This window comes from Sphaerodactylus townsendi, linkage group LG17 (assembly GCF_021028975.2).
Source record: "Sphaerodactylus townsendi isolate TG3544 linkage group LG17, MPM_Stown_v2.3, whole genome shotgun sequence".
In the NCBI taxonomy this organism is placed as follows: Eukaryota; Metazoa; Chordata; class Lepidosauria; order Squamata; family Sphaerodactylidae; genus Sphaerodactylus; species Sphaerodactylus townsendi.
In genome coordinates, this window is record NC_059441.1 from 21,467,013 (window position 1) to 21,730,411 (window position 263,399).

The 263,399-nt window shown below is 47.2% G+C and overlaps 2 protein-coding genes across 7 annotated transcripts; both read left to right on the forward strand.

Moving 5' to 3' along the window:
- The first annotated feature begins 955 nt into the window (after positions 1-955).
- LOC125424441 (A-kinase anchor protein 13-like) lies at positions 956-106,146 on the forward strand. 2 transcript variants are annotated; one of them, XM_048481674.1, is made up of 8 exons: positions 1,002-1,072; positions 16,251-16,294; positions 63,197-63,240; positions 73,725-73,875; positions 90,463-90,759; positions 98,325-98,508; positions 101,441-101,630; positions 105,589-106,146. In XM_048481674.1, the coding sequence occupies exons 3-8, from the start codon at positions 63,208-63,210 to the stop codon at positions 106,120-106,122; spliced, it is 1,389 nt and encodes a 462-aa protein (XP_048337631.1). In that variant the 5' UTR covers positions 1,002-1,072; positions 16,251-16,294; positions 63,197-63,207; the 3' UTR covers positions 106,123-106,146. The 2 variants fall into 2 exon arrangements, with proteins under 2 accessions (XP_048337630.1, XP_048337631.1); XM_048481673.1 differs by lacking the exon at positions 16,251-16,294 and having other exon boundaries at positions 956-1,072.
- A 262-nt stretch (positions 106,147-106,408) lies between these two features.
- Positions 106,409-243,527, forward strand: AKAP13 (A-kinase anchoring protein 13). Of its 5 annotated transcripts, XM_048481668.1 has the most exons (32): positions 106,409-108,297; positions 119,036-119,112; positions 165,276-165,357; positions 177,247-177,383; positions 182,789-183,150; positions 184,797-184,850; positions 188,264-188,326; positions 189,244-189,436; positions 191,291-191,399; positions 202,683-202,728; positions 203,539-203,671; positions 211,630-211,795; positions 214,993-215,060; positions 216,190-216,250; positions 217,099-217,234; positions 219,078-219,190; positions 222,212-222,358; positions 222,506-222,756; positions 223,713-223,838; positions 225,183-225,300; positions 226,917-227,165; positions 228,644-228,720; positions 230,305-230,486; positions 230,642-230,724; positions 231,826-232,005; positions 232,691-232,852; positions 234,006-234,076; positions 234,898-234,942; positions 236,902-236,952; positions 238,371-238,814; positions 239,345-239,660; positions 241,532-243,527. In XM_048481668.1, exons 1-32 carry the CDS (start codon positions 106,419-106,421, stop codon positions 241,579-241,581), a joined length of 6,231 nt encoding a protein of 2,076 aa, XP_048337625.1. In that variant the 5' UTR covers positions 106,409-106,418; the 3' UTR covers positions 241,582-243,527. The 5 variants fall into 5 exon arrangements, with proteins under 5 accessions (XP_048337625.1, XP_048337626.1, XP_048337627.1 ...); XM_048481669.1 differs by lacking the exon at positions 188,264-188,326; XM_048481671.1 differs by lacking the exons at positions 106,409-108,297; positions 119,036-119,112 and adding an exon at positions 157,181-157,637.
- The last annotated feature ends 19,872 nt before the right edge of the window (positions 243,528-263,399 follow it).

Consider the following 263,399-nt stretch of genomic DNA (forward strand, 5'->3'; position numbering starts at 1 on the left):
GCAAGAACACATAATCAAAGCACTTCTCACAGATGGCCACCCAGCCTCTGTTTAAAAACCTCCAAAGAAGGAGACTCCACCACACTCCAAGGTAGTGCATTCCACTGCCCTTAGTGTCAGGCAGTTTTTCCTGATTAGATGGAATCTCTTTTACTTCACGTTGAACCCATTACTCCTGGTCCTAGTCTTTGGAGTAGCAGAAAACAAGCTTGCTCCCTCACCAACATGACATCCCTTCCGATAACTTAACATGGCTATCCTGTCACCTCTTAACCTTCTCTTCACGAAACTAAACATCCCCAGCTCCCTAGCTCTCGTAATTACAGACCTTTGACCATTTTGGCTGGCCTCCCCTTTACCCGTTCCAGCTTGTCAATATCCTTCTTAATTACCGTGCCCAGAACTGTACACAATATTCCAGGTGAGGTCTAACCAATGCAGAATAGAAAGGTACAATCACATCCCTTGATCTAGACACCATACTCCTATTGATACAGCCCAGAATCGCACTGGCTTTCTTTGCCGCCACAGCACACTGCTGACTCATTTTCAGTTTGTGGTCTAATAAGACTCCAGATCCCTTTGGCATGCAGTGTTGTCAAGCCAGGTATCACCCGTCCTATATCTGTGCATTTCATTTTTCCTGCATAAGTCTAGTATCTTACATTTATCTCACCAGTTCCCCTAGAGAAAAGGGCTGCTGTGGAGAGGGTCTCTCTGGCCTTGCACCCTGCTGGGGTCCCCTCACCCCCCCCCCCCTTCCAGGTATTTCTCCGCCTGGAGCTGGCAATTCTGCGTTTAGGCCAGCAGGGGGTGGTGATGGATGCCCTTAAGGCGCCTAGGCGTGGAAAGGGGAGTTCTGGGGCTGGCTTTCTTGGGCTTTCCTGGCCGCCTAGTTCCCTCGCTACGGGGCTGCTCCACGCAGGCGCTCTCTGCCGAAGGGGAGCCCGTCGGCCCGCCTGCTTTCGGGCTTGGGGAGGGAGCAGAGCCGCGCAGAGCGCACCGAACCCGGCCCGAGCCAGGCGCAGCCTCGCCAAGCGCGCAGCGGTCCCGGCCATCGCTCCCCCGGGAGGTAGGGAAACTTTTGCAAAGTTTGCAGGGTGGGTGGATGAGCAGGATCTTACTCCCGAGGAGACCTCCGCCGACGCTGCAATCCGTCCCGTCGGCGCCCAGGCTTTCCAAAGACACGGTGGGAGCTTCCCCTAGTTTGGATTCTTTGGAGAGCGGGGAGGGGAGGGGCGTGGAAGGGGATCGCGGGCTACTCGCGAGTAAAGTCAGATGAGTGCTTTTGGCGGCTGTCGCTCGTGGGGGGGGGGCAGATCTGGGACGCGGTGGTTGGCGAGCTTACTCTTGAGTCAGCCTGGGCTGACGCATGCACTTTCCCAGAGGGGATTCCCTCCTCCCTACTCCAACTTTTCTTCTCCCATTGTGTGCATGAGTTTTCTTTTCCTTTTTGCAGTATTAGGGGGGGGAGGGGAGACCTGTACACGCAAGGGGAGATGTAGAACCAGGGAACCCACCTTGTTTAAGGGGGGGGGTTTAAGGGTGTCTTTTTTCTGGGAAGTGCAAAACAATCTTTTATGAAGAGAGCCAGGAACCCCTTGTTTAAAGCGTCTTTTTTTGGGGGGGGGGGGGACTAAATGCAGCCTTTAAGCTGTTAGCCAGGAACCCCATATGCTTAAAGGTGTTTTTTTTTTTTTTGGACAGTGTGTGTGCAAAATGCAGTCCATAAGATGTCAGCCAGGAGCCCCTTGTTTAAAGCTTTTTTTGGGGAGGGGGGTGCGAAATGCAGTCTTTTAAGAAATGCAGTCTTTAGGAAGAGTGACACTTTATAGACGGTCCCTGGAGGACTGCCGTTGCAGGGGTGTGGGGAGAGAAAGAGGAGGAGGAGACCCCTTGCTTGGAAAGAATCCTGGCTACAGCACGGGGGGGGGGGGGCAAGAGGTCTGCCCCTCCCATGTCTGAGGAGCCCCATCTCTTGTCTAGGGGAGCTGGAGTCCCCAGCAAGTGAGCCAGAGGGTTGGTTGTCCAGTGCCCCTTCTACTCCAAAGTTGTGGGGAAGGGTCTTGAAGCACCCTCAGTGTCCCGCCTTAACACTGGGGGCTTCCTTTCCTTTGCTCGGCTCTTCCCAGATCCTGGAACCCCCCCTCCAAAGGGAGCTGGTTTTAAAACCCCTTTTTTTTCTTGCGCAGCTGTATGTTGGGGAGCTCCATGAGTCTTGAGATCGGGTCCCTGCCCTGTGGTTTGTGTTTGGACTCCTGGGTCTGAAGAGCGTGCTGGTTCTGGGGGCAGGCCTCTTCTGAGGGAGGGGGGGGGGTAGGTTTCCTTTTTCAGAAGGGGGGAGCATTCAGATATATGTCTGCAGAATTGCCACCGCATGGAGGGAGCGCACTGGATTCTGTGGAGTGGCGGAGTCTTAAAAGAAGGGGATTCTCTTCCAGGATACCTAAAGACCCCCTCTCTACTTTTTCTGGGGCACATCCTATAGAATCCCTGTCACCCTTCTTTGCTTCCCCCTCCCCAATGGCTGGCCTCCCTCCTCCAAACCGCCCTGTTTTATAACATCTGGACCTTAAGGGTTTAATTTAACATTCAACATTGTTTTCAGCAGCACAAGTGGTGGTTGAATTATAAGGGGGGAAGCTTTTTTAAATTCAACACTTTGTTGTGGGTGGGGAATGGGGACCCTTCTACCATCTCCCCCATAACTTGAGCAATGTACAGCCAGAAAAGTTTTTTTTAAAAAATACCCCCCGCCCTGGCACGCTTTGTGAACATTTCTGCCATTTCTGCCTGGGGTTCTGGTTGACATTCTCATTTATTTCCTTAGCTGAACGCTGCTAAAGTCCTTTTAATTGTTAAACAGCTATTTTGGAGCAGAGAAGCTTAAAAAAACCCTTTCTCTAAATAGTATAAGGTTTCATGGGGCAAAGCTTTCTAGCAGAAAGCGCCCCCCCCCTTTTCCCCACACGGAGAACATGAGTGCCAATATTGTGACAGAGCCTCTCAACAGAATACTGGAATTTGCTTTTCAATAGTGTTGCTGTTTTTGTTTACAGCAAAGCATATGATCAGTCATCCGGAGCATAACTGAGAGCGCATAGCTGATGTGGTGCCGTTTCCTTCTATTCTTTCTTGGGGGTTGTTGGAAATCTTTTCTTCTTCTTTTCTTTGTTGGTTTACCACAAGCGTATCTCTGATTTACATTTGTTTGGAATTTAAATTAAAAGCAGGACGCTAATGACATTTTAAAAAAAAGCCAAACTTGCATTAACTTTGCAAACAGGCTGAATTGGTAGGACCCCATTTGTTTCGGCAGGACTTGGGGGTCTGGGACAGTTTGGATGATCATGTAAATGGCTGAGTAAGGTAGACAGTTGTGTTTTCTGCTGGACGGGGTGCTGTGCGAATGGCACATGTTTCATCTGCTTGTAACCGTGCTGATGCAAGTTGGCATAAGAAGTTATTTCTGTCTTTTTTGAACTCTCTGGTCAAGTGAGCTCCACAAAAACTTCTAGGCAGGGGTCAGCCATGATCCATGCTTGGATGAAAGACCACCAAGGAAGGGTAGGGTTGCTATGCAGAGGAAGGCAATTTGAACTGCCTAATGTAAAAAGCTATTTTACTTCCTGCCCAAAGCATTGCTTCACCTGTTTTGGCTGGGAGTGGCTTTCTGGCAAAGGTCTTACCTACCCTTGGCTGCTAACCAGAATCCTATTAATAACCAGGGGTACTGGGGCCCTCTTGTGTTTAAGTTAATCTCTTCGCCTCTGTAGTTGAATCTGTTGGGTCTCTCTGGAGTTGAATGAAAGGGAGTCTGTAGAATTCTTTGGACATTTCTTTGCACTGGAACTGTCAAAGTGTATTAATCTGATCTGTTATCCCTAAAGGATTCTACCAGAGAGCTGGGACTGGCAGAAAGGGATTTGGGTGACCTTGGCAATATCTCTCCGGTCCCTCCCACTTAGGAGTCTTCTAAGATGTGCACCAGCTTTTGCGTTGTCTGCAAATACCGTATTAATTTCATTGTATCGTATAACTGTTGACATGCCCAAATCTTGACTTGCTAAACCAGTTTCTTACAATATGGCATGAACAATAATAAGTTTGTGTTGACTGCTTGCAATCCCACCCTCTCTCTAATCATGAATTTAAAAAATACGTTTGGCTTAAGTCATGTGGATTATAAACTGTTCTTCGCTTCTCCTTGTTGAAGGTCTTGAGTGCTGGGATTTAGAGGTATTCATACCTTCCAAAAGTCCACAATAAACGTATTGTTTCTATTTACAGCTTTTCCTTGTAATGGAAACTGGTCTGTTCCTGTTAATTTTAGTTTTGTATAGTCTGGTTTGTTTGCGTTATTGCTTACATGCGTTATTGCTTTATTGCTTACGTCAGCAACTAATTTTGCTGGTAGTCCATTTTTTTCAAAAGGCAGCAAATGGAGGTGTGTCAGTACTTAACTCTCTGTCCTGAAAACTACTTCAACTTCAACTACCTGTCCTGTTGCTATATATACACTGAGATTTCCATACATCTTTTGCCTCTGAATTGAGGAAGAGCAGGCCAGAACTGGTGGTTTTCCACAGTGGCTTCCTCTATGTGAAACAGACTCCCTTCAAAGGTGGTGGGAGATTTCTCATTGGAAACTGTCAGGAGATGCTACAAGACTTGTTTGATTGCTAGAGTTTATCAGGGGTAGTGTGTGTGTGGGACTTGTTTGTGTTTTTTTAATTTTTATTTGGTTTTAATTTATAATGTTTTCATTATGATCTGTAAGCCACCGAGCCTAGAGAAGTGGGATATAAATATTTCAACAATAAATAAGTGTTCCTAATTCTGGTTTTGGGAAAGATCACAGACAAAACACCTTCAAATACAGTTTGGACAAAGGATATGTTCCGTTTTTGCAAGTGCTGAGCACATCAGCCCCACTTTGGTTGCTTACAGCATGATGTTGTGGTTAAGAGCAGGTGGATTCTAATCTGGAGAATTGGGTTTGATTCCCCACTCCTCCACCTGAGTGACAGAGGCTTATCTGGTGAACCAGATGTGTTTCTGCACTCCTACATTCCTGTTGGGTGACCTTGGACAAATAAAAAATATATAGAATGAGCCAGAGACAGTATCTAATTTTACAGAAGGGAAAAGAACCTGTCTGGCTCTAGTGCGAACTTAAATCTTCTATTTTTAATGAAAATAATTAAAACATTTATATAACAGAACCATAACTCTTAGTCAACAAGAAAGTATACATATTATAAATAACAACAACAAAACAATGAATAATACACACGCAGGGGATCCTAAAGGCTATAAAATCAGAATCTCTCAGAACTCTCTCAGCCCCACCTGCCTCACAAGGGGTCTGTTGTGGGGAGAGGAAGGGAAAGGAGCTTGTAAGCCACTGAGTCTTCTTACAGGAGAGAAAGGTGGGATATAAATCCAAACTCTTCTTCTTTTTCTCCGGTTTCCTCTACCAAGTGAGAATTTTCCCAACCTTTAAAAAAATCAGTAGTTGGCATAATCAACCAATAATTGATATCTCACCCTTACTAGATATATCACCTTAAGCTGGAGCAATATTGTCATAAGTCATTGGGAGCTTGGACTCTTAAAAGCTATACTCTCCAAATCTTGTTGGTATTTAAGGTGATGGTGCAAGATGTCAATTACCAAATAGAAGATGTAGTGATATGTCAGTTACCAAATGTAATTGACTTAAAAAGCAACGTGTGGCCTGAATGGGGTCTGAGGCTTTTAAATTGGTTTCTGAGGTGATGTTGTAAGGTAGGGCCTGCAAGAAATAGGGTTTTCTTGGTGGTGGTACCCAGTTTTTTGAATGCCTTCGCCATAGTCATATGCCCCTTGTGCTCCCTGTCAAAGTTTAGGCTTTAGGTAAGAACATTTCCGCCTATCAAAGCTGCCTTCTTTGCAGGTAGTTTGTTGGGCATGGGACCCGCCGACACGCTGTGATTGGCCCACCCCTGTGGCAGCCATGTTGTGGCAGCCCCGCTACCCTTTCTCACAGCCCCCAAAGTGCGTGCGAGTTCCAGTTATTGGCTGCCTGTCGACACTCAACACAACAAGCTCCCATGCTCTGTTCGCAGCCAGACTTTATTGTGTCTGAGGATGACGGCCCATGGCGTGATTCCTTCCTTGTGCAGCGCAGGCTGAAACTGAAGGGACTTGAACCTGGTAGCTGTCCCCACGTCTCTCTCCCCTGCTTCCTGATTGTCTCCACAGCCCCAAAACATTTGTCATGCCCCTGGATCCTGGCAATGGCTTGTTCTTTTGGGCTTTTCCAAACCAGATGGCAACAGCTGTCCCGACTCTTAAACACCTCTTCCGGTTGCTCTCTGGTCTAGGGGTGTTGGGAAAAAAAAAGAGTCCTTTAGCAGGCAGTATTTCTGCCCTAATCAAACCTTGAGGAATCTGTGGCATTTTGAGTAACTGAAAGGTGTCTTGGCTATTTTCTCCTGCTTTGGGGTCTTTGTTTAAGCCCAACATGGTGCTTAATGGAGTTTGGGTTCAGCCCTGTGACCATGTAAAGCAACTGTCTGTGTTTATGTGTCCCTGTATTTGGGGCTGTGTTTGTGTGTGTTTTAGAAAGTATCTGTGTGAGGTTCTATCTGCGGAGGATCAGGTGTAGTTGGTGAGTCAGGAGTGCGTGAATTGTAAGGTTTGCTGGGAACAATCTGGTTTACACAGGTGGAACCTCATGCAGGTAAATTTATTTTTTTAACACACCTGGAGTCATGTTTAAACCAGACCTAAGTTTATAGAAATTATTAGATTGGTTGACTGTGACTTGGCGGCATTTTCCACAGTCAGAATTTGACTAACGTTCCTGCCTGGACATACCTGTGTCTGTTCCCTGGTGCCTAATAAGAAGAGGTTATATGAGAGAAGGAAACAATGGAGATGGCTGTCACCACTTTTAAAGAAATTTACCCCAGTTTTTCCTTTAGTTGATGTCATAATTTTAGAGGATCCCACCCTCCTGGAGACCTGTCAGTACCAGGCTAACCACTCAGCTCCTGTTTTCTCCGGTGGACACTTTTGAATTTTTTAATCAGAACTTTATGCACCTAGCTGCAGCAATAAAGTCTTCTCAACAGCCTCTCTGAACTTCAGCCTCCACCTTTTTGAGTAGACAATGTTAATAAAGTTAATGCCTTTTTCTTTAGCCTGGTTTCTCCCCTTCGGTTAACCTTTATGTTGCTTTAAGAGGCTGTAAAGATCACAAGAGTGTTCCTTTAGTTAGTGATAAGAATGGCCCTGGCTGTGTTCCAGGACAAGCGTATTTGTCAAGGGAAGGTGATGCCGTACCTTTGCTACCTGGAGGACAGAACTTGCTGTTAGGAACCTCAGAGCACCTTTCGTGTAGAGAGCAACATTAAAGGATCACTTCCTGTTGCTGGAAAAAATGGTAATAAGGACAAGAATCATATTGAGGTGCCACATTATAGGTATTGTCGAAAGCTTTCACGACTTTAATCAACTGGCTGTTGGGAGTTTTGCATGGCCCCATGGCCATTCTCCCCAAGACTACCAGATCACGGCCACGCAGCCCAGAAAACTCACAACAGCCAAACCATGTTCTTTTTGCCGAGTTTCCACCTAAGTACTGTATTTACATAAAAGGAGGTTGCAACAAAGTCCCCCTCAAAAAGATTATTCTTAGAATAATCTGTTATTTTATATACCTGTAACTTGTACACTGATTTAAGGTGCCCCCTCTCTTGTGGATATGGGTGAGCAAAAAACCCTAGTCTTCCTTTCAGCTGAATGGTAAAAGATCAGGGTTGTTCAAAAGTGAATTTTTACACCTGGCACCCACCCTGATCCAACCTGCCATGTAGTTAGAGCAGGGGTCTTCAAACTATGGCCCTCCAGATGTTCATAGACTACAATTCCCATGAGCCCTACCACTTGGCCATGCTGGCAGGGGCTGATGGGAATTGTAGTCCATGAACATCTGGAGGGCCATAGTTTGAAGACCCCTGAGTTAGAGTGTCAGACTAGCATCTGGGAGGCCCAGACTCAAATCCCTATTTTACCACAGAATCCTGCAGGGTGACCTTGGCCTGGTCTAGCCTACCTTGCAGGGCAGTCCTGAAGATAAAATGAAGGAGAGGCAAATTATGTCAGTCACTTTGGTCTCTACTGGGGAGAAAAGTGGGGTATAAATTAACACATGAATAATAAACAATTTAACCTTTCCTCAGTTTCTTTCTGGGACGTGTCTTTCAACATTTTTGTTCAATATTGTTTTGAAAATGCATGTGATAGATGTTGGGGTAGGCATTGGGGTTTGGGGTTCACGCAGTTCAAAACCTGCATTAAGACCAGCTGAACTCCGTGACTTGGAGCTGTAATGCAATTTAAAGATCAGTTAGCCGAATTAGATCATCTGATATGAATATGTTTTGCAATTGTTATTTATTGTCTTTGTTAGCTATGGGGAAGGGCAAGGAGCTATGGAAGGCTTTGAGGTTTCACCTGAATGAATGGAAATCTTATTTGGCAACTCCTCTGACTCCTGAGATTTACCAGGCAACACCTACGTATTTTCAAGTGTAACCCATGCCATTTTAGTATTTGTGCTTTGTTGGGATCTTAGGACCCAGGGGATAAGAGCTCACTAAGCATGTGCAGTTGATAAGCTTGCTTATTACTAATTGCAAGAGCCCCATGTTGGGCACTGTTAGTAAAGGTTTTTTCTTAAAAAGCACGGATGATTTTGTACAATTGAGTTGTGCTATATATACATACATATATATATATTCACTATTAATTGCGCCCAGATGTGTAGAGGTTCTGTCTGGTGAATAACCACAGGACACGTCTTGGAATTAAATTGGGCCGCAGCCCTTTATTGAGGAAGAAGCTGGGCAAGCAAGAGGAGTGCATCCATATTGTGGCCGGGTCAGCACCCCTGGCTGACCCCAGCACCACAAACCAATCCATATTGGGGAGGAAGGAGGTACTGGGCCACCTGGGCGCCTGCCCACTGTGGCCCCCTTCCTGCTGGGGTGTCAGGCTCGAATTGCAGAGGCCTCCGTGGGATGCGCCATGAGCCCGCCCCACCCCAAGCCTCTTATGGAGGCCCCCAACCACAGGGAGGACTGGTGTGCAAGCTCGGCCTCCCCCTAAAGATGCGCTCCTCTGCCCAAACCGCCACCGAGCTGAGCATTCAGCTCCCGCTACAGCTTCGCTAGCCTTCCAACCAGTCCAAGTGCACCTGCCGCAAGGCACGCAGTCAAATGTCCAAACTCCTGCTTCACGGCCTTTCCGCGGCCGTGCCAAGTGACCAATAGTTTGTGTGCTAATCGGACGCACCAGCCAAACGACTGTCCACCAAAGGATACAAGAGTCCAATTGAGAACTCCTGTCCGATTCTACAAGGAGGGGGTAGCCACCAACAACCCCACCTCCGAGAAAGTTGGAAAAAAAGGGGGGGGGCGAACTGGTGTAATCGTAAAGTTCGAAGGAGGGGAAGGAGTCACGCTGCCGAAGAAGAGCTGAACCCAGCCATTACCAAAAACAAGGAACACGGCTGATCCAGCTACAACCAAGGCTGCTTCTACTTCCAATCAGTACCCGTATTGGGACCTGCCCCACACCTCTTGGCCAAGATCCACCCGGGGAACTTGACCCGCCTGTACATTAGGGTCGAGGGCTGCACCCCTTATGTCGGCAGAGAAGCCGTGAAGCCTGCGTCGTGGAGCACTGCTGCATGGCTGGCGGCGCAGCCTGCGATGCCCCATAAAATAATGAAGGAAGGGGGGCGGCGAGCGGGACAGTGTACCCCCAGGTCAGAAAATGCTGCAGATGGGGGGTACCCCCCGCCACGCAAACCCATGTGGAGAAAACGGCATACAGACTCATAGCCACGCCCAGTCCAAACTGCAAAAGACAGATAACCCAAGTGGCTTCTCCATACAGACCTGAGTTACTTGCATGGCCCAACTTCCAGCTGTTTAAGAAACTACTATCCCATTATGACTTCAGGAACCCCTGGCAGGACGGGGCACAAGACCCAGCTAACAACCTGCGCAACCCTCTAGGTGGTACTCTGACCAAAAGGGGCCTGTCCCTTTTTGAGCAGGAACCCCAACCCGGACCAGGAGTGCCTAACACATGCACAGATCGTTGACCAAAAGACTCTCCGGGAGGAGACGAACTGGGAAACTGGTAACTCACGCCAACCCGACTGGGCGAACGGCGTCTGCCAAGGTCCCACTCCATTGGCCGACAAGATATCTCCGCTGATGGGGCCAACGCCTTAATCGCCCACCCGGGAGCTGGCATTCCCACATGGGGTATTGCCCCAGGAAGGCTGGCAGCAACCTCAGTCTGGCCAAGCCACGTCGTTACCAATACAGGACTAGGAAGGCCATGAGGCATGGGTTCTGAGGACGGGACCTCTGAAACCCTGGGCGTTGCCGTATCTCCACCTGAAGCCCTGGTCCAGGGTATAAAATAGGGGAAAAGGCCACTCAACAGAGCAGGTTGGCCTGCAGAGGCCGGGTCCAAGCTAATTGAGGACTGCACCGTGTCTGCAGGTGTACCACAGTACCGCCATGTCGCCGCCAACGGCGGGGTCGTAAAGCTAGGGGGCAGTGGCACCAAAGCTGGCGAGGGGGAAGAGGAAGCCACAGCGGGGGACCTCTCTCTGTGTTCCCGGCTCTCCATATCTGAAGCTACCTCCCCATAAACAGCAGAGGAGGGGTCCAGGGCTGGCAGAACTCCGCGCCCTGAAAACTGCCACCCAAGCCAGGACCGGGACCTCCCCCCAGGCCACGTGGCCAAGGCTTCTCTCTCTATTCCCACCGAGGCTAACTCACATGCAACCTGGTTTGCCAAGCGCCCCCCATTGCATTCCTCGCTGCCATAGTTGAGCAAACTGCTCCCGCCGTATAAATTAAAGTGGGAGGGGGGCGGATGCCTTCGCAACGGCCAACACCTCTTCTAAACCAAAAACCGAAGGGGGAGGGAGGGGGGAGGGGGGAGGGATAAACCCAAACCCCTAAGTCGCAGCCACAACCAACTCCGAAACCTCAACCCCTTCTTAGCCTAGTTCCCCGCCTAGCAAACCAGCACACTTTCAGTTTGCTCCAGGCGTCGAAGAAGGCCAGAGCAACCGTGTGCTGCCTCATATATAGGGAGCGTGCTCCACCCCTAACATTCATGTGCATCACACGATCCTGCCGGGTGTGGCTCAGCCACACTGCCGGCCCAGGGCACGCATGCTCGCTGCTCTTGAGCTCACCATGTGCGCTGCCCCCTCTCGCAATTACGGCCCAGTTGATCCTGGGGCCGTCATTTATCCTTAAATGATAGAAAGTTGTGTTTAAATTAAAGGTTTGTTCATTTGTTCAAGTAATTTCATATTTGTTTGTCAAGCCACAGGGTGCTGTCATATATTACATAGGTCTCCAATGGAGATTGATGTGGCCAAGGATAAGTAAGTTACATAAGCATATGCCTCCTTGAGAGCTAGAAGCTTGCTCAGTTGTATTGAAAGCTGAAATTTTCGAAGGAAGCTGGACTCTGCACCCAAGATGCGTACTTCATACTTTTTTTGCCAGCACCTTTGTGGACCAGTGGCATCTGTTGACTTGGGTAGGTAATACTAAACATAAGAACGTCCCTGATGGAACAGACCAGAGATGCATTATTCCAGCCCCCTGTTTCACATGCCAGCCAGCGAAAGAGCTTAACTGCATCCTGAAATCTGTCTGTCCTTAAGACTGTCCGCTTCTTTCTCTTTGCCAGCTGTAGGAATCTTGGCTAGCAAGTTTCCCCAGAAGTGGATCCAGGCTGTCTTTTTGTTCCCCAAAAATGCTTTCCTTCTGATGTTGGAAGCCTCCGTGTGACTAATTTGCCCCTTCCCCCTCGCTGGTGCCCTTTGACAAGGTTTTGAGGACAAGCGCTTAGCAACCGTACTTACCTGGGTTAATGTTTACTCCAGCCTGCCAAAGTGGAATCCGCTTAGAATGTTGAGAGGCTGTTTCATCCTGGTCCAAGGACCAAACCTGTTGAAATTCACTCTCGGCTTTTTGAATTGTAAGGACGGAAGCAGAGCCCAGCTGCATCAGATCTGGGGTCGATCCAGTCCCAGGAAAATGCCATGTCCTGAATCTGACCCTTCTCAGATTGGCAGCGGCTCTCCAAGGTTTAGTGGGGGCCTTTTGTAGCACTGACTATAGTCTGTCTCAGAAGAAGATATTAGTAGGGTTGTATATTCCTCTGCCACAGGATTCAGCATGCCAGACCTTCTTGTTGTAGAATGCTCTGCCTGCGTCCTAGTGCCTACTTAGCCCTGCCCCCTTGCCCGGCAAATATTGATGATAATCGTTCAATGTGTCAAAGTCCCATATTCAGTAATGCACAAAATAATGCTTTTGTCAAAGGTAGCCTGTAAAAATGAATTATATTCGTTCGGGACTATATTGCAGTGCGGAAGCATACAACTTTCTCAGCTGCTGCATCTCAACTGACTGTACTAACATCTTTTTCTGAGATAGAGTGTATCACTGGAATTTGAACCTAGGACCTTCTGTGTGCCCCCCTGGGGTCTACCACTGAGTGACAATCCAGCATTCTGTCCCTCCCAGGGGCAATCTGTTGTTGTGGAGTGCCAGCCAACAGGGCCCGGAGGCTAAAACCTTCCCTTTTTGGTTGAATGGCCTTCCCATAGATGAAAATGCACATTGGCTTCCTCAGCACCATTTCCCTGATTGACTCACAGTAGTCAAAATCAGGGCTGGCTATTTGGAGGACCACTTTGCCCTTTCTTAGCAGTAATAAAACCCAGGGTGTGTTCTTTGCACAGACTGTGTTTCTCAGTTCCTCCAGCTCTACATTTTGCTTGTGTCTGCATGATTTTGCTCACATCCTGTGCCCTGCGTCTGTAAGCTTTTTCCCGTTCCAGTTGGCTGTGTGTTAATTGCAGCTCCAATGGCTGTCCCTGCCCATGCACTGGTGCCGCTGCTCCTCTTCCAGAAAGCTTGTTCAGACATAATAAAACTCTGCGAGGTAAGCGAGTTTGCCGGTGTCGTGTTAATTTATGGTCAGACAGGCTGAGCACCTGGTTTTGAAGACTGGCTGGCTTGTGGGTGGGTCCTCCGTCATGCGTGATGACTTTTAAAAAATTAATTTTTATTCACATCAAACCATACATGGAAATGGAAAATTGTAGAAAAAACATCAACCAAATAACAAACAAAATAACCATAAAACGGATCTTGATGTTCAGTGAATTAAAATATGATACGAGTTTAAATTTGTAACATGATGACCATCAATATGGGGATGCTGTGTAGATCAGTAGTTCCTAATCAATCTATGTGAATAGCCAAGTCTGCAGTCACCTGTGGCGAGCCAGAATTTCATCCAGGTGATCAAGCTTTGACTAATTTGAGGTGGAGGGATCTTCCCGTCACTCTTTGTTGCTGCTGTTATGTCACAAATGGGTGAAAATCGGGGTGGTAACTTACTTGTTAAGTTTTACTAGAAGGTAAATGCGCCACCATTTCATATGCAGTGTCTAAGTTTTGTTGCATTGCTAGAAGAAGCAGCAGCATTTGAATTTATACCCTGCCATTCTCTCCTGCATTCTCCAGATTAGAATCCACTGTTCTTAACCACTACACCACACTGCTGTCCTGTGAAATTGCTCAACTACTTTTACCTTATTACTGTGCTTGTATTTAAGTGTTTTCTGCTGGTCTACAACTATAGTTAATAAAGTTTATACAGAAGTCTGCTCACATAATAATTGTGCATATGGCCCATAATATGGGGTACATGCCTAGAAGTTCTTGATTACGCTTTTGAGCCACCAGAAGTTTAGTTCTGCAAAGAGTGTGTTCATTTAATTCTGGAACGGCGTGCTAGTATGCGTTCTCATTCCAGAAATGATGCGAAGGGCTTTGAGCATGCAGAAATGCCATGCAAATACCAGCAGTGGTATACACCCGTATATATATTTTAAAAATATATATTGTGGTTACTGCTGCAGATAATTTGGTGACTCTTATCTAACTCCTTTCCCCAAGTGTCAGGTTTTGTCAAAACCTGCCAAATGGGTTAGCTTTCCGCTGGAATTTATTTTTTGGTTACAAAACAAAAACAACCCCTCCAAAGTGCATGGCGGCTTGGAGAAGGATGCATAATTAAAGCCCTGGGTGAAAGCGGATCTGGCAGTTGCTAAGTAAAATGGAGAGCCTGGATCGAGCCAGCGGATCTGCATCTGCGCTGTAGAGCAGTGCGAAGAACCTAGTTGTCAAGGATTCATTATTGGAAAACAAACACACAGACTCTTGGCTTATCTGGCCTCAAGAACTGAATGGGTTCTCAGTATGCTTTTGTGGCCAGGTTCCTCTGACGCAAAAGAGCGAAACTATTTTGAGGCTAATAGCTGTTTTCTGACATTGGGTGCACCCATGAAGTGCCTGCAAGTTAACTTGTGTGAAAGCTGTAAGTGGTCTCTCTTCATATTGTCTGCTGTTCACAAATGTGTGCATTTGTAGTTAACATGTTATCACAGGTGGCTTATATGTATAAGCACACGGAGCTGCCTTCTAATTTAATTTCATGAATGAATCAGAACTTTGGTTCATAAAGGTCAATATTGTCCGCTCAGGCTGGCAGCCGCTCTCCCAATTCTCAAGAGGAGACCTTTTACGCAGAGGCGGGATTCAACTGGTTCACATCACTTTGGCAGAACTGGTTGTTAAAATGGTGCTTGTAAACAACCAGTTGTTACATTATTTGAATCCCGCCACTGCTTTCACGTCTTCTACTGCCTGGTCCTTTTAGCTGGAGACATCTGGAATTGAACCTGGGATACTCTGTCGCTGAACTGTGTCTTTTGTTGGCATGCACGGATTGATAAAAAGCAGTGGGGAAAGCCCCTAGCTTTGTTTTGCTGTATTGCTGGGGGGGGGGGGGGGGGGGGGGGAGTTTCTTTCTTCTCTTCCAGATGCTGTGATTGGTAACCACTTGGCTTCTCATTATGGAAAGCTGGCTGCAGGGGTGTACTGTTTCCTGCTTGGGATCACTGGCTCTTGAGGGGGATCCTAGTGAGCCCTGCACCTTTCCCTGAGTCATCCTTGCCTGTTCACAAATGAATTGGTGTTCTCTTCCTTGATGCTCGGCTTTTGCCATTCCTTCCTGGAAATAAGCCTTACCTGCCTGTTCACAAATAATGAGTTGTGGGTGCCTGCTTCCTTTTTCTCCTGCTTCCTTTTTTTAATTTTATACTTTAAAAATTGAAATTCAAAAGTTGACCCAATTATAAAGCACTTATTTCGCAGAGACTTCCAGTTTCTTCTGCAATGGATATTAACTCTTAAACCCTAAAACTTTTAACCCTTGACCATTAAACATCAAAATGCATTTAAATCTTTAACATCGTCATTGATCAAAACAATCTCACTTTTCTCTATTGAATCTTGTTACTATAGTTCTTAACCTTCCAAACCACTATTACTTATCCCCCCCCCCGCCCCGTTTTGTCCAGATATACTCTCAAAATGGTCAAAGGTTTGGAATCCATGTCCTACGAGGAGAGAATTAGGGAGCTGGAGATGTTTAGTTTGGTGAAGAGAAGGTTAAGAGGTGACAGGATAGCCATGCTTAGATATTGAAAGAAATGTCATGTTGGTGTGGGAACAAGCTTGTTTTCTGCTGCTCCAGAGACTAGGATCAGGAATAATGGGTTCAAGGTGAAGGAAAAGAGATTCCACCTAAATATGAGGAAAAACTTCCTGACAGTCAAGCCTGTCAGACAGTGGAATGCACTACTTCACAGTGTGGTGGAGTCTCCTTTGGAGTTTTTTAAACTCTGCAATTGGCCATCTGTCAGCAGTGCTTTGATTATGTGTTCCTGCTTTGCAGGGGGTTGGACTCGATGGCCCTTGAGGTCTCTTCCAACTCTATGATTCTATCAAGGGCTTCAAACTGTCCGTGAACTTAGTTAAGTTCTGTTCTTTAAATAACGTTAACTTGGCCATCTCTAATGCCTTCACCCACCATTATTCAATTGTAGGTATAGCTAGGGTCTTCCATGTCTGTGTATACGGTATTCTTTGCTGCTAATGTGTGCCTCCTTTCGATGCAGTATATAAATAGTTCTTGCTGCTGCTTGTGGGGAGCAGACACACCTATGCAAATGTCTCAGCCTGTGAAACTGCTGCTTAAAAGATAAGCTTCTGGGACTGTTTTTGTGCTTGCAGGCTAGTGGCGGAAAGCTGGTAGTCGTTTGGAACAGCAGCGGAAAGTAAGTTCCTCTTCCCCGTTTGACCTGATTTTGGCTCTGCGGTGATCAGACATTGAGAAATGCAGCTCAACAATGAGACAGCAAGATGTGTTTGCCCAGGGCCTTCTGGCCCCTGCCTTGAACTGAAACATCTGTCTGTTTCCTCCTTGGTTTTCTTTGTGCTTGTACAACGTTCAGTTTCAGTGGGGGTATCTCTGCAAGCAGCACAGGATTTGGAACGCCTCTTGGCGCATGAAGAGTTTGGGCTGCTGGCTCCTCCTCTTCCCTTGCAGATGTTCAAAACAAACAGCAGGTCTAAAAAGACCGCAAACTGCACGAGTGTGCCTTATTTATTTTTTAAATCATTATTGCCTTTTTGTCATGGGCTTGGGGTTATGAGATATTGCGGGTTGGCATAAGAAATTAAATTGGACATTTTGGGGGAGTTTAGCAGATGTCCAGATGACACGTGATGGTCAGCAAGTGATGTAGAAAAAGTTTAGAAACTCAGAAATGCATAACCTGGATGTATGGTATTGTATAATATCAACTTATTTTATCTTTTAATATCATAAATATAAACAATTTCTTTTTTTTGAAGTTAAAATTTAAAAAACAAGAAAAAAAATCAGACTTCTTCTCTGGCGCAAAGGAAGGGCCAAATTTTTTTCCACGGATTTCTAGATCAGCGGGGCACCATGCCCTTAACCCCAACAATGTGGAAGGGATAACTGTAGGCCCATACCATGTGCCTCTGTTAGCAAAATATGTATACCTTTGACACCCAGGGTTAGGGCAGGCGGTATGAACATTGATTCCTCTAGCTCAGTGTTGGTTCCTCTGGCTGGCAACTGCTCCCAAGGGTCTTGGTGAGAGAATTAACTTTTCACCACGCTTGCCGCATAAAACCCTGCAGATAAAGATGCTGGAAATTGAACTTGGGACTCTTTGTGTGCAAGCGGAGATCTCTAAAACCATCATAGTTTGTCTCCTCCCAAAAATGTGCAACATGTTTGGAATGTCATCTCTTAAGAGTCAGCCAGAAGAACAACTTTCTCCTGGATGGAGGAGTCCATCTTGTTGGGGTGTTCCCCACGCTCGATCCGAGAGGCAGGAAAGATACTTTGGTCACTTCCTGTCTGGTGTTGGCGCCTAAATTCCCCAGTATCTTTCCTGCCTCGTCAGAGGGTGCAGCAAATTCTGTAGGCTCTGCTCTGCTTCTATTTCTTCTACCTTTTAAACTGTCTACCTTGTAATTCTTTGCCCTTTTGTGTCCTATCATTGTCTGTGGGGTTGTGAGGCCTCGTGCAGAGGTGGGATCCAACCAGTTCTCACCACTTCTCTAGAAGTGGTTACTAATTTTTTCTGAGTGCCGAGAAGGGGTTACTAAAGCAACCTCCCTGCCCAATAGGGACTGGAGGTGCGTGTGTGCAGCGGCGCCACTGTTTGAATCCCACCACCATCGAAACCTGTTATTAAAATTTTTGGATCCCACCACTGGCCTCGTGTCCCCTCCACTTTCCCTTCCTTGTCGCATTTGTTCTGGGTCGTTGTTTTTCTTCCCGTGGACGCCACCCTGGATGCCTTTATCACCTCATCCTGAAACATGGCCACGGCTGCTGTAGCATGATGCATTATTTGGCTGAAACCTTGGCAAGCCGAAAATAATTCAAAAATCGTTGTGGCCAATTTTGATTACCAGTGGGGCACTCTGTTTGGTTCTGAACTGGACTCTATTTTGGTCGAGACAGAGGACAATCAACGAACCATGCCCCGATCTGTCCTTCTTGACAAACCGAAGTATACACCTAAGGCTAATTTTCGTGTTTTCTGGTCCTCCTTTCGTCCCAACCAGGACTCGAGGAAGGCGGGTTGGCAAACCAACAATTCCTTTCGTGGACGATCAGACTTTTGAGGACAAGCCAAAGGCAAGTCCTTCAAGACCAACAACAATATCAACAACACCAAGGCATGACTCTGCATCCCTTCCCGTGGGGTGGTGGTGGTGACTACTGGCTTTTGCACAACAATGGAAGGGACCACACGTGGATGTTGGACCAGGGAAATTGTTTGTTATGGGTACTCAGGAATTGGCCAAGGGATCTGCTCATTCCTTCTCCCATCAGTCACAACAGAGAGAAAAAATCCAATCTTCTCTTGACCCTCAGTCATCTGATCTCCATTCACACAATTGAACCAGTTCCAGAGGAGGAACACTTCAAGGGAGTGTACTCCCATTTTTTCACCATCCCCAAGAAAAACTGGGATGTCTGAGCAATTCTAAACCTTTGCTTTACCAATCATCATCTTCGGAAATTCAGAGTGTAAGGATGGTGGTTGATGTGTGTGTCTACTCCACCATCCTGACCTTGGCACATTCCTCACTCTGGGTTGTGCGCCCAGGATGGTTACTGCCTTTAACATTGCTACGTTTATCATGTGTGATTTTAGCTTGTGTGTTTGAAGCTTGTTTTGCTCTATTGTGGGAACTGTGCTTGGGAGTTCTGGGAGGGGGGCCGCTGTGTCCATAAAAGTGACACGTTGAGTCTGGGAAGGTCAGAATCCGCATCGCATGTATTGTGATCATCGAAGTTTATGAAATAAACGAACTGAACTCAGTTGCTTTGTTTCAAGTCCTTTTGAGGTTCCTTACATTATGCGGATTCTCCTAAATCTATCTTCGGACTAAGCCTGGTCAAGTACCATCCTTCATCCGTTTTGTGGATCCCTGGTGTCTACCAACATGCAGGGATTGAACCCGGAGGGTTCGTCGCAACTGGAGGGCGAAAAGACAGTAGTAGCCCCCAAAGAGGGTTCCCTGTCTTCCTTCCATACGATGGCCTCTCTGGAGGAGCCAGCGGAACCAGTCTCCCTGGTGACTCTCTCCAAGCCCCGGCTTAGCCGGAGCTTAGCCTTCCTCCAACTGCAAGAGCAAGTGGAAGTAGTTCCCCTGATGGCTCGGCGCACGGTTTCGGCCGGACGCTTGGAGGTACGTCAGGATTTCTACGACCCTGGTGGCGGGGTGTCGATGGATCGTGCCCCCCTGGAGCGGCACTTCACCACCCGCCACCATATGGATTACAAACTGGTGATGTGTAGAGTGGAGGAAGAATTCGGGGTTTCCACCATCCATGGAGATACCCAGGAATCCTTGGCAAGATTTCTGGACCAATACCTCGAAGACCCACCTCCCGAGGATCACTGGCAGAGCACCGGTGCGCGCCCAAAGGGCTCACGTCCTCTAACACCCCTGGAAACTGAGGAAGATGTGGTTGAAATACCTAAAAGTTCCAGAGTCAGGCTCACTTTCGCGGAGGATGCCCGCGCCCGTGAACCCCCGGACTTAGCAGATCTCGAGGGGGCTACTGCCCAGCCCCTTGAGAGTGCCAGCGCCCAACTTGCTTCGGGTCGGCATGAATTTGGGGGGGACTACTACTCTGTCTGCCATGAAACACCCCCCCCATATCGGAGCCAGATCTCTGGGAGCAACTCGAAGCCCTCGAGAGGACCAAACGCGACTGGGAACAGGAACGGGAGGCCCTCGAGAGGGAACACGAGGCCATGGAACTGGAACGGGAGCAAGAGCGTGAAGCCTTTGAGAATGAACGGTTGGCTTTCGAACGGGAACACGAACAACAACACCGAGCCGTGGAAGTGGAATTGTCACGAGAGAAGGGAGTTCTTAAAGACCAATTCCTCAGAGACCTTACCTCCCGTGATCATGTCCTGGAACACTCCAGATTAGAACTCCAGCGCCAACGTGAGTGCCTTAAAGCACTGGAAAATCAAAGTCAAGTCAAAGCGGCAATGCAACGCAGGGACCGCGAAAGACTACAACGTGACCGGGAGGCTCTCACCCGTCGGGAAAGGGAGCTGGCGACAAGGGAAGTGTTGCTCCAGAGGGATCTGGGAGCAACTCAAGCGACCCTACCCAACACCGGCGCTGCCGCTCGCCCGCCCATCATCCCTGATCGCACTGCTCAGCAACCAGCGGGTCCTTTGCCGCCACGAAGAGTCCTACTACCAGTGCAGCCTCCGCCTCCAGTGGCCCCACCGGCCCCCGGACAGGGACCGGCCCCGGCTCCACAGGGGGCGCCGCTGGCTGGAAGGGGCTATCCGCGCCCTCACATCCCCGCACGTTTCGATGGGACGGCTACCCGATTACCATATTTTATCTTACAACTAGACGCACATATGGTCGAATTTAATGATCTCTATAGATCCGAGGCTGAGAAAGTGCGAGACATCGGATCCGTGCTGGATGGGGAGGCGGCTGAATGGTTTGTGGAGTTACATGAATTAGAAGGGGCCCCTGAACTTCAAAACGTAGCGGCCTTGCTCCAAGGACTGCGACTACGTTTTCAGGATCCTGAGGAGGTGAACAAAGCCATAAAGACTATTAAAACACTCAAGCAGGGCAATAAAACCTTTGCGGAATTTGCTCGAGAATTCCGACTGGCCGCAAGCAAACTCCTGGACTGGCCCGAACGCATGAAGTGTGAATACTTCCACGATGCGGTCGATTCAGAAATTTGCACCTGGGCCTGCATGGTGCGCGAACCACAAACCATTGCAGAATGGATTACAACCGGCAACCTGATTGCAACCCGACTTACCCGTTCTAAGATGGGGAAAACCGCAACCAGCAAGCCCCCCGCCAAACCGGCAGCAGCGACCATCGCCCCGCCGAAGAAGGCGAGTGCGGGACCACAAGCGGCCGAATCCACCTCTGACCACCGCCGCCGCCTCGGATTATGCCTATATTGTGGAGGCCCGGGCCACATGGTGGCCAATTGCCCTAAAAAACAAAAGGCGCCTACCCCCGCTCCTCGCAAGTCAACGGCACGAACCCCACGTAAGCCAGGACAACGGGGACCCCAAGGAGCCGCGCAAGCCGCCTGTGAGGATGAGCCCGGAGAGACCGAGGACTTCGAACCTGACGGGGTGAGCCTCTCATCCGGCCCTGCGGACGAGATTCCGGCACCTGATGCGGTGAGTGAAGGGGGAGCCCCATAACTATTATGGCCACTCTGACCAATACGTCCAAGCATACCCATATTTTAGCACGAGCGCTCGTGGATTCGGGTTGCTCCCATTGCCTTATGAAACCTCAGGTGGCAGAGCAACTAGGGCTTGAACGTATAGCATTGGCCAAACCCATCCCCTTCACCCAAATGGATGGTAGTCCCCTAGGCACTGATGGCCCGGCCCGTTTCAAAACCCAACCAGTGCTCCTGCGATGCGCTGAACACTGGGAAAGACGTAGCTTCATCCTGGCTCCAGTCGCCAAACATCCCATCGTGCTGGGGATGCCCTGGCTTCTTTCCCATGAACCCACCATCTTCTGGGGACAACGCATAGTCCGTTTCACCAGTCCTCCTTGTGGGGGTCATATGCACGAGGGGGAACCACCGGCAGAGTCTGACGAAAACTCCAATGAGCTCCATCAAATGTCACTTGCCATCGCCCCAAGCCCAGAGCTGGTCGGAGTTCCCAAACAATACTGGGATCTAGCTAAAGTCTTCGAAGAACAGGAATGCGATCAACTCCCCCCCCCCATAGGGACACAGACTGTAAAATCCTCTTGGTCCCAGGAGCGCAACTTCCTAAAGGTAGAATATACCGGATGAGCCCAGCCGAGGAGAAGGAGCTTCGTGCCTTTCTCGATAAAAACCTGGCTTGCGGTTTTATTCGCTGGGCCACCAAGAGCACCCATGCTGCCCCTGTTCTGTTTGTGAAAAAGAAAGATGGGACTCTCCGACTCTGCACTGATTACCGAGGTTTAAACGCTGTTTCTCTCTCGAATAAGTACCCCTTGCCCTTGATCAAAGACCTACTCGATGCGTTGGGGAAGGGACGTATCTTCACAAAGTTGGATCTGAGGGAAGCTTATTACCGGGTACGGATAGCTGAAGGGTTTGAACACTTAACAGCCTTCAATACAAAATTTGGTCAATATGAATACAATGTAATGCCCTTCGGATTATCCGGAGCCCCAGGGGCTTTCATGTCACTTATAAACGACGTCCTACAAGACTTTCTGTTCAAAGGGGTGGTGGTTTATTTAGATGATGTCCTGATTTATTCCCAAACTGTGGAAGAGCATGAGCGGCTGGTCAGGGCCGTTTTGCAACGCCTACTCGATAACCCCCTGTTTGCAAAACTGTCCAAATGTGCCTTCCATCAGACCTCCATGGATTATCTTGGCTATCGGATCTCTCCAGAAGGTCTGGAAATGGATCCAGCCAAAGTAGCAGCAGTGGCGAATTGGCCCGTTCCCACTACCCGCAAGGAACTTCAATCCTTTTTAGGGTTTGCCAATTTCTATCGAGATGTCATTCCCCAATTTGCCAACATTGCCCTACCGCTCACTGACTTGTTGCGCACCAAGGGAAAAGGACCTCAGGCATCCAAACCTGGGGCTTCCCTCTCCTGGTCCCCAGAGTGCCAAAATTCCTTTCAAGCCCTTAAATCTGCCTTCACTACAGAACCCATTTTGATACATCCGGATCCAGCCTTGCCCTTCATCGCTCACGTTGACGCTTCGGACAAAGCCTTGGGAGCGGCCCTACTGCAGAGAAATAAAAACAATAAACTTGTACCGTGTGCTTATTTATCCAAAAAGCTGTTGGGTCCTGAACTTAACTGGATGGTTGGTGATAAAGAAATGGCTGCGATCAAGGAGGCCCTAAGTACATGGCGACATTGGCTGGAAGGGGCAGCTCGTCCCTTCCAAGTTTGGTCAGACCATAAAAATCTAGCAGCCTTGTCCACTCCGCTCAAAATGTCGGCCAAACAATTGAGATGGGCTGATTTCTTTTCCAGATTCAACTTCACTGTACATTTTCCCCCCGGTAATAGTAACAAGCTGGCTGATGCCTTATCGCGCTTGCCAAAAGGGGCGGATACCTCTCTACGCACCATGCCTCGCACCATCTTAACGCCAGCACAATTGGGCTTGGCGGTAACTCGATCCCAGACAGCTGCGTCCCCAACGCCCCCCCCCCCACGACTGTTCCGGACGTAGTATCCCCGTTTCTACGCCATTTGGAGGAGGCGGGACAACAGGAGGTTCCAAAGGAGGAATCCGACCCCCTCCTGCAATTGCAAGGAGGAGTCTGGCGGCGGGGTGACTGCTGGTGCGTCCCCCCGGCTCTACGCAAGCAGGTTCTCCTGGCAGGCCATGACGCTCGACAAGCGGGACATTTTGGGTTTTTAAAAACGCTCCACTTGCTCCGGAGACAGTTTTGGTGGCGCACCATGCGCAAGGACATTGAAGCGTACATAAAAGGGTGCCCGATTTGCGCAGAGGCTAAGGCCATCCCTGGTAAGCCCCACGGACTACTACAGCCCATCCCCCCGGCAGCAAAACCTTGGCAAGTGATATCCATGGATTTTATCACAGATCTCCCCGAGAGCCACGGGAATACAGTTCTATGGGTAGTGGTGGATCTCTTCTCCAAGCAGGCGCACTTTGTTCCATGTCCTATCATCCCCTCAGCACCCAAGTTAGCCAAACTGTTTATTCAACATGTCTACCGTTTTCACTCGTCCCCGGAGAAAGTGATCTTCGACCGCAGCCCACAATTCATATCTAAGTTCTGGAAAGCGTTCCTGGAAATGTTGGGAACCGCCTCGGCGGTCGCTGCCCCGTACCACGTGCAAAGTGACGGCCAGACCGAACGGACCAACAGAACGCTAGAGCAGTACCTACGTTGCTACACCAACTATCATCAAGTTAATTGGGCTGACCTGCTTCCCTTTGCTGAGTACGCCTATAACAACGCGGTTCATAGTAGCACCAACAAAACTCCGTTCGAGGTGGTGTCAGGCCGGTCGTTTCCCCCGTTACCCCAACTCCCCGATCACGCACTCCAACCCCCGTATGTTAATGACTGGATCCAGTCCCTGGCCGAAGGTTGGAAAACTGTTTCCTCCTCGCTTTCGCAGGTGCAGGAGGCACAGAAAATCCAAGCGGACAAACGTAGAGTGGATTTTCCTCTGCAAGTGGGGGCATGGGTTTATTTGTCCACCAGAAACCTTAGGGATGTGCATAAATATTCCAAATTAGGCAAGAAGTTCATAGGTCCCTTTCGGATCACACAGGTGATCAATGGGGTGACTGCTTGTTTAGAATTACCCAATTCACTCAGTAACATTCATCCTGTGTTTCATTCTAGCTTACTCAAGCGGGCTCCAGATTCAGATGCCTGGCACGACCCAACGGAGGTTCCCCCGCCGGTGATCGTTGACGGCCATAAACATTATGAAATAGATGCTATTCTGGACTCCCGCGATGTTCGCAAACGTTTGCAATATCTGGTTTCTTGGGTGGGCTATCCCTCGGGGCATAATCAATGGGTGTTTGTTGAGAATATTGACGCCCCCCCCCCTTGATCTCTGCTTTCCATAAAACGTTCCCTCACAAACCAGGTGGGGAGGGAGCTTTCGTGGGAGAGGCGGAGTGTAAGGATGGTGGTTGATGTGTGTGTCTACTCCACCATCCTGACCTTGGCACATTTCTCACTCTGGGCTGTGCGCCCAGGATGGTTACTGCCTTTAACATTGCTACGTTTATCATGTGTGATTTTAGCTTGTGTGTTTGAAGCTTGTTTTGCTCTATTGTGGGAACTGTGCTTGGGAGTTCTGGGAGGGGGGCCGCTGTGTCCATAAAAGCGACACGTTGAGTCTGGGAAGGTCAGAATCCGCATCGCGTGTATTGTGATCATCGAAGTTTATGAAATAAACGAACTGAACTCAGTTGCTTTGTTTCAAGTCCTTTTGAGGTTCCTTACACAGATTCAAGATGGAGACAGGGGGACTCTTCAACAGGGGGACTTCCTGACCTCTTTAGACCTGTCAGAAGCTTATCTCCATATTCCCATCCATCCGTTCCACTACCGATTTCTCCGTTTTGCCCTCAGTCCAAGTCACTTCCAATTCGTGGCTCTCCCATTTGGACTTGCAACTGCCCCACGGGATTTTCACCAAAGTTCTGATTGCGCCTATAGCCCTTCTTCGCAGAGAGGGGATCCACCTCTATCCTTATCTCAACAACATACTCATCCTGTCGAGATCCAAGGCACAAGCATACTGCGATGTACAGAGGGTGCACCAGGTTCTCACTCAGCACAGCTTCATTGTCAACGAAGCAAAGAGTTCCATGGTACCATGTCAATGGATGGAACACCTGGGGGCCACCACAGACACCACCAATTGTACTCTTTTCATCCCTACGCACAAAATCACCAAGATCCTGGAAGTCACCAGCAAGGTCATTACTCAAAAAACCTTGACCCTTCTACAACTTGCCAGTCTCCTCGGGCTCCTGCTGTCAACCATGGACCTAATTCAATGGGGTCAGGCCCATACAAGACCACTACAAATGCTGCTAAGACCCTTGGCACGCCAGATTATTCTAAAGAGAGATCAACCCCTGACACTTTCACATTCTGTACGTCTCAGTCTGAAGTGGTGGACGATCCCACACAACCTAGACAAGGGAAAAGTTTTTGTCATGCAACATCCAATTCATCTCTTCACAAATGCCAGCCTGACAGGCTGGGGGGCAATGTTGTGTCAACTGTGGACCCAGGGCACCTGGTCACCTGTACAAACTCACTATCCCATCAATGTGTTGGAGTTGAAAGCAATCCGACTAGGTCTGATGTATTTAAAATCTCAGGTTCATCTAAAGCATGTAGTAGTTCACATGGACAACATGTCAGTGAAATCAACCACCAGGGCGGATCGAGATCCTCTCGACTGAGCCAGGAAGCCTTCAAACTTCTGAAGTGGGCAGAGTTGCATCTGGCTTCTCTTCAAGCTGAACACATCAAGGGCTCATTCAACAAGGAAGCGGATTGGCTCAGCAGGTCTACTCTGAGGGAGGTAGAGTGGCAATTGAAACCACAGATATTTCGGGACATTACCAAGCTATTTGGGATACCAACTGCAGACCTGTTTGCCTCGCCAACCAATGCGCAGCTTCCTATCTTCTACACCAGATTCCATCATCATCTAGCTTGGGTGACAGATGCCCTCTCAGCCCAGTGGCCAGACGGACTTCTCTATGCATTCCCTCCCTTTCCTCACCTGCAGAGGTTTCTTCACTGGGTACAGCAAGAGCGTCATAAGTAATTCTGGTAGCACCGTTTTGGGATAGGAGACCTTGGTTCTCAGTATTACAAGAAATGTCCACAAGACCTCCATTCCATCTTCCAGTCGCGACAGATCTCTTATCTCAAGGTCCCATTTACCATCCAAATCCAGGTGATTCTACCAAATTTCTGCCCCAACCCTACTCACTCGAGAGAACGGTTGTGGCACCACTTGGCTGTCCGCCCATCTCTCAAAGCCTTCCTCATCCGTACAGAAAGCTTTAGAAAATCGGAGTCATTGTTCATTAACATTGCACCACCTAGGCTGGAGGATCCCATGTCAGTTGCTTCCATTAGCTCAAACATCAAAGACTGTATTTCGGAAGCTCACCGGGCTAAAGGGGTTCCCGTCCCATCAGGACTCACTGCTCACTCCACTCGAAGTACAGCCGCAAATGCAGCCTTGCTGAAACACTTCTCAATAGAGGAGATTTGTAGGGCCGCTACGTGGGCAAATCCATCTTCTTTTGTGAGACATTATAGGTTGTCTTCCTTAGCCGCTAATCAGGCTTCCTTTGGCAGAAGGATCCTGGAACATGTTATCGGGGATTGATGCTACCCGGCCTATTGGGTCAAACTGCTCTGGGAGACCCCAACAAGATGGACTCCTCCAACAAGGAGAACGACCCATTGGATACTTACTGTGAAGGGGTCTTCTCCTGGGTGGTAGGAGTCCATCTTGGCCCTCCCTACGTAGCATTTTTGACCAATAATTCATGTTCTTCAAAATCATAATCAAAATTTTATCTCAGAGCCTACTATTTAGATACTTTGGTCTTAATTATTGTTGATATATCTGAATTTTACAGTTAGGAGGCTGTTTGTTCCTCCCGTTTTTTGTTTGTTCCAATGTTACTGTTTGGTGTGTTTGTCTCAACACTTGTTGTGTCTAGTTTCTTCTTCCTTGGCTAGTACAGATACTGGGGAGTTTTAGCGCCAACACCAGACAGGAAGGGACCAAAGTATCTTTCCTGCCTCTCTGATCGAGTGTGGGGAACACCCCAACAAGATGGACTCCTACCACCCAGGAGAAGACCCCTTCACGGTAAGTGTCCAATGGGTCGATCTCTTTTATTTCCACTGTTTAGATATCCCCTTTCTCTCAGCTGAAGACAGTTATCAACCAAACACACACAAAAAGTTAATACTTGGTACTTACACTAAGTCTGACTGGCCCACAGTCACCCAGTGAGCTTCTATGTAAGAAAGGAGATTCGAACCCAGACTTCTCAGATCCACCTAGACCAACAACTGTTAAGTACAGTACCCTCCTGCATCTCTCTTGTTTTGTGTGTGCATGTTATAAGTTCTCACAGTCTGTTTTGGGAGCTGATTTTCTGCTGAAACACAAAAGGAAATGTGATGAATGATGTTATATCACCCAGTTCTTGCCTGGTGGCTTTTTTGCCGTGTGCTGCCAGAGAAAGGCACGCTGGGTTGCCAGAGAAAGGCACGCTTTGGCCATTTAGAAAGTTAATATTAAAAGTCAGCTAACAATGTCAGGGGATGCGAATTAACGCCTTCCTTTCCGCTCCCCTGGATTGTGGTGTGTACGTATGTGTGTGTGTCCAATTTCTTGGCTTGATGTGCTTTTAATTAACGCAGTGGCTAAGTCCCAGAGAGAACTCTTATTTTTCCCACACTTCGGCTGAACTTCGGCACGGCTCGGGTTTTGCCAGTGCTGTTATTGTTGAATCTTTTGGGCTTGGTCTTCAAAGGAAACAGAGTTCTCTTATCAGCAGATTATTAATGCTTGTGATGTTTAAGGGGCAGGCTTATTTGACATGCCAGGGAAGTGGGAAAGTTGGTTCAAATTTGTTAGGTGGCTTCTAAAAAGACAGATTTTTTAAAAATGTCTTCCTCCCTGCCAAAGAAAATTTAATAAAAATGCTATAGTGACACCTATCTCTATATAAATTAGCAAAAAATTATCAAGAGTCTAATAGGAGTTGTTGGGTATGTGGCCCTACCACCACCAGTTTTATACACATCTGGTGGAAGTTTAAGAGAGCAAACAAGTTTTGGGATATAATCAGCGCAGCTATTTCTAAGGTTTTTTTGGTTAAATTATGTAGATCTCTCTTCTAAAGATCTTTGTGAATTTGTGCTTAATGATATAACATCTGCAATGCTAATTTTTGCTCAGAATTGGAAGAAGAACATAACCCCGAAGGAGAAAGATTGGCTAGAGAAATTAATACAATGTATTCATCTGTGTAAACTAGCTTGTCTACCCTGCGGCCAAATGTCTGATAAATTCAGAAAATGGAATTCTTTCCTATCTAGTATGATAAATTAACTTTAAGTGTGTATATTTGATGTTTTATGATAGTTCTGTAGCTTGTGTCTTAATTTTTGGTGGTATTAGTTTCTTGTTTATGTTTTAATAGATATTTAAAAACAAAACAAAACGAACAATCTTCCTGAAATGATTTTTGTGAATGCTGTGAATGTGGCAATGCCAAGGAAGTTCTGACTTTTCTGGGATCAATTTGGCATTAGTTTGTCCTTAGTGCAATTACCTGTGCATGCAATGTACTTGTCCTCAGCTTATAGCTGACCCTCTGGCACATACTATCCGTTTATGACTATAAATGTCTTCTGGGAAAAGCTTCTATACTCTGTTCCACAGAAAGATGGTTATTTGGTCAGTTGAGGTGCAGCAGTTGAGAAAGTTGTATTCTTCTGCACTGGAATATAATCCTGAACGAATGTGAGAATTATCATTCGTTTTTACATGCTACCTTTGTCAAAAGCATTATTTTGTGCATTATTGAACATGGTACTTTGATACAAGAGCATTTATGCCAAAATGTATTTTTACTTTCAAACGGATGTGGGGAGCAGGGCTCAGTAGGCACTAGGACCCAGGTGGAGCTTTCTACAACCAAGAAGGCTTGGCATGCTTTGTTTTGTAGTGGAGGAATATACAATCTGCTATCATCTTTATGTGGAACGGAGTATAGTTGCACAAGAGCCAATTATGTGTGGTAAGCTGTAAGGAAAATCTTGTAGATGGAAAGGAGTGAATAATGGTGTTTTTCTCCCCAGTGGGTGCCCAAAGCAGGTCTCTCCAGCACTGAATCCTCACAACAACAACCCTGTGTGGTAGGGCAGCCTGAGAGAGATCGGAAGAACCGACTCCATTGCAGAATAAGCAACCTGTGCACTACAAAAACATTACAACGCTTGGAATCCAGGCAACACCCAATGGGGTGTGCATGTGTTCAGGTAGATCCTAAAATACATCCATGCCCATACCCAGAGAGAGGCAACGCCCACGTTGCGTGTCAACTCTCTTGTAAACACACAGAAGGAGAGGGAGGGGGGAGGCTGGTTTGCATTGCAACTTGACCTATCCTCCACAATATGGTTTTCCCATTAAGTCTTCCCTGTTGCGATATTATGGTGCCCATTCCCTGAAAAGGGTTCCTTCTTATCCTAAACAGTTAGAAGTTGTATTTCTGAATCATGCTTTTGTGAGGTTCATGTGCAACTTAGCTCGAGACTTTAGTGTACAGGTTGGACTGGAAGTTTCTTTGGCTCACAGGCTGGGGAATGAATAGCTGAGCTTGCCCCTTGTGTGCCTGCTATTACATAATGCGTCACGTAATCAACAGCACCTCAATTCAATCACAACATTGGTTAATATGTGGGTGTCAATTTGGGATCTGGTTGGCTGAAAGCCGACATGGTGTGTTGGTTAGAGTATCAGATTAGGGTGTGGATGAGCTAGGTTTGAATCCCTGCTGTGCCATGGAAGCTTGACGGATGACTTTGGGCCAGTTACCCACTCTCAGCCCCTCCTACATCTCAGGGTTGTTGTGAGATAAAATGGAGGAGAATGAAGTAAGCCACTTTGGGGCTCCTTTGGGAAGGAAGGCGGGGCAGAAATGAAATAAATATGTTTTAAAATCCCACCACTATCTCTCCATCCATTGGTTCAGACTCTAGCTGGGATTTATTATCACGATCTTAGAAAGAGCTTGACAGTTAAGAAGGCCTGAGGGTCCATAACTTTGGCTCCCATGAACCAAACTTCTCCAAACCTGGGTGGTATCATCAAGAGAGTCTCCTACTGATACCACTCAGGTTTTGTGAAGTTTGGTCAAGGGGGTCCAAAGCTATGGACTCCCAAAGGGGGTGCCCTCATTCCCCATTGTTTCCAATGGGAGCTAATAGGAGATGAGGGCTACACATTTGAGGGTCCATAACTTTGGCCCCCATGAACCAAACTTCACCAAACCTGGGTGGTATAAGCAGGAGGGTCTCCTAAAGATACCCTGAACTGTTGGTGCTGCTAGCTTAATAATTGCACCCCTAACAGCAGGCACACCCCCTAAATTTCCCCAGATTCTTCTTTTAAACCCACCCCCTTTGGCAAGGATTTAAAGGGAAAATCTGAGGTCCCCAGTTTAAGCATTGAAAGTAATGCTGTTTAAGGGTGGGCGATAATCCACCCCAAAACAGCATCACTTTAAATTTTGTTTTAACTGGGGACCCCAGATTCTCCCTTTAGGGTGATTTAAAAGGAGAATCTAGGCTCCCTAGTTGAAACACCATTGAAAGTGATGCTGTTTGGGGGTGGATTCAGCATCACAGCGGCCACCCATTGGGGGGGCAGGGGCACAAAACTCAGATTTTGCACCGGGCTCCATTTTCCCTAGCTACGTCTCTGCCCGGAGGGCAGAAGGAACTGCTGGCTGGGAGCCCAGCCAGTGGGGGGGGGGCAGGGGAGGGGAGTCTGCTGCCCCTGACCTCGGAGAGCTGCTTTTATATGCACTGAGGCTAGGGGGCGGGGCTTAGGGAGGCATGGCCATGCCCCAGGGATGGGTGGGGGTGTTGCCCCACTTAACCCCCCAACCCCCCCCATAAAAAATCTATACCTACGTCCCTGCTCCTTCCCTTCCTCGCTCCACAAGGACACTTTGTGAGGTAGGTGGACTGAAAGTCCTGAGAGAACTGTGACTAGCCCCAGGTCACTCAGCAGGAATGTAGGAGAGGGGAAACAAATCTGGTTCACCAGAAGAGTCCCTTCTCGTAACCATTTCACTGTAGCTCCATGTAGGATGCACTTTAAGGCAACTTTGATACACAAAATAAAACCCATGATGCTTAGAGCTTTTTTTAAATGAAAGCAATGAGCTGAATTCTGCAGCTGGTTAAGAATTCTGCAGCTTTTCTGCCCTCTTATGGGATTATGCGTGTGCATATCCACAAATGTGCATGCGCAATCCTGGTTTGCTTTGGCTGTTCTACGATGCCAAAGCAGCGGTATTTATAACTGTTGTCATCTTGCGAAGGCACAAGTGCCGTTTCTGTCTTCTGTGCTTTAACTTTCTTTTTGTGAACGGCTCCAGGATCCATCGGTTGGGTGGAGTCAAAATCACGAGTAGGGCTGAACATCTGGCGTCTTAATGTAAAGGTCATTTTTTTCTGTATTTAGGAAATCTTTCTTCTTTACTCCTCCGAAAGCCCCCTCCCTTTATCCTTCTCTATCCAAAAACTTCAGAGTCCTTTACGTCTCAACATCCTGTTACGTTCCCTAGCTGTATTTGATGAAGGGGTGTGGGCATTTTAGTTTTTAATTTTGTTTTTTAAAAAAGATCCAACAAAATAAGGCTGCATTAGAACACCCCAAGTCCATCTGGTTTTACTCCATCGAAGAGGAAGAGTTCTTCAGTCTTCTCCTCCCGCTCCCCCCCCCCCATCTTTAAATTGAGATTCCAGATGGCCTTAGGCTTTTCATGTAAAGCTGACAAGTATTTTCCCAGGCAAGTGGTGGTGGATTGCGCCCATCTCCCGTGGAGATCAGTTGCCTTGGTTATCCTAGGGCCGTGGTGCCGAACCTATGGCACTCCAGATGTTCATGGACTACAATTCCCATCAGCCCCTGTCAGCATGACCAATTGGCAGTGGAAGGAAAATAAAACAAGAGTCGATTGTCCTCTGGGTAGTCACTTCCTGGTACAATTTGGAAGTGACAATGGGTAGCTTTAGGACCTGCTGGGCACTCTATGGTTTAAAAAGAAATCTGTTAGCAGCCAGGAGCCAACATGGCTGTGTCTGAAATGACACAAACGCCCATTAGCAACCAGCTGCTCACACGGATTATAAAAGTGGGTTGAAAGAGGCCCGGGAGTCTGACGGCACCTTTAATGTTAACAAAGTTTCATTTCAGAATACATTTTTGTGGACAAGAAGACCCGACTTAGGTGCGCTTGATGTGAAAGGATGTTTGAAACAAACAGAATGGTCTAGGATAACTTTGAATGGGGCTGTTTGTGCTGCCTGGCCTACAGTCCTGCCCTGCAACCCTTTTGTGTGATTACCAAAGCTCTCCAAAAGGGCATCCCTCATGCCACGAAATGTCTGCAAAGGCATTTCTTCATAGACGGTGCTTACTGGCAAGGATGGGTTCTGCTGGGCTATAGATCCCGCTGAATTATTTACTCTCGATTTTCTACGACATATCAGTTCTTCTGCTGCAGATATGACAAGAATGATCGTGGCCTGTTTCTCTTCATTGCTTGCTGTTCTGAAAAACTTCTGGGGTGGGATTTCACCACCATTTTTCTGGTGTGGGATTTTGCCAAGATGTACGTAGCCTAATACACAACTTGAATTGTACTGTGTGCACTTGTTTTAAAGCATTCTTGAAAGGCATTGAAGTGAAACTTGGGAAGAGAGACCACGTTTTGTACATAGAGTTCCCGACACTACTTTGGCAAATTCTAGGAGATTTGTGGCAGGGGCAATGCCTAGGGAGGGTGGAGTTTGAGTAGGATGTGATGTCACTTCCGGGAGATGATTTAGTCGGTCTCTTGTAGTTACCATAGAGACTAGGGAACATTTCTAGAGTTTCACTATGTGGAGGCCATTTTTTTTTTCATTTACTGTTCTGTCCCCCACCTTGAATGATGGATTAATTGGAGCCCTATTCCTTGCAAGCAGGGCCCTGTGGTCTTTGGTTTGGGATGGAGCTCTTTTTTCATGCCTGGTTGAGGAGCTGTCCAAGACAACAGAGTGTTGATCTGGCATACAACAAGATAACTTCTTAGGCTCTTTCAACAGGAATTCCCCAGCTGTGTACTTGGGAACTCGAGTGTGCCGTAAAAGAACAGTGTGATGCCCACAGAGGCTGCCCACGGTGTCTTTGCATGATATACCGCTCTGTCTCTATTACATACTGTATGTGTTTGTTTCCTTCTCAGAGGTAAAGTAGAAGTAGGTGTCTTCAAAGGAGGCTTTCCATTGGATCTCTGTGTGAGCTCTAACCTATGGCTTACCACTTTCTGGTCGAGAGGCATGTTCAAAATCCACGCTTATTGCAGAAGCACAGGGCAACAATGGATATGGAAAGGAGAGGCATTTTTGAGGTGTAGGAGAAATGTGCTTCTCATTCTGATTTGGAACAGGGTAGCTTTGTGTGTCTCCTGTGTGGCCAAAATGTTCTTCCTACCAAGCAGATTCACATGCTCCTTAGCTTGTGATTCTAGCCAGCTGCTGCAAAGATCTCCAAGAACATCAGTGTGATCAGTTCCATCACATCTGCAGTTCCGATTCCAGCCCTTCTGGCACAGACGAAAATGTTCGGTTCTTTATCTTCCACGGTCTGAGGCTTTATTTTTCTAGCTGTAACTATTCAGTGTAACGGTCCCTTCCTGCTGAATCAGACTTAAGACCACTAAAAGTACTTAACAGACGAGGGGAGGGGGGAGATATCAAAAGGGTCTTTCACTGCCAAAGAGGAAGCAGAGTGAATAGCAGGAACTTCTGATAATGGGCTGTCTGTGCAAGAAGAAGGCAAGAGAGGGAAGGGCAGATTGTTTAACACAGGGGAGGAGGAAAGGGCCAAAATTGTCTCTGTGAAATGTATCAGAGCAGCTCACCGTATCCAGAGCTTGTGGCTGTCACTGATACGTACAAATTAAAAAAGAAGTAGTTCCTTCTTGGACTAATTATAAATCTCCTGACAATGGGGTGACCCAATAAAGCGTTGCTTAATTTGGAAGTTGGGGTGGTATTTAACTCTCTAACATTTTCACATTTGTTTTCAAGAGTGTAAATCTAGTGTAGGTTCTTTCTCTGTTCTCTTCAGATATTTTGCTTGAATTCCCACACAAACATGGCGGTTGGACCATTACCAGATACATTGTTTTTCAAAGTTTATCCAGTACTGCTTTGTTTGGAAAAGGACAAATTACATTCAGTAAGGAAAAAATTGTGTAAAGAGTGGTTGTAAGTACTCTTTCACAAAAGAGGCTGACTACTGCATCTCTGCATGAATCAGTCCTTTGGTTTTTCCTTTGATTTACCCCCTCTCTACACACACAATGTAGGGAAAGCCTACTGAACCGCTCTGAATGTGTTTAGAATCATTCACTTGTCCTTGATGTAGAGAAAAGGCAGAAACGCTCCTATTGCCTGATGTATCTCTTTATGAGTTACTGCTCAGGGCCCCTGCCTTTCATATTCAGGGAGCAGAATGAGAACAAATGACCTGGGTCAAACAGACCCAGTGTCTTCCCCTATTTTATGCTTTCACATTTCAAAAATAAACCTTTTCAGATGTGAGAATGAAGAACGTTTCCAATTTTAATTCAGAAGAGTGACAGAGGTACGCGCCTGTGTCCACATCGTTTTTTGGTTGAGTAACACGGGTTAAAAAATGAAGAAAAACAAAAGAATGTTCAGATTGCTGAGGACTGCCAACTTTAGGATGGAACATTTCTGGAGATTTAGAAGCTGGTGTTTGGGGAGGGGAAGGATTCTGGGAGATGTCCAGGCCCTACCTGGAAGCTAATAACTCTCTGTTGTTTTTCTGAAGAGCAAGCTATTTTCAACTTTGGGCTTGTGTAGTTCAGTGGTTAAGTGTGAGTGGAAGTTCTCTGTCAACCGTTTCCTTCAGTTCAGGTCACACCTTGATCGTTAACTCATGCTTTTAAATCGGCAAGCCACTGTCTTTCAACTCCTGCTTCCGGCCTATGCCTTCCCCACTCCCTTTTGATAAAATGAGCATCAGAATTGCTGAAAAAACTGTCATTTGGACATCGGAACAACCTGTGGTTTATGAACTGTGGCTGTACAGTTGTGACGGCCAAATTCAAATGACTCAAGACTCCGAAGTTGGTGGGGTGGTACCAAATTGTGATTGGTGTTTGGAATATGCTGCCACAGGCGGTGGTGATGGCCACTAACCTGGATAGCTTTAAAAAGGGCTTGGACAGATTTATGGAGGAGAAGTCGATCTATGGCTACCAATCTTGATCCTCCTTGAACTGAGATTGCAAATGCCTTAGCAGACCAGGTGCTCAGGAGCAGCAGCAGCAGCAGAAGGCCATTGCTTTCACATCCTGCATGTGAGCTCCCAAAGGCACGTGGTGGGCCACTGCGAGTAGCAGAATGCTGGACTAGATGGACTCTGGTCTGATCCAGCAGGCTAGTTCTTATGTTCTTATGTTCTTAAATTGGGACTTGAAACTGGAGTATATGGCTGTCGTTTAAAAAACCACGCTTTGTACTGATTGGAGTTTATTGTGGTATCTGAATTCAGAGGTTGTTTCGTTCTTTGTGTCTCTGGGGACACAGAGGTGGCCATGGTTGTTATTTTTAGAAGATTTGCTTAGATTCATACCTGCTTTTCTCAACCGTAAGGAGTCTCAAAGTGGAATGCAAACTCCTTTCCCACCCCACTACAGACACCTTGTGAGCTAGGTGGAACTGAGAGAGTTCTGAGAGAACTGAGACTAGCCCAAGGTCACCCAGCAGGCTTCATGTGGAGGAGCAGGGGAACAAATCCAGTATACCAGATTAGAGTCTGTTGCTCATGTGGAGGAGTGGGGAATCACACCCGGTTCTCCTTATTAGAGTTTGTCGCTCTTAATTAACCACTATACCACACTAGATCTCATTTATTTTACTGACTTCATTTATACCTTACCTCTTCCCCTGATTTGGACCCAAAACAGCTCCCGCTGTTCTCTCCTCCTCAGTTTCATCCTCGCAACAACCCTGTGAGGTAGGGTAGGCTGAGAGTATGTGACTGGCCCAGAGTAACCCAGAACATAATGGGGAGTAGAACCTGGGTTTTCCTGATCCTAGTCTGGCTCTCTAATTAATACACTTCACTACATTGAATCCCATTTCTTTTTTTGGAAATTGTGGGAAGTAGGCATATTGAGGCTGGTGCATATACTGGGCATTGATGTTTACACCTGGTAGATTAACCAGCATTTGCATCCATTAACACTTTAGAAAATGAGCTAACAGGTGGGTCCTCGTTGAGATCTCTCACTGGATAGCTCTTAAGCAAGCCACAAATACTGGGCTCCTGTTCTGGTAATTAAGCTAGTTTACTTAACAGGGCTTCAGTACTTTAGATGCCAAAAGTGTAATGCAAATGCAAACTGTTGTGGTTATTAGATTTGCCATTTGGAAAATGCACAGAGCAGAGCTGCAATTTGGAAGGCATAAAGCAAACATACATGTGAAAGCACTCGACTTCTGCTGGATTTCGTGTCCTAGATATCTCAGCACCAGCGGTGATTACTAGCCTCTGGATCCAACAGAGATCCAGTAATCACAAACACAGTTATGTGTCTATGTAATATGTAGAATATGTGGCCTCAAAATTGTGCCATCTCTCCTTGAGGTTCATCCTTTTTCATTAAAAAAGTAGGTTTTTAATAGTATAAGTCTGAGAGGAGCCTATAGGTTGTGCTTAAAATAACAGTGGGCTGTACAATGTTCATATTAAGTTTACAGTGCAATTCAAAGCAGAGTTATGCTTTTCCTTTTTTTATATATATATTTTATTTTATAATATGACTTATAATACAACATTTCTCCAATACATTAGCAGTATATTCATATTTAGACACATTACATTATTACCTCTTTACAGTGAGAAGAAAAGGAAAATATAGAAAGTGTAAGTGAGGAGAAAAAGATGAGAAGGGAGAAGAAAAAAGTGCATCAGTTATATGATAATCCATTCTTTTAGTAAAAAGAAACCCCCCCCACAACATTTCTTCTTTAAATATCCAACATTACTTTTGAGGATTGACTTCCGTAAATGCATACTAACTGTACTTAGTAACATTAAAATAAAAAATTATTGTACTTTAAATACTCTATTATGTGTCTTATATTTTTATCTAAGTATTCTGTCCATTGAATCCATTGAGAGTTATGCTTTTCCGAGTCTGTTGACTTCAGTGGGTTTGGAAGCGTATAACTCTGTTTAGGATTGCAGCGTTAGCTTTTGAACAGAGACTGTAACTAGAATGTATACCGACTAATGTGATTGACTGAATAAATCCAGCGCAGATTAATCATTGATTTCCCTCCCTCTTTTTTATCTTCCCGAGGTTTGGTTTAAGTTCATGCTTTGGCCTGAACCTTCCCCTTTCTTGACTGGTAACAAGATATGGAAAGCTGAACCACTTTCAAAGCAAGCGGGGCTGGAGAGAGGCCGTCTTCTCTTTCAGTTGCTTCCCGAGTGTTCATTCATTCAGTCCGCCATCTGTTCTGGCACGCAAGTGTGCTGAGACATTTCCTCTGTCTGACCCACTTGGCAAAAAGAGCTTGAAAGTATGCAGGGCTCTCTAGCTGCTTGATGGGAAAAGCCTTATAGGACTGAGCAGCACACAACTGTTGAGAAGTATGCAGGTCTGCAGCTACCTGTGAATTATTATGGCAACACTGGGAGAGCTGTGAAGGCAAAGATAGTCGTCACTTACAGGCAGTGGTGGGATTCAGCAGGTTCGCACCACTTCGGCAGAACCGGTTGTGAACATGGTGCTGGTAAACAACCAGTTGTTAAATTATTTGAATCCCACCACTGCTTACAGAGTGACATCACATCAAGACATTTACTAGGCAGTCTATGTTTTGGGGGTGTTTTGCCATTGCTTCCCCATTCATTTTCACTGTGGTTATTTTACTGACCTCGAAAAGATGAAAGGCTGAGTCTGTTTTTAGCTGTCTACCTGAAGCCAGCTTCTGTTGGGATTGAACTCAGGTTGTAAGCAGAGCTTCGTCGGCAGCACTGCAGCTTATACTTTGCACCAAGGGACTACAACCAATCTTTTCTACCCTGTTCATCGTTTCTGATCCTCGGGAGGCAGCTTTTTCTCTGCCAGCAGTGAACGGACTAATCGCTGTTTGCAAGTTTGGCTTCTCAAGGAAGTTACCATTTCGCTTTGTTGTTTTTACTCTGCTAACTATCTTGGTAGTTTGACTGGCCCAAGTTACAGTTGCTTGGTTTCAGTTAGATCATATGTTGCGTTGGTGCTGTGTTTTGATTGTGTTCATTATTGTTAAAAGCTGCTTATTGAGAAATGCGACAAATATATTAAGTTAAAAAAGGAGGATTTTTTGTTCTAATCTACTGTTATACAGAAAAAGAAGTTTTTTAAAAAAAGCCTGAAGCTGTAATAATATTGTATTGTTGGCTTTTTATATCGCATAGCGCCTTTGCAGTTCCTCTGTAAAACCTTTATTTTAAAAAGCTTTTAAATCTTTAACTTAGAAAAAATAACAACTCTGCTTATCCCTGCAGTTTATGCATTGGGATTGTAAACTTTGACTCTGTTCAGATGTTTATAAAATTTGGGTGAGATTCCATGTCTAATGTTAGTTCCCTCAGAACCCTGCTTTTATTTCCCTTTAGATGATGAAGGGAATTCAGAGATGTTCATAGACCTTGTCATGCCCTTACATAAAGCCGTGGTGCGACTGCATTTGGAGTACTGTGTTCAGTTCTGGTCGCCACATCTCAAGAAGGATATTGAAGAGATAGAAAAAGTGCAGAGAAGGGCAACGAGGATGATTGAGGGATTGGAGCACCTTCCTTATGAGGAGAGGCTGCAGCGTTTGGGACTTTTTAGTTTGGAGAGGAGACGTCTGAGGGGGGATATGATTGAAGTCTATAAAATTATGCATGGGGTAGAAAATGTTGACAGAGAGAAATTTTTCTCTTTCTCACAATACTAGAACCAGGGGGCATTCATTGAAAATGCTGGGGGGAAGAATAAGGACTAATAAAAGGAAACATTTTTTCCACGCAACGTGTGATTGGTGTTTGGAATATGCTGCCACAGGAGGTGGTGATGGCCACTCACCTGGATAGCTTTAAAAAAGGCTTGGACAGATTTATGGAGAAGTTGATCTATGGCTACCAATTTTGATCCTCCTTGATCTGAGATTGCAAATGCCTTAGCAGACCAGATGCTCAGGAGCAGCAGCAGCAGCAGAAGGCCATTGCTTTCGCATCCTGCATGTGAGCTCCCAAAGGCACCTGGTGGGCCACTGCGAGTAGCAGAGTGCTGGACTAGATGGACTCTGGTCTGATCCAGCAGGCTTGTTCTTATGTTTTTAGACTATGCACAGGCATTCTATATCTGCACCTACAATTCTTTATTTTTCTAGGGAAGCCTGTATTTCAGTAGCATAGATTCAAAGCACTGCATATCCTCAAAACTGAAAAGAATCTCCATTACGGGTTTAATAATAGCATGCATTAGCTGCTAGTGAACAGGCACTTAAATGCTGGAACATATTTTTCCTCTGAACGTCTTTCTCTGGTAGAGGGCAACATTCTCCTTTGCTATCAAATGGATAATATTGGGAGCCAATGCACAATGTTTCTCAGCAGTCTCTTTTCAGTCTTACACAGCGAAATGTTTCTGTATTGTGACACACAAAACCAGCCAGGCCTGGACAAGTGGAAGTAGATCTGACAATGTCCCCTGTTGCGGAGATTCTCTGGTGTGATTGTTCTTCTCTAACAGGAGCACTAGACTTATGTTCTCCCAAGTTGGAAGAGCAATTGATTGCAGGTGCGTCTTGCCAACGAGAGACTCTATCCCTTGGTTTCAGCCTGGCCTTTGATCAAGTCATCCTTTTGCCAGGCAAAGCGGGTCAAAAGATCGGGTAATTTGGCTGGTTCTCTGATGAGCCTTTCATTCAGGCATGGATAATGCGGAGATTTTGATCAGCCCGCTTATGTCAGCTGTGCTTTGAACTAATTGAAACGTGATATGGGCTGGGATGCTGGGCTTGTCAGGACGAGGAAGACCCTTTCCCAGTCATACCCTCTGGTTGTGTAGTTTGTATGTTAGTTTGATGAACCAAATTGTAAGAGCACAGTATTACCTGTCTCTGTGCTGTCAAGTCACAGCCAATTCATGGCAACCCAGAAGAATTTTCAAAGCGAGGGACAAACAGGGGCTTGCCATTCCCTGCATAGCCACCCTGGACTTCCTTAGTAGTCTCCCACCCAAATACTAGCCGGGACTGACTCTGCTTAGCTTCTGAGATCTGATAAGATTGGGCTAGCCTGGCCCAGGTAGGTCAGGGTTATTGTTATTATCATTATTATTGTTGTTGTTGTTGTAGATTTCACAGCTGCCAGATCTTTAGCTGGTTGTTGGCCTTCATTACAATTCGAGCCTCACCCAGAGGCCTAGGAAGTTGTAATGTATCAGCGTAGTATTTGTGCGGATCCCAGCAGGGCTGCCTTCTGAATTTGACAGATGTTAATTTTGTCAATTCGAAGATGTTTCAAGTGCTGCCCTAGTGTTTTCGGGATGGTGCCCAGCGTGTCGATTACCACTGGGACGACCTCAGCTGGTTTGTGCCATAGACGCTGAAGCTCGATTTTCAAATCATGGCATCTAGTGACCCTCTCCTGTTCTTTTTCAATGACCCTGCTGTCACTGGGGACTGCTATGTTGATGGTCACTTTCTTGTCCTCGATCACGGTGATGTCTGGTGTATTGTGTTTCAACACTTTGTCCGTTTGGATTCGAAAGTCCCACAGGATGTTGACCTTCTCATTTTCCATTACTTTCTCTGGACAATGTTCCCACCAGTTCTTAGCTGTACTTATGTTGTAATTCTTGGAGAACTTCCAGTGGATCATCTTGGCCACTGAATTGTGTCTCTGTTTGTACTCAGTCTGGGCAATCTTTTTGCAGCAGCTGAGGACATGATCTACAGTTTCATCGGCTTCTTTGCACAACCTGCATTTTGCATCATCCGAGGATTTTTCGATTTTGGCCTTGATCGAATTTGTTCTAATGGCTTGCTCGAATTTGTTCTAATGGCAGCTAAAATCAGGGATTCAGTTTCCTTTTTCAAAGTTCCAGTTGTTAATCACAGCCAGGTCTTTTAGTTATATACCATGTCCTTGATTTTCTCCAGAAATTGGCCGTGCAGTGCTTTGTTGTGCCAGCTTTCAGTCCTCATTTTGCCTCTGCAGAGCACAGAGGCCGAACTGGGGCATATGGGGTAAGGCAGTCTCAAAGGTATGAGGGCCCCAGGCCGTGAAGGGCCTTAAAGGTCAACACCAACACCTTGAAGACGATTTAGACTCCTCCACTCATGTAGAGGAGCTGGGACTCGAATCCAGTTTTCCAAATTAGAATCTGCCTCTCTTAACCATTATACCACACTACCTTGACCCATGTATAGAGAGTCACATACTCCACTATCCAGGGATTTTGAGGAACAGCTTTTACTTTGAGGCTGGTTTACACATAGCCCCAATACATTTGCTGGATATGTAGAGTGAGAATGAACCTGGAGCTTTTCTTTTCCTCCTCCTGACTGTAGAATGATCAGCATGGATAGTGCCTTGCATGTGTCTGGTTGTCCACTCTTTTTAAAAAGGGCCCAGTTGCATTTGTGGCACTCAGCTTGCAGGTATGTTGATCGTGGGTGCCATGAAATGTTTTAGATGTGGTTGGGGGATGCACGGGAGAAGAGCAGTACAAGAAGAGTTTTTATGCCCCACTTTTCTCAACCTTTGTGCAGTATCAAGGCAGTTTACAATCGCCTCCCTTCACCTCTACACAACAGACACTTTGAGAGGTAGGTGGCCCTTCATGAATCATCTGTCAACCCAGGACAGCTTGAAAGAATTATGGAATGAATTATCAGAAGCAGCAAGATGGGAGGAAGGGGAATTGGCAATCAATTGCCACTTACTTGGATAGGATGAATCTGATCTTGCCCCAGGCAACCAGATGGCAGGTCTGTGTCCTTCATCTTTTCAAGCAGGCTTGCAATTTTGCATTGTGTATGAACTCTACTTTTGGTACCATGTGGAAACCTGAAAAGTGAAAGATATTGAAAGTCAAGTTAATATTAGATCCTAAGTGTATGGTACTAAATATCTTGCCTAATAACATACCAAAAGTGTATAATGAATGGTTTAAATATTTGGCAACAGTGGCTAGAACTGTATTTGCAACAAGATGGAAGGCAGACCACCACCCAGACCTTTTGGAATGGATGAACAAGCTAACAGAATAGTCAACAATGAGAAAATTGACATTTTTGGTATATAGTTGACCCTTCTCACTACGTCACACCACACACTTAAATCCACAAGCACATGGACAATTTCAACAGAAAGGAAGAAACCATGAAAATGAACAAAAATTGGCTACCAGTGCTTAAAAACACTAGAATCAAGACAGTAGTTAGTGAACACCACCCAGACATAGGATGTCTCCAGGCAGGAAGCAATCAAATGGATTTAAATGCCCTCACTAATTGATTATGCAACTTCATTGTTACTTAGGCCGTTTCCGCACGAAGGCGGAAACGGCCGGGTCGGCGTTTACGACGCCGACCCGACGACGCTGGGACCGTCCGCACGGACAGTCCTGGGAACAGCCGGGCAGCCGGCGCCACAGAGCGCCGGCGCTCAGCCGACCTGGAGATAGCCTTCGGTTTCAGGCATCGCCGAGGCCTGGGAACACGCTTCTGCCCTGCGCTGCTTGCCCAGCGGGCGCGCAGGGCATGCGGTCCCCAGGTTCTCGGCGACGCCGCCGGAGGCCTTCGCGGGAGAAGCTGCTGCCGTTCGCTCGGCAGCGGCTTCACGGCGGCGTTTCCCCTAAAAGAGCGCTGGGAAGCGCTCTGAGGAAACGCTGGCTTCAGGCCAGGCGGGCGGCGCGAGGGCGGCGCGGCTGCGTTGCAGCTGCGCCCCCCGTGCGAATGGCGGCCTGGAGACGGCGTTTTTACCGTCTCCAGGCCGCCATTTAATGCCTGTGCGGAAACTGCCTTACATATGCTAAAATGGGTGGATTCTACTCAACACATGCAAATTGTACCCTTAAAACTTGTTAACCAATGCAAATGGTTCTTTTTCCCACCCTGGACATTCCACAGGTATATATACTCCACGTGTTACCTACCATCAGATCCTCTGAAGATGCCAGCCACAGATGCAGGCGAAACATCAAGAGAAAATGCTACTGGAAAATGGCCATACAACCTGGAAACCCCATAACACCTCACTTCTCAGGGTATCACACAATCATAGAATTGGAAGGGACCATTCAGTCTAACCACCTGCTCAATTCAGGATCAGTCTAGAGAGTCCCAGATGAGTGTTTGTCTGGCTGATTTGGATGTTATGCCTCTGCTGATAAATCCCAGAAATAAGACTTTTGGATTGTAAAAGCCAGTGATTTGAGTAATTAGAGGCAATAAGGATTACATGGATACGGATAAACTGTTGAACATGAATCTTAAAAACTGCCATTGGAATATAAGATGTTATAAAATGAGATAGTAGCTGTAAGCAGACTTCACATGCTATAGAAGTTGCTGTGACCAATTTTAATTTTATGAAAAAAAAATTCAGAATTAGGGGGGGAAAAGAAATCTGAAAGCATTCCAGGTTCTTGTGAAGTGAGAAGTGAGGCTGTTGTATGCTGAAGTTTTGTGTGTGTGTGTTTGTGTGAGAGAAAGTGTGTTTGTGCTTTTCCTCAGATTCCTGTGAACTCTCCCAGCCAACTCTGTGTCCCTGGTGCCTTTTGCTTATGCTCAACATTTGCTTGAAAGAATTGTGTTGGGTCAGCTGGCATTTTGATAGAATGAGCTGCCCGCACTGAGGAATGCTACGCTAACAATCCTGAAACCAAGGTTTCCCCGGAAAACTGAGCAGTTATCTGCTAATGAGAGACTTCTTCAAAAGTATGACTTGGCTTCCACAGATTGTGCCTTCGATTCGGGAGGATGGGCTGGATTTGCTTCCATTCCTATAGCTCTTCGTAGCTTTCAGTGGCGTAGGAGGTTAAGAGCTCATGTAACTAATCTGGAGGAACTGGGTTTGATTCCCAGCTCTGCCGCCTGAGCTGCGGAGGCTTATCTGTGGAATTCAGATTAGCCTGTACACTCCCACACACGCCAGCTGGGTGACCTTGGGCTAGTCAAAGCTTCTCAGAGCTCTCTCAGCCCCACCTACCTCACAGGGTGTTTGTTGTGAGAGGGGAAGGGCAAGGAGATTGTAAGCCCCTTTGAGTGTCCTGCCCCTTTGAGTCTCCTGCAGGAGAGAAAGGGGGGATATAAATCCAAACTCCTCCTCCTCCTCCTCCTCCTCCTCCTCCTCCTCCTCTTCTTCTTCTTCTTCTTCTTCTTCTTCTTCTTCTTCTTCTTCTTCTTCTTCTTCTTCTTCTTCTTCTTCTTCTTCTTCTTCTTCTTCTTCTTCTTCTTCCTAAAGCTGCTGAACATCTTGGCACTGTGTGTACGTCTAGGCCTGGTATAGTTTGCTGTCTCAGAGCAGAGGGACAAATACTCAAGAATTAGTTAAAAACTAATGCTCAGACTTGTGAAGGGTGGTTTTTCCAGCCCTTTGCTGACCATCAGGTTAGCAAAGCACAGTCTCTCAGCTAGGCTAGTTTCAGTCTATCTTGGTAAAACTGTTGCTGAAAAATAAATTGATTTATTACTTTTTTCCCAATGGGGACTATAACATTCACAAGTTATTCTCTCCTCCAGTTTTACATTCACAGCAATCCTGTAGGTTAGGCTGAGACTGGGGAAGGCAGTGGCAAACCAGTCTGTAAACATTGTCTGCCTAGTAAACATTGGGATGTGACATCATCCCATGGGTCAGTAATGATCCAGTGCTTGCCTTCCCCCTCCCCTGGGTCTCAGCCGGACACTCTAGGCACTATTCTTTGCTGATTGTTTTTTTAATGGGAAAGAGGGCAAAAATCTTTTGTCCGCTTTTCCTACCCCATGCATAGTTTTGAATACCCTTTTCCACCAAAAGAACTCAGGAGATGTGTGAATTAATCTGCCCCATCTTCCTGGATCTTCTTTATGGTAGAAAGCTTCACTAAGTCCTAGTGCCTGCCTCTCCCTCCAGTTCTTTCAATGCCTAACAATCTTACTTAAATGTGATGTTCGTCAAAATTGTCATTCCGTGCACTTTTAAACATGGTACTTTGGGGGAAAGGGAGCATTTTTATTGCCCCAGGCGGTTATCAGCAAGACTGACCTTTTTCTATAGTTGTGCCCGCCATTTTCTTTCCTGTTCAGTAGACTCTGTGCTGCCGCGGGAAAGAAAATGGTGGGTGCAACTATAGAAGAAGGTCAGTCTTGCTAATAGCCATCCCGGGCAATAGAAATGCTCTTTTTTCCAATTATTATGCTTAATAGTGCAGGGAATAATGATGTTGATAAAGGTGGTGCTTAAATAAGATAGTTAGATGCTGCACTGCTTTAAATCTGCACTGCTTTAAAATGCGGAAACATGCTACTGTAACTGCTGCCGTGGCACACACGGCCGCACTTCGGTCTGTTAGCGGAAAAGGGTGTAGATGTCTAATGTATTGTCGAAGGCTTTCATGGCCGGAATCTCTAGGGTGTTGTGGGTTTTCCGGGTTTTATGGCCGTGTTCCAGTAGCCTTTTGCTTTATTACCGTCAGATCCTCTGAAGCTGCCAACCACAGATGCATGCGAAACGTCAGGAGAAAATGCTACTGGAACACAGCCATACAACCTGGAAAACCCACAATACCCTGGTGTAGATGTCGGTTATGATATTTCCTCACTTGCCATATTCTGAGCTATAAAGCCCCAGATTTTGAGGCGGACTGGGGTTCCTATTTTTGCCCCCCTCTGTGTTCTCATTCACCCTGAATGCTGACTAAAGGAAGGCGAAGGGTTTCTTCCCCTAAAACCATTGCTTGCAATTGAATGCTACTTCTCACAAAGCAGGCCACCCAATGGATAGTAATTGCACAGGTGGTTTTCCAGCTTGGAAGCTTCACAGCCTTCTCTGTTGCTTATGAGGCAAGAGGGCTTTATTTACCTGGAGCTTGGGAGAAGAGTTGGCCCCACACAAGCAAGTGTTGTGGGAGGCAGTTGAGTGCTTCCATGGCAAATGTCCCACCTGGCCCTGCGGTTATAAGGCAACACTCTCTGGGCTTGCTTTGACACGACCTTCCAAATCTCATTTCCAGCTCCGTTCTCTTGTGAGTTTTAGGCAAGGCAGTTCTGTGCCGTGGGGAAGAGAGGTTGCAATCTCTCCCAGAAGGTATAACCCCCTTTTTCCCAGTTTGGCACTTAACACCTGTTTTGGGGCTTTTGGTTCTGACCTGGCTGTGTTGCATAAGCTTGAGTCGTGTGTTGTTTCAACTTGTGTGTTCCAAAGGAACAGGTGCAGATTCTCTCCTTCTTGGCTCCTTGTTTTGTGCTCTGCCCTCAGTTGCATTTATTGGGTTTCCTTCTGTAAGTCTTTTTGGACACGTGGCTCTGAGCACATGGGAGCGTGCGTGAACACCTACACTTTGCTTTTCTCCCCCATTGGACACCCAGAAGTGTCTTACAACACCATTTTCCTCTCATCCTTGCCTTGCAACAACAAATCCGTGAGGTTAATTAGGCTGAGAGAGGGTGGCTGACTCAAGGTTGCCCATGGAAAAACATTGTGTGCCAGTAATATGCTGTCAAGTCGCTTCCAATTTATGGCGATCTGATGAATTAATTTGGAATTCTGACATGCCATGGTGAGTGCAGCAACCAAATGGCTGCCACAAAATGGCTGTCTCAGAAGGTGGAGCCACCCACAAAATGATCGCCACAGCTTAACTTCAGTGAGACAGAGTAGGTCTTTGTGCTGTGGTGGCCGCTATGTCCAAAACAACATTTTAAATAAAGGCCCCACCTAAATCTCTTGGTGCATACCAGAAAAGATGACAGCAGGCACTATTATAGAGGGATGACTGGTAGGGTTTGGCATGCAAAATATCCTAGGTTTGATTGGCAGCATTACAGTTAAAAGGTGATGTGAAAGACCTCAGATATTGGAGAGATGCTGACAGTTTGATTAGACCAGTGATAGTGAACCTTTTTTGAGACCGAGTGCCCAAATTGCAACCCAAAAACCACTTATTTATCGCAAAGTGCCAACACAGCAATTTAACCTGAATACTGAGGTTTTAATTTAGAAAAAATGGTTGGCTCCAAGGCGTGCATTACTTGAGAGTAAGTTTGGTGGTAGTCTGCGGCTTTGCTTTGAAGCAACCGTGCAACTCTTCCAACGGGTGAATCACGACCCTTGGAGGGTTTACTCAGAAGCAAGCCCCATTGCCAGCAATCGAGCTTACTCCTAGGTAAAGGATCACACTTCAGTTCTTCACATGAAAATCAGTGGGGTTTAACAGTGCTTAATAGGGTTACCTACACTGCTTCCCCAAAACTAGGTCTTAGGTTTAATTCTAATAATCGAGTTCAGTGGCTCAGGCCAGCCTAGATATGTTTGTGTGTGTGTGTGGGGGGGCTATTTCCCCCCCACACGATGAACTCTGTTTGCACGTGCCCACAGAGAGGGCTCTGAGTGCCACCTCTGGCACCCGTGCCATAGGTTCGCCAACACTGGATTAGACAGTCCTGACCTTGGTAGACTGAGAGTCTGATTCAATGCTTTATGGGCATTCATATGAACTTCCATGTTTAGAGACCTTATATCTCTGTAGAGCGCCAGTGTGGTGTAGTGGTTAAGAGCAGGGGCTCTCTAACCTGGTGAACTGGGTTTGATTCCCCGCTCTCCCACATGAGCTGTGGAGGCTTATCTAGGGAACCAGATTAGCTTGTGCACTCCAACACATGCCAGCTGGGTGGCCTTGGGCTAGTTCTTCGGAGCTCTCTCAGCCCCACCCACCTTACAGGGTGTTTGTTGGGCGGGGAGGGGAAGGAGATTGTAAGCCCCTTTGAGTCTTCTACAGGAGAGAAAGGGGGGATATAAATCCAAACTCTTCTTCTTCTTCTGAATGCCAATTGCTGGCAGGGGAGGGTCAACCACAAAAGCCCTCTTGCCTTCACACCTGGCTTGGTGCTTCCCAGAGGTAATAGGTTGGCCACTGTAGGAAATGAAATACTTAACTAGACAGACTTTTGATACAAGTGTACATATTTACAAGTCGAACCATTTTCATGCAGAGTTTTCTGCTGTTATTGAAACTGCCCTTAGTGCTTCCGCTCAGGGGGAAGAAAATGGGGAAGTGGTGTTTCCTTTGTCTTTTGGTTTTTTTCTGTTTTCCCTTTCTTCTCTTTCTCTGGAAACTGCATGCTGTCAGCTGCTTGTCCTTTGCAGCTGCGATTATTTTTTGAGTTTTGCTGGTTCTACAGAGCTCTTTTGCCCCCTTTCCCCCTTGCCATTCCTTCACCTGGGCCTCTCTATCCTAGTATTTTCTTCTCTGCCCTCCTAGGCAGAAATTTATCTTTGACTCTCACCCCCTTTCCTTGCTTGGCACTGGGCTGCTGGGATGCTTTTGTCGAATGCAACATGATATAATGTGGAAATAGTTTTGGTCACTCCGACTTATTTAATTCACTGTAGACTCTGGAAGAGCTGCGTGGCCCAATTGTTTTGAGGGGCCGTGAGTGCTGAGACCTTTTAATTGTTTTTGCAAAGGATGAAGTTCTGGCATTGGTTCGTACCCTTCGTTTGCTGCTTGACTATAATCAATAAATCAAGATTCAAGATGAACTGAGGCTGCCAAACTTTGGTCACATTGTGAGAAGATGAGAATCACTGGAAAAGACAATAATGCTTGGAAAAAATGGAGGCAGGAAGAAAAGAGGAAGACCCCACATGAGATGAATTGATTGAGTGAAGGAAGTCATAGCCCTCAGTTTTCCAGTTTTCCGTTGTTTGCGTTACGTGCTGTCCACTTGTGAGTTGTGGGTTCCCTTCAGTTTGTGGTCACGGCACTTGCTTGAGTCACTCTCCAGCCTGTCAAAGGCTTTTTGGCATCCAAAAAACCCAAAGTACTTTGTAATCAATTTGATTTAGTGTATTTAATTCAACTGAAAACTGTTCAAATATTTCCTAAAGATTTCTGTCCAGTAATAAATCCTGTCCGATCACAATTAATATACCTAGCATCTACAGCATTTTAATCTGGTGGCAATAATAGTTGTTTGTTTATAATCATAATTAAGTAATGTAATGGGGCAATAAGAACTCATTTCTATTTCTTTTATCTTTTTTATGGGCATGAATAATCTTACCACTTGACCAAGCCCTGGGGAGTGCCTTTTGTTTATCGATCTTATTTACTGCATTACTTTAAGAAACAGTCCTTTTCTCCAAAAACTTTTATAATATTCATCTGTAAAATCACCCAATCCTGGTTTCTTGTTTAAGACTCATAATTGCATTAGCTACTCCACCGATTATAGCAGGTTAATCTAATGTAGACATATCCTTGTACTGTATCCAAGGGAACTTAATTTTTTGTGCAAAAGACTATCAACTTCCGGTCTGGAGAATCAGAAGAATGCAAATCAGTGAAAATTGTCACAAATTCTTGCAGTGTTTTGTGACTGGGAGTAGCGGAGTTTGTTTCCTTACATCAGAAATGTTTCATTTCACTTTTTTGCTGTTCGCTCAGCTGTCAGAAACTTCCCACTGTGTCTCCCAGGGCCAATATTTTTGCTTCATGAGCAACATATTTTTGTATCCTTTCAATATCTAGGGCTTCATTGCCTACTACATTGAAGTTGCCCCCCCCCCCCCCTTCAAATCAACTTAACTTTCAGGAAAAATAAGCAAAGTTTCTTCCACCCATTTTAAAAAACAATTATATATGAATCTGGGCATATAATGATCTGAGTGTGAAAATCTAATTTTAAGAAAACATGTTTTTGAAAAAAGTTTCTGTTAAGTTTCTTTCAAGGGTGTCAGCTTTTTTTAAAAAAAGAATGTAAAATTCCATCTTTTGCAGGGTTTAATCAACCTGTCGACATGCTGAGTGATAATTTTTAATTCAGTATCTTTACTCAAGTAGATAATTGTTTCAATGAAACAGAATTAATGCCAGTGCCTTATTTTTATCCATAATTATTTTTAAACAGGGTATTGAATAATTCTTTAGCCTGTTCTGTTGTCTAAGATTTCCTCTCAGATCTAAAGAATAGTCTAGAAGTCCCACATTGATAGTTAATTTTCTTAGCTTGCAGCCTTTCAGTAAAGTATTTTAAATGTCTGTGCTTTTGAGGTGCCAGTGGAGAGCTATCAGGATATATCCCGTAATCTTTTCATCCATTTTGGATGGCTCCTTTAAATTAACAAACGGCTCATCCTTGTATTGTTGAAAGCTGTCACAGCGGTAATGGGCCCATTGATTGTTCATGATCAAACATAACCATTATATCTCTACAAATCTGCCACCTTCTTTCAATTTCAGAATTTACTCTAAAGGCCTTATCTATTGTTATTGGTTTTGTATAATCTGAGCCTTGTACTTCTGAAATATATCTTTGCAATGTTGTTTCAAGTCTTTACCTTTTTTCTTTAAGACCGCTTATTTTTGTGGTGGTTTTTCTGCTGTTGTCCAGCCCTTCTAGCTTTTCGTCCAGTTGTATTTTACCATCAATTTCACTCAACAGTATTTCATTAGATTTTACAGTTTGTTCCATGATTTCTGCCCTGCCTTTAAGCTATGAAAGACTCAGTTTCGCTTCTTTATGTCTTGGATATTTTAAAACATTTCTGTTTTTCCTCATTAAATTGCACCCTTTTACTCAAAAGCTCAATTTTATTGTCAATTTCAAGTCTAGACTCATCAAACTTAGAAAGTATATGGGTCGCAAACTTTGGAAATTCTGGGAGAAAGTGAATTCTAATCTTTTTCCATGGATAAAATTGCATACTCTTCCTCAAGAGGTATATTGGCCCACTTTCTCCTTGCCATAGCTAGTGGAACAACTAATTAAATATATAAAAACCACTTACCGTATTTACTCGTGTATAAGTCAACTCGCATATAAGTCGAGGCACCTAATCTTACCACAAAAAACTGGAAAAGCTTATTGACTCGCGTATAAGTCGAGGGTGGGAAATGTAGCTACTGGTAAATTTCAAAAATAAAATTAGATACCAATAAAATTACATTAATTGAGGCATCAGTAGCTTAAATGTTTTTGAATATTTATTTCAAAGAAAAACAGTAAACCAGAGGCGTTCCTCCCATAGGGCAAAGTGGGCAGTTGCCCTGGGCGCAGCCCTGTGGGGGGCGCAAAAACTGCAGGTTCGTTCGTGGGATTTTTTGTATTTTCAGTGTTTTTCTTTGGCCTGCAGAGGGCGCAGTTTTTAGGCTAGCAGCACCAAAATTTCAGGGATGTTTCGGAAGACTCTCCTGATGCTATCACCCAGGTTTGGTGAGGTTTGGTTCTGGGAGTCCAAAGTTATGGACTCCCAAAGGGGGTGCCCCATCCCCCATTGTTTCCAATGGGAGCTAATAGGAGATAAGGCTACACCTTTGAGGGTCGATAACTTTGGACCCCCTGAACCAAACTTCACCAAACCTGGAAGGTATCATCAGGAGAGTCTCTTACTGATACCACCCAGGTTTTGTGAAGTTTGGTCCAGGGGGTCCAAAGCTATGGACTCCCAAAGGGGGTGCCCCATCATCCATTGTTTCCAATGGGAGCTAACAGAAGATGGGGGCTACACCTTTTAGGGTCCATAACTTTGGATCCCCTGAACCAAACTTCACCAAACCTGGGTGGTATCATTAGGAGAGTCTCCTAAATATACCCTGAAAGTTTGGTGCTGCTAGCTTAACAATTGCACCCCTGACAGCAGGCACCTCCCAAATTTCCCCAGATTTTCCTTTTAAATCCCCCCGCCTTTGACATGGATTTAAAGGGAGAATCTGAGGTCCTCAGTTTAAACATTGAAAGTGATGCTGTTTCAGGGTGGGGGAGAATCAACCCCAAAATAGCATCACTTTGAAACAATGAAAGTGATGCTGTTTCCCTCAATCGGGGGGACTGGATACAACACCATAAAATGTTTTCATAGCAGTAATAAAACATTTTGAAAGCATTTTGAAAATGTTTTCAAAAATTTATTTCTGCTGTGTGGCATGGCTTATTGCTGTGTTCAGATTTGTGAGTTGGGGCATGTTCTATAATGTGATGGTGACTTTGAAACAACCTGGTGTAAAAAATCATTGCTTGGTCACAGTGGGGGAGGGTGGCTGCCCATGGGTGGCGCCAAACTCCAGTTTGCCTAGATACGCCAGTGGGCATAGCTACAAGGGGGGGGGGGGTGCGCTTTGCATTGGGCACGCGCCTGGGGGGGGCATCAAACTCAGGTTTTGCCCAGGGCTCAAGTTTGCCTAGTTACGCCACTGCAGTAAACTAGCTCTGTAAGTGGAAAAGAGGGTCAACAAAAACAATATGGTCTCAACAATAACTTTAAAAGTACAAAAACCTTAGCTCAATCAGCAACCAAGCTAAAACACAAGAGTTAAAATCCTTCAAAACTGGATGTTTGGTCAGGAGAGGAATGTTTATGTTAGCAGTACCAACCTTTCAGAGTATCTTTAGGAGACCCTCCTGATGATACCAGCCAGTTTGGTGAAGTTTGGTTCAGGGGGTCCAAAGTTATGGACCCTCAAAAGAGTAGTCCCATCTACTATTAGCTTCCATTGGACACAATGGGGGATGGGAGCACCCACTTTGGGGTCCATAACTTTAGACCCTCTGAACCAAACTTTACCAAACTTGGGTGGTATCATCAGGAGAGTCTCTTGAAAAATCCCTGAACTTTTGGTGCAGCTAGCTTAAAAACTGCGTCCCCTGGTGGCCGACAAAATAAAAACCCTAAAATATTTTTAAATACACCTCACTCGCTTATAAGTCGAGGGGGGCTTGTTCAGCACAAAAAATGTGCTGAAAAAGTCGACTTATATGCGAGTATATATGGTATCTATAAATGTGTTAACAATTACCACAGTGACTTGAATTAGATTTAGAATAATTACTTAACCTGTACCAGATAGCTTAAACTGATGACCTTGACTATTATGACTAAATCCTGGACTAAATTCACTCTAATTGCTTAACCTAAACAAACTACCTTAAAGTGCAGTATAGCTATGTTAATTAAGTGTGCCTGTATATGTTAATCTGGAATGTACCAAGCTGCAAGGCATTAATAGAACCTATTGCAAAATACAGAAATTTGAGCGCAGAGTCTGGACCAGTCCCTGTGCTCTCCTGTAGGTCCTGCTAGAGGATCTGTGCCCACCTGGCTTCAACTCACATTATTGCCCTGCAGCATGGCCACAGGCCACTACATTGGTAAAGTGTTTGGTGGCTGGAAGTGTCAATGCATTTGAAAGTCTGAGGATGAAGGAAAGATGGTTTTCCAAGATGCAAGAGCTGACCCAGTGTCTCGGGCCTCCTCCCACATGTCGGAGATAGCTTTGGGTGGTGACTTGGATGCTTCTTTCTGGGGTCATAAGAGCACCTGAATCTTCAACTTCAAAGGAGGAGGAGGAGGAGGAAGAGGAAGAGGAAGAGGAAGAGGAGTAGTGGTAGTAGTAGTAGTAGTAGTAGTGGTAGTAGTAGTAGTAGTAGTAGTAGTAGTAGTAGTAGTAGTAGTTTGGATTTATACCCCACCTTTCTTTCTTATTAAAGAGACTTAAGGTGGCTTACAAGCTCCTTTCCCTTCCTCTCCCACACCTTGTGAGGTAGGTGGGGCTGAGAAAGCCCCGAAGAACTGTGACTAGCTCAGGGTCACCCAGCAGTAACGTAGGAGTGTGGAAACACATCTGGTTCACCAGATAAGCCTCCGCCACTCAGGTGGAGGAGTGGGGGAATCAAACCTGGTTCTCCAGATTAGAATCCACCTGCTTTTAACCACTGCACCACTCTGGCTTGGTGAGGAATCATCAGTGCCCTGGTCTGGTCTTTGACACTATGGAAGCCACCAGTTTTGTGTCTCCACATCCCATCTTGACGTCATCAACATTACAGAAAGTTTACATACTTGCTTGTGTGAATATGATTGGTCTGCTGGATTGTATTCAATGCAGTAAGAATTTTTTTTAAAGCTGGAAACCTAAAAATAGAAATCCAGTTATGTTATTGTTTAGTGACTTCATTAGTAACATGCTGCTCTCTAGACACAATGAGTCATGTGGACTGAGTGATTGTGCATTCTCCATTCCGCTCTCTGTACCTTACACCTGTGTCAAAACACCCCACATTGTGTTTCCGATTCCAGACAAGGAAAAGAAGCTTACTACAAGGCTGGGATCAACCTGTATTATTAGAGCCAGCTGATTAATCCCCCCTTTTTATACACAGCTGCTCCTGCATCAACAATACTGCCATTTAGTTGGCACGGAGTGCAACTGATTGAGAAGGGTGAGCGCTTCGAAGTTCTTGCTGGTTGGCAGCAGGGTTTTTAAAAGTGTGGAATGTTTTGTGTAATTTTGTGTTTCTCAAAGTGGTTCTCTTGAAAACTTTTCCCCTGAATCCAGTATCTTCTGTGTGGAGGCAGCTGTTTGACAACCTTCAGGCAGGGATGTATTGCCAAGTAGGCGGGAGGGTGCGTCACGCACCGTGCCTGTGCCGTGGCGGGGATGAGCAGAGGTGTGACGGGCGCAGGGTGCACGTGTGTCCTGGGCGCAGTTCCCCCTCGCTATAAAAATCTATCTGTGTGTTTTTCTGCTGACAGGTAATCTCCCAAACTACTGGACCGATTGCTTTGAAATTTTCACACAACGTCGAATTTGTGTGCGGCCAGGTTTCCATACTGTTTCCACACGTCCTGTTGTGTTCATGTCACAACTGTGCCAGTTATTGTGTACATGCCACACCTGTGACAGTTGGAACCACAGTTCTGTTCCGCAACAGCGCCATCTGCTGGCCGTCAAAGCAACACCCTCTGATACAAGGGAACCAACCATGCCTTCCTTGAAAACCACTGCCTTATTGAGTGAAAGGAATGGAGCCAGCCATCTGGTCATGACCCACCCACCCTAGCAGAGGAAGGGGAAGGTGAGGGAGGGTCCGGGGGTTTGCTGGACCAAACGCTCTGAAATTTGAACACAACGTAGCTCATGCCTCCCAGCGTTTTTTACGCTAGATAATTCGCCTGCAAGGGAAGGGAGTGAAAGGGACAGGACCAGCCACCTGCACATGGCCCACCCACCCTAGCAGAGGAAGGGGAACGTTAGGGAGGGACCGGCCAGGTTGCCATGCAAGGGAACGAGAGAGAGGGAGGGGAGCGAGGGGCCCCTTGCCCCTCCCCTCCCTTGCAAGCATTGTGCAATGACACATGTTCGAACCGTTCGCTTCCCCTTTTCTTTTTTTTCCACTTCACCAGACTCAGCCACAGCAATGCGTGGCCAGGCCCGTTAGTTATTAATCTATAGGAAGTGTGAAAGGTGTGATGTGACCTGTCCCCTGTGACCTGCAGTGGTAGTCTATTCCACTGCTTCACTTCACTTCATGTCAAGAGCTAGCCACGGTTGATTGATTTTGTGTTTTGTAGGTTCTGAAATAAAACATTGGCAAAAAGTTGAGTTAAAAAATACTATTTTTTGAAATGTGTTTTTAAAGGTTTCCTACCTATGATGTTGCCCTGATTTGGATGGTCAGATCTTGTTGGATCTTGGGAGCTAAGCATAGTCAGCTTTGATTAGTATTTGGATGAGAGATCACTCAAACAAGTCCAGGGCTGCTATTTTAAAAAAATATATATTATTGGACTTTTAGGCCGCCCATTTCCTAGAGGGTACAATCAAACATAGTAAGGTTACAATAAAAACATTCAATCTGTAAATTATTTAAAACCGGTAAAACAACACAACAGTTCAGTAAGACTTTAAAACCAAGATGGCGACTTCCTATAGACCCACTGGAGGCTGTAGAAGGAACTTGCGGGCTTGCCCAGTTGGCAAGATGGAAACGCCTGGCAGAACAGATCTCTGTATGCTGACACCCAGAGAGATTTTCCAAACCTTGAAAAGTAGACTTCTAGAACAGGAATATCATATCTTGTTGGGGCAAGCAAATAAATCATGCTCACCCCTCTCTGTCGGAATAATACCGGAACAGGGGCACATAGCCAAATATCTTGAATTATTAGCTGAACCCCAACAGAGATGGATTATCACAAGGGCCAGATCCAATGCACCTTCCCATCGTTGGGTTGCCATTTACAAAGTGAATTCGTTACTTATCCATCCCTCTCCAGGATCGGGTTTGTCCACACTGTAAAAATCAAGTGGAGACTCTTGCTCACATTATTCTTGACTGTCTGAGATATGTGGGCATTAGGCTGGCCCTACACAAATCTGAAAATGACTCTGACTGCTCTGTTGTGGAGCTTCTGTTAAACAACACAGATGTCATGCTCTTGGAAAAAGTAGCAAAATTTCTTTTACAAGTGACAGAACTTTCTAAGTAATGTATACTGCTATATACAGTCTTCCTGTCTGCGCTTTGAATGTACTCTTGATTTTTATTTCAAAAATGTCTGGCAATGCTCTAGAACCTATTTCTTAATTATGCTGCAAAGCGTCAAATAGGTGCCAGTCAGCCAGCTGTTGTTGTTGTTGTTGTTGTTGTTGTTGTTGTTGTAGTAGTTGTAACAGCTCTGTTTTACAGGCCCTACGGAACTCACTAAGGTCCCTCAGGGACTATGCCGAGGCAGGCAATGGCAAACCACCTCTCTTGGTTTGAGCAGCAGTGGCATAGTGGTCAAGAGCAGGTGCATTCTAATTTGGAGGAACCGCTCTGTTGCCTGAGTTGTGGAGGTTTATCTGGGGAATTCAGATTAGCCTGTGCACTCCCACACACACCAGCTGGGTGACCTTGGGCTAGTCACAGCTTTTCAGAGCTCTCTCAACCCCACCTATCTCACAGAGGCTGTTTCCGCACGAAGGCGGAAACGGCCGGGTCGGCGTTTATGACGCTGACCCGATGACGCTGGGACCATCCGCATGGACGGTCCTGGGAACAGCCGGGCAGCTGGCGCCACGGAGTGCTGGCGCCTGGCCGACCCGGCATGTCCCCGGGCCTCCGGCGCATTGCCGAGGCCACAGGGACCACGCCCCTCTGGCCTCTGCGCTACCGTTCGGAGGCCCGGGGTCAAGTGTGCCGGGTGGGGGAGGCGCGCGTGAAGCTGCTGCCGTTCGCTTCAGCAAGCGGCTTTCACGGCGGCGTTTCCCCAAAAAGATGCGCTGGGAAGCGCCTTCTGGGGAAATGCCGCTTCAGGTTTCGGCAGGGCGGCGTAGCGATCTGGACGGGCGCTGCTGCGTTGCAGCTGCAAGTATGCGGTTAGCGAAGCCTGGAGACGGCGTTTTTACCGTCTCCAGGTCGCCATTCATTGCCCGTGTGGAAACGGCCAGAGTGTTTGTTGTGAGGGGGGAAGGGCAAGGAGATTGAAAGCCCCTTTGAGTCTCCTACAGGAGAGAAAGGGGGGATATAAATCCAAATTCTTCCTCTTCTTCTTCTTGGTCTCTGGCCTTGAAAACTCTGCTGAGTCACCATCAATGGACTTCAGCTCAATGATACTTCCCTTCTCTACTTACAATTCTAGCAATGTTTTCTTGGTTATTTGAAAAGTGATCCTTCTTCATAGTTAGAAGGATCTGGACAAAATTAAATTTTGATTTCTTTTTTGTTTTGTACTTGCCATGTTCCACCATCCCACAGACCATAAATGCCCGTGTCAGTGGGAACAGAGCATGGGACGGAGGGCTTTTGGGGGGCACCTGTCTTTTCTGTATTTATAAATGCACATCAACCCGTACCCGGCCCGAATAAGGCCCTGCCGCAGCTGTGCTGCTCACATCCTGGGGGCTGCATGTGGCTCCCTTTGCCTCGGACAGGATGCAGCTGGCAAACAAATCGCACTGCTACGCGGAAGCTCTTTTGTGTCGGGCTTGTGAAGAGTAGACGACTCAACTCGCACAAGAAAGTGGAATGCTTTTATTTTGAACACTGGCAGGCACAAGCAGAGCTCTTCCTCCTGAGAGGAGATGAAGGTCACGATGACGCTGTGCTGGGCGTCCAGCCAGTTTAAAAAAACTTGTCTTTTCTGTATTTATTTTATTTGAGTTGTTTGAACTATTTATTACGGCATACTGAAGGAGGAGGAGGAGTAGTTTGGATTTATACTCCACCTTTCTCTCCTGTAAGGAGACTCAAAGTGGCTTACAAGCTCCTTTCCCTTCCTCTTCCCATAACAGACACCTTGTGTGGTAGGTGGGGCTGAGAGAGTTCTGAGAGAACTGTGACTAGCCCAAGAACTGTGACTAGGAGTGCAGAAACATATCTGGTTGACCAGACAAGCCTCTGCCACTCAAGTGGAGGAGTGGGGAATCAAACCCGGTTCTCCAGATTAGAATCTGCCTGCTCTTAACCACTACACCATGCTGGCTCTCATACTGACCCAAACCAGAAAAAACCCATGTATAAGAAGAAGAGTTTGGATTTATATCCTGCTTTTCTCAACCCGTAAGGCGGCTTACAAGCTCCTTCCCTTTCTCTTTCCACAACAGACACCTTGTGAGGTAGGTGGGGCAGAGAGAATCCAGAGAGAACTATGACTCAGCCAAAAGCCACCCAGCAGGCTTCATGTGGAGGAGTAGGGAAACAAACCCGGTTCACTAGTCATGACTCCACTGCTCACATGGGTGGCACCCATTTCACTTATTGAGGAGACTGCTGTGGCTATTGCATTTGGAGATAGTTTTGCTGTAATCGGCGAAACTACTCTTAGGTGTGTGTATGCTTCTCTTCCTGCTCTCCTTCTCACCCAACAGTAAACACTTCTATCTCCCCTGCCCCTTTTATCTTCACCTATTCTTCCTTTCCCCCCTCTGGCTGCCTCTCTTGTGGAAAAGCCTGGCTGTGTTGTATAGCAGCCACTGGGCCCATCTGAGTTTCAGGGACAGTGAGATTGTAGTGGTTTCCCCTGGCCATGGCTTTGCTTTATCGAAACCAAGGCTTGGAAAGTTGGGCAATATTATTACAGTTGCCTAGCAACTCCCAAGATAGCCCTGAGCTCTCGGAATGTAGTTTCAATGGGCATTCTTTCCTTAAAGATAAACATATTGTTTTTATTATTTTGGAGATTTTTAACCTCTCCATGTATTTTTTTTTTAATTTCAGAATTTTCTGCAAAATGGGGGCTTTTTTTTTAGCCTTCTTGAGAAATCCCCTTCTGTCTCAAGCTCTATTGTGGTGATTTTTTGATCCACACTCTGTGGCCAGGTTTAAAACTAGATACATGTGTACATATGAAGCAAACCTCTTTGTAAGACACCTCAGATATCTTTCTAAAGTAGCAAGATGGGATGGAACTTTTACTAATTCAGTAAATAAAATGAGCACGGCTGTTTGGCAGGGATACTGAGATTTTCCTAGTCTTCAAGAACATAACAAAAACCTTGCTAGATAAGAATGGTGGTCCATCTAGTCCAACATCCTGTCTCACACAGCAGCCAATCAGTTGCTCTGGAGGGGGCAAATAAACAAGAGTATAGAGGCCAAGGCCTTTCCCAGATGTTGTCTCCTAGCATTGAGATTTAGAGGTTCTCTTTATAGTCAATATGGCGCGAAGCCGTTGATAAACATCTCCATGAATCCATCTAATGTTTTAAAAGCTACTGTCCTGGCTGCTACCCCCAAAACAACATTTCTTCAGGACACCAGATGATGAACAAACCATTTTGAATGGTACTACAGGTATGCTGTGGAGCTAGAGAAGAAGAAGAAGAGTTTGGATTTATACCCCATCTTTCTCTCCTGTAAGGGGACTCCAGGTAGCCTACAAGCTCCTTTCCCTTCCTCTTGCCACAACAGACACCTTGTGAGGCAGGTGGGGCTGAGAGAGTTGGGAAAGAACTGTGACTAGCCCAAGGTCACCTAGCAGGAATGTAGGAGTGTGGAAGCACATCTGGTTCACCAGATAAGCTTCTGCCACTCAGGTGGAGCAGTGGGGAATGAAACCTGGTTCTCCAGATTAGAATCCACCTGATCTTATCCACTACACCACGCTGGACTAGCCCCTGTGGTTTCTCATGTTTTCTTGAGTTCAGTTTGAAAGGGGGAAAATTATTGAGCACCGTCATGTAACCTTTTCTAAAAATATCCTTTAAGGCATTTAATGGAATGCTTAAAAAAAAACCTGCAATGCCCTGGCGCTTCCATATCCTGTTTCTGTAGCAAAAAAAAGAAAAGAAATGTTGTCTTGGGGGTAAAGAATTTGTCTTGTTAAATGTACCAGGAGCCAATTGTCTGTGGAGTCTATCTGGCAGATGGAAACGAGAGAATCTTATAATAAGCAAGTGTATAACTCAGTAATACTAATGCCATACATGGAGAAGTTCAATCAGATTTTGAAAACATTTAAAGAACAGTTAATAACAGTTCTCATGAAAGGGAACCAAGTATGGCGATGCTTTCAAACTTTAAAGCATCCCTGGGTTGGGCGGACTTTTAAGGTATCAGCTAAATTCAGCTTTGACTCTATTTTGCTGTGCCCAAAGTTTGGACTTGGATGGAATGCTTTAAGCCCTCCCCATCTAACAGGCATGTGCATTGTCCCAGTTTCCCATGTGCCACTGATTCCACCTGTGGGGTGGGGATGAGTAAGCACATCAGCAAGGTGTATGTAGCACGAACAAAGGGTAGTAACCTAGGAGTAGTCGTGCTGGATCCAACCAGAGGTCCATCGAGTCCAGCATCCTGTTTCTTACCAACCAGATGTCCTACAAGCAAGGGGTGTTGGCCAAAGCCTTCCTTTCCCCCTCGCCACTGATTTTCACAGGGTTTCTGCCCATGAACATGGAGGTTCTATGTAATCCTTATGGTCGATAGAAGTTGATAGGTGTGAATTTGTCGAATTTCCTTTGAAAGGTAACTATATTCTGATAAAAATTAGCTCTGATTCATGGTTGCTTGTGTTGAAATAAATAGCCTCTGGACCTTGGTTTGATTTTTTACTTCTCTTATATCCCACTTTTCCCCCCTAGTGAGCACCCCGAGTGGCGTATAGCACTGTCCACTACTCCTTTTTAATCATCCATTTTATATGCCATTTATTTTATTTTTTAAAACATCTTTATTAAATGCAAAGGAAAAACAAAATCGTCCATTACATATCCACCAGTACACATTAACAAGGTCTACAATTGTACACTTTTGCTCTTCAATAACAAGCTCTCCCAACCTTTGCCTGAAAACAATTCATTCAGTAAACAGCTCATGAATCACAGAGAAAAATAGTTACCAGAAAGAAACTCACTCTTTCCAAATATTGAAAATTCCAAATGAGGAAAAAAGAACAGAAAAGCAAGCAATCATACTAAAATACAAAGCACAGGAAACACAAAAAAACCAAACTTATATTGAAGTATTGCTTATTCAAGCTGTACAAAACATAATTCCTAACTGGATTATCCACATACTGCCTACAGTTCAAAACCTCAGGTTGGTATAGTATAGAAGGAGATCTTGATTTTAGAAAGGTTATTAACCGTCCCCAAGTTTCTGCGAATAAATCCCAGTTCTGGTTTCTCATCGAACTTAGTGGACATCACCAAAACTTTTGTCAGATGAGTATATGTATATCGCTCTGAGTGGGGTGTTTCCTTTTGTGTGTTCCTGAATCTTTGCCCATGAACTTGGCAGGGTGCATACAGATTATGGAAATGGAGAGCATGATACATGTTTATATCAGTTCAACACAGGTAGAATCATAGAATTGGAAGAGACCAGAAGGGCAATCAAGTCCAACCCCCTGCAATGCAGGAACACACAGTCAAAGCACTCCTGACAGATGGCCATCCAGCCTCTGTTGAAAAACCTCCAAAGAAGGAGACTCCATCACATTCTGAGGTTGTGCATTCCACTGTCAAACAGCCCTTACTGTCAGGAAGTTTTTCCTGATATTTAGGTGGAATCTCTTTTCCTTCACCTGGAACCCATTACTCCTGGTCCTAGTCTCTGGAGCAGCAGAAAACAAGCTTGCTCCCTCACCAACATAACATCCCTTCAAATATTTAAATATGGCTATCATGCCACCTCTTAACCTTCTCTTCCCCAAACTAAACATCCCCAGCTCCCTAAGTCTCTCCTCATAGGGCATGGTAGGATATGTTGGTCTTTTTTTGTAGAATCAGGCCGTAAAGCAACAGACTTATCAGCACTGGGGAGCTATTCAGAAGTTCCCAGTTTCAATTCCCATCATTTCCATTTAGAATCTGAGACCCTCCCTCAGTGATTCCAGGTTAAATTCTTGGCATCCCCAGCTAAAAGCGTCAGGTTGGAGTTAATGTAAAAGACTTCAACCTGATGGCCTGGAGAACTGCTGCCAATATGAGTAGACCAATTTGGCTATGAAGGACCAATGGTTGGATCCAGCATAAGATGGCTTCATGTATTCATGTGTGTTCTTTTCTTGAAATGTCAGAACTTTGCAAACAACATCATTCGTTTGAGAAGCTTTGGTGATTTGCTGCAGTGTATTTTAGTGTTGCAGAACATAAATAAATGCTTATTTCCAATCTCTGCATACAACCATGGGTGATACTGTGGATATTTGTTCATGTTGTCCCCACCCACCACCCAAATTGCTTGTTTTACTGTGGACGTTGAACAGTGTTCCTAATTATACTTTTCTCTTCTGTTTCAGCATTCTGGGTCATGAAACTTAATCCCCAGCAAGCTCCGTTGTATGTGAGTAAAATTATTTTCTCCCTGCTTTTCCCCAGACTTTGAGGTTCTTAAAAACGAAGTGTGTGTTCTCAGAAGTGAGGCCTTTAAAAGACAATCTGGTGAATAATTGAATAATTGAACTCTTTGTATTAGATTAAATATTGTTATTGATGAAAAGGGGAAGGCAGGCAATCTGGTTGGAAGTCCGTTTTCCTGCCCCTGAAATGAAAATGGACGCAACACAGAGTGGATACAGATTGAGCAAACTTGTGTTCAGAATCTGTGCTGAGGCATACAATTTATTGCATGACCTTGGGCCATTTTTTCCACTCGTCCTAGCCTACCTGACATGGTTCTTGTGAGAATACAGTAGAAGGAAACAGGAGAGGTAGGTACCTTGGACACAGAATTAGATGCTAGGCTGTGGGGATTTTGTGGCCCTTCCCTGCTCCCTCCAGTTCCTCCTTCTGAATCAAGGGAAGGATTCCAGGGGCTTCTATTGCTATTTAGCTGTATGTGCACTTCCTGTTATAGGACCTAGTGAAAGGGATTCCTTCAACTAGAATGTTATTTTAAGTATGATTTATCTCGTGGCGAGGCAGCAGCCTGCGGCCACTCCAATTCGTATTGCCTTTTCATGTGGTCCTTGTATTGGTATGTGGTTGTGGAACACCCGTGGATGCTCCCTTGGAATCCCCCAAGTGGTCTCGTGCTTTTCATCCGGTGTTTCCATCCAGGTATTTGCGGTGCTCCAACATTAAAAAGACCTGCCAAAAAAGGAAGTGCGATAAATCCTTTTGTTGTGTGTTTGAAGGAAACAAAGAAAGAAAGGCCGTTTGGATTACATCACTGTGCAAACAGACCTATTTCTTTGGCACTTGTGCTCGTACATTTTGCGTAAAACATTTGGAGTGAATAGTTTGAATTTAGAATAGGGTCTTAGTTGGGGGAGACGGGGACAAAATGCTTGGGAGCAAGAGACATGTACATGAGAAGGATTTGGGAGTAACTCTGTATCGGCTGACGTGAAACGGTGAAAGAACCTTGGGGTTGTTTTGGAGGTAATAGACGTTCCTTGATGAGAAAACCACTCTGTTTCTCTGCAACCCAACCTGGCTTTTTCTGCTGATCTCCTTAACAGCTGAGGCAGAGAATCAGAGCGCAATCTCACTTGTGTCTTGGACATGTCCAGTTCTAGCTATTTTCTTTCAGCCCTCTGTTACTCTGCCTTAAGCTACACGGGGAAAATGAAACTGAGCTATTATACAGGGCTGTCGTAATAATTATAACATGCATTTATTTAGATATTTACTTTACTCTTCTCAAAGCAGCCCGCTCTGAAATCAGCTGCATATACACCCCTTCATATTCATTCTTTGTACAGCCATATTCTTTCTTTCTTTCTTTCTTTCTTTCTTTCTTTCTTTCTTTCTTTCTTTCTTTCTTTCTTTCTTTCTTTCTTTCTTTCTTTCTTTCTTTCTTTCTATCTCTCTCTCTCCCTCCCTACTTCTTTCTCTCTTTCTTCCTCTTTCTATCTCTCTCTCTCCCTCCCTACTTCTTTCTTTCTCTTTCTATCTCTCTCTCCCTCTTTCTCTCTTTCTTTCTCTTTCTCTCTCTCTCTTTCTCTCTTTCTTTTTGCATGGCCTGAAACAGGTAGCAAGGTTTTGTTTCACTGTGTGCTGCCACCCCGTGGCTGCTGCTGAATCCACAAATCCAAAAAATTCCAATTTACTTTCTTACGCCTGCCCGTGATCTATCAAAACTGCATTGGGGAAAGTTGCGACATGGATTACTGGTTTACACTTTAAAAACCCCTGTAGATCTTCTCTGTGTGAATTGGCCCTAATGTTAGTCTTAAAATCTGAAATTGCCAGTTGGCAAACAAGATAGGTAAACAAGATAATGTAGATGCATGTGTCTATATGCATGGGTGTTTGTGTGTATATATACATGTATATGTATACACACACAGACATATTAAACTTTGGAAAATGTTGGTGCTTTATCATTTGCAAATCTCCCTTGTTGCCAATTATAGAGGCCACCAAGTACTAGATTTCTGTCTCCCTTTCTAAATAACTATGTGAGCTTAGATAATTATGGGAAAAAAAATGATGGGCTCTTTTCAAATGATGACAGATGTATAACTTCTAGTCTCCCTTTGCTTCTGCAGCTGAGACAATTAGATCTCTGTTCATCCTGGAAACTGTTGGTGGTCGCTCTAATGTAGGCAGACTGGAGTCCCCTTGTCTGTTAAACCATTTATATATACTTATGATTCTTATGCTGACCGGTAAAATCCTGTCATTCTGTTCTGATGTCTTTGTGGGGAGCAGTGGCCAACGTTTTTTAACAAATAACCTTGTCAGGCAGGAGTTTTGATAGGAAAGCTATGAATTCTTCACATTGCCTTGTTCTATGCCCGAGAGAGAATTTTAGTGGCATGGATCCTACAGTCTATGGAATTAGGACAATTTTCCTGCAATTCTGTCTGTTCTTGCAGTTTCTTTCAGTCCTTTAGAAATATAATTTGAGGCTTTTGGGACCCTTGTGGAGAGACTTCTGTGGGGGGCTTTGGGAGGCTGGAATGTGGAAGCAGAAGAGGAAGAAATCATCCGTCTCCTCTTGTCCACCGTTGCCACTGTGCTGAGTAAAGAAGTCAGTTTTATCCCATCTTCCTTTCCCACTCCAAACAACCTGTCTGCTATTCTGTATTAATTCTGTGATCCCAGGAATGAACTTTCTTGGAGTTTCTGAAGTTGGAGGAAGTGAAGGAACAGAGAAGGAATACTGGATAATTCTGGCCATCAGCATCCCCTGAAGTAGGGACCAAAGGCTTCTGATGTATCCCTCCCCGGCAATTTATTTGCCACAACTCCATCATGCTCCCAGCTAGAAATAATGCCAAGTGCCCCTACCTGGGGAAAGAGCTGGAAGCAGTGGTGAGCATACAGCTCACAGGTGGGTCAGGGAAGAATGTAAGGCAGGTGTGAAGCTTGTTAAGTCAGTGGGAGGAAAAGAGAAGAAGGAAGGAGAAGGAGAAGAAGAGGAGAAGGAGTTTGGATTTATACCATACCTTTCTCTCCTGAAAAAAGACTCAAGGTGGCTTACGAGCTCCTTTCCCTTCCTCTCCTTACAACAGACACCTTGTGAGGAAGGTGGGGCTGAGAGAGTTGGGAGAGAGCTGTGACTAACCCAAGGTTACCCAGCAGGAATGTAGGAGTGCGAAAATACATCTGGTTCACCAGATAAGCCTCTGCCACTCAGGTGAAGGAGTGGGGAATCAAACCCGGTTCTCTAGATTAGAATCCACCTGCTCTTAACTACTACACCACGCTGGCACAAGAGGGCATGTGGACTGGTAGAGGGTGGGAAACTGAGAACTCTGCCCAGTGCCCCTCAAAACCTGGCAGCAGCCCTGCCCTCTGTGCTCAGAGGACTGGTGGTTCACCAGTAAATATTCTGGAAGCAGGCTTGGCCTCTCCTCCCCTGTAGGATGAAAAGCAGCCCAGCCTCCCTTCTCTTTCCCCTCCACTCCCTCCGATATGGCAATGTTCCTTCCCACTTATTTCTGGAATGTTTTTGCTTAGAGGCATTATCTGTAGAAAGCTGTAAACCAGCCAACAAATGACATGAGTCTTTCTCTCCTGCGTGCCTGACCCAGGTCGTTGCTTGTACAAGAGGCTGGGTTTTTTTAAATCCCTGATGCACAAACAGGTGGTATCTCTGGAGCTTCATAACATGCTTTGTAATATGAGCACACCTTATTGGAATGATCGGTGTTCTTGACCAATGTAGTTTTTGATGTGTTTGTGGTTAGTTTTTTAGGAGCTGCTTTCTGGGTTATGGCTGATGATAAATGTTGAAGCTGGCAAAATTCCTTGATGCAAATGACCTGAAAACCCCATCAACATCATTCTTAGTGCTAAAATGAAGTTGAGGATATGCGACTATTTAATGAATACTAACCCAAAGCCATCCAAATAAGCTCTGTAGTAGAATGGGGTTTGAATTGCCCTTAAAGAAGGAGAAGGAGTTTGAATTTAAACCCTGCTTTTCTCAATTGTAAGGAGTCTCAAAGCGACTTACAAACTCCTTTCCCTTTCTGTCCTCATAATAGACACCTTGTGAGAGAGGTGGGGGCTGAATGAGTCCTGAAGAACTGTGACTAGCCCAAGGTCACCCAACAAACTTCATTATAGAAGAGTGGGGAATCAAACCCAGCTCTCTAGATTAGAGTTCACCTGCTCTTAATAAATATACCATACTTGCTAAAATGGTTCAATATACAGGGGTCATGTTTTGTGTTTACCTCAAAGGGAATGTTCTAAGAAAAATAATTGCTAACTATTATTTATTTACTTCATTTATGCTTCACTTTTGTTTCCAATTGGATTCCCAAAACTGCTTACATTATTCTTCCCTTCTTCTACAGTTGAGAGCCAGCGTGGTGTAGTAGTTAAGAGCAGGTGGATTCTAATCTGGAGAACTGGGTTTGATTCCCATTCCTACATTCCTGCTGGTTGACCTTGGGTTAGTCACAGTTCTCTGGACCTCTCTCAGCCCCACCTCCCTCACAAGGTGTCTGTTGCGGGGAGAAGAAGAGAAAGGAGCTTCTGAGCCATTTTGAATCTCCTTACTGGTGAGAAAGGTGGGATATACATCCAAATGCTGCCGCCACCACCACCACCACCTCCTCCTCTCCTCCTCCTCCCTTTTTACCCTCACAACAATCAGGTGATAAGGGAATTTTGACAGTGTGTGACCAACCCAAAGTCACTCTGCAAACTTTTTGTGCCAGACTGGAGAATCAGACCTGGATCTTCCAATTCAACTCTAACCACTACACCAAACTGGCTCCAAGGGGCAGGTAAAATAGTTGTCACATGACCCCAGGGATGGGTCTTGCCCACCTAACTATTTTTTTTCTTGCAAAGAGCTAGACATGTTAATGGGCCATATTAATCTCACTCCTAATCTATACACCTAGTAGAGCACTTTAATGAAGCAGCAAATCCTTTCCTGCCTGACGGCTCTTTGCAACAAAACCCGATGAAAGGCGCCAGAGCGTTTTCACTCACACTCTCTTGGGAAATCATCTCTGACCATCTGTGGCCCTGGTTTTGTGTCCTATCAACCTGCCCTAAATATCTCAATATGAACTGTCACCACAAGTTGCTTCACTCCTTCGTATAACTAATCTCATGTAGTGGGCATGTTGTTATCAAGTGTTGAAAAGTTGTGTTCCCTTTGGCATTCATTCTGCATTTAATGAAAACACTGCTTTTCAATTTTGTTGTGTCTGCTAGTAGCGGGTTCGTTCACTATACCCTTTTCAGGATAAAAATGACACCAGATTTGAGAATCCTCCATCGTGGTGCCAGCATGGTGTGGTGGTGAAGAACAGGTGGATTCTAATCTGGAGAACCAGATTTGATTCCCCACTCCTCCTCCTGAGTTCGCAGAGGCTTATCTGGTGAACCAGATGTGTTTCCACACTCCTACATTCCTGCTGGGTGACCTTGGGCTAGTCACAGCTCTCTCCCAACTCTCTCAGCCCCACCTATCTCACAAGGTATCTGTTATGGCGAGAGGAAGGGAAAGGAGCTTGTAGGCCACCTTGAGTCTCCTTTCAGGAGAGAAAGATGTGGTATAAATCTTCCTTGACTGTCTCTGTCCTATAATGTTCCACTTGGGTCCTAGTGCCTTGGGGACAGAATGAGGAAGGCACCAGGATCCAAACAGGGCATTCTGGAACAAAGATGGTTCAGGAAATGGTGGATGAATTCTCAAATCTGGTGTCATCTTTATACCCTGAAAAAAGTTTAGCTGTAGGATTTTGGGGTCTGTTCAACTCTGAACTGGGGGGGGGGAGCTCCCCCAAACTTGCAACTCAAGCATGCCTCTTTTTGAGGGATTTGGCAGAAGAGGGGCAGTTTTTCTTTCTCTCATGAAACGGTTGACTTTTAAGGCTGTTTCCAAACAGACTTGCTCCAGTTTTGTATCTGAAATGGAGTGTTTATGTTTTTTTTGTTACTTTCTAAACGACATCATCTTCTTTGTTTCTTTGCTGTGACCTGATTTGTAGTTGAAGCACCTTGGTACATTGTATGGGCTGGAAAGTACCCATTTTTTGCAGGGCCTGATCACGTTGGCACTGTTTTCATGACTGCCATTTACCCATCTTGGTTTACCAGGGGATTTTTTCAGGCTTAAAACAAAAACAAAGCTAAACTGGTCCATTGGAATAGCTTAAAAGTGGTAATTGACCACATCATTGTAACTTACAGCAAGATGTCAGTTACGGATTCTTAAAAAAATAAATCTGCAGAACTACTGTGTGGACACTCCATTGCTAACTCGAATGCCTCTCCATTTGTGGCAGCAACAGGAAGAACATAAAACATTGCAGATAAAGTCGTGTCGCTCCGCCGGGACCTTCCACTTTTGATACAATTAGCGAACTCGAGGCTCCATTGGCGTCTTCAGGTCCTTGTATGGACCAGTTTTCCCTGCTCGCTGAGTCCGATGTTGACAGAGCCCTGGCTACTGTTAGACCTACTACCTGTCCTCTGGATCCGTGCCCCTCCTGGCATGCCGGGAGGAGTTGCGACCCCACCCGTTGAATATCATCAATGGCTCCCTTGAGCAAGGAGTGTGTCCGGGCGGGTTGAAGGAGGCGGTGGTCTGCCCACTCTTGAAAAGACCATCTTTAGATCCTGGTGATCTGGCCAATTACCGCCCCTTCTCGACTCTTTCGTTTCTGGGGAAGGTAGTTGAGAGAGTGGTGTTGGAGCAGCTTCAGGGCTTTCTGGAGGACACATCGGCACTCAATCCCTTCCAGTCCGGCTTCCATGCTGGGCATGGGACAGAGACCGTTCTCGTTGCTATCACAGATATGCTCCGCGTGCAGCTTGACCAAGGCAGATCGGCGCTGCTAGTATTGCTCAATCTTACTGCAGTGTTTGATGTGGTTGACCACGACCTTTTGACCCACTGCCTGGCTGTTTCCGAGGTATGGGGCACTGTCCTTCAGTGGATTGCCTCGTTTTTCCAGGATGGGTTAGCAGGTGTGATGCAGGGACCAGGCCTCCCAAAGGTGCCCGCTTCGTTGCGGGGTACCCCAGGGGGCCTTGCTATCCCCGCTCTTATTTAATATCTACATACGACCCCTTGCTCAGCTGGTGCGGAGCTTTGGGCTGGGTTGTCACCAATATGCTAATGTCACCCAGGTCATTCTGTTGATGGTAGCAGGCTGGCCTCTGCCCCTGTGGCTCTACAGCATTGTTTGGAGTCGGTTGCTGGTTGGTTGAGGCAGAGCAGGTTAAAACTCAGTCCATTGAAGACGGACGCCCTTTGGCTGGGTTGTGGTGAGAGGGCCGGGGATTTTCAGCCACCGGTTTTGGAAGGGGTCACATTGGCCCCAACCTCCCTGGCTTGAAACCTGGGGGTCCGCCTGGACTCCTCCCTTTCTATGGAGGGCCAGGTGGCCCATGCTACCCAGGTAGCTTTTTTCCATCTCTGTCAGGCTCAGCGGCTGGCCCCCTACCTCTCGCAGGCTGACCTGGCCACTGTGATCCATGTGACGGTCACCTTGAGACTGGACTACTGTAACTCGCTCTACGCGGGCCTTCCCTTGAAGTTGATTCGGAAGTTGAAACTGGTCCAGAATGCCAAGGTAGCTCAGTTGCTCCACGGGGTTCCTCTTCTCAAGGAGATCACTTATTACCTCCTGTATTTGTGCCATCTGCACTGGCTTCCTGGTGCCAAATCTCAGGGTCGATCTCTCCAAGGTGCTGGTATTAACCTTTAAGGCCCTTCACGGCTTGGGGCCCTCATACCATATCTTACTCCATATGTCCCAAACAGGCCGCTGGGCTCTGTGGCTGCAGAGTTACTGGAAGTCCCGGGCCCCTCAGTGATGTGGTTGGCCTCTACCTGGGCCAGGGCCTTTACAGCCCTGGCTCCTGCCTGGTGAAACACTCTCCCACCAGCTGTGTCCTCTGAGGCACCCTCACGGGACGCTTAGCAGGTGAGTTCCGATAGCTCTGTAAAAAAACTGAGTTGTTCCACCGGGCCTTTGGAGAGGCTGGCTGCAGATTGGCTGCCCCCTTGTGAGGCCCCTGCCATATTTCACCATCTTCAGCAATGCCTTTTTCATCTTTTGGCACTGCTGCCCCCTCCCAACCTTAGGAAAGGGCGCCACTACCATGGGATTTTTAAGCTGTCTCTGTTTTAGAGATTGGTACGCTGCTACTGAATTTTAAGGGTTTTAATTGTTTTTTAATTATTGATTATGGATGTTGTTGTTGTAAACCGCCTAGAGCCCTTCGGGGATGAGGCGGTCTATGAAATCCAATAAACAAACAAATAAAAGACCACCCAGATGTGGACACATTCTCAGAACACGTTGCTGCAGCTTATTTGGACTTTACTGGATTTTTGGTTATTTTGGCTGTTTTTTTCTCTTTCTTTTCCTCTTCTGGGACCTCCTTTGTCATGTGTTGTTGAATCTTTGCTTTTAGATGCCAGGATTTTATTAATCAACATTTGGATTTTAACAGACTATTCTCTTCAAGCAAGGGACCTTGAGGTAGGACCTAACCCACCTTGCAGAGTTTTTGGAAGGATAAAATAGAGATGAGGAAAATCCTGTAAGTCACTTTGGGTCTCCAGTAGTGGGGCATGAACTCTTTATTTGTTTGTTTGTTTGGTTGGTTTCTCTCCCACCCTTTAAATACATCCCCGCGTGGGTTACAGCAATCTAAAAATGCCTCCCACATTACAATAAAAACAGCATCATATATAGATAAAAATACTTAAAAACATACCTAAAACAATGAACCAAGGTCCAAAACCCCACCCCCTCCCTCACCTTCCCAGGTGCAGATGGGAGGCAAGTTTCAAAGAAATCCCAGTTCTCTTGGGAGTAGATGGCAGCTGGGGTGAAAATGAATCACCCAACACTGGGAGGTGTATAATGTTGGCGCCAGTTGGGAAGGCATTCTTTTATATCTTAGGAACTGCATCTTCCTGTATTGCCCAAACTGGACCCTCCATTCTTTGGTGGCATACCTCCTGGTGGTCCCTGGTCCCTTGGAGCAGGGCCAGAGCGAGGGGAACTGCGCTCGGGGCATGCGTGTGCCTTCGCTAAATGCCTTCAACTAAATGCCTTCACCAGGCATTTAGTTGAGGCCAGCCTCCCCACTTCCATCAATTTTGTCATCTGTACTGTCGCCAGACTCTCCTAGGAGGGTGGGAGTATGTGAGGATTTCTATCGTGTGTTTTTAGTCGGTTTTATTGTGTGCACGGTTGCTTAATAGTAGTTTTCTGGAGTTAGCGGTTGGCATTTGGACGGAATTGTATATTTTATATGAATGTTGTGAGCTGCTCTGAGCCGATTCGGAAAAGCGGCACATAAGCTGAATAACTAATAAACAAACAAATAAAGTGGGGGCTATTGCAGAGAAAGCCCTCCACACAGTCCCCACCCCTCTCACCTCAGAGAGTGAAGGGACTCCAGCACGGCATGGCCTCCCAGCTGCATGACCTTAGCACCCGGGCCAGTCTGTATGGCAGAATGTGTTCCCACAGGTCTGGTCCCAGGCCGACTGCACTGCATAGAAATTTTCAGCACCTCTTAAAAAGGGTCATTGCTTGAAAATAAAGGTGACCTTTTTTTGTGCCTTGAACAAGGGAAAACGGCATGTTTTCATTGGCAGTGGGCTCCTTACCGAATAAACTTGAGTCAGTCCAAGCTAGGTACAAAATTAAGTTATCCTGTGTTTGCCTGCCTCTGCCAGGGAAGCGACTTTGATCTCCCGTGACTTTCTCCAAATGGGGTCTGGCAGCCAGCTTTTCCATTTGTTCGCTGCTTAAAATGAAGGGGGTTATAATAACCACCTTGTGCGGCGGTGATCTCAAACAGATGACAGTATTTGGGCAATAATACGCAGGGAAAGGTAAACACACTTGAATTAAAACGTCTCTCTCCGGGAGGAGAAGGGCGGCTCTGCAGAAGGCCTCGCTTGCAAGAAGTCGTCTGCGTTTGTGTTAATTCTGGAGTTGTTTAAAGCCAGGATCCTGCCGCCACGATTGTGAATTTATATTAGCGACAGGGTTTATTTTGTGTGGGTGAGTGGGGCAGGGGGAATAGACGGATTTGAGCCCTATCTGATTCCTTTCACCTGTCAACGTTTTTTTATCTCGCCCTCCCTCCGAGGAGCTCATAAGCAGCTTTCTGCATCTTCATTTTGTCCTAACAACAACCCTGTGAGGTAGGTTAGACTGAGAGTGTGCAACTGGCCCACGATCACCCAGCAAGCTCCCATAGTAAATGGGGATTGGGGAAAAGGTTGAATACTGTTCTCTGAGCTCCTAGTCTGGTGTTCCCATCCCAAAACTTTATTGGCTCTACACACCACTTTTTCTGTAATAATGTTCGCTTTTATTCGTTAAAGTGCCAGGTCTGAGGATCAAATTCTTTTGCTGTTCTCTCCTCTAGGGTGACTGCTTGATCTCTGTATTGCTCACCAAAGACGACAGCGTGGAAGGTGACGATGTAGTTTTTTATCTTGTGTTTACTGGGTCTGCTATCCAACACTGTACAAGCACCAGGAAGGTCACGGCGGGGACGTTAGAGACGATTGCTCCTGGTAAGTATGCTTATCCCCCACCCACCCCTTTTGAGACTTTGACTGTAAGCCAGGGATATACATATTTTTGCTGGCACACCTGGTTCGTTTCCCAAGAGGGACAGGTGAGCTCTTGTCCGTACTGACCCCTTTAGGTTTGAAGTCAAGCTATGCAACTTCATGGTGTAGTGGAATAGGAAAAGCTCCCTGAACTTAGAAGAGTTTGGATTTATATCCCCCTTTCTCTCCTGTAAGGAGACTCAAAGGGGCTTACAATCTCCTTTCCCTCCCCTACACCCTATGAGGTGGGTGGGACTGAGAGAGCTCAAGAACTGTGATTAGCCCAGGGTCACCCAGCTGGTGTGTGTTGGAGTGCACAAGCTGTTCTCTAGATAAGCTTCAGGTGGCTTTTACTTGTCCTTTTACTTGACTGGCTTCTGAGATTTAACCATACTGTGCTCTGAACCTGAAGGACTAGAAACTTGTCTTATTAAAATTAAAATGAACTTTGAGATTGTTACGTAGTGGAGTTCTGCAGCCAATACTGAGTTCTGCTTGGATCCGTCAGAATGTTGTCACTGAGAGAATTCTGCACAGTTTTTTTTATGGCTTCCTTCACCCAGCGTAGCCCAGAACGTAGGTCACAGGGGACAGGGAGCCCTCTTGGTGGCATTTTGGGCTGCCAAAGGAAGGGAGCAGAAAGAAAGTCACACATTACATGGGCTGAAATCCCTCCAGCTCTGGAAACACTCCAGTAGATCTGAGTCTTTCTGACTTTTCTGCACTCCCTGCAGAATATAACAGCCCTGAATTTTGTCTGAACAGGGAACGAACAATGATGGTGTTAGCAAACACATTGACATTTTAAAACTTTTTGGGAATTGTCGTGGATGTTGCTGTTTTGAGTGCCGTTCAGGAGGACGCTTTTCTTTCAGCTGTCTGCAGTAGACCCTCTTGTCAGAGCAGCTGTGCAGTTTGGCTTTGGTGTAACAAACAGGTGGTGGGCACAGTTCACTGCTAAAAGGAAACTTGGGCGGAGACGCTGGCAAGGGGCTACCTGATGAGATATATGAATTACTGTTGGGCTGCTCCCCTGGGTGAATTCCCTCCTGTCTAATGGTCATGTGTCGGGTTTGTCTGCTCGGGGCAGCTCATTATCTTGTACGGATGAAGGTTTCTCAGCCCACCTGTTGCTTTTATTGAATTGGTTTCTTGCAAAGGATGGGGTGGGTGGTGGCGAGATGGTAAGCAAGCTGGACTTATACCTAGGAATGCTTTCGCATCCACTGCCTTTAGTTTAACTCTTAGTGTCCCAGAAGGGTCCGTCAAAATTACTTTGTAGAGGAGAGGTCTCCAATATGTTGCCCGAGGTCACCCATCCGTCAACCACTTTTCTGGTGCCTGCCAAGTGTTTTTAGAAGAGTTTGGATTTTTATCCCCCCTTTCTCTCCTGTTGGGAGACTCAAAGGGGCTTACAATCTTCTTTCCCTCCTCCCCCCACAGCAAACACCCTGTGAGGTAGGTGGGGCTGCGAGATCTCCAAAGAACTGTGACTAGCCCAAGGCCACCCAGCTGGCATGTGTTGCAGTGTACAAGCTTAATCTGGTTCACCAGATAAGCCTCCACAGCTCAAGTGGCAGAGCGGGGAATCAAACCCGCTTCTCCAGATTAGAGTGCACCTGCTCTTAACCACTACACCATGCTGGCTTTAGGAAACTTCTGATTGACTACTGGAAATTCGGTTGGCTGTACGGATTTTCTAAAATGTTGCTTCGGCAGTAGCTGCCCACAGCAACACAGCACAACACTGATGTGAAACTGTAGCAATCTTTTGTGCCCAGCTCCGCCTCCTCTGGCAGCCATTTTTGTGGCAGCCATTTTGTTGTCATGCATGCCATGCCGTGTCAGAATCCTAAATGTGCCTTCAGGCTTTGCAGACCCCTGTTCTAGAGCATATTTTACAGAACAGAATAGACAGATGGTTTTCTTTTGGCTCTGTCCCTGGCCATGCACAGTACGCTCGCCCGCCCCTTGGATACAGCAAGCCTCTCTCCAGTAAATAAAAGCCTGTCGCTTGTTGCTGTTGCGTAAAGGCCACAACTTCTCCTCCCCAGGTTCTGGCTTTATCTCTGTTGGCCCAGCTCTGTCCTTCTGGCCTCACGCTCCACAAGTGTACATTAATCTTGTGTTTAAGTTGTATATTGAACCAGTTTCCTTGGAAATGATGTCAGTGACTCAGAAGCGGCTTTATTTGACTGCAGCGTTATTACAGGATTACTAATGGGCAAGAGACAGAACGGAGCAGAGGCAGACCTTATTTCCCCCTGCAGCCGAGAGATGCCAGCCTCCAGAATGAACCTGGGGACCCCCCAGAATTACAGCTCATCTCCATACTACAAAGACCAGTCCCCTTGGAGAAAATGGAGGTGGACTCCATGCCACTGTGCCCCACTGAGGTCCCTCTCTTCCGGGGGGATCAAGCCCAAATCCCTAAGAGTTTCCCAACCTGGATCTGGCAAACGCACCCCAGCCCCATCATGTTCCTGTGCAAATGTGTGCCTTCAGCATGATCACACGTTATAGAATATATGTTTATTTACTTTATTAACAGCCCTCCTTCCTCACTGAGACTCAAGGCAGCGGACACAGAATAAAGCAATCTGGTTGTATAGCATGAAGCATCTATGAGAGCCTCCCACTATGAGAGCCAGCGTGGTGTAGTGGGTAAGAGCAGGTGGATTCTAATATGGAGAACTGGGTTTGATTCCTCCACCTAAGTGGCAGAGGCTTATCTGGTGAACCAGATTAGCTCGTGCACTCCAACATATGCTAGTTGGGTGACCTTGGGCTAATCACAGTCCTTTGGGGCTCTCTCAGCTCCACCTACCTCATAAGGTGTCTGTTGTGGGGAGAGGAAGGAAAAGGAGCTTGTAAGCCACCTTAGTCTCCTTACAGGAGAGAAAGGTGGAGTATAAATCCAAACTCCTCCTCCTCTTCTTCTCATCACCATCACTGCCACCGCCACCGCCGCCGCCATCTAGGACTGCTTGTCACTATGGTGGACTCCAGTTTTCCCAACCTGGAGCTGACAACCCTAATTTTGACCCTCTAAACGCTACATCTCATTGGTGCCTTGGAAACTCACTGGGTGACCTGAGTTGGTCGCTTTCGCCTGTCCTACCTCATAGAATTGTTGTGAGGATAAAGTGGAGAAGGAGAGAATGATTAAGCTGCTTTGGTCCCCATTGGCGAGAGAGGCAAGGTATGGAATATGTCAATCAATCTTAGCTGTGGTACCGCACTTTTTCATTAATTAAATGCCTCTAGTGTGATTGCACTGAACTGCTGCCAGCCTATGATTCTGCCCTTTTCCCTGTTCTTGTTTTCTGCTCCAATGAAAAGAGATCTGTGGTCTATTTGAATCTTTTTTGGGTTTTTGCCTGTTATGTAAATATATATTTTTTAAAGTAAATTGCTTTCTTGGCTCTGTGTCACGCAGCCCCCCCCCCCCCCCGATCCCTTCAAATTTACTTTCTGGTGAGCTTTTTAGATTTGCTATATAAAGAGCAATTATTTCATGAAAATAGTCTTTGTCTGGTGAGTCCAGAAGAATAAACAAGTTGCGTAAGAAAGGGATCACTTGAAAGTGAAGTCATGAGGTTTTGTTTTAAAAATATGCTTTATTATGAAACTCTCCCCCACCCCCAACCCAAAACAATTCCCTAAAGGAGTATTCCAAAACTGTAATCAGCGAGTTGCTTTCTGGAAGGAAATTTGAGACGAATGATTGTGAGAGACCTCCAAGCCACACTCAAAGGTACCAAGACCAGATTCTTCCCTCTCTAGAGGCCAAAAGTTTCTCCAGGGTTTTAGGAAACAAGTCTTCACGCGGAGAGTTTTTCTTTAGGAGTTGCTTTTCTGTAAAGTTCCAAAAAATTCCACTTGCAATGTTTGCAGCAAACTCAGTGTGAATTTCCCCTCATCCATTTTATCCTAACAACAATCCTGTTAGGTGGGCTATCAATACCCTTACTGGTCCAAGATCACTTAGTGTTTATTTCAGAGTTTTTCCATTCCTCACACTAACACTGTGAGGTTGGCTCAGCAGAAAGTGACTGGTTCCAGATCTCTTGGTTAACTTCATGGCTCAGGAGAGAACTTGAATTTTGGCCTTTTCAAATGTATAACCCAGGTGTCCTCAACTTTTTGAGTGTATAGGCACATTTGGAATTCTGACAGTGGGAAGAGGGGCAAAGCCCAAAAATGGTGGCCATGAGAAGTGGAGCCAAACATAAAATGGCTGCCACAGGAGGTGGAACCAACCAAAAAATGTCAGGGAGAGAAGTATAACCTGTAGCAGCTCTTCAGCATTTCATAGAGAATCTATATTTGATGGGATATCTTCTAAAAATGAACATATTCTGTAAAAAAAAATTGCACCCACACAAAAGCCCCTTGGGGGAGGGTGGTCCATAAGCCCAATAAAACAAACAAACAAACAAACACAATGTTTACATATTGAAATAGGTAAGAAACCCGTGTCTGATAGTTTTGTAGGCAAAAAGAGCAAACTCTTTTCTCATGACCCCAGACATTTTAAACCTACACTATTACTAGTAACAGAGGCAACTGGAGAGACCTCATTGCAAATATTAGAGTTAGAGATTCTGGCCAGATCATGATAGGAATATACATGATCTATGAAAAGTTTCCGCAGTTTTTTGTAGTGAATATATACTTAGGAATATACATGATCAGAGTTTCCATGGTTGGAGTGATGTTATTGTCAACTTCCACCTGAATTATGAAAATATATATTTAAACTGGAAAGGAACTCATGGCTTCAGAGGTGTACTAAGCATTTCGACTGTACTGTGCAACCATATTTGAGTAGAGCGAGGCTCCATGGCCATTTTAGAATTTCACTCTGCTATTTGCACATATAAAGTACTTTGCATAAAGCCACTGTCAATGTTATATGATGATATCCAAATACAGTTCACTCCCTGCTGCATACAAAAAGACAACCAAGGCGTTTTCCGGATGGACAAAATTTCCCGGGGGAAAACTGGGATCATGCATACTGGAATGTTTCTATCTTGGTTTCTTCCTCTGCATGGCAGCCCGTCAGTACATTCAGGCCGAGAGGAAGAACTTGCATAGCCCCTGGTTTAGTTTCATTTTCCTTTCCGACGTTGCCGTGCATGTGCGAACTGTCCTGTTTTTCTGACATTCTGATTGGCTGCCTGTGGCGAGGCGGGAATAATAATCCAGTCTGTCTCTTGTAGTGTTTGCATGGGAGTGGGAGCGGCACGGTTTTAAAAAAAGAACTGCCAGTTTTATTGTTTTTTAAAAAGGTGTGGGATAAGGGAAATCTGGCGGGACGGGCCCAAGTTAGACCTGTAAGCCATGAGGAAGTCATGGTTTAACCGGGATGTTTCACTTCTCTATCCCAGGATATCTTGGCCGTGGGGAAAACTCCCAAATGTATATTTATGAAATTTATAATAAAGTATCACAGTGCAATATATATATATATAATGTGAGATATATAAGTTCACAGCACAGTTCACAGCACAAGTCACATTATTCCTGAGGATGGTTTGCAGTCCCAAACTCCAGAAAGCACAGGAATGTGATTCAACCCAAGCTACATTGATAGCAGCTGTGTGGCGTAGTGGTTAAGTGCTTGTACTGCCACTCACACGGTCAGGAGTTCAAGCCCCCTGTGGGTCAGATATCCTGGCAGCTGGCTCATGGTCAACTCAGCCATCCATCCATTTCTTGGTTGGTAAATGAGTACCTAGCTCATAGCTAGGGGGTAAAGAATAGCCAAGGAAAGCAATGGCAAACTACCCCACAAAAGCTGCTTGCGTATAAAATCACTGCTTGCAGTGGTACCCCAGGGTCGGATACGACTGAAGGGGAAACTTTACCTTTACATTGATTAGGGGGCTTTGCGTCTTGAAGGAAAGATCTTGAAAGCAAACATCTCATCGCAAAAACCTCTTGTGCTTGGCTTCCAGCGTCTTGTTTACTATTGGACTAATTATGCTTGACTTTCAGTGTCTTGTCTTTAATGAGATTAGAATATTAAGTGATTTTCTTCCTATATTTTGATTTCTATTTTATTTAGAGTACTTAATATAGTAGGTGATTATTGCTTTTAATTGCACCGTTGACACTTTATTATAACTTTCATAAATATACATTTGGTTGTCTTTGTCTATGCAGCAGGGAGTGAATTGTATTTGAATTTCATTGTGGTTGTCACTCCCAGGTTTAATGTTATCTCAACATTATATGATAAACATTTGAAACTGAAAAATAACTTTCTGAAAGTATTTGGCAGGTACTGGGAAAGGGGCGGATGGGAAGCATGGTACCCACAGAAGAAGAGAAGAAGAATTGTATTTATATTCCCCCTTTCTCTCCTGTAAGGAGACTCAAAGGGGCTTACAATCTCTTTTTCCTTCCCCCCCACAACAAACACCCTGTGAGGTGGGTGGGCTGAGAGCTCCGAAGAACTGTGACTAGCCCAAGGTCACCCAGCTGGCACGTGTTGGAGTGCATAAGCTAATCTAGTTGCCCAGAAAAGCCTCCACTGCTCAAGTTGGCACAGTGGGGAATCAAACCCGGTTCTCCAGATTACAGTGTACCTGCTCTTAAGTACTATACCACAGACAGCTCTAAGCGCTGTGCCACCTCTTGCTGGCATACTTATAGTTCACCTGCTTCATCTTTTTACCCTCTTGATGTTACGTCAGGATTATAACCAAGTGTGCACGCTCTTAGATATTCCCAGTGATCTCTGCGCCAGAGTTCATACAGTTCTCTTCAGCCAGTTTCATGGGGTCGTGGCGGGGTGTGGTCTCTCCGGAGACTTAAAATAGCTATCAAAGCTGGACTTCTATTGTTTGCTTCCCGAGAACCCGAATTCCCCGAATAGGCTGCTTGGCTGGGGTTGGCTGCCGCTCCTGCTTGGATAGGATATGAAGTCATGTGTGAGTGAGGCTTCCAGCGGCTTTGTTTAGCTGCAACAGTGTTTGGTCTCTGGGTGCTCCCGCCTGACGATAAGGAACGTCTCTGGAACATCCCCACCTGTTCTGCATACAGCTGGGAGAGGCATGAGCCAAGCCATCGGTTTTATTTGCTGTTTCAGAGTTTCTAATAACCTTTCTCAAGGGCAGGCCGGCATATTCCAGTGACTGGCCTTGGATTGAGGCAGAGGGCGGGGAACTCTCAGGCGTAAATACCTGATAAGCCTTGAAGGCTGAGCACTTTTCATTTACAAGCGGGGTGTGTTGCTTAGACATAGGTGGCTACTACATGCCTCACACGTGGCTGAGACCACAGGAGTTTGTGGCACATCTGGACATAGGGTTGCCCAACTTCCAGCAATGGCTGGAGCCCTCCTGGTATTACAATCTCCAGGCAACAGAGAGAAGTTCACCTGGGAAAAATGGCTGCTTTAGAAGGTGAAGTCTAAGGCATTATATCCCATTGAGATCCCTCCCATCCCCAAACCCTCCTCTGACTTCACCCCCAAAATCTCCAGATATTTCCAGTGATGGCAACCCTTTCCCGACAGTACCAAGAAGGCTGCATGAATCTCTTTGTGGTGGCTTCCCTTCCAGCCTGTTTTTTCCCCTGGCTTACCAAACAATAGAGCAAGATATCGTCGAAGGCTTTCACGGCTGGATTCAATTGGTTCTGGTGGGTTTTCCGGGCTGTGTGGCCGTGGTCTGGTGGATCTTGTTTTGCAGGGCATGAAAATGTGAATCACTCCCTGGACTGATAAGCCCCACCCGCAATACAATACTACCAACCACATCTTTGCATAACAAGTTCCACCGAAACAATTACTGATTGGTTCCCCACCCTGGGACATGGACAATATATACCCCAAACATTTCCTTCTCTCTGGACACAGTGTGTAACAGACTTCTCTCTGTGATACACCTCTGAAGATGTCAGCCACAGATGCAGGCAAAACGTTAGGAACAAGATCCACCAAATCATGGCCGCACTGTAATGCTGAACACACTCAGACAAAGCTAACTTTAGAAAAGGAACTTTATTGATTTATGTCGCCCTAACTAAAGGGTGCTGGAACTAAGGATTCTTGTCCTCAGTTCCAATATTTACACTATTTACAAAGACAGACAGCAACCAATCAACTCTTCCCCTCCTCCCAGCTCCTGGTCTCCCATTGGCTCTGAAGCTTTGGTGGAATGTAGCTTCTCAGTTTGTTTTCCTGCACTTTTTGGGAAAAGGCAGGAACCAGTGTATGTTGGGAGTTGCAGTCCTGACACACACAGCCCGGAAAACCCACCAGAACCAATAGAGCAAGAGCTATAACACAGTTTGGACCCAATTGGGTTTCCAGTCATTGGCTGGCAACCAGCAGTAGAGAGAAAAGGTAGGGACAGGGGAAATGATATTGCGCCTGCAGTGTGATGTCATTTCTGGTAAGGAGCCAGAAGTTCAACATGACACTTTAGAATTTGGTCCATACTCTGTGGTAGAACTCTAAAGATGGACTAGATGGACTCTGGTCGGATCCAGCAGGCACGTTCTTATGTTTTTATGTTTTCTATGTTAGCCAGAGATTTGGTCAGTGTAGGTCTAGATGTTGGCCATTTATGCACTTATGATCTCCTTTCTTTGAGCAAACATTTCCTTCATGTTTGATACTTGGCTATTCGTGTTTTCCCCTCTTTGGCACTTGCTCCACTGTAAACATCAGAGAATCTCTGCAGTTTCCGAAAGCACTTTAAGTGAGACTTTTTCTTCCCCTTCACTGGGAAAGCAAAGGAGATCATTGTGCTTTTAGCTTTCCACAGGTTTTCTTGCTTCTCCCTGCCTTCCGCTGCCTCGACCACATTCGTTCCTCCCACTCTTTGGGCGACCATCTCTGGATGATCAGAAGGGCTTTAATTTTTTTTTATTTTTAGCAATGATGGATTATTGCTGGAGCAACGACCCAGTGAAACTGACAAAGATGTCAGTGGCATCAACAAAAAAGGCAGCAGGCAACCTCCCCAAATGGAAATTGCATAGAATCAACATGGAAAAGGAGGAGGGAGAAGGAGGATGAAAAAGGAGGAGGAGGAAGGAGGAGGAAGAAGAATGAGGAGTAGTAGTAGTAGTTTGGATTTATATCCCACCTTTTTCTCTTGTAAGGAGACTCAAGGTGGCTTACAATCTCCTTTCCCTTCCTCTCCCCATAACAGACACCTTGTGAGGTGGGGCGGGGGCTGGCTGAGAGAGTTCAGAGACTAGTCCAGTGATAGCGAACCTTTTCGAGACCGAGTGCCCAAATTGCAACCCAAAACCCACTTATTTATTGCAAAGTGCCAGCATGGCAATTTAACCCGAATACTGAAGTTTTAGTTTAGAAAAAACAGTTGGCTCCGAGGCGTGCATTACTTGGGAGTAAGCTTGGTGGTAGTCGGTGGCTTTGCTTTGAAGCAACCATGTAACTGTTCCAACGGGTGAATCACGACTCTAGGAGGGTTTACTCAGAAGCAAGCCCCATTGCCAGCAACCGAGTTTACTCCCAGGTAAAGGATCACACTTTAGTTCTTCACATGAAAATCAGTGGGGTTTAACAGTACTTAACAGGGTTACCTAAACTGCTTCTCCAAAACTAGGTCTTAGGTTTAATGCTAATAATCGAGCTCAGCGGCCCAGGCCAGCCTAGATGTGTGGGGGGTGGGGGCAAGCAAGCGGAGCACATAACATATTCCACTAAACATTTATGCTACCAGTATACCCGTGCCTCTTGAAATCCTGCTTTCTGTTGAATTAAATTTTTGTTTTGTTAGTTTGAATGAAGGTTTTATCCAGTGTGTGTTTGAGTTAGCCGGCTGTCCTTTTAAAACAGAAACAGGTAAAAGCTTGTTTCACTTTGGGTTTTATTTCCTTACACCTGGAAATCTCTAAATTGCTCTTTGTGGCAAGTGGCTGCTGTTGCAGAAAGTTCAAGGCAAATGTGTGAGCTCATGCTGAAACAAGGCAGCAATATCAAAGCACCGATGGGGAGGGGGAGGGGGACGCGAGCCATTTAAGCCTCTGCCACGCTCATTACTGAATAGCTTGCTTTGCTTTTGAACTAATTGCCAAAGTCAAAATTTTGTCCTCTCAGTCTGAAATCTTTGTCAGTTCCCAGGGAAGAAGGACGTCAAAAGCATATGAAAACCAGCGAACGTCTTGCCCTAGAAGAACACATTAAATGCTTTTTCTTAAGCTGGACCCTTGTTTGACCTGATTTAAATCCAAGTTGTCACTGGGCTCTTTAATTCTCCCTCCTCTCCACCATTTCACAAATGAAAACAGAACAAGTTCCTCTGCTTGAGCTCTACTGTTCATTTTGTTCATTTATTTCGAGATGCGTACCCTGCTTTTCTCCACAGTGGAGGCACAACAGGGCATACAATGCGTGGTGTCATGGTTAAGAGCAGGTGGGTTCTAATCTGGAGAACTGGGTTTGATTCCCCACTCCTCCACTGGAGTGGCAGAGACTTATCTGGTGAACCAGATGTGTTTCCACACTCCTACATTCCTGCTGGGTGACCTTGGCCTGGTCACAGTTCTCTCTAAACTCTCTCAGCCCCACCTATCTCACGAGGTGTCTGTTGTAGGGAGAGGATGGGAAAGGAGCTTGTAAGCCACCTTGAGTCTCCTTACAAAAGAGAAAGGTGGGATATAAACCCAAACACTTCTTCTCTTCTTCATCTCCTGCCAGGAGAGAAAGGTGTGGTATAAATCCAATCTCCTCCTCCTCCTCCTCCTCTTCTTTTCTTTTTATTTTCCCAGCAACAACCCTGTTAGGTAGATTAGAGATTGGCCCAGATTCTTCACCAAGCTTCCGATGGAAGAATGGGATTCAGACTGGAGCCTCCTAGGTTTTGGTGGTGGAAAGTGCTGACCTATGGCAACCAAGTAGGGCTTTCAAGGCAAGAGATGCTCAGGGTGGTTTTCCATTGCTCATCTCTGCATAACAACACTGGACTTCCTTGGTGGTCTCCCATCCAGATACTAACCAGGACCGACCCTGCTTAGCTCCCAATATGTGACAAGGTCAGGCTAGCCCAGTGACAACATCATGCAGACTTCTCCACCATGTTATTGAGAGCTCTTTTCTGATTATTGTTGTGTTCGTAGGCACATACTCAGTTGGTTTTGCACAGGTTTTTAAAGTATGCCTCGCTACAGCGTTATATTGGTTATGATTATTCTCTCAGTTTCGGGAACTACGTGGACTTCCTCAATTTTTGTTTATTTGTATTTGGGCCCATGTGCCATAAAACGTGACAATCTATGAGTAAAGCAGTTGCTTAGCCTGCATTTTAAATAAATAAATATATACAAGGGCAGGAGAGCCCGTGTGATATAGTGGTTAAGAGCAGTGGCCTGGAGAACCAGGTTCGATTCTCCACTTCTTCACATGAAGCCTGCTGGGTGATCCTGGGCTAGTCACAGTTCTTGTAGAACTTTCTTACCACGTGCAGAGACAAGAAATGGCAAACCCCAGCATAGTGTAGTGGTTAAGAGTGGCAGACTCTGATCTGGAGAACCAGGCTGAATTCCTCACTTGCCCACAAGAAGCCTGCTGTGTGATCCTGAGTCAGAGTTCTCTCAGAACTCTATCAGCCAATGCAGATGTGGATAATGGCAAGCCAGCGTGGAGTAGTAGTTAAGGGCAGGTGGATTCTAATCTGGAGAACCGGGTTTGATTCCCCACTCCTCCATCTGAGTGTCAGAGGCTTATCTGGTGAACCAGCTATGTTTCTGCACTCCTACATTCCTGCTGAGTAACCTTGGGCCAGTCACAGTTCTTCGGAACTCTCCCAGCCCCACCTATCTCCCAAGGTATCTGTTGTGGGGACAGGAAGGGAAAGGAGCTTGTAAGTCACCCTGAGTCTCCTTACAAAAGAGAAAGGTGGAATATAAACCCAAACACTTCTTCTCTTCTTCATCTCCTGCCTTGAAAACACTAAGGGGTTGCCATAAATCAACTGTGCTTTGATGGCACTTTCTGTCTCCTCCGCATTTATAAGCAGTGTTCTAAAACACCTCTGCTGCTCTTGCTCCTTCCCTCTAACCAGTTTTGTGTGCTGAAGTCAGAAATGTTGGTATTCCCTTTCACCATTTTCTGTACTGCTGAGAAAGAGACTTCCCTGGTTCCCAAGCAGCAGTGAATAGCTGTAGTTGTCGAGCCTAGTTTTGCAGGACAGCGGGAAGAAATGAATCTCTTTACATGAAAAAAAATCAATTAGAAAAAAAAGGTTGGGGGTTGATTCACAGAGACTGAGGTAATGGGCTGAACAGCAGTTTCCAGTAATTAGTGAATAGTCTGTGTTGTTCTGGCACAAGCAACTTTGACATCACTGCATCGACGGGGCGGGAGAGAAAACAGTCTGTAGAGAACTGGAAACGCCAACCTGATTATTAAAGGGACTTGGTTTGGCAATTACAATACAGTGCCCAGGCTGGAAATATGAAGACTTCCACCTTTTAAATTGCCCTTGGAGTTTGTTCTCTGGGCCTGATGGTGTTCCTGCATTGCTTAACCTTGCTAAAGAAAATATATGTAAAACTGAGAGAAGCCATGAAAAATCAGCTTAAGTTTGGCCATTGAAGAAGAAGAGTTTGCATTTATACTCCACCTTTCTCTCCTGTAAGGAGACTCAATGTGGCTTACAAGCTCCTTTCCCTTCCTCTCCCCACAACAGATACCTTGTGAGGTAGGTGGGGCTGAGAGAGTTCAGAGAGAACTGTCACTAGCCCAAGGTTACCCAGCAGCAATCTAGGAGTGCGGAAACACATCTGGTTCACCAGATAAGCCTCTGCCACTCAGGTGGAGGAGTGGGGAACCAAACCCGGTTCGCCAGATTAGAATCCACTGGCTCTTAACCACTACACCACTACACTACGCTGGCTGGAATTGAAAATAAACCAATCCAGGGCACACAGGTTTTGGCTGGCTTGGCACACTACAGAACCACAAAGGTTGAGCTGAAAACTATAAAGTCTACACTAAAATAAACATATTTATTCTATTGTGTATGCAGTGTTATATATATTCTATAGAATATTATATGTATTCTATAAAATACAAGGTCTGGTACCTCAACAAAACTGGTACTTCTACCACGACGTTGAACAGAACTTGAGAAAATGCTCCTAGATGAGTCACCTTTCTGCTCTCTCTCCATTTTTTTCTTGAGGCTGGGGATTCATCTTGAACTTTGGAGCGCTCAGAAAGCAGTGCAACTTTTCAGTGTTTTTCAAGACCTCCCTAGACCTAGCATGATGTCAGAGAGGCAACAATGGCCTTAATTTGCAGGGTGAAATTTGCTAACCGCTACAAACCGGCAAGTGATTTTGTAGAACCTTTCCTTTTCCCTTGAGAAACACACACCTGCTAGGTGTCTGCAGTGCTGAGAATCAGGCGCACCCAGAGCGTGTTTGAAGATAATGTAGCATTGGTTTACTTGTGTTGCGTACTGTTTGGTCTCTAGAAGTACACTAATTTAATTTGTTTACTTATTTATTTTATTGATTTGGATATAGTCACCGCTCTTTTCGGGGGGCTCTGGGCAATTGTCACCCTCTAATAAAACAATACATTTGCTAAAACAATATATCCAATAATGCAATGCATAAGACATTATAAGTACTTTCAAATGACCCTTACAGAAGATTCGAGTTTAAAATATACCAGCTGGAACTCCTGCTGGCACACAGTTCAGTTCAACATATCAACCCTTCCTTCTATTATAATTTCATTATCTGATTGAAGCGGGACCCCAGCAAGGGGATCAGGAGGACAAAATAAAAGAGGGGGGAGGGAAGGGGAACTCAAACAGCTTACATCATTTTCACTCTGCTGTTTTGTCCTCACAACAGCCCTGTGGTGTAGATTAGGCTGACAGTGAGTAACTGGCCTAAAGTCACCCAGCGAGCAGAGTGGGGACTTGAACCTGGTTGTTATAGTGTCTAGATCGAGGGATGTGATTGTACCTTTCTATTCTGCATTGGTTAGACCTCACCTGGAACATTGTATACAGTTCTGGGCACCTTAATTCAAGAATAATATTGACAAGCTGGAACGGGTAAAGGGGAGGCCAGCCAAAATGGTCAAAGGTCTGGACTCCATGCCCTAGGAGGAGAGACTTAGGGAGCTGGGGATGTTTAGTTTGGTGAAGAGAATGTTAAGAGGTGGCATGATAGCGCTGTTTAGATATTTGAAGGGATGTTATGTTGGTGAGAAAGCAAGCTTGTTTTCTGCTGCTCCAGAGACCGTGACCAGGAGTCAGAACCCGTGACCAGGAGTCACGGGTTCAAGGCAGTGGTGGGATTCAGCAGGTTTGCACCACTTCGGCAGAACTGGTTGTTAAAATAGTGCTTGTAAACAACCAGTTGTTAAATTATTTGAATCCCACCACCAGAACCGGTTGTTAAATTAATTTAATCCCAACACTGGTTCAAGGTGAAGGAAAAGAGATTCCACCTAAACATCAGGATAAACTTCCTGACAGTCAGGGCTGTTTGAAGAGAGGCTGGGTGGTCATCTGTCAGAAGTGCTTTGATTGTGTGTTCCTGCTTTGCAGGGGGTTGAACTTGTTGGCCCTTGGGGTCTCTTCCAACTCTATGATTCTGTGATTCTATGTCCCAGATCTTAGTCCAACCCTCTAACTGCTACACCACACTGGCAACAGATGTCATACGCCTCACTGAGAAACTGCAGGCCTGCCATCACACCAGAATCACCATGAAAAAGTCAGCAACAAATTCTGTATTGCTCACACAACCGAATGCAGTAAGATCTCATGGTTGCTCCAGGGCGCCATCTACAAACCCAGGAGCTGAATCTATAACCAAAAGGCTCTTTGGAATAGATAAATCAATTATCATCCAACGCTGTCTTATGAAAAAATCAGTGAGTAAAACCAACGAAGGCCCCTTCTGCACATGCAGAATAATGCACTACCAAATCACTTTCAATGCACATTGCAACTGGACTTTACTGTGCAAAATAGCAAAATCCACTTGCAAACAATTATGAAAGTGGATTGAAAGTGCATTATTCTGCGTGTGCAGAAGGGGCCAGAGTTTGTCTAATTCTGATTTGTTCATTCTCTCAAACGTGTGGAGGAGGCTGCACGCTGATCTCTGCATGAACTACTGAGCTGGCTTTTCCTTTGGCTAATCAGCCTGCATCTGGGAGTTGGTAATTGTGTTGTACATTTGCATCAGTTATCACCCGGCCCTTCAACCACTTCTGAAGCACAGCCGAATTGTGTACCTTAGAGGTGGGTTCGTGTTGGTTCTGTGGATGAACTTCTGCACAGACTCTGTCTTGACCCAGTCGGGATACACAGTTACTCACAAAGACATAAAGGTGGATGGGATCCCCTTTTAGTAGGTGGACCGTTTCACACACAAAGATCATTTCAAGGGGATTAATTGTGCCACAGCTGTTGGTAGTCTGGGAAACATATTGGTATGAGTTTTCCCCAGATTGCTCACCATCAATCACAGTAGTGGCGAACCTTTGGCATTCCAGATGTTATGGACTACAATTCCCATCAGCCCCTGCCAGCATGGGAATTGTAGTCCATAACATCTGGAATGCCAAAGGTTCGCCACCACGGATCTATCATACTTCTCTGCTGCTTATCATCCCTCCCCCTCCCTCTCCTTTCGTTGCATGCCACCCCTCCCTCCCTCCCTCCCTCCACTAGGGTGGGTGGGCCTTGTCCAGATTCGTTCTTCTCCTCTATTGCATGCTAATCCTCACCCTCTCCACAACATATAACACCACCACTGCACAAAATCATCTCACAAAAGGTAGCCATTAACAGCACCAATAGGAATGAAGGGGAGAGGATTGTGTAGCTCTAGTGTAGCTCTAGTGTAGCAGCTAGAGAATTGAACTTGGCAGATAGCTTCAAATATGGTGGAATGGGAAAGTGTTTCCGTGATGGGATGGTGGTGAAAAGTGCCATCAAGACACACCTGACGTATGGTGACCCTTAGGCTTTTCAAGACAAGAGACATTCGAAGGTGGTTTGCCATTGCCTGCCTTCTGTGTGGACCGGTAGAGGTCTGAGAGAACTGTAACTGGAGCAAGATCGCCCAGCATGCTTGATATGAAGGAGTAGGGAATTGAACCTGGTTCTCCAGATGTTACAGTCTGCCACTCTTAACCAGTGCACCATGCCATTGCCTGCCTCCACGCGGACTGAGAGTTCTGAGAGAACTATGACTGGGCCAAGATCATCTAGCAGACTTCCTGTGGAGAAGTGGGGAATTCACCCTGGCTCTCCAGATCAGGGTCTCCTGCTTTTAACCACTGTACCACACGGGGGTTTGCCAATGGGCTGATTGATGTGGGCTGAAAGAATTCAGAAAGAACTGTGACTGGCCCAAGATCACCCAGTAGACTTCAGGGAAACAAACGTGGTTCTCCAGATTAGTCTCTCGCTCTGAACCACAAGTTACCTGTCAAATTGTCACTGTCATAAAACAAAAGTGTCACAGACTTGTGCCAGCGCGCTTTCTCAACGGTTCCCCTGTTTTATTTTTCCTTCACAGGCCACGACTGCTGTGAGACGGTGAAAGTCTCTCTCTGCGCAGCCAAGCAAGGCTTCCCTGCTCTGGTGGTGGCTGAGGGCAGCTTTCAGTTTGTGCAGGACGAAGCTTACGATGCCGCTCAGTTCTTAGCCACCTGTGCGGGCAACCAGCTAGCTCTGAACTTCACACGGTTCCTGGACCGGTCCAGACCCCCTTCTGGAGATGTGGACTTCCTCGACGAGAAAGTGGCCCTGGCTTTCCGTCACCTGAAGTTGCCAGCGGGGTGGAATGTCCTGGGAGCAGATCATATCCGAGATGGTAAGATGTAGCTGCTCATCTGTTGGTGGGTTACATCTGATTGTCTTAAACCTCAGGTTTACCAGAGGGCAGTGGCATATCTGCCAGAAGGACATTGTGGGGGTGGGGGGGTGTCAATTGACCCCGGGCTCCCCCCATTAGATCACATGGGGGTATCTTGCAGGCCTGTGACAGGCTACTCCTTCAGCCAGTGGAGGAGGACGGCAGCGGTCCTGGGGGCGCTGCTGCCCTTCTCCGCTGGCTGAAGAAGCAGCCTGCTGCAGGCAGGCCCCAGCAGGCTGCCCAGGACTGCTGCTGGCTAAGGTAAGTGGGGTGCGGTGGGGGGGCCGTGGGGGGGCCGTGGGGGCGTGTTGGGGGGTGACCGAAGCAGGTGTTGCCCCGGGCGCCATTTTCCTCTGCTATGCCTCTGCCCGAGAGGGTGGCTGCTGGGATAGCCCAATCAATCTAGTGCTGTGGTTCTTGAAGCTCCTGCTGTCGCACCTCATTCGGGGAAAATCTTATGACCTGCACCTAGCATCTGCCCTAAACTTTAGGCAAGGTAATTTTCCATTTTGGGGGTCAAAAAATGCAAACTTTTTTAAAAAATCCAGACCCTAAAATTTACTCACCAAAATGAACACCAACACAAACAGTGAATCAGTTTTGTGGAAATAAATTTTGTGAATTTTGTGTGGGTAAAATACATACAAAACAATATATATTTGAGAGGCCGCTCACACCTTCTCCGGAATCTGTCGGCATCTCTCCTGGAAAGACCTACCACACAGATTAAGAACCCCAGATCTAGTATAATAATCTTGCCCATGGAGGAAAAAGAAGAGTTTGGATCTGTTCCCCCCTTTCTCTCCTGTAGGAGACTCAAAGGGGCTTACAATCTCCTTTCCCTTCCTCCCCCCCCCCAACAAACACCCTGTGAGGTGGGTGGGGCTGAGAGAACTCCATAGAGCTGTGACTAGCCTAAGATCACCCAGATGGCATGTGTTGGAATACACAAGCTAATCTGGTTCACCAGATAAGCCTCCACAGCTCAAGTGGCAGAGTGGGGAATCAAACCTGGTTCTTAAGACTAGAGTGCACCTGCTCTTAACCACTACACCACTGCTGCACACTTCGCTATTCCGGTAGTGACCTTTTGGAGGTCCCTGACACCAAGGAGGCCTCAACCAGAACCAGGGCCCTTTTGGCCCTCGTCTGGTGGCAGAGGTGGGATCCAGCAGGTTCTCACAGGTTCCCAAGAGTAGGTTACTAATTATTTGTGTGTGCTGATAGGGGGTTACTAATTGGTGATTTTGCCACGTGATTTTTGCCGTAGTTACGCCCCTCCTCCGCTCCTCAGCAGTAGCGCGCAGAACTTGAAGCAGCCTAGCAGGAGGTGCGCCGGTGTCTTACGTGGCAGCCTAGCGCTCTGCGATGCAAGTATCTGTTTCCCGCTTCCAAGGACCGGTGCTTGGCCCGGCTGGCGTCCTTGCCACAGCCCCGCCCAGGAATGCCCCACCCCAGAATGCCATGCCACGCCCCCATTGTGCCCCGCCCAGCTCCATTGGCGCTACGCCACAGTTTGAATCCCACCACCATGGGAACCTGTTACTAATTTTTTTGGATCCCACCACTGCCTGGTGGAACTTCCTACCACTTGACATCATGGCCTTGTGGGATCTTAATCAGTTCCACCAGGCCTTCGTTGAGGTAACCATGGATCCTTTCCATCTCTCTGGCCACCTGATTTTGTCCCCCAATCCTCCCCCATTCTGATAGAGATTGATTGGATCTATAACAGGATGAGGGGTTGATTATGAATTTTTTGGCTGAACAGGGGTCCTTTATGGATACGCTGATTTGTCGCCATCGAGGATATTAATGAATGATACTTTAAAGTCTTAATGTTTAAATGTTACGGTTAGGACAGTCTGATTTGTATGAATTGATGTTCTTATGTGTCTGAATGGCTCTGAGCCCAGCCTTAGCGGGGAAAGGGCAGTATACTAAATTTAATTTTGCAAAATAATAATTAAAGGTTAGCAATTTATTTTAGCCCAACATTTCATGACTGAACAGTGAACTAGGATTCATGGAGAAATGAAACATTCTCTCTCTCTCCCCCCAACCTTCCCCCCCCCCCCCCGGTTTAAATAAGGGTGTGGATATCCTCACTTTCCGTTGGTTCCAATAGTTCATCATAAACCGCCCTTTATGGATGTTGATTGATTCTACTTATTGCTTCATCGATTTACATCTGACTGTATGCTTATCCAGTCTTCTGTCTCTACTTTGAATGGCACGAATTCTCTTTGATCTGTTGTTGTTCCTAATGGTTCCTAACATTGTGACCTCTTTTGGTAACTCACCCCACCATTTTATCATTTCTCCTTTAAGAATGAATTTTTCTTTCTATGCACGCCCACCCCGTGAGTCTGAGGGAGTGAGCTCTGTCTCATTAAAACTGACGCTAGAAAACTTTAAAGGCTCTGCTGCCCTGCTTAATTACAGTGCTTGGATAAAGTTCACACTCGCATTGGAATATTTTTGTTAAAAAAATCTTAATTTGCTTTGAGTTATTTTCCATGACTTTGGGGATTTATGTGGCTTTTTAGTTCTGCTTGTGTGCTTGGAACACGTCAAGAAACTTTAAGATTTAGGATTGAACCAACTTGCTTCTTTGTGCTCTGCTGGAGTCTTGACCCAACTGTTGTGTAACCACCCTGATGCGTTCTTTTTGTAAACATGGCAATTGGGTAGTGTCTTTTTTTTTTAACTGAGGGCTCACAATGCTGAGTGCATTCTGTGAATTTTGGTACTGAAGTCCCACCGCAGCGCTATTGAATGCTGGTAGTGATGCAATCCAACCAGTCGCTCTTCACATCTTCTCTTATGGTCTGGCTTTTTTCCCCAAACTTTCTGACTTTGTGCCCACGTAATGATGGCTCAGTTGTATCTCTGTCCCACCAATTATTACACTGTTTCAGATTCAAGGAAATCAGATCCAAGTATGTGAATCTTACTCCTTTACATTTACCTGATCTCCCCGATTTATTTAGATGACACGACTTGCTGGGCAATCCTGATCCTTCTCTCTGTATGATAGTGGCAGACTTTCTCCTGGAAATTACTAAATGCCAGTAGATTTCCCTCCACTTAACATTTATTTCCTGTACTGTATATGTTTTTAATCAGTTTTTTTTGCTATTGTTGTACTGTTGTCTGTACCAATAAAGTGTTGCTTGTTGTTGAGCTTTCTGACTCCCGAAAAATTGCAGTTGATTTGTCTGCCCAAGAGGCAGCAGATATGTCATGGAACTTCTGTGTGGTGTAGTGCTAAAGAGCAGGTGGATTCTAATCTGGAGAACTGGGTTTGATTCCCCACTTGTCTACCTGAGTGGCAGAGGCTTATCTGGTGAACCAGATTAGCTTGTGCACTCCAACACATGCCACCTGGGTGACCTTGGGCTAATCACAGTCCTTTGGGGCTCTCTCAGCTCCACCTACCTCACAAGTTGTCTGTTGTGGGGAAAGGAAGGGAAAGGAGCTTGTAAGCCACCTTGAGTCTCATTACAAATCCAAACCCTTCTTCTTCTCCTCTTCATGTCTTGCCTTGAAAATGCTACGGGGTTGCCATAAATCAGCTGTGACTTGGCAGCACTTTCTACCTCCACCACATTTATAAGCAGTATCCTAAAACACCTCTGCTGCTCTCGTTCCTTTCCTTTAACCAACACCATGGCATATAAATCCAAACTCTTCTTGTTCTGTTGTTGTTAAGAACATAAGAACATAAGAACAAGCCTGCTGGATCAGACCAGAGTCCATCTAGTCCAGCACTCTGCTATTCGCAGTGGCCCGCCAGGTGCCTTTGGGAGCTCACGTGCAGGATGTGAAAGCAATGGCCTTCTGCTGCTGCTCCTGAGCACCTGGTCTGCTAAGGCATTTGCAATCTGAGGTCAAGGAGGATCAAGATTGGTAGCCATAGATCGACTTCTCCTCCATAAATCTGTCCAAGCCCTTTTTAAAGCTATCCAGGTTAGTAGCCATCACCACCTCCTGTGGCAGCATATTCCAAACACCAATCACACGATGTTGTTTGTTGTTGTTGTTGTTGTTGTTGTTCTTCTTCTTCTTCTTCTTCGTCTTCTTCTTCTTCTTTGTCTTCGTCTTCTTCTTCGTCTTCGCCGTCGTCTTCGTCGTCTTCTTCTTCTTCTTCTTCTTCTTCTTCTTCTTCTTCTTCTTCTTCTTCTTCTTCTTCTTCTTCTTCTTCTTCTTCTTCTTCTTCTTCTTCTTCTTCTTCTTCTTCTTCTTCTTCTTCTTCTTCTTCTTCCATCTGCAAACATAAATTTCCCCCCATTCTTTTTGATTCTTGCATTCTGACTCCCAGAAAGATTATTCCCAGGGTTGTGAGAACCATGTGCATAGGACTGAGTGGAGATGAAATGGCATTGAAATCTAACTATTTTCTGGCCTTCACAGTAGGAGCGGGCATGGTTTTAGCTCTTTCTTCTTCACCCCAGGCCTCAACCCATGTGGTCTTTTCTCCATGCAGGTCCAGTGACTCTGAGAATACTGCTTCCCTGAGTCAGCAATGGAGAGGAATGCAGGAACACACTTATTCCATGCACCAAGTAGTATTATGTGCCCATGTTTTTAATGGTACTCTGCAGTTGGACACTGTGGAGGGAAAGATAGGCACTGCCAGGAAACTACTTGTCTGCCATGATTGATCATTATATAGGGAAACTTTGAAGTTTTCTATCTTTATTAAATAGAAGCGATGGTTGGAAATAGCTGATTTATGATGTACCCATAATTCTAGTCTGACATTTTCATCACATGTGGAGTTCTTAAAACATTGTTACGTTGTGTGTCCTTGCAACAAGCTGATGTGGGTTGTTGTTGAAATGCAGACTTTGGGGCCATGTAAGCAAATAATCAGGAAGAATGGCTACCTCCACCCCCCCACCCCCGCAATCCTTTGGAGGGGGCCAAGGACGCGTGGAGAACGCCCCTTGGAATGTGTCCACAAGGACCAAGTTAATATCATGGGCCAGGTGTTAAGCTTGATAGTTTTGGAAAAGCCTTTGGGGGTGATTGGCTCTTAATTTATCAAGAAAATGAAGAAAATAGCCAGGATTATGTTGGAATGTACTATAGAGGTGGGGAGAGGGCTGCTGAAAAGGATCTGTTATGACTGGCAACATTTAGAAAGGATTTCAAAAGTTAATCCGGAATTAAATGTCACCAGGAAGGAGATTCTGTGCCTAAAGAGTTCTCAGAATCCCGTATTCTGAATTGCTCACATGCATGTGGAAAGACGCCCTTTCTGATTCAAATGGGTCCAGTAAATCCAGGGCTGCTGATATGTAAGTTATGGCCTAGTGGAGGGGCGATCTATCTGTTTGAGCTTCTCATTCAAGATCCCTTTTTGTCCGACTCAGTGGAATCTGCAGTACATTTCCAGTTGATCGCTTGTGTGTTCAAACGTTCAATGCAACAAGCAGGTCAGCTGTTGAATGGTCTTAATTTGATTCCAAGCAATGGTAGTTTGTTTTGGAATCTGATGTTGGAGGTCCGAAGAACACAATAAGTTTGCAAAGGATCTGGTGAGATACTCTGAGAATCAGGGAAGCTTAACTTCCTGACTGTTGCAACAACCCAGCAACAGAGTTGTCATGCCACAGGTGTCAACCCCCAGGAAAAATGAGGAGTGGAGTTAGACAGAAACCCTAGTCTAAAGAGATAACTTCCCTATAATGAGTGGGCATTCTAACACACCGTCACATATGTGTGAGTATGATGTGCTTCTGTGGGAAAGCTCCAGCAGGAGCAGGTAGCCATTACCATTGTGCTCAGTACAAAGGAGAAGAAGAAAGAAAGTTGGTGGGCGGAGCCTAGACATGGAGAGCAACAATAGAACAGCTTAGAGCCGTGGTGGCGATGCTGGCAGGGGCTGATGGGAATTGTAGTCCATAACATCTGGAGTGCCAAAGGTTCGCCACCACTGGCTTAGAGATACATAGCACCCCCCGTTGTCCAAGCATGCAGAAGTCACTTATTCCAACACGCCCATCACTTGGAAAGCCAGAAATAATTGGCAAAATATAGCATGCAACTTTTGTGTAATCTATGTAGTATATCCATATTGCAGAGCTTAGCTTTCCTTTAATATTTGTCTTAAAGCATACAGCCTGTTGGTTATCAACATAAGAACGCAAGCAATCCATTTGCATGCCAGAGGTGTTGGGCCTTGTTTAGTTAGTCTGATTGTATAAACCTGCTTTTATAAATCATCACGAGAGTGCTCGGGGGGGCGGGGGGCGGGGTGTTCTTCTAGATCTGTTAGCGTAATTCCTCTGCTGCAGATGTGTTCTTTATCCAAACCATAGATGCCTAAGCTGCAGAACTTGTTTCTTTCCCCAAGGAAAGAGTTGGTGTTACTGAGAACTCGACCTAGGTGTGACGCTACCTGTGGGTGGGTTTGGGGGCAAGAGGTTGCATAAAGGAAGGGCTTGGGGAATCTCCCACAACTGATCTTCAAACAGAAGAAGGAGGAGGAGTTTGGGTTTGTATCCCACCTTCCTCTCCAGTAAAGAGACTCAAGGTGGCTGACAAGCTCCTTTCCCTTCCTCTCCCCATAACAGACACCTTGTGAGGCAGGTGGGACTAAAAGAGAGTCCTGAGAGAACTGTGACTAGCCCAAGGCCCCCCAAAGGAAAGTAAAAGTGTGGAAACACATCTGGTTCACCAGATAAGTTCTCCGGATTAGAATCCCCCTGCTCTTAGCCACTACACCATAGAGATGAAGCCCAGGCCTTTTCAGCACACATCATTTACAACATTTCCATGGTGATAATTTTCAAAATCCTTCATAAACTTTGGCATATTCCCCCCCCCCCCCTTTTGGTTCCGGAAATGTTACCTCGCAGCTTTCTCCCTGTCCTTTCTAAAAGCACTTTTACCACGTAATTTTTCGCTGAAACCTTTCCAAGCAAGCGTACGGGCTGCGTGGTTATACTTAGAGTGATTTTTGTTGCCTGCCAAAATGATGGACCATTATTCATGCCTCCGGCGTGGTTGCCCAATCTCCCCTTCGGGACATTCTCCTCTGTTTGTTGTTTGGTCCCTCGCCTTGTCATTTCGCCCCTCTCCCCTTAATTTCTAGTTTCTTGCCTTTTTTCTTTTCCCTCCACGTTTTGTGGGACCATCGATTCAGCAGTGCTACAAATCATTGCTGCAGTGCATGTGCAAAATAAGCTCTTTCCGTCCAAAAAATGACTGCCAGGAAACAATATTTGGAGGAGGGGAGTGCGGACATGCTTCATTGGAAGTGATGGGATCGAAAACATCTTCAAAAATGATAGGTATGGTATGCAGAAAGGGCCCCAGATCTTCCAGCTCTACATAAATTGCAAGAGCAAAGGTGATTGAATCTATACCTGTCATATGTTGTTCTGGTTATGTGCTTTCGTTATCGGAAGTGGGAGGAATTCTTTGTTTTTAGCGTTTGATTCACCAGCTCCGTGGCCAGCTTTAACCTGAGGTCCCTAACATTTTTCATTTTCCTTTGGATTTCTTCCCAGAGAATGTTCCCCGGGAGACGTTGATGCATTTTGCAGTGAGGCTGGGTCTTCTGCGTTTGACATGGTTCCTCTTACAGCAGCCGGGGGGAAGAGGCTCCCTCAGCGTCCCCAATAGGGAAGGAGCTACACCCGTCAGTCTGGCCTTGGAGAAGGGCTATCACAAGCTACATCAGCTTCTGACACAGTAAGGAAGGACTTTGAATACTGATGGGTCTTCTCATGTCTGAATTCCCTTTGACATTTAGCTTTAACTGCAGTTAGGAGCTGTTCTGCAACAACCCTCATTGGAAACTTTTAAGAAGTTGAAGAAGAGTTAAGAACATAAGAACATAAGAACTAGCCTGCTGGATCAGACCAGAGTCCATCTAGTCCAGCACTCTGCTACTCACAGTGGCCCACCACGTGCCTTTGGGAGTTCACGTGCAGAATGTGAAAGCAATGGCCTGCTGCTGCTGCTGCTCCTGAGCACCTGGTCTGCTAAGGCATTTGCAATCTGAGATCAAGGAGGATCAAGATTGGTAGCCTTAGATCGACTTCTCCTCCATAAATCTGTCCAAGCCCTTTTTAAAGCTATCCAGGTTAGTAGCCATCACCACCTCCTGTGGCAGCATATTCCAAACACCAATCACACGTTGTGTGAAGAAGTGTTTCCTTTTATTTGTCCTAATTCTTCCCCCCAGCATTTTCAATGGATGCCCCCTGGTTCTAGTATTGTGAGAAAGAGAGAAAAATGTCTCTCTGTCAACATTTTCTACCCCATGCATAATTTTATAGACTTCAATCATATCCCCCCTCAGATGTCTCCTCTCCAAACTAAAGAGTCCAAACTAAACTCCAAACTAAAGAGTCTAGTTTGCTTTTTGATGCCCGCTGTGAGTAGATGTGTCTGTTGGGAGCAGCATTCATCTCCCAGGCAAGCTTCTTTTTCTTCCCCATCTCCCCCTCTCCAGCTTGAAAATTGGTCTGCCAAACACTGACTTCATAAGCTGCTTAAGCCGCTTAATTTAAGTGCCTGTAATCTCTTTGCGTCTAATTGTGACCCTGGCAATTTTAAGGAAATGCTGAGGGATAAATGGGTCCATAGGGAATGCCCCCTCCCCCCCCGGTGTCTTTTTTTGTACACTTAAGGGTTTTTAAGGGTTGCAATTAAATCCTTGAGGACCTGTGTTCTAGATTAGGGTTGTTCATTTGGGAAAATAAGCCTGTGATACATATGATGTTTTATCTCTAGTTTCTGCCATTAAAAATAGATTTTTAGACCATAGGTAGGGCTTGGCGATAGGTGAGCTACCTGTTTCTGGTGGTCTGTGTTCCTGCTATTTATGTCTTTCTCTTTCTAATGATCAGAAGCTATAAATCAGCTCACAGCTAAGCAAGTCAAACTAGTGTCTTGTGTCAGAGATGGAACACAGCTGCTCAATTCAGTCTGACCTAAATCCAGTAAACAAAAGAGAAATATTCTGAATCCATTATAATAGTGGTGGTCTGTGAGTGGAATGGTTTCTATGGCTGTGAGCCAAGGCTTGGGTTTACATATTCAGGAAGTGACAAGGGCTTGCTTAGTCTTTAGCCAATAGGTGAGCACTTGGCATATCTGAATGTTGTGCACACGGTGGTGGGAGAGTGGGTGGGGAGACCACAAAACGCTCTGCATGCAGAAATCTAGCAGGCCATGATGACTTGCCTAGCCATTTCCCAGCATGCTGGTTTTTTAGCATGTGCTTGGAAGCTTGTTCATTTCTTTCTTTCTTTTGTTTGATTTCTACCCTGCCCTGTGCTGGTACAAACCGGGCTCAGGGTGGCTAACAACAGTATAAAACTTACAGATCAATATATAATGAAAATATTATATATTGAAAATTTTATAGATCAGTATAATGAAAACATTACACACAAACATATTCATATGGATATTTTATATTTATATATTTGCTTTGATTATGTGTTCCTGCATTGCAAGTGGTTGGACTTGATGGCCCTTGTGACCACAATGATTCTATGATTCTATGATATACATATAATATTTACAAACGAATATATTAAGGTATATTCTGAATATACCTTAATTAATATATACCCATTTAAAATGGTGCCCAAGTGATAATAAGCAAATAATAATGATTCCCTTCTGTATCTGGAGCAGCAGTGGCGTAGGAGGTTAAGAGCTCGTGTATCTAATCTGGAGGAACCAGGTTTGATTCCCCGCTCTGCCGCCTGAGCTGTGGAGGCTTATCTGGGGAATTCAGTTTAGCCTGTACACTCCCACGCACGCCAGCTGGGTGACCTTGGGCTAGTCACAGCCTCTCGGAGCTCTCTCAGCCCCACCTACCTTACAGGGTGTTCGTTGTGAGGGGGGAGGGCAAGGAGATTGTAAGCCCCTTTGAGTCTCCTCCAGGAGAGAAAGGGGGGATATAAATCCAAACTCTTCTTCTTCTTCTATTAAAGATTGATTAATCTAGGAAGCAGTCATTTCTAAAATGGGTGAAGGTGTCCCAAGAAGTGCAAAACTATGGAGACCCCACAGCATGAAACAGGGAATTTTAAAAACAATTTAGTGCAGTCAGGTCCAGCAAAGAAGTAAAGGAAAATCAGAAAGGAAAGCAGGAATGTAATAGAATTATATATTTTTTTCTGACAAAACATCCTCCCTCCCGGGGCTTCAAGATTTCCAGAAATTGTACTCCCTCAACTTCAGCCTGGTTTCATCAGTCCACCCATTTATAAAAGTCTTTAGAGAGAAAAAGAAGAAGAAGAGTTTGGATTTATACCCCACTTTTCTCTCCTATAAGGAGACTCAAGGTGGCTTACAAGCTCCTTTTCCTTCCTCTCCCCACAACAGACACCTTGGGAGGTAGGTGGGGCTGAGAGAGTTCCGAAGAACTGTGACTTGTCCAAGGTCACCCAGGAGGAATGTGAAAGTGTGGAAACACATCTGGTTCACCAGATAAGCCTCTGCCACTCAGGAAAAGGAGTGGGGAATCAAACCCATTTGGAATCCCAATTAGAATCCACCTGCTCTTCACCACTACACCACACTGGCTCTCTGATGAGCAAGCATAGAGGATGAGAGCTTGAAAGTGGCTTATGATGTGTGATTTCTGCTCCTTTCATTTCAGAGAGGAAGCCAGTGAACCAGATTCCTGGGGCACGTTGTCTCACACCATACATTCTGGAGAGTATTGCGTGAAGTACCACCGGGGTGTGAACGTTTACACTCTGACAGTCGAAGTGAAACGAGGAACTGGGTCTAGTATGGAGGATAACATAAGCTGCCTCCGAGCCTATATCCAGAGCAGTCAACTGACGGTGAGCAAAGGAGTTGTTTCCACACATTGTTTGTTCATGACCGTTTAACAATGTCTCTCTCTCTGCCCCTTTTTGGGAAGTGGTAAATGGATTTTAGTAGAATGGGTTTCAGAGGCAAATTGGGTTTAGTTGGATGACATGTGGGTCCTAGCGAACACCTGAGATGTGGACCCTATGGATGGAGCCTGGTGGGGAATGTTAGTAGACCAGGACTCAGGAAGATCATTCACAAATGTTTGCTGTGTGGTTGGGATGAATATTAATTGCAGCAAGATTTCTTGTACAGGTGTATTTCTTTAAACCCCGCTTTCACTTTTCATTCTCTCCGTGGCAAATGAGACCACTTCTGGCATGTTTTTAATTTTGCTTCAGCGCCAGTGTGGGCAGATTTGCCAGTGAGCACAATATATACCCCCTCTGCTCACAGTCAGCCTCCCACTTCCATTCACACCTTCTCTCTCCCCGCCCCCCTTCCATGTTATCTGTTCCTTCAAGTGAAAGAAGAGAAGCTCACTCACTTTCTGCATTGATACATCGATATCCCAACATAATAATAACGGAGCACATTTGGAAATAACAAGTCTTTCTATCCTCCAGCGGCAGCAGCAACAGCAGAAAGTGGAACGGGCAGGGGGGAGGGAAGAGAATATTGGCTGAAGAGCACAGTCCCCTTCTTTAGCCGTGTGTGATCTAGGAAATTGCTTTGCTCATTCATTTGTGTGTGTGTGTGTGTGTGTGTGTGTGTGTGTGTGTGTGTGTGTGTGTGTGTGTGTGTGTGTGTGTGTGTGTGTGTGTGTGTGTGTGTGTGTGTGTGTGTGTGTGTGTGTGTGTGTGTGTGTCGGGGTATTTTTGGAATACTAATATCGATAAAAGTGCAATTTAAAGACTAAGCCAGCAGACTTGGCTACTGAGTGTAATGAGATATGTGTCTTCAAGAATAAGTGTCTAAGATCCCAGGTTTGAATTTCTACTTTATGGTGAAGCTTGCCAGTTTGTTTAAGGTTTTATACATCACTTTATGCACAGGGGCCAAAGCAGCTTACAACATCTTCCCTCCCTCCTCACCATGCTCTTCATAGGGCACTTTCACACATGCAGAATAATGTACTTTCAGTCCACTTTCACATTTGTTTGCAAGGTGCTTTTGACACAATAGGAGCTCTGAAACAGACTCTGAGTTGATCCTTCTGTATCTATTCAGTCTGAATGGATCAGCAAAGCTTTGGTTTACCCAGTGGTGGGATCCAAACATTTTAGTAACAGGTTCCCATGGTGGTGGGATTCAAACTGTGGCGTGGCACCAATGGGGATGGGCGGGGCATTCCAGGGGCATGGCTGGGCATTCCGGGGGCGGGGCATTCCTGGGCAGGGCTGTGGCAAGGACGCAGTCGCTGCACTTCTGAAGATCACTAGGGTGGGGAAAGCAGATGCACGCAGGCATGAAGTGCCCCTGCGCCAGTGCACCTCCCTGCTAAGGCAGCTGAGTTCTGCGCGCTACTGCTGAGAGGAGGGGCGTAACTAAGGTAAAAATTACGTGGCAAAATTACCAATTAGTAACCCCCTCTCGGCACACACAAATAATTAGTAACCTACTCTTGGGAACCTGTGAGAACCTGCTGGATCCCACCTCTGGGTTTACCCCTTCCCTTTGAGGCCCTGTTCCCTTGCCCTCAAAATGGTTCATATTTCAGCAGGTACTCACGCCTCACTAAAGCAGGAAATATAGATGCATGTTTTGTGCATTTTTATTGTAATTAAAAAAAACATTTTAAAACTCTGGCTCTCTGTCAGTTCCAGGCAAAATATGGTTAAGTCCCTGTCTCTCACTGTAGCCCTTTTTATTGATAGTGCAACCCCTGTACATGCACAACAGAAGGGCTATGTTGAAATGGCCCTCGTTCGAGGCCTGCTTTGCTTCACGTCTAATCAGATTTGAACGTGGACTCTGGCCTGGCAGTTACTTTAATTTCAGTTCATATACGGTCAGCGAAGAGGCCGTCGGCTTCCTCTGGAAGGGGGTCTGTTCTTTGCAGCAGCTTCATTGAAAGGGTGGAGAGAGGTTCCGTTTTGTCTCTCTCTCTCTCTGCTGTTGTCCCCCCCCCCACTTCTGAAACACTTGCTTGTTCCAGAACAAATGTCCCTTCTGTCTGTGTCTGCTTGCCCCGCTGGCTGGCAGCCAGCCCAAATGCCTCTTTCTCGATTTCTGCTTTTTGCTACGCCCTTATCAGGCAGCTGAGGCTCTGTTGGAACGGGACCACTTGTGCAGATATTTAAGGAAAAGCACTTCACATCCATATCGCTGTGTATTCCACAGAAGGAGCCAGGATAGGTTTGCTAAGTCAGTTGGCTCCGAGGGCGCGTTCCAAGTGTGCCCCAATGAAGAACTGAGTGTTAAATTGAATATTCTGAGAATCTCCAGTGGCAAGTTTTTAATCCTCCATGTATTGCAGAAGTTAGCTTGAAAGGAGGAGCGAGTTGTGCTTGATGATATTAGAAACTAGCAAGAGGGGGTGGGTCTTTTCTCATAGGGGCAGCTGCTGGGTCAGGCTGTCTAGTCCAGTTTGAATAAAATAAAATAAAGTAGTTTCCTGTTTTTACCAGATACCAGCGTGGGGTAGTGGTTAAGAGCAGGTGGATTCTATTCTGCAGAACTGGGTTTGATTTCCCACTTCTCCACCTGAGTGGCAGAGGCTTATCTGGTGAACCAGATGTATTTCCGCACTCCTACATTCCTGCTGGGTGACCTTGGACTAGTCACAGTTCTCTCTGAACTCTCTCAGCCCCACCTACCTCACCAGGTGTCTGTTGTGGGGAGAGGAAGGAAAAGGAGCTTGTAAGCCACCTTGAGTCTCCTTACAGGAGAGGAAGGTGAGGTATAAATCAAAACTCCTCCTCCTCCTCCTCCTCCTCCTCCTGTTCTTGTTTTTCTTGTTTTTCTTGTTCTTGTTCTTGTTCTTGTTCTTGTTCTTGTTGTTGTTGTTGTTGTTGTTGTTGTTCTTCTTCTTCTTCTTCTTCTTCTTCTTCTTCTTCTTCTTCTTCTTCTTCTTCTTCTTCTTCTTCTTCTTCTTCGAAATGAAGGCAAGGCATGAAGGCAACTTCCTTTTTCTGTTAGCCCTCAATATCATTCAGCGGTATACTGCCCCTGGAAATGGAAGTTCTGTTTTACTACCGAGGGTGGTGGATCAAGATGCCTTTTAAAAAGCCGGTCACTATTGCCTCATTTTGTGGCAAGGCCTTCCACAATCTCTTCTCCATTTAATCTTCACAACACCCTTGTGAGGTAGGTTAGACTGAGAGCCTGTGAGTGGACAGCTATCCCAGCAAGCCAGAGTGGGGATTTGAATTTGGATCTCTCATATCCTAATGTGGCTAACTACTATGCCTCACAGCCTTGAACTTGCTGCCCTCAAATTTTATTGGGTGACCCCAAATTATAGGAGACAGGGGAGAGCACAAAGGAGGCTTCCTTCAAGCAATCAGCGTGGCGTAGTGGTTAAGAGGAGGTGCACTCTAAACTGGAGAACCAGGTTTGATTTTGCCGTTTCATATGTAAAATACAGTTGCAAAGTGGACTGAAAATGTATAATTTGGCATGTGGGAAAGCACCGAATTTGAATCAGTGGGCACTTTTGTACATGCATAATAATGCACTTTCAATTCACTTTCACAATTGTTTGCAAGTGGATTTTGCTATTTTGCACAGTAAAATCCAACTGCTGCGAAGTGCATTGAAAGTGCCCAATCCAATTCTGCACTGTGCGAAAGTGCCCAACCTGAGTCCCCATTGGGGAGAACAGGGGGGTATAGCTGTGTAATGGCAGATGGGTTTTGTTTTCTCTTGCCTGGAGTGTTACAGCATTTTTTAAAAAAGTATTATCTGCAAACTTAAGGGTGTGTCTATAGACTATGATGTGTTTCAAAATAAGCTTAACATCCCTCCCCGCTCTGCTTCTTCCAGAATATGAGCGAGCACCCACATCCTCCACCGGAGAGTGCTTCAAAGGGCTGTTCTTCGAACACGGAAGGCCTCACATCTGCTACAAACAATGATATTAAAGCAGGAAGTGGAGCAGGTCCGTCTTCTCCGGCGAGTCTTGACGCGATGCTGATCTTAGTTCCCGCCTGCCCCAAGGAGAAGAGCTGCAGGCAGCCCAAAGACCGCTCGAGCACGCTGCAAAGTTTGGAGAACCTGCAGGTCGCAGAAGAACCGGAGTTGTCTTCTCGCAATCAAAACAAAGCCAGCTTGCTTCACAAAGAGGAGCCACCCTCTGCTGTAAATTCTTGGGTAATACCGGAAATCAGTGACAGCCAGCATAGTTCAGGGGCTGGAACTGAGGGTGCCGCGGAACTCCCATACTGTGCAGTGAAGCAAAAGGTTGTTGGAATGAACTCCCCCAGTCTTGGGTTGGAGGAAGGGAATCTGGGTGAACGGCATAATTTCCACCAGGAAGTAGAAACGGTTGAAGAAAGAACTACTGGAAGTGCTCACTAGGCTTGCTTCCACCATGATCCTGATGATCACAGGGCATGGGGCGAAGCCAGTAAACTGCAAAGAGCTGTACGGGGTCTGTGGACAGTCAGGCTGTCAGCAGTCCCTCTGAATCTAAAGCTGTGGACATACCTTCAGCCCCGTGGACGGATCCTACCGCATCCTGTTTTGTAGATGTCAGTGGGGTTGCTTCCTGCAGAGATGGGGAGGATGTACCTCAGCAACCAGTAGACCCTCAAAGGAATGGAAACATCGGTATTGACGCAGACATTGGTTCCGTTGCATCTGGGGACTGCAGGATGACGGGGGCATATCTTCAGACTGATAGCACAAGTAATCATTTTGCAAAATGCTTAGAGGGTCCTGCACTCCCGTCGAAGGAAGCGGAGAGGTCGCCTTTGAATCCTGAAACCGAAGCTATGGCAGTGAACACAGCTCCTGAATGTGACCCCCTTTTGGAAGTGAATGATAACAAGCAGCAAGTCGTGATTGCGGATACTGGGATGACAGTTACAGATTTCAGAGGCAGTTGGCAAGATGATAGTTCTGGTGCCAAAGCAGAAAATAGCAGGCTTGGTATGGAGACTGAGGTTGCCTGTGCCGCCGATAGGATTGGACAGCTTGTGGCTGGCATGGAAGGAGAGCAAAGAACTTCCGAGCGAGCACCACGAGGAACTGAAACTCCAAGCCACAGCAGTGGAGAAACGGCTGATTCGACCACCTTCTGTCAGGCAGATGTTGCTTCATGCACTCAGAAAGAAGGGGTTGGGAAAGATGAAGCTAGTAGCTCTTCTGAACTGTGCGCCAACCCTGCAAATTCCTGTGAGCTGGTTCCAGGCAATCCTGTGGTGCCAACCCCTGCCCAAGAAGAGCCCCCTAAAAGCCCAGTGGATGTGGAAACCAGTTGCAAGGTAGATGGGTTTAGCCACAGCACTGAGGAAATCCTTGCTGTGGCTTCTGCCTTGCTGGAAGAAATGATCCAAAAAGCCCAGCTGATTGTTGCTAAGGATGGCAACGCCACAGTGGCCCCTGCTGACCAGGAGGCGTCTCTGCACCTGGAGGCCCATGCCCTACCTTTTTGTGGCAAGGGCACGGAGTCGGTGCAGGATAATTTAATGGGCACACCCTCTGCGATTCATCATGCAGAATCTAAACAAAACCAGGAAGTTGCCGCAGAGGCAGCCACCCAGCTGACGGCAGTCATCGGACAGGGAAGCCCTTTGCCCGACAAGCTGGGGACGCTCCTGCCTGCAGATTGCCCGGAAGAAAACAAAGAGGGCAGCTCTTCCTTGCAATTGCCTGCAACCAAACTGGGGCAAGATCTGCCCGGCAAGGCGGAATGTTTTTCTGAAGCCCTGACATTGGAGCCTGTTGCACAATCTCTTCTTTGTGATCCAGGCGAGGAGCTCCGAGCGAGCGATGGTAACACCGAGCCGGGATTAAAGGTGGGAGCTTGCATCCTGGAGGCGGAGGAGAATGTGAACGCAGGTGCTGCCAGGGATCGCTGGCAAGGACCTGTGCTGCCAGAGGGCACCTCCGTCTGTGCTGATGGGGCTCCCAGTCCTCCTGCCTTCATTTTGAGCCAAGAACCGGAGCCCGGCCCCAATCTGCAGGCCGGCTCTACACCTTGTGGAAGTTTGTTTTTCATGGAAGCTCCTCTGCTTAGCAGTGAGTTACCTGTGCTGGCTGAACTTCCTCATGATGGAGAGGAGGTGGGAAATCTGTCCCCCAGGATATTGCTACAGCCCATCGCGGAAGAGCCCCTGGGGGACTGCGACTCTGGCTCCGAGGGGCTCTTTTTGGCTGGTGAGGATGAGCAGCTTCCTCTAGATCTTGTGGCTCCGCCTGATGAGAGCGAAAGGAAAGACGATGCAGCCTCCCAGCTTTCGCCCTGTTCCCTTGTGGAAAAAGCGGGGACCGGAGATTCTTCTCAAGCTGCGGATGTTACAGTTGTTGATATGATAGCAAAAAACCCCGATCAGGCCATATCTCCACATGATTCCTTGGGATCTGTTGCTGGAAACTCCATGGAAACTTCCTCTCTAATGAAATCGAGGTCTGTTGACCATCACAGGATGGATGCTGGCCCCATCTGTGATGGAGAAACGGATTTAAGTTTGCAGTCTGGTGAATCGATGGCTTTCGAGTTGGAGGCTGTGAGACCCCTTCCTGGTACAGGTAAGAAAATCGAGTTCTTTGCTAGAGGGGGGTATTTTTCTCTGTGTTACTTTCCTGACCAAGCAAAAGGAAATATGCCTTCTTCCCCAAGCGAATTCATGCTTTGATTTTGTGTTCCTACATGGCAGGGGTAGGACTTGATGGCCCTTGTGGTCTTTTCCAACTCTATGATTCTATGTGGGATTCTATATGTCTGCCAAAGGCTCAAACAAGTCATCTGTGCCCAAGTGTTAATTTTGGAACATGCAGGGCTGTGGGAAGCAGGAGCCTTCTGCCCGTGCCAGAAAACAGAGTGTTGAACTGTTGCTGAAAACAGGGCGCTGAATTAGATGGACTCTCGGTCTAACCCAGTGGGACTCTAAAAAGAGTCTGCGCTGTTTAAAACTGCTTTTAAAACTGTTTTAAACTGCACACGTGAGAAATGTCTCTTAGAGAGGCTGACGTGGTTTTCTTTTATAGTGGCTTTCCTCTCCCTTTTGCTTCTCCAAATGTGCCCATTCATTAACCTGTTTGGAGAAAGCTAACACCAGGGACAATTTCAGCTCAGCGCTGTGAAAGAGACCATGGTCTAAATGCTAAGTTGCTAGGATGCTTGTGGCTTTTGTTCTGGAACAGGTGCTGAGACAAATCCATGATTCAGTTGCGCTGCTTTCTCCGCTGCTGACTTGGAACTAGGGAACGCAGCCGGACAGCGTCTAAAATGTCTCCGTGCGTGTCAGCTGCCAAAGTTCTAAAAACGTCCTCCCGCAATGAGCCAACCGGGTTCCAAGCCGGTTTTTAGGTCACATACACAGAGAACGAGAGGAGGGGGGGGGGGATGTTTTTCCCCTGCCCCCTTGTTTGCATTTCCAAAGTCCTCTGAAAAAAAAGTTAAGAATTTTCTGGGATCCCAGCTTTCATTTCCAACTGCAAAACCAGAGGGTGGGAAAGGCAGGATTTTGGCTGTGGAGCCGAGCTGACAGGAGAAGACTTGACAGCGACAGGCCAGACCGGTTGAACACCTTTATTAAACCATTTTGCACCTACCGCAGCAGGAGTTTGCCAAATGCGTTTTTATTACTATTTAATGTTGTTATTTGAATGGGGGTGGGGAAGGTAGAGAGGCAGAGAGAGAGAGAAGGTCTCGTGCCAATCTGGTTGACCCTTAATGATAGCTTGAGGCCAACTTTGTGTGGCCCCACCTGCTCAGGTGGCTATTAAAAAGTAAACAGCAAATCTCTCTCTCTCTGCTGCTGCTGCTGCTGCTGCTGCTGCTGTTACGTCATTGGCCACAGGGGAATGGAAGGTGTGGCGGGTTCTCCCCCCACATAACCTCAAAACAAACCCCTCCCTCCACGCACACTGAGGCATAGTCTGACCGGCAGCAAAATTGGTCCCGCAGATCTGCAGCAGGACTGGGATCACACGAAAACTTTTGTGGTGCTTTTTCCCTGCATGTGCATAAAATGAGGGTCAGTCGCCCCCCCCCCCCCCCCTTCTGACAAGGAGCGGAGGTAAGGAGGCTGCTTGGAATCCGCTGGCCTTGTTTGTGTCTGGTTGAAAGTATGGCTGGAAAGGTCCGGGCTTCGCTTGGGACGGCTAGCCAGCCGGTGGTGGCCGGAGTTGTCTTGAAATGAATCAGCATTTAGCGAACTCCATTTTATTTTGGGGCTGTGTTGTGGTTTGATATTTCAGTGGCAGGAGAGTGGCTGTCAGGCCTGTTGGTTTCCCGTCGCTCCTCTTTTGCGGAGCTTTCTTTTAAAGCTGAAGGCTTCTCCCCACCCCCCACCTCCCTTGTGTTTTTAAGTCAAGGCAGTGAAAACGAGAAGGGTGTGTGGATGTACAACTGACGAACAGCTGCCGATGGAAAGAAATACAGTTCTGTGGCTTTGTGTATAATTAAAAACTGGCTTGCCAGGCAGCATGCGGAGTTTGCCGTGTGGGTCACTGCACCCTGGGCTTCAAGATCTTACTCCATCGAGGGCCCTGGATTGTGGGTTTTTTTACTCACATGGCAGTGCTGAATTGGAAGCAGAACAGAGAGGGCAAATTTTAGTGTGAAAACAGCTTCTTTGCGTGGGCAAAACAGCTGGGGATTGAACCTGTAATTAGATGTACTTCCTGGAGGGCACCTGCTATACGTTTTAACACTGGGGATAAAAAACAGAGGAACGTTCCAACTTGGAGTGTTGTGGGATTTCCGGGCTGTACGGCCATGTTCCAGTAGCATTTTCTCCTGATGTTTCACCTGCATCTGTAGCTGGCATCTTCAGATGTTAGTTTCACCACAGATGGTAGTTTCACCACAGATGCAGGTGAACCGTCAGAAGAAAATGCTACTGGAACACGGCCACATCGCCCGGAAAGCCCACAACACTCCAGTGATTCCAGCTGTGAAAGGTTTCAACAGTTCCAACTTAAGTTTGGTTTGTTTGAACCGTGGGTCGCAAAAAACCGTGAGGCTTTTAGGCAGCTATGGAGCTGAGTGGCATCCTCTTCTGGGTCTGAACACAGTGGAGGAATGTCTTTTCCTGAAAAGGTTGAGTCTTGAAGGTCTCCAGTGGAGGATGTGGTAGGTGGTCAGTCGCAGGTGTCCCAAGGGCAATGTCTTTTAGAGTGGTCCAAGGATGGCAGGAGACATTGCTGAGCTGGAAGAGTGAGAATAGGAACACATTTATACAGCTTTGAGGCCCCTTCCGCACATGCAAAATAATGCACTTTGAATCTACTTTCAATGCACTTTGAATCTGGATTTTACTGTGCGGAATGGCAAAATCCACTTGCAAACAATTGTGAAAGTGGATTGAACATGCATTATTCTGCATGTGCAGAAGGGGCCTTTGTCTACTCGGCATGTTTCACACAAGGCTGCTGTTTTGTAACTATAATGAATTGGTTCTCTCCCCACCCCCACCCCCACCCCCACCCTCAGCTGACCAGTGTGTGCTGCAAAGAACTAGTAATGGTGACTTTTGTGAACTCATTTGGTGGGAGATTGAAGATTTCCTTGATTTGTCTCAGCTTATCTAGCAGCCTTATGGGTTGTGGGGCAAGGAGATGGTGTTGGATAATTCACGCCATAATTTGCTTTAGACAATAGACAAATGCACTTTACCGATTTACCATAGTTTTATCCATCTTTCCTACAAGGATCAAGGAAAGGTTTTTGAGGGATTTGCTGAGATTCCTATTTCACTTAAGGCCTCAGGATGGGTTACAGGTTTGTTTGTCATTTTTAGACTCCTAAGCTGATTGCGCATGTTTGGTCCCCTTCATGTTCAGTGTACATTCTCTTCAGGTTGAATTCTTGGTTGTGTACATAATTCCCCCTCTTCAAAACTCACCTCGCTCCAAGGTCAGACTTTCCCTGCAGTTTCCAAAACTGGTGAAAGTGTGATTTTTCAGGGAAAAGTGAAGGGAAAGTGAGAGGAATCAAATGTGTTTCGCTTCCTTTGGGTTTCCTTGCTTCTTGCAACTCCCCCCTCCCCACACACACACAGCAGAAGTTCCTCCCAATCAGACTGAACAAAGAAGGGGTGGGGGGAGGCCAAATAGTGGATTGGCTCAGCTGTGGACACTTTGCAGTGGGAGAATTACATCCCCCCCCCCCCAAAAAAAAAGTGGGAAAAGCCCACTGCAAAGCACACAGCCGCAAGGTAAACCCTGGATGCACAAAAGCCCCTTGTGTGACCTGTTTAAAACTAACAAACAAAGCCTCACCTATCCAGGCATTTTTCTCATGATAAGGGATGAACTGAGCATTCAAACAGGCACCTTTTTAACGTGACAGTGTCCCAATAATGTAGAGAATGTGCATCTTGGATCAGAAGGTCAGTTAGTGAACAGTTGGTAGCATCACTGGCGTAGTGGTTAAGAACAGGTGCACTGTAATTTGGAGAACTGGGTTTGATTCCCCGCTCTGCCACTTGAGCTGTGAAGGCTTATCTGAGGAACTAGATTAGCTTGTTCTCTCCAACACATGCCAGCTGGGTGACCTTGGGCTAGTAAAATATATATATATAGTAAGCCAGAGACAGTATCTTGTTTAAAGAAGGGGAAAGAACCTGTGTGGCTCTAGTGCAAACTATACAAATCTATTTTAATGAAAATAATTTAAACATTTATATATTGGAACTGCAACTCTTAATCAACAACAAAAACATACACATTATAAACAACAACATCAATAAAACAATGAACAAGTCTCTGTAGTGGAGTAAGATAACCACTAATGGTATAGAAGGATACCAATGTCTGATGCCTTTCAAAAACTCAGTTTCCGTTGAAAGATTTCATGTACTCATAGATGAACAGGATGTTGATAAAATCCTTGGAGGGTGAGAGTATTGACCCGGGGAAAGAACAATACTTTCGACAAATATGTCTTCTTCAGCCACTTAAGGCACAATCATTCTATCATAATAATGATGGTAGAAAATATGAACAAAGAAATAACCCCACAGCATAGACACAATAATTATAATAAGCTGATACATATATAGAGACTGAGTATACTTACAAATGTAAAATATACAAATATATTTGTATATTTAGGAACCAGAATAATCTGGCTCACACATACAAAAGATTATCTAGGTCCAAGGCCAGACATCACCTACATGCATGCAAGCATGTTAGAAAGCCAGTTACATGTTTGAACATCATGTGCCAAGGAACCAAGCCTATAAGCTTAGAATGTTCATAGCTGTGACAGAGTATTTGCAGCATCGTGCTGAGTGAAATTTAAAGAGAGGATGTAATCTTAAGAAAAATAAGAAAGGGAATGTTTCACAAATAACAGCTCAAATCTAAATTTTGATTCAAGCCCCAATCAGTATGAAAAGTTTTGAGTCTGAATATCTGTTTAGCCTCTTCTCTAAGGAGGATCTGTTGTACATTTGTAAAAGGATATTTGGATTGATGCTTACATAAAACGAAGAATCTTAGATCTCCATCTGTATGATTTTTTCTGTAAATAATGTTGAACAATTGGTTCCAGTTTTTTTCAGTCTGATATTTGAAGAGTGTTCCAAAATTCTTTGTTTAACGGGTCTAAGTGTGCAACCTACATAAAGGGCTGGCCAGGTACAAGAAATCAGATAGACACACTCCTTACCATTAGTAAAGTGATTGAAAGTATATCTAAACATAATAAATGAGTGAACAAACTCTTTGGCAGGAATAGCTAAATCACATGCCCTGCATTTGCCACATGTGAAATGACCTCTCACCGCAGGAGCATGTCTCTCAAAGAGCTCAATGTCGGTTCTAACCAAATTTTGCTTCAGATTTTTGATTCTCCTAAAACCAACCCTAGGGGGTAGGCCACATCCTGGGAGAGATTTGACAATATGCCAGTGCTGGTTAATAATCCCACAGATAGCCTGAGAGCTTGGTGTATAATCTAGAGCAGTGGTTCTCAACCTTCCTAATGCCGGGGCCCTTTAATACAGTTGTGGTGACCCCCAACCCTAACATTTATCCATTTTACAGATGGAGAACACTGATGCAGAGAGTCTTAGGCAACCCCTGTGAAAGGGTCGTTCGACCGCCAAAAGGGGTCCCGACCCCCAGATTGAGAACCGCTGATCTAGAGCATAAACTAGTCTCTTTTCTCTCTGGGGGAGAGGTTTTTCTTGTAAAAATTCCTTTCTGGAAATAGAATTTACTTTTATTTGGGCAGATTTTTTTAGGGCAGAGAATGCCCTGACCCTGCTGGAGGCAAAACCGCAAACAGAAAAACAGATGTATGCCTAGACTACAAAATCAACATATAATAAGTGCATATAATAAGTGCATACAAGCCAGTGTGGTGTAGAGGCAGCAGACTCTAATCTGGAGAACTAGGTTTGATTCCCCACTCCTCCACCTGAGTGGCAGAGGCTTATCTGGTGAACTGGCTATGTTTCCCCATCCTCCACATGATGCCTGATGGGTGCCCTTGGGCTAGTCACAGTTCTCTCTGAACTCTCTCAGCCCCACCTACCTCACCAGGTGTCTGTTGTGGGGAGAGGAAGGGAAAGGAGCTTGTAAGCCACCTCGAGTCTCCTTAGAGGAGATAAAGGTGGGGTATAAACCCAAACTCTTCTTCTTCTTTTTGGTCCAGGGATGTTGTGGTGTCTGTTGTGGGAAGAGGAAGAGAAAGGAGTTTTTAAACTCCTTTGAGACTCCTTGCGGTTGAGAAAAGCAAGTTTTAAATCCACACTCTTCTGTTTTTCCTCAGACTAATAGCAAATTTATTGTATGCTAATAACAAAACGCTTCCTGTCATACAAGTAGACCAAATCTAGTGAATGGAAACACAAGTGCATATATACAGACCATAAGAATTAGAAATAGTTCAATACAAGCCCCCTGGTTCACGCTCATTTTGTGGATATTCCTTGTCCATGTCTGGTTGAGGCTAGCCAGCATGGTGTAATAGTTAAGAGCAGGTGGATTCTAATCTGGAGAACTGGGTTTGATTCCCCACTCCTCCACCTGAGTGGCAGAGGCTTATCTGGTGAACTAATTGTATATCCGCGCTCCTGCATTTCTGCTGTGTGACCTTGGGCTAGTCCAGGGGTAGGGAACCTGCGGCTCTCCAGATGTTCAGGAACTACAATTCCCATCAGCCTCTGTCAGCATGGCCAATTGGCCGTGCTGGTAGGGGCTGATGGGAATTGTAGTTCCTGAACATCTGGAGAGCCGCAGGTTCCCTACCCCTGGGCTAGTCATAGTTCTCTCTGAACTCTCTCAGCCCCAACTACCTCCCAAGGTGTCTGTTGTGGGGAGAGGAAGGGAAAGGAGCTTGTAAGCCACCTCGAGTCTCCCTAGAGGAGATAAAGGTGGGGTATAAACCCAAACTCTTCTTCCTTTGGTCCAGGGATGATCCAGAGATTCCACTCAGGCATCATGGCTTAAAAGCCACTAGAGCTACTATCCTTCACGTCTCCCCTACCATGAGAGGAGAGGAAATCTTCTGTTCCCAGGCCATACAAAGTTCTAAGCACTATGTTTTCCTCATAGTTGTGGTTTTTCTACAGTTAAAAGCCACAAACATTTGTGGCGGTTTTTTTGACCTACGAAAAGTGCTCCGATCATACCTGTTTCTATAAGAAAATGGCAGGGATTTCTATAAAAGTGGAATGCATGGGATTTTCTTCTGTCCCCCACCACCTGAGGTTTTGCCCCTCCCCCACAAAAAACCTGGTATGAGATCTTTGTGGCTTGTATGTGTGTCTTTGTGGTCAGCATCTCTTGCCAAGCACGCTTGTGTTGTTTGTTCTGAGCTACAGCCGAGCTTGTTCTTGCTTGCCAAGACATGCTCTGTGCCCCCCTGCCCCCCAGTTTTGTGTCTGTGAAGGAGTAACCACTGATCTGCAAAAACAAACAAAATACCATGCTGGCAACCCTTCTTCCTTGGGAGGGAGCATCTGTGGCCACTTCAACCTCCCAGCTCCATCCTTTCTCTGGAGCTTTTACAACTGTTGCTTCCGCCATCAACATTTGGTGTTGTGTAATCGGAAGCATTCGTGCTTCCTTTCTAGGGTTAGGTGATAGGCTGAAGATTAGAATATCATGTGCAAATAAGGTGATATTTATGTATCAATCAAGCCAGCAAAAAAAAAAAAAATGAACATCAGTTCTATGCCAGCGGGGTGTCGTGGTTAAGAGCAGGTGGATTCTAATCTGGAGAACTGGGTTTGATTCCCCACTCCCCCACCGGAGTGGCAGAGGTTTATTTAGTGGGGAGAGGAAGGGAAAGGAGCTTGTAAGCCACCATGAGTCTCCTTACAGGAGAGACAGGTGGGACATAAATCCAAACTCCTTCTGTCTTGGGAGGCGCATATCTACCGTGTTTCCCTGAAAATAAGACAGTCCCAAAGATGCGCTATGCCTTGTTTTCAGGGGATGTCTTATTTTTCTGTGTTCTGTTCGTCAGGCATGCTTCCAAACAAAAACTTTGCTACGTCTTACTTTTGGGGGATGCCTTATATTTCGCACTTCAGCAAAACCTCTACTACGTCTTATTTTCAGGGGATGTCTTATATTCGGGGAAACAGAGTAGTTAGCATGTTAGAGTCTTGTTTATTATGGGAATTAACCAGACAAATGGCCCACCAACTAAGAACGGCCATGCACTATCATCCACCGAATCAAGAAAGTGCTGCCAATCTGTCAATCCTTACTGTGTCCATCGGGTGAAAACAGCAGAATTGATGTTCCTGTTTTTATTTTTTGCTCACTTGATTTACACATCGTCATCACCTTATGAGCAAATTGTATTATAACCTTATTTTAGCTTAGCGCCGGGTTTCTTTTTCCTTTTGGTCATTACCAGCCTTCAAAGGCTTTCCAGCTGATTTTGCCACTTTGCATGGGCTGGTCTTCAGCTTGGCCCCCTATGATCTGGGGCACATCTTCAGAGAAGTTCTAGCAGGAGATTTGATTTCCTAAGAAGTCAGTCTTGCACAGAAGCAAAAGATGTCTTGTGGACAAGCAGATTGGCTCACTGGATCAGACTGAATCTCCAGAAAGGTCATGATGTAGATCAGTTGCATGGTCTTCGTGGTATCAAGGGTGGTATCTTTAGCGCCCCCCCCCCCCCCGGCAGAAATAGGATAGCTTGAATATTCCACTGGAATTTGTATCCATGCGAATATCCCTGTGCAGACCATCAATTTGGTGCGGAACTGTGCAAACCATTTTGACTTGCACATGGAGGAAAAGCAGGAAACTTGGTAGGAAACTCAGTGCAAGTGTCTTACATAAAAAAGCATTTAGCTGCTAGACCTCATACTTTCAAAGGGAGTGTGGCCATTTTGTTTCCTGTATTTCTGCCCTAACAGCCCTTGGTGTTTGCCTGATAACCACTTGCATGTAACACCAAGCAATCCAATCAAACCTGCAGTGCACATTCCATTTGATGGCTCGAAAGACTGCACACGCAGGGATTTTTATTGTTTCGTTTGGGGCATTGCAATCCTCTCCTCGTTCCATCCTTTCCTCGTCCATTTCATTCTCGCAACAGTTCTGGGAATTAGCTTCGGCTGAGAGAGGTTTGTGCCAAACGGATTTGAATTGGACTGTCCAAGTCTAGCCAGGCTGAGGCCATTGAGTCACATGAAGGGGTGGAAAATCCGGGCATGTTCCATAATGTGATGGTGACTTTGAGATGTCCTGGTGCAAAAAAAGTTGTTTGATTGTGCTGGGGCAGGGCGGCCACCCCTGGGGGGGTGGGGAGGCTCAGATTTTGCCCTGGGCTACATTTTTCCTAGATATGCCTCTGGTGTAGTAAGGGCAGATGCACTCTAATCTGGAGAACAGGGTTTGATTCCCTGCTCTGCCACTTGAGTTGTGGAGGCTTATCTGGTGAAACAGATTAGCTTGTTCACTCCAACACATGCCAACTGGGTGACCCTGGGCTAGTCACAGTTCGTTGGAGTTCTCTCAGCCCCACCCACCTCACAGGGTGTTTTTGTGAGCGGGGAAGGGCAAGGAGATTGTAAGCCCCTTTGAGCCTCCTTACAGGAGAGAAAGGGGGGATATAAATCCAAACTCTTCTTCTGAGTCTAGCATTTTGACCACTACTCCGTAGTGAGTGTGATGATTCTACCGTGTACTGAACAATTGTGGCATTTCCCATTTCGTTTTTATTAATGCATTGTATGGTTTATCTTGTCCTGATCTGGATGGCCCAGGTTATCCTGATTGTGTCAAATTACAGAAACTAAACAGGCTCAGTCCTGGCTTGTACTTGGATGGGAGACCACCAAGGAACATCAGGTTCATGATGGGAGGCAGGCAATGGCAAACCATCTCTGACTGACTGTTGCCGTCAAAACCCTATTAGGTCAGCTGCGACACAGACATTTATCATATTAGAGAGCCAGTATGGTGTAGAGGTAAAGATCGGGCTCCAATCTGGAGAGCCAGGTTTGATTCCCCACTCCTCCACATGAGTGATGGACTCTTATTTGGTGAATCGGATTTCTTTCCCCACTCCTGTATTCCTGCTGGGTGACCTTGGGCCAGTCACAGTTCTCTCAGCCCCACCTACTTCACAAAGTGTCTGTTGTGGGGAGAGGAAGGAAAGGACTTTGTTAGGTCCTTACAATTGAGAAAAGCAGGGTTTAAATCCAAACTCTTATTATTACTGAAAGCAAGTGTACTTAGAGTGCTAGAGTAGGATTTCGGAAACCCAAGGTTTGTTCTGCTGAGAGCCATTGAATCTTGCTGGGTTACCTTGGGGCAGGTTGGCTTGTGATGAAGATAAAATGGACGAGGAGAGAAAAAGCAGAGTATCGATGAAGTAAACATCTTTTCTTACTGCACATACAGTCTGGTGAAGATTTCTATGAATGTGAAAGCTTCCACACTGTTCTGCAATATTTTAACAGTCTTCGTAAGAGGTATTATGTGACTTTTGCTTATGGATTTCATGGTGGGCAGAGGGGATTCAAGGTTCTAGAAATGCAAAAGACCTGGGTAATTTATGTATTATCTGGAATCTCTCTGTTGTCCACTGGTGTCTCCCTTCTGTTCTTCTGGAGGAAAGAAAATAAGGATAATAAAAATAAAACAAACCAGTTGTATTGGGTGGATTGATACCAGCTGTATGTTGTAGAAGGGAGTCTGGGTTTGTGTGTGGGGGCAGTGGGAAGAGCTTGTCAGATTATTGGGGAAAAAATCCACAAAAAAAGTGTGTGTGAGGGGGGGCAGTAAAGTTGTTGTTGTTTTTAAAACCATGTGGCATCTTCTGCTCTTGTTTCTGCAGACTCTCTGGAGGTGACGCGGGAAGAAGAGATGGGTTTTTTGCCAGGCCTCATGGAGAATGCGGCTTCGGAAGCAATAGTAAGTTCTCCCGGATGTCCTTGGCTTTTCATGTTTTTCAAAAGTCATGTGACTTGGTAAAGATCATGTATTTCTTCCTCCTTCATTATGAGGATTCAAATGTCTGTTTTCATTCTCTTCCCTCATTTTCAGCCTGCCCCCCCCCGCCCCCCCCCGTCAGACCTCGGATCTGGAAATCATGGAAACTGTAGATTTGTTCTAAAGCCTTTATTTCAGAGTGTAGGTAACATTGTCAAAGAGGAATCTGGCGATCTGCGCAAACCCACGACCTATATCCCACTGCCCCCTCCCACCAAGCCAGATGGCTCCTACTATCCCTCTACAAACTACAAAGCATTGCGAGCCTGGGAACAGTTCACACCTTCCTTTGGTAAGATCTGTGTCTGGGATGTCCTGGGGTGCTGAGGGGAAGACACCGGACTTTCGCCCCATATCAGAGAATGGTAAACCAGCTCCTCCTGCTCTGCCTGCCATCTGGCACTGACAGGCTCAGTCCTGAACCCCCCCCCCCCCAATTGCTCTTGGTAGAGGAGCTTTCAGTCACATCATAGGCTGGCTGATTCACCGCTGCATGCGTCAGTTTGGGAGCAGAGCATCTCACAGAGCTCTGTGTACTTCAACCACATGAGCCAGACTGAGAATGACTTGGCCTGTTGTGCTGGGAGTCAAGTCATGGCTGTTTCTGGACATTTTCCATTGGCCTGTTTTGGGAAATGCACTTCTCTGTAGTTCTGTTCGTTCTCTCCTTTGCAAAGTCTGTTGAGGTCAGCAATTGGAATATTAAGGACTCAATCTGGATGGCAAGACCTGCCCTTCTGGATCAAGGGATAGCCCGATAACCTCTGGGTTTGTAGGCCATACCCTTCTGCATGTTGAAAACTGCAGAAACTGTACACCATGTTCTGTATTGTTGCATCCCTTCATAACCGGACCAGAACAAAGTTCCGCTCAACCTTATTGATGGGTTTAGAGCTCTGGACAGACCAGCAGAAGACTGTTTATCTGTTAAATAATGAATCCAGGGATGCTCTAGAGCAAACGGACAGGTTTTTATGCACGGTCATAAACAAACAATCCTAATTTTGCTTTGTAGTTTGTCTTTTAATTTTTGTACCTTATTGCATTCAGTTGCATGGGTGATACAAAATTTGTCATTGGCATTCTTCCTGGTGGTTCTATTATGGTGTAAGTTGGCTTTTCTCAGTAAGGTGTATTGCATTTATTTATTTGTTTGTTTGTTTGCTGCAGCAGCAAACTTTATTAGGCATGTAAAATAAAGTCTGAAACGTCACCAAAAATGTGTGATGTACAGAACAAAAATGTAATCGAGACAAAGACAGAAGAACTGTATCTAACATTAGATGTTGCTCACAGAGTTCGTTCAGCAAAACTGAGTCACTTGCAGATTCATCTAAGACCAGACAAGGAGAGAAATTTCTGATACCGACATATCTCAGGCAGTCGTATATAATGTGGGCAAGAGTCTCCGCTTGATTCTTACAATGTGGGCAGACCTGATCCTGGAGAGGGATAGATAAATATCGACCCTTTGTAATGGCAGATGGTAACGTATTACGCCTGGCCCTTGTAGTAATGTATTTATTAAAAGTCTTCACATCCCACATTTCTGTAGCCATATTCAAGGCAACTTACAAAGTACAATAAAATACAATAACAATGAAACTGAATACAATACACTAAAGTCATAATATACCATTAAAAACTCACTAAAAACTCATCTGTTGCTGGGGTGGTACAGTGGTTAGACTAGGATATGGGGCACCCAGGTTTGAATCCCCACTCTGCCATGTAAACTTGGGTGACCTCAAGCCAACCACACATGCTCAGCCTAGCCTACTTCACAGTGTTGTTGTGAGGATAAAAACAGGAAGAGAGGCGAATGGTACCCCCTTGGGACAATGGCAAGAGTACAGATGAAGTAAAGAAATTGTTGATTCTTGGCCATCACTTACCGTTTCACAGGGATGCACAAACAGCTTTTTTGCTGTACAAATTTAAGGGAAGGAAAGATGTCTCACATTGATGTATGTGCTGATAAGACCATTTAACTCATTACTTTGACTGGCAGCTGCTCTCCGTGAGCTGAGAAAAGTACTTCTCAACACTAGAAATCCTTCAACTGGAGAAGCCAGGAGAATCATAGAATCATAAAGTTGGAAGAGACCACAAGGATCATCCAGCCCAACCCCTTGTCATTGCAAGAACACACAATCTAAGCACTCCCAACAGATGACCATCCAGCCTCTCTTTAAATACCTCCAAAGGAGGAGACTCTACCACACTCCGCGGCAGAGCATTCCATTGTCGAACAGCCCTGACAGGAAGTTTTTCCTGATGTTTAGGTGGAATCTCTTTTTCTTCACCTTGAACCCATGGCTCCTGGTCCCAGTCTCTGGAGCAGCAGAAAACAAGCTTGTTCCCCCACCAACATGACATCCCTTCCAATATCTAAACATAGCATAATGTCATCCCTTAACCTTCTTTTCTCCAGACTAAACATACCCAGCTCCCTAAGCTACTCCTCACAGGGCACAGAAACCTGACCATTTACCATTTTGGGTTGCCTTCCTCTGGACCCATACCAACTTGTCAATATCCTTCTTGAATTTGGTGCCCAGAATTAGACACTGTATTCCAGGTGAGGTCTGACCCATGCAGAATAGAGGGTGGGGGGAGCTGAGAGAGTTTTAACAGAATCATGACTAGCCTAATGTCACCCAGTAGGCTTCATATATAGGAGTGGGAAAACAAACACAGTTCACTAGATTAAAATCCACCACTCATGTGGAGGAGTGGGGAATCGAATCCAGGTCTCCAGATTAGAGTCCATTGATCTAAACCTCTATACCATGTGCTCGGCAGCCTTTTGGTGGCTTTACTCACCACAGTATCAGAATTCCATAGGTGTCCTCAGGCTCAAAAAGATTAGTACCCTTGTACTAGAGACATCTTTCAGATTTCTCTATCCTTACTTTTGAAAAACCCATCTGATCCCAGTGGTCACCACGTCTCACAGCAGGGAGTTCAACAGTCTGGCTTGGTGAAGAGAAGGTTATTTTTAACAAGGCGGAAAAACCTTTCAGCATATTTACTGACAGCTTTATGATGCAGGGAATAATTTACTAACAGGGAGCAGTGTGAAGGAGCAGGATGGAGCCCGTGAAGATTTGGGATGGAGCTCGAGGAAATGACCTTGTTAAGACAAGCCAATGGACTCCAGACCTTTTAAAACCTTTTCAACCCTCCACAGGGTTTTGCATTATTAGCCTTTATTGTGTTTTCCCTTATTTGTTATTGCTTAATTCATTCTGGAGAACCGGGTTTGATTCCCCACTCTTCCACCTGAGTGGCGAAGACTTATCTGTGTTCTCGCACTCCTACATTCCTGCAGGGTGACCTTGGGCTAGTCACAGTTCTCTCAGGACTCTCTCAGCCCCACCTGCCTCACAAGGTGTCTGTTGTGAGGAGAGGAAGGGAAAGGAGCCATCTTGAGTCTCCTTACAGGAGAGAAAGGTGGGGTATAAATCGAAACTACTACATCTTCTAAGCAGGGATTCGAGCTCGGGTCTCCCATGTCCATTCTTAACGATTACAGCATGCTGTTCTTGGCGGATAGGATAAGGCAACTTCATTAGTTCATGTGAGCTGGTCCTGGAAACTGGTCACTAACTTCTAGTGTTTTGTACATTATTGGGACAAGGTCAATTGAATAGGTACCTGTTGACATGCTCAACCCTTATTATTATGGGTAATTCCTGTTTCTAATCCTGGGGTGTTTAAATTGTAAATAAAGACCATAGTTAGAGAACTCCCTAAAACACCCCCCCCCCCACACACACACACGTTTTGTCTTTCCTGCATCCTGCTAGGAAACCAGCACTGAATTGCATTTGTTCGTGTTTGCAGTGGGAAAGAAGGGAAAATGCTTCACTTGCAAAATAAGCTGCAATTTTGCTCTTCTCATTGCTCTGCTGGGGGAAACGAGCGTGTGCCAGTTATCCCCCCCCCCTTTTAATCTGACTATCCCAGTTTGGGATTCGGGAGTGCCAAGGCAAATGGAAAGTTTGCCTCAGGAGGGGTGACCGCAGTTTCCTGTTGCTAAGTTTGATGGAAACAAAATATAAAACCGGCACTATATTGAGGCCACTTAAAATGTACTGAAACTTTTTTTAAAAAACCACCTACATGCTTAGACGTATAATTGATCCCAAATGGGTTGAAAAACCCCCTCCTGTTGAAGTTCCTCTTGGGTAATTACAAAAGAGAGGTAACATTGTCCCTCCAGGGTACTGGGGGTCGGAATGGCCCCCAACAAGATGAAAACATTTATTAACACCACATTAGCTGCCTTGTGTTGATAGTTATTTGTGCCATCTGAAGAATACTTTCCTGGTAATAAGCTCCATTATATAGAATTGAATAGGATTCTGGGTAGATCTGGTTAGATTCCAGTTAGGGTTACCAATTCCAGGTTTAGAAATACTGGAAGATTTGTAGGAGTCATTATAAACCCTAGAATCTCACATTTGTGCTCTGAATACCAATCTTTAATACTTTTTTCATTTTAAAAAATTGCATTATATTGTTGCTCATTGTCTGTTGAATCTCATAGCTGATTAGTAAAGTGATTTAAAATGTGCTTGCATAGAGAGTTTGGCTAGTTGGTGATTGCAACATAGCGTTGAGCAGCTATCACAGCGTAACTGGAAGGGACGCATCAATGAAAATGGTTCTATCACTTTAGCATGTTTAATATGATAGCGATCCCAGAATATTATGGGCAAACTGAATTATGTCGCTGATGAAGCGGGCAAGATTTCCACGAAATGGGCATACGCTGGAGAGCTCGTCTCCATATTGGACTCTCTGGACAATTTTTTTTTTTTTTTGCTATTTGCACAGTGATGGTGTGAGACGGGCATTTTGGCAGCAGATTCTCACATAGGACTTTGTCCTTTGCATAGTATTATAGAATCATAGAGTTGGAAGAGGGCCATAAGTCCAACCCCCTGCCATGCAGGAACACACAATCAAAGCACTCCTGACAGATGGCCATCCAGCCTCTCTTTAAAAACCTCCAAAGAAGGAGACTCCACCACTCTCTGAGGTAGTGAATTCCACTGTCAAACAGCCTTTACTGTCAGGAGGTTTTTCCTGATGTTTAGGTGGAATCTCTTTTCCTTCACCTTGAACCCATTACTCCTGGTCCTAGTCTCTGGAGCAGCAGAAAACAATCTTGCTCCCTGTTCAACATGACATCCCTTCAGATATCTAAACATGGCTATCATGTCACCTCTTAACCTTCTCTTCATCAAACTAAACATCCCCAGCTCCCTAAGTCTCTCCCTGTAGGGCATGGAGTCCAGACCTTTTACTATTATTGTTGCCTTCCTCTGGACCCATTCCAGCTTGCCAATGTCGTATTTACTGTCAGAATCAATTTGTACATTTGTTAGCAACCTTTTGCTTATTTTTGTAGCCTGGTCATAGTAATTTTGTTCTGGTAGTTAGTTGGTGATTGTTGACATGAAGGGAAGTTATTTAGCTTCTCTCAAACTTGTATTTCAATTTTGGTTTCACTAAAGTTTATGCTTTTCTTGGTAGGTGTCAGCAGCTGATGTTTCCGGAGGCCTTGCTTGTTTTAAATTAACCATGTGGTTTGTTTGTTTTTTCCCGGTACTTACCATGTCTTGATCTGTAATTCTGGTAGGAAACTAAGCTAAAATGTGCCAGAGCTGCTGGGCTTCAGGTTTAGAAGAGTGATAACATTTCCACCATTTTTCCTGCCCACTCTGCCTCATAGCAGGAGGAGGAAAACTTCACAAGATAGAGGAGGAAAACTTCACAAGTTTTCAGCTTCAGATCCCTAGTTAGTTCTTGACAGAGGGTGCCCTTGTGTACCCAAGTGCATGAGGTTTAAAAAGTACCGATTGTCCAACTCTTGACTTGGAAACCCTTTCTCTTAGATAGTTCTCCTAGGCTGTGCATGTTTGGAACTCTGTATCTATCATATCATCAGATGAAGTGTGGGAAGAATTGATGAGATATGATTTGCTGAGCTCAGAAAGAAAGGCTAGACAGGTACAGGAGTGGGCAATTTGGGATGGTGACAACCCCAAATCTGGATTGGTTTATTTATTTCATTGTATTTTTTCTGTGCAGAGTTGACTGAGAAGTTGCAAAGGGCGTCCGAGTCACTGTGGGGAAATTGGTCCTTGTAAGTGAGGGTGGAGACTCAGAGCTGTTTCTGCATTTGTTTCTCCTGGCCTGTATCCTGAAATTGGGCGGTGGGTGGGGTGGGGAATGGAATACTGTTAAGAACATAAGAACAAGCCAGCTGGATCAGACCAAAGTCCATCTAGTCCAGCTCTCTGCTACTCTCAGTGGCCCACCAGGTTAAAGTCGGAATTGGATTTGAGACCTACTGAGCTACTTCCAGCCAGTATGTCTTAGAGGCCTCTTCCGTCACAGAAGCGTAGACAAAAATCATCCCCTGTGACTGGCATGCTGTAAGAAGCTACTGAATTATTGGAACTAGAGTAACACCTCCCTGGAGAGCTACAATTGATCTTCACACTATAGAGATCAGTTCTCTTGGAGAAAATGGCTGCTTCAGAATGGGCGGGACTCTCTGACCTCTTCTGCACATGGAGAATAATGCACTTTCAATCCACTTTCACAATTGTTTGCAAGTGGAATTTGCTATTCCACATCTGTAAAGAGTATTGGAAGTGGACTGAAAGTGTGTTATTCTGCATGTGTGGAATGATAGATCATGCCCTCCTATCCCCAAACCCTCCCTTCCCAGGATTCCATCCCCAACTCTCTAGGAGTTTCCCAACCAGAGTTGGCGGTTCTATTTGTGGCTGATTTTGGTAGCATCTGAAAGTTCTAATGAGTTGGCCGACACAAAAACTTGCAGGAATTTGTCTATAGAAGACAAGGCACAAACACTCGAGGTCACTCAAGGTAAGTACTGCTGATTGGCTAAGGCCACAAATGCTACATGACTTCATAAAACCACTCTTCTAAGCAGGCTGGAAATATACCGAGATGAATTACAAGTTGCCTTTTTTGATTTGGGGAAACAGTGTGAATTCTGCTTTTCTAGAGGTTTCCTTCCAATGGCTTACAAAATAAAAGCGGTACGATTGCAACCTATAAATGCCTTAAATAAACTGCATACTCAGGATAAGTTGGAGGAAGGAACCCGCCCTGGGTCTGCTTGTTTTATTTTGTGTATTCAAATATTTATATCCCTCTTTTAGGACCAGAAGAGCATTCTCTCCTCCATTTTGTTTCCACAACAGCTGCCCCATGAGGCAGGTTAGACCACATGAGAGTGTTTGACTGGTCCAAGCCTATCCTGTGAGGTTTTGTGACAGAGTGAGGATTCGAACCCAGCTTTTCCAGGTTCTTGTCCATCACTGTGGCCCAGCGTAGTGTTGTGGTTAAGAGTGGTGGACTCTAATCTGGAGAATCGGGTTTGATTCCCCACTCCTCCACATGAGCGGACGACTCTTACCCAGTGAACTGGATTTGTTTCCCCACTCTTATACATGAAGCCTACTGGGTGACCTTGGGCCAGTCACAATTCTCTCCAAGCCATCTCAGCCCCACCTGCCTCCCAAGATGCCTATTGTGGGGAGAGGAAGGGAAGGTGTTTGTTAGCCACTTTGAGCCTCCTTAAAAGGGAGATAAAAGCAGGGTATAAATCCAAAACTCTGTTCCTCTATCTCCGCCATGCTGACTCTGGAGAAACACTGATGTAAAGGAACTAGTATCTGTTCACTATGGCTAGCACTGGGTGCTGAATGTGTCGGTCCCCGCACTATTGCTGAGACACTGAAGAAAGGAACTAATTATAACAGAGAAAAAAGGCCATTCTTCCAACCGTCTTCCCCTTTCTGCACTGTGTAGAAAATCCATATATTCCTATCTGGGAAGGGATGACCTTATAATCACTCAGATAGTTTAGTCATCGTTCATCTTTTCTCACACCCACAAGCATCCTCTTTGGGACTGGCGTTGATGGCCAAGGAGCGTGTGCACCCAGACAACTGGTTGTTTTTTTAAAAAAAATCCTTCTCCTTTTTCTCAACTTGGCAAATTTCTGATTGAAGGATATGATCTTCCCAGTTCAGTGAATATTTTCCCAAGCTCAGCTTCCTTCCTTCATGGAACTGTCTAAATCGCGTTGTTATTGTTAACGGATGACTCCTGCCAGTCAGCAGTTGCAAACGAGCTGTCTGGTTTTAAAAATATATATTGGTGACAGGAAACATTTCATGCTTTAGAGAGCCAGAGCAGTATAGTGGTTAAGAGCAGGTGGATTCTAATCTGGAGAACCGGGTTTGATTCCCCACTCCTCCACCTGAGTGGCAGAGGCTTATCTGGTGAACCAGATGTGTTTCCACACTCCTACATTCCTGCTGGGTGACCTTGGGCCAGTCACAGTTCTTTGGAACTCTCTCAGTCCCACCTACCTCCTCCTCCTCCTCCTCCTCCTCCTCCTCCTCCTCCTCCTCCTCCTCATTTGGGTGTGTTCCTGGGCATCAAAACGTATTAGAATGGTAGAAACAAGCTGCCCTTGTATCTAGATCTTCTATCTTGCTCTAAGCAAAGCTGATATTTTACTTTTGCTCGCCTTCCATCCCAAAGGCAGGAAGGGAAAACCGGATGAATGCTGACTTTTCGACATGGACTGCTGCCTCTGAAAAACCCCAAATAAACATTTTCAAAAACCACACTGTACCAGAATCTGCATTATGTCATCCAGAGGGAAGATGGTCTTGTTTCTCCATGCAAGGAAATTGCTTGCCAAAACACAGAAGTGTTCATAGCTAAGAAAATGCAGTGCTGGCCAAATCTATGCCTATACCATCAGGCTGTTGCTCCTCCTTTCTCAGTACAGTGCTCTCTGATTGGCTGCAACTCTCTGTTATTCCACCCTTCCATTGTTCCATAGAAGAGTCTGGATTTATACCCCACCTCCCTCTCAAGGTGGCTTACAAGCTCCTTTCCCTTCCTCTCCCCACAACAGACACCTTGGGAGGTAGGTGGGGCTCAGATACTTGGGAGAGAACTGTGACTAGCCCATCGTCACCCAGAAGGAATGTAGGAGTGTGGAAACACATTTGGTTCACCAGATAAGCCTCTGCCACTCAGGTGGTGGAGTCATACCCGGTTCTCCAGATTAGAATCCACTTGTTCTTAACCACTACACCACGCTGGCTCTGTGGAGACTTTGAAGTCTACTTTGAAGTCCATATTGAAGTTATGGTATGTTGTTGAGGAAGATGGTCATGAAGGACCACCTCCTTCTGTAATATCTGCTCATCGACAGTTGAGAACCTCTTCTTAGATCTGTTTTCTGTGCACCTGCCTAGAAAGGTAAGGCAGATGCCTACCAAAAGCAGTTTTTTTCAGTGGTAGTATCTAACCTTTGGAATGTTCAGGCACCTTCATTAATTTTCTTTAACCACTGAGTCCAACACTTTCCCTTACTCAGACTTTGAACATAGCCTCTCCATCTCTTTGTTTATGAAGCCGTTTTATGATCCTTTTTTTGTCAGTAACATCACATACATGATCTCCTGCCCTGGCTTGTTTGTATTGTCTTGCTTGGTTTTGTTGTTTTTACTGCCGAGCAAGTCTGAAGAGCTGGCCTACACATTCCCTAAACAAATACAGAACGTCTTTGTTTTGGTTTTGATCCAGCAATCGCCCTTCTGGAAGCTCTCTCGTTCTCCCAAAGTCAGGGTGGTGTTCTTAGAAATTATTATTTGGCATGCGAATGATGATAGATTGAGACAGCTTTCACCCTTGCTGGGGGATGCTTAGTCACTCCTTCCCTTGTTCCTTCTCGTTCTCTTTCTGTATTTGATCCCCATGTTTCTTGACTTCTGCAAACACGGAGGTGTCTCTCTGTCTCTTCCCAAAGTGATGGGAGGCAGAAATTTTGAGAGGCATGTCTTACAGAAATGGCAGATTGCAGAAGAGGCATCGGGAATTTTCCACCTTTGGCATTTCCTATTCCAAGGTGAAATGCCAGTTATCCTCCCCCCCCCACCCCCCTTCTGCGTGAACATCTAACTGGGTTAGCAAACGTGGTCCAAGTTAGGCAAACTAGGCTTCCATAAACCAGGAATAGCCTGCATTTCGATGGCTCATTTCCTCTTTGTAAAAGTCCCAGATGCTATTCTGGGCACCTCTGTCTTGTATGATTCGGTCACGCAAACCTAAGCATAGGGAAGGAAGATTTGCAACTTCCTAGAACTGAAGTCACTTGCAACCAGAATTGTCACATTTGGCTTACAGTTGAAGATTGAATCTCGGTCCTATTATTTGGCAGCAGAGTGCTGAGGATTTCAAATGAACCACCTTATTCCATTGAGGCTTTGGTGTTTCCCCATAGTTTATACCAGGGCAACCAGTGGGAGACTTACAGTGGGCAACCATTTCCCTGGGCAACCAGTGGGAAACTTACTTACTTTATTGGCGGAAGCGGGGGGGTGAGGCTCACTGGTGACACGCTCACATCGCCAGCATCTTGCTGACCTCATTCACCATATTCCTGGAAGTGATGTCAGCATGACATTTGGATATGCTCTAGCAGCTGGGCAAAATTATATGGTTTATCCCAAGTTCCTGGCAATGCACTGATGTTATTTGTAGGCACACCAGGAGTGAAGTCAGTCGGGATGGAGCCAGTATCTACACTGGGTTCCCACCAGGGACTAAGGTATAGATTTTTAATGAGGGGGGGTTCAGGGGGTGGGGCGAGGCCCACAACTGGCCCTGGGGGTGTGGCCATGCCTCCCCAAGCCCTGCCCCCAGCCTCAGTGCTTATAAAGGCAGCTCTCCAAGGCCAGGGCCAGCAGACTCCCCTCCCCCACCCCCCACCAGCTGGGATCCCAGCTGGCAGCACCTTCTGCCCTCCCCTCTGGGCAGAGTCATAGCTAGGGAAAATGGATCCTGGTGCAAAATCTAAGCTTTGTGCTGCCTCCCCCCCATGGGCGGCCACTGTGATGCTGGAATCCACCCCCAAACAGCATCACTTTCAATGGTGTTTAAACTAGAGAGCCCAAATTCTCCTTTTAAATCGACCTTAAAGGGAGAATCTGGGGTCCCCCCCTAAAACAACATTGAAAGTGATGCTGTTTGGGGTGGATTATCCCCCACCCTGAAACAGCATCACTTTCAATGTTTAAACTGAGGCCTCACATTCTCTCTTTAAATCCATACCGAAGGGAGAATCTGGGGAAATTTGGAGGGTGCCTGCTGTCAGGGGTGCAATTATTAAACTAGCAGCACCAAACTTTCAAGGTATCTTTAGGAGACTCTCCTAATGATACCACCCAAGTTTGGTGAAGTTTGGTTCAGGGGGTCCAAAGTTATGGACCCTCAAATGTGTAGCCCCATCTTCTATTAGCTCCCATTGGAAACAATGTGGGATGGGGCACCCCCTTTGAGAGTCCATAGCTTTGAACCCCCTGGATCAAACTTCACAAAACCTGGATAGTATCATCAGAAGAGCCTCCCAAACAATCCCTAAAATTTGGTGTTGCTAGCCTAAAAACGCGCCCCCTGCAGGCCAAAAACAAAAACACTAAAAAATACAAAAAAGCCCACAAACGGGGGGGGGGGGGCCTTTGGACATGCAATGGTTTTTTTTTTAACCCGAGGAACCCCCCCCCCCCTTACCTTACCTACATCCTTGGTTCCCACTATTCCTCCCACCTGCTCTCTGAGTGGCAGTGAGGAAGTTTAGTATATATAGCTGCATTTATAGTCATTCATTTCCTTTATTCTTTTTTCTATGGCACTGAAGTCCCTCCCATGTGCTCAGGTTCCACCCTGGAAATTTCCAGGTATTTCCCAACCTGGAGCAGGCTATAACTTTGCCTTTTATTTTGTTCTTAAGGAACATATTTTTAGGGTTTGGGGTATTGCAGGAGGAGGAGGGACCTTGGCAAACTCAACAGATAGTTGGATAGACTCCATTATCAGCCTTTATTAGAAATGGAAAGCCCTTTTCAGTTTTCCTTACAAGTGAAATGCTGAGTTAAATTCTTACTGTATCTTGATTTTTAACCATTTGGAGACTGCACCTGGCCTACCAGTCAACAGATGACTGTCCCTGATTTAGCGGGTCTCTTCTGCTCTTCTGTGACTACAAAATTAAGGGGCAAAATTCTCCCTATGTTCAGATTTTGTGTTAAGAGTTCTCTCCCCCTTGAGCATCTGCATTAAATATGCTTCTTTAGCAATCTGATCCGATCCAGCTACTATTCATTTGACGATTGTCATGAATAGAAGAGCTTCTTTAACAAAACTTGATCCCCTTACAAAATCAAGGAATCAGAGGCCAGCTGGTCACGTGGGGGCAGAGAATCGCCCCCCACACCCCTCCCCTCAGCCCTGCCAGGCTACTCCTTCAGCCGGTGGAGTTTCCGCCAGTTGAAGGAGCAGCCTGGCAGGGCGGGGCTGAGGGGTGCATGGTGGCAGCCCAGCCAAGTAAGTGGAGTGTGGGGGCAGTGGGGGGGGGGCACCTGGAGCAGGTTTTGCCCCGGGCACCATTCCCCCCCCCTTCGCCTCTGCAAGGAATACTGTCAGCATCTGCATATGGGATTTGTTAATTTTTTTGTATGTTTTAGGGAACTTGTTTTTGAAATCAGCCCCCCAAAATAAAACTTTAGTATTGTAAAAGAGCTTCCACAGAAGTATACACAGGGAGTGTGTTGCTGGCCTGATTAGTTGACTGTTCCTAAACTAGAAGGAAACCCCCCCCCCCTCCCGTTTTCTTGCTTTGCAGAATAATCTCTTGTAATCCTTGTTAGGCCTTCAAATCCTTTTATTACAGTTATGTATTGATTTCACTGAAATCTACTTTTGTGGATTATCCTGCAGCCTTTCTCATAGCAGTCTTGAGAAAGTGGCCCATCATTTCAACCCCTGAGGAAAATCTTCTCAGGTGTATCTTTATGTTAAATCTCCAGGTAGTTCCCAGGCACAATTCGAGGGGTCGCATTTGACTTCAAAGCCCTGCTTAACTTGGGGTCCAGGATATCAGAAAGAATATCTTTGCCATTTTTGACAGAAGTGGAACTTCAAATATACTCTCTTGCAGAGGCGCAGGGAGGGAAAATGGCGCCTGGGGCAACACCCGCTTTGGGCACCCCCCCCCCCCCATGCCCACTTACCTTAGGCAGCGGCAGTCCTGAGCAGCCTGGTGGGGCTGAGGGGTGGCTGCTCCTTCAGCCGGTGGAGGCTGCCCAAAAAATCTTATGACAGCAACTGTCTTCAGGTCCCACAAAAAGGGTTCAAGACAGTTTTGAAAGTTATTTTCAAAGCTACCACCTGGAGATTGGCAACTCTAGTGAGAGAGCTGCCATCTAAATTACAAATACACCTGTATTATGGCTTGATATTGAGGCCTGGGACAGGCAAATCATCCCATCTAGGCGTCATTCTGCTGATGCATCTGGATGACGCTTTCCTTCGGTTTCATGCCTTGGAAATCCCTGATACCTAAAATTGCTCCGGGCTCCAGTTGTACATATTTATGTTTCTTCTTTGAGCCAAGAGGAAAGGCAGGGTAGAAATATTTTAATAAATACATTTGCACATTTACCTGCCATCCTGTGGAGAACAAGAGTCTGACCAGAGGTAAGCAGGGACTTAGAAACAGCTGTAGAAAGTGCCTTGACCCTCCAATGGGGGTGGGGGGGAAAGATGGAAGAGGGGCCGCCCCATGCCAGCCCCTGACCAGGGAGGGAAGAACAGGTTGGATGTAGATTCCACCCAGATTCCACCCACCCACATTGGCAGCTGCCACCTGCCACCTCTGGGTTGGGAAAATTCTGGAGATTTTGGAGGTGGAGTCTGGGAAGGGGATGGACCTCAGTGGGATATAACGCTGTAGAGTCCACCTTCCAAAAAGGCCATTTTCTCCAGGGGAACTGATATGTGTAGCCTGGAGATTGGGTGTAATTCTGGGCGATCTGTAGGCATTACCCAGCGGTTAGTCACCCTAGGTGGAAGCAAACACGTTGCTTTAAGGGGGCAGGGTAAGGACCTGTGCACCAGGCGGGCGCCGTGGGGGCGGAAAATCGGGAAGAGGAGGTTTCTGGCCACTTTGCTCTTCGCTCTCCTGGGATCAGAGCATCCCCAGGGAATCAGCTCACAGGGTCATGCCCAACATGCCCCTGGGTCTGACTGGTATCTTGCACCTGCCTCGGCTTATTGTTGAGATGTGGGGCAAAGGGCAAAGGAGAACAGGCAGGGTTACACAGAAGGAGCACTGGAAAGAAACACCTTCTAGGATTGATTCCAAGCCACACCTGCCTATGAAAAACCAGCTCTGGTTGCAAATCCTCTTTGAGGTCGAGAGTCTTGACGTCTTAAAAATAAGCCATGTTGTGTATATCATTTTCATGGGACTGTGTTATTACTGTGGTTTATTCTCTGATGCAAAAGAGGCTGAGATAAAGTATACAGTTTTCTGTGTTTTTTTCTTTTTCCAGTGAATTTCACAGTGCAGTCCTAAGCAAAATTCTAAATCCTTCTAAATTCATTGAGTCAGGGGGGCTTAAAAGGGTATTGCTCTGTTTAGGATTATTCTATGAGAAAATTATGGTGCACCTTTGGTCCACCTTCTAATGGGCTCTATTCTTTTAAAAATCAAAATTACGTCATGGCTATATAGTAAGAGTCAGAATAATACATGAATGTTTTTTTAAAATTAAAATTTAAATCTGCATTTCCTCACCTCTTGCTGACAAACCATGATTTAAAGCAGTATGTTCCGGCGGAAGGGCAGGAAAGAAGAGTAATAGATTCAGTATCCTCTGCCAGATGTGGTTTTATTTATTTATTTGGATTATTTCTATGCCGCTTCTTCAGAGTCCTGCTTGAGGCAGTTTATAATTGAAACCAAGTCACAATGTTGAAAACAAGCCTTTGAGAAAACTGAATTGGACATAAACAGCATAAAAACTATTCATGGTAAAGCGGCTTTTCTCGAAGCAAGTTTAAATGCGACCGTCTTCATAACCCAACTTGTGTGACCTTCCTTTTTTACTCCAAACTTAAAAGGTACTTTCTTCTTCATGTCACAAACAAGTAACAATTGTGCTTCCAAGCATTCCCAAATTAAAAAAAAATAATCATCATTTTTTTGTCGAAGTTTCCTTTCTCTAACCCAGTGGTTCTCAACCTTCCTAATGCCGTGACCCTTTAATACAGTTCCTCATGTTGTGGTGACCCCCAACCCTAACATTTATCCATTTTACAGATGGAGAACACTGATGCAGAGAGTCTTAGGCGACCCCTGTGAAAGGGTGGTTCGACCCCCAAAGGGGTCCCAACCCCCAGGTTGAGAACCACTGCTCTAACCATATCCCTGTCCCAAACGTCTGCTTGAAGAAACAAAAATGTCTTCTGGTACCTAGGGCAAGCTCCTCTCTTGCACTTAGTCCAATCCACTGGGGTTTAGCTCCAAATAAGGACCTCCGTCCACACATGATGCACATTTCTTAAACAGAAAACACTCCCGTGCTGGTAGCACACAAATTTAGGATGTAGGTAGTTCAAAGACCACTTTTGCATGCTCACTGGGACTGTTCCCAAGGTTTAAACACTGGGATTTAAAAGCCCACAGTTGATTAGGACAGGATTGGTGGGCACTGGGAGATTGGGTGAGTGGGAGTCCATTGTGCATGGAATGACATTACTTCCTGGGAAAACCAGAAATGACTTCCCACTGTTCTGGGAATAGCTGAAAACTCTATGGTAAAGCTATACAAGTTTCTGGTAATTATCCTAGGATGTCATGGCATCGCTTCCCTGGAAATGCTGTTGCATTCCTGTGCTACTGGCATTTTAAACTGAAATTTATCTTGCCACCTGTGGAATTCTGATGCAGGATGGTGGGTACAACTTCAAAATGACTGCTGCAGCAGCAAGCATGATGGACAGAAAGTAATCCTACTTCAAAGAGACCCCGTCTGTTCCATCCCTCAGTTATAGGAATGCTGCTCCAGCAGTTACCTTTCAGACAGGAGATGAAATGATGGAAGAAGAGTTTGGATTTATACCCCACCTCCCTCTCCTATAAGGGGTCTCAAGGTGGCTTACAAGCTCCTTTCCCTTCCTCTCCCCAGAACAGACACCTTGTAAGGTAGGTGTGGCTGAGAGAAGTGGGAGAGAACTGTGACTAGCCCAAGGTCACCCAGCAGCAATGTAGGAGTTCGGAAACACATCTGATTCTCCAGATAAGCCTCTGCCACTCAGGTGGAGGAGTAGGGAATCAAACCTGGTTCTCCAGATTAGAATCCACCTGCTGTTAACCACTACACCACGCTGGAGGGAAGCGGAGCAGCAGTCTTCGTTCACGTCTGCCTTAGTTTGAAGCTGCGCTACCTTGTCTGTCATCCAAAACTCCTTGGGACAAACAAGCAGTGACTCCTCTCCTTTGCCTTTGGAGGGGATGGTGGCTACCATGGAGGACACGTGGCTTCTGAGAAGAACCAGTGTTTGTGGCCTGCCTGTAAGATGGCACAGGAAGTACACCAGCTAGAAAGCTCCAGCTGCGCCTACAGTTAAAGAATGGTGGCTGAAAGTGTTAGGCTCCTTCCATACATGCAGAATAATGCACTTTCAATCCATTTTTAATGCACCTTGAAGCTGGGTTTTACTGTGCAAAGTAGCAAAATCCACTTGTGGAAGTGGATTGAAAATAAATTATTCTGCGTGTGTGGAAGGGGTCTTAGAGTTGACAGAGATGGCCAAACTCACTTCAGAACTTAGAAAAAATAATTTAGTTCAATTTTGGAGAATTGGAAACCCTAAATAGATTATATGCATAAAATGGTAAAAAATGAATTGATGATTAGTGGTTTTGAAGGTTAAAGGAATGTCAAAATAAGATCTAATAGAGGAAAGTGTGACGTTTATCACTACTGTGATGTAGTGTCAGTAGTAGGATGCTTATCAGTTGTTAAAGGCCAAGTGATAATGTTCTTTTTGTGCTAATACTTGGTGCTGACAACGTACTTATCTTTGATAAACTTTCTTTGTCTTTTTTGTGTTGTCAAGCTTTTTAGAGAAATAATAAAAACTTTAATGAAAAAAAGGAATCATGCCTGCAATGGAGTTCTAGGAATTGCTGGAACAACTATGGTTTTCCCATAGAGTTTATGACGATTGCTAGAGCGCCTGTCATCACTTACGGATTTTCCCCGGGAATGTTGTCATCAAGTTTACGTCTTTGCTGTCTTTCCCTCCCCAAAATCCCTGACCCCGGCTCTCCTGCTGATTGCCAGACTTGGCCTGACAACCCTAAAGGGGACCCGTAACGGATGAAATAATTGTCACAGCGCTAAAATGTTCCTTCTAATTCTGGTTAATCGGCTAAGAATCTCTGTCGCTTCTCTTCCTCTTTCTTCCGTTAATTTTGTTAGTTCCTCTGAAGAATGGCTCGGCTCAGTGTATGAATGTGCTGCCGTATTTCTGTGGATTGCATCATTTCTTCAGGGTTTCATAACAACGGGACTAGCTTAATATGGAACAGATATCAAAGAAGTTCTCTGTCTTAAAAAAAATGGTACAGCCATCATTTCCTCTTCCACAGAAAGGTCAGCAAACGGAAGGGGGGGGTTGGATTACTTGGATCCACTGCTGCACCATTTCAACTAGAAAAAATGGTCTCTTTTGCCCCCCTTTAAACTGCAGTCCTAGACTTTGGTTTGGAAGTGAAATGGCTGGTTAACGTTGGGGTGTGGGGGAGAGAAAAAAACCCTCTGAAAAGTACAGCGTTTTGCATCGCTTCCAGATGTTTTTAATAACATGGCTTGGAACTGTCGCTCCAGCAGCAGCCAGAAGGCCTGAGCTGCAGATTTTTCTCTTCTCTCCATTTTGAGTCCTTCTCATGAGCTTGCTTCTTTTAAAACAAGGGGTTCCCAAATGCATATGTCTAGATTCATGGTGGCGAACCTTTGGCAGTCCAGATGTTATGGACTACAATTCCCATCAGCCCCTGCCAGCATGGCCAATTGGCCATGCTGGCAGGGGCTGATGGGAATTGTAGCCCATAACATCTGGACTGCCAAAGGTTCGCCACCCCGGGTCTAGGTTATTAGTATTTGAGAGCCCAGTGTGATCTGGTGGTTAGACTATGATGTGGAAGAGTCTGTGTTTGAGTCTCCGTTCTGCCATGGAAGCTTGCTGGGTGATCTTAGGGCAGTCACACACACTCGGCCCAGCCTACCACACATGGTTGTTGTGAGGAAAAATGGACGAGAGGAGCAAAGGGAGGTCACTGAATCATAGAGTTGGAAGAGACCTCAAGGGCCATCAAGTCCAACCCCATACAATGCAGGAACACACAATCAAAGCCCTCCTGTCAGATGGCCATCCAGCGTCTCTTTAAAAACCTCCAAAGAAGGAGTCTACACCACACTCTGAGGCAGTGCATTCCACTGTCCGACAGCCTTTACTGTCGGGAAGTTTTTCCTAACGTTTAGGTGGGATCTCTTTTCCTTCACCTTGAACCCATTATTCCTGGTCCTAGCCTCTGGAGCATCAGAAAACAAGCTTGCTCCCTCACCAACATGACATCCCTTCAAATATCTAAACATGGCTATCATGTCACCTCTTAACCTTCTCTTCACTAAACATCCCCAGCTCCCTAAGTCTCTCCTTGTAGTAGGGTATGGATTCCAGACCTTTGACCATTTTGGCTGCCCTCCTCTGGACCCGTTCCAGCTGGTCAATATCCTTCTTGAATTGTGGTGAGTGACCGGTGAAGCCATCGTTGTGTTTCCTGTTGACGTGCACGTAGAGACAGGCAAGAGATGTGCCATCCATGCTGGTTATGTCGGTCCACTAGCAGTGGATTGTTCTAGAAATCTGCACAAAATTGGATCTCATTTGAGGGTCTCTTGGTCCACCTAAGGGTCCTGCTCAGTGGGTTAATTACCTCTGCTATATAGGGCCAAACGAGCACTATGAACTGGGGTCAGCAGCAAACAGGGAGACCATGAAAAACTGTCAGCATTGTCTGCTTTCAACTTGCAGTCTTGTTGCTGTTCAATTCCAGCCTGGTGGGAGTTTCTGAGCTATCTTGAGGGGCACTCCCTTGGCTGATGTGCACTTTCCCTTCCAGATTAAAACTTCACTCTTACATCTGTAAAGGTTTGTTTCTATCGAACTGTAAAAAACAATAATAATGCTGTCAGAAGAGCCCACTCAGTGAGCTTCTGTATCCGTTGCTGATCTTGGTTCTTCTCCAACTTGGAAAGAGATGGCTACAGGGTAATGAAGCACAAAGAGCTGCAACAGGCAGCTTCAACTGAAGGGAGGATCATACAGTGTTGCCATCACACCTTATGCAGAAACCCCTCAAAACTGCATGCAAGATAATTCAAGGTTGACAACTCCAGAGTGGGAAGTTATGCAGAGACACAACAGGCACCCTCTTCTTCTTAGGCTGCTCTGATTTCGTAGGAAAATTTATTGTAGCGGGTTTTTGCCTCCTCGTGGCACACTTGCTGCTGTTTCATGATATGCCAGCGTGCCCCAGCTGGCGTTTTTGGTCATCTGTTTGATTGTTGTGTGGCTTTGTGTATGCTCAAGGCAGTGATCTGAACCGGGTTAAATGAAATGTAAATACTTGCGTGCACAACATGACAGCCCCTGGCCCTAACTTTCCGAACATGCAAACATTGGTGTCCCCCATTCCCTTTCCTCTGTATGCAACTGTAAAGAGTCTGGATTGTTTCTGAAATTTGAGAACGCCAAACGGTGGGTGACTGGAGCAGAGATTTCATCCAAACGCAAGGGGAGGACGCAGCCGCCGCTTTTCCTTGGGAATGCTGTTTCTTGCCGCAGCTGTTTACAGCATAAAATCTGAGGCCAGCCAAATCCCAGAAAGAGGAGGGGAAGGAATTGCTGTTGGTAACTATAATCGGTCGAGGCCTGGGAGAAGCAGAAGCAGATGGTCTCGAAAGCAAGACAGGCATCATCAGTGTGAAAGGCTGGGCTTCTTGGTGTGCTTGTGGAGAAACTCTTTGAAACTGGCTTGGGGTGGCTAATTAAGACCTCCTTACCGTTGAGCAAGTTCCACTGTGCTCCAGCAAAGCTTCTTCGATATTGAATGAAGGAAGAAGAGTTGGATTTATATCCCCCTGTCAGACCTCAGATATGGAAACAACGGACATTGTAGATTTGGGTGCTGTGTGGTTTCTGGGCTGTATGGCCGTGTTCTAGCAGCATTCTCTCCTGACGTTTTGCCTGCATCTGTGGCTGGCATCTTGCCATACAGGCAAAACATCGGGAGAGAATGCTGCTAGAACACGGCCATACAGCCCGGAAACCACACAGCACCCAAGTGATTCCGGCCGTGAAAGCCTTCGACAATAAATTGTAGATTTGTTCTAAAGTCTTTATTTCAGAACGTAGGTAACATATTAGAAAGAGGAATCTGGCGATTCCCACACAAACCCACTACCTATATTCCATTGCCCCCTCCAACAGATTCAAACACCCCCAACTCCCTTCTACAAACTACAAAGCATTTACTACAAAGCACTGTGAGCCTGGGAACAGTTCACACCTTCCTTTGATTAGATCTGTATCCGGGATACCCTAGGACCCCAAGGGGAAGACGCTGGACTTTCACCCCACATCAAAGGATGGTAAACTGCCTCCCGCCCCCCCCCCCCCGCCTTACCTGCCATTTGGCACTGACAGGCTCAGTCCTGACATTCTGCTCCCTTTAAGACCTCCCCCCCCCCATGGTCAGGGTAATCCCGGTGGAAAGTTTTTACTAAACGGGGGGCTTGCACATGTCCACCCATTCATTGTGCCCGGCTGGGAAATGGGTCCAGGCAATCAGGTACTGCAGGCGGTTGCGATGCACTCTAGAGTCCAGGTTCGCTTCCACTTTGTGGTGAGGCTCCCCCCGCACACGAACTGGAGCGGGTGCCTCCACCCGGGATGCCACTCGTCGGGGGGGGGCACCTTCATGAGGAGGCTGCAATGAAAAACAGGGTGTATGGATCTCAGATTCTTAGGCAACTGTAGCTCGGCAGTCACATGGTTAATCACCCTAAGCACAGGAAAAGATCCAATATATTTCTGCCCCAGCTTCCTACATCCCTGCAACCCCCTCAAGTTCCTGGTAGACAAATACGTCAAATCCCCCACTGCGAAAGTGATGGGGCACCATTTCTTATCAGCTTGCCGCTTGTCCCCCTGTTTAGCTTTCTCCACCAGCCCCTGTTGCACCTCCCCCAGGAACGGAAAGGGCTTAGCCGACTGGCTTGAAACAACCTCGAAGGGGTTTTTTCCCCGTGCTACTGTGCACTGCGTTGTTCTATGCAAACTCGGCGAAGGGGAGCAAATCCGCCCAATTGTCTTGGTGGTAATTAATGTATCACCGCAAATATTGTTCCAGGGTAGTGTTCGTGCATTCACTTTCTCCATCTGTTGCTGCGTGGTAGGCTGAGGAAAGGGCTTGCTCCGTGCCTAGCAGTTTGAGGAAATGGTGCCAGAACTGCGAAATGAACTGACTGCCTATGTCTGAAATTACTTTGTCAGGGGCGGCGTGGAGCCTATAATTGTGAGTCACAAACATTTGGGCCAGTTTCCCGCTGTAAGGAATTCCATAGAAGCAGAAATAAAAGGCTTTTTGGGTGTAAAAGTCCGTTTATTAAGACATCTTAGAAAGCTCACATACACGTAGTGGCAGGAATGGCACTTCCCGCCAGAAGCACAGGTTATAACACCATTCACCCCATCCCCCCTTCCTGCTTCCCATGGGAACGGAGTCTTCATCTCCCGCGCAAAGATAAAGTCTCCGCCGATGAATCTGGCCCATCGCCCGGGCTGTGGAATGCACTCAAGGTTACTTCACCATCAACACCATTGAATCCTTTACACTCTGCCTCCCTTAAAGAAGACCCCTCCCCCCCAGGTTTGTGCGGAAAGGCGCGGTGGAAAGCAGAAATAAGGGTGGGGGCTTCAATATTTTCGGAATAAACCCATTGATTATACCCAGAGGAATATCCCACCCAAGAGACTAAATATTGCAAGCGTTTGCGATTAAAGCGAGAGTCCAGGATAGCGTCAATTTCGTAGTGTTTGTGACCATCAATAATAGTCGGTGGGGGCCTCTCCGGCGGGTCGTGCCAGGCATCGGAAGCGGGAGCCTCCTTGAGCAAGCTGGAATGGAAGACAGGATGAATGTTACTAAGAGAGTTAGGCAAATCTAAGCGGGCAGTGACATCATTAATCACTTTAGTAATCTGAAAAGGTCCCACAAATCTTTTGCCAAGTTTGGAAAATTTATGCACGTCTCTGAGATTTTTTGTAGATAAATACACCCAAGAGCCCACACGCAGAGGAAAATCCGAGCGGTGTTTATCCGCTTGCAGTTTTTGGGAGTCCTTCGCTTGTTGTAAGGCGGTCTGGACCGTTTTCCATCCCTCGGCTAGGGATGAAATCCATTGTTGAAACTCTGGAGGGTCCAAAGCTGTCGCGGGTAGTTGTGGCAAGGGCGGGAAGGAGCGACCAGACACAATTTCAAAGGGGGTTTTCTTTGTACTGCTATGGACCGCATTGTTATAGGCATACTCCGCAAACGGAATAAGCTCGCACCAATTGTCTTGGTGGTAGTTGGTGTAACAACGTAAATACTGCTCTAGGGTTCTGTTCGTTCTCTCCGTCTCTCCGTCACTTTGAACGTGGTAGGGGGCGGCGACGGCCGGGGCGGCCCCCAACAACCCCAAAAACGCCTTCCAGAACTTTGAGATGAATTGGGGGGCCGCGGTCGGAGACCACCTTAACGGGGGCGGAATGGAGACGGTAAACATGTTGAATGAACAGCCGTGCCAACTTAGGAGCGGAGGGGATGGAAGCACATGGAATAAAATGGGCTTGTTTAGAAAATAAGTCTACCACCACCCACAAAACCGTGTTGCCATGACTTTCGGGCAAATCTGTAATAAAATCCATGGAGATGACCTCCCAGGGGCGGGAGGCCACCGGGAGCGGTTTCAATAGCCCATGGGGCTTTCCCGGGAGGATTTTGGCTTCTGCACAAACCGAGCAGCCCTTAATGTATGCCTCAATGTCCTTGCGCATTGCGCGCCACCAGAACTGCCGGCGGGCCAAATGCAGAGTTTTCAGAAAGCCAAAATGTCCAGCCGAGCGGGCATCGTGGCAAGCTTCAAGAACCTGCTTGCGGAGGGGGGGGAGGCACGTACCAACATTCCCCCCTCCGCCAAACTCCATTCTCCAAACGCAATTGGGAGTCACTTTCTTCCGCTGGAGGCTCGTGTAGCCCCGCCTCTTCGAGTTCCCGCAGGAAAGGAGAGACGAGACTAGGAATGGAGGGTGGAGGAGGAGTGGACGTTTGAGATCGGGTGACAGCCAATCCCAACTGGGAGGGAGAAAGAACAGTGCGTGGAATGTCTCGTAAGGCAGCTCCACCCCCCTCCCCGGGTAGGCGCGAGAGCGCGTCAGCCAGTTTATTAGTTTTCCCGGGGAAAAAATGGACTGTAAAAGAGAAACGAGAAAAGAAATCGGCCCAACGAAGTTGTTTCGCGGACATCTTGAGGGGGGTGGACAAAGCTGCCAGGTTTTTATGATCCGACCAAACCTGAAAGGGGTGTTTGGCCCCCTCCAGCCAGTGGCGCCAAGTGGAGAGTGCTACTTTGATGGCCGCAGTCTCTTTGTCTCCTACAGTCCAGTTGAGTTCAGCACCAGAGAATTTCTTAGACAAATAAGCACACGGAACCAGCCTACCATCTTTATTTTTCTGCAACAGGGCTGCCCCAAGTGCTTTGTCCGAGGCATCCACGTGAACCACAAACGGGAGATCTGGGTCAGGGTGCTTTAGGATAGGTTCGGTGGTAAACGCAGACTTTAAGAGTTGAAAGGCTGTTTGACACTCCTCAGACCAGGAAAGGGGGGCCCCGGGCTTGGCGGACAGTGGATCTTTATTCTTAGTGCGTAAGAGGTCTGTGAGAGGGAGAGTCAGTTCAGCGAATTGGGGTATAAAGTCACGGTAAAAATTAGCAAAACCAAGAAAAGATTGGAGCTCTTTGCGGTTGGTGGGGGTAGGCCATTGGAGGACTGCATCAATTTTAGCAGGATCCATTTTCAAGCCCTCGGGCGAGATCCGGTAACCCAAATAGTCAATGGAGGTCTGGTGAAAACAGCATTTGGAGAGTTTGGCAAAGAGAGAATTGTCGAGCAAGCGTTTCAATACCTCTCGGACCAATGTTTCATGCTCTTCTATGGTTTGTGAGTAAATTAAAACGTCATCTAAGTATACCACAACTCCCTTGTACAATAAATCATGGAGAACTTCGTTGATAAGGGCCATAAAAGCCCCGGGGGCCCCACTTAACCCGAATGGCATTATCAAGTATTCAAACTGTCCAAACTTTGTGTTAAACGCAGTCAAGTGTTCATAGCCTTCAGCAATTCTGACTCTGTAGTAAGCTTCTCTCAAGTCCAATTTAGTAAAAATACGTCCTTTGCCGAGTGCATCTAAAAGGTCCTTGATCAAAGGCAAAGGATATTTATTGGACAGGGAGACCGCATTGAGACCTCGATAATCTGTGCAAAGCCGTAAAGACCCATCTTTCTTTTTTACAAACAAAACGGGAGCAGCGTGTGTGTGTTTGGTAGCTCGCCGTATGAACCCGCGAGCAAGGTTCTTGTCCAAGAAGGCACGAAGTTCCTTCTCCTCATTGGGACTCATGCGGTAGATTCTACCTTTGGGTAGTTGCGCCCCTGGTTGTATAACAATTTTGCAGTCAGTGTCTCTGTGGGGTGGCAACTGATCGCATTCTTGCTCCTGAAAAACTCTGGCTAGATCATGATACGCAGGTGGGATGCCAATAGAAGCGGGAGCAATCGCTGAAGAAGCCAGGGAGGGGTGTGTGTCAGGAGAAGTTGGGTTTTCCCCCCAATTCATGTGTTCACCGCAGGGAGGGTCAGTGAATTCTAAGATCCGTTCTTTCCAAATGAACTTTGGTTCATGTAACAATAACCAAGGCATGCCCAAAACTATGGAGTGTTTGGCCACTTGCGCCAAAATAAAACTAATTTTCTCCCAATGGTCGGCGCAACGGAGGAGAACCGGTTGTGTTTTGAACTGGGCCGGTCCTTCGCTCCCGAGGGGGCTGCCGTCCATTTGGGTGAATGGTATGGGCTTAGCCAGGGGAATTCGGTCCAGACCTAGCTCCTCTGCCACCTGGGGCCGCATTAAGCAGTGGGAGCAGCCAGAATCCACAAGAGCCGAGGCTATAATGCGAGTGTGTTTAGCGGGGTTGGCCAGAAACGCTTGGACAGTAATGGGAGCGCTGCCTTCACTCACCGCGTCAGGAGTCGGGCCCATGTCCATGGGGGCTGAAGAAAGGCAAACAGCTGCTTCCCCCTCCTCTGGGTCGCCTTCGATGACCGCTTTAGACGAGCCCGTCGGAGGCGGCCCTGATCTGCGTGGTGGCTTGGCAGATGGAGTGCGCGGAGCTGGAGCGGTTGGTTTTTGTTTCTTGGGACAGTTGGCGGCTAGATGACCTGGCCCTCCGCAGTAAAGACACAATCCCAGTCGGCGACGGCGTTCAGAGGTGGTTTCGGTAGGGGCGGCTGGGCTTGGCTTGGTGGACACAGTGGTGGGTTTTGGGCGTGGGCGGCCTCCGGCACGAGCGTATTCCAAACGAGACGCCACCTGGGACCCCAACTGGATCCAATCTGCAATAGTACGAGGAACCCGAATTAAAAACACCGTTTCACGCAGCTTGCCGTCCACAGCATCCGAGAAGTATTCGCATTTCATGCGTTCAGGCCACTCAGGAGGAAGTCGAGCAGCCGCCGCACGAAATTCACGGGCAAATTCTGCAAACGGGCGGTTGCCTTGTTGGATAGTTTTGATGGTGCGGATAGCTTCATTCTCGGCGCCTGGATCCTGGAAGCGCGCTCTTAAGGCTTGGAGGAATGCGGGCACCGTGCGAGAGTCTTCATCTTGCAAATCCAAAAGAGTCACGAACCAGTCGGCTGCTGCCCCATCCAGGACTGAGCCGATGTCCCGTATTTTCTCGCGCTCAGACCGGTATAAATCATCATAGTCTTCCAAGTGGGCATTGAGTTGCAAAATGAAGTAGGGAAGTTTGGAAGCGGTCCCATCAAAACGGGCTGGTATCGGGGGCCGATAGTAGCCCCGTTCAACGGCTCTTGGCGCCTGCTGGGGCGGTGGTTGCGCGGGTTGAGCAGGTTGGGCAGGCAGCTGTTGTATGTTGGGGGCCGGAATCGGGGGCGCTGGCGGTGCCGCTGGCGTTTGGGTGGCAGGACCCAGGTACGTGGCCCCCCTGGCACCGGCGTGATCCGTAACAGCATAGACTCCAACTTGGGGCTTCCTGGTCTGCTGCCGCCTTAGCTCCCTCTCCAACGCAGCCAGCTCCCTCTCCTTGCGGGTCAATGCATCCTGGTGCGCATGCAGAGCAGCTTTTTCTCGTTCCAATTTAGCCAGTTCGTCCCGTTTAAGGGCTTCAGTAAGCTCACTTTGCGTGCGCAGGGCTTGAACGCTTTCGCGTTGCCGTTGTAAATCCAGTCTGGAGTGTTCCAGGACTTTATCATGGACTGACAGATTCTGGGCATATTGTCGTTGGAGCGCATCTTTGGCACGGTCCAACTCGAGCTGGACTTCTTTGCGTTGCCGTTCCCGGTCCCTCTGCAGGTTTTCGCGCTCTTGCTGCAACTGTGCCCGTTCCTCCTCCCATAGCTGACGTTCACGGGTCCATGCTTCTTGGGCATCTCGCAGTCGCCCCACTTCCTCATCCCAGGTCTCCTTCGATGGGAGAGGGAACAGATCCGGCTGGGAGTGCAGGCTTTCTTCGGACTCTTCGTCGTCTGGAAGCGAGACATCGGAGACACCGTAGCCACCAGTGGCTCCCCGGGGCACCTCAGGTGCGGTCGCTGGCCCGGGATCAGGGGGGTCCGATTGGAAGACGGTACGGATACCCCTCCCAATCCCAGGTTTAGTCCCAGTATCCTTCGGACGGGCCCCAGTGCTGTGCCACGGTGGTTCTTTGGGAGCATCACCAAAATACGAGTCCAGGAATCGTTCAATGGATTCCTGGGTTGCCGCATGAAAGGTGGTCAAGCCCGTCTCCTCCATGACAGGTTGCATCTGAGGTTTGTAATCCACACGAAAACGGGTAGAGATCCGATCCACAGGCGCTCGATCCATAGACAGCGCCCCAAACGACTCATGGAAGTCCCCATGGTCGTCGTCACGTCCCTCGTTCCAACGGAGTAAAGGAAGACTCGTGCTGATACGAGGACGGGAAAGAGCCACCAGCGAGGCCCGTTCTCCTGCCGGTTCCTCCAGATCCAGAAGGGAAAGGTCGGAGCCCTCTTTGGGGGCTACCGCACCTTCCGCAGTAACATTCAACCTCTCCATCGCAAGACAAGAGGTCCACTGCACAGGAATATAGATGAATTAGGATTCCTGCCACAATGTAAGGAATTCCATAGAAGCAGAAATAAAAGGCTTTTTGGGTGTAAAAGTCCGTTTATTAAGACATCTTAGAAAGCTCACATACACGTAGTGGCAGGAATGGCACTTCCCGCCAGAAGCACAGGTTATAACACCATTCACCCCATCCCCCCTTCCTGCTTCCCATGGGAACGGAGTCTTCATCTCCCGCGCAAAGATAAAGTCTCCGCCGATGAATCTGGCCCATCGCCCGGGCTGTGGAATGCACTCAAGGTTACTTCACCATCAACACCATTGAATCCTTTACACCCGCTGTCGGGAGTGAGGTGCACAGAATAAAATGAGCCTGTTTCGAAAACAAGTCCACAACCATCCAAATCACAGACTTCCCTGTGCTGGATGGGAGGTCAGTGATGAAATCCACGGAGATCACTTTCCAGGGGGCGGAAGGCACCAGGAGGGGCTGGAGGAGGTCAGGCACCTTCCCCTGCGCCCGCTTGGCAGTCGCACACGTGGGGCACCCTTTCACATGCACCTCCACATCCCCCCACAAAGTTCGCCACCAGAATTGCCTGCGGGCCAAATGCAATGTTTTCACAAACCCAAAGCGCCCCGCTGATTTAACGCCGTGGGTCCCCTGCAACGCAAGGAGGCGTGCACTTGGGGGCACATAAAGCCGATCCCCCTTCCACCAGAACTCGCCCCTTTTCTCCAGCAGGTCACGGCCCTCCTTGGGGGGTTACCGGGAGGGCTCCCGCCTCCCTCAAGGCCCCCTCCAGGGATGCGGGCACGGCAGGGGGGGTGATGCCCGACTGCAGTTAGACACCACCAAGCCCAGTTGGGAAGGGGAGAACACAGTCCCGAATGGAACAGGAGCCACCAGAAAGGGGTCAGGCAAGTGAGACAGGGCATCAGCCAAACAATTGGACTTCCCCGGGAAGAAATGCAGCGAGAAGTTGAAACAGGGAAAAAATCAGCCCAATGGAGCTGCTTGGAGGAGAGCTTCCCTGGCGTGGAGCACCGCTAGATTCCTATGGTCAGTCCACACCTCAAAGGGGAGGGCAGTGCCCTCCAACCAATGGTGCCAGTCCAGCCAGGCTCGCTTAATCGCCCCAGTGTCTTTATTCCCTACCGTCCAATGCAGCTCCACCCCTGAGAACTTGTGGGAGAAGTAGGCGCAGGGGTGCAACTTCCCATCATCCCCCGCTGAAGTACAGCCGCACCCATAGTTTTGTCCGAGACATCAACATGCACAACAAAGGGCTTGGAGGGGTCGCTGTGGTGCAAGATAGGTTCGGACCTAAAGGCATGTTTAAGCGCCTGGAAAGCCTCCCGATCCTCGAGGGACCACAAGAGCGGGGCCAACGGCTTTGTGGCCGCCGCCCCTTATCTTTGGTGCGCAACAGGTCGGTGAGGGGGAGGGTCAGCCAGGCAAAGTCAGGGATGAAGTCCCGGTAAAAATTGGCAAAGCCAAGGAACAATTGCACCTGCCTTTGCGTGCAGGGCTCCTGCCACTGGAGCACATCCCGTACCTTCCTCGGATCCATCTCCAACCCCTGGCTGGAAATGCAGTACCCTAAAAAGTCAAGCTTGTCCTTGTGGAATGCACACTTAGAGAGCTTCACAAACAAGTCATTGTCCAGCAGCTGTTGTAGGACAGTCCTGACGGTGGCCACATGCTCAGCCTCCGTTTGGGAGTAAATCAGGACATCATTCAAATACACCACCACCCCTTTGAACAAAAAGTTCTGAAGCACCTTGTTAATAAAGCTCTGGAACACCCCAGGAGCCCCGGATAATCCAAATGGGAGAATGCGGTAAGCAAACTGGCCCATCCTTGCATTAAAAGCCGTTAAATGTTCCATGCCCTTGGTGATCCGCACCCGGTAGTAAGCCTCCCTCAAGTCCAATTTGGTGTAGATCTTGTCCTGCCCCAAACAGCTCAACATCTCCTTGATCAGCGGCAGCAGGTATTTATTACACGCGGAGACTGCATTCAGCCCCTGCTAGTCAGTGCGCAACCGTAGGGAGCCATCCTTCTTCTTCACAAACAGCATCAGGGCTGTAAAGTCACTGGTAACCCAGTTTTATAAAGCCCCGCTTTAAATTTTTGTCTAAAAACTCCTGAAGCGCTTGAGCTTTGGAGGAACTTATGGGGTAGAGACAACTTTTGGGGAGTTTGGCACCTGTCAACAGCTCAATTTTACAATCCGATTTGCAACGGCAGCTTGTCACACTCCCCCTTCTCAAACACTCACCAGAGGTCCTGATAAGGGAGGGGGATGGCCAGAGAGCCACCTGCCAACTCGCGCAGCCCCTCTTCCTCCACCGGAGGGTTGATGGGTCCAGCTAGGTGATCCCCACAAGGGGGGGGTGTCAATGAACTGAAGCGAGTTGGTGGACCAGGTGATGTCAGGGTCATGCTCACAGTGCCAGGGCACCCCATAATACCAGGGCATATTTAGCCACCGCTCCAATGATGAAGCCCTGTCGCTCCCAGTGCCCCCCGCAGCAGAGTAAAACGGGCTCAGTCTTGTGCATGGCCGGGGCGCCACCCAACACCCCACCGTCCATTTGTTCGAATTGGATGGGATGGTGCAGAGGGATCTGCTTCAGCCCCAACTGGTGAACGAGCACTGAAAATCTCCTTTAGCTTCCCCCCCCACACACACACACAACAAACACCCTGTGAGGTGGGTGGGGCTGAGAGAGCTCCGAAGAATTGTGACTAGCCCAAGGTCACCCAGTTGGCATGTGCTGGAGTGCACAAGCTAATCTGGTCCCCCACATAAGATGCAGAGCGGGGAATCAATCCCGGTTCTCTAGATTAGAGTGCACCTGCTCTTAACTATTACAGCACGCTGGCTTTCTAGGAGGCATCACCCCACAAATATGCAGGGTCTACCCACTATTTTTCTACCCTTTTTCGAAGGAGTTCAGGGCAGTGTATATCACTTTTCTCATGATAACCCTCTGAGGTAGGTTGAGATGTGAATGTGCAAATGGCCCATGGCTACCCTTAAGCTCCACACTGGAATGGGAATTCAGACTTGGGTCTCCCAGATTGCAGTCTTTTGCACTCCACCCACTATACTATGCATTGAGACCTCTGCTCCTATATATCTGCTGCAGAAATCATAGAATAATGGAATCATAGAGTTGGAAGAGACCACAAGGGCCATCAAGTCCAACCCCCTGCAATCCCGTACCCTGCAATCCAGATTTCCAAGTTGTTTGGGGCACCCAGAATTCCCCCACTCCCAAAAATCCTTGGTGGTTGGTCCATCGAACTATGGGATGAAAAATCATGGTTGCTGCGACTTTTTATTTTTTAAAAAAAAGAATTTTAATGTGTGGAGGTCTCCACGAAAAAAAGAAGAGAGGAGGAGGGAGGAGGAGGAGAGAGGAGGAGGAGGAGGGAGCTGGGATTTATATCCCCCCCTTTCTCCCCTATAGCACACTCAAAGGTGCTTACAATCTCCTTGCCCTTCCCCCCTCACAACAAACACCCTGTGAGGTGAGTGGGGCTGAGAGAGCTCCGAAAAGCTGTGACTAGCCCAAGGTCACCCAGCTGGCGTGTGTTGGAGTGCACAGGCTAATCTGAATTCCTCAAATGAGCCTCCACAACTCAAGCGGCAGAAAAGGGCCCTACTTCAAAATGTGTAAAAAGGCATTTTGAACCATAAGTTAAAAATACAAAATTACGTGACCCAGCAATAGAATGCTGCATTGGTTAGACCTCACCTGGAATATTGTGTGCGGTTCTGGGCACCGCAATTCAAGAAGGATATTGACAAGCTGGAACGGGTCCAGAGGAGGGCAACCAAAATGGTCAACTAAAAGGTCTGGAATCCATGCCCTATGAGGAGAGACTTAGGAAGCTGGGTATGTTTAGTTTGGTGAAGAGAAGGTTAAGAGGTGACATGATAGCCATGTTTAGATATTCGAAGGGATGTCCTATTGGTGAGGGAGCAAGCCACCTTGAGTCTCCTTTCTGCTGCTCGACACAGGACACAGAGTAATGGGTTCAAGGTGAAGGAAGAGATTTCATCTAAACATCAGGAAAAAACTCCTGACAATAAGGGCTGTTCTGACAGTGGAATGCGCTACCTTGCAGTGTGATGGAGTCTCCTTCTTTGGAGGTTTTTAAAGAGAGGCTGAATGGCTGTCGGTCAGGAGTGCTTTGATTGTGTGTTCCTTCATTGCAGGAGGTTGGACTTGATAGCCCTTGGGGGTCTCTTCCAACTCTATGCTGAATTTTAATATGGTGACTAAAGGATTTTGTACTTCCATTTAACTTAAAACATTAAGTTAAAAACTCTCAGTCTTTGGTTTCCTGGGCAGTTTTGTGCTGTATCTTCCCCCTCCCCCCTCCAGCTGTGATTCATATTTCCACTAGACAATTGGTTTGTCCTCTTTTTGATCTGGCATTATTCTTTTTAACCACATCAACACATTCTCTTTGATTCCAAAACATCTTTTTATCAGTGGTCCATTCGGCACAGTCTTTAAAACGCTTGCAAAATGTTTTGCAAACATTTTGAAAATGATTGTTTTCCTGTTTTTGTTCCGCACTGTGCCAAACCAACAGGTTCTGACAATGTTTCAGTTTATGTAAAATATTTTGGCTTCTCTGCATAGAAAACACTTCCCTATCCCCCCCCCCCCTTTCTTAATATGCATGCACAGATTCGAAGCCATGAAGATTTTTCAAAGTGGTGCCGATTTTCCGGCACTCTGATTGGCTTTTGGATCTCAAGGTGGTTGCTGTGAGGATAAAATTAAAGCAAATATTTCATAGGACAGTAGTAGGAGCACTGCATCTCCATATCTCCAGAGGATCTGTTATTCTCATCAGCTCGATGCCAGCACGGCCACTGGCCAATTCGCCACTACAAGGCTGGCAGGGGTCGATGGGAATTGTGTAGTCCCCATAACATCTGAGTGCCAAAGGTTCGCCACCACAGGTAATAGAGGGGAGGGAGTTTGGATTTATACCCCCCATCTTTCTCTGTGGGTGAGAGAGATTCAAGGTGGCTGCAAGTCTCCTTCCTTTTCCTCCACAAACAGCATCTTGGTGAGGTAGGTGGGCTGAGAGAGAGTTGGGAGAGAGAACCAGACTGTAGCCCAAGGCCACCCAGCAGGAATGTGGTGGGGAGGCGAAACACATCTGGTCTACCAGGATAAGCTCCTGCCACTCAGGTGGAGGGAGTAGGGAATCAAACCTGGTTTCTCCAGATTAGAATCTACCTGCTTTTTAACCACTACACCACCTCTGGCTCTCTCACACACACCAAACTAGTACATGCTGGGAAAAAGTCTTTTTCTTTATGTGAGAGCCGGTGCCACATTTCTCTCTTCATCCTCATTCTTGAAGTTGCCATAACTCTTTCCAGGAGCAAATGGTAGGAGAACTTCACTTGCAAATTTGATGCTTTTGCAGGGTTCTAGATTTCCCCTGCCTTTTGCATCGAAGGCAGTGAGTAATTAGATGTCTGTCATGAGATGCATCTGATATATGTGGGGGTGCATGCAGGGAATTCACACAGTAACACTGTAGTTCTAGAAACCCCCACCACCACCCATCTTCACAGTTTGGTAATTGGCTAAGATATAACTTCATATTGAAAGGAGAAGCGAGTGATTGACAGTTTCACATTTGACCGCCTGATTCAGCTGTGTTGAGTAATGCCAGAAGACCACTGTTATTATATAAAGGTTAGGAATTGCCCAGGGCTCTGGAGAGAAAGGAACATGAAGTTAAAGTCATTACCCTCCCCTCACCCAGCATTTAGGCTTTTGAGAATCTTTTATAACCCAAGGCAAAACCACAAGACATTCTGAATTATATTGCTTTGGGGTAATTTCCCTGTCTCCTGGTTAAGAACTAACTGGAGGAGCCTCTATCTAATCTATCCCTCCCTCCCTCCCTCCCTCCCTCCCCACCCACCCACCCACCCACCCACCCACTGGATTAAAGTACATAAGAACATGAGAAAGAGCCTATTGGATCAGACCAGAGTCCATCTACTCTGCTACTTGCAGTGGCCCACCAGATGCCTTTGGGAGCTCACATGCCAGATGTGAAAGCAATGGCCTGCTGCTGCTGCTGCTGCTCCCGAGCACCTGGTCTGCTAAGCCAATTGGCCATGCTGGCAGGGGCTGATGGGAATTGTAGTCCACAATATCTGGAGTGCCAAAGGTTCGCCACCACGCGGCTAGATGGTCCCAATCTCCAAGATTCATAGAAGCTCACTTGGTGTGTCACAGGAGGAAATGGGTGCTGAGATGTTCCTGCCATCACGCAAACATTGATAGCAAGAAATCCACTGATCACTCTGTAATCTTTCCTGAGTGGCTCTGTAAAGAGCCATCGAAACCTTCAATTGCACCATATCAATACCATGAGTCTGTGCCCTGAGGCAACTGGATCAAGCGTGACCTCAGTCTGAGAAATCTGGTCATGTGGATTCTCTGACATCATATGGAGACGGGTGGCCTGCATGACCCATCCATGTTGGAAAGCTGGATGCTCCTGCAGAAGGCAGAAATGTGTCAAATTGATTTGGTGCTAGCATCTTGTGAACTTGGGAGGAATGCTCTTTTCTGGAAACACGGAACAATATTATCTGAGGACGATCTTACATGTCTGAGAGATCTGAGGGAATCAGAGGCTTTTAAAGAGAGGCTGGATGGCCATCTGTCTGGAGTGCTTTGACTGTGTGTTCCTGTGTTGCAGGGGGTTGGACTTGATGGCCCTTAGGGTCTCTTCCAATTCTATAATTCTATGCAAAGTCCTATGTGAAAATCTGCTGCCAAAATGCATCTAGTTTCCTGCTGTAGATGAGGTTCCTTGTCTCTGTTCCCAGTTTAGTGTCCCAAATGAGCTGATGCCGCGCTTCAGAGGGATGGTGGTTCAGATGGTGAAGTTTAGTGCTGGTGGAAAGTGCCGTCATTTGCAGGCAGTTTTCCACTGCCTGCCTCCATGCAGGCTGAGAGAGTCCTGAGAGAACTGTGACTGGCCTAAGGTCACCCAGTATTTTCATGTATGAGTAAATACCAAACCGCCTCCCCAGATTAGAGTCCCACTGCTCCTAATTGCCACACCACGCTGGCTCTCAAAGTTTAGTACCATGGGCGAAAGATGGAAACTGTGCTGTGCTGATCGGTCTTGCAGATAACATGCAATGCAACTTCTCCTCTGATGTCATCTCCCATTTGAACTTCTTTCCTTATCTTAAAGGAAACTTTAATCAGATCGTGTTTCCACTTGCCTTTCCATTGGCTTTTTTAAGGTGCCGCTGAGCCTGTTTATCTCCCCATCTTTTTCACAATCCCTGCTGCGGACGTCTTTCTACAGTTGTGTCTCCATCTGTGTGCACAAATTGAACATTGCTGTCTGTTGTCCTGTTCGTTGAGTATATTCTCTCATTTCTGCTGCTCCTTTTCATCTTGAATAATCTATTTTCTTCGTTGTTTCTGACTTGTTATGTCTTCCACCTCTTTTTTTGTGTGCCTGGCTTTCTAATTCCATAATCTTAGCCTCATTGCATTGCTTATTAGGCATTTTGCATTGTCTACTGTTTGTTGTTTATATTTTGTAACTTGCCTGGAGTCTTGGCAACAAAAATGGGCAATAAATGAACAATGTAAATAAATTGTGTTTATCACCATAATATATACCAAGCTTATCAAAAAGCAGTGATATGGGACATATTGAGGATTTTAAATGGGACTGCATTTGTAGAGATTACACCTTAATGTGACGGTGTGTTATTTTTAAGAGAATTGTGCACTTGGGTGGTGGGGTAAAGAACACCTTGAGGGTTTAGCACCTTTTTCTGTTGCAGGATGTTAAAAAGTCACTCTAATTCAGTTTGATCCAGAAAAAAGCTAAGATGTGGAGAGTACATATTGGCTAGTGCTCTTGGAATCCCCTTGTGACAGTGTGGTATAATGGTTAAGAGCAGATGGATTCTAATCTGGAGAACTGGGTTTGATTTCCCTACTCCTCCACCTGAGTGGCAGAGGCTTATCTGGTGAACCAGATGTGTTTCCGCACTCCTAGATTGCTGCTGGGTAACCTTGGGCTAGTTACAGTTCTCTGAACTCTCTCAGCCCCACCCACCTCACAAGGTGTCTGTTGTGGGGGAGAGGGAGGGAAAGGAGCTTGAGTCTCCTTACAGGAGAGAAAGGTGGGGTATAAATCCAAACTCCTCCTCCTCCTCCTCCCTCCTCTTCTTCTTCTTCTCTCTCTTTCTTCTTCTTCTCTCTCTTCTCTCTTCTCTCTTCTTCTTCTCTTCTCTCTCTTCTTCTTCTTCTTCTTCTTCTCTTCTCTCTTCTTCTTCTATGTACCTTCTCCCAATTTCCAAGAGTAGTTTTATTCCTTCATTAAGATGTTAGTAGTTTGGAAGGGTGACTGAAGTGGAGGATTTATCTATTGCTATCCCAAAGAATGATGGGAGAAGCAGAATGGATCACAGTACCGAGTTCTAGCACCTCTGGATAATTCATGTCATGAAACCATCAGCCACACTGCAGAAGAAACCTTAGTTTAAACAATTGCCCTTTCACCTGCTGATGTGTAGAAAGTGCAATGTCACAGCTGACTCGCGGTTGACTCTCTTGCGAGTTTCAAGGTCAGAGTCATTCACAGGAGCTGCCATTGTTTCGTCTCTATGTAGCAATTGTGGATTTCTGTGGTGACCACCCCTCCAAGCAGAGGTGGGATCCAGCATTCCCTACAGGTTCCCTGTAGAGTAGGTTACTACTATTTGTGCCGAGGCTACTAATTGGTGATTTTAAGGTGATTTTTTGGTTCAAGTTAATGCCCTCCCCAGCAGTAGCACACAGAACTTGAAGCAGTTTAGCAGGAGGCACCGGCGCGGCGTGGCAGCTCCGCGCCTGCGGTATTCAAGCTTCCCTGCCCAAGGACCGCGCAGTGGTTGCCTGCCAGCCCCACCCAGGAATGTGCCTCACTGAATGCCCAGTTACACAGCCTCCGCTGCGGCTCCCACCCAGTCCCATTGGCGCTACACCACAGTTTGAATCCCACCACCATGGGAACCTGTTACTAAAATTTTTGGATCCCACCACTGCCTCCAAGCACCAACAGAAACCAACCTGCTCAGCTTCCGAGATGTGGAGCCTTTCCAACAGAAGCCGCAAACCCTGGTTTTGAGAAACAAAACCAGAATATGTTTTCTGAATGGAAGCCAAGCCTGCTTATTTGTTCCTGCTACGAATTTTTAATTACACCTGCCCCACTCTAGGGACAAGTTTTTTTCTTTCATAATACTTGAAAACAGAAGTAAGGTAAACTGTCAAGAGTTCTTCTCCCCACCAGGTAGTTGGGAGCAGCGCAGTTAATGAATTTTTTTTTTAAAAAATGTTCAACTGTAGTGGAAGCAGAAACCATAGGGTGGCCTGTATTCTGGCTAGGCTGATGTGGGAATATTACAGGCAATTGCCTCTCCAGTGGATTATCCCCTGCCAGCATGATGCTGGCAGGGGATGATGAGAACTGTAGTCCATAACATCTGGAGGGCCACATGTTTGACACCTATGGAATAAGCTGTTGAGGAGGAAAAGGGTCCACGCTTGCTGACAGGCATGGGTGTGTGTGTGTGAAGAATAGGTCTTTTAAACCCCTGTTGTTTAGTCCAAACCTAGTGGAGTATCACTTCCAGATTTCTTCATTTAGCAAGTGGTTCAGTTCCATTTCAGTGCCTGGCACATTTTTGCTGATTGTCGCATTGCTTTCTTTCTAATGCTTCACAAGAATTCATGGCTTTCTTGTCTCTGTTTGCATGTTGGGGAAATTGAGTCTCAAAAATCTCCCTTTCTCAATTGGGTGGCAGTGATGATGGGCCAGGGATAGTTTGGGAGGCTTGCGACAGCCCCTCCTTGTCTGCAATTTTTCTAAATCTGCTCTCCTGCCTTTCACCCCCTCTCTCTGCGAGTGGAAGCCTGCATCCGTCGGTCTCCAGAGAGGTGAATCACATTCCTAGCATGACAGTCAAGCCTTGTGCTCTCACAGAACATCAGGGCAGTCCTCTCTGTGAGCAAACCGTGATGCCTCCTAGCCAGGAAGCAGTGGTTTTCTTTTTAACTGTCCACCTCCCCTTTCCTTTCTGCCGCCATTTGAATCTTGACTTTGGCTTATTAGCAGGATTGATGCTGTTTAATTGTCCCAAGAACCTCTTAAGAAGGATGTTGTAGCTTATTTTGCTTACAAATCTAATATTTTTCAAACCGTGGTCTTCTTCCCCCAATTTCTATTCGGTTTGTAGCAATATTTTCTTTGGATTTTGTTGTCCCACAACTTTGGAACTGGACCATCATCCTTTCTTATAAGTGGGAGCTTCCATCTGGGGTTGTTATAAAAGTTCCTGCCTGACACATTCATTTTCTGTCTGTTTCCTGAGTTCCTCCCTCCGACATACACACCCTTCTTTCCTGGTTGTGAAGCCGCCTCTGCCATTTGAAAAAACGGACCAAGGAAACTTTTTTTTCGCAGTGGCGAAAAGTGAGAAGGAAGACCCAGCATAGCTTTTTCTTTTTTTTAAGAGGGGGAAAGTCTCCTGCTTTCTAGCCAATCCTTCTTTTTCATGCGTATCCATCCTGTGAGCTGTAATCAAGTCTTCCACACAAATAACTCTGTGTTCCAAGACAACTTTTTTTTTAATCAGCCAGTCACAGTTATGAGGGTTTTTTCTTCTTCTTCCTGTTGAGAGCTGGCTGGACAAATCTGATTTAGAGAGTGCTTAGTCTAGACACAGGGGAATCCTCTATGAACGCAGCCACGGAGCTCCTCTCTTTTGGTCCTGGCTTTACACCTCTTTGGTCCCATTTTATCAACTCTGGAGTTAATGGTTGGCTTAGTTTCCCACTGTCTTCCTTTTCGGGCAAAATGTACGAGCGGCATAAGAGACGGTACAGCCTGTGTGATATTTCAAGGGTGGACCGGGCAGTCGATGTTGTGTTGCTAAAGGTAAGGTGTCAGTTTGTTGCCCTTTCCTGCGCCTCTAACCCAGCTCCCGGGACAGGAATATGCGCCAGGCAATGTGCCTGTCTTTGCTTTTCTGTTTAGCTTGATGTTGGGAGGGATGAATTTTCCCGTTTCCAAGTGCATGTGTTTTTCTGGCAAATGTCTGAGCGGGTTGTGGCATTGATTGTAGGCATTTTCCCCTCAAATGTGCCCTGCTGAGTTAACAGTTAAGTATGCACAGGATTCTGCCTTCAGAGAAGTTGCTAGTGAATTTCTCTCAAAAGCTGAAGTAGCTCCCTGAAGAGGGTGTTGGATGCAGATTAATAACTGCAGTGCAGCTAAAAACAAAGTTCATGCTAGTGGACAAAACCGGCACTCCCATTTCTAAGCAAAAATCTTGACAATTGGTGTGTTTGTAACTTCTGTAACCAACTTTCTTATTCTTGCTATATCCACCCTCCCCTCTATATTTTGCGAAGAAAACTTGACACAGCTATACTTTGGTTTGTTGCATTCTCGCAAATGTCTCCTTTGCACGTTGTCCCAGGCATATCTCTTTTATTAGCTTCCTGATCCAAGAACTGAAAACAAACTTTTGGGTGCAGTAGTAGTGGTCTTCAGCCTCCTCCTTTCTGTGAATTTGACCCCCTTTCCCTTTCCGCTCCTCTCCCAAATCCTCCCTGAAGTGCTGTGCTTCACCCTCTGTGCCATGACAAACTTAAATCTTCAATTTCCAGGTTTTTTTCTTCGCCATTCCCCCTCCATCTATATCCTCCTGGCCTGGTTTGGGGGTCTTGCAGGAAGGATCCACAGATCTAGAAAATGCTTTCAAATACCTTGTCTCTCCCATTCCCCTATAATTAAGCATCATAAACCGAACAACCCTTCCAGAGTTGTGTTTAATGGGTCCCTTTCATTGCTGTTTATTTTTTTCCTCTTATTGGGATCAGGATTTAGTGTAAGCAGGGTGTGGAGGCAGGAGCCGCAAATATCTCTCTTTTGACTAATTTGTTCTTAAAGTATTCCCTCCCCCCTCTTCGAAAATCTAAAATTAGCAACCATCCCGCCAAGCAGCAAGGTGGTAGTCTGGGAATGTTTTGTCACTAAAAGAGCTTTATTTTCCTGGCAGAGGAAATTGGCTGGAGGAAGGGAGCCAATGTTGACTTGTGAATGGCAGCCTGCTTTGAGCCTTTTTAACCTGGGAAGGAAGGACTTCTCTGGAACAGAGGCCAAGAGGGTTTTGCAACACAGTTCTTGGGCCTTGCTTGATGCAGGTTTAAACTCACTTGTTTCATTTTGTTAATTGTTATGGTGGTAGTTGAAGGGATTGACTCGAAAAATATTCTTGATTTGAGATATAATGAATTGTAGGCTTGGTGCCTTCCATCTGAGGGACGCAAGAGTAAAGGGAGTTAGAGCCCTTGTTTAATTTTGGAAACATGACTCACGAAGAAGTTTTGGCAGAAATTGCTAAAATCTTTGAAGCTATAATGGTTGATCAAATCATTGGCAGTCCTGGGGCTAAAAACATACTTTTAAAAGGATGAATTTATCAAGTTCAGCTTCGCTTTCAGCACTGTATCTTACCGTTTTTCTTCCATCTTCTAGAATGGTGTCAATATTTCTAATTCTCAGTGTGGCTGCTTGTGTGGATACTTAAATCAGGAGATTGAGGCCATGTGTAGACAAGACAGACTTTTCTACAAACTAAGAAAAGCTGAAGGTTTGCATGGAAATCTGAAACATACACTCCCGCAATTGAAAGAAGCACTGCCTATAATTTCAGTGGCAGTTACATCAACATTGTCATCCTTGGTTTCGGTTAATAAAAGGTGGAGGAGGAACCAGGGCCCTTTGTTTGGTCTCTTTGAGGGAGGACACATCAGAGTCAGGCCTGGGAGCAATTACTGGTTGACTTGATACCATGTGACTTGCATGACTCACCCAGATCCAGCTGCTTGCTACTGTTTAACAGCAGCTATACCAGGGGTAGGGAACCTGCGGCTCTCCAGATGTTCAGGAACTACAATTCCCATCAGCCTCTGTCAGCATGGCCAATTGGCCATGCTGGTAGGGGCTGATGGGAATTGTAGTTCCTGAACATCTGGAGAGCCGCAGGTTCCCTACCCCTGAGCTATACGGTATACCCCACAAAAGCTAGTGTGGTGAAGTGGTTAGAGTATTGGATTAAGGTCTGGAGAACCCAGGTTTGAATCCCCATGGAGTCTTTGGAGTTTTTTAAGGAGAGGCTGGATGACCATCTGTCAGGAGTGCTTTGATTGGGTGTTCCTGCACTGCAAGGGGTTGATGGCCTTTGAGGTCTTTTCCCACTCTATGGTTCTATGATCCTGCATTGGAAGAAGGCAATGAGCACATGAAGGTAGGTTAGCTGGTGGGTTGGAAGGAGAGAAGGAGATAGGAAAAGCCAAGAGGCTGTAGGGCCTTTCAGGGAAAGGAACGAACAGTAAACGAAGGGCATGTGAGAAGCAGGAGTGCCAGATCCCTACGGACCACTGGCCAGGGATGGGAGTAGGCTGTCAGATCCAGGTTGGGAAACTCCTGGAGATTGGGGGGATGGAGACTTGCTCAGGATCCACTGCCCTGTACTTTCTCTGTGTACCGCTGACTGATCCCTTTGGTAAACTTAGCCAATCTCCAGGTGGTGGCTGCGGTTCTCCTGCTACTACGACTGATCTCCAGGCAACAGAGATCCGTTCCCCTGGAGAAAATGGTCACTTTGGCAGGCGGACTCTGAGGCTTTATTGAAGTCTGTTCCCTTCCAAACTCTGCACTCCTCAAGCTCCATCACTAAAATCACCAAATATTTCCTGGCCCAGAGCTGGCAGGCCTAAGCTTAAGGTCACCCAGTGAATGTCTTGGCTAGCAGAGATCTGAACTTGATGTAGTGGCATAGTGGTTAAGAGCAGATGCACTCTAATCTGGAGAACCGGGTTTGATTCCCCACTCTGCCACTTGAGCTGTGGAGGCTTATCTGGTGAACCAGATTAGCTTGTGGCTAGTCACAGTTCTTTGGAGCTCTCTCAGCCCCACCCACTTCACAGGGTGTTTGTTGTCACCAGATCCTTGCCCAGCATTCTGATCCACTGGCCAGTCACTTTCTTCTGTGTGTCTTTGACTGATCCCTTTGGGGAATGTTTTTTATACTCTGCATTCCTTTAAAAGAGCACAGCCAAAAGAGTCTTGCGAATAACAAAGTCTCAGGTTGCCAACTCCAGCTTGGGAGATTGATAGGCAGTACCTGGGCAGTAGGACCGTTAGCTCTGGGTGAGAAAATACCTGGAGATTTTGAGATGAAGTCTTGGGAGGACATAGTTTGTGGAGGAACCTCAGCAGGGTAGTGCCACATAGTCCACTCTCCAGGGGAACAGACTTCTGCAGCTTAGAGATGAGCTGTATTTCCAGGGAGTCTCCAGGTCTCACCTGGAGGCTGGTATTCCTTGTGAGAAGCCTCACATGTGCCCTTTGGTTTATGTGCAACTTGTATGCTGTCACTGTTTATGTACTAAAGCTTTCCATAAATTGGACATAAATTGGTTGGACAAGGGAAAACAAGAGTGTTGTCATGGTCAAGAGCGGTGGACTGTAATCTGGAGAAACAGGTTTGTTTCCCCGCTCCTCCACATGCAGCCTGCTGGGTGACCTTGGGCTAGTCCCAGTTCTTCAGTACTCTCTCAGCCTCCACCTACCTCACAAGGTGTCTGTTGTGGTGAGGGGGAGGGAAGGTGATTTAAGATGCTTTGAGATTCGTTGCAGTTGAGAAAAGCAGACTATAAAAGCCAACCTTTCTTCTGGTTTCTGTGGTCCAATGAACTAGCCTGGGCCATCCATCTACAGTTGTGGTTCCCAGCCTTGGGCTAGGCACTGTTCTCTCCAAACTCTCTCAGGCCCACCTACCCCACACGGTATCTGTTGCAGGGAACATAAGGTAATTGCAAGTCACTTTGAGATTTTTTTAAGGTAGAGGAAATGGGGTCTAAAAACCTACTCTTCTTCAGGTGGGTACATGTTGCCTAATGCCATTTCAGGGGCATTGCCCAACATTACCCTGGAATATACTGACCACAGCTCCCTTGCTAGATTTGCAGATCATAAGAACATAAGAACTAGCCTGCTGGATCAGACCAGAGTCCATCTAGTCCAGCACTCTGCTACTCGCAGTGGCCCACCAGGTGCCTTTGGGGGCTCACATGCAGGATGTGAAAGCAATGTGTTCCTTTTAATACGCATTATCTGTCCAACATTACCCTGGATTTTACTGGCTGCAGCATTAGATTTTGTAGATTGGTTTCTTTGTTCCTTTTTAACCCGCATTATCTGTCTTAAAAAATTCTCACCACGATGACTGCGTGTCTTGGAAAGTCCTGTCTGAAACTCCCTTCAGTTGCTTTCTCAGGGAGTGGTGAAAAGCAAAGCATGCAATCCCCCCCTCTGCAAAGCAGTTCTGAAGGCAAGTAACCTTCTATCTTTTTGAAAATGGCAGCATGAAACCGGCAGGCACCTTGTCCTGCTTTAGCAGCCGAGAGACTGGTTGAGCCAGCTGTTGGTGGGTTCTGCTAATAAAGGGAGGGAGAGTGCTGAGCTCTTAGAAATAAATTTTCCGCTTCTTCGAAGGGTGTGCTGGAAAGGCGCCGGTGGAGATTGGGGTTGGTGTGTGCGTGTACGATTCTTAATTCCATAATTACCCCTGTAATTTTGTCAGGCCGGAGTAGTTTTCTCTCTGGCTGGCAACGCGCTTGGTTGCAAGGAGACGGAGTGGAAACTGTAATCTGCCCTACGAGCTTTTTGTTCAGTGTGCAATCCTTTGAGAGCTAAACAGGCATTACTGGTGGCATTGACGCCATGGTGGAGCTTCTCAGGGGCTCCCGTGCAAGGGTAACCATGTGAAATTCGCTCTCCGAAGTCAGGTTGGCTGGTTGGGAGTCAGATTGAAGAAGAGAACAAGAGTTTTAGATTTATATCCCTCCTTTCTCTCCTGTAAGGAAACTCAAAGGGCCTTACAATCTCCATCCCCTTCCCCCCTACAACAACCAACAGGAAGACCTGAGTTTGAATTTTCCGTTTAGTCATGCAACCTGGTGATAGGTGAACCTGGGCTATTCACTCTCACTCTGTCCAGCCTACCTCACAGGGTTGTTTAGAATATAATAGGGAAGAGAGAAAAGCCGCATACATCACCCTGTGCTTGGGAGAAAGATTGGGACAGACATGGGGTGTACATGTAGATAGAAATTCATCAGGGAAACAGGGAGCCTGGAGACCAGGGGTGAAACAGTCAAGCCTTAAACCAGAGCCATCCCATCCTGTGTAAGTGGTATTTACAACCAGTGGGAGCCCTGTATGTTACAAGGATCCCAGATGTAATGCAGCCTGAGTTCACACTTCACATGCTGAGTTGCACAGTTGCTGCTCATATTTTCCATGGCTGCAAGTACATTTGATATAACTTCTTCAAAGGAGCTCAGAATGGCATACATGGTCCTCTGTCCATTTTTCTATCCTCACAACAATTTTTCTGAGGTAGTCCAGGCTGTGTGTGTGTGTGAGAGAGAGAGAGAGAGAGAGAGAGAGAGAGAGAGAGAGAGAGAGAGATCATGGCTGACCTAAATAGGGTTGCCAATCTCCATGTGGTGGCTAGAGATCTCTTGCTCTTACCATTGATCTCCAGGCAACAGAGATCACTTCCCTGGGATAAAATGGAGGGTGGAGTCTGTGGCATTCTACCTAATTGAAGTCCCTTCCCCGCCAAACCCTACTTTCCTTAAGCTCCGCCCCAAAAAATCTATAGATTTCCTGGCCCGGAGCTGGCATGCCTAGGCTTAAGGTCACCCAATGAATTTCTAGTTCACCAGATAAGCCTCCGCAGCATTAGTGGCACAGCGGGGAATCAAACCTGGTTCTCCAGATTAGAGCGCACCTGCTCTTAACTACTACACCACGCTGACTAGACCACAACTAGAAGTGTTTTGTAGATAACTGATAACAGAAGTGTTTTGTAGATAACAGAGTTTCAGGTTACCAACTCCACCTTGGAAGATTGATGGACAGTACCTGGGCAGTAGGGCTGCCCACTCTGAATGGTGAAATACCTGTAGATTTTGAGGTGAAGCGTGGGGGGGGGGGGGGGCTTGGGGAGGGGAGGGGAGGGGAGGTACAATGCCATACAATCCATCCTCCAAGACAGCCATTTTCTTTAGGGCAACCAATCTCTGTTCCCTGGTGACCAGTTGTAATAGCAGAAGATCTCTGGGCCACACCTGGGTGTTGGAAACCTTGCTGGGGAGCAGTTTAAATGGGGATGTGATGCCATCGAATCAGAGGCATGGGGGGGGGGGAATGGCACCTGGGGCCATTCTCAGCTCAGTCTCCGCTGGCTGAAGGAGCAGCCTGGTGGGGTGGGCCCAAGGTGACCAACTGGTGTGCACCCAGGGACGTGTGACCCCATGGGAACTGTCCACTGTAGCATGGAGATCAGTTGTAATTCTTGATCTCCAACTACCACTTGAAAGTTGGCAACCATATATAAGACTGCGACATTATGGGAACAACAGAGTGTGACTTTACAACAAAAAAAGGTACCTTCATCTTCCTCCTTGCTTGCTCTCTTGTATTCTTAATTCCCACCCTACATCAGTTATTCAGGTAGCTGGGGCACATTCAGAGAGCATTTCACCAACTGAAAAACCAGGATTCTCTTTCCAAATCTTTATTTGTCCTATAAAAAACAAACTCAGAAATGTTTGAAATTTATAACACAGAGTTCAAAAGGTCTTCAGACCGGAAGAAAGTGTTGTGTGTTTAGAAAGTTTAAAGCTAAATTAAAATGTTGTTAAAGGAAACAGAAGCCCTGGGGGTTCACAAGGAAATGCAAGCTAAAAATAATCTGCTTTCCTCTCCTGAGTGGTCCAATGCAATCCTCAATAGAGTTACATCCTTCCAGGTCCCTTAAAGACCTGGAAGGGTTAGGGCTGAAAGGGCTTAGCAAGGTACAACTTTGTATAGGATTGCATTGTTTGATTTTGATTTATAAGCTCTATTTACAGCAAAATCTTGCAAGGTGTTTACAATTGTGGAAGATTTTCCTGTGCCAGATTTGCATACAGCATGAATCTGATTTTCCTTCTCAGCCCACTGTCTGTACACAACTGTATACATGACTGACAGTTGACAGGTTGATCAATCATCAAAGAAGTTTCCATAGCCCAAGCCCTGGTTTGGTAGACATGAGGTCCCAATAAACCCAGGAAATCATCAATTATTTAATTAAAGATTATATTTTCCCTCTGATTGTGTTTTGCGGGTAGTAGTTTTCCCCGCTTTGTAGCGGTCTGGTCAAATAGTTTTTGATCCGGTGAAGTAGTTTTTGACCTCCTTTGTCTGGTCTGGTCAAATTTTATTTGCTAAAAAACTAGAGGTCATTCTAATTCGGTGGAGATTGACTCCTTGATAAATGCTGTGTATTGAAATCATTGTGGGTCCATTTCTGTACCCAGCTCTTGACTATTCCAATTTGATGGAATGGTGGATAAATGTTTTCAAATTTAAATAGATAGATGCAAAGTCAACTGTAACACATTCCCACATAACATATTCCCATTTGTACCCTTTTCTACTTTATCCTAGATTAATCGGGACGGCTGGTGCCCCGTTGAACCTTCCCCAAATCCTTCATTGCTGGAGCCGAAGAGTGCTTGCAATTCGTCAGGTGAGTGCAGTCTACGGCGATTCCCTTTCTGGGGTCATCTTTTCCTGGTGCAGAGCTATCCAAATCTTTCTGAGTTACCAGCATCTCCAGAGGCGTATCGGGGGGAAATGGCACCTGGAGACAACTCCTTCTATGGGCACCTACCATGAGCCTCACCTCCAGCCTGCATGGAGACAGCGATGGAGGTGGGGTGGACCTTGGTGGTGTGCACCCGGGGACATGGGTGACCCAATTTCCCTATAGGCTGTACGCCTGTCAGGAGGCCTAAATAATAGCAGAAGTTTTTACACATGAGTTTGTCTCATTTTTTTGGATTCTGACAACGCCTCAGAGCAGCTTTTTACTGGGTACACACTGGGCTTAGGTTCGTTTCTGGGTCTCAGTTCGAAATGCTGGCTATATTTCCCTATAGGCTGTACGCCTGTCAGGAAGCCTGTTAGAATTGGGGAATTGCTTATGCTGCTTTCTGTAAGATGACGGGGGGTGGAATGGATTAAATGCATTACTGTCTGCCTTTTGCCTGTTTCTTGTATGTGATTTCACTTCCCAGGTGCTGGCCAAGGTCAGTGGCTGGGCATCTTCACTGTTATCTCTCTTACAGTTACTTTTGGGCACGGTTTCCCAGGATGGGGGGGTGCAAGCTGTTTTAATTACTGGATTTTGTATGTGCAAAGTCAGTTCTGGTTTTGTCCAGAGAAGATCCACAACACTGAATAAACTGCTGTTTTTACACATGAGTTTGTCTCAGTTTTGGGGATTCTGACAACGCCTCTGAGCAGCTTTTTACTGGGTACACACTGGGCTTAGGTTAGTTTCTGGGTCTCAGTTTGAAATGCTGGCTTGAGCCATTGGTGAGCTTTGGGTGTAGAATATCATATGGAGGGCCTCCTTCCCAGTTTAAATTTTATTTGTGGGTAGGAATATGTTGATCAAACTTTCTTTCTTGACAGTGGGTCACAAGGCAGTAATTAAGGGGAAAAACCTGGGTTATTGCAGGCGTGGGCAAAGTGGTTTTGCCTTCTCTTCATCTATCCTGCATAGTGACTTAGCTGCTGGTTGGAATGGTAAAAATACAGATGCCCATGAGAAGAGGAACCAATGGGGACTTATATTGCACTTTTCTCCTCCATTTTCTCCTCATAACAACCCTGAGATTAGCAAGGTTGCGAGTGTGTAACTGGCTCAAGGTCACCCTGCATGCTTCAGTGGAAGAGTGGAGAGATTCGAATCTGGGTCTCCCTGGTCATAGTTCACCACTATAATCACTGCACAATGCTGGCTGTTTATACATACTCTGGCAGGGGTGAGCAGTTTTGAAGAGATCCAGGCATGTTCCAGTGTGGTGTCGTGGTTAAGAGCAGGTGGATTCTAATCTGGAGAACTGGGTTTGATTCCCCACTCCTCCACCTGAGTGGCAGAGGCTTATCTGGTGAACCAGATGTGTTTCCACACTCCTACATTCCTGCTGGGTGACCTTGGGCTAGTCACAGTTCTTTGGAGCTCTCCCAGCCCCACCTAACTCACAAAGTGTCTGTTGTGGGGAGAGGAAGGGCAAGGAGCTTGTAAGCCACCTATCATCATCATCATCATCATCATCTTCTACTACTACTACTGCTACTGCTACTGCTACTACTACTACTACTACTACTACTACTACTACTACTACTACTACTACTACTACTATCCCATTCTGCTTTGTGCTTCAACCAGTCCTAAGAAGATTGTTCGCTGGAGCCTGGATTTGTGGGCCTGTGTTTAGTCTGTGTGACACCCATTTCAGTCACCTGCCTTCCAGGGGGACATTCATCATAATTTCTTCATTTGGAAGTGAATGGAATAACTTCACTGAGCATGCAGTCAAATGAGGAAATAAATTCAGAAGTCTACATTACCTGGCAGTGCCTATTCAGGATCTGAGGGTCTGTGCTGAGATTCTTTTTATATGGAGATGCTTTATGGTACTTACAGATAAAGCTGCCTTTGTTGGCATACATAAAATAGGTTATCATTATTAAAATCAATATGTTAAAAAGGAAGGCTTCAATGAATAAATAGATCAGGCATTTTGAATTTTAATAGGCCTCCTCTTTTGTATCAGCAAGAGAAATTTGTCAGCAGAGCTGGTAAGCACTGAGTCTTTATCTGAGAGAAGGAAGAAGAGTTTGGATTTATATCCCCCCTTTCTCTCCCGTGAGGAGACTCAAAGGGCTTACAATCTCCTTTCCCTTCCCCCCTCACAACAAACACCCTATGAGGTAGGTGGGGCTGGGAGAGCTCCAAAGAACTGTGACTAGCCCAAGGTCACCCAGCTGGCATGTGTTGGAGTGCACAATCTGGTTCCCCAGATAACTCAAGTGGCAGAGCAGGGAATCAAACGTGGTTCTCCAGATTAGAGTGCACCTGCTGTTAACCACTACACCACACTGGGCTCCCAGGAGGAAGGAGAGGTGCTTCTTTTTGCTTAAAGGTGTTTTGGCCTGTTTTGCTAGGGTGATCAATTTCTCTCAAAGATCGTTATAAAGGTAATAGTCAAGAAGTGTGTGGAAAATTCAGTCAGGCATTTCCGCTCCATCGGGGCAGAGTCGTTCCGAGTATGGAACACGAGGAAACCTTCCAGAGAGAACTGACGATGGAAAAGAGTTTAGTCTTGCCATCATAAAGACACGTCTATGAGAAGGGGAATCGAGGGCAGATAAATAGATTGGTTAAAATGAATACCTTGAAATTGAGGAGAATAGATGTTTGGATCAGACAGAACATGAAGATGCCTTATGGTTATCTTTTTCCCTGTTTCAGAGAAGGTAGACATTGGACCGGTGTAGGGTTTTCTGTCGATGTTGTTAGATGCATGAGTGCCACCTTCAGCAGGTGTTGGTGCAAAGGAATTTGGGACTAAAGGTCTGAGTGATGAAATGTATGCCAGGAGGGGTGTGTGATTCAGTGGCTGAGTATCTGCCTAGCATGTAGAAGGTCGCAGGTTCAATTACCGGCATCTCCAGTTAAAAGAATCAGATTGGAAGTGATGCCAAAAGCACCTTTGCCTGTGACCCTTTAGTGCCACTGGCAGTCAGAGGAGACAATATTGATCTTGATGAGGAGGCAGCATCATGCATTCATAGAACTGGGGGGAAACGGCACATTTTTTTTGCATATTAATGTTTTACTTTGTTTTCTGGCTGAATCATTATGCAACGTTTCCTCTTGCTTTCAGATCCCAGCACTTGTTAAAAGTTAAACAGCTCGGCAATGATGTTAGCTAGCTGACTGGCAGTGATGTGGATTTCCTGGAAAATTATGACTTGCTAGTTTCCAAGCGGTGTAAATAGATTGTGATCTCACATGGCAGTGTGGTGTAGTAGTTAAGAGCAGGTGGATTCTGAACTGGTTTGATTCCCCACTCCTCCACCTGAGTGGCTGAGGCTTATCTGGTGAACCAGATGTGTTTCTACACGCCTACATTCCTGGTTGGTGACCTTGGGTCAGTCACAGTTCTTTCAGAACTCTTTCAGCCCCACCTACATCACAAGTTGTCTGTAGTGGGGAGAGGAAGGGGAAAGATCTTATATGCCACCTCGAGTCTCATTACAGGAGAGAAAGGTGGGGTCTAAACCCAAACTCTTCTTCTTCTTCTGAATTTCTTTCATCTTCTATTTTACTGAATTTATACCCCACCTTTCTCCACAGTGGGGACTGTAAGCATCTTACACTGTTTTCTTCTCTGTTTTATCCTCACAACAATCCTGTGAGGTCGATTGAGTTGAGAAAGTATGACTGGATTAAAGTCACCTGGCAGTCTTCCATGACAGCGAGGATTCAAATCTGATATTCTGCCTGCTACCCAAACTTATATATTTAATAACCAAAGCTTTAAAGAATGTTCCCTGGGCTAATATTTATGTGCTGCATAAATAACTCAGAGGTTTTCCCAACAACCACAAGGGGTTGAATTGAAGTATTTGATCAATAAAGCAAAATTTCTTGTGGTTTGAATGTTATGGTCAAGGCTTTGTGTAGAGACTGTTTTAGCGTGATTCTTGTAAAAGTTTAATGACCACGCACAAGCTTCGTTGTTTAAATTTTATTTAAAAACAATGAAAGCATGGAAAACGGTTTGCATACTAACTTTAGCACGCACAGCTGAAGCATGCACAGTTGATGCTGTGAAGCAATTTTAGATCAGAGAATCGAGCAGAAAGCGCAAGAATAGTGGAGAAATTCATCTCGGCTTGATTCTCTGGTCTGAAATTGCTTGGCTGATCAAGCAATTTCAGACCAGAGAATCAATCTGAGACGAATTTTCCCACCACTGCTGCGATGGTAGGATTTTTTTCCCAGCGGGATAGCAGTCTTGGGGGAGTCTGTACAGGGCTGTGGGGGGAGCTGTTTTTTGAGGTAGAGGCACCAAATTTTCAGCATAGCTGCAGGTTCCTGTTCTTACACAACCTGCCCCCCTAAGGGCTGAGTGCCCATGGGGACATGTGGGGACACATGTCCCTGGGCGCATGCCATGCTGTCACATAGGGGGCAAAATCGGCCCCCACACCCCTGCTCCCCTGAGCTGACTTGGCTCCTGTGTCGGCATAGGGGAGGAGGGCATGGCACCCGCAGGGGAGGGGTGTACCCCACATACCCCTCCCCCTTCCCCCCTCGCCCGTCTTGGCCCCACCAGGCTGCTCCTTCAGCCGGTGGAGGCTGAAGGAGCGGCCTAGCGGGGCCACTGCAGGGCACCCCTTGGCCCTTCCTTACCAGGCCCAGCAAAGGCCACAGCCTAGCACAGGGGTAGGGAACCTGCGGCTCTCCAGATGTTCAGGAACTACAATTCCCATCAGCCTCTGTCAGCATGGCCAATTGGCCATGCTGGTAGGGGCTGATGGGAATTGTAGTTCCTGAACATCTGGAGAGCCGCAGGTTCCCTACCCCTGGCCTAGCACCTCTCGGCCCCACCCCACCTGGCTGCCCAGGACTGCCGCTGGCTCAGGTAAGTGGAGCGTGGGGGGCGTAGCAACCACGGGGTGCGGGGGGTGCAGGGGCACCTTTTTGTCCCTGGTGACATTTTCCTTCAGTATGCCTCTGTGTCCCCCTCCCCCCAATTTGGTTAAGTTTGGGTCATGGGGTCCAATTTTATAAACACCCAATTTTCCTCCAATTTCCCAACCTTAAATAAGGAATGGGGCCACAATGGCATGGCTTGCCACAGGAGTCCTCTTGGTGTGGCTTTGTGTGTGTGTTCCGTTGTGTTTCACATCGTGCTCACCTTATTGTTGTTTCTGGAGATGGGTGAAGAGAGGCTGAGCAGTAAATCACAGGTGCTTGGCTCCTTGCATATGCCGAGAACTTCTCATCCTTCCAGCTGGCTTGTGAGGGTGTTATTGTTTCCTGTGGCTTATCGGGCCATCAGCAGAGGTGGAGGAGTGCTCCGATTGTGCAACAGTTGCACGTTTGAGAGGAAAAAACAAGCGAAAATGGATCATAGTTTTATTCTCCCCAAAATAGCCCCTGGGTTTTGAAAATTGTGTTTTCGCTAGAGAAATCAGTACCTCGACAGCCTTCTTATGCGTCAGGTCTCTCCTCCCTTTGCTACATAGAATTATAGTTGGAAGATACCCCCAAGGGCCATCAAGTCCAACCCCCTTCAATGCAGGAAGACACAATCAAAGCACTCCTGACAGATGGCCACTCAGCCTCTGCTTAAAAACTTCAAAGTTTTCCAACTTCCAACACCACACTCCGAGGTAGTGCATTCCATTGTCGAACAGCCCTGGCGGACAGGAAGTTTTTCCTAATGTTTACGTGGAATCTTTTCCCCTTCACTTTGAACCCATTACTCCTGGTCCTAGTCTCTGAAGTGGCAGATAACAAACTTGCTGCCTCACCAACATGATATCCCTTCAAATATCTAACCTTCTCTTCACCAAACTAAACATCCCCAGCTCCCTAAGTCCCCCACCGTAGGGCATGGAATCCAGACCTTTGACCATTTTGGTTGCCCTCCTCTGGACCTGTTCCAGCTTGTCAATATCCTTTTTGAATTGCGGTGCTCAGAACTGTACACAATTTCTGAGGTTCTATCTGGTTTTGTCAATTCCAACTTTAGAAATTCCTGAAGATTTGGGGTTGTGGGGCTTGGGGAGGGGAGGGATCTCATCAAGATATAATGCCATAGACTCTACCTTCTAAACCAGCCATTTTCTCCAGGAGAACAGATCAGTGTCGCCAGGAGATCAGTTGTGATTCCAGGAGATCTCCAAGCCCAGCTGGGAGGTTGGGGAGTCCTAATCCTATCCAATCCCTGAAAGAGATTTTAAAGATATAATGATGGTGCCGAGCAGGGGTTCTCAACCTTTTTGAGCCTGTGGGTACAATTGGAACTCTGGCCTGGCATGGTGGGCACCGCAACAGAATGGCTGCCCCAAAATGGCTTCTGCTGGAGGCAGAGCTGGCCACAAAATGATTGCCTCAGCTTCACATCACTAACACAGTGCAGATCCTTGTGCTGTGCTACCAGCTGTAGCCAAAGCACCATTTAAAAAAATCTGCACAGCCAATCAAATTTCTAATAGTCAATCAGAAACCGTGATGGGGAAAAGTCCTACCAGGCCCACCCATTTCCTCAAAACCAGAGGTGGGATCCAGCAGGTTCTCACAGGTTCCCGAGAGTAGGTTACTAATTATTTGTGTGTGCCGAGAGGGGGTTACTAATGTGTGATTTTGCCACGTGATTTTTGCCTTAGTTACACCCCTCCTCTCAACAGTAGCGCGCAGAACTTGAAGCAGTCTAGCAGGAGGTGCACCGGCGTGCGTGGCACTCTGCGCCTGCGTGCATTCGTTTCCCACCCAAGGACCAGTGCAGCGACTGCGTCCTTGCCACAGCCCTGCCCAGGAATGCCCCGCCCCCGGAATGCCTGGCCATGCCCCCGGAATGCCCCGCCCAGCCCCATTGGTGCCATGCCACAGTTTGAATCCCACCACCATGGGAACCTGTTACTAAAATTTTTGGATCCCATCACTGCTCAAAACACTTGGTGGGCACCAGAAAAGGTCTTGGTGGGCACCCTTGCACCCATGTTGAGGGCCCCAGGTATAGAGTGGCTAATTTGTTTATAGTCTTGTCAGTCCAAAGGAAGAATCCCAAAAACCAAGAATACAATCTATGTAATAACTTTTTATTACAACTATCCCATCACAAGCTTTTGATTTCCCCAGACCTTTTATCCAGCCAGATGTTTATCTTCTTGCTTTTTGCTTTGAAAGATCCTGCCTGCAGCAGCCTGAACTTTTGCCTGCCAGAGGTTCTGCCATTTCCTAGCAGGGGAAGGTCCTAAGATCGTGATAACCTGAAAAAAAATGGTGCGCTCCCTTCTCCATTTTTATTTTTTGCAACATCTGGCCAGATGAAGAGTTCTGTGGAACTTGAAAGCTTATACACTGTTAGCCGTCATTAGGTTTGTCCAAATAAAAGGTATTACGTGGGCTGGGTTATTGGCATTGCAGAGTGACTGCCTAAATTGGTGCTGTACCACAGAGCTTTCTGCTCAAAAAATCAAAATAAACTCCCATGAGATGTGGAGTAGTTTAAAAGGAGGTGCTGATGTCCCCACCGATGGACTTAGCTCCACCGATGAGAGATGGCTTGGACATAATTGTTTGTAGAATCTGGGAAAGAACATAGAAACAGAAATGTGAATGTAAACATATGCAGTTCCACTTTGATATGTGAAACTTGCCATTCTCCCTTCCAGTAGCAAAGAAAGGAAGCACCTTTTCATGGGTGGAACCAACTGTGATCAGTGCTATACGCTGTCATCTTGGTAGTTCAGGGGTGTTGACCTGCTCTCTTGATGATTCCCCTATTTTTATTTACATTTACTTATTTACATTATTTATACTCTGTGTTTCTCATTGAGGCTCAAAGCAGATTATCTGGGGTAAATCAATGCAGTCAGCAGGATGACACATCCAATAAGCAATGAAATAGAGCTAGGATTTGCAGGAATTTGAAATGAGCTGTCATCTGAACATGACATAAGTATTAAACATGAGATGTTAAACAATGCAGAACGTGGCAGAAACACAATGCACTTTCCTGGACCTGTCTGTTATGATGTAGCCTTATTTCCTTAATAAACACGCCCTCCGGAATAATTCTGTTTTACATAGTTGGAAAATGCCAGGACTTTGGTGGGCCATTCCTCTGGGTGGGGCCACAGCAAAGAAGACATTGTACAGGCTGTTGTTGATCTTGTCCATCTGCATGGTGGAACCTGAAGAAGGCTCTGCTCAGATTAGCAAAGTTGGTACGGTGGGACATAGTTGGAGAGTTAATCCTGCGGATAGAAGGCACCAAGGCTAGGAAGAGCTTTGGATGTGATAGTCAGCTCCTTGGATGGAACCAGGAAACTGATTTGCTGATGTGCAGCCAACAGAGTATCTCCCAAATGGGTGTACTATGCATGCTATCCTTGACTCTGCATAATACCTGAGCCGCATCATTCTGCAACAACTGCCATCTCTGGGTTGCTTTGGAGAGGAGACCTATGATCAGCCAGCGTGGTGTAGTGGTTGAGAGCAGGTGGATTCTAATCTGGAGAACTGGGTTTGATTCCCCTCCACCTGAGTGGCAGAGGCTTATCTGGTGAACCAGAGGTGTTTCTGCACTCCTACATTCCTGCCTGGTGACCTTGGGCTAGTTACAGTTCTTCGGAGCTCTCTCAACCCCACCCACCTCACGAGGTGTGGGGAGGGGGAGGGGGAGGGAAAGGAGATTGTAAGCCCCTTTGAGTCTTCTTACAGGAGAGAAAAAGGGGATATAAATCCTCCTTCTCCTCCTCCACTTTCTCCTCCTCTTCTTCTTTCTTCTTCATCTATTACAGTAGTCTCTCACTGTTAGTGTGGCATGGATTCAGGTGGTGACAGCGGGTGAGTCAAGTCAGGGACATTGTTGTGGGTTAAATTAAGTTGGAAGAGAGCATTTTTACAGCTGCATTAAGTTACTTCTGGGTCCGTTAGTCAGCAAACTCAGCTGAACCCTGTCAAAGGTTGGCGGCACCATGTCCTACAAGACCGCAACCGGCATCACTTCTATCTTGTCTGGGTTCAGTTTCAAATTGTTTATTTAAAGCTGCCGAACCACAGCCCTTGAGCACTGACTCAAAACCTCTGCCGCACTGCCACAGTGTGTAGATAGAAACATACAGACTTCGGTGTCATCATCATTTTGATAACATCCAACTCTGAGGCTTTCAAGAAGAAGAAGAGTGGGATTTATATCCCCCCTTTCTCTCCTGTAAGGAGACTCAAAGGGGCTTACAAACTCATTTCCCTCCCCCTTCCCCCACAACAAACACCTTTGAGGTAGGTGGGGCTGAGAGAGCTCCATAGAACTGTGACTAGCCCAAGGTCACCCAGCTGACATGTGTTGGAGTGCCCAAGCTAATCTAGTTCACCAGATAAGCCTCCACAGTTCAAGTGGCTGAGTGGGGAATCAAACCTGGTTGTCCAGATTAGAGTGCACCTGCTCTTAACCACTACACCATGCTGGCTCTCACCATGCTGGGGAAATGATATCTGGAGCTGGGGAGACCCCATTGGGTATCATTACAAAGTCTGGATTTACTATTCCTAGTTTATAGCTTCATGTCCCAAACCAAAATTGATAAGAAGTTTCATATCCCCCACCCCCCACCCCCGTTAGAGTCAATGTTGATTTTGTTTGTTAAACTTGGACAAAACTTGGAATCCCTTCTGGCTGCAGGAGCTGATTAGTAATGTGCTTTTTACAGTTGTTAAAGGATTTCTCTTGTCTTTAAACTTTCCCTTCTGCCTCAAATCTCCCCTGATGTCCTTTTGCCAACCCCGTTGTACCTTTCAGCACAGAACGTGATTAACTTCTTTGGGCAATGTGTCTGCCCAGTTTCCAATCTGAAACTTCCTTCTCTCCCTCCCTTCCCTGCTCCCAATTTTCCATCTGATTTTTTTTTTTTGCGGAGCTGCTTTGGTTTCCAGTCTGGAATGTGGACATGCTCTGTTAAGTTGCCAAGGCAGCTGGATGGGAGGATATTGCTGGCTTGCAAATTTGTTACGGCTTTTTTCTTTCTCTTTGTCTCCCTTTTTCTTCCCTTCTTATGGAAAAGATATTCAGATTTTCCAAGTTGGTTGAAAGCAGAGAAGGTGCGGGGAAGGGAATTGCACCTGATATAACAAGAACGGGTCCCTCTGTGGTGTGGCAGCCTCTGTGCGAAAGGCCGGTCTTTCCAGCCCCAGCTTTCTTTGCAAGGAGAATGTCTTTTTCACAGGGTATCACTTATTGTAGTAATGGGGAACCGGCGGAATATTTGGCTCTGCTTTCGTTGTCTCGAACTTCCTAGACAGCTTTGGGCAAACCACAGCCTTTTAGCCTCCATTTGCTACCTATAATATGCACATGAAAATACTAGCCTACCTTGAGGGCAAGGTTGTATTATATTGCAAAGGATGAAAGAGAAATCAGCACATTACATCTATGCCACGATACAGCATTTGAGCGCACCACTCTCATGAAGGCAACGTACGTTTCTAGTCCTCATGGCTGACGGCTGGGGGCAAGGGCTGTTGGAATTTCACGTGCCAGAGATGAAATTCCCGTTGAGCCTCTCCTCATGGCTCCTGAAGACAAAATAAACTATTTAAAATAGTAAACATTGCTGAGTAAATGGAACGAAAGGGAAAGTGCTTTGACCTGGTTGGCCCAGGCTAGCTTGAGCTGGCCAGATCTTAAATGTGAAGAAGAGGAGGAAGAAGAGGAGGAGTTTGGATATATATCCCCCCTTTCTCTCCTGTAAGGATACTCAAAGGAGCTTACAGTCTCCTTTCCCTTCCCCTCTCACAACAAACACCTTGTGAGGTGGGTGGGGCCGAGAAAGCTCCAAAGAACTGTGACTAGCCCAAGGGCACCCAGCTGGCGCGAGTTGGAGTGCACAAGCTAATCTAGTTCATCAGATAAGCCTCCACAGCTCAAGTGGCAGAGCAGGGAGTCAAACCTGGTTCTCCAGATTAGAGTGCAGCTGCTCTTAACCACTACACCACAATGGAACATGCCTGGATCTCTTCAAAACTGCTCACCCCTGCCAGAGTATGGTTCTCTTAAGCAGGGTTGGCCCAAGTAAGTACTTGGATGGGAGACCACCAAGGAAGGCCAGGGTTGCCATGCAGAGGAAGGCACCTCGGTTCATCGCTTGGGGGTCGCCATATGTCCGCAATTTGTCAGCCCTTTCCGGTATCTCTTCACCTTGCTGTTAAACCATGTCAGTTCCCCTATAGTGTAACTAAGTCCATGCCATGAAAGGCAACATAAACATTGTGGGAAGATTAGCATTAGAACAATCAAAGTGGCACAACAAAATTCTCAGCTTGGGAAACAGACAACAGACCCCCAGGCAGACAGAATCAAAATGGGCACCGAGATCGGAAAAAGTCCCAAAGATGCCAGCTGTGCAAATCCAGGAATGCTGAAGGATTAAAACAAAAACAGCAAAGGAATTTCTGCTTCATTGATCCTAGAAAATGGGGCAGGGGGGATGAATGAGGGGGTTCTTGCTAGAGGGAAAGGTTGTTTATATAAAACTTAGCAATTTTTGGCCCTTCAAAGGGCCCATGTCTTTCCGTTTGTTTTCTGTAATTTTTACAAGGAATCAGTTATGTTAATGTCCCTTTATTGCAGGTTGTGAGGGAGGGGCTGAGAGAAAGTAACTTGCCTCAACTTGTGTCAAAGACCTGATTCGTACCGGGGACTTCCTGATCTGCACCAATGTCTCTTGGCTGCAAAGTTGCTCCGGAGAGGTGCAACTCGTCCATTTGATGGCTGGTCTCAAGTTAACAAGTTAAGATTGCAAATACTGTTTTCCCCTCCTGCAGAAAGCAGCCGTTTCCTAGAAGACGAACTAAGCGGGGATTGCACCTTGACGCAAGATCTCCTTAAAAGGGAATCCGGGAGCAAGTCTGACTTTTCTCCTCTGCCAAATGATGGGATGGATGACATCGACTTTGGAAAGGTGAGGCTGAGCTTGCTCAGCGTTTCCAATGTTGTTTTCTGCAGATCTGTATGTTTTGATTGGACTTCTGCCCTTTGGGCCACCCAGGAAACTAGGGCTTTCTCTCACTTACAGCAGAATATATTGGGAGTCGGTGACCATTTATGCATTCTTGCTGTGATCCGCAGCAAGCATACATTCGGGTCAGATTCTCGGTTGTTCACAGTGGTACATGCTTAGAGAGCTATATATTTCACAGCTCTTTTTTTCAAGAAAGATGATCATAGAGAAGGAGGATTGGAGCCAGAATAGTACAGCAATCTGTTGTATTGGAATTGGGGAGGGGCAGGTTAGTACCCCATTCTGTACCCCCAGAGCCAGCGTGGTGTAGTGGTTAAGAGCAGGTAGATTTTAATCTGGAGAATCGGGTTTGATTCCCCACTCCTCCACCTGAGTGGCAGAGGCTTATCTGAAGAACCAGATGTGTTTCCGCACTCCTGCATTCCTGCTGGGTGACCCTGGGCTAGTCACAGTTCACTCTGAACTCTCTCAGCCCCACCTACTTCACCAGGTGTCTGTTGTGGGGAAAGGAAGGGAAAGGAGCTTGTAGGCCACGAGTCTCCTTTCAGGAAAGAAAGGTGGGATATTAATCCAAACTCCTCCTCCTCCTTCTCCACTTCTCCTCCTCCTCATGCTCCTCCTCCTCTTCTTCACAGGATTGTTGTGAGAATAAAATGGAGGGGTTAGGAATCTCTCCCACCCTGCCATGATTAAACTTGTGTTAGTCATTCAGCCTGACTTGCCACGGGGCTGTGGCAAGAATAGAATGGAAGAGAAGATTATGTTGTAGATAACTTTGAGTCCTTGTTTTGGTGGGTTTTGGTGGAAGGAGTAAACGGGTCCATTTAAAGGAAGAGCAGTGAGCTGCCAGATGAACTGTTCTGTTTCTGTCCCTGGGAAAGAGGCTGCCAGAGGTAATAGGTTTAACAGAATCCTCTGTAATCTGCTGAAGCAGCCATAATTGTGTGGTAACCTTGCCTTTCAAGATTGTTGTGAGACAATGCTATAGGCCACTTTGGATCCCCATTGGAGAGAAAAGTGGGATATAATCAAATTATATAGTCAGCAGTAAATATTTCTGTCCTACCCCAGTCAACCAGAATGGCTTTTCAGGAAAATCATAGAACGGTACAAACAATGAAGCCTCTGTTGAAATACAAGCACAATATTTTTGAATCAATTTGTTTATTTTAGGAAAAGTTTGTGCTCCCTTTCCAGAGTTCTGCTTATGGCAGCTTACAAGTCAAAATATTATAAAATCATCCATAGGGGCAGCAGTGGCATAGTGGTTAAGAGGGTTTGGTTCCCCGCTTCCACTTGAGCTATGGAGGCTTATCTGGTGAACCAGATTAGCTTGTGCACTCCAACACATGCCAGCTGGGTGACCTTGGGCTAGTCACAGCTCTATGGAGCTCTCTCAGATGCATCCACCTCACAGGATGTTTGTTGTGGTGGGGCGGGGAAGGGAAAGGAGATTGTAAGCTGCTTTGAATCTCCTACAGGAGAGAAAGGGGGGTATAAATCCAAACTCTTCTTCTCTACTCATGTGAAAACAAAATTAGCTAGCGATAGTCATCATTATTTTGGTCTTAACAGATGCATAAAGCTGCATAAACCGGCAAAAATTGTGAAAGATATGGAGGCAATTTAAAATTGAACTTATGAAAGAAAGAAAGAAAGAAAGAAAGAAAGAAAGAAAGAAAGAAAGAAAGAAAGAAAGAAAGATAGATAGATAGATAGATAGATAGATAGATAGATAGATAGATAGATAGATAGATAGATAGATAGATAGATAGATAGATAGATAGATAGATAGATAGATAGATAGATAGATAGATAGATAGATAGATAGATGTAATTAATTATATTTTTACCTAGTTTAGAAAACAGAGCCAGTGGCAAAGGATGACTGAAATACCATAATTTGGCCACCACCATCTAAAAACTTTGGTTTGTTCCCCTTCCCTTGACTGTGGATTTAAGGGGGAGGGGTTTGATCCTGTCTATCCCTCTGAGGAGATCAATGGCGCCATGATATTGATACTGATTTATATCTTACTGATTTTTTTGGTTACGTTTTACTGTTTACCACACAGGGGGAGGGCGACCTATTAATTGAATAAACCAAACAAATAAATGCATTAAAATAATCCAAGTGAAGTGATTTGGGGCACTCCTAATGCATTTAACATTTTGTGAAGTCCATTCAGAGCTCTGGTTAGCCTGCCTGGCCCTCTCCCTTTTTTAAAATGAATGTTTCAGTGTAGTGGACAGACATTGTGACATTCTCTGTCTGAGTGAGTCATGCTGTCGAATGTCATTTCCTGAAGTCATCTCTCTGAAGCCTGGCCTTGCGTCACCCCCACTCCCCCCCTGGCAGAACGGCACACAGCTAAGTGACCTGAACACGGAAGACCTTATCGCTTTTCCAGAGCTATTCTACAGCTTATGGACCAGGGAAGGGCCACTTGTGTGGGTTAAGGGCCAGCCATAACGTGTGTCATTTCTTACAGGGCCATTGTGGCGGATGTGAAGTGGGGAAAATAAAAGGAGGCCTTTTTGGCATGGCCTCCAAACTCGGCAGCCTCATACGCAATCCAGGCAGTAGTGTAGGAAAGGGTGAGGCATGAGAATGAATAGTCATTTTTCATCTAAGTAGTTCTGGCTTTGGTTTCCGAGAAGGAGAGAAAATAAAACCAGCGAATACGATTCAGATTTTTGTGGGGAGGGCATTGCAGAAAGACCGTTGGCCGTGTCACAACGATGCTCTATTTTGCTGGACTCCAATAAGGACCTTTTACATACATCTGGGTAATGTAACACTGATGAATTTTTTAAAAATTATAAAGTATTAGAGTGCTGTATTGGAACTGGATAAGAGAGCTCTCCGGCCTCTCTCAGAAAATATCGAAGTCATATTTTATTGCAATTTTTTTTTTGTGATTCCAAAACAGCATCTTGTGAAAGGGTTGTGTACCAAGTATGCTGGGTGCTTTTTTTTCTGTACATTTATTAATTTTTTTTTTGGGTGGGGGGGGTTAGTTTTAAAAAATAAACTTTATTTAACAAAAAGGTACAAAAAACCCCAAACAAACTATACAAGCTAAACGGTTACTGAATGATACACATTAAGTAAATCACAATTAACTCACTTAAGAAACTTATAGAAAAATAGCCCTTTCGTAACAAAAAAAAAATAAATACTGATTTTTTTCGGTAAACTTAATTATTACTTCCTGCTAACCTTAAAATACATCCAGTTATCTCTTTCCTCATCTAAATCCAACCTATTCCGTAAATTCTTTAAATTTATAAACTTTAATAAGAGGAAAAAACCATAAATATTATTATAGTAATTATATTAATAAAAATGCCATTCCAGGCCTGTCCGTTCGGGGGAAGCTTCATGTAACATCCCTTCTCTGCCGGTATGTTACCCAAGAGGCCACATTGGGATGTACTTAAAATCCCAAAAGCGTTACCACTATCTAGGGTTACTGGGCACTTGCTGGCTCTCAATTGGCTGACCAGAGAAGGATTTTTTAAAAAAAAAAATGCATACAGTGACAGTATGATGTCACTTCAGGGAAAATGTGGAAGCAATGGCTCTCCTCTCTAGGAATCAAATGAAACAGCAGCACTATGCTTTTGAGTTACAGAGAGACAGCAAAACAGTCTGGCAAGATCAGTGTCAGATTTAAGAATCCATTGAAATCTTCAAGTCCAAATATGTGGTTCTAATAAAGTCCAGATCCAAATTGGTTTCCCAGGTAATTCTCCCCTGTTTCAAGGGAAGTTCCTGCTTTCTCAGTCAGTAGCATAAAGAGCTGTCTCCCTCGAAAGGATCACTCGTTGCAAGCTGAAAATATTACAAAAGTGTATGTCAAAATATAGGGATCACACAAAAACATATGTAACCATAAATGCAGAAAATCCTATAATTCAGTATGTATTAAATACATTAAAAGCCAATCAGCAAAGCACTAACATGTCCCAATGTATCTGAGCAGCGACACAGCAAACTGCAGCACTTCACAGGGCACGTAATCTGCCTCTCTAGGAATCCCCAGATTCTCTGTGATAGAATGGTTGCATTTTCAGCAGTTGCAAGAGGACTGCCATGGCTGGTGGCTATTCCCCACTCCCCCAATATCTCTGGTCCCTCGTCTTCTGTTGGTTGTCAGACCAACCCTGATAACCCTGCCCCTGTCATGAAAGAAAGCTTTCATTCTTTAATCCTGACTTAAAGTTTAAATGTAAGCTGAGAAGCTATTGCCATGGAGAAGAGTCTAGATCCATTTCTGGAACTCTTTACTTAAGAAGTCGGGCCTGATTGCTTCTATCCTGGCTCTGTCCTGTTCCATTCAACCTGGCTAAATTTGGATTCTGAGGGTTCTTTATCTCTCTTGTGCACAGAAAGCCAGCGGGGTCGCCACAAGTCAGCTGTGACTTGACGGCATTTCCCATAATCGAACAGGAGCTCTTAAAAGCCCGCTGAGGTGCCTGTCCTCAAAGCACTCTTCCATTCCCCCTCTCCCGGGACAAACAGCAGGGAACGCTTGGGTAGGACATGCCTCAGTCTTTTGTCAAGTCCTGGCTTCCACATGCATGCGAGGACACAAAGAAGAAAGAGCAAGCAAGCTGAGGTGCATCGGAGGAAAATGTTTACCAAAGCCTTTGCTGTGGACATGGGAGGTGGGGGTGGGGAGAAATTAAAGTGTCCTTTATCTGTGTATTGTGTGGAGGAGAACTCTGGAAGCTCCCGAGAGATATTTATTTATTGATCTGAATGAATGAATAATTTATTTATGTATTGTCGAAGGCTTTCACGGCTGGATTCAACTGGTTGTGGTGAGTTTTCCGGGCTGTGTGGCCGTGGTCTGGTGGATCTTATTACCAAGGGCATGCTGAGTTCATGGACAATGGACTCCACCCAAACACAGGATTTGCATTCACCAATACTGCTGCTGCTGCAGGGAATGCAAATGTGAATCACTCCCTGGACTGAAAAATCCCACCTGCAATACTATACTATCAACCACACCTTTGCATAGCAAGTTCCACCCAAACACTTACTGATTGGGTTCCCCACCCGGGGACATGACAGTATATACCCCACTAAAACATTCCCTTCTCACTGGACACAAAGTGTAACAGACTTCCCTCTGTGATACACCTCTGAAGATGCCAGCCACAGATGCAGGCGAAACGTTAGGAACAAGATCCACCAAACAACGGCCTTCAACAACCCTAACCCTAACCCTTCTCCTCCTCCTCCTCTTCTTCATATGGAGTCTGAAAGTGTAACCTGTGCAATTATCTTCCTTCCATCTATCTCATTGGTGGATGTTTTTCTTTTCTCACAGCATGAAGAGGAGCAATCGGCTGGAGACAGTATGAGTTCTGGTTCCTCCGCAGATGATACACTATCCCTGGAAAGGAACTCTTCCCTAGGGAGTGACATTTCGCTCCCTCAGGCCATGAACCCCCACCAGCTGCCAGACCGGTACAGCCTTGATGGCGGTACCTGCAATGCAAGAAGTGGAGAAGGGCCCGACAGTGAATTTGCCGTCTCCAGAGAGCTGGAGGAAGAGCTAGACAGTATCACAGACGTGCCTCCTCCCTCTTCTGTCCTGAGGAACCCTATGAGACCGTTGTCTCCTTTCCGCCGGCATAGCTGGGGCCCAGGAAAGAATGCCAGCAGTGAAGCAGAAGTCAACCACAGGAGGTGAGTTAAAGGGGCGTTGGAAACATGTGTCCCCCATCATGGGGGCTAGAAATTTGTTTTTTCTTCTTTTAAAATTATAATTCTCAAGAGTCTAGAGATGACAGGTTCCATGCTGTAAAAACCAAGTTTGGTGATTGTTATAGAGTGTCTCTGTCTCTCTCTCCATTGGACTTGTGGCGACCTCTGGTGGGGTTTTCAAGGCAAAAAATGTTCAGAGGTCTTTCGCCATCACCTGCCTCTATGGAGCAACCCTGCTTAGCTTCTGTGACGTGAGGAGGCTGGGCTATCCTGGGCCATTCAGGACCAACTGAGAGATGACTAGAGGGTGTTTACCATTTCTTGCCTCTGTATATCAACCATGGACTTCCTTGGTCAGTGGTTCTCAGCCTTCCTAATGCCCTTTAATACAGTTCCTCATGTTGTGGTGACCCCCAACCCTAACATTTATCCATTTTACATATGGAGAACACTGATGCATAGAGTCTTAGGCGACCCCTGTGAAAGGGTCGTTCGACCCCCAAAGGGGTCCTGATCCACAGGTTGAGAACCACTGTCCTTGGTGGTCTTCCATCCAAGTACTAACCAGGGCCAAGCCTGCTTAGCTTCTGAGATCTGTTGAGATCAGGCTAGCCTAGATTATTCAGGTCAGGAATGATATATTTTTAGATCTCTCCTATTGTCAGGTTTCACGACAACAGTTGATCTGAACCATTCTCTGGACTCATTGATATGTACCCTCAACTGGACCGTGGAGTGAGTGGCTGACAGAATACAGATGTAAAACACTTTGGCTTGATCCCGAGTTCCACATTTCTCTATGGGCTGCCACTGGTGGTTTCCTTGTCCATTTCAGTGGACAGACACAGGGCTAGTGGGTGCATTCAGCATCATCACGTGGTGATTCTGGGCTTCCTATTTACCCACCCTTAGCCCCAATGTACTGGAAACGAATCAACTCCACACTCAGCCCGTGGACTTCTAATCCACCTCTTGTTTAATGTCTCCAATATCAGATTGAAGAATCTCAATAAAATATTTCTACAGGGACTATAATAAACAGACCCAAAATACTCTTATGTTATCTATATCAAACAGGCCCTGTATATACAGCTGTGTTCATGGTTTTCAGTAGTCCATAAATTTCTCAGAACCAATACAGGGTGGCACGCTGGCTCTAAAAATTTATAACTGTTTCACATGCAGAAATAATAAATGGAACACCTTTGTTGCTTACAAAGAAATTATTTTTAATGGGCTGTAATGATGTGATTTTGGAGACATTAAATAGTAGGGGGATTAGAAGTCCATTGTTTCACATTTGGTGCAGAGTGTGGTATTGATTAGCCTCGAGGTAGCAGCTGGAGAGATCTTTCCATTCCAACTAATGTCCAGCTGACAAAGATCAGTACATCTGGAGAAAATGGCCACTTTGGGAGAGGGACTCTGGCAAAACCCCACTGAATTCCTTCTCCAAACCCCACCTTCTTCAGGCTCCACCCCCCAAAATCTCCAGGTATTTCCCAACTGAAGTTGGCCACCCACATTCCTGCTCTGCATCTCCCCTTCCCCAAGAATCTGGGGGTTTCGTGTTTGTTCACATCATTCTCTTCTTATTACTGACTGTTTTGTCCCTGATTGATTTTCAGTTCAATGCGAGTGCTGGGAGATATTGCAAGGAAGCCCCCCACTCATAGGAGAAGGTACAGCAGCCATTGATGCTGACTAACCATGTTGCATATAAGCGGCTACTAACCTCCTGCTTTCCTGCAAATTGCCCTTTCGGCCCTGACTCAAACTGCCTTATCACAGCCAAGTTGGTCAGCAATTCCCCTTAAGGGCTCAGGAGTGCCCCAGACATTCCTGAACCATTTTTCATGCAGGTGAGGTGGGAGCGGGCGGGGCAATTCGCTTCTTGCAGTGGAAGGAAGGAGGATATTTTTCACAGCTTTTCTTGTTGTTGTCAACAAATAGGAAATGTTCTAGATTGTTGGGGGTTTTCCGGGCTGTATTGCTGTGTTCCAGTAGTATTTTCTCCTGACGTTTTGCCTGCATCTGTGGCTAGCATCTTCAGAGGATCATGTTCTTCTTTATAAACACTGTGTTTAGTAAATTTCTGTGCTAATTCTCCCACATCTGGTTCTTGAGGCAGTCTACAAAACAAAACAAAAAAGAACACAGTCCCAATTCTACTGTGAGTTGAAGAATTTGAGAACCATCATGGTTTAGTAGACTCTGATCTGGAGAACCGGGTTTGATTCCCCACTCCTCCACCTGAGTGGCAGAGGCTTATCTGGTGAACCAGATGTGTTCCTGCACTCCTACATTCCTGCTGGGTGACCTTGGACTAGTCACAGTTCTGTCCGAATTCTCTCAACCCCACCTACCTCACAAGGTGTCTGTTGTGCGGAGTGGAAGGGAAAGGAGCTTGTAAGCTGCTTTGAGTCTCTTCACAGGAGAGAAAGGCGGGGTGTAAATCCCAACTCCTCCTCCTCCTCCTCCTCCTCCTCCTCTTCTTCTTCTTCTTCTTCTTCTTCTTCTTCTTCTTCTTCTTCTTCTGCTGCTGCTGCTGCTGCTGCTGCTGCTGCTGCTGCTGCTGCTGCTGCTTCTGCTTCTGCTTCTGCTTCTTCGACCTGCCACTACATCAGAGCAGAATCAGGCCATGGCTATGTGATCCCTGTAAGCACTAAATTGCTGTGTGGTAGTTCCTCAATTTTTAGAATAGGCAAATCAGAAGGAAACAAAATATTATTATTATTATTATTATTATTATTATTATTATTATTATTATTATTTCACAGCTGCCAGATCTTTAGCTGGTTGTTGGCCTTCATTACAATTCGAGCCTCACCCAGAGGCCTAGGAAGTTGTAATGTATTGGCATAGTATTCGTGCGGATCCCAGCAGGGCTGCCTTCTGAATTTGACAGATGTTTCAAGTGCTGCCCTAGTGTTTTTGGGATGCGTGCCGATTACCACTGGGACGACCTCAGCTGGTTTGTGCCATAGACGCTGAAGCTCGATTTTCAAATCGCGGTATCTAGTGATCTTCTCGTGTTCTTTTTCAATGACCCTGCTGTCACATTTTATTATTATTATTATTATTTTATTGATACAAAAACAGTTATACACAGCAAATTATTAATTAATTAATTATCATATTTATAGACCGCCCCATCCCCTGAGGGCTCTGGGCGGTGAACAACAAATTAATACTACATAAACAATAAATAATTAATATAAATAACATCATAAAAACATAAAATTACAGCGTTTTACAAAAACCACTTGGCGTCCAGTATTAAAACTATCCTTAAAACCTTCCCAGAGAGGGAGACGGTTGATTTAGAAGTCACAGCTCCCAAGATGTTAAAAGGGAGAGGCAAGGAGGGCGCCCTATCCTCTATTATTATTATATTATTATTATTATTATTATTATTATTATTATTATTATTATTATTATTATTATTATTATTATTATTAAATCACATCTGCCAGATCTACAGCTGGTCTTGTCCTTCATCCTCATCAAGTTCCCCTTAAAAACTTAGGATGCTGCAATATATTGAACTCTCTCAGCCCCACCTGCCTCGCAGGGTGTTTGTTGTGAGGGGGGAAGGATAAGGAGTTTGTAAGCCCCTTTGAGTCTCCTATAGGAGAGAAGGGGGGGATGTCAATCCAACTTCTTCATCTGTTCAATTTTCCGGCCTCTGGTTGCTTTGCCTCATTCTCTTTTCTGTTTTTCGCCAACTACATCCCATCCCTTCCTGACGCAAAGTTTGAGTTCTGGTTTAATTGGCTGTTGGTTTCATTCGAGAATATGACACTGATGATGTATGGATTGCTGCTGGGCCTTCCATGACCTCAAAGCAGATCAGCTTTGTAGTCTGTTGTAGGCTAGCATTTATCTTTAAGGCTCATTTGTCTGGAGTTGTCCTACCATAAGCTCTGTTGAAGTGAACTTACTGAGAAACAACAGGGTGGGTATTTAATTGCACTCTGTAAAGCTGTTCCAGAGAGCAAGGGATGTAAATTTTCAGCTTGCTGACTTGAATACTGAACTAAACTGAGCTATGACCATGGGCTTTGCCTGTCTCCCTGTCTGCCATCCTCACAAATAAGCAAACGTTTATTTTATATATTTACGAAGTTCTTACCCTGCCTTTCGGTCCTCATCAGGGCCCCCAAGGTGGATTAAAAGTAGGTTAAATCATGCATAAACTGTCAAAATCAAACAAAAACCACATAATCAAAACCCAACAAAAACATGCCTACGAAAACATAAAAACAGCAATTAAAACATATAGCAGGAAGGCAGGAGAGCAAGATGAAACAAAGAAATCTTTGTCCATGGGTGAAAAATAGCAACAGAAGGGGTCGGGTGAGTCTCTTTAGGGAGAGAGTTCCAGAGATTTGGTGCCATTATCAAGAAGGGCCTAATTTCAGAAGGTGGAGGCACCTGAAGCAGGGCCTCAGAAGATGACTGTGGTGGATGGGTAGGTTTTCAAAGGAGTCGGTAATTAAGTATTTATTAAAATTGTTGTACTGCACCTTTCCTTTTGACTGAAGGCAGTTTTATCCGCACACGTATTTTAAAAGGTAAGCTGCCTTGTATTGTCAAAGGCTTTCACGGCCAGAATCACTAGGGTTTGGTGGGTTTTCTCTTGACATTTCACCTGCATCTGACATTTTCTTGACATTTCACCTGCATCTGTGCATCTGTGGCTGGCATCTTCAGAGGATCTGATGGTACTGAAGCAAGTGGAGTATATATACCTGTGGAAGTATATATACCTTTCTCAGCTTCACCTACCTCACAAGGCATCTGTTGTGGGGAGGAGAACGGAAGGTCATTATAAGCTGCTTTGAGACTTCTTAAAGGTAGAGAAAAGCAGGCTCTAAAAACCAGTTCCTTACTCAAGAACCATTGTGATATAGTGCTTAAGAAGATCTTCTGAAGATACCAGCCACAGATGAAACATCAGGAGAAAATGCTCCTGGAACACCGCCTTACAACCCAGAAAACCCGCAATACCCTAGTTAAGCTGCCTTGCTTAGCATCTGCTTCTCTGACAGCCCGGTAATGACAGGCCCCCTGTTTTCTTTGCAATTCTCAGTCTGAGCTGGTGTCCCTCTGGGGTTCAGTGCAATGCCATGGGTGCTGACTTAAATGGTCGAAGGTAGAGTATCAACGAATGGGCTGAAATAGAAGGGGCTGGCCAACATGGCCTTGCTTGCTTCTTGCATGGTGTTTATGTCTGCTACACGTCTGCTGGTCTGGGTCTCGTGCAGCCTCTGTTTCTGCAGGCTTTGTCTGGAAGGTTGGAAGGCAAATGTGCAAAGACTGTTTCCAAAACTGCTTAGCTTGCAAAGAAATATTTCTAGCCCACGCCTGTGCATGCCCATTTTTAGTGATTTCGTAATGCATTATCTCCCTCCTGCTTGGAAAAATTTACTGGTTGCCCAGTGGTGGGATTCTAATAATTTAACAACTGGTTCGCCAAGGCTCTGAAAGCCTCCTTGCTCCCCCTCCCCTGGGAGACAGGGAGAGGGGTTTTTTAACACCTTGAAACAGCCAGGTGGCAAGGTACCTGGCTGCTCCAGGGCTCTGAAAGCCACTTTTAACAACTGGTTCGCCGAACTCAACAAAAAATTAGGTACCGGTTCTATCAAACCTGAATCCCACCACTGTGGTCACCTCTATGCAAGTTTTACTCACCACAGGTAAATATCCATGTCTAAGGCGGTGTTGTTATTTCCATTATAGTTTATCACTGCTTCTGATTTTACTAGAGTCTGACTGAAATTATCAAAGAGTTCTTCATGAATGTTCTTTGCTAAAGATGAACCCCATGTGTTTTGTTTCATCTAAGCTTATGCAGATGTTGGAGGTGGATTATATCTAGTGGTTATGGTTGCTAACTGCACTAATGCTGGATTGTGTTCACTAACCAGGGCAGTTGTGAGCATGCAGATGGGGAATTTAAAGTGCCACTTGATTTGAACACTTCCAGTTGAAACCTCTTCCACCAGCAAGGTTGTGTACTGATCTCCTGAGCATGCACAGAACCCCTGATCCCTGCCAATTTGTCTTCAGTTACAGCTTAGAAGGCCTTGCCGGGGAAGCAGACTGTATTAAGAAGCCTGTGTCACATCTTGAGATGGCATCGCTGAATGCCAAAGACCTCCAGCAAAACCCCCTAGCCAATGACGAGCGGGGATCATTGGTCTCTTTGACCGAAGAGGAACTGGAATCGGAGCAAGGAGAAATGGGAGGTTTTGACCTCCAGGTAATTGTGTTTCTGTGGCATTTTCGAGGGAAGGGGGGTTTTACGAGTTGGATTTGACTACAATTATTTTAAGAAGCTGCAAAAGTCAGCCTTGGGCAGAAGCATTGTTGGTTCTGCCATTGTTAATCTATGTTACAGAGGGTAAAAAGAAGAAGGGTTTGGATTTATATTCCCCCTTTCTCTCCTGTGAAGAGACATAAAGGGGCTTACAATCTCCTTTCCCTTCCCCCCTGCACACACAACAAATACCCTGTGAGATGGGTGGGGCTGAACCTCCAAAGAACTGTGACTAGCCCAAGGTCACTCAGCTGGCATGTGCTGGAGTGTACAAGCTAATCTGGTTCCCCAGATAAGCCTCCAAAGCTCACGTGGCAGAACGGGGAATCAAACTCGGTTCTCCAGATTAGAGTGCACCTTCTCTTAACCATTACATCATGGTGGCTCTCACTTTCTAAGTGAAAGCAAAGAAACTGAGCCAGTTACCCAGAGCCTAAATTTGGATCCAGCTCTGACTGGTCAGTCACCATGTGGTGTTGGGTTTCGCAGCACGCGGCTGGGCTTGCTTGCTTGAACCCTGTGAGGTATTTTGTCTTGCAAGCCCTTGCAAAGCATCCGCCTGATGCTTGTGACCCACTCCATTTTGGGCTGCATAAATTCCATGGGAATGGTTGGAGGATCAGGGAGCCTTGGTTGATGGCTTGTTATTTTAAGAAAATTTATGCACTGCCTCTCCAGAGATTTGCTGGAGACAGCTCTCAAAGTCACACACGATAAAATCCTGAAAATAGCATCATTTGGATTCACAAGTAATGAAAAAGCCAATCAGAGCATAAAGATCCTTGTAAAAATGTCCTCAGATAAGAAGCAGATAAAACCCTGGAATTAAAAGTGGCATTGTCATTTGTACTATAATAAATCACATTCTCAGCATATTACACGTGGTAGTTTTCTTTCTGACAAAAAGTTTATTTCTCTGTGGATTCAGTAAAGGAAGCCATGGCTTTCAATTTGATAGGCTGTTTTGACAATCATTAATTCATAGAGTCACCATAAGTTGCAAGCAATGTGGTGGAACATACACACAGAGAGTTTTCTTTCTGCAAACAGAAAGACCCTCAAGACAGAAGAGAACCCCTCCATCTCATTGAAGGTCTTTAATTCAAGAGTCACCATAGATTAGAAGCGACTTCATGGTGTATAACCCCACAGAGAGTTTTCTTTTTGTAAACAGATAGACTCTCAAGGCAGAAGATAGCACATATATATCATTAATGTTGCACTTTTGACTGAGTTTTGAAGGTTATTGATTCATAGAGTCTCTATCAGTTGGAAATGACTTAGTGGCACATAATACATATACAGAGTTTTCTTCTGTAAACAGACAGGCACTCAATGCAGAAGACAACCCCTATATCTCATTAATTTGACATTAATGACTAAGTTTTGAGGGTCATTAATTCAAGAAACTCCATAAGTTGGAAGCAACTTGATGGTATATCACACACATGTGTACACACAGAGATTTCTTTCTGTAAACAGAAAGACACTCAAGGCAGAAGACAACCCTTATATCTCATTAATTTTACATTTTTGGTCTGAGTTTCAATTGGAGACTCAAATTTTACTATGCATCCCAGCAGAACCCAGCTAACAAACTGAGAGGTCTCTGCTGGTGCTGGTATTTGTGTTTCAGTTTATGGGAATGAGGTTGTGCTTACAGCAGGGGTGGTGGGTGGAAGGACTTTGGATTCATGACTAGGTTGATCCAGTGGGAGCCAATGAGAGCTGATATAAGCCTCTTGGCCATCTACCGTCTGTCCCCATTGGAGTGTATAACTGCCTTGTATTCCACAGGGACGCAAAAGATCCCAGCCACATGCCTTCAGCTTCGGTGCACATCCTGTGATCTCCCCGCTGACCAAGTCTACATCCTTAATGGCCATCACTCACACTGGACCAGACAGTGAGTGCACACGAATTTTCGTTTCACTGTTTGTTGACAGCTGTGCATCTTGAGTATGCTCACACCACCGCCTTCTTTCCTCTGCTGATGTGGCCCGCACCACGTTGACAAGAACCTGAGGAATCCATGCACATACATAGTTACCTTACGCAAACTCAGATCATTGGTCAACCTAGCCCAGTGATGGTGAACCTTTTTGAGACCGAGTGCCCAATTGCAACCCAAAACCCACTTATTTATCGCTAAATGCCAACGCGGCAATTTAACCTGAATACTGAGGTTTTAGTTTAGAAACAAACCAGTTCGCTCCGAGGCGTGTGTTACTTGGGAGTAAGCTTGGTGGTAGTCGGTGGCTTTGCTTTGAAGCAACCGTGCAACTCTTTGAACGGGGAATTGAATCCACGACCCTAGGAGGATTTACTCAGAAGCAAGCCCCATTGCCAGCAACTGAGCTTACTCCCAGGTTAAGGATCGTGCTTTAGTTCTTTGCATGAAAATCAGTGGGGTTTAGCAGCGCTTAACAGGGTTATCTACACTGCTTTCCCAAAACTAGGTCTTAGGTTTAATGCTAATAATCGAGCCCAGCGGCCCAGGCCAGCCTAGATGTATGTGTGATGAACTCTGTGGGCTCTCACTCAGAGCCCACAGAGAGGGCTCTTGAGTGCCACTTCTGGCACCCGTGCCATAGGTTCGCCACCACTGACCTAGCCCAATGCTGTCTCCACTGTAGGCTTTCCCAAGTACTCACATATTTTCCCCTCCTGCTTGGCATCCTTGCAAATGGAGATACCAGGGATTTGAACTGGACATCGTCCATAGACAAATCCCCGGCTCTACTGCTGAGCCATTTTTAGTGGAAGTAGAACGAGAATTGATGTCCGTCCTTTATAAGGGCATCGTCCCTTTTTATTTTCAGTGGTTTGCAGAAGAAGAAGAGTTGGTTTCTATACCAATTTTTTTCTACCTTGAAGGAGTCTGAGAGTGGTTTACAATCACTTTCCCTTCCTGTCCCCACAACAGACACCTTATGAGGAGGGTGGGACTGAGAGAGTTCTGAACAAACTGACTAGCCCAAGGTCACCCTGCAGGCTCCTTGTGGGGAATCAAACCCAGTTCTTCAGATTAGATTCCATTGCTTTTAACTGCAACACCACTCTGGGGTTTGCCACTGCCTGCTTACATATGGATTAAGAGAGTTCTGAAAGAATTGTAAGTGGCCGAAGGTCACCCAGCAGGCTTCATGTGTAGGAGAGGGAATCAAACCCAGTTCACCAGATTAGAGTCCACTGCTCTTAACCCCTACACCATGCTGGTAATACACGTCGTATTGCACAGTGCCAGATAACTGAAATTAAAAACAGGTCACATTAAAACTCAAATTAAATTGTAGACATCCATCTTGGTTTTTATTTAGTTCGAGGAGGAACCTCGTTTTGACCTCTGCAACCTGGTGACTAATACGACTGGTGGCAAGAAGTTGTCTGCCCCTTAGCAATAGTAACCAAAACACTCCTCTGTCATGCCATTAAAATAGCTGCATCCAATTGCGTGCCGTATTGCACCAATTTTCCTGTTCATTCCGAAGCCTTGACAGCAAGTAGCCAAATGCTAAAGTTTGCAAAGTGACTCTTCTCTTGCAAACCAACAATCCCACCCCCAAGAAAAATTTTCCATCCAACTAGGAAAGGAGCAGTTGCATCAGCCAGCAAACTACGGCTCCTTGCACAAATCCCTCTCTGTTTTGCTTTTTGTGTTGTTGCTTATTATTTTTATTTTTATTATTTTTACAAATGCCTTCAAAGATTGAATTGGCATGAACTGTTGACTAAAGGGAACCACAAATGATCAGGGGTCTGGAGACCAAACCCTATGAAGAAAGGCTGAGGGACTTGGGAATGTTTAGTCTGGAGAAGAGGAGATTGAGAGAGCACATGATAGCTCTCTTTAAGTATTTGAAACGCTGTCACTTAAGAGAAGAAGAAAAGAAGAGAAGAGTTTGAATTTATACTCCACCTTTCTCTCCTGTAAGGAGACTCAAGGTGGCTTACAAGCGCCTTTCCCTTCCTCTGAGTGGGGCTGAGAGAGCTCCCTAGAGCTATGACAAGCCCAAGGTCACCCAGCTGGCATATGTTAGAATGCACAGGTTAATCTAGTTCCCCAGATAAACCTCCACAGCTCAGGTTCTCCAGATGAGAGTGCACCTACTTCGCCACTGAAGCCCCAACCCTGCAGTTGATGTCTGAAAAGAAGATTTTCCTTTCTCTAATGAAACTGAGTTGTTCCGTGGCTTGCTGTTTGCTGCTTCTATTCCTCCTCTGCCTTTTATCTGCGACTGTTGCTGTTGATGAAACCCGTGCCTCTAATGTTTACTGTTAACCCACTTCCCAGCCCGGGGACGGAGTCGGCCATCCAGACGTATCTCCTTCTCCTTCAGCATCTCTCCGCTCATTCCTAAGTCTAAAACTGTCTTTTGGGTTGGCTCTTCTTCCAGTGAAGAGGAGGAGGAGGAGGCTAGTAAGTAATCTGTTTTGGCAAGCTGCAGGCAGTGCAGTAGATACAGAGGCACATTGAGCGGCACGGCTTTCTTTCTTTAACTTGGGCTGTTAGTGGCTAAAGTTCCTACTTTCCACTTGTTGGGGTTCTTCTGAGCTTCATTTGCAGCTCAGATAAGGGACGCTTGCGCGTAGACTCTCTTCCTTTGCGACTGATATGAGCAAGAATGCAGTTTTGCAACCTCTTTGTTAAATGTCACAGTGCACAAGCTTCACTTGTTTTATTTCACCACGGCTTAATCTGGACCTCAACAAGAAGGGAGATGCATTTGATCCGAATGGACTCTTGAGTTTACTGCTACCTTTGGGGTTTTGCCACATTCCATTGTTTTTGGGGGCGGGGGCACGCACATTAAGGTTCACTGTGTCTGTCTGTCACTCTCTGTCTCTATCTCTGATTCAGATTGATTGATTCATTTATGGTCTTAGACCAATAGTAAAGCATGGAATAAAACAAATAACATCACCAGACTCAACTGGGACATCATTGCGACAGGGGGCAGGGCAAATGGTGAGCTCCGGAGTTGTGAGCATGCATGCCCTGGGCCGGCTGGGTGGCTGAGCCACACCCGGCCCTGATTGCGTAATGCGCATGAGTGGGAAAAGGGTGGAGCACGCTCCCTATATATTAGGCAGCATGCGGTTGCTCCGGCCTCTTTTGACGCCTAGAGCAAAACTGAATGAGTGCTAGTACCTGCTCGGGATTTTGGCGTGAAAGGGGCGTGGTCAGGCGGATGGTTTTGGTTTGGGGGCATTCGAGTAGAACCCCTTGTGTTGCTCGGCGGAGAGTGGTACAACTGGTGATGGCGTAAAGAGGTGTCAGGGGCCGCTTGACGCGCCAGGTTAGGAGTGAGTTGGCCGAGGCAGGTTTTGAGAGCGAAGCTCCAGTTGTGTGGCCTGGGAGGCGGTTCCGATCCTTGCTGGGGTGCCATTTTTCCAGGCGTGGTGGTCAGCTGGCAGTGGACCTCTCCACCTCCATTTGAGGTGAAGTGATTCCAGAGGGTGATGACTGGGTAAATGGGAGCAGGCTCCTTCGGGAGCGTCTTCTCCTCCCTCGCCCGATCTGGCACCATTGCACGATGTTGCAGTTTCATCGCCTTCGGACGGACAGAATCGGGACATTTCCGCTGACGCGGTATGGTCCCTGGATAGCCTGGGTTCGGCTATCGAATGGCCTCTTCCCATATTTTATACCCTGGTCGGGAACTGCGGTCAGCGAAGAGGCAACGCCTGGGTCCTCGGAGGCCTTGTTTGAAGCACCCGAGATTTCCGGACGGGTCAGTCCTATAGAGGATTTGGCAGGACCCGGCCAGTCAGGATCTTCTACGCACTTGCATGGGGCGTTGTTTTCAGCAGCTATGCCAGCTCCCGGGCAGGAGTTTGCAGCATTGGCCAAGCCTGCAGAGGCGTCGTGTCGACCAAAAGAGTGGGGCCGTGGTTGACGCCACTCGCCTTGTCTGGGGACGCCATTTTCTGCATCGATGCCAGCTCCCAGGAGGGAGTTAGCAGCGTCAGCTGTGCCTGGGGAGGCATAATGTCGACCAAAAGGGCATGGCCGTGGTCAACACCACTCGCCCAGTCTGGTTGGCAAGAAGGGCCGGTCTCCCATCTGTCCCCTCCCTGGTGAGTTTGGTCCCCGGCTCTACTGTTGAGCCATTTTTAGTGGAAGTAGAGGTCGGGAGGTTTCAAGGTCACGGGGGGGGGGTATGCATGACACGGGGGCAGGCTGCAGGGTATTAACTTGTCAGTTGGCAAGAGGGCCGGTAGGCCGTCTAGCAGCCTAGTGACCTGCAGTTTGCAGCTGTTGGGGCAACAATTTGATCATACTATGGGCCACAGTTTTAAATGGGGAACGTCAATTGGTACCTTGGCTGACCAGTGGCCTTTTCCCTGTTTCCTCCTTTTATGCAGGGGTTTCTTATACACCTGGGGGAGTTTCGTTGTATAGGCTACACCCCCTCCCCTTTCTCCCCTCCCTCCCTAAGAGCAGAGGGTGCAAGGCGTGATTTGTCTACCTGTCCGGTTGTTTTCTTTGGCCATCGGTGAATGTTGGAGGACCCGGTCGGCCAGTCGGATTTGGACTATGATAGCACAGCAGGTCCATTGGGTTGGAATCTGGCTTTGCATGCTTTGGGTAGGCAAGCACCTGTCCGGGTGCGGGGCCCACTATGCGGGGCAGCAAAAGGGGGTGTTGATCCCGAATTTGTCAGTGGTTGTGCCTGCTCCCTCCCCCACAAGCGTTGTAGTGTTTGGTGTCGGGCACAATTAACGGGGGGACTCCCAGGGCTAGTTTATTGAAGGATTGGTTACACCCCTCCTTCTTACACCCTTCCTTCTTCGCCCCCCTCTCCTTTTTATTATGAGAGCGGTTCAGGCATGCTTGATGTAAGGCTGAACTTGATGTCAGGGGGTCCTGGCAAACCCGGGGATCTTTGCCAGGAATGGCGTTGGTGGGTTGTCACAACGGGGTCCACACGCGCAGTTGGTTGGCTGTTTTACCGGCGGGGCGTTTCGGTTCATGCAGCAGGGTTCTGAGCTCTGGTATTCCCCTTTCCTCTTTTTTTTTGCTACACTTGTGCTTCTCCCAGCGATATGGCACCTGGGCCAGCTGGCTGGTTAAGGTTGAGCCTTCTTGCCCCGGCCACGCAGACTGGAGAGAAGGGCTTCAGCCTGCTACAGGGCGACATGGTGGGAGGAGTCTTGAGGCTCCTGGTGACCAGATGGGGCCTTGCAGCCCGGATTGGTCGGTACAGCCCGAGTGACCAGTTTTTGCCGTTAAGGGGTGGTGATGTTTCCACCCAGGGAGTGTTTGTCTTTTTATGGACCGGGGGGGGGGGGGGGGCTCTCCGGGAGGTAGTGGGATCCCGGTGTGTGCTGGTATTCCAGCAGTGGCAATATGGCTGCAATGCTGGTCAGGAGGGGTCTGTGCGAAAAGAGGGTAAGCAAGAATGTTCTTCTACATGCCTTATCCAGAAGTGGGGAGTAACATGCATGACGTTTTTCTTGCTCAGGTGAATCGGCTCCACATTTGGAGTCCAGTGAGCAGGAGGCAGGTGGTCTCTCCGGGGCAGCTGCAGAGCCATGGGTCAAGGGATTTTGCCGGTTCCTGGACCTAGTTGCATGCAGTCCATATGCAGGGGCGGTCATTTCTGGCCAGGGCTTTGGCCCTCGGGAAACCCTGACCCCGGGAAGAACACGCCCTACAGGTCTCTGGTTTGGTTTATTTGACGGTAGCATTGAGGGCGTGTTGTGTTTCTTTGACGGTGGCATTGTGGGCATGCTGATTGCCTGGGGTGGTCGGGAATGGACTGAGGGCATTGGTGTCTGGTGGCTCAACGCCGGCATTTGGGCACAGAAGGGCAATGGTGGGGCCGGCTGAACAATCGGTTGCCATTTTCTTCAAAAACAAACAAACAAAAATGGGGGACCTTCTAATGATACGAATATTTAATGAGGTGTGTACTAGAATACCCGGATGGAGGGCCGCTTACCTTTGTTGAGGATCAGGGGTGGGATGTACTCCCCCTCCCCTCCTTCCTTCACCTAGTTGCAGGCCCAGCGTTATTCATGGGCCCAGCTTTATGCCACATCCGGGATTTATGGCCACATGGGGTCTGGGGGCGGGGTCCCCCCCTTCCATCCCGGGGCACAGAAGGGGCCTCTTGGCAGGCATGGCTATACCAGCAGCAAGACATGGCAGTTCTACGATAGAGGGCCTCTTCTGGGTTGTTGAGGCGTTGCGGGAGATGACTGGGTTTTTTTCTTTTTCTCTTTGGGTGAACAGGTGGTCTGCCAAGGTTTTTCGTGTCTGCCTGCTTGGACAAGGGGGCTGTAGCCCATGAGACACTTGGGATGGTTCAGGCCCATGGGAGCATCGGAGGTTGGGGCTTCCCGTAGGGGAGCCGGATTCATGGCACAAGGCTGGAGATGGCAGTGAAAAGAGCAGAAAATTATTGTATATAAATCAGCAAGACATATATTGTGATATGATATCAAAAGTTTATCCCAAGTTATATTCACTTATCAAGTGCCTAAATTATCAACCTCGCAGGGTTGTTGTTTCTACATTATATTACTATACAAAAATATATATATCAAATCTACTATACACAAAGATACATTCTTTCAATTGCTACCTAAATAATAGTCCTAGTGAAGAGTTATATATGAGCAAAAGTTCCACTATCAAAGTGCTGCAGTGTTTAAAGAAACAAGTACATAAATGAATAGTCGTCGATATGTAGTAAGTTCATAAAAAGTGGAGCAATAATTCCGAATACTAAGTAGATGTATCCAAGCAGAAAATCAACATTGCACTGGGGTATATTGATTTGTATCTCCTGATGGATTTGATATATATTTTTGTATAGTGAAATAGTGTAGAAACAACAACCCTGCGAAGTTGGTAATCTAGGCACTTGATAAGTAAATATAACTTGGGATAAACTTTTGACATCATATCACAATATATGTCTTGCTGATTTATATACAACAATTTTCTGCTCTTTTCACTGCCAATTCCTGTTTGTTGTATATTGTTCGTTTCTTGCAGTGCAAAGCAGGAGCTGCCAGCCATGAGGCCGGGGATTGGCCATTTCGGGTGAGCCTAGCGTTGGGGTCATGGGCTCATTTGGTTTGCATCATGAACGTGGGCCTCACATTTTGTTTACTGTTCACATATTGCTGCAGGAGACCCAGACCCGGATGTGGATCATCGGGCATAGTAACATCCACTGGGCTGGCATGTATGCGCGCTAAACACCTTAGGGCACAAACCTGGACCTTGGCAAGGGTGTGGACGTTGTGTGGCTCGGCCAGCAAGGCATGCACTGGGAGGCACTGATACCAGCTATCTGGGAGGCACTTCAGAGGTTTGGTGTGCCTCAGGGGCTTGTCATTCATTTAGGCGAGAATGACCTCCCAGCGCTGAAAGGCTTGGAACTGTCCTTGCGGATGGCGGCCAGCCTACGGGAAATCCTGGAGTTGATTCCGGATGCCAAACTGTTTTGGTCACATCTGCTCCCACGACAGATGTGGCAGTATGCTTGATACCCCCAAAAAGTGGATGAAGCACGCTACAAAGTATGCAAGGCAACTGCAAAGGGGTCTGGGAACTCTGTGGAAGAGTCATCCCACACCCTATGATAACCACACGGGAGCGTGCGCTTTACTGTTCGGACGGTGTACACCTATCTGAACGTGGACTGGAGATGTGGCTATGAGCTGTACGGCGAGCCCTCTTGGATTAGCTGCAAGGCTTTTGAATCTGTGGCGGGAGCTGAAGGGTCAGCTCTAGCTCTGTGGCAGTTTGGGCAGAGGAGCACATCCTTGTGGGGAGGCCGAGCTCATGCATCAGACCTACTCGCGGTTGGGGGCCTCCTTAAGAGGCTTGGGGTGGGGCGAGCTCATGGCATATGCCACAGAGGCCTCTGCAATTCGAGCCTGACACCCCAGCAGTTAGGGGGTCACAAGGGGCAGGCGCCCCAGTGGCCCTATACCTCTCTGTCCTCCCCAATAGGGTTTGGGGTTGTTGTTGGGGTCAGCCAGGGGTGCTGACTGGCTGCTGATCGAATGTGCTCCTCTTGATCACCCAGCATCTGCCTTAAGAATGTTATAACAATAAAGAGGGCTGCGGCCCGTTTTATTCCATGACTAGCAGGGCCCGGCCACGCATTGCTGTGGCAATTGTCCTCATCACAGTCCGCAACCCACACAGATGTCCATGCAGGTCCAATGTTCCACAGCATTGCCTTTTGGGGTGGTCAAATGGAATCCCCCTTTCCCTTTTCAATGCACATTGTTATATGGTGCTGTCTTTTTTTTAGTATAAAGTAACCCTTTCCATTCCACAACGGAACTGTCCAGAGTGTGAATCCCGCTGTCCATGAGGCTGGTTGACATGCACAGTCCTGGCTTGGGTAAGGCAGAACTGGGGCAAGCAGGCTATCCCAGTCAGGCAGCAGAGGCAGGGTGGTGAGGCGCTCAGAGCGAGGCCAGCTCCCTGGGTTCTTAATGGGCCACGTGCAAAAGAAGCGGAGCCAGTAATGTTGGTTCGCCCCCACCCTGTGGATTTTCTTAGAAGAAAAAGGCAAACTCCACCTTGCTTTTAGTAAAAGAGAGCTGTGACGAATATGGGTGAGGAAGTGGGTAAGTGGTGGTTGGATGTGAGGGAGGGCAGAGTGAGGTGTGTGAGGATGAGCTGGATGTGTGTTGTGTGGTAGCAGTGGGTGAGGCACAGAGGGTGAAAGTTACCTGCGTGTTGGGGGGGGGAACCCCACCTGACGTCTCACATGGCAAAGTGTGTATGTGTTTCACTTCCCCTCATATTACCTAACAGTATTACCTATTTACTGTTTTCACTGCTCATCTCTGCCCATCTGCACGAACATTCTAAGCCTTCAGGCCACAGACAGACAGGCTGCACGAACATTCTAAGGGTGACAGTTAAACACAGCCAGCTTCATGGCCTGGTGTGCCAGGAAAAAGACGTTTTACCTGGCTCAGGTATGGACTTTCGGCGATTTGAAGGTCCGATTACCTGCCTGCAACAGAGAAGAAAGTCATGTGAAAATTTGGGGGCAATCCATCCAGCCGTTTCGGCGTTAGGATGTGACTAACAAAGTCACTGTTAGCTTTTTATATATATAGATGTGTCCTGTGATTATTCACCAGATAAGCACCTGCACAGCTGAACGCAATACAAATTCTAGAATAATATGAAGGACATTCCAAGGAATGTACCAGCAGCCATAAAACTGTACCAAACCAAAGTTTTGACTCAGCTACTGTATGGCATTTCTTCTGGGTTTCCAACTTCCAGTCAAATACTGTCGGAAAGGATGCAAACAGAATTCCTCCGAGCTGCTCTACAGATTCTGTCGGGAGTGTCTTTGTTCTACCCTGAACCTGGTATAATGAGAACTGAGGCTAAAAAATCCATCCATCCATCCATCCATCCATCCATCCATCCATCCATCCATCCATCCATCCATCCATCCATCCATCCATCCATCCATCCATCCATCCATCCATCCATCCATCCATCCATCCATCCATCCATCCATCCATCCATCCATCCATCCATCCATCCATCCATCCATCCATCCATCCATCCATCCATCCATCCATCCATCCATCCATCCATCCATCCATCCATCCATCCATCCATCCATCCATCCATCCATCCATCCATTTATCTTTTAACATGTATGATAGGTCAAGAATTGTGATTATAATTTCTTTTTTGCTTTAATTTTTGCAGTCAGTGCTTCTACCAATTATTTTTTTACCATGAAGAATTTGTCCAGAATGGGGTCTGCAACCTGTGGCTCTTTCCAACGCTGCTCTGGAGGGCTGGAGGGACATACTCCTAGAGGTCGGAGGGTAGCGTGGGTGTGTCCCTCCAGAGCAGCCACCATCCCCTCTCTGCCCCACGGAGCAGGTGGTTTCCCTGACTGGCGCCACTGCCTCCCGCAGCTCGAGAGGCAGCGGCACCAGGCAGGCTGTGGCTGCCATCCCTTCTTTGCCCCACGGAGCAGGCGACTGCCTGCTCTCTCGGGCAGAGGGGGTTTCCCTGCCCAGCGCCTCCGCCTCCCAGCGCTGGAAGGAAAGGTGAGTGGAGGGGCTGAACCAGAGGTGGCTCCGTGCGGAGCCGCCTCTCCGGCTCAGTAGATCTTCAGGGCCGTGGAAAACGGGTCCAAATGGCTCTTTGGATGGTAAAGGTTGCTGACCCCTGTTCCAGATATTTAGATTAAAGAATACTGTACTCAAACATGCTTTCAAAATTTACTGTTGAGGAGATCCAAAACATTCCTTGCTCAAGGTGTGCAGAAACCGGCAAGGAGCGTTACCTGTGCTTCATCCTTGTTGCATTATCAGTTGTGATCTGTGACATTGCAGTTGTTATCCTCTGGTGACTACCACAGTCCTGTTTCCACCTGCATGCTGTCCTCCCTTTTCTCAGCATAAAATATTTTACTGAGTGACTGTGACATCCTAAACAGAAAATCTTATCTTCTGTTTTTTTCCTGCATTTTTGGTTATGTAAATAGATCAACCTGGAAAGACCTAAAAAACCACAAACGCTGACTGTGGATGCTACAGAGAATGTAGTATTCATATCAGTTAGAGATGATGTTTGTGAGTGTTTGCTCAGTGTGTAGGAGAAAAGGGGACAAAGCCAGTCTGGAGTGATTGCTTGCATGTGAAGCTGCTCTAACAATCTTTTTGTGAAGGTTATAAATGTGTTTTTAAAAGAGCATCTATAAACATATATTTTAGCAGCCCTGATGACCCAGGTTCTCCCGATCTTATCATAAATGAAGCAGGGTTTGGCCATTCTCTGCGCAATTCCCCACATACAGAATAATACACTTTCAATCCACTTTCACAATTGTTTGCAAGTGATTTTTGCTATTTTGCACAGTAAAATCCAGCTGCAAAGTGCATCGAAAGTGGATTGAAAGTGCATTATTCTGCATGTGCGGAAGGGCCATTTGTCTTTGGATGGGAACTCGCTAAAGAATGCTAAGGCTACAGAGGAAGGCAACGACAAACCATCTCTGTTCATCTCTTTTCTTGAAAGCCCCATGGCGGTCACCATTAAGCAGGCCGTGACTTAACAGCACGCTCGAGACTCTTGAATGCAAGTGGAAATAAATTAGTCCAGCAACCAGGACATACTCGGACCGCCCATTTATACAATATATATTTTTGCCTTATCTTTTTTCAGGCAGCCGATCTTTTTCTGGCAGTGGCAGCAATTCGGTCCCTCAAAGGTAAGCTATTCGCTGTGCATTTGAATTTTCCTCCATTCAGACATGTGGGGTTTTTTTTTTACAACATCCAGGGCACTTTTGCACAAGCACAATAATGCACTTTCAATGCACTTTGCAGCTGGATTTTACTGTCGGAATAGCAAAATCCACTTGCAAACCATTCTGAAAGTGGATTTAAAGTGCATTATTCTTCATGTGCAAAAGAGGCCCCAAACCTTGAATTAACTGAGAACCGAAAATGACTAATGAAAATAAAACAAAGCCTTGTACCCCAATTACCTTCCGGGGGAAGACGAAGGGCCGATAAAGCTTCTGTCTCATGAGCATGATGCCGGGGGGCGGGGATTGAATAACCACAGATTATACTGTTCCTCATGCCTTTGCATGTTGAGTATTTGTTTGCTCTTAATATTTCACATTATAATTCAAAGATCCAAGAAAATCCAAGTATCAAGAAATGCTCTTTATATTTAATGTTATGCTTTCATGCTTCATGCGGTGTAAATACATTTATGATAACGCATAGTTATGGGATGGAGTTCAGTTCACTTAGTAACAGGGCTGTCTCTCAGCTATCAGCACCCCCATCTGTCTTTTGCTTGTCCCTTGCCCAGATGCTGCTCCAAAAGTTTGTGACTGGAGCTGTTGCTAATTAAATCTGGATTCATAACAACAGGTGCTTGAAAGGCAGCAATGTGCTGGGATTTGATTAATGTAGAAGGGCAGCCTGAGAGAGAGAAAAGAAAAAGAAATTGTGGCTGGGCTGCAGGTGATGTGCGTGCTTTGAAATGTGTCTCTCTTGGCTTCCAGCATTTCTGAGGAGACCTGCAATGCCCTGCCACCTAGTCCTTCCAGGAGAGACTTGGAAGCAAAAAGTGGAACAAAAGTGAGTCGGACCTTCAGCTACCTGAAGAATAAAATGTCCAGTGGTAAGAAGAGCAAAGTAAGTAACTTCCAGATGTCTGCCAGCTTGTGCGTGGCTTAATGGGAACGGGGACGTTCTGCAAGGGTGAGCGGAAAAAGGAATCATAGAATCATAGAGTTGGAAGAAGAAGAGGAGTTGGACTTATACCTGCCCTTTTCTCCTGTAAGGAGACTCAAAGGAGCTTACAATCTCCTTTCCCTTCTCCCCTCACAACAAACACCCTGTGAGGTAGGTGGGGCTGAGAGAGCTCCAAAGAACTGTGACTAGCCCAAGGTCACCCAGCTGGCATGTGTTGGAGTGCACAGGCTAATCTGAATTCCCCAAATGAGCCTCCACAGCTCAAGTGGCAGAGCGGGGAATCAAACCCAGTTCCTCCAGATTAGAGTACACCTGCTGTTAACCACTATGCCACTGCTGCTCCCAAGGGCCATCAAGTCCAACCCCCTGCAATGCAGGAACCAGTAATCAAAGCACATGATCAAAGGAACCTGAAGTAGATGTAGTTCATATTTCCTGCCTCCAGTAGAGGTGACACCCTTTAGGTGCCTGGATTACGATGCTAACTACAGACCCTGCAGAGTAACAAGGAAGTTGACCAGCTCTTGCCCAGCTCTTGCCTTTTTCTGTCTGGCTAATTTGATGGGGAGTCTGAGATGCCTCCTTCTAGCGTTAACACCATTTCTGGGTTAAAACTGAGTGAAAATTGTTCCATGTTCATCGGCAAAAGAGATGTCTGCTAGCAGGCTGGGAGGGAGTGGAGAGTTTAACATCTTGTTCTAACAGTAAAGGTTCATTTAGCATTTCTGCATTGCCTTAAATGTTTTCCAAGGCTTGAAAATCGGGCTGCAGAGTTCTGTGTGCATTCCCAAATTGTCCAGGCCTGGGGAACACGTGTGCTCCAATGCTGCTATTACTGTTAAATAATACGTGCCATAAAATGGACTCCAGAGCACATTAGCATGTTTAAATTGAGTTGATATGTATGCCAACATTAATGTTTGAATAATATAACTTTTGGTGGTTGAGATGGCCACTTTATTAAGCAGCAGTAACCTTCAGAAACCTTGAGAGATGTTGTGTGTGAGGCTTCTCTTAGCTGGGGGTGATCCTGTGGCAGGGATGTACCACCCATGGGAACATGTGGGGGCAAATGTCCCTGGGCGGCGCCCATTTAGTCATGAGGGGATGGAAAGTCACCCCCCTACCCCTCCTCCTCTCGCCCCCTGTGTGAGCCAGCAAGACCAGGGAGGGCAGGAGGTTTGCGGCCACAACAACGAGCAAGCAGCCCCTTGGTGGGTGGTTCAGGCATGAGTCACAAGAGCCTAGCGGCCCCCGCCTCCCTGTCAGGTCTGAGGATGGCCCCCACGCCTGACAGGGCCAGGTGCGGGACCCCCAAAAACTCAGATCTTGCCTGAGTGGGGCCAGGCATGCCCCCCTCCCCCCCCCCCAAACCCCCTCAGATCTTGCCTCGGCCTCCATTTTCTATCAATACGCCATAGTCCTGTTGGTTGAGGAACTGTTTTACTTTTTTGCAGGGGCCAGTTTGATTTAACCAAAGGGGGGGAAATTAAATGAAGAAAGCTGGAAGGGGTTCCAGCTGTAGGCCTGGAAACATATATATTTTTAGCAGCCCTGTTTGCATGGCACAGTGAACGCACCGCTGGCAGGCTTAAGGCAAAACTTTCCACATACTTGGGGAAAACGAACTGCAGCTTTCCCATGCACAATCACTTCAGTTCTCCACTTTTGACAGACAGTTCAGCATGACAGTGTTGGGGCAAGTTCTTAGCTGGGCCTTGGTGGTGCGTTGCATGCCGAGAACAAAGTGGTTCTGCTCAGACGTAGCAGAAGGTGCAAACTTGCAGTAGAGATCGGGTTAAACTGAAGTTCTGCAGGATGGGCAAACATTTTACGTAACAGATCTTTCAAAATAAAATAAAATGGAGGCTGCTGTTGGCAGTGGACTTTTATTTTCTTCTGACCAAGCTGTGGGTGGAAAAAGTCAAGACTGCTTCCCTGGCAGATGTTGCCATTTGTTCTGAAGATTACAACATCCCTAAGTGGTTGTGCAAGACAAGACAATTTCCTTTTGCGGGCCTGCGTGTCACTCCCTTGGGTGCACAGATAGTTCTGAATTATCTCAACCTATAGAAAGTCCGGTAGACTGAACACCCATCTTTTTTGTTTCCAGTCAATCCATCCCTTGTTGCATTGCAATTTCAAGTACCCTTGTTTTATGCGCAATATGACTTTAACAGATCTCTTAATTTGAATGTATACAATGGTCCCTCCCGTCCCCCAAAAAAGAACCCCTTCCATAAAGTCCTTTACTACAATTGTTAAAGAAAAGAACTTAATTAACTTTATGGACAATTGAAAACCCTTGATAGAATATTTAAACAAAACAGAAACGAATGAATTGATGACAGTGGGGTCTGATACTAGTGAGAGCCAGCATGGTGTAGTGGTTAAGAGCAGGTGCATTCTAATCTCCGGGACCAGGTTTGATGCCCTGCTTTGCCACTCGAGCTGTGGAGGCTTATCTGGTGAACCAGATTAGCTTGTGCACTCCCAACACATGCCCGCTGGGTGACCTTGGGCTAGTCACAGTTCTTAGGAGCTCTCTCAGCCCCACACACCTCACAGGGTGAGGTGTGAGGGTAGGGGGTGGGGAAGGGAAAGGAAAGGAAAGGAAAGGAAATTGTAAGCCCCTTACAGGAGAGAAAGGGGGGATATAAATCCAAATTCTTCTTCTTAGGAGATCCGTAGCTTAATGGTGCCATGAAGAAGCAACTTGGTACAGAGATTCCATTTTCAGTGGCATCTCATTCTTTCTGTGTGTTTTTTAAATATACCCTTTCCTTTTAGCCGTGGCTTTCAAGAAGGCACAGTGTAGTTCTTGGCTGGTTGAAGTGCCGCTGTCTTTCCTCGCTTAGGAATCCATTTTGAGTTTAATTAGTGGGCGTGCAAGGACATTCTTTATGTTGAATCACTGCAAACTGTATCTGTTTCCTGGGTGCACAAGAGCTTTTTTCCCTAGTGCTGTTTAAAAAAAAATAGAAAGAGGAAGTAAAACCGGAAGCCTGTTAGTACCTGCGTCTAGTGCTGGTCATTACACTGTCCTAAAGCCGTAATCATTTATCTCGATTGCGCTTTTGATGGATGTTTGGTTTTCAAGGATATCTTTAATGTGCAGCATAAAACATTCAAGGATCTATTCTAGATGACAACTGGAAATTAGGGATAGTAATCTTAGCTCGCAAGAGAGGTACTCTTGAAGTTTGCCTGTTCCTTTATTGTTTGTATTGCTGGAACCTGCATTTTCATGACTTTCTTCTAAGCCTCGCCAAAGGATGGCACCAGAACAGTAAACATCATCTTTGAGGAAGCCCAGAAGAAACAGCCCTTCCTCCTCCCCTCCCCTTTCGCCTTTCATTGCTCAACTTTTTTCTGACTTCCTTTCCCCCAGTCATTTTTTTTAAATGACAGCTGCCTCAGCAGCGAGATAGGTTTGGGTTCCAGCGTTATGGGGTGATAGATCTATGACTCAGCTTCTCTTGTGCCGTTACCTGGAAGCATGTCGTTGAAATGGCACCGTTTTTCTGATGTGCCGTACATAACAGTGAAGCTGGTAGGACGGACGCGCTCAGAGGTAAGTGAGTGGCCATCTATTGTGGACATGGCTGGCTGGCTGGCGTGATTTGAGGGCAAGGAAAATAGTTCAGGTTTTTTTGACTTGCGGACTGTGATGTGGTTTGTTGTCCCATTGGGAGCTTGTACTCTTGTACTCATGTACTGAAAACCAGGGCTTGACCAGCAACTGGAGTATCCCATGGGCTTATATTAATTAATTAATTCATTCATTCATTCATTCACCTTTTATTGGCATAAAATGGGCTTATATCATGCTGAAAACCAGGGCTTGACCCTCAATTACGGTATCCCATGTGCTTACCTCATGCTGAAAACCAGGGCTTGACCATCAACTGGAATATCCCATGGGCTTATTGGTACAGCAGGGATAATTATACCAGCTCTGCAAGAAGGTACAGTTTCCTTAGCTGGAAACGGTGGGTGATTTTTGGAAACAAGTCAGTGGTTTCTTTAAAAACCTTTTTCGTTCCTTGAAGCTGTTGAGCACCATTTCCTGTTTTCTAACTGAACTTAGTTGTGTGGGTTTTCTCTCTCTCTTTCCCAATGATAAATTACTGTTCCTTAAAACAAACCAAGCCCCATGCTACCTTAGAAAAAGTCCATGTGTCTTGAGAGAATCTTGGTAGCTGTTTCAGTTTCATTGACCAGGAGAGAGTGTTATCAAGAGATACTGTTCCATGTCCAAATGAGTGCTTAAAAATACAGTATGTGAGGCTCTTGAGTTACAAGGAGAAGCGTTCTCAAGACATTGGTGTTAAGAGCAAAGTTAAAGAATTGTGCAAGGCATGCAGCTGTCTGTTAGGGCAGAGTGCATGCTCTGTAAGGAACAGGGAACGACAGACGAGATTAAGCAGTAAGTGTGTTAAAATGTCTATCCAACAACCTTGCAAGGTGGGTCAGCCGTATCACCCCCCAGGACACTAACCACATCAGGCTGCTGAGTCTCTGGCCTTGATAATTTTTCTTCTCACTGGCTTGCTTACTCACGGAGTTTGATACGGGCAATGGGCTATCAGGATGGATTTTAAGGTATTTTAAATCACTTTTTAAGTCCTGGTTCTCACCAAGATGGAAAATGTGGGATGCTGCACTTTGTATTACCGGGGTGGGGAGAGGGGGGGCTCACAGAATTGAATGGTTTTCCAAATACTCTCCAAACGCTCCATGCAAAAAACTGGCATACCAATGCAAAGGATCTAGCTGCGTCTTCTTTCCTTGTTTCTTACTTGGGGCAGGCTCCAGCAAGCAAAAGGGACGTTCTGGGGGCGAACTCAGGGGCTCTCAGTTGGGCATGGGAGTTTTGCTTCTGTGAGGAAGAACCTGAGGAAGAGGCAGGTAATTGTGGGCAGATAAACCGCAGCCTTTGAGGACTTGTTTGAAAATGGGCAAATGTCTCCCTGTCTTGCTCTGTCCCCAGACTTAGAGGCATATGGCCTATAGTCACCCATGTCCCTAAGCGCATGTCTTTTGATCATGTGAGGGGGTGCTGGGCATGTGCCCCAGCTGTATGCCACCAAGCCCCCTCCCCCTCCCTGCAGGCCGCGTCCTGCCGTTCACATGGTCTGGGGATGGCAGGAGCCAGCCTGCAGGGTGGTGGGGGGCGGGGGTTGGTGGCGGGCAGCCATGGCACCCACCTTTGTCACACACACCCCCACAAAGTTCCATGCCACTGGTCTCCAAGCAGGCTGGTTTTTGCCTGGGGACGGCAGGACCATGGGGCACAGGGAGGCACCCGGAGAAGGTGTTGTCCCCAAGTGTCATTTCCCCCCAATATTCCTCTGACCAGACTAGACCGCAGGTAGTCCCCTGGGCTGGCCTTGCATGTGCTAGAACAGGGGTAGGGAACCTTTAACACTCAAAGACCCATTTGGACCCGTTTTCCATGGGAAAAGAAAACACTTGGAGCGGCAAATAATTTTTGACATTTAAAATAAAGATAACACTGTATATATTGGGTTTTTTTACCTTTTACTCCACTCATTCTGAGAAGCGCATGGATGCGCCTGCCCTGCTGCCTGCAGGGCAGGCAAGGATGGGGCCAGCGGCTTGGCCTTGCCGGCCGCTGGGAAAGCGCCTGCCCTGCTTGAACGGGGTGGGCGAGAGGGGAAGCCCGCGCACTGCCCAGCCGGCCACGGGTAATTGGTGCGCTCGCCCTGCTGCCTGCAGGGCGGGCAAGGATGAAGCCGGCGGCTTGGCTCATGGAGGGCAGAATTGCCGCAAGGGCAGAAGAGCCGCATGCGGCTCTCGAGCCGCAGGTTCTCTACCCCTGTGCTAGAACCTTGAAAACACCCATATTGAGCTTTTGAAAAAAAAGAGTAGATTTCTGATTCTCTTAATTGCAGAGAGAACCAAATATTTGAATAGAGGAAGAAAGGAAGAAAGGAAGAAAGAAAGAAAGAAAGAAAGAAAGAAAGAAAGAAAGAAAGAAAGAAAGAAAGAAAGAAAGAAAGAAAGAAAGAAAGAAAGAAAGAAAGAAAGAAAGATTCACAGTTGGGTGGTGGTGATAGTAGTGGCAGATGAATTTAGCCTTTCAGCTCAGCCAGCCTGCTTGCCACATTGGTTGAACAATTTGCATCATTGACAGGAACTCAGCATCAGTGGTTTCAGCGAAGAACGCAGGACGTATTGAAAGCCATTTGACTGAGAAACTGTTTTTGATTGCAGCAGAAGTTTATTAGCTCTGATGTGAGACTGTAGGCAAATTTCCTTGAGTTGGTCTTTCCGCTGACACCAGTGGGACGTTCTTAGGAGCAGTTGCATTTTTTAGAATTGGTAGGGAAAGATCTGAGTAGGGGACAGTTTGGAGAAGTCATGCATGTTATTCAGAGCTCAATACTGTTTATGCCACCCCTACTGTCATTCTTTATATTTAGAGTGTTGTGGGTTTTCTGGTTTGTATGGCCGTGTTCCAGTAGCATTTTCTCCTGACGTTTCACCTGCATCTGTGGCTGGCATCTTCAGAGGATCTGATGGTAGTTGTGACAGATTAGGCCCAGGGAAAAGGGTTAATTTTTAGAAGGTGCAGAAAAGCTGGCCACAGCAACACTTAATGTAAATGTAGACACCTCCTGATTGCCTGGCGGAAACGCAGTTAGCCTAGAGCCACATGTAGGGGGAGCTAAGGACTATAAAAACAGGGAACAGCCTGTCCGAAAGGGAGGAAAAAAAGGTTTTGTGAGTGAAGGAGCTGTTTGATTTTTGGGAACTGAGCTCTTGAACTGGCAGACAGAGGGTCGCAGTTCTGGGCAGGTGGTCAGTCAGACCCTATCAGCAAAACACATCCTTCAGTCTGGAGATTGTGTCCAGCGAGAGACAGAGAGAGGAAGGCTAGGTGGCCAGATTCCTGTAAAGCAGGTGTCAGCAATCCGCAGCTCCGGAGCACCATGCAGCTCTTCCAGCCTTATTCTGCGGCTCTACGTGGCCTGGAGGTCGGAGGGTAGTGTGGGCGTGTCCCTCCAGCCCTCCAGAGCATCGCTGGAAGGAAAGGTGAGTGGAGGGGCCGAACCAGAGGTGGCTCCGTTCGTGAGGGTGCCACTTTTCGCGTCCCATCCACTCACCTCTCCTTCCAGGGTTGCTCTGGAGGGCTGGAGGGACACGGCCACGCTGCCCTCCAACCCCTGGAGGTCGGAGTGTAGCTTGGGCATGTCCCTCCAGAGCAACCGCCATCCCCCCCTCTGCCATCCCCACAGTCGCCATCCCCCCTCTGCCCCACGGAGCAGGCGGTGACATGATAGCCATGTTTAGATATTTGAAGGGATGTCATGTTGGTGAGTAAGCAAGCTTGTTTTCTGCTGCTCCAGAGAGTAGGACCAGGAGTAATGGGTTCCAGGTGAAGAGAAAGAGATTCCACCTAAACATCAGGAAAAACCTCCCAAAGTAAGGGCTGTTTGACAGTGGAATGCACTACCTCGGAGTGTGGTGGAGTCTCCTTCTTTGGAGGTTTTTAAAGAGAGGCTGGATGGCCATCTGTCAGGAGTGCTTTGATTGTGTGTTCCTGCATGGCAGGGGGTTGGACTTGATGGCCCTTTGGGTCTCTTCCAACTCTAGAATAAAATAATTAAAATGAAGGAGAGGTCCAAAATGATGAATGGATGTATCCTGCCAAAATAAGAATCATTGTGTTATCATGTTCCCATATATATTTTGAAGTAGTGGTCACTTAAGAAGGGCCTTCTAGGATGTGACCACCTTCTTGGCAGGGGTGAACCACTGCATGATAGTCAGAATGGTCTACAAGATGGTAAAAATAATCAAGTGCGCATGGAGAGCAATGAGGGTTGCTCATTCTTGATTTCTTTTTCTGCCCCTCTTTCTTTTCTTAGGAAAAAGAGAAAGACAAAGAAAAATCCAAAGACAGAGATTCCAGGGAAAAAGACAAGGACAAGAAAACCATCAATGGTCATGCCTTCAGCGCAATGCGAATGGTGGGACCCATAGACTGTTACCACTGCGCAAAGCCTTTTAACAAGGATTCCCTTGTGTGCGCAAGTAAGTTGTTTCTTCTTCTTGGGCGGTACATAATTGCGGACATATGCAGGTGGCTTCTTATCAAAATGTTGTTGAAGATGTTGGTGAAGTCAGCTGACATGGAGGCTATTGTGGCCCCAGGGAGAGATTTAAGAACATAAGAAAGCGTCTGCTGGATCAGACCAGAGTCCTTCTAGTCCAGCACTCTGCCACTCACAGTGGCCCACCAGGTGCCTTTGGGAGCTCACCTGCAGGATTTGAAAGCAACTTGATAGGATACAGAAAGGCTCAGGCCTTTTTTTCTGTCTGGAAAATAAAAACTGAGACCTGGTTTACATGATACAGTTAGATGAGGTGGTAAAATGAACACTATGCTCCAGACAGTGTGGTATAGTGGTTAGTAGCAGCGGACCGTAGCCTGGAGAACTGGGTTTGTTTACCCACTCCTCCACATGAGTGGCAGACTCTAATCTGGGGAACCAGGCTTGATTGCCCACACTTCCACATGAGAGGTGGACTTTAATGTGGAAAGCCAGGTTTGTTTCCCCGCTCTTCCTTGGGCTAGTCCCAGTTCTCTCAGAACTCTCTCAGCCCCACCTACCTCACAAGGTGTCTGTTGTGGGAATAGGACAGGAAGGACTTTGTAAGCCCCTTTGAGACTCCTTTAAAAAAGGAAGAGGAAAATGGGGTATAAAAGCCAACTTTTATTCTTTTTTTCAATATTTTTAAAAAATATTTTGATCCTTTTTTTGAATATTCCCCCATGTTTGGTTTTTAAACTTGTAATAAAGTGGATAGTAAAGAGTTAACTGGAATCTGCGCAAGGCTGTCGGAGAGGGGTGTGAGCTTTCGACTTGCCGCAAGGCTTCTTTCGGTAAGAGAAAGTCCAGAAATGTAACCTTCCCCCCCCACTGCAGCCTAAAACAGCACAACCCATTCTGCTGCTTCATTCTTCTGCTTGCGTAGACTTGCCTTAACAGCCTTGTCATACACTATGGAGAACGGGGTAGAAGCCAATTTACCCTTGTCTTTGTTGCCTGCCAATCTGGTACTGTTTTCCTAGGAACCAGGAGGTTGGTGTTTGGAACTGCTGATTGCTTGAACTCCATCCAGCTAGGAAGGGACGGAAGGCAATTATGGGCTGCTGAGACATCGCAGCTTTGGCCTTCCCTGTTAGGTGGCTCACTCTCTTTCTTTCTTTCTTTCTTTCTTTCTTTCTTTCTTTCTTTCTTTCTTTCTTTCTTTCTTTCTTTCTTTCTTTCTTTCTTTCTTTCTTTCTTTCTTTCTTTCTTTCTTTCTTTCTTCCTTTCTTCCTTCCTTCCTTCCTTCCTTCCTTCCTTCCTTTTTTTCTTTCTTTCTTTTGTCCTTCCTCCCTCCCTCCCTCCTTCCTTCTTCCTCCCCTCCCTCCCCTCCCTCCCCTCTTCCTTTCTTTTCTTTTCTTTTCTTTTGTCCTTTCCTCCTCTCTCCTCCCTCCCCTTTCTTTCTTTCTTTCTTTCTTTTTTTTTCTTTTTTTCTTTTCTTTTCTTTCTTTCTTTCTTTCTTTCTTTCTTTCTTTCTTTCCTTCCCTCTTTTCTTTTATTTCTATTTTTTTTTCTCCTCCCTCCTCCCTCCCTCCCTCCTTCCCCTTCCTCCCTCCCTTCCTCCCTTCCTCCCTCCTTTCCTTCCTCCTTCCTTCCTTCCTTCCTTCCTTCCTTCCTTCCTTCCTTCCTTCCTTCCTTCCTTCCTTCCTTCCTTCCTTCCTTCCTTCCTTCCTTCCTTCCTTCCTTCCTTCCTTCCTTCCTTCCAGAAAGATTGGGCCAGTTGAATAGCCATGTTAGTCTATTGTAGCAAAAAAACCCCCCCAAAAATGAGACATTCAGCGGCTCTTTAAAGGCTAATGACATTTATGTGAGACTGAGCTCATTTCTTCAGATACAAATTCCTTTACCTGATTTTTTAAAACAACGAATAGCAAAAAGAGAGAGAGGGAGGAGTCGAGCAGAGAGATGCCCAGTATAATAAATCAGGTAAGATTCTCTATGTGGTGATTGGAACCCCTTAGTGCTCCCCACTAACCACTATACCATACTGCCTCGGAGATTAACGTGGTCTTCTGGGAAGATATTCTAGGGGTTTGAAGAAAAGGGTCTTCCAGAACTGAGGCGATGACTAGTCATTCTTGAATTCAGCGAGCATTTAAAAAGATTTTCAATATGGGACTGTTGTTACCATGCTTTGAGACTTCTACCTCAAGAGGGATGCTGGAACTTACCTGAACAGCCCTCCGTGTATGTTTAATTGATATTCCAGGGAAGCTCTGAAGTTGGGAAAGATGGAAAGATGTTCACAGCAGCCTTGTGTATGGAGAGAGGTGGTGTGTGCCTGAGGCTTGGGCGGTGACGCAGTTTGACATTTCCCTCCCCAACAGTTCAGGTTTAGAAAGGCAAAAGTGACTGTTGTTGTCTAAAGGAGGAAATTCCTGCCCTTGCCTGTTCATTGCTCTTGATTCAGGTAGAGACTGTAGACAGCAGTAAAGGTCATTCAGAGAGGTTGCCCAACCCATGCTGATGTCGGTAAGGAGAATCTAAAGCTGTTTGCTTCCCCGGTCTCCTCATAAAAATGGTAAAAAACTCACAAGGGGGTTGCATTGGAAAGATGAAGTACTTGAGATGAAGTCTGATGTAGAAGGTCCCGTTCTTCTTTCAGGGAAAATCACAACAGGTCTTGAAGGTTCGTTTTCTTTGCAGAAATGCTTGGCCCTGCAAAATTAGGGAAAGGATGATTTTCAAAGTAATTTTAACTCGGCTTTTCTTCAGCATCCTGTTTTCCATCACTGTTGATTTCTACAGCCCTCAGGTGAATGTTTTGGGTTTCTTCTCCTCCAGTCTCAGAGCGTGTCAACCCAGCCAATTTTTAAAGCTTGTTTTCATCCCTGAGGCAATCTACTTCTATTGCCTGGTTTCAACCTGAACTCCCAGTAGAAAGCAGCAGAGAACTCTTGCTAAGATCCGGCTGGAGTCCTTGTACCTCAGCCGGCTATTAGCATTCTCTTTAAAAACCTAAAAAATTCTCACAAAAGGTGGCACGCGTCAGTTCTCCCTGGAGCTGCCATGTGCTCAAAGAAGATGGAATTGCTGAACTTGAAAAGCTTTTTTGAAAAATGCCATGCAGGGACGACAAAGGCAACCCGGGCTTTTGATCAGGTACATGTTCACCTGTGTTTTCCTTCCATTGTACAGATTGTGACATCATCATCCACAAAGGCTGCACAGAGACTGTGGTAGCATGTGGCAAAGCCAGACTGAGGGTAAGGATTATCTTGTTCTTTGGTGTGTGAGCTGCTGTAGTCGAAACAGAATCATAGAATCATAGAGTTGGAAGAGACCACAATGGCCATCAAGTCCAACCCCCTGCAATGCAGGAACACACAATCAAAGCATTCCCAACATATGCCGATCCAGCCTTTGTTTAAAAACCTCCAAAGAAGAGAAGGGTGTGGTGGTTAAGAGCAGATACACTCTAATCTGGAGAATCTGGTTTGATTCCCCGCTCTGCCACTTGAGCTGTGGAGGCTTATCTGGTGAACCAGATTAGCTTGTGCACTCCAACACATGCCAGCTGGGTGATCATGGGCTAGTTGCAGTTCTTCGGATCTCTCTCAGCCACCCACCACACAGGGTGTTTGTTGTGGAGAGTGGGAAAAGGAAGGGGATTGGTAAGCCCCTTTGCGTCTCCTTACAGGAGAGAAAGGGGGGATATAAATTCAAACTCTTCTTCTCTTTTATATATGAGTGCATGGCACCCAGAAACCATAGAGTTTTAATTGCCCAAGTAATACGAATGTATCTTTTCAGATGGGATGGCTTTCTCAGTCTCCGCAAATCCCTGTTTCTTTGGTAGGTTGGTTTTGAAAGTTTCTAGCTCTCTCGGGTTCAAAGACGAGCTGGAAGCCATGCATGCAGACAGCCGCTCTAGTCTGGGAGTTTCAGACCAGCCATGTTGGTGTACAGTAGCACAACTAAATTTGAGTCCCGTAGCACCTCAGAGACAAGAGAGTTGTGGGATATGACGTTTTGAGAGTCAAAGATCCAGAAAACTTTGCACAAGTTGTTGGATGTGAATGGAAATACAGTCAGGGTAGACAAAGGCCCCTTCCACATATGCAGAATAATGCACTTTCAATCCACTTTCACAATTGTTTGCAAATGGGTTTTGCTATTCTGCCCAGTAAAACCCAATTGCAAAGTGCATTGGAAGTGGCTTGAAAGTGCATTATTCTGCATGTGCAGAAGGGGCCTGAGTTTGAAACTGCATTAAGTAGATCCTGGTGCAGCACTGAATCACACTGAAATAAAAACGGTAAGGGAATAGACACATATTTGAATAATCTCTAATTTGCGGCAGAAATTCAAATGGTCTTTTTCTTTCATCTTCAGAAAGGCGGCCTTCAGACTCATGATACGTCCTCATTACCTACAGTAATTATGAGAAACAAGAGTGAGTACCTTTCTCTTCTCCTCCCTCGCTGCGGCTTCTCAAAATCTGGTGCTTTTGTTCCATGTCGATGAAAAAATGTCCAAACTGCACCATGGCTTAACAGTATAAAAACTGCAAGCTTAGATCTGAATCATAAACAGTGCATAAAGACTGGTTGTTGTGGATTTTTCGGACTGTGTGGCCGTGGTCTGGTAGCTCTTGTTCCTAACGTTTTGCCTGCATCTGTGGCTGGCATCTTCAGAGGTGTATCACAGGGTTACACACTGTACATCTCTGATGATGCCAGCCACAGATGCAGGCGAAACGTTAGGAACAAGATCTACCAGACCTCGGCCACACAGCCCAGAAAACCCACAACAACCAATTGAATCCAGCTGTGAAAATCTTCGACAATACAATGCAGGAGGAAATAACAAAAAACTACAGCCCATGAATTAATTACGAGAATGTTCCCAATAACCAAGAAGCTTGTCACCCTTCAGAACCCACAAAACAGCTTCCAATAAACTCTGCAAAAAGAGTAGTCTCAATAGATGTTTTGGGTTTTCCAGGTTGCATGGCCGTGTTTCAGTAATATTTTCTCCTGATGTTTTTCCTGCATCAGTGGCTGGCATCTTCAGAGGAGAAACGTCAGGAGAAAAATACTACTGGAACATGGTCATACAACCCGGAAAACCCACAGTGATTCTGGTCATGAAAGCCTTCGACAATACAGTCATCTCAATGCTGTTTTCTTGGTGCATTTGACCAGAATGAGCATTGTGTGCCTGGGGAGGGGGGATGCATTTCCAACTGCTGAGCCTCAATGGCTGGAGTGTGGTGTTCATCCATCTGCGTTCCCCTTGTAGATTCTCAGCCAAAGGAGAGACCTCGGTCTGCCATTCTGGCACCGGACGAGACTGCAGCTCCCCCCATCTTCAACAGCCGGCGATCCCAGCAGAACATGTCTCTTTCCAAAAGTGTCTCCATCCAGAACATTGCAGGGTAAGGATGCCCCAAAACATGCACAGACCCCTTCCGCACATGCAGAATAATGCACTTTCAATCCACTTTCACAATTGTTTGCAAGTGGATTTTACTCTTCTGCATTGTAAAATCCAGCTGCAAAGTGCATTGAATGTGGATTGAAAATGCATTATTCTGCACGTGTGGAAGAGGCCACAGTCAAAAGTGGTGAAGATGCAGTTGGTGGGAGGCTCCCTTTTTGCCCAACACCACTGCAAGCAGAGGCATGAGAAAATAAACAACAACAATATCCTAGAGTTTCCGGTGATTCTGAAGATACACTATGGGGCTTTCCCCACTACAGAAGGGAGCTAAGGTTGACTCAGTTCCCTTCAGTGGAGGGCGATTCCAGGCTGTCCCCACAGCAACTGAGTTGGCCCCCTGGAACCGAGCTAAGTGGGCGGGATCATCTTGGTGCCTGTTTCGCTCCTCGATCGTGATTGGCGCTTGTGTTACGGCGGGAAACGGGAGCGTTCTTTTCTTTTCTTTTTACAGTTTTTACAGTTTACAGTTTTACATGCGCTTTCTGCCCACCACGACTCTCCCGTTCTGCGCATGCCACAAAAGCGGCTTGTGATTGGTTGAACGGATGAGGTGTCGTTTCGATGCTTCCCCACTTCGAAGCTTTGAAGTGGTATCGACTTTGTTCCAGCAGAAAAATGTAGTTCATAACTGCGACAAGGATGTCACAGTTCTGAAGGGGGGGGGGGGGAACTGAGACAAAACAATGTTGAGCTCGGTGGCAGTGGGGATTCACTGAGGCGAACCTAGGTAGAAACCAGTTCAACTCTGTCAGTGGGGAAAGCCCCTATGTTACCTCTGGGCTTTCCCCTGAAGTGGTGTAGTCATGCAGAGGATGTTATGGTCCTCCCGTGTCCTTGCCCCCAAGTCCATTGCTGGCTTGTTTGTTTATTTTTATAAGCCCCCCTTCCCCTCCTGGGCTCAGGGTAGCTTCCAACATTTTATAAAAGCAATAAAATCAATTTAAAACCACACTTAAAGCAACATATAAACCCCGTTCTCCCTGGGGGTGGAAGAATTTAATATTAGGCACCGGGCGCCACCTACACCTATGCCTATATTTATTTTACATTTAAATGCTAATGTTTAGCTAGTTTTCGCTGCTTTTATAAGTTTTAGCCTATTTATGATGTTTTAAAATTGTATTTATTATCTGCTGTACACCGCCCAGAGCCCCTCGGGGATGGGGCGGTCTAGAAGCCCAAAGTATAAATAAATAAATAAATAAAACTGCTCAACAAATCACATCCAGTCTGGGTCCATGTAGGTCGTGAGATGCTAATCGTAGATTCAAACAAAACAAACAAGGGGAAAGTACTTTGGTCTGTGCCTTCCTCTGGACATAGAGCAGAGGTCACTGAGGGAGTGCTGGGGGGCCAGGGAGGTAATTGTGAATTACCTGCATTGTTCTGGGTGCTGGGCTAGATGCCTCTTGGGGTCCCTTTACCCTCTGTGTTTCTACTGACTCTGATCAGCTTCTAAGATCTAATGAGATCAAGTTACACCACGCCATCTTCAGTCAGTTTATTTATACCCAGTAATTCTTTTTATGTGCCATCTCTCTGTGTGTTCATGAGGCCATATCCGAAGTAGATTATTATAATTTATTTTTAAAATTCCATTTGTATCTTGCCCTCTCCCGGCAAAGGTGAAATAATACACAATACCAGGGACTACCAACCTCTGCACTGAAATCGTGCTTAGCAAAAACAAACAGTAGTGAAGATACTGGTTTCCCAAACCCAAATGTGAGTGGGACGTGTTTCTTCTGTTTCTGAAGCTTATTTCCTCTGTCCCCCAGAGTTGGAAACGATGAATCTGTGCTGAACACTTGGAAGTTCCTTTCTCAGTCCACAGACTCTTTGAATAAGATCAACCGAGTGAATGTATCCATGGAGTCATTAACTGATGAAGGTAAGAGGCAAGAGAAACAAGCAGCCAAGGAGATGAGCAATAATAGGCAGAAGAATGGGGTTTTCAAAGTTTCCACTTGCAAAACTTATTGTATGTCAACAACTAATGCACCCGAGGCCAGATGAGTACAGTTTCTGTCCCCTCTACACTAAACAAAACCAGGATAACAGGACATCCCACCTCCAATGACACCCTAAAAGCAAAACATCTTGATTGGGAATTCCAATCATTGACAAACGCAACCAAAAAGACCTGTTCACCCCGAAGTTTGATTTGATTTGAATTTTAATTTATATACTGCCCTCCCCCGGAGGGCTCAGGGTGGTGTACAACACAATAAAACAACAACAATACATCAGTACAATCGGACTAGGCATAAATCATAATAAATAACAATATCAGTACATTAGGACTAAGCATAACAACACCATCTACAATAACCCTAACGCAGTCCAACATCACGTCAATAATACTTGATATTCCTATCTCAGGTCAACAACTCATAACCTAACTATCATAGCACATAATAACAGTTTGTAATAGCTTAACAACATAATACACAATACATTGCATAACATAATAGCATAACACCAAGTGTCACAACATCCTGACAGCATTAATCCCTAATACATGAAATCATAAACCATTACAACTAAACCAAGCCTCATAAATTAGTTAACCTGATAACAACATAACATTTAGATGGCAACTTCTCATAAATTCTATAATCCAGGGTGACCTAAAACTACAAAATCCTACCCACATTCTAAAAAACCTACTGTAGTGTATACAGTAGCAACCCCCCCCCCCCTCAAGGCCAAATAGCTAACTGTCTAATCACTTTGGTCAACCCAACATGACGCCAGGCTCTGGCTCTCGCTAGATTTAATGTCATGCCGTCTTCTTTTCTCTGCGGTAGGTTCAACAACCTGGATAAAGGTCCAAGATTATGCACCTGCAACCAAAATCAGATTGAAACCATAGCCCAGTCTCTCCTCCATTGTCCGAGAACCAAGGGAGTCAGAGCCAGATATGTAAATTCCATCCCATTACTTACGATGGCTCTTGCAGACTCGGTTGCTATCCCAAACCTTTTGAATAATCCTGATTCTATATTTACTAAGATGGTTGCAAATTTTCTTCTTGAAATAATTGAAAGCAAATGATTCACTAAATGGTCTGTATTTGTATGTATAGAACAAATGTATAGAACCTCCCCCCCTTTTTATTATTCTAGTTTTATCCTAATATTTTATTTTAATATTCGATTTCGAATACCTTTAATGGCATATAAATAGTTTAACATTAACATTGCAAGATAATAACAGCCTTTACAACTTCTGATGAGTTTATTTTAATATTATGATATACCAATAAAGGCTCTGAAACTGACACCCCCACTTCTAAGTGACAGACTTCAGAAATCTGTCTAGAATATCCAACCTTTACAAAACTTGCCATACATTCTGTTAAGTTACCAGAGTCAACAAAGGGGGGGGGGGAATCTATGGAAATTACAAATACTTGCCCTACATGGTAATTGTGGATATTCTTGAATTTACCCACCAAGTAACCTAGAGCAGGGTTTGTGGGTGTATGTGTGTGGGTGTATGTGCAGCATTGCATGATTACTTTCCCAGCCAAATCCAGACAAAGAATAATCTAGAATACATATTGCAGCTCGGCAGGTATAGCAGCTGAGAGAGTGAACTATATACCAGGCAGTCCTGTGTTCAGACCTCAACTTGTCATAAGCGTACTTGGCAGCCTAAGGAAACTCTTAGGATGAACTATATCCATATCAGTATTACAAAGAAAGGTTCTCGTCTAGCCTTCTTCCTCAAAGACTACTTGTCTATATGAAGGATTTGCCTGTTGTGGGGCAGAAGCAGATTGAAATGGAATTTGACCATCCCAGTGATGATGGTCACATAGAAATACTATTTTGACACCCAGGATAGAGAAGAAAATCTGTTACCAATCACTATCTGTAATTGTTTCGATGTCTAGTTGTTGTTCTTTTCTGTACCTGTATTATGAGGTGTGCCTTAATGGCCATATAGCTGCGCTGACAAACTCTCTAACGGCAATGGTGAGGCAAAGACAGGTGTATCTTTCTTGGTTTCTCTGTGATTCGCTGCATCTGTGATCTGTTGGCTATGGCAACACAGATGTAGCTGCGATACAAAGAGTTTGAAATTTATAGGCCCTTGCTATTTACAAATCAGATAATAAAGAAATCGTGTTAAGTTAGACCATGATGTTTTGGACCAGAGGGCTAAAATTCTATCAGCTTTCCTAGTTCTAGTCAGTGATTTTATTGCCAGGATAGGGACTAGAGTCAAAACTCTCTTTAAAGACAACTGCTGAATTGTCATGTGGAAGGTATCGCTGTAGCTTCAAGACTCCTCATGGATCAAGAAATCCATTCACCTGAGTTGAATTTCAATTTGCTTCCCAAAACGATTGTCAACCTCTGAAAAATCTTCAATAAAAAAATAGTGAGATATAGTGATATAGAAGAGAAAACAGGGATAGAATTGAAATTAAAGGATAGAAGTGAAATTATTATAAATAACAAAAATGTCATTAGTTTGTATACAAACAACTAATGAAAAATTTAATTTAGATATGAGAAGAGGATTTGAGTTATCACACTGTTTATGAAATGAATGCCATGCAGAAATCAAATGCAGGCGTGGAACAAGGGGGAAGTGCGCCCGGTGCGCACCCGTGCTGCGCTCCCCTCCAAGCCCCCGAAATGCTCTGTCCTGTCCCCACCACTCCCCTGAAATGCCTCCACAGGGGTGCCCACCCAGTGAATCCCCCCCCATCCCCTTGGCACTACACCTCTGATCAAATGGATATTCTCAGTTCCTGTGTGCAAAAAACCCTTTTCTTAGAACTAGGCTCGATTATGAACCTGCGGAACACAAATTTTGGTGGATGGAATGAAAGGGGAGAGATGACTATTGGAAACTCCTCTAATAAAAAGTGCACTGGCCTCTTTCTGATTTCCAGGTGCAGATATGAACGAAGACCAGCTCATGGGAGATTTTGAAATGGACTCCAAACAACTGGAGGCAGAGTCCTGGAGTCTGGTGGTAGATGTCAAGTTTGTGCGGCAGCAGAAACAGGACATTGTAAAGCGGCAAGATGTCATTTATGGTGAGCGTTGCCACTTGGTTGTGACGAGGGGAGAGTCTTGAATTGGGGAGGACCAGAAAGCCTCAGGAAGTTGAATTGTAGTGACCACATGTATTGGCATTACAAGTCCCAGGGGTAACCTCCTTTTGCCTTGTTCTTTGTCTGCAGAACTGATGCAAACAGAGATGCATCACGTCCGCACCTTGAAGATCATGAGCGACGTGTACAGTAGGGGAATGGTGCAGGAGCTCCAGTTTGAGCAGCAGATGGTGGAGAAGATCTTTCCCTGCCTCGAGGACCTGCTGGTCATTCATAGCCAGTTCTTCCAGAGGATTCTGGAGAGGAAGAAAGAGTCATTTGTAGATGGAAGCAACAAGAACTTTGTCATCAAGAGAATTGGAGACATCCTGGTGCATCAGGTAAATAGCAGATGTCCGTTCAGCCTGTGTGCACATACCGTATATACTCCCGTATAAGCCGAGTTTTTCAGCCCTGTTTTAAGGCAGAAAAATGCCCCCTCGGCTTATACACGAGTCACTGCTTACCAGCCAGCTCTTCAGGCCTCTGCCGAGGCTGGGGGCGTGGCCGGGACGACCTCCCTGCGGCTGCACAAGCCGCTTGTTGCCTCCCTCCTCGGAGGGTGAAGGGGAACCCTGGCTGGGCTTCCTCAAACCGGGGAGGCAAAGGGAGCTCCTTATTTGGGCAGTGACTCCCCCTGATGTCATTGCCCAAATAAGGAGCTCCCTCCACCTCCGGGCTGGGTTTGAGGAAGTTCAGTTCGCCGAGAGCTTTCCCTTATTTGAGCAATGACTATCAGGGGTGGAGTCACTGCCCAAATATGGCCTCTGCCTCCCGGGCTCCTCTCTACCTCAACCTTCGGCTTATATGCGAGTCAATACGTTTTCCCAGGTTTTGGTAGTAAAATTAGGTGCCTTGGCTTATACACGAGTCGGCTTATACACGAGTTTATACGGTATGTATATTTCTGGGCCAGGTATATCAAAACAAAGCCACCCATAATTCTCCATTTGAGCCAAAGGACATCTGGGTAATCTTCTTCTATCCAATCAGGGAGGCAGGGTTCTTAATTGATTTTGTAGCTTTCTGCTACCTTGGGGACCGCCCCTCTGCTTGCCAGTTTGTTCCTGCCTTCAGGGAGAGCAGTTGAGCACAGTTGCCTGTCCTCTATTTTTCCTTTCTCCTCCTCTCCATTGCCTTTATTTGTCTGTTTTCTTCTGTTTTGAACTGGGAGAGGTCTGCAGTCTCTTTTGAGGACTGTGGGAGAGAACGACCTTAGTGCATTTGCAGCAGCCTTTTGCACTGGAATTCAAACTTTTAAAAGTGCTTTCAGAGATCACTAAAATCCATCTCACAGTTTTCAGGTGAGAGCGCCGAGCGAATGAAAAAGACCTACGGGAAGTTCTGCGGCCACCAGAACGAGGCGGTGAATTACTTCAAAGACCTGTTGGCAAAAGAGAAACGGTTTCAGGCATTCATTAAGGTAGGAATATATAGCAAGTGTACAGTTGTGCAGTCATGGGGCATAGGAAAGAGGGTAAAATTCGGGAGGGTGATTCTTCACAAGAGTTTGACTCCTCAAGAGTCAAACATCAGGACAAGCTACGGGAACATAAGCTGATTGTGCAAAAACTATATGTAGCAAACTCAGATTCCTTCCAAGTTTTCATTTGATTTGGACTTGCTTGTGTTGTTTTGAACAATTTTGGGGAATGAAGAATGAGTGGGAATCAAACATGTGCCCTCTAGAGAAGGTAAGAGGCGTAAGAGAACTGATATCTTATCATGAACTCATATCTTATCATGATATTTCCACCAGGCATTCTCATCTATCATTGGCCTCCCATGGGTGCAGTTGGGGGGGGGGGGGGGGGTTTTTCGCCATCTATGGTTGGTTTTGCTGCTTTAATCATTGTATTGTTGGTTATTTTATTATTATTGTACTGGATTTTGTGTTGTTGCCCATTGGGGAGGGCGGGATATAAATAAAAACATCAATACAATTAAATCTCCTAAAACTGAGAATGCTGCGGTTTCATCACGTTGGTTTCCCAGATTTTTATGCCATAGTCATGAGGACCAGAAACTTGTTTCTGGGGAAAAGACAAAGTCTTCTTAGCGTGCAGCATGAGAATGCCGGTTTTGCTCTCGCCCTTCCAAATTGTGGGGCACCACAGTTCATGTACTTGTCTGATGACGAGTGAATCAAGAGACATGGGATTTGTGCCTGTTTGTTTATGTAATTGTCCCTGGTCAGAGAGAACATTGGGGTGACTGTGGCCCCTTCCACACATGCAGAATAATCCACTTTCAATCCACTTTCAATGCACTTTGCAGCTGGATTTACTGTGCGGAATAGCAAAATCCACTTGCAAACCATTGTGAAAGTGGATTGAAAGTGCATTATTTTGCATGTGCAAAAGGAGCCCGTGGTCAGCTGTTCCACAGGATAAGTATGGGACTAATTAGCATGGAATAACTGTTCAGTAAGAGCCAGCTTGGTGTAATGATTCACGTGTCCGACTAGGGTCTTAGAAACCCAGGTTCGAATCCCCACTCTGCCATGAAAACTTGCTGGGTGACCTTGGGCCAATCACACACTCTCAGCTGGGACCCTGACTAGTCTTTGGACCTCCAATGAATACCAGGAGGGTGATACAGAGGCAGGCAATGGCAAAACACCTCCGAATGGCTCTTTCCTTGAAAATACTGGCAGGTCACTGTATGTCACCCGTGACTTAACAGCAAAAACCCCCAAAACTGCTCTGGTCATTTAGGATGGGCATCTTCTTACCTCTCTCCTTACCAAGTGTTTTCATTTTTCTAGAAAAAAATGAGCAGCTCAGTAGTGAGACGTCTGGGCATCCCAGAGTGCATCTTGCTAGTGACGCAGAGAATCACCAAATACCCAGTTCTACTGCAAAGAATACTGCAGCATACCAAAGGTGCGAACTTCTTTGAATCTTGATGTTCACAAACCTGTTCTTCTCAAGTAAGGAAACTGACCATGAGGCAATTTCCTTCCGCTGCCCTGCAAGAGCCCTAATGCGTTTTGATGCCTTTCAGTGAATGCTTTTTAATAAATAAGTAAAACACCCACCATTTTCTGTTGTTGAGTGCAAGTAACTCCAAAAAACATTGATTGGTCAGACTTGATTGCCTGCAGTTCTGCATGCTTGTCAGCAGATGTTGCAATATCCTTTTGTGTTTGCTTGCTGAGAGGTTGTCGAAGAAGAAGAAGAGAAGAGTTTGGATTCATACCCCCCTTTCTGTTCTGTAAGGAGACTCAAAGCGGCTTACAATCTCCTTTCCCTTCCCCACTCCCCGCACAACAAACACCCAGAGGTGGGATCCAGCAGGTTCTCACAGGTTCCCGAGAGTAGGTTACTAATTATTTGTGTGTGCCAAGAGGGGGTGACTAATTGGTGATTTTGCCACGTGATTTTTGCCTTAGTTACGCCCCTCCTCTCAGCAGTAGCGCGCAGAACTTGAAGCAGCCTAGCAGGAGGTACACCGGCATGCGTGGCAGCCTGCGCCTGCGTGCATTCGTTTCCCACCCAAGGACCAGCGCAGCGGCTGCGTCCTTGCCACAGCCCCGCCCAGGAATGCCCTGCCCCTGGAATGCCCGGCCACGCCCCCAACGTGCCCCGCCCAGCCCCATTGGCGCTACGCCACAGTTTGAATCTCACCACCATGGGAACCTGTTACTAAAATTTTTGGATCCCACCACTGCAAACACCCTGTGAGGAGAGTGGAGTTGAGTGAGCTCCAAAGAGCTGTGACTCACCCAAGGTCACCCAGATGGCATGTGTTGGAGTGCACAGGCTAATCTAGTTCCCCAAAACTCCAAAACTAGTCACAGTTCTTTGGAGCTCTCTCAGCCCCACCCACCTCATGGGGGAAGGGAAAGGAGATTGTAAGCCCTTTTGAATCTCCTTACAGGAGAGAAAGGGGGGGGGTATAAATCCAAACTCCTCCTCCACCTCTTCTTCTTTTTCTTCCCTAAAAACAGAGATAGCCAATTTCAGTTTTTCCTGTGGTCTACTTCGTTCCCCCTGTAGACAGTCCAAAGACAGGGACAGTCTTTCATGGGAAGATCAGGCTCTGTAAAAAAAGTTGGCCTGATTTAGCAGGAAGGGCTTAGTAGGTACGATGCATGCCAACTCAGGTGGCACGAGGACCAGGCATCTTAAGTAATGAATGTTCATCCTGAAAAGTTTCTCCAGAGGGTGGATTTGTGGCAGTCCTTCCGAATTACAGGTTGCACAAAAGAGAGCAGAATGGGAAGACCTTGCCCTCATCGATGAAACCATGCTACGGTCTACTTAAAATAGCGTTCAGGAAAGGTTTGGCCCATTGGCTACCAGCTGGCCATTTTCCCCAATGAATTTTGGCTGCTGGGAATACTTAAAATGTAACAGACAACTCTTTAGATTGAAGCTGTTGCCCAGGGGGGTCAGGGAAAGGGGAACGGACAACATTAGGAGCTGGGTTGTGCAAAAATGCAAAAGGGTTTGCAGAAGAAGAGGAACTGGAAGGCAATTCTTTTTTTGTTCTGAAGAAAACAGCAAGGAACAGGAAGATCTGGTGCAGTCGCTGAATCTGGTGAAGGAAGTCATCGTTGCAGTGAATGGCAAAGTCAGCAAGTACGAGAAAAAGACGCGCTTGAACGAAATCTACACCCGGACGGACAGCAAATCCATCATGAGGATGAAGAGCGGGCAGATGTTCGCTCGGGAGGATTTGAGGCGGAGGAAATTTGTCCGGGACGGGCCGGTCTCTCTGAGGAATGTAGCTGGGAGATTGAAAGGTGAGAGAGAGTCTTGTTTTGACAATTCAGTTCCCTTCATGTCATGTGGTCCAACCCAATCATTAAAGTTTTGTATGCAAGCACAGGTCTGTGGATCTCTCTAAACCAGAAGTCTGCAACCTGTGGCTCTCCAGATGTTCATAGACTACAATTCCCATCAGCCCCTTCCAGCATGGCCAATTGGGCTAGTTCAGGAGTCTGCAACCTATGGCTCTCCAGATGTTCATGGACTACAATTCCCATCAGCCCCTGCCAGCATGGCCAATTGGCCATGCTGGTAGGGGCTGATGGGAATTGTAGTCCATGAACATCTGGAGAGCCGCAGATTGCAGACCCCTGCTCTAAACCATTTGTGGTAGAACATTATTTTAGAGAAATCCCTTGGAGTTGGAGTTTTTGCCTTAATGCTTCCAGAACAGAAATGTTCAAGAACGTCCTGTTTATGTAGCTGGCTCAGCGGGAGATAATTTCTTCCTGTCAAGATGGAGCAATGGTGGGGAGGGAATGAAAGGTGAAGCTGCCAAGTGCTGCAATTTGTGCTCCTGAGAGCACCGGCATTGCCAAACAGATTTTTAGCTCAAGGACAAAAATATTTATTATGCATGAATAACGTTTATTCTATCAGAATGGCCATTTGACTGCATTCTCTCGCCTGTTTCCCTTGGCACACCACGAGCTTGCAATTTAGCAGCAAGCATAACCAGAGCAGAACATTCACCAGTTCATTTTGGACTTGTCCAGAGAACTTAATGAAAAATCTGGATGGTTGGTTCAATTCCCGAATGAGAGTGGGGTTTGGACTGGACCAACAAGGGGGTGCCGTAACAGCTTTGCCGGACTAGTCCATCTTTATCAAGCATCCTGTTGAGTGCCTAGTGTGTACCTTCCCCTTTTGCTCACTATGGTAGTTAAGCGTTCCAGCAACAGACTGCCAGATGCCTTTAGGAAATCCCCAAGCAGGACACAAATCTAGCAATCTTCTCCATTGTCTGTTTCCTGAATCTGCAGTTTATATTGACTTTCTCCAAATGAGCTTTTTGTGTTCCCAGCTGCCAAGGGGAGAATCTGCTGGCAGGGGGTTTACTTACTGCCACTGGTCTCCAGGCCCACCAGCGCAAAATACTGTGCCAGTGTGGCCAGGGGGTGGAGCCAAACTTAGTCGGCTTCTACTGCCTGTTCAGACATCAGAGCCAGTGATGGAAATACACCATTTTTGTGGCGTTATCTCCATAATCCCCTATAGGAGATTATTGCGCGTTTTTGTCTCCTGTTTTTTTGGGCTGCCCATTCCAAAGCCCTTTGGAGAGGGCAGGGTGGTGCCAGAGCAGTGCCATCCCCGCCTGCCAGCCCTCTCTGGATTGGGCTGCGTATCTGATTGTTAGCTTATGTTATATCCTATGCTCAAAAAACCCACAAAGAGATGCTCTGGGGTTTATTCAGATCTGCATGACAGCTTGGGTTTTCTCTTCTGTTGCCAGAAGTCCAGGCGGTTCTTCTCTCAGATGTTCTTATATTCCTTCAGGAAAAGGACCAGAAATATGTATTTGCATCTCTGGTAAGGCCTGTGGCATTTCCCCCCTCTATTCTTTAACTTGTGCTTTTAATATTTGCTTCTGTTGTGAGAAGTTTCACACATGCAGAATAATGCACTTTCAATCCATTTTCAATGCACTTTGCAGCTGGATTTTACTGTGCAGAATAGCAAAATCCACTAGCAAACAATTGGGAAATGTATTGTCGAAGGCTTTCACGGCCGGAATCACTTGGGTGCTGTGTGGTTTCCGGGCTGTATGGCCGTGTTCTAGCAGCATTCTCTCCTGACGTTTCGCCTGCATCTGTGGCTGGCATCTTCAGAGGATCCTCTGAAGATGCCAGCCACAGATGCAGGCGAAACGTCAGGAGAGAATGCTGCTAGAACACGGCCATACAGCCCGGAAACCACACAGCACCCAATTGGGAAATGGATTGAAAGTGGATTATTCTGCATGTGCAGAAGGGGCCTGAGTGAGCTGCATGTGGTGTATTCGGTGGAAAAGTGGGGTAAAAATTTCTGTATAAATTAAATCTTTTTACTACTATTCTTTTGAGGGACTCAGTAAGGAAGACATTTAGGCTGGATCAGTGGGGGTGGGGGGTGGGGGATCCCTAACTGGTTTGTTTTCTTTTTAAAAATAATTTTAATTGTATTGTTGAAGGCTTTCATGGCCGGATTCAACTAGACCACGACCACACAGTCCGGAAAACCCACCAGAACCAATTTTTAATTGATTTTCTCAAAATAATTATACAGAAGAGGAGGATAATAAACAGAAAAACAAGAAAAATATTTATTATTTATTTTATTTTATTAAACTTTTATACCGCCCCATCCCCAAAGGGCTCTGGGCGGTGCACAACATATAAAATACAATATAAAATGATAACATATAAAAGCAGTGATAAAAATTTCCAAGTCTTAGTCCAATTTTAAAAATTCAAAAATTTGAATTTAAATTTGAGTGTGAGGTGGCGTCCAGCAATCCAATAACATAAAGTCCCTCCCTCCCCACGAAAAAGGGAGGCATGGCGAGTCTCATCAGATGGTTAATGGCCCAGGTGTTGAGGGCCGGGGGGGGGGGGGCACCATTAACGGCTGGTTCCTCCAAAGGCCCGGCGGAACAGCTCCTTCTTCTCCATGTGAGGCCTCTTTCTCGGCCTGCTCCTCACAACTGTTTCCCTCTTTCTCTCTGTAGGGACAAAAATAGCACAAAATAATTTTTAAAAACCTTACCGTAAAAGTAAAACACAACAACCAAATTGAACTTAATATTCTAACAAATTAACATATAAACATAATACCACTTTGAGAGAGAGCCTTCTATCTTTTTTCTATCCCATCTAGCATTGTATTCCGAAATTATTTCATTAAAACCTATTGATATATATATATCAATTTAACCAATACTTATATCCTTAACTATTAGCATATTTTATGATTCAGCTGCGTACTGAAAAAATGCTTCCCACTTCTCATTAGACTCAGATTTTGACTTTCTGTTGACAAAATTTGTCAGTTTCACCATTGTAGCATATTCTCTTCCTTTGTTCTCCCAAGTTTCCATATTTGGGCCCTAACAGGCTCATTTTCCTCTCCCTCAAGGAGCAGAAATCCACTGTGGTCTCGCTAAAGAAGCTGATTGTCCGAGAAGTAGCCCATGAAGAGAAGGGCTTGTTTCTCATCAGCATGGGAGGAACAGACCCCGAGATGGTGGAAGTTCACGCAAGCTCCAAGGAGGAGCGCAACAGCTGGATCCACATTATCCAGGACACCATTAACACGATGTGAGCGTTTAAGGATTTTATGACATCTTTAACTTTGCAATTTTCAACTTTCCTTTAAAAACCCAAGAACCGAGAAGCGCTTCTTTTACTCTTCTCCATGTGAGGTCTCTTTCTCGGCCTGCTCCTCACAACTGTTTCCCTCTTTCTCTCTGTAGGGACAAAGATGAGGACGAAGGTATCCCTAGTGAATCGGAAGAGGAAAAACGGGTGCTAGATATCAAAGCCAGGGAACTGAGAGGTAAGATCAAAGGACATTGCTTCTTTGGCCTGGAGTTGACCACATGTACCCAAGTGATACAGCAAACTTCACAGCTGAGCGAGGCTTTGAATGTGGTCTCCTAGGGGCCAACCCCTACACACTGGCCAAAAGGACCCCTTATGTAATTGAAGTGGGTTGCATGACCCTGTTGCACCCACCGGTCTTTTCCCCACTGCTCGGGGTGGCATGAGAAGATATATATTTACAGTTTTGATATATTTTATCCATTTAATTGTATCGTGTTTACCTTATACTGGTCTGTAACCATAATAAAAATTGATTGATTGATTGAGAAGTGAATGGCAGAGGACAAATCTATTGTGAAAGGAAGCCATATCACTGGCCTCTCCTGCGTCTCTCAGGGCTTCTGGCATGCCTGTAACAACTTGGGAAAGAATGGCTCCCTTGTGGCTAGCAAAACAGGATCTATGGGGTTGTAGTCCAGTCCTCGGAAGGAGAATCTGCTTATGCATTTTGTTGTCACATAGTGGATCTCTGAGTTTGGAGCAGCAGTAGTGTAGTGGTTAAGAGCAGGTGCACTCTAATCTGGAGAACCAGGTTTGATTCCCCACTCTGCCACTTGAGCTGTGGAGGCTTATCTGGTGAACCAGATTAGCTTGTGCACTCCAACACACACCAGCTGGGTGACCTTGGGCTAGTCACAGTTCTTTGGAGCTCTCTCAGCCCCACCCACCTCACAAGGTGTTTGCTGTTGAAGGAGGGGGTAGGGAAAGGAGATTGTAAGCCCCTTTGAGTTTCCTTACAGGAGAGAAAGGGGGGATATACATTCAAACTCTTCTTCTTCTTTTGTTATCCAAGATAAGCTTGGAGTCCCTCTTAGCAAACTGCCATTAAGGCATTTCTTATGTATTCTTTGCATCTGCTTGCTTGATTCACCTGTCCCGTAAAATGGGAGAATTATACTTCTCCAGAGTGACTTGTGAGCGAAAAAATTCCTCTGATCATTGCAGTTCTTGGAGCCCCCAGAAGGTGGGGCCAGAGTTTCATGGATGACCTGAACTTTGGGCAAATTGCATTGGACGTACAATTCTTACTCTGACCTCCCCTCTCCCCTGACAGAACAACTCCTGCAGAAGGATCAGCAAATCATAACATTGTTGGAGGAGAAGGAGAAGATCTTCCGCTGCATCACTGATTGCACTGGCCACGAGGACAGCTCCGGGGCCAGAACATTGTTCCGGGCCAACACAGATGAGGCGCCCAAAGGAGAGAGCATTATGAAGAATGTAATCAGTGAAGGTAAGCTGGTTCCCTGAGACCTCTTGGGTCACCATCTCCCACCGAGAAGAGTTATTTCTAGTGTGCGGAGCCTTAGATTACATAATTCCCGGAACAGAGTGTGTGCTTTTATGCCAAAGTTCAGGGGTTCTCTGGCAGCAGGGGTTGGGAGAGATCTCTGCTTCTGCCCAAGTACTGATCTGGATGATGTTACTCATTTGTTCAGTCCATTTTTACTCCTGTCTTCCTCAAAGCATTTCCAGGTGGTGTATCTTATGCTCCCCTCTTCCATTTTTCATGGCCTCTGTAATCTTTCCCCCGGTTGAAAACGAGATAGAAAACTGCTTGGGACAGTGGCTAGTCTTTCTCTTTTACTTCAGCATGGTGTAGTGGCTAAGAGTGCCGGACTCTATCCTGGAGAATCGAATATGATTCCTCTCTCCTCCACATGAAGCCTGCTAGATGTCCCTGGGCTAGTTACAGTTCTCTTAGAACCCTCTCAACCTCACCTACCTCACCAAGTGCCTGTTGTAGGGAAAGGAAGGATGGGAGTTTGTAAGCTGCTTTGTGATTCTTTAAAAGGTTGAGAAAAGCAGGGTATAAAACACAACTCCTTGTCCTTCTTTTCATAAACCTTAGCACATTAACCAGGATGGAAGCTGGCCTCACAGTGAATTCCTTCCTTTGTCCCCTTTGCCCCTTTCAGTTGAGTTACTGCAAAGACTGGTGAGCAGCAGTTTGGGGAACACCTTTGGGCAGCAGAGATGCAACCTTACTATGGAGGAAGAGGCTGTTGGACCTGTCTCTCTCCCCAGGAGGGCAGAGACTTTTGGAGGATTTGACAGCCACCAGATGAATGTATGCAAAGGTCAGTGTCCTTTCCGTCTCTTCCCCGAGTTCCCTATATGATGTTGGCTTTAGAACTGGCGTTTGCCATGCAAACCAGAGAACCTGTGAATATGCAACTGTGAAGGATTTCCAATTATTATTATTATTATTATTATTATTATTATTGGGTTTATAAACCGCCCTCCCCCGGAGGGCTCAATTGAGGAAGACCGGCTGAGGCTTCCTTAAAACAAACAACAAGACCCTTTATCTTGAAAAGAGAAGCATTGGGGTGAAGAATTACTTTATCCTGTTTCATGTATCTCCATCTTTCTTTGCTTTATTCTCTCATTTTATTATTTTGTTCTAGACAGACACAGACACAGAGAGACAGACAGACAGATATGTGGGGAGAACTGGTATTTTGGGGGGTGGGTTAACCCAAAACGTGTTGGTAGCAAGCAGTGGTGGGATCCAAAAATTTTAGTAACAGGTTCCCATGGTGGTGGGATTCAAACTGTGGCGTAGCGCCAATGGGGCTGGGCGGGGCACGACGGGGGCGTGGCCGGGCATTCCGGGGGCAGGGCATTCCTGGGCGGGGCTGTGGCAAGGATGCAGCCACTGCGCTGGTCCTTAGGCGGGAAACGAATGCACGCAGGCGCAGGCTGCCACGCATGCCGGTGCACCTCCTGCTAGACTGCTTCCAGTTCTGCGCACTACTGCTGAGGAGCGGAGGAGGGGCGTAACTAAGGCAAAAATCACGTGGCAAAATCACCAATTAGTAACCCCCTCTCGGCACACACAAATAATTAGTAACCTACTCTCGGGAACCTGTGAGAACCTGCTGGATCCCACCTCTGGTAACAAGCTCAATAAAGCTGATGAGTTTTGGCTTTATTCGGCTTTACCGAAAATTTCGACGTTTTAAAAATTCAAACCACAATTTAGTAAGCACAATTGTTTTTGCTCAGCCCTATTCTGTGCCTGAAAACTGCCTTATATTGAATCAGACTCTTGGTCCCTCAACTGGTGTTTGCTTGTCCCCTGTGTCGAGGAATTGTAAAGAGGCTAGTCAAAGGAAGGAGAGGTGTATTTCGCAGTTCTTCTGCTGTTCCACTGTTGCAAACAACTGTGCTTTCCCAGGCTACAAAGTTCAAAGCCGCCCATGTCAGCTTCCAAGTTATTTTTTTTAGGTGGAGACCGGGATGAAGGAGACGATGCCCTGGATCTTCGGAGGACAGAGTCCGACAGTGTTTTGAAAAAGGTAAAGTGATGGGGGAGGGCTCTCAATTTGGCAGAACTTCCTGTTCTTTGCACACGGGAAAAACCCTGACCTTGGTTAAATCCAGCCAGACTTTCTTCAGGCCAGGAACTACCAGAAGATTTGCACTTGCTGAACTGAGTGACTTTTGAGGATGTACCAGGAGAGACGGTCCCATTAGCTGTTTATAACGCCTTTCTTTACAAATGTCAAGCCCTGGATCTGTAGAACAATGAACAACTCTGGATTTTCAAATCAGAAGCCTTTATTGACAGACATCGATTGGCATGGCTTAAGAAAGCCAGTTCTAAGGAACTGTCTTTACAACCTTTTATCCCTCAGAGTCACCTCCCCCCCTCTTTCACACCCCACATCAAAGGCAGAGTAAAACAAGACAGGAATGCTACAGCTGTTGGCTGGTGTGAAAGATAAAGTCGGGGGCCAGCACTTGTTCGCTACATGTTACAGATCAAGGCAAGGAGGGAAACTGAAAGTAAAGTAAACGTCCATTAACATGACAGAGCCCTCTTTGATGTCCAGAGGCTCTTCCTGACAAGAAATAAGCAATTTTATCAAGTAATGGAGTGTACAGTAGCTCAGATTGCGGGCTGTTTATCTGGAATTGGACAAAAGTGGGTCGAATACTGCATTGTTCTGAATTTTGGGACCAACTGAGGCTTTGAATCCATTCTGAATGGGTTATCACTTTGCCAAAAACCTGAAAAATTTGTGTGGGGTTTGATGTCGGGTTTGTTCCAAAGATGTTGCGATCTCTCGGTTGCTTTGCTCTTGGTTCCTAATTATGCCTCTGTGTTTCTTTCTAGGGCGGAACAGTTAATTTGATGCTCATACTGAAAAGGAACAATGAAGTAAGAACTTCTTACTTGTTAGGGACAGTTTCCAGGGCTTCAATTATGGGCCAGTTGCTTGATCTTCTCCGTGTTGTTAATTCCCTGTGAAATGTTCACTTTATATTAGAGCTCGAGACTTAATTGGCTGGCTTGGTTTTTCTTTTCGATGTCGTCTCAATTTATTGAAAGCTCTCTGTTCATTCCCTCTTCTACTTTGGCATACATTATAAGCCCGGAGGTACGAATTGGCTCCCTAAAGCTGCTGCAGCATTACTGCTTTGGCACCATTTGTTTATTGTTTCCCCACAAGAACAAATCCCCTTTTTACATGGCAAAGCTTAAAATGACTGATGCTTTTGAAATGGGGCCAGACATGATCTAATAGGTAGACAGCTGGTGGGCGTGTCATGGGAAATCCCTTCCCCTTGGTTTGGTACTGCTGGGGTCCAAGAGATGTTCGCAAGTGGTTCATCAGCATATCTTAGGCTGCCTTCTGCTGCCCCTTGGGCAGAAGTGGAGCTACTAGGGGGTGGGGTGTGCACCTGGGGGGGGGAAATCGCCCCCTCCTGCACCATCACCACCACCCACCTGCCCCCCGCCCCCCACACACACTCACCTTAGTGAAACAGTGCAGGCTGGAGAAGCGGCCTGTTCCCTTCAGGCTGGAAACTGCTTGGTGGGAACTACACTTCCCAGGGAGACTTTGTGAGCCCCAAGGTCTCATGGGAAGTGTAGTTCCCACCAGGCCGTTTCCAGCCTGAAGGGAACAGGCCGCTTCTCCAGCCTGCACTGTTTCACTAAGGTAAGTGGGGGTGGGGGCAGGGCACCACAGAGGGGGGAAGATGGAAAACACATAGTGTGCACCAGGTGCAGTATGGTCCAGCTATGCCTCTGCCCTTGGGCCTGAATTGCTCCCTGTGAATTACCTGTAAGGCCAGGGCAGCAGATACATTCATAAAAAGCAGTAAAAAGGATTTGTGTTTGTGTGTATGGGCTAAGGGCCACCAACTCACTTCTGACTTATGGTGACCCTATGAATCAATAGCCTCCAAAACATCCTTGCTCAGATTCGGGAGCCTGGGGTCTTGGTTAGGATTGTTTCCGCATGGCAAAATTAAAATCCAGGTCTGTTTTATCCTGCTTTTTCCGTTCGCATGGCTACCCATTTTTTGAAGGAATCCAGTGAAGACCTGGAGGAAATACTCCAGCTTGTTTCGCACAAGGCCATGTCTTTTGTATTTACATTGCAAGCATATCTTAGTATGCCCAGTGTCCCATGTTCTGATTGGCTGTTGTTTTTGAGTGGAAGTTTCAATGAACATCAGGAGGGGAGATCAGGGGGGTGGGGAGATCAGGCGGCTGGGCGGGAAAAATAAACTGGTTCTGCTCCCGATTGGTGTTTGCATGGTAGCAGGCTCACCCCTGGATTTTTCAAAAGAATCACCAAACTGGCTATTTTTTAATACCCTGGGATGAGGGAAATATTGTGGGGCAAACCTGCTTTAGGACCGGAAACCGTGCAAACTTCTTGGCCACACAGGGATATTTCTCTTGCTCAACCCAGGATATTTTGACCATGCAGAAATGACCTAGGTATTTCAGCCTTGCTCAGGTCTTTCAAACTAAGGGCTGTGGCTTTATTAATAGAGTCTATCCATCTCATAATGGGGCTTCCTCTTTTCCAGTGGTCTCCAACTTTTCCTAGCATTATTGTCCTTTCCAGTGATTCTTGTCTTCCCATGGTGTGACCAAAATTCAACAGCCTCCATGTAATCATTTTAGCATTTAGGGACAGTTCAGACTTGAATTTGATCTAGAACCCAATGAAGTATCTTTTTGACGGTCTGCATTGTCCATAAAACTCTCCTTGGATGCTACATTCCAAAGGAGGATTCGTGACAAGCATTTAAGAAGAGCATTAATAAAAATTGCAAACAGCTAACAGCGGCTTCTTTGTTTCTGTTTGTTTCTCTGCAGCAAGTCCTTCAGAGTATTACCCAGCTGCATAGCTTACTTGGCACATTGCAGGTAAGTTGCTGGAGGGGTATGTTGAGGATGGTCAGGGAAAGGGCTTCTATTCAGCCGTCAATTCCATGTGAGAAGAAGAGTTTGGATTTATACCTCACCTGTAGGGAGACTCAAGGTGGCTTACAAGATCCTTTCCTCCTCCTCTCCCCACAAAAAGACACCTTATGAGGTAGGTGGGGCTGAGAGAGCTCTGAGAGAACTGTGACTAGCCCAAGGTCACCCAGCAGGAATGTAGGAATGCAGAAACACATCTGGTTCACCAGATAAGCCTCTGCCACTCAGCTGGAGGAGTGGGGAATCAAACCCTGTTCTCCAGATTAGAATCCACCTGCTCTTATCCACAATACCACACTGGCACCACCCTTCCCCACCACCTCCCTCCCCATATTATTATTTTTAAATTTTTATTTCATTAGTCTTGTATGTCGCCCTTCCCCTTTCAGGCACAGGGCAACTTCCAAGATTTCGTAATAAAAACAGTAAAACAGTAAAATGCAATTCAGTATTAAAACCGAACCTAAAATTTGATGGCAACAGTTTGTAACATCTCAGGTCCAAACCGAAAGGGAGGGGGTGGGGGCAGCAATGGAAAACTGTAGCTGTCTCAACCATATGCCTGGTGAAACAGATCTGGGCACTTTTGCACATGCAGAATAATCCACTTTCAGTGCACTTTGCAGCTGGATTTTACTGTGCAAAATAGCAAAATCCACTTGCAAACAATTGTGAAAGTGCATTGAAAGGGGATTGAAATTTTATTATTCTGCATGTGTGAAAGTGCCCTCTGTCCTACAAGTGCCACAGAACTGCATCAGATCCCACAGGGCACAGGGCCCACTAGACAGTTCTCTCAAAACTGTTTTAGTCCCACCTACCTCTCAAGGTATCTGTTGTGGGGAGGGGAAAGGAAGCAATTGTGAATTGCTTTGAGACCCCTTCAAAGTAGAGAACGGTAGAGTATAAAAACCAACTCTTCTTCTAAAGACCAGCAGTGGCATAGTGGTGAAGAGCAGGTGCACTCTAATCTGGAGAACCGGGTTTGATTCCCTAATCTACCACTTGAGCTGAGGAGGCTTATCTAGTAAACCAGATTAGCTTGTACACTTCAGCACAGGCCAGCTGGATGATCTTGGGCTAATCACAGTTCTTTGGAGCTCTCTCAGCCCCACCCACCTCACAGGGGAGCAGGGGAACGGAAAGGAGATTGTAAGCCCCTTTGAGTCTCCTTACAGGAAAGGGGGGATATAAATCCAAACACTTCTTCTTCTAAAGCTTAGGAGCTCTTGAGGAGAGCTTTGAGCTCTTGAGGAGAGCTTTGGTGGGAGGAGAGAGAGTCGTACAGGGCACTGGTATTGAGACATCTGTTGGCCTTTCCCAGAGAGAGACCCTGGAGCAACCCTCCTTTTCCTTCTTCTTAGGCCATTGTCGTGCAACAAGACAGCTACATTGAGGACCAGAAGCTGCTCCTGACCGAGCGGACCCTGAGCCGCTGCTCCGTCCGGCCCAACTCCCTGATCGAGCAGGAGAAGCAACGTAGTCTGGAGAAGCAGCGGCAGGAGCTGGCCAACCTGCAGAAGCAGCAGGCTCAGCACCAGGAGGAGAAGCGGAAACAGGAGCGGAAGTGGGAGGCCCTGGAGAAGGAGCTGGCAGAAAGGGAAGCCCGGCTGGCCCAGCAGGAGGAGCAGGCTCTGAAAGCCCACCAGAGCCTGGAGAAGGAGCGCGAGGAGCTGCAGCAGAAGAAAGGCTCTTACCAGCTTGACCTGGAGCACCTCCGGGCAGCACAGAAGCAGCTGGAGAAAGAGAAGGAGCAGCTCAAGAGAGAAATGGAACGGACGGCCCAGACGGATCCCAGCCTCAGTCTGGTAAGCACTCCTTGTGAATTGCCTTCTGTCAGACCAGATCTTTGGCCTGTCAAAGGAGCAGCAGTGGCCTAGTGGTTAAGAGCAGGTGCACCCTAATCTGGAGAACCCGGTTTGATTCCCCGCTCTGCCACTTGACCTGTGGAGGCTTATCTGGGGAACTAGATTAGCCTGTGCACTTCAGCACATGCCAGCTGGGTGACCTTGGGCAAGTCATAGCTTTTTGGAGCTCTTTCAGCCCCACCCACCTCACAGGGTGTTCATTGTGGGGGTGGGGGAAGGGAAAGGGAAAGGAGATTGTCAGCCCCTTTAAATCTCCTTACAGGGGAGAAAGGGGGGGGGGGGTATAAATCCAAACTCTTCTTCTTCTTGGGATGTTCCTGACATTTTGCCTGCATCTGTGGCTGGCATCTTCAGAGGATAATCAGGAGAATATTCTACTAGAACACGGCCATACAGCCCAGAAACTACACAACACCCCAGTGATTGCGGCCGTGAAAGCCTTCGACAATACTTTTTCTTCTTCTTTGCAGCTTTCCAACCAGCACGCCAAGATGGCCCGGACGCCGTCTCTGCCCCTGTCTGAGGACTCAACCTCTAAGCAGCTGAGCTCTTCCCTCCCCAAACATCTGGAGACGGGGATCTCCATCCCCCCCAAAAGGAGCAGCCTCTCAAGGTCTCACAAAGAAAAGAGTAGTTTCCACTTGCTCGGCCCGGTGGCCTCCAACCCAACCAACAAGCCAGCCGAGGGGCAGGGCCAGATGTCCAACCGTCTCTTTGGCTTGACCAAAGGCAAGGACAAGAAGGAGAAGAAGAAGAAGGGCAAAGGGCACCGTTCCCAGCCCTCTGGTAAGCAAAGGGTTCTTTTTAAACTTCCATTATTGACATGAAATGCTTAGTACAGTGATGGCGAACCCTTTTGAGACCAAGTGCCCAAATTGCAACCCAAACCCACTGTGTTGGCAAAGTGCCAACACAGCAATTTAACCTGAATGCTGAGGTTTTAGTTTAGAAAAAAAAAAGGTTGGCTCCGAGGCGTGTGTTACTCGGGAGTAAGCTTCGTGGTAGTTGGTGGCTCTGCTTTGAAGCAACCATGCAACTCTTCCAACGGTGAATCACGACCCTAGGAGAGTTTACTCAGAAGCAAGCCCCATTGCCAGCAACCAAGCTTACTCCCAGGTAAAGGATCGTGCTTTAGTTCTTCACATGAAAACCAGTGGGGTTTAACAGCACTTATCAAGGTTACCTACACTGCTTCCCCAAAACTAGGTCTTAGGTTTGCTGCTAATAATCGAGCCCAGCAGCCCAGGCCAGCCTAGATGTGGGGGGCGGGGGGGATGTGTTTGCATGTGCCCACAGACAGGGCTCTGAGAGCCACCTCTGGCACCCGTGCCATAGGTTCACCACCACTGACTTAGTATATTATGTACTGCCATAATTAGATATCCTTCCCCTCCCTCCTGAAAAAAAGACAAGTTCCCATCTTTGCCTGTTCTTTTTCCTTTAAAGGGCTATAACAACATAAGGAATGCAGTTTTCTTTTTCAAATGTTCTTTTTTAATTTTATGAAGAGAAAGTGAGAGAAAAAGAAAATCAAGTTAAAAAAGCAGTGACTTTTGCATGTACGTTCGTTCCCCAGGATCTTCAGTTGAAGGGTCTCATAGAGCGGGTATTAGGGAAGGATCTTTCCCCACCTGAGATCCACTATGAACCAGAGTAGATCTCCTTCACTAGCAGGCCAGTGGGTTGACTTTTAAACAGAATCTTTAATGGCATAGTTCAAAGATTTAAAATAAAAGACAAAAATTAAAAAAACGAAATACAAAGCAAAATTAAGATCATTTGTTTATGACATGCATAAAAACCTGGCCGTTTCCTCTAGAGCATCCCTGGATTCATTGTTTAACAGATAAACTGTCTTCTACTGGTCTGTCCAGAACTCTAAGCCCATCAATAAGGCTGAGAGGAACTTCGTTCTGGCCTGGTTATGAAGGGGGCAATAGTACAGAACTTGATGTACAGTTTCTGCAGTTTTCAACATGCAGGTGCAAAAATGTTCGCTATGGGGTGTTTTGGAGCCTCTGTCAAAGAGGAAGGAAGTACATTGCATCTGGCCAAAGGGTATGGTACGTTAGTGCTCCAGATAGGAAAGAGCGAACAAATATCTGGCCATGCCTAGGTGGCTGTATGGGATGCTAAGGGACAGGGGAGAGCAGAACTTCTTTGCTTGAGCTGTCAATTCCTGATGTTCTAATTTAGAAAGTCTAGATTTTATAGTGGAGAACATCTCGTTGGGAGGCAGCATGGCTGTCACATCAGGAGGCAGGCCCAAGGCATGGAGCTTCACTTCTACGTGGGCCCAGTGGGTTGACTTGTAAGACAGCTTTTTGTTTTCTGTGATGCAAGAGAAGAGCATGTCCTATTGTGGTAAACAGTGAAATGGGTGAACCCTGAGGGAACATGATAACCCAGGCTACGAAGCAGCATCAGTCAGGAAGTCTTCCCATTTTTTTCTGATGCGTATGGACATCTTCAGCAGGAAAGGTGTGCTATGTATATGCTCAGAATTGCTTTGCATCCCACGCCACAGGCCTGATACGGCACGCAGAACCCTTTTGTAGAACCAGAATGATGGGAGTGACTTCGGGTTTTCAAAACAAAAAATGAGGAGGATCTTTTTTACATGTTCTCCCAGCTGACTCTTTGCTGTGTTCTCTTAGAAACCCACTCGCCAGAAGGAGCACCAGAGGGTGAGGAAATCTTTTGCTGACCCCTCCCTCTCCAACTGCCTCCACCCCCGTTCGTCCTGCTTGGATGACGCCACCTCTTCATCTGCCTTCAGGGGTGTCTGCAGTTTTCTCATGAACTACACTTGGGTTTTGGGACATCAAAAACCCTTCCTGTTTCCAGCTTCCAACCTGCTTCCAGCCGCTATATCTGCCCATTTCCCAACCATGGTGACTTTTTTTAAAAAAGAAAGGTGCCAAAAGGATATCAGAACACGGGTCGCTGGGGGAAACTTCCGAACGTGGCTGGATCGGGCGGGCTCCGTTCCAGCCACACACCTTCTGCTAAAAGCATCTTCTCTGTATGTCCCACCTTGCCGCCAAGTTGGACTTCAGTCTCTTCTATCATCTCCAAAGATTGGGGAAAGATTCCCTGAGACAGCCAAGCTGTTCTTCTCTTGGGCAACACCACCAATCTCCCCCACAAAAAAACCCCAGCCCTAATAAGCAAAATAATGGGGCTTTGTAAGCAGTGTCTTCATGGATATAGATAGATAAAACTGTGTATATAAACTTATAAATATATAAATATAAATAACTAGCAAATTTGTACAGAAAAGAAGGAGGAGCTTAGCTCTTCCCCCAAAATTTAATTGAGATCTGAATTTCCCAGGACTGTGTCGATTGATATACCTATCTCTTTTCAGTCCAGTTGTTTTGTGCTCTATCATTAGTACATTAGTGTTTTGGGAATATACTCGAGGCCAGGCAGCAGCAGAGTGGGTCAGATCATTAACAACATGGCGGGGGCGCCTGGAGACAATTTGCCCTGATACGCCTCTGACTGTAAGTGATTATCCTAACTGGATAATCACCCTCATGCCATTTTGAAAAGGGCTAGAGAGGTGTGTTTGAACGTGGGGGGGGCAGCTAACTGGGGTGTGAGGTGATGCTTCAGTAGAAGAAAGCCAGGCAGAAAGTAGTACTTTCACAAGCGGCACAGCTTTTTCCGAATGAAGCTTATGCAGTAGTGAAGCCACGGTGGCTGAAAATTTGCCAACAACTGCAATATTTGGAACCCAGTTTGGCCAACTTCCCTTCACAAGTTTTTCTCTGATGGCCCCGTGAGCACACACACACACACACACACTCCAACGGACTACGGCAGCATCTTACTCTTCTGCCCGTGGCCCATGTCTGCAATTATAGTTTGAACCCCTGGGGGATTTCCATCCCCCCCCCCCCCCGTAATCTTCTCACCTTTCTCCTTTCTGCTGCTGCTCAAAATGCCTTCATGGGGGTTATAGCCAGTGTCAGAGAGAGGAGATATCTTTGGAGCAAGATGCGTGGCTATGGAAGCTGTAAGCCAAACCTGAGAATGCTGTTTGTTCTCTGTGGAGGAAAAAGGAAATCAATAGCGTACATTTCACTTTGGTTCTCTTTTTAAACACACTTTTTAAACACACATACACAACTGTAAGCATTACAAGTTCCAGATGACAAACTCTCTTTTCTGCATGTCCTGGAGGTTGACACAGAAATAATTTACCAGTTTTGGGTTAACTTATGATTAAACTTATGATTTAAATTCAACAGTGATGGCATCCACGTTTGTATTCAATCTTGGTCTGAACAGACCAGTGTAATTAATTGCAGGTGGCATTGGAGCATTTCATGTTCCCGTGTTGTTTTGTTTTTTCAGCGGCTTGTACAGAGGTACCTGTTGCATATTTTGGGAGGAATATCGAGATATAAACAATGTGCATCAGTGTATGTTAAATTGTAAGTATGTATAAAGCTCAACTTGGGTTATTGACTGTAAAATTTTAAGGTGTTTCTCTCCCCCCCTTCCCTTGTAATTTGCAAAACATCTGATTTTTGTAACTGGCTTTTATTTATCTGCCTTCGTGGTTACCATTAGAAACAACCTCTTGTAAAGTCCATTTTTCCTTCCTCCTTAAAAAAAATAAAATTTGATTTTAAGACTAGCCATCTGGCTGACACGGATGCTTTTATTACAACTCACTGAGGAACAGGAGAATAAAACAAGGAATCTGGTGCTTTGAAGAAGAAGAAGATTTGGATTTATATCCCCCCCTTTCTGTCCTATAGGAGACTCAAAGGGAATTACAATCTCCTTTCCCTTCCCCACCCCCCCACAACAAACACCCTGTGAGGTAGGTGGGGCTGAGAGAGCTCAGAAGAACTGTGACTAGCCCAAGGTCACCCAGCTGGCAAGTGTTGAAATGTACAGGCTAATCTGAATTCTCCAGATAAGCCTCCACAGCTCAGGCAGCAGAGGAGAAATCAAGCCCAGTTCCTCCAGATTAGAGTACATCTGCTCTTAACCACCATGCCACTGCTGTGCCACAAGTAATCTGGTGCTTTGAGTTGGATTAGAAGAAGTGCCTTCATGGTATCCTTGGAAGGAAGCGGATGGGGGGCACCCAATATTTCCAGTAAACTGCATGGAGGCACAGTCACCATATTGGAGCATGCGGTTGTTCTGGAATTTTGACCAATCTCCACACAGCTCAGGTTAGTTTTGCTGCAGAAAATGGCAAGTTCAAATGGTAGACTCTCTAGCACAGGGGTCTGCAACCTGTGGCTCTCCAGATGTTCATGGACTACAAATCCCATCAGCCCCTGCCAGCATGGCCAATTGTAGTCCATAAACATCTGGAGAACCACAGGTTGCAGACCCCTGCTCTAGCATTATTGATCAGGTGTTTGAGTTCTACAAGTCCGAGGCCAAGTGCCTCTGCCAGGTCAAGGTGAATTAAACATCTTGAACACCCTGAGTCGATGAGGGCCTCGGAGCGGGTGTGGGAGGGGGATCCCGGGACAGAAAGGGTGACTGAGATAACCACGGACGTAGTGGAAAGGGCACTCACCCGTGATTTGGTGCCTGTTGGGGCGACCTGGCTCTCAGCGCTCTTCACACCAGGTGAATGGTGTTTTCCGCCGGCTCACCACAGTCCGGGGCTTAGAGGTCTCGGAGTCGCTCGAGTACTCCTCTGATCTGACTTGGGCAGATGCCACTGAGGCGGTAATGGTCTGGGACTGGGGAGGGTCCTTGGAGGCTTTTGCAGGGGTCCCCGTGTGCTGGCGGACGCTGTCTCCAGAGGCTGTCGCCTGGGTGAGGCGCCCCGGGCATGTTGCAACAAGGTGGCCATCTGTCAGAATCCCAAAAACTGAAACAAACTCATGTATAAGAACAGCAATTTATTGAGTATTGAGGATCTTCTCTGGTCATGCCAGAACTGAGGTTTGCCCGCACAAAACCCAGTAGTTAAAGCAGCTTGCACCCCACCCCCCATCCTGGGAAAGCGCACCAAAAAGGAACTGTGAAAGAGATAACAGTAGAGATGACCAGGCACTGACCTTGAGCAGCACCTGGTACTGTATAACATCATACAGAAGACAGTTGAAAGTCAGTTAGAAATGCAATTAACCCATTCCTCCACCCCCAGCATACAGAAAGCTGCAATAGCAAAATCCCCATAATAACAGGCCTCCTGACACCGTCTCCCCCGTAGTGGAGGCAGAGGCCCAGGCGTCGACGGTGGGTGCGGGTGGCATTGGAAGGCCCCAGCCAGGAAGTTCCCATGTTAGTGGGATGTGTAGGTGGGCAGATCGGGGGCCACTGGGCACAGTTCCAACATTGCTCTGATTGCTCTACTTGTCGGATCCGCAACTCGGCGTCACCCGCCCTCTTGATCCACTCCATCAGGGTCCCAAGATCCCCGTGGATCAGGCTCCATTGTAGCACCTTGGGGTGGAGTGCATCCTTGAAAAGCTGCACTAAGACCATTTCAGGCCACCCCCACAGGCGGCTGGCTAGCCTGAGGAACTCCACGGCAAAGTCACTGACCAAATGGTTTCCCTGCTGCAGTCATTGGAGTGCAGCCTGGGCCTTCTCCACCAACGGGTCCTCAAATCTGCGACGCAGGGCAAGGAGGAACCTCTCCAGGTTGCAGATCTCTGGTGCATCTTCTTCCACTAGTCTGACGAGCCAGTTCGCTGCCTCCCCTTGTAGCCAGGTTTCAATTTCAAACACTCGTTCGCGGTCAGACCGGAATCCATCGCCATGGACCTCCATGTACAAGCCAACCTGGATCAGGAAGAAGGCTAGCTCATTGGGGTCCCCGTTGAACTCGACCTTGAATCCCTTTCGGGGTCCCCTGCCAGGGTCGGTCGTCATCAGGGTGGGGACTGGGGTGGTCGGCTTGTCGCTACTCTGGTGGGGTCCATGATTCCACGTGAGGCGGCGGAGTTGTTGTTGTAGGGCATGCAGTTCAGCCCTCAGTTCTTCATCTCCCATTGCTTGGCCTCTTTCCGTAGTAGAGGTCTCCGGGGTTGTGCGCACCTCATTGCGCTCCGCCATCAAATAGGCCACTTGGCTCTGTAAGGTTGAGAGGTCTGTCTTCAATTGGTCTCGTTCTCGGGTGACCTCCTCATTGTGAAGCCATAGTGCTTCATAGGCTCTATTCTGCCTGTTCACCTCCTGGTCTGGTTTCCCCCCCGAGTCCCGCGGGGTTCGCCTACGGGTGTTGCCGTGTAGGGTCGTCTCGGTGCCGTAGTGTCACGGAGGGAGCCGACTCGCATCCAAAGACGAATGTCATGGAAGGCTGTCCCCCACGCGTTCTGGTGTGGGGCGCCATGCCGGGATTCCTCTGACCCATGGGGAGAACCCAAGGTAGCGAAAGTGTTCTCCTGGCCCAGCCATCCTCGATCGGAGGTCTGGGCATATGGCAGAATGTTTGAGAGGAGTTCCAGCACAATGTGAGGCTGAACACACTCAAACGAAGTCGACTTCATAAAAAAGGAACGAACTTTATTGATTTGTGTCACCCTAGCTACAGGGTGCTGGAACTGAGGGTTCTTGCTCTCAGTTCCAGTATATATGAGGTGCGTGGGTGGGCGGTTCATCATTGCGGCAGGAACCAGGGGATTTGGAGAAATGAAACTTAGTCCTGACATACTGTCTCTGGTTCATTATATATATATTTTTGCAGTACACTCAGCGCTTTTCATCGTGATGGCTGCATGGCATAAAATATGGGTAGAATGGAACATAAACAGTAACTGTCGCACCCCAAAAGACAATGGCTATCTTTATTGCTTACTGTTGGTTTTGTCAATATCCTCTTTTAAACATGCTTTCATATTGTTTCTTTTACATGCTAGCTTGGCAGTTCTCACTGGAAAGTTAAGAGATGAATCGTTCTAAAACAAACCAACGGTCTGAGCTCATTATAATTCTGTGCCAGATTCTACTTTGAGATTTTTGTCCCCAAAGATATTGCGCGGGTGGAGATGTCGAGCACAGCATGAGATTAGGCCAGTCCTGTAGACAGTGCTTGGTTAGCTGAAAACAAAAGCCAGTTTGTCTGCAACTGGGTAAAAGAGAATCCACAGGGCCGAGATGCAGGCCTGCATGGGGTTCATGTGGCTGCTTTCAGAACCGGTCATTTCCCCCTCTGCCTTTTCTTTTTGGAATGTGCTTCTGTAGAAGGGAGCAAGTGAGCGTGAGAAACACCAGCCTGCTCTCTACTCCTTTGTACAGTTCTCTTTTCACAGGGCAGGCCTGTTTGCACTAAAAACGCTGCACAGAAATATTGAAATTGACCCATTTCTCACTGTTTTTCCCCGACCCTAGTGGGTGGGTGAAAAGGGGTTGTCCAACAGGGCCTGATCCATATCCAATCTTTGCTCACCTGATTGTATGACTGTTGCAATGCTCCTGGCAGAAATGTTGTTGTTGCCACCCACCTCTGTGGGTCATACCCAGTGGTAGGATTCAGCTGGTTTGCACCGGTTCTACCGAGTTTTTTGTTGAGTTCAGTGAACCAGTTGTGAAAAGCTCCTTTCAGAGCCCCGGAGCAGCCAGGCGTCTTGTCGCCCGGTTGCTCTGAGGCACGAAAAGCCCCGTCACCCCCTCTCGCAGGGGAGCCAGGGGGCTTTCAGAGCAGCAGCGGCAAGGCCCCATTGCCCCCCCCCACCCCCACAAGAAGTTCATCCACAGCGGGTAAGTGGGTGGGGGGACGCGGTTGGGGGGGGGGGGCAAACCAGTTGTTAAATTATTAGAATCCCCCGCTGGGATTCTAAACCCCATGGATTTAGTCCATTAAATCTCGTTGCACGGTCAACATTTAGTGGAACGGCCCCACAGGATCGACCCAACTTGTGTCCATGAGTCAGATTCACTGTCCTTCGTCCACCTGTCTCTGGCTCCATGCTCTTCAGTGGCAGCGTCTTTTACAGTCATCGTCTGCAGCTAAGAAGGTACTGACCAGGTGGAGGAAGACATCTACGTCTTTTCCAATTCCAATCAGTCTTGCTGGCAAATCCAAGAATAGTAATGCTGTACTAAGTATTCACTGGATAAATGGGGAGTAAGTTTGGGTCAGTTCAAGATGGCAGGTGGGAGCTGGGGATCCCCCAAAATGACAGGTGACCTCCAGAGTACAAAGACCACCAGTTCTTATGGAGAAAATGGTTGCGGGGGGGGGGGTGTTTCTAAGGCATTGTCCCCCCCCCTCCCCCCCCCGCAGGTCCCTGTCCTCTCCAGGCTTCATCTCCAAATATCCAGGAGTTTCCCAACCCTACACCCTCATTCCCTGCCAGTGATCACGGGGAACTTGTCAATGCTAGAACCTGCACCCACAATTCTTTAGGGCTACCTCTAGGAGATTGTGCATACTCAATATCCCATTGTTCCTTACTGGCCAAAGCTACAGGTGGCCAAAACAAGTTTATAACACCAGTAGATTCTGAGCTGCAGTTTAAATTGCAATTTCAGCCTGAGTTCCCTTCCCTAATTCAACTAACGCGAAAGCAATCTCCTAATCCGTTCAAAGTGGGAGAGGTGCACCATAGCAGGCCTAACTCTGGCCCTTCATGTTACAAAGGATACAAAAGTTTGAAAGCTGCTTTACAGCAGATTTTGAAAAGTACACAAGAGGCCTAAGCCCACAGATCATGTCAAAGATCGCCTCCAGAGTGACCCAGAGCAGGAAATGCCATCTGGAAAACCACAACAGGGCATGAGAAAGGGGAAAATAGCTGACCCCAGAGACAGACAACCTGTGAACACTTGGAAAATAGCCCTTTCTTCTCTTATTCTTCCATGTTGAGCACAAATTCAAGATTGGGGCTTTCACATGCATTGCTTTTCCTCCCCCTCCCTCAAAGCATTAGTCAAACTTTCCTCTGGGCTGACCCTAATTCTTCTGTTAGAACTCATACTCTTTCATAGCAGCCTAGCTTTCTGCTTAATCCCTTAGCAACAGACTTGGGGCTGCCGTAGCTGTGGCCGATCATGTCTGAATCGTCTCCCAAGCCAACATAAGACTGAAGATGGGCAAAGAGTGTGGGGGGGGGGGCTCTCTTCTTTTCTACCCTAAAGCTACCCATTAATCATCCTCTTCACCAGCCTCCTCCCAAACCAGGAGCCTGTTTTCAAATGCAGGGATGGTGCTAGCCAAAGAACCCCTCCTCCCAACACACCTAAATTAATACAGAACACAGTGGGGTGCTTTCAAGACTCCAAATGCTGCAACCCTGTCTTTTGTGATCAGGAATACTGGAACAAAACACTGAGAAGGAATGCTGGCTTTCTGGGCAAAGAGCCTGGTGAAGAGAAGAATTGCCAAGGGGTGGAAAAGATAGGGGCTCTGTCACGGCATTTGCATTTCGTGGCACAGCATTTCACGACCGGAAATGCCCAATGATAGTAGGAGGTAAGCAAACTGCAGCCCAGTTTAAGCAGGCACAGATCAGCCACCTCCAACTTGTGAATTTACTCACTTTACGCCCACCTATTCCTTGCCCACTGAGTTGTGTCAGGAACTTTGACCTTCTGGTATGTATGGCTATTTAAAAGACAGCTTAGAAGAAGCAGAATAATTTGGATTTATACTCCACCTTTCTCTCCTGTAAGGACACTCAAGGTGGCCAACAAACTCCTTTCCCCTTCCTCTCCCAACAACAGATATCTTATGAGGTAGGTGGGGCTGCAACTAGCCCAAGGTCACCCAGCAGGGATGTAGGAGTGTGGAAATACATCTGGTTCACCAGATAAGCCTCTGCCATTCAGGTGGAGGAGTGGGGAAGAGCTGTGGCTCAGTAATGGAAGACATGCAGAACATTCCTAGTAGTGAAGATGGCGCATGGCACGGAGCTTCAGTAGCAGAGCTCTGGCAAAGGAGACTTTTTAGCCTTAGGAATGGGGTTGTTTTTACCCACTACTGTTAGAAGTCAGCTGTTTTTAGCAGAGGCGTAGCTAGGGAAAATGGATCCCAGGGCAAAATTTCAGTTTTGCGCCCCCCCAATGGGCAGCCGCCCTCCCCCACCACGACTGAAGGCCACCCTCCCCCACTATGACCAAATAACTATTTTTTTGCACCAGGTCATCTCAAAGTCACCATCACATTATAGAACATGCCCCAACACAGCAATGGTCCATGCCACACAGCAGAAATAATTTTTTTTTAAAAAAAATTAAAGTATCTTTTAATGTATTTAAAAATCCTGAAAGCAGTTTGCTGTGAAGTTTGGGGAGCGGGGGCTGCTCACTGAGAAAAAATCAAACTCCTTTGTGTTCATGTCAGAATCCCAAAAACTGCAACAAACTCATGTAGAAAAACAGTAGTTTATTGGTACAAACAATTTCCTGGAATTGTTTGGGAGGGGGAGAGAATAGTGTGGGAGAGCGAAGAATTCACCTTGCACTCCTCCCCCTCTGGCAAGCGGGAAAAGGCGCCAGCCAAACAGTTGGTTTTGCCCGGGAAGAAATGAACTGTAAAACGAAAGCGTGCAAAAAAGTTGTTTGGCGGAAAGCAGGCCCGGGGAGCAGAGAGCAGCCAGATTTTTGTGATCAGTCCAGACCTCGAAGGGGTGCTCCGCTCCCTCTAAGAAATGCCTCCAAACAGTAAGAGCAACCTTGATAGCACAGGTTTCCTTATCACCAACAGAACTTGCGGGAGAGGTAAGCGCAGGGGTGAAGACAGCAGTCTGACCCTCGCTGAAGTAAGGCAGCCCCCAAAGCTTTGTCTGAAGCATCAACATGGTGTAAGGAACTTGCAAAGTCCAGGCCAAAAGTAACATTTGAGTTCTTAATTGATCTGGCATTCTAAGTCAATCACAAGCAATGCGGGAACTGGCCTCCCAGTGTTCAAGCAGCGGCTTTTACGGGCTCCCCTCCCAGTTCCTGCCAAAGTTAGATAAACATAAGAACATAAGAACATAAGAACAAGCCAGCTGGATCAGACCAAAGTCCATTTAGTCCAGCTCTCTGCTACTCGCAGTGGCCCACCAGGTGCCTTTGGGAGCTCACATGTAGGATGTGAACGCAATGGCCTTCTGCAGCTGTTGCTCCCGATCACCTGGTCTGCTAAGGCATTTGCAATCTCAGATCAAGGAGGATCAAGATTGGTAGCCATAAATCGACTTCTCCTCCATAAATCTGTCCTCCATAAATCTGTCCAAACACACCTGTAGTTCCCATCCGAAAACTACATTGAAACAGTTTCACACAGACAGGCAGGGGAAACAGAAGATACAAAAGTTAGAAACTGCAGATACTGGAAACACTCCCCAAATCTGGGCTGCGCACCAATCTTGGCAGAGGAAACCTTCCAAGGTTAAGCAGCAACCTTACACTCCGCCTCCCTTAAGAAACATCCCCCCCCCCCGGTTTGAAAGGAAAAGCTTTATGAAATGCAGCAATTAAGGAAGGAGCAATAATATCAGTGGCATTGACCCATTGATTATGGCCTGATTGATATCCCACCCAAGACACAAGGTATTGCAGACGATTCCGAGACAAACGGGAATCCAGGACAGCATCAATCTCGTAATGTTTGTGTCCATCAATCAAAACCGGAGGGAGATGTTCCGGAGGGCCGTGCCCGTTTGAGCAAGCTGGAATGAAAAACGGGATGAATATTGCTTAATGAATTAGGCAAATCAAGTTTAGCAGTAATATCATTAATAACCTGTACAATCCTAAAAGGCCCAATGAATTTCTTGCCAAGCTTGGAATATTTGTGCAAGTCTCTAAGATTCTTAGTGGACAAATGAACCCACTCCCCAACTTTTAAGGGAAAGTCTACACAATGTTTGTCAGCTTGCAATTTTTGGGACTCCTGAGCTTGACGGAGGCTGGAATTGATGGAATCCCAACCCTTTATCAGCGTCTGTATCCATTCATTGAATTCCGGAGGTTGAAGCGGCTGGTACCCCAGTAGGGGGAATGGGGGAAAGGAACGTCCTGTGACCACTTCAAAAGGCGTTTTTTTCGTGCTGCTATGGACGGCATTATTATAGGCATATTCAGCAAATGGCAACAATTCAGTCCAGTTGTTCTGGTGGTAGTTTGTGTAGCAACGCAAATATTGTTCCAATGTTCTGTTCGTGCGTTCTGACTGGCCATCAGTTTGCACGTGGTATGGGGCAGCCACCGCAGGTTCAACTCCCAACAACCCCAAAAACACTTTCCAAAATTTCGATATGAATTGGGGCTCGCGGTTTGAAATTACTTTAGCAGGGGCGGAATGCAAACGGTAGACATGTTGCACGAATAATTTTGCCAATTTAGGGGCTGACAGAATGGTGGGGCATAGTATAAAATGTGCTTGCTTGGAGAACAGATCCACCACTACCCACAATACCGTGTTGCCATGGCTCTCCGGGAGATCCGTGATGAAGTCCATGGATATGATTTGCCATGGGCTGGTAGCGGGAGGGATTGGCTGTAAAACACCATGCTGTTTCCCCATGATCGGTTTGGCTTCTGCACATTTAGGGCACCCTTTCACATAAGCCTCAATGTCCATGCGCATTGAGCGCCATCAGAACTGTCTGCGTAAAAGATGCAGAGTTTTTAAAAATCCGAAATGTCCCGCCGGCTTGGCATCATGGTCCGCCATTAGCACATTCCTGTGGAGAGAGGGCGGAACATACCAACAGTCACCCCTCCTCCAAACTCCATCCCTCAGAACCAACGTAGGATCAACGTCATCCTCTGGAATGGGCTGACTCCCCGCCTCCCGGAGGAGTTGCAAAAATGGCGTGACAATGTCAGGATGGGTGGAGGGATGCACGGGAGGTGGAGTGAGATCAGGTTTCGTTTGGGATCTAGTGACTGCCAATCCCAATTGTGACGGCGTTAAAACTGTGCGCGGAATGGCGCGTAAGGATAGATCTGCCCCCTTTGGAAGGCGGAAGAGTGCTTCTGCCAACCTGTTAGTTTTCCCGGGGGAAAAATGGACGGCGAAATTGAACCTGGAGAAGAAATCCGCCCACTGTTTTGGAGACATCTTGGTGGGGGTGGACAAGATTTTTATGATCCGACCACACCTGGAAGGGGTGAGCTGCCCCTTCTAGCCAATGTCTCCACGTACTAAGGGCTTCCTTGATAGCCGCTGTCTCTTTGTCACCTACAGTCCAATTCAGTTCAGGGCCAGTCAGTTTCTTTGATAAATAAGCACACAGAACGAGTTTATTATTTTTATTTTTCTGCAGGAGTGCGGCCCCTAGGGCTTTGTTGGATGCATCCACATGAACCACGAACAGGAGTGTGGGATCAAGATGTCTCAGGATCGGCTCCGTGGTAAAGGCTTTTTTTAGCTGTTGGAATGCATGTTGGCATTCAGGAGACCAATTAAGAGGGGCTCCCGGTTTGGTAGCCATGGCTCCCTTGCCTTTGGTGTGCAACAGATCCTACATCCATTTGTAGGCAAGGCGATTTGAGCAAATTGGGGAATAAAGTCACGATAAAAATTAGCAAAGCCAAGGAAAGACTGTAAATCCCTGCGAGAGGTGGGAACCGGCCACTCCACTACCACTGCCACCTTGGCAGGATCCATTTCCAGTCCCTCAGCGGAGATCTTATAGCCTAAGTAGTCCAGTTTGGTTTGATGGAAGGCACATTTGGGCAATTGAACAAACAGTGAGTTATCGAGGAGACATCGTAACACTGCACGTACTAACTGGACATGATTCCTTCTTTGTTTTAGAATAAATAAGCACATCGTCCAAATAGACCACTACTCCTTTGAAGAGGAAATCTTGAAGGACATCATTAATTAACGACACAAAAGCCCCCGGGGCTCCATTTAACCCGAAAGACATTACGAGATATTCATATTGGCCGAATTTAGTATTTAGTATTAAAGGCAGTGAGATGTTCAAAACCATCTGCTCCGCGCAAATCCAATTCTGTGAAAAGTCGACCTGATCCCAAGGCGTCGAGCAAATCCTTAATCAATGGCAGGGGGTATTTATTTGATACAGAAACAGGATTTAATCCCCTATAATCAGTACATAGTCTTAAAGAACCATCTTTCTTCTTCACAAAAAGGACGGGCGCAGCGTAAGTGCTCTTGGTTGCCTTGCGAATGAAACCTCTGGCTATATTCTTATCCAAGAATGCACACAATTCAACCTCTTCGGAGGGACTCATTCTGTAAATCCTTCCTTTTGGGAGTTTGGCCCCCGGAACCAGGTTGATTTTACAATCAGTGTCTCTATGGGGTGGCAATTGGTCACACTCCCCTTCTCCAAACACTTGAGAGAGATCCCAATAAGGCTTGGGAACGCCAAGCATGTCAGGTGGAGGGATCTGTCTCAGCATTGGGTGGATCCCCTTCATGCATGTGGCTCCCACATGGTGGATCGGTGAAGCGTACAATGCGTGGAGCCCAGTGAATAGTGGGATCGTGAGTTTCCAACCATGACATCCCTAAGACAATGGGGTCGTGAGCCACCGGAGCCAAAACAAAGCTGCGCCTTTCCCAATGTTCAGCACAACGCAACAGGACAGGCTCAGTTTTAAAATGAGCTGGCCCTTCCCCCCCAACGGGCTACCATCCATTTGAGTAAACGGGATGGGTTTAGCAAGGGGGATGCGTTCTAAGCCCAATTCCTCCGCTATTTGGGGCCGCATGAGACAATGAGAGCACCCGGAGTCTACTAGGGCTCTGGCAATGTTGCAGGTATTTTTTGATGGGTTGGTTAATGAAGTCATAAGGGTAATGGGGGCACCCCCTTCACTCACCGCATCTTTGGGAGGTCCAGGTTCCTCCGGGGCAGCAGTAGACAATCCAACTGCCGTGAAATCATCTTCTTGGAGAAGTTCAGCTACAGAATTCAACTCATCCACCTCTAATTCAAACAATTCCATGAACCATTCAGCCGTCAAGCACCGACCCAATATCCCTCACCTTCTCCCTTTCAGACCAATACAAGTCATCATACTCCTGCATGTGCACATCCAGCTGCAAGATGAAGTAAGGGAGTTTGGAAGCTGTTCCATCAAAACGGGCAGGAATGCGCGGAAGGGGCTGGAGGTGGGCGAGAGGTGCGGGGGGTGGCGGAGGCACTGGAGATGGTTGTGGCCCCGGGGGTGGTTGAGGCACCGGAGGTGGTTGGTGATGCTGTGGAGCCGCACGGGTGGCGATGACAGGCTGCTGTGCAGGAAGCTGGGGTCTGGTAGTTACTCGGGATCCCGATTGCCTGGCAGTTTGGATGGTGAGTCTGCGTTGAAGATCCACCGCAGCCGTCGGTTCTTGAGCCTCTAGGGCAATAAGTTCCCTTTCCTTACGTAGAAGGGTGGCTCGTTGTCTTTCCAACGCCTCGCGTTCTCGTTGGAGTTGTTGGCGTTCGGCCTGTTGTGCTGCCGATCCATCAGTGTCCCTCTGATGCAGAGATCGAAGGTATTGCAACTCTTGGAGAAGTTCTTGCTTAGATTGCTCCGCTGCCTGCAACAAGTCGGGTTCCTGTTGTTCGCGATCCTTTTGAAGTTGGAGATACGGAGCCTCTCTTTCACGTTCAAATTGCTGGTGGATTTGGAGCCGTTGATACACCCGATCATCAATCAGAGCTTCACGGGCCTGTTGCCAGTCTCGTTTGGCCCTTTGCAGTGCTTCATGCTGGGCATGAAGGGTCAAAGCATCCAGGTCTTTGTCTAGAGTTTCCACGTCACCATGTCTGGACGAAGTAGCCTCGGGAGGATCGGGTGGCTCATCCAGTACATCTTCCTCTTCTGCAGTGTAGAGAGAGGGAAGTCCGGGGCGCGAAGCACCCAGATTCAGCAGCCCTTCATCCTCCTCGATGGCAGGCAAGGCAGCTAGGTCTCCTTGCAGGGAAACATCAGAGTCCATAAAGCCTCTACGGGATTTTGGTCAAGCTCCCGTACTTTGCCAGTATTCCACAGAGCCAGGCTCCTCAAAATATCGATCCAAAAATTTCTCCATCGATGCACGGGTGGTGCTGTAAGGATCTCAGTCGTTCTTGTTTCCCTTACAGCCTAACCTGGCCTTGACGGAGATTCTTTTGGCCGGGCGTCCGGCCAAAACCTGCACCAACCTTGTGAGAATGCTTATCTAAGCTTTTGCGCCGTAGAATTCTGGTGGGGGGGGGGGGGGGTGGGGGGGGGGGGGGGTGGGGGGGGGGGGGGGTGGGGGGGGGGGGGGGTGGGGGGGGGGGGGGGTGGGGGGGGGGGGGGGTGGGGGGGGGGGGGGGTGGGGGGGGGGGGGGGTGGGGGGGGGGGGGGGTGGGGGGGGGGGGGGGTGGGGGGGGGGGGGGGTGGGGGGGGGGGGGGGTGGGGGGGGGGGGGGGTGGGGGGGGGGGGGGGTGGGGGGGGGGGGGGGTGGGGGGGGGGGGGGGTGGGGGGGGGGGGGGGTGGGGGGGGGGGGGGGTGGGGGGGGGGGGGGGTGGGGGGGGGGGGGGGTGGGGGGGGGGGGGGGTGGGGGGGGGGGGGGGTGGGGGGGGGGGGGGGTGGGGGGGGGGGGGGGTGGGGGGGGGGGGGGGTGGGGGGGGGGGGGGGTGGGGGGGGGGGGGGGTGGGGGGGGGGGGGGGTGGGGGGGGGGGGGGGTGGGGGGGGGGGGGGGTGGGGGGGGGGGGGGGTGGGGGGGGGGGGGGGTGGGGGGGGGGGGGGGTGGGGGGGGGGGGGGGTGGGGGGGGGGGGGGGTGGGGGGGGGGGGGGGTGGGGGGGGGGGGGGGTGGGGGGGGGGGGGGGTGGGGGGGGGGGGGGGTGGGGGGGGGGGGGGGTGGGGGGGGGGGGGGGTGGGGGGGGGGGGGGGTGGGGGGGGGGGGGGGTGGGGGGGGGGGGGGGTGGGGGGGGGGGGGGGTGGGGGGGGGGGGGGGTGGGGGGGGGGGGGGGTGGGGGGGGGGGGGGGTGGGGGGGGGGGGGGGTGGGGGGGGGGGGGGGTGGGGGGGGGGGGGGGTGGGGGGGGGGGGGGGTGGGGGGGGGGGGGGGTGGGGGGGGGGGGGGGTGGGGGGGGGGGGGGGTGGGGGGGGGGGGGGGTGGGGGGGGGGGGGGGTGGGGGGGGGGGGGGGTGGGGGGGGGGGGGGGTGGGGGGGGGGGGGGGTGGGGGGGGGGGGGGGTGGGGGGGGGGGGGGGTGGGGGGGGGGGGGGGTGGGGGGGGGGGGGGGTGGGGGGGGGGGGGGGTGGGGGGGGGGGGGGGTGGGGGGGGGGGGGGGTGGGGGGGGGGGGGGGTGGGGGGGGGGGGGGGTGGGGGGGGGGGGGGGTGGGGGGGGGGGGGGGTGGGGGGGGGGGGGGGTGGGGGGGGGGGGGGGTGGGGGGGGGGGGGGGTGGGGGGGGGGGGGGGTGGGGGGGGGGGGGGGTGGGGGGGGGGGGGGGTGGGGGGGGGGGGGGGTGGGGGGGGGGGGGGGTGGGGGGGGGGGGGGGTGGGGGGGGGGGGGGGTGGGGGGGGGGGGGGGTGGGGGGGGGGGGGGGTGGGGGGGGGGGGGGGTGGGGGGGGGGGGGGGTGGGGGGGGGGGGGGGTGGGGGGGGGGGGGGGTGGGGGGGGGGGGGGGTGGGGGGGGGGGGGGGTGGGGGGGGGGGGGGGTGGGGGGGGGGGGGGGTGGGGGGGGGGGGGGGTGGGGGGGGGGGGGGGTGGGGGGGGGGGGGGGTGGGGGGGGGGGGGGGTGGGGGGGGGGGGGGGTGGGGGGGGGGGGGGGTGGGGGGGGGGGGGGGTGGGGGGGGGGGGGGGTGGGGGGGGGGGGGGGTGGGGGGGGGGGGGGGTGGGGGGGGGGGGGGGTGGGGGGGGGGGGGGGTGGGGGGGGGGGGGGGTGGGGGGGGGGGGGGGTGGGGGGGGGGGGGGGTGGGGGGGGGGGGGGGTGGGGGGGGGGGGGGGTGGGGGGGGGGGGGGGTGGGGGGGGGGGGGGGTGGGGGGGGGGGGGGGTGGGGGGGGGGGGGGGTGGGGGGGGGGGGGGGTGGGGGGGGGGGGGGGTGGGGGGGGGGGGGGGTGGGGGGGGGGGGGGGTGGGGGGGGGGGGGGGTGGGGGGGGGGGGGGGTGGGGGGGGGGGGGGGTGGGGGGGGGGGGGGGTGGGGGGGGGGGGGGGTGGGGGGGGGGGGGGGTGGGGGGGGGGGGGGGTGGGGGGGGGGGGGGGTGGGGGGGGGGGGGGGTGGGGGGGGGGGGGGGTGGGGGGGGGGGGGGGTGGGGGGGGGGGGGGGTGGGGGGGGGGGGGGGTGGGGGGGGGGGGGGGTGGGGGGGGGGGGGGGTGGGGGGGGGGGGGGGTGGGGGGGGGGGGGGGTGGGGGGGGGGGGGGGTGGGGGGGGGGGGGGGTGGGGGGGGGGGGGGGTGGGGGGGGGGGGGGGTGGGGGGGGGGGGGGGTGGGGGGGGGGGGGGGTGGGGGGGGGGGGGGGTGGGGGGGGGGGGGGGTGGGGGGGGGGGGGGGTGGGGGGGGGGGGGGGTGGGGGGGGGGGGGGGTGGGGGGGGGGGGGGGTGGGGGGGGGGGGGGGTGGGGGGGGGGGGGGGTGGGGGGGGGGGGGGGTGGGGGGGGGGGGGGGTGGGGGGGGGGGGGGGTGGGGGGGGGGGGGGGTGGGGGGGGGGGGGGGTGGGGGGGGGGGGGGGTGGGGGGGGGGGGGGGTGGGGGGGGGGGGGGGTGGGGGGGGGGGGGGGTGGGGGGGGGGGGGGGTGGGGGGGGGGGGGGGTGGGGGGGGGGGGGGGTGGGGGGGGGGGGGGGTGGGGGGGGGGGGGGGTGGGGGGGGGGGGGGGTGGGGGGGGGGGGGGGTGGGGGGGGGGGGGGGTGGGGGGGGGGGGGGGTGGGGGGGGGGGGGGGTGGGGGGGGGGGGGGGTGGGGGGGGGGGGGGGTGGGGGGGGGGGGGGGTGGGGGGGGGGGGGGGTGGGGGGGGGGGGGGGTGGGGGGGGGGGGGGGTGGGGGGGGGGGGGGGTGGGGGGGGGGGGGGGTGGGGGGGGGGGGGGGTGGGGGGGGGGGGGGGTGGGGGGGGGGGGGGGTGGGGGGGGGGGGGGGTGGGGGGGGGGGGGGGTGGGGGGGGGGGGGGGTGGGGGGGGGGGGGGGTGGGGGGGGGGGGGGGTGGGGGGGGGGGGGGGTGGGGGGGGGGGGGGGTGGGGGGGGGGGGGGGTGGGGGGGGGGGGGGGTGGGGGGGGGGGGGGGTGGGGGGGGGGGGGGGTGGGGGGGGGGGGGGGTGGGGGGGGGGGGGGGTGGGGGGGGGGGGGGGTGGGGGGGGGGGGGGGTGGGGGGGGGGGGGGGTGGGGGGGGGGGGGGGTGGGGGGGGGGGGGGGTGGGGGGGGGGGGGGGTGGGGGGGGGGGGGGGTGGGGGGGGGGGGGGGTGGGGGGGGGGGGGGGTGGGGGGGGGGGGGGGTGGGGGGGGGGGGGGGTGGGGGGGGGGGGGGGTGGGGGGGGGGGGGGGTGGGGGGGGGGGGGGGTGGGGGGGGGGGGGGGTGGGGGGGGGGGGGGGTGGGGGGGGGGGGGGGTGGGGGGGGGGGGGGGTGGGGGGGGGGGGGGGTGGGGGGGGGGGGGGGTGGGGGGGGGGGGGGGTGGGGGGGGGGGGGGGTGGGGGGGGGGGGGGGTGGGGGGGGGGGGGGGTGGGGGGGGGGGGGGGTGGGGGGGGGGGGGGGTGGGGGGGGGGGGGGGTGGGGGGGGGGGGGGGTGGGGGGGGGGGGGGGTGGGGGGGGGGGGGGGTGGGGGGGGGGGGGGGTGGGGGGGGGGGGGGGTGGGGGGGGGGGGGGGTGGGGGGGGGGGGGGGTGGGGGGGGGGGGGGGTGGGGGGGGGGGGGGGTGGGGGGGGGGGGGGGTGGGGGGGGGGGGGGGTGGGGGGGGGGGGGGGTGGGGGGGGGGGGGGGTGGGGGGGGGGGGGGGTGGGGGGGGGGGGGGGTGGGGGGGGGGGGGGGTGGGGGGGGGGGGGGGTGGGGGGGGGGGGGGGTGGGGGGGGGGGGGGGTGGGGGGGGGGGGGGGTGGGGGGGGGGGGGGGTGGGGGGGGGGGGGGGTGGGGGGGGGGGGGGGTGGGGGGGGGGGGGGGTGGGGGGGGGGGGGGGTGGGGGGGGGGGGGGGTGGGGGGGGGGGGGGGTGGGGGGGGGGGGGGGTGGGGGGGGGGGGGGGTGGGGGGGGGGGGGGGTGGGGGGGGGGGGGGGTGGGGGGGGGGGGGGGTGGGGGGGGGGGGGGGTGGGGGGGGGGGGGGGTGGGGGGGGGGGGGGGTGGGGGGGGGGGGGGGTGGGGGGGGGGGGGGGTGGGGGGGGGGGGGGGTGGGGGGGGGGGGGGGTGGGGGGGGGGGGGGGTGGGGGGGGGGGGGGGTGGGGGGGGGGGGGGGTGGGGGGGGGGGGGGGTGGGGGGGGGGGGGGGTGGGGGGGGGGGGGGGTGGGGGGGGGGGGGGGTGGGGGGGGGGGGGGGTGGGGGGGGGGGGGGGTGGGGGGGGGGGGGGGTGGGGGGGGGGGGGGGTGGGGGGGGGGGGGGGTGGGGGGGGGGGGGGGTGGGGGGGGGGGGGGGTGGGGGGGGGGGGGGGTGGGGGGGGGGGGGGGTGGGGGGGGGGGGGGGTGGGGGGGGGGGGGGGTGGGGGGGGGGGGGGGTGGGGGGGGGGGGGGGTGGGGGGGGGGGGGGGTGGGGGGGGGGGGGGGTGGGGGGGGGGGGGGGTGGGGGGGGGGGGGGGTGGGGGGGGGGGGGGGTGGGGGGGGGGGGGGGTGGGGGGGGGGGGGGGTGGGGGGGGGGGGGGGTGGGGGGGGGGGGGGGTGGGGGGGGGGGGGGGTGGGGGGGGGGGGGGGTGGGGGGGGGGGGGGGTGGGGGGGGGGGGGGGTGGGGGGGGGGGGGGGTGGGGGGGGGGGGGGGTGGGGGGGGGGGGGGGTGGGGGGGGGGGGGGGTGGGGGGGGGGGGGGGTGGGGGGGGGGGGGGGTGGGGGGGGGGGGGGGTGGGGGGGGGGGGGGGTGGGGGGGGGGGGGGGTGGGGGGGGGGGGGGGTGGGGGGGGGGGGGGGTGGGGGGGGGGGGGGGTGGGGGGGGGGGGGGGTGGGGGGGGGGGGGGGTGGGGGGGGGGGGGGGTGGGGGGGGGGGGGGGTGGGGGGGGGGGGGGGTGGGGGGGGGGGGGGGTGGGGGGGGGGGGGGGTGGGGGGGGGGGGGGGTGGGGGGGGCGGGGCTCGGGTTCTTCTTGGTGGGGGGGGGGGGGGGGGGGGGGGGGGGGGGTGGGCAAGAACAGTTTCAGAGCTGAAAGCAGCCTTCAAGGAATCAAACGCAGACTGGCAAGCAGGGCTCCAGATCAAAGGAGCACCAGGGCAGGAAGCTCTAATGGACCTTTGGTGCACAGAAGGTCCGTTAGAGGGAGCGCCAAAGAGGGAAAGTGAGGAATGAAATCTCGGTAGAAATTGGCGAAACCTAGAAAAGACTGGAGTTGTTTGCGAGTTCTAGGAGGAGTCCAAGCCGTAACATCAGCCACCTTGACAGGGTCCATTTCCAAACCAGCGGCAGAAATGTGGTAGCCCCAAAAATCCAACTGAGGTTTATGAAAAGCACATTTAGAGAGTTTTACATAGAGAAAGTTCGCCAACAACCGGGACAAAACCTCATGAACTAGAGCAATGTGAGACTGTTGATCTTTGGAATAAATCAGTACATCATCCAAGTAAACAACAATGCCTTTAAACAAGAAATCTTCGAGAATTCCATTGATCAAGCTTTGGAACACAGACGGTGCCCCTGCGAGCCCAAAGGGCATAATTAAATATTCATATTGTCCATAACGAGTACAAATTTGAATAATTTAAAGAGTATGGAAATAAAAACACACAAAGAGTGGGTATCTGACCACGCCTTAATAATTGCCAAGTTCAGGATGGAAGGAGAGGTGAAACAGTTTAGATGGAGATACAATAATATGAGAATGAAAAATGAGAAGGAAAGAAGGGGATTACAAGAGAAAATAAGATACTACTTTTTAGAGAACAAGAGAACCAGATGAGACTCTTTGGGATGTATCAAAAGCAATGGTAAGGGAGTATTGTTTTGCTATAGAAGTTGGGTGGAAAAAAGTTATCAACAGAGAAAGGAATTATCTAGTGGAAGAGATTAGGGTGAAGCAGAATAAATATATCAGGTTAAATATGATATAATAGTCAAAAATGAATTAAATAAATTAAAAGCACAGTTAGAGAATTTAGATAAAGCAGAGTTATGGAAAAAATAGATTTGGGTAAAAAACCAATTTCAAAGAGCAAATATAAATTCAATGAAATGCTTGGCTAACAGAGAAAAAACAGAATAAAATTAATTAGAGATGATAGAAATACGAGGGTAACAGAAAATAAGTTAATTAGACAGAAATTTGAAGCGTTTTATCAAAGGCTCTTCAAATATGAAATGAATGTAAAGATACATGTGAAATCAAATAAAGGTTTCTCCCAGGAAGAAAAAGATCGTAAGGAAGAATTAATAACCCAAGAAGAAATAGCATTAGTAATTAAAGAGTTGAAAAACAATAAATCTCTGGGAATGGATGGGTTTACTGCAGAATATTATAAGGAAATGGCAGAGGTGTTAGTCCCTGAACTGCAAATATTATTTAATTGGAGCCCATAGTGGCAGGAATCCCCCACACACAAAGGGTGCCCTGGGGTGCAGCCACTGCCAGCACCTTTCTTGGACCCCACCCAATGTTTTTGGAAAGCAGGTGGGACTTCTGTCCAGCTGAGCTTCCAGACCTGCAAAAAAGACCTGCTTTGGGGCAGCGGTTGCACGCAAACATCTTCACTGTGTAATGGTAAGTTATCCGTGTTGAAGGAGAACCTGTAGGGACTTTTTAAAAGGGATCTCTTGTTGAGCATCTTCCCTATGAAACTCTGAAGAGGTACTGTCTGTGAGAATTGTATATTCCACTTCAGAACTTTTAAAGTTATTGTTGATACCATACTGTTTTTCTTTGAAATAAATATTCAAAAACATTTTTATTGCTATCTATTTTTATTTTTTAAATTTACCAGTAGCGGCTGTATTTCCCACCCTAGTCTTATACTCGAGTCAACAAGTTTTCCCAGTTTTTTGTGGTAAAATTAGATGCCTCGACTTATATTCAGGTCGACTTATAGGTGCCAGGCCAGACTGCAGGTGAAGGATCACACTTTGAAATGTTCTTTATGCTAAAACTCCTTGTAAACAGGAATCAAGCATTGCAAAAAGAGAGGGGGATAGACATTTACTTTGCTGAACTAGCCTTTCATTTGCATGTTTTGTTTTTTACACGCAGGAACAAACAAAAGTGGCATCCTCCATGTGCAGTCCACAATGGTGCCACTCCATTCTAACAAGGGGCTTACTTCGTTGCAAACTTGCACCAGCTGTGCAAGCTGGTATTTCAATTTTCCTGGAAGCAAATTTAATGGACCTCTCTGGGACTTACTTCTGAGTAAGCATATAGAGGTCCGGGCTGGAGAAGCAACAGTAGGAAGGCTGTGTTTGGGGAGAGGAATGTGAGAGAAAAGCGTTGCTTTGGGGTTCGGGAGAGGGGTGCAGAGCACTTGAACCTGACACCGCTCCCTACCCACCTGGCTTCCACCCCTTGCAAGAGGGGACTCATTTTGCCCTCGTCGCTCCCTCCGTCCGGTCCAGCGCCCACCTGCTCCCTCCACCCCCT

Coding starts and splice junctions, on each gene's coding strand:
- AKAP13 (XM_048481668.1), top strand. CDS start 106,419: ATGACGGGGGCATATCTTCAGACTGATAGCACAAGTAATCATTTTGCA. Junction 222,757..223,712: donor GAGACATCCTGGTGCATCAG/GTAAATAGCAGA, acceptor TCCATCTCACAG/TTTTCAGGTGAGAGCGCCGA. Junction 232,006..232,690: donor GAAGAATGTAATCAGTGAAG/GTAAGCTGGTTC, acceptor TGCCCCTTTCAG/TTGAGTTACTGCAAAGACTG.
- LOC125424441 (XM_048481673.1), top strand. CDS start 63,208: ATGAAACTTAATCCCCAGCAAGCTCCGTTGTAT. Junction 90,760..98,324: donor AGCAGATCATATCCGAGATG/GTAAGATGTAGC, acceptor ATTTCTTCCCAG/AGAATGTTCCCCGGGAGACG. Junction 101,631..105,588: donor TCCAGAGCAGTCAACTGACG/GTGAGCAAAGGA, acceptor TGCTTCTTCCAG/AATATGAGCGAGCACCCACA.